Consider the following 288,358-nt stretch of genomic DNA (forward strand, 5'->3'; position numbering starts at 1 on the left):
TTAATTGTTGGTAAGGCGGGTACCAGGTTGAGATTCATTGGGAGAGTCCTTAGAAAATGTAGTCCATCAACACAGTAGATGGCTTACAAAACACTCGTTCGACCTATACTTGAATGTTGCTCATCAGTGTGGAATCCGTACCAGATCGGGTTGACGGAGGAGATAGAGAAGATCCAAAGAAGAGCGGCGCGTTTCGTCACAGGGTTATTTGGTAACCGTGATATCGTTACGGAGATATTTAGCAAACGTAAGTTGCAGACTCTGCAAGAGAGGCACTCTGCATCGCGGTGTAGCTTGCTCGCCAGGTTTCGAGAGGGTGCGTTTCTGGATGTGGTATCGAATATATTGCTTCCCCCTACTTATACCTCCCGAGGAGATCACAAATGTAAAATTAGAGAGATTCGAGCGCGCACGGAGGCTTTCAGACAGTGGTTCTTCCCGCGAACCATACGCGACTGGAACAGAAAAGGGAGGTAATGACAGTGGTACGTAAAGTGCCCTCCACCACACACAGTTGGGTGGCTTACGGGCTATAAATGTAGACGTAGGTGTAGAAGAATTTCTACATGCCAATGAAGCGAGTGACACCTTTCTTATTCTGGGGAACGGCAAAATCCTGTAAGGTCTTGGTTCTATCCTGGTCGATACTTACGCCTTTTGTAGATACCACATGATCTAAGAAAGGAATCTATTGTTTACAAACGGTGATCTTAGATGGTTTGATGATGAGGCCAGCCGAATGCAACATTAGGAAAACCTGGTCCAGGTGAACAGGGTGTTCCTCAAAGATGTGACTGTAGATAACTATGTCATCTAAATAGTTGAAGACACAGGTGAACTTCAAGTCCCCTAAGACCACATCCAACAAACGGGACAACACAGCTGCACCAGTGACCAACCCAAAAGGGAGCTGACTGAACTCAAATAAATTTCAGTCTGTACAAAACGCTGTCATAGGCTTGGATGACTGGGCAAGGGGGATCTGGTAATATGCCTGATTGAGATCTAAGATGGTAAACCGGTAAACCATGTAAAGCAATTGTGCAAATCGGGCAGGGGGACTGACTCCAACACCATTTTTTGTTAAACCTTCAGTAATCAACTACCATACGAAAATCGCTATCCTGCTCTTTTGGCACTAGAAATGCCGGCGAAGCATAGTGCGAAGTTGATGGTCTCATCACCACCACTTGTAGCATCCTTGTTGATTTTAGCTTTCAAAATCTTCATCTTCGGTGGAGACAGATTATAAGGGGCTTGACAGATGGGCACCCTATAACTTGATTGGATGTCATACTTAAGAATTTCTGTCTCCCTCAACTTATCCGATAAGACCTGAGGATAGCACTCCAAGACGTGGTTGAGAGCCTGCACTTGATGAGCCGTAAGACAACCTGTGTCAGCCTGCACGTTGCACACATAGCTCACATTCCCTGCACAAGACTGATGGCACAAACACAGAGAGAGGCGGTGGTGAGGCGCAAACTTAAAACAAAAGACACTCCTGGCATAATAAAATATCAAACTAGCATGCTGTATAAAATACACCCGAGCAACAAAGGGACTCTCAAATTCTTACCTATGAAAAATCTATGAGGTCATGAGAATTTATAGACGTACCACCACTCCCACACCTCCCCTACTAGAGGTAACTCTCAGCCATCGGCGACCCAACATCTCTGAACCAGAGACTGCAGAGACGAAAACCTGCACAAATGTCTATATTCTATGTACCAGTCAAAATCAACTAAGGATACAGCACTACCCGAATTCAACAAAGCACACACTGGTTCCTGTCCTACCCTAGCACAGAAAAAGGGAGCGCCAGAACATGCACCACCTGAATGGCTTTACAGTTCACTGGCCAGTTAGTAAACTCTCCCCCTTTCCCTATCCTCTGTCGTCGGCTATTTGAACAAGAGCTCCTACGTATAGGACAATCCTGTACTAAATGATCGACCGCATGGCAATGGTAGCAACGCCGAACTAATGGATTAGAACTGGTATTAATAGGGTTACTACACGTTGGTGCCTCAGATATTTCGTTCCCTTGTGCAGCACAATGGCGTTCATCCACCCAAGAAATAGCGTGAATAGAATCAACCAAATGTTGAAACTCTTCCATGGAGCAAGGTCGCTGTACAATGTTCAACCTGGCGCCATTCTGTACTGGCACGCCTTCCAACATATGTTCCATACAATAAAGATCAGACACATGGATATCCAACACCACTACAGCCATGCGAACCCTCTGAAAATACTGCGCCAAGGTTTCGTTTCACTCTTGGACCTTCCAATAACATTTCTGCTCTAATTCGACACGCATGCCCATCGAGAGCTTTCTCCTAATAATATGCTGATGGAGCTGAACTAAGGTACCCTGTTGTTCCAATTCCTCGGCTGTCATGCTACTAAGCACACCCTTAGCTATCGGATATAGTAAAGCTAATATGACAGATTGTGGAACATGCATCGCATCAGCGTGAATCTGGAGATGGACTAACAACCACAGGAAGGATTGAATCTGGCTCAAATTTTCGATATACAAGACAGATATATCTTTCAAGACATTCGTAATTGGATTAGGTAACTTGGAAAATAAACTCAAATATTCTTCGTTACACTTAACGTTTGTGATCTCACTCACATTTTCAGGTTCAGAATCAGTACCTAAACCTCCTCCACTCAAAGCAAGCGCCATGGCACATGACTGCAAACCTCCAGCAACACCAAGCAACTTATGACAGAGAGCTCCCATTTGCATAATTGGGATCGATTGAAGCGGTATCCAATAAAAAATTACAGTAATGGGCTAAATGGGCCGGCATGTGACAAATTTGTTTATGTGTCAGCTGAGTAGACGCCAGAAATTCAATTGTCCGACCTACATCACTTAAAACTGTTTCGATATTCGACAACAAGTCACCCACCTCGCTAACGATGTCTATCGGTAGGGCGACGGGAATGTCAGCCGCTGTACGAAGCCTGGCCACCAACTCAGACACACTTCCGACTACCGGCAGCCCGCACACACAGAGTTCATACATCAACTGCTCTTTCCGTAAATAAGTTACGCGGGGCAAGCTCGGAGACTCATGTTACGTAACTTCATGAAACAGGCAGACAAGTCTCATAACACAATAAAGACAATGTTACAACTTACCAAGCCACGACCACCAACCATAGGAGAGGATAGTAAAAGCAACACCCCCTCCCTTCTGTCTCTGCTACCAAGTGGTACGTAATTTCCCTTAAACGTACCTCTCTTACACACCATATCCTATATACCATAAAAGAGGAAGTCACAATTTACAATTAAGATATTTTATTGACATTACGCCTTTTCGGGACTTTGACAATTACAAATTGTGGCTGAGCCACTAGATAAAGCATTGCAAATACAGTTAGAAAGCCAAAGTACTCGGTACTCAAATAAACAGCCCCTTATTAAGCAAACAGAATTACTGACAAACTTCAGAAATTCAAACTCCCATATAGGATTTCGCTCAAAATATACATAATAAAAAGAATTACCAGTAAACGGTGACTTAATGACACTTGAACACTAGTGCCAAGCTAAGATCCAGTTACATAACATGATAGAACAACTTAAATTTAAAAAATTCAGCAGAAACACCTTTTAAAATAAATGTTCACATGCTCAGACGTCTTAATAAAAAAATTAGAAGTAAGAGCTGCACAAAGAACTCAGCGGACGCTATGCAGCTTTAGGTTTAGCCAGTTGCCAATCCATAATGTTTAAGGAAACAGGTTCATATACGAACAGGTTACATACAATATGTATTTATATATCTACCAGCTTAACCCACCTTGGCGGAAGGAAGATAAATACTAAACTTTGGAGGGCCATATGTGAACAACTCTCGATAGTGGCCAGGTTCTTACAGACTGCCAGGCCTAGACCTTGGACGACATTTCACTCCCCGCCAAGGCGCTGGCACAATCAAAAGTTTCTGCCCGAATCACAAAGACATTCAAATAACTCTGAAACATATAAACACTCGGCAGAACCTTTGACTCGATATATGGGTAAGAGTGTAAAGGAACACGTTACACTACTGACAAAATCGCAACTTTGACCTTTAAGTATTTTACACATGGACAGCTTTATTACTAGAGTGCAGGCTTTGAAAATGCCAACATAAAGCATTTGATTACAAGAGACACAAAGCGCCAATAAAATTACTGATAAAACTCTCAAATAATGGCCACCATTTAAATAGGCCAACAGAACTCTTCCACAACATCTTAGAGTTCGACTATGAAAGTCCCACCACAATAACAAAGTTTAAATGGCTCTGAGTGCGTCGGTCAACAAAACACAATTACAACCACTTACTCCATATCATGTACCAATACGAGGGAGTGGGTTCCACAGCTTCACAAATTCACTTCAAATTTTGTTCTCAGTGAAATCACAGAACTTGTACCTGCAAGCTGCCCATGTCACAAAAACGCCCAACCAATTTCACACCACAAGAAGCAAGGGTCATCACGCTCGTTTGGCAGCTGTTGTCACTCGTCTCCCAGTGAATGTCAAGAGATCTCAAGGGCTACCCGTCGAAGGCTAACAACCAACTCGCTTCGCCTGCCAACCCAGAAGAAGAGAAACGATACATGAACAAAACAACATTGGCGCCAGCTCGCCACAGGTCAGTTTCAGATAAAGGGAATTGTTGCGGTACCGAGTGGGACAGTCGCTGCGTGTAGCAGTAAAGAAGACATACATCCTTCGAACACCATTGCTTCAATTATAAGCGAGGGCCGCTTGTACATTTCGCCGTGCTGCTCCATCGGAACATGGATATCTGTTAAAGGGAGATAGTATCTGGAACTAACCAAAGTGAGGAGTTTGTTTTAACAGTTGCATATCAGAGTTGTCGTGGTCGACGGACGCCGACCTGTCTCAACCAGACTTGAACAACCATCCCCATCTAGCTGACACACACACACGCCACAAGTACACGGAGTGATACTACTTTTAAACGCATAGTTCCTGTAACAGTTTGAAATTTTTTGTTTAAAGTTCATAATTTTAAAAAATTATAGTACTGATTGAAAAACTTTTTTTTGTAATTTACATTGCAGTACTGGTTACAGTTATTGCAGAGGTATAGTTTCCATTTCACTAATAGTATTACTAGTGAAATTCCACCCAAGCTTTAATTTATATCTTGAACTGGATGGCTCTAAACATTTTCCACTTCAAGCAGCTGAAATAATTTAATAATACAGTTAAGCGAATGGCCCTAAAATGTTCACCCCAAACAGCTGCACTAAAAACTATTATGACTTGTATAGCTAGCGGTAGGTGAAACTTAAAAACAGGCAGCAGTGGCCGGCAGAGACATAAGCAGTAACAGGGAAGTAACCGATTTTGTGGCTTTTACGAGTTCCTAACCAGGAGCGAATTTTATAATATCATCTGCGTGCTTTAATAGTTTAGTTTCTTAAGTTTCTGCCTGTTAATTTATTAGGTAATAGCCACAGTTCTTTCGTTTTTGTTTGCGTCGGAAAGTAAACCGATTTTGTGACATATTGAAATTCCTAATCAGGGTCAAATTATTTAATTTCACCTGAGTGCTTCGGAGCTTAGGTCTCTGAATCTCTACATATTAATCTAATTTATTAGGCACAGTTCCTGAGTTTTCGTCAGGGTCTAGAGTAGAGTTGCGCAGCACGTGCCAGTAGTCCGTTTATCTGCATATTTCGTTTTCCACGGTCTTTAATGTGGACAGGAACAGCTTTTGTTGCGTGTGGATGCGAGCCGAGTTGGTGACACTACGCTCTCAGTTTCAGGCAGTGATGTCTCCAGTTACACAGCTTGAGGCTGCTATCGATGGGCATCACTGTTGTGGGACGGCCGAGGGGATCCAATAGACGTCCAACCCGTCAGAGTCCTTCGATCTGTCCTCACTGGTCGCCAGCCCAATTACTGTTCACACTGAGGTTGAGTGGGAGGTCTCTACGGGTAGTAGCAGGCGACGAAAGACTTCCCAGGCGGCCACACGCAAGACCTCCCGGGTTTGACTAAGAAACAGGTTCCAGGTGCTGTCCGTGGCTGACACTGTCGCTGAGCCAGATCCTGTTGCCTGTCCTGTTTCAGAGGAAACCTCTCAGCCTGAAAGATCCAGACAATCACGGTGGGATTACTGATAGTCGGGAGCTCCAGCGTTAGGCGCGTTATTGATTCCCCTAGGGACATAGCTGCTAAGAAGGGAAATAAACCCAACGTGCAATCCGTGTGCATACCTGGTGGAGTCATTCCAGATGCCATGAAGAGACAGGGTGCAGCCAACTGCAGGTGGTTGCTCACGTCTGTATCAAAGATGTGTGTCACTTTGGATCAGAAGAGATTCTCTGGTTTTGAGCAGCTAACAGAAGTGACAAATGGTGACAGTCTTGCTTGCAAGATGAAAGCAGAGCTGACCATTTGCAGCATAGTCGACAGGACCGGTTGCAGACCTCTGGCAGAGAACCGAGTGGAGGCTCTGAATCAGAGGCTCAGACGCTTCTGCGACCGTGTGGGCTGCAGATTCCTAGATTTGGGCCAAAGGGTGGTTGGGTTTCGGTTTCCGCTGAATAGGTCAGGTGTCCACTATATGCAGGAGGCGGCTACACAGGGGCTGTGTGGCGTGGACTGGGCAATTTTTTAGGTTAGAGGGTCTCGGGAAAACAGAAGAAGGGCTTCAGTCATAAAGGGTGCAGGCCGAACACAGGACACATAGATACAGGACCCATCGGTATAACAGTTGTAAATTGTCCTAGATGTGTTGGGAAATTACCACAGCTGCAAGCGCTAATAGCAAGCAGTGATGCTCAAATCGTTATAGGCACTGAAAGCTAGCTAAAGCGACAGATAAGCTCAGCCACAATTTTTGCGAAGACCCAAACAGGTTTCAGAAAGGAAATGCTAAACACGGTTGGTGCTGGCATGTTTGTTGCCATTAGAAATAGTTTATCTTGTCGTGAAATTGAAGTAAGGTACTTCCCGTGAGTTAGTATGGGCAGAGGTCATTGCTGGCAACCGGAATAAAATAATAATTGGATCCTTTTACCGACCTCCCAATTCAGATGATATAGTTGCTGCAAGGTTCAAAGAAAATACGATTATAGTTGGTGGTGACTTTAATTTACCCTCGAGATGTTGGCGAAAATACGTGTTTAATTCCAGATGTACGCATAAAACATCATCCGAAATTGTGCTGAATGCATTCTCTGAAAATTAATTTGAGCAGCTAGTCCATGAGCACACGCGAATAGTAAACAGTTGTGAAAATGCACTTGACCTCTTAGCAACAAATAATACTGAGTTAATAACTAGCATCAAAACGGATACTGGGATTAGTGAACACAGGTAGTCGTAGCGAGATTGAATAGTGTAACCCCCAAACCCTCCAAAAATAAACGAAAAATATACCTATTCAAAAAAGCAGATAAAAATTCACCTGACGCCTTGCTGAGAGACAATCTCTACTCCTCCAAATTAATAATATATGTGCAGACCAGATGTGGCTTGAATTCAGAGAAATAGTATTAGCAGCAATTGAGAGATTAATTTTCTCTGCCTCGTGATGACTGGGTGTTGTGTGCTGTCCTTAGGTTAGTTAGGTTTAAGTACTTCTAAGTTCTAGGGAACTGATGACTATAGATGTTAAGTCCCATAGTGCTCAGAGCCATTTGAACCATTTTTTTGAGAGATTAATACAAAATAAATTAACAAACGACGGAGCTGATCCTCTTTGGTACACAAAACTGGTCAGAACACTGTTGCAGAAACAACTAAACAAACAGCCAAATTCAAACAGACCTAAAATCCCCAAGATTGTCGATCTTTTACAGAAGCTCGAAATTTAGTGCAGACTTCAATGCGAGATGCTTGTAAGAGTTTCCACCAAGAAACTTTGACTCGAAACCTGGCAGAGATTCTTGTCGTATGTGAAGTATGTTAGCTGCAAGAAACAATCAATGCCTTCTCTGCGCAATAGTAATGGAGATACTATGGAAGACAGTGCTGCCAAAGCAGTTACTGAACACAGCTTTCCGAAATGCCTTCACAAAAGAAGACAAAGTAAATATTCCAGAATTCGAACCAAGGACAGCTGCCAACATGAGTGACGTAGAAGTAAATATCCTCAGAGTACTGAAGCAATTTAAATAATTTAATAAAAGCAGTCTTCTGGTCCAAACTTTCAGAGTATGCTGATGAGTTAGCTCCATACTTAACCATCATATGCAAAAGTTCGCTCGACGAAAGATCCGTAACCAAAGACTGGGAAGTTGCACAGGTCACACCAATATTCAAGAAAGGTAGTAGGAGTAATCCACTTAATTACAGCTCCATATCATTAACGTCGATATGCAGCAGGATTTTGAAACATATATTGTGTTCGAACATTATTAACCCTTTCATGGATAAAATTCATTTTTTACAGATTTTTAAAATATTAAGGTGATAACAGTATCTTTTCAGTCCCATTATTATATTTTCACCACCAAAATATTTTTTTAAGTTCTCCATTTAATCACAACAGGAAGTGGGACACACATGTCCCATGAACCAATGCAAGATACCTTTTCTGCTGACTGTCTGATTTTGTAATTTTATTTTTTTAGCCACAAACTGGATGTTGCAGAGAATAAAATAACTACAAATTATACATGCATGTAACCTTTTTATTTGTGTAGAGCCAGTGTAAAAAATATTCATTACATTTCAGTTTCCATTATACATGATCAATACTTACAAAACTTTACATGCCATGAAACTTGGAAAAACATGGTGTGGCAAAGAGTGGTACACCACAAGCAGTGCAAACAACATTTGTTCTCTTCTCCTTAGAGTTTGTGCAGCAGAATCTACATCGCTTCCTAGTGCCACTGTCTTTCGGTACATGATTGCCTACATTCACGGGCCGGACGTCATCTGGCACACTAGAGACTCCTCTCTTTGGTGGGAAGAAAGTGGGCATTGCTCCCTTCTTTTTGCTGGATGAATACCCATTAATCAGTTGTCTCGCTAATCTTTACAAATGTGTCCCACTAATTTTATTTCGATTATAAGATAGTACAGTCGCTGAGAAGTACATTCCACACTGTATTTGTACTAAAAAATGATTATAAGATGAATTACTTACTTCAGACATCGCTGGAAAGTGTGAAATGATGAAAACTGAAGAATGACACAAATAAGTGGTGTTGCAGCGGCCATATATACTCGCCAGTCAACAAAAGTAGTCACCGCTTCTCTATGGTCTTTGCAGTGCATCCCGATTTTTTTCTTAGGTTCAGTACAGTCGTCCCTAGATGGCAGCACCATGCAGAGCTGGGTAACATATGACCCGACACTCGAACTGGCGCTCAAAGTTAGTGGGACATATATGACCCATCAACCACGAAAGGGTTAAGTACCTCGAATAAAACTGTCTATTGACATGTTCTGCGGCATCATGGGATCACAAATTTAGCACTGGAGGGCAGCGTGGAGGGTAAAAATCGTAGAGGGAGACCAAGAGATGAATATACTAAGCAGATTCAGAAAGATATAGGTTGCAGTAAGTATTGGGAGATGAAGAAGCTTGCACAGGATAGAGCAGCGTGGAGAGCTGCATCAAACCAATCTCAGGACTGAAGACCACAGCAACAGCAACAACATTGACACACAGTCAACATGGGTTTAGAAAACATCGTTCTTGTGAAACACACCTAGTTCTTTATTCGCATGAGCTGTTGTATGGTAATGACAAGGGATTTCTGATCGATTCCGTATTTCTGGATTTCCGGAAGGATTTTGACACTGTACCACACAAGAGTCTTGCACTGAAATTGCGTGCTTAAGGAATATCGTCTCAGTTACGTGACTGGATTTGTGATTTCCTGTCAGAGAGGGCACAGTTCGTAGTAACTGGCGGAAAGTCATCGAGTGAAGCAGAAATGATTTCTGGCGTTCCCCAATATAGTGTTATAGGTCCTTTGTTATTCCTTATCTACATAAACGATTTGGGAGACAATCTGAGCAGTAGTCTTAGGTTGTTTGCAGATGACGCTGTCGTTTATCGACTAATAAAGTCATTAGAAGATCAAAACAAACTGCAAAACGATATAGAAAAAATATCTGAATGGTGCGAAAATTGACAGTTGACCCTAAGTAACGAAAAGTGTGAGGTCATCCACATGAGTGCTAAAAGGAATTCGTTAAGCATCAGCTAAATATCTAGGATTACAATTACGAACAACTTAAATTGGAAGGAACACATAAAAAAAGTTGTGGGGATGGCTAACCAAAGACTGCGTTTTATTGGCAGGACACGTGGAAAATGTAACAGATCTACTAAGGAGACTGCCTACACTACGCTTGTCCATCCTTTTTTAGAATACTGCTGCGCAGTGTGGGATTCTTAACAGATAGGACTGACGGACTACATCGAAAAAATTCAGAGAAGGGCAGCACGTTTTGCATTATCGCGAAACATGGGAGAGAGTGTCACTGAAATGATGCAGGGTTAGGGTTGGACATAGTTAAAAGAAAGGCGTTTTTCGTTGCGATGGAATCTTCTCACGAAATTCCAATCACTAACTTTCTCCTCCAAATGCGAAAATATTTTGACACCGACACACATAGGGAGAAACGATCACCACGATAAAATAAGGGAAATCAGAGCTCGTACAGAAAGATATAGGTTTCCATTCTTTCTGTACACTACACGAAATTGGAATAACAGAGAATTTGAAGGTGGCTTCATGAGGCACTTAAATGTGATTTGTAGAGTATCCATGTAGATGTAGATGTAGAACGTATTGACACATGCACTCATCCACTCACATATGCACATGAAGTTCAAAAGCAAGAAATACTATGGTAAACTATTTTTTTTCCTTCATTTACATTTTTTAACTTTTTTGCTGATTTTGGTTCAATTTCTTAAATCTTTTGTACACATTGCACATTTTTAATTTCTTTATAATTTTTTTCGCAGCACATACTGCTCATATAGTCCTGCCTAGATATTATGGTACTTATTTAGAATATATATATATATATATATATATATATATATATATATATATATATATATATATTCACACACAGGCATACATATTTACACAGACATCCATACTCATACGCACTCACAAGCATACAAACAGATGCACATAAGCACTCACACAGTCACACACCATACACTATTTAAACTATGATAAAAAACCATACTATTAGGTACAAGCTCCCACTCAACCAGTCATTCACTAACTCATTCACACACTCACTCAGTCTCTCCCATTCACACTGTTGGAGTCTTCCACCCCCTCTCACGCTTCAAGCAAATAGTGTGAGTATGGGAGGTATCGATCCCGCCATCACAAATGGCTCTTTTATCGTCATGAGGTGACAATCTGACTTTAGATTTCAGCACAGTGTACACCTTGTGACCTCAAAATCGAATATTAGTTTCCTGTACCAAATGCGGAGGTTGTGGCGGAGCACTGCAAACTCCACCGTACAGGCACTGCAAGTAGTCTTCGACCGTGAGGACACAAGAGGCTGCATGTCGCACACACACCCTTAGCCCACATGTGGGTTGTTCCATCTATTGTACGATATGAATACCCACAAACTCCACAATCGGCAATCCATCCACCACATCTTTCATTAAGCCAATAGCCTTCTTGTTTGAGGAACAATACTGTAAGGATTATCGACTGCGTATCCCGATGTGTCGAATTCATTACCATTACAACTAATTACTTCGTATGGATTGCACTTCTTCACCCAGTAAATGAAGCTATCTGTATCCATACAAAGTAACTTTGGTTCCACGAAATGAGTTTTGCAAACTCATACAGGAAGAGGTACATGTGGTGTTTGGAGATGTCCAGTGTACACATACCCAAATAGACTGGTTTTGTAAACTCTACTGAAACCTTCGACATCTCCACAGCAACAAAGTTCTCATTGAAAATAGTGACCCGCTTAAAATTTGGTCTAGCGATAAGGTTTCTTACGCCCCATTGCCAATCCCATTCGGTCCTAATCAAAATATCGAATTCATTTCTTACATTCTGCATGGTCTTACCAAAAATGGAATTATTCATTAATTTGTAAAAGTTTGTTAGAAATCACTAGTTGCGACCGCCCTCTTTTCAGTATTTAATTCAATGTACTCCTTCAACCAAGGGGACAGAAATAGCCCAGGTGATTCTACCTAGCTTCATTCCTGAGACACTGCTGGAGATTATGATAATGAATTACATACCTCTGCTTCTGTCCAACAGGGGTCATCAGTTGAGGGATAGTGCTTCCTTGTGGAACTTGTTGCTCTGGACATAACGGCAAGTCGGTTGTCACTTCATGCAAACTAATAGAGTACATGAGGTCTGCCTCCATCACAAACCATACACCAATATCAGCCGCCAGACCCAATATTTTTCCACCTAATCCCTCTAATTCGTTTTCAGGCACTCAATGAAACCCACCAGCCAGCAGTGGCTGCATTATGGCATGCATGTATTAGTTATTCATATCCAAATATAGAATATAACTTGAATCGAAAGACGCATTAAACCCCACACCCGTAAGTGGATTATTTTCCTTGGTGTGCCTGTGGACACACTGGCAAAGTCCTCCACGGATCCTGTGCTCAAAGAAAAGAATCATATTGGAATCAGTCCAAAGTTCCATGTTGCGCGTCCTTTTCTTGAGCATAGCATCCCAAGACGACCCCAGTGCCATGTAATAAGAGGCACGGACCAGAGAGTACATGGCGATATATACACTCCGGAACTTTAAAAAAAAAAAAAAAACGGCAAGCAAGCGCTCACGTTGGTGTGCATGTATAGTCTTGCGTATTCACCCAAATTTGGAAGGTTGAATTCCCGCCAGACATTCGCGGCATTCTCATAATCTGCACTAGTTATGGCATCGCCTGTGAGAGTATGGGTGAATGCAGAAATGTTGGGTAGCCTGGTTTTGTCGGGTTTCGCCTTGCTATCCAGATACTCATAAGGGAAAACTCCTTTCCTAGTCACAAGCTGGAACTTTTCCTCATCAGGGTAGGCAGATAGGGTGATATGCATATCCTCCCAAGGAGAGTTTCTATTAGTTTCCGGAATGGCGCTTGCATGTCAAGGAAGCGGAGCGTGCTTTTGGCGCCATTTGTTTGGAGAATGAAATATACTTCTCAACACTGTCAGGCAGGACACTGACCTGATTTTTCTCCCAACCGAAATTAACCAACTGCTCAACTAGAGAGTGAGCGTCACACCCACTTAAGTTATGGAAGAAAACGAGTATGTGTCGTGGTAACTGATACTTCAAATTGCATGTGTTGTGGGCTGCACTATGGAACTTCCCTCTAAGATGACAATGATCTCTACGTGGAGTTTTAGCTTTTCTGTCTAACATCATCCCACAAATATGACAGTTAACTACATCATTGTATAATTTTTTATCATCCTTCGATTCGGTCATGGGGATGTTGGTGCTGTAAAACCTATCAACATCCCATGAGAGTTTTTCAAGTTCAGTGAGCACCCAAACTGCAGGATTGTGCCTGACATAAGATTCATAGAAGTTAAGAATTGAATCATATGAATGTGCAAATTGATACTCGGCCACATATGGTATGTGTTTTTGCATGAAGGTGGTATGTGAGACTAAGGAGTTTCCTTCACAGCGGATAATAGGGGCAAGGAGACATTCGAAGTCTGCATATACACTCCTGGAAATGGAAAAAAGAACACATTGACACCGGTGTGTCAGACCCACCATACTTGCTCCGGACACTGCGAGAGGGCTGTACAAGCAATGATCACACGCACGGCTCAGCGGACACACCAGGAACCGCGGTGTTGGCCGTCGAATGGCGCTAGCTGCGCAGCATTTATGCACCGCCGCCGTCAGTGTCAGCCAGTTTTCCGTGGCATACGGAGCTCCATCGCAGTCTTTAACACTGGTAGCATGCCGCGACAGCGTGGACGTGAACCGTATGTGCAGTTGACGGACTTTGAGCGAGGGCGTATAGTGGGCATGCGGGAGGCCGGGTGGACGTACCGCCGAATTGCTCAACACGTGGGGCGTGAGGTCTCCACAGTACATCGATGTTGTCGACAGTGGTCGGCGGAAGGTGCACGTGCCCATCGACCTGGGACCAGACCGCAGCGACGCACGGATGCACGTCAAGACCGTAGGATCCTACGCAGTGCCGTAGGGGACCGCACTGCCACTTCCCAGCATATTAGGGACACCGTTGCTCCTGGGGTATCGGCGAGGACCATTCGCAACCGTCTCCATGAAGCTGGGCTACGGTCCCGCACACCGTTAGGCCGTCTTCCGCTCACGCCCCAACATCGTGCAGCCCGCCTCCAGTGGTGTCGCGACAGGCGTGAATGGAGGGACGAATGGAGACGTGTCGTCTTCAGCGCTGAGAGTCGCTTCTGCCTTGGTGCCAATGATGATCGTATGCGTGTTTGGCGCCGTGCAGGTGAGCGCCACAATCAGGACTGCATACGACCGAGACACACAGGGCCAACACCCGGCATCATGGTGTGGGGAGCGATCTCCTATACTGGCCGTACACCTCTGGCGATCGTCGAGGGGACACTGAATAGTGCACGGTACATCCAAACCGTCATCGAGCCCATCGTTCTACCATTCCTAGACCGGCAAGGGAACTTGCTGTTCCAACAGGACAATGCACGTCCGCATGTATCCCGTGCCACCCAACGTGCTCTAGAATGTGTAAGTCAACTACCCTGACCAGCAAGATCTCCGGATCTGTCCCCCATTGAGCATGTTTGGGACTGGATGAAGCGTCGTCTCACGCGGTCTGCACGTCCAGCACGAACGCTGGTCCAACTGAGGCGCCAGGTGGAAATGGCATGGCAAGCCGTACCACAGGACTACATCCAGCATCTCTACGATCGTCTCCATGGGAGAATAGCAGCCTGCATTGCTGCGAAAGGATGATATACACTGTACTAGTGCCGACATTGTGCATGCTCTGTTGCCTGTGTCTATGTGCCTGTGGTTCTGTCAGTGTGATCATGTGATGTATCTGACCCCAGGAATGTGTCAATAAAGTTTCCCCTTCCTGGGACAATGAATTTACGGTGTTCTTATTTCAATTTCCAGGAGTGTACAACAAACGGACATCGGGAGCATTTTTGAATTTGATATACTTGTTTTCTTCTGTAGGCATAGCAACACGTACCAGTTCCTCGGATTCATAGTCCTCCAGGCACCTTTTTAATTTCTTCTGAAAAGTTATTTAGACACCTAAAGCAAATGTGTTTATTATCTTTATGTTTCGACAGTTGGCTACAAATGCCGTGGGACGTGTCTTTGATCCGTACACTATGGTGATTATCACCTTCAGAGAAGAGCAGCATGTTTATAAGAAGATCACGCTCATCTGCATATTTCGAAAAATGGAGTGGTCCAACTATAGTATGCTTTTCCTGTTCATCTGGCTTGCTTTTCTGCTTCTTCTTCAGGCCATAAACGTGAACCGATATTTCTAGATTTTGTGCTTCAAATTTTGGTGTGTCCTGAATGTTTATGAGGAATTCAATACCTTCAATACCATCACAGTTATAACATCTACGAATGTTAAGACCAATTCCGTTTTCAGAGGTGCGCTGCAGATCTTTTGTGTAGTTTCTCTCACAAACTAGGATTGACCATGAAAAACAATCGTTATCTTTTTCATTTTGAATGTTAATGCATGCCCACTTCGTAATATCCTCAGAGAGTTTGACATAACTAGACCCTCCATTTAATGGATCATAGACTTGAATATGGATGTCGAAGTGTGGTATGTGGCTGAGTGCTTTAGCTGACCCTCTTACTTTCATCTTGGAAAACTGGCCCAGTATAGCACCCAAGGTATTCACGATACCATTCGGTGATTGATGTACTCCAAGATATAACGCCATTATCACCCCAGATGTGGTGTAAGGGTTTCTCCTCTTTAGCACGCTACTGTTTGGGCGGATGAGTCAACTCGCGCCGGCCGGAGTGGCCGTGCGGTTCTAGGCACTGCAGTCTGGAACCGAGCGACCGCTACAGTCGCAGGTTCGAATCCTGCCTCGGGCATGGATGTGTGTGATGTCCTTAGGTTAGTTAAGTTTAAGTAGTTCTAGGTTCTAGGGGACTGATGACCTCAGATGTTAAGTCCCTTAGTGCTCAGAGCCATTTGAACCATAACTATGAAAAAAAAACAAATAAATAAGTAAATAGTTCATACCAGATGGAAGTGATGACTCCAGGTCATCATTATGAACGCGTACCCCTCCAGGAATCTCGTTTTCCTATTGAGCAGTAGCAACACCTACAATAATGAATTTATATATACCTCACACAACTGTATACGATGAAAAAGGCTAATGGCAGTATATTACAACTGTACTTACTTCTTGCTGCATTTCAGACTCCAGCAACAGCTCAATGTTAGTCAGCTGTTGCTCCAATGCTGCAACACCGAGATCAAAAGTCTTATGAACAATTATTAGGTTCTGATACGTCAAGAGCAGTTTTCTCGACATGTAAACTACATAGCACAAGCTCTTCCACTTGATGGGGACTTTCAGTTTCCAGTTGCTGCTACTCTAATGCTAGAACAACAGTAGAATTGTTACATGTACTTGTTACGATTTGAACACTGCAAGAGATGGCTTCTGAACATATAACTATCACACACAGAATTTTGAGATGTACTTACAAACTCCTCCGCTTGCCGGAGACTTTCAGCCTCCTGCTGGCGTTCTAATTCCATCAACATTTCGGGAATGAATGCTGTGATAGTAAGAAAAAAGAACATTTATAATCGCTTGTTACGAAAATGTATTACAATCTCGAAAAATTTTGAATAGTTTGCTACAAAATTTCACAACTGTCTCAATCTGAGCTCATAATTTTTTTTATAAACACAAGTGTGGCAGTTGACCCAAGTTTGGCCATTTCCCACCACCACTGCCACTGGCATCACTGCTGGCTGAGCATTTCATGGTGTAGGAATCACACTATGCACCCTCAAAGACCGATGATGATTGTGGTGGGGGTTTATATAGCTTCAGACTACTCCCTCTATTTTGTAGAGGACCGGTAGGAGCTCAGAGTGCCATAGCAGTAAGTTACAACTTGGATTCTTTTTTTCTTCAAGCAAGCTTGGTGCTGCTGTTTGAAGAAAGTATCACATCTGTGGGGGAAGAAAAAAAGATATGAAACAAACATCCTGTGTTTGCCTGCAAGTGGACAGAATACTGGATGCAGCTGCTAGCTTTAGAAGAAACTCTTTGTTCATCCTGAGACAGATGGACAGTCTGACACACACCGATCCTGTGTTTTCCGGCAAGTGGAACGAAAATTTGATTCAGCTGTTTGCTTTAGAAAAACGTTCTTTGTTCAGTCTGGCACAGATGGAAAGTCTGACACACTCAGTGCCAGCTGCATCCCTCAAAAAAATATTCGCCTTAGGACAGAGCTGTGATGGAAGACGCTGACCTTCGACATTGGTAATGACCAAAAAAGGGCGCCTTGAGAGCAGATTCCAGCTGCTGTCTGCCACCCCCCTGACAGAGGCACACATGTGGTCACCAATAGACCGCCGGACGCATGGCCGATCGGCGCATGCGTCACAGATGCGTCGTTAGACCGCCTGACAACACGCGCGTTAGCTCGTGTGGTGCGGCGCTTTTCACGTCAAAAGACCTGCAGCGGGGCAGAGTGACGTCAGGTAGGTGTGTCGCGCGAGGCAGCCATCATGAATGCCGCAAGTTTGGCAAGCTGCTACCTGCTCGGTCGGGCGCTGGACAGCGAGTGGAAGCTACCATGGCGAGGTTCCTACACAAGGCGACGCTCCTATGCCTGCACAATAGTATGTATAGTCAACTAAACAATAGGAGATAAGAGGACGGCTACCTCAAGTGCAACTTGTTCGTCTAAAGTACAGGGTGGTCGGAAATTCCCGTTACAGGCTTCAAGGACTTGTAGAGGGGAGTGGGTACATCGTATTTTGAATACGAACCCATGTCCCAAAACCTCATCCAACGAGACTACAGAGTGTCAAAGTTATAGGTGCGGGCGTCTGTAAATGTACGTATACACGGGGTGATTCCATGATGATGTTACAGACTTTCTACGATGATGGAGAACGATAAATGTATTAATTTGAAGTGAGGATCCCTGCACTGGAAGCAAACGAGTCGAACGTTATAAACGAAAACCGTTCTGATACCTCTGACAGTTGAATACATGTACCGCTTCTTGTGTTGCAAAGAGTGTAGGGTTGGTAGCTATCATTGGTGGTTGTTGTTGTTGTTGTGGTCTTCAGTACTGAAACTGGTGTGATGCAGCTCTCCATGCTACTCTATCCTGTGCAAACTTCTTCATCTCCCAGTACCTACTGCAACCTACATCCTTCCGTAGAAATACTGGAACGAGTGAGGCAATACTGACCTTACGACTTATCTTTGAAGAAAGATTAAGGAAGGGTAAACCTACGTTTCTAGCATTTCTAGACTTAGAGAAAGCTTTTTACAATATTGACTGGAATACTCTCTTTCAAATTCTAAAGGTGGCAGGGGTAAAATACAGGGAGCGAAAGGCTACTTACAATTTGTACAGAAACCAGATGGCAGTTATAAGAGTCGAGGTACATGAAAGGGAAGCAGTGGTTGGGAAGGGACTAAGACAGGGTTGCAGCCTCTCCCCGATGTTATTCAATCTGTATATTGAGCAAGCAGTAAAGGAAACAAAAGAAAAATTCAGAGTAGGTATTAAATTCCAGGGAGAAGAAATAAAAACTTTGAGGTTCGCCGATGACATTGTAATTCTGTCAGAGACCGCAAAGGACTTGGAAGAGCAGTTGAATGGAATGGACAGTGTCTTGAAAGGAGGATATTCAACAAAAGGAAAACGAGGATAATGGAATGTAGTTAAATTAAGTCGGGTGATGCTGAGGGAATTAGATTAGGAAATGAGACACTTAAAGTAGTAAAGGAGTTTTGTTATTTGGGGAGCGAAATAACTGATGATGGTCGAAGTAGAGGGGATATAAAATGTAGACTGGCAATGGCAAGGAAAGCGTTTCTGAAGAAGAGAAATTTGTTAACATCGAGTATAGATTTAAGTGTCAGGAAGTCATTTCTGAAAGTCTTTGTATGGAGTGTAGCCATATATGGAAGTGAAACATGGCCAATAAATAGTTTGGACAAGAAGAGAATAGAAGCTTTCGAAATGTGGTGCTACAGAAGAATGCTGAAGATTAGATGGGTAGATCACATAACTAACGAGGAGGTATTGAATAGGATTGGGGAGAAGAGAAGTTTGTGGCACAACTTGACTAGAAGAAGGGATCAGTTGGTAGGACATGTTCTGAGGCATCAAGGGATCATCAATTTAGTACTGGAGGGCAGCGTGGAGGGTAAAAATCGTAGAGGGAGACCAAGAGATGTATACACTAAGCAGATTCAGAAGGATGTAGGTTGCAGTAGGTACTGGGAGATGAAGATGCTTGCACAGGATAGAGTGGCATGGAGAGCTGCATCAAACCAGTCTCAGGACTGAAGACCACAACAACAACAACAGGGATATATAGAGAACAGATTATTCTAAAAGGTATCTGCAGCACTCTAGGGTATTGGTACTGCAATTTCCAGTGAAATTCGTGGAGTCTAAAATGATGTTCTTCACTAAGTCATGAAGTAATTCAGTTGAGGACTCTACACATCTATTGTTACCGTAGGAAAGCACTTAAAAACCTTCTGTAATTCAGTTGAGGACTCTACACATCTATTGTTACCGTGGGAAAGCATTTAAAAACCTTCTGTATCAAATTTCAGGTTGCCCACTGTAGCACAAATGTGATGGCAAAAATCTGTCAACCCATATTACGTCGCAGTACACAAAAACTTTCTGTCACCTATTTTGCCCCACGCTGTGGTAATGGAAGGGGAAGGTCCCACAAACGTCCGTCATTTAGCACCACATGTAAGTAAATACCTAAGTCAGGTACGGTTCGGCGATCTTGTAGTCTGGAGTGTCCTAAAGTAAAATGAGCGAAATGACTACAAAAAATTAAGTGTGGGGAAAGCAAATTTCAGCCTGAGATTCATTGGAGTAATTAATTAATTAATTAATTAATCCATGAAAGAAGTGCCTTACAAAACTCTTGTAAGACCGACTCTTCACTTTTGCCCATCAATGAAGAAGTCTTTGAAATATACACTCCTGGAAATGGAAAAAAGAACACATTGACACCGGTGTGTCAGACCCACCATACTTGCTCCGGACACTGCGAGAGGGCTGTACAAGCAATGATCACACGCACGGCACAGCGGACACACCAGGAACCGCGGCATTTGTGCACCGCCGCCGTCAGTGTCAGCCAGTTTGCCGTGGCATACGGAGCTCCATCGCAGTCTTTAACACTGGTAGCATGCCGCGACAGCGTGGACGTGAACCGTATGTGCAGTTGACGGACTTTGAGCGAGGGCGTATAGTGGGCATGCGGGAGGCCGGGTGGACGTACCGCCGAATTGCTCAACACGTGGGGCGTGAGGTCTCCACAGTACATCGATGTTGTCGACAGTGGTCGGCGGAAGGTGCACGTGCCCGTCGACCTGGGACCGGACCGCAGCTACGCACGGATGCACGCCAAGACCGTAGGATCCTACGCAGTGCCGTAGGGGACCGCACCGCCACTTCCCAGCATATTAGGGACACTGCTGCTCCTGGGGTATCGGCGAGGACCATTCGCAACCGTCTCCATGAAGCTGGGCTACGGTCCCGCACACCGTTAGGCCGTCTTCCGCTCACGCCCCAGCATCGTGCAGCCCGCCTCCAGTGGTGTCGCGACAGGCGTGAATGGAGGGACGAATGGAGACGTGTCGTCTTCAGCGATGTGAGTCGCTTCTGCCTTGGTGCCAATGATGGTCGTATGCTTGTTTGGCGCCGTGCAGGTGAGCGCCACAATCAGGACTGCATACGACCGAGACACACAGGGCCAACATCCGGCATCATGGTGTGGGGAGCGATTTCCTACACTGGCCGTACACCTCTGGTGATCGTCTAGGGGACACTGAATAGTGCACGGTACATCCAAACCGTCATCGAACCCATCGTTCTACCATTCCTAGACCGGCAAGGGAACTTGCTGTTCCAACAGGACAGTGCACGTCCGCATGTATCCCGTGCCACCCAACGTGCTCTAGAAGATGTAAGTCAACTACCCTGGCCAGCAAGATCTCCGAATCTGTCCCCCATTGAGCATGTTTGGGACTGGATGAAGCGTCGTCTCACGCGGTCTGCACGTCCAGCACGAACGCTGGTCCAACTGAGGCGCCAGGTGGAAATGGCATGGCAAGCCGTTCCACAGGACTACATCCAGCATCTCTACGATCGTCTCCATGGGAGAATAGCAGCCTGCATTGCTGCGAAAGGTGGATATACACTGTACTAGTGCCGACATTGTGCATGCTCTGTTGCCTGTGTCTATGTGCCTGTGGTTCTGTCAGTGTGATCATGTGATGTATCTGACCCCAGGAGTGTGTCAATAAAGTTTCCCCTTCCTGGGACAATGAATTCACGGTGTTCTTATTTCAATTTCCAGGAGTGTATTTTCGATATCCTCTGCATGTGTTATATAGGTATTATTCTACAAATATTTAAATGATCATTAACGAAAAACTACGATGTGAGCTCTTGTACGCCGTAATATACACTAGCTGCATACCTCCCACATCTCTAAGTACTCAATTTAACTGTCTACCTCTTCACAGAGAGGAAGACGATGAACATTAGTTCAGCACCTACACAAGAATAACAAGAGCACGTGAAAGTTGTTTCTATTCATCATTACACAAAACTTGACTAAAAAGAGTTCCTATCTGTGATTAGAAAAAAATTAGATATTAAAATCCATTCTAATGAAACCGAAAATAAGTGTAAGAGGAGAATAATAGACTGCCTGATAAAAAAATTAAACACCCACAAATGGATAAGGAAACAAAATGAAACTTGACAGGTTGAGAGGATATATGAAATTATTTCATAGATTAGAAGCTTGAGTCAAATTTACAAAGAAGTAAACAGTAATTGACAAAGAACTCAGCAAGTATGACGTCACCCACTCTCTGGCCTGTAATCATGCACTGATTTGGTTGGAAAGACTTGTCATAAAACCGTTTTATTCTCACCTGGGGCGCAAACTGCCCCAAAAGTATTGTACTGATTATCATCCCCGGATCCACGACATTTCCGAAACGGGGCAGAAACTTGATATTGGCGGTTCCCCTTCCCTCTCCCCCCCCCCCCCCCCCCCTCTCCCTTCCCACTCGTACTTTTGAGACAAAATGTTTTCAATAATATGTCAATTTTGTAGCGCACTTCTTTCTGAAGAGTATGGTATGTAAAACACATATGCTAGAGGAAATGTAAGACATGTTATTTGGTCTTAAGTGTGCCAAAGTACGATGACATGCCTCTTCACGCAGCATTCTTCTGTCGTACGTCACTGTATTTCGCTGTGTGGAATTCAAACGTCATGGAAGTCACAAAACCTATATTCAGGACAGTGGAAATTAAAATATCATGTGGTGCCTCTCCTACTCCCAGTGATCCAGTTTGACATCGTAGACACATAAAAAAACTCACAGTTAACACTGGGTGGGATTACTTGTGAACGGGAGAATAAGAACTCTTCAGTAAATCTGAACTCTTTATTGCCTATTAGCTGATAACTTTCTCTTTTGTGTGACATAAAACTGAATATAGGAAACATAAAACCAGTAAAGACAAGAGACCAACGAGACAGTATATATTTCTTCAATCCTTAGGTCTCAGCATTTTTTTCTCTCTAAACTTGTTACAGCTGTATGTGGAGCGCTTTCCTTCCTGCAACAGAATCTATTATCTCATCAAAGTTCGTCAAACGTTTTGCTACATGAAAAACCAAAATTCCGTTGTGTATTACTGAAAAAGCTCTTAATACGAATAGTATCCAAGGTTGTGTGGTTTCTTGGTTTGATTACGTCTATTTTCTCACTGTCTGCTAGATAAAAAGAAATAGGCCTTTCTAATATTGCAGCAACTGTAACACACGCCAAATAAGCGAGTCTGTTTTGGCACAAATGGTCATTTTTATCTACGTCATTTACATAAATAACACGACAGAATATAATTAACAAAGTACCAACATCAAATGTCTTTCAAGCCTATTACAAGCGAAACGTTTCATGTAAGGAAATAGTTTCAAATTTCACTCATGTGCTCTAGTTTCTTATGCATGAGAACGAAAAGTAGTCGTAGCATGAAATTTTTATATAAATTTTGAATCGTCATATTATCTCAGATAATTTTTGTGACGTAACCGTTTCTTCTCCTTCCTCGTTCTGACAAAGAATCTTGTCATCACCAATTCTGTTACTATTCCCGCCATTGTCAAAACTTATTCTCCAGTTAACTTCACTAATCTTGCCAGAATCACCGATTCAGTTATCCCGCGTTTATTCTCTGTTTAGGTGTTATTACGTATTCATACAACGCGCTATTATAACAGAACTTAAGCGGATGCTGACCGAGGGCTGCGAAGCTGGCTTTTAGTAGTGTAGCTATCTGGCAAAACTTTTCTGTCAGAATTTTATTTTCTTTGATGCATAGAGTAGATAATGTGTAATCTTTCGTACCTATTATTCCTGTTAGTCGTGTATTTCCACTCTCATAGTCTGAATCAATGGGTTTCACGAATAATCATAACAACGCACACCCAATCAACCACACAAACTGCGATTTGTGTTCAGCCGTTCAGGTTTCTTCTGCTCAGTTCGTAGAGCTCCTTCCCCTTTTGTCTGAGGGAAAGTTTTTTTATTTGTTTTGTGGATGCGACGGGGATTCCCCTGGCAGATGCCTCAGTTTGCCCCCCACTCCCCCCCCCCCCCCCCCCCCCCCCCCGTCGCCCCTTCTATATCAGGGCCTGCCAATCCTTTACATCATGGCCCTGGGACGGAGTTGACGTCCGAGGTGGTCCCACACATGTTACATTGGGGACAGATCTATGCATTTTGCTGGCCACAGTAATAACTCAACATCACACAGACAGTTCATGGAGGCATGTGTCCAGTGTGGACGAGCATTATGCTGTTAAAAAATTGGGCAGGTGCGAGCAGGACTAGTATAAACTGAATGATGTATACAGACAGTTCATCCATCCCCGGATTTGAGAGTCTGGACGATTTTTGCCTGTTATCGACTTTGCTACTGGCAAGATATCTGTCCTGACAAACGCAACAGTTTCGAGGATGTTTTAATTTTAAGTTTCAACTCAAATAAAAAATGACAAAAAAAACTTTTTTCGTGTAATAAGAAAAATTTCCGAATTTTTCTTTGTTCGCTCTGTGAAAATTTGCTTCTGCCAAATTTCACTATTCTATGCCAGCATCAGGAACCTTATAGGTTTAAATGAGTAAGTTTGGCAGTATCAGAATATCTGACGTAAATGATCATGTCTTTGGATTGCACTGACTTATAAGCCTAACATTTTTGCATCGCCAAGGACTCATAGACGTTAGTATGTGGCACAAAGTTCAAATTGTTGCATCTATCTGTTCCGGAGCAAAAGGAGTTTTAACAGGAGCACAGACGGTCGGACGACAAATTACTTTTTTCCTGTGACATAATTACAAATTAACAGTTTCGGATATTTTCTTTAGCTGTGCTGTCAAATTTCACGATTTTAGGTCAACGGAAGGTACCCTGTAAGTTTTGATGAATGAGTTTGCGTGAATCAGAATTGACTGCATTGACTTAGTGTTTTACATTGACAAAGTCAAATGGAAACCCACAATGAGGACTCTTTCAAACCCTGTCAGGTGCCTCTAACATTGCCTTACACGAATATGCGGCATCTGCATGTTCTTCCTTCAACATCTGACGCTGTTGACACATTTCGTATTCCCTACCAGACCTGGTAACAACACTAAATATAGATAACACTAACTCACCATAATGGTCATTCTACCTGGCACAGAAAACTGTAACAACATTATGGTTTGAACGTGTACGAAGCTACATTGACGTTTGATCATGTCTTCTGGGTTCTTCGGTTTTGTTGTCTAGCTGTGTATTTCATTGGTGTGATGACACAAAAGAAAGAAATCAAGTTATTCAAATACTTTTCACTGTCTTGTGTAGTTTATTAATCATAATTTTGATATTTTTGGTTCCAGTCCTCTGCCTTGACCTATATATTCCGCTATTGAGTCCCCAAGCGATTTTCGCACAAATATCAACGATTTAATTTTTTTCAAAGGAAACGCATTAAACAGCCATGTTGGAGTAATAGGGTCGTTCGAGAAGATCCAACAAATTACGCCACATTCCGTGACTTTATCTTTTAATAAGCGTGACAGAGTAATGGAGATGATTTGCAAACTCCAGTGGCAGGTGTTACTAGAGAAGATGTAGTGTGTTATGGATATGGTTCAAGTGGCTCTGAGCACTATGTGACTTAACATCTGAGGTCATCAGTCCCCTAGAACTTAGAACTACTTAAACCTAACTAACCGAAGGACATCACACACATCCATGGCCGAGGCAGGATTCGAACCTGCGACCTTAGCGGTCACACGGTTCCAGACTGACGCGCCTAGAACCGCACGGCCATACAGGCCGGCTGTTACGGATAAGTTTACCGTTTTAAGTCCAAGAATGTACATTCCAAGGAGACTCAGCTAATATGTACTACGTCTCACATACGTCCCCGAAATCGACGCAACGAGGAAATATAAGAAATTAGAGCTGATGAGGAGGCTTATTTACTATTGATTTTGATGGAGGAACTCTGAAAATTTTCTAATGCACATTATAATTACAGGGTTGGACAAAAATATGGAAACGCATGCTTGAACATAAGTGCAGACCCTAGTTAAGCCTGAAGGTTGCGCTGTTGTATTTGACCGCAAACGGAACCTGTGCAATGTTCTCAATACGTCGGAAGCGTCAGTACTGGTCATAAATGTGTTCTATATACACATATCAAAAAAAGTTTCGAATCAACTCGGTTCCGAGAGTTCCGGAAACTGTAGAGAAAATTGGAATAGGGATCAACATAAACATAATTTCTGTCCTTTTTATTGCTCATGAAAAACACCCATCGCATGTTGTACCACCATACAGCGAGACCTTCAGAGGTGATGGTCCACATTGCTGTAAACACCGGTACCTCTAATACCCAGTAGGACGTCTTCTTGCATTGATGCTTGCCTGTATTCGTCGTGGCATAATATCCACAAGTTCATAAAGGCACTGTTGGTCGATTGTACCACTCCTTAACGGCGATTCGGCGTAGATCCCTCAGAGTCGGTGGTGGGTCACGTCGTCCGTAAACAGCCCTTTTCAATCTATCCCAGACACGTTCGATAGGTTTCATGTCTGGAGAACATGCTGGCCACTCTAGTCGAGCGATGTCGTTATCCTGAAGGAAGTCATTCACAAGATGTGCATGATGGGAGCGCGAACTGTCGTCCATGAAGACGAATGCCTCGCCAATATGCTGCCGATATTGTTGTACTATCGGTCGAAGGATGGCATTCACGCATCGTACAGCCGTTATGGAGCCTTCCATGACCACCAGCGGCGTACGTCGGCCCCACATAATGCAACCCATAAAAAGCAGGAAAACTCCTCCTTGCTGCACTCTCTGAACAGTGTGTCTAAGGCTTTCAGCCTGGCCGGGTTGCCTCCAAAACACGTCTCCGACGATTTTCTGGTTGAAGGCATATACGACACTCATCGGTGAAGAGGACGTGATATCAATCCTGAGCGATCCATTCGGCATGTTGTTGGGAGCAACTGTACTGCGCTGCATGGTGTCGTGGTTGCAAAGATGCACCTCGCCATGGACGTCGGGAGTGAAGTTGCTCCTCATGCAGTCTATTGCACATAGTTTGAGTAGAACACGAAATCCTGTGGCTGCACGAAAAGCATTATTCAACATGGTGTCGTTGCTGTCAGGGTTCCTCCGAGCCGTAATCCGTAGGTAGCCGTCATCCACTGCAGTCTTACTTCTTGGGCAGCCTGAGCGAGGCATGTCATCGACAGTTCGTGTCTCTCTGTATCTCCTCCATTTCCGAACAACATCGCTTTGGTTCACTCCAAGACGCCTGGACACTTCCCTTGTTGAGAGCCCTTCCCGGCTCAAAGTAACAATGCGGACGCGATCGAACCACGGTACTGACTGTCTAGGCATTGTTGAACCACAGACAACACGAACCGTGTACCTGCTTCAGGTGGAATGAGTGGAACTAATAGGCTGTCGGACCCCCTCCGCCTAATAGGTATGGTTGTTTACATCTTTGGGCGAGTTTAGTGACATCTCTGAACAGTCAAAGGAACTGTGTCTGTGCTACAAAATCTAAAGTCAACGTCTATCTTCATAAGTTCTGGGGACCGAGGTGATGCAAAACTTTTTTATGTGTGTAGTTGTGAGTGCATCATGTCAGAGCTAAGTGAATCCGAAAGTAAGGAAACTGTTGGTGCTCGTAGGATGGTTTCTTCAGTAACCAAGGGACCCGAAGTATTTGGTGTTTCAAGAGGCACCGTATCAACGATTTATACCGCACAGAGGAAAAGTGGAAAAACATCATCCGCTAAGTCACAGGCCGACGAAAGTGCCTGTTGATAGTGATATTCGATCAGTGAAGAGAAATGTGACGAAAAATAAGGGGATGATAGCTCCAAAAGACACCGCAGAACTGAATGTGGCACTTGTGAAGCCTGTCAGCACCAAAACAACAAGAAGGGACCTCCATAAGCAGGAAATTGCAAGTCGAGCTGGAATTCCAAAACCGCTCACCAGTGATGCAAAAGCTACTAGCATGAGAATGTGGTGCTGAAGCCATAAAACCTGACCTATGGAGCAATGGAAGAAAGTAATTTGAACGGATGAGTCTTGCTTCACACTATTTCCTACTTCTCGCCGAGTTTGCTGACAAAAGTGAAACATGGTGGTAGTCCTGTAATGATGTGGGATACCATATCGTGGCATTCTGTGGGCGCCATGGGTACACTGTAAGGTCGCATTACTGCCAAGGATTTTGTGACCACTTTGGCTGATCATGTCTACCCCATGGTGCAATGTTTGTTCCCCAATGGTGATGCTGTGTTCGAAGATGATGGGTTCCTGTTCACACAACTCACATCGTCCAGGACTGTTTTTGTGCCCACGAGTATGAGCTGTCACATCACCCCTGGCCACCATAGTCACCAGATCTTAGTATTGCTGAGACTTCGCGGTGTACTTTTGAGAGAAGCGTATGTGATTGATTTCCATCTCCATCAGCGTTGCCTGCGCCTGCCGCTCTTATGCAGGAATAATTGTATAAGATTCCCTTGAAAACTATACATGATCCATATTTATCCATTCCGAGCCGACTGGAAGCTGTTTTAAATGCCAACGGATTTGCTGCACCGTATTATGCTTGGTAACTTATCTATTTTTGTCCTCACTGTATTTTGACGTCGAAGCTATATCGCTTCTTGGAAGAGAAGTTTTTACGAGGAAATGAGATACTAAGTAATCAGCATGTCATTATCTGCAGTCATATGGTAAGGTCACGCGCTGCTCTGCAGTTACTCGTGAGTCAAGGGCAGCAGCAGTCCTCGTCCAGCGCGAGATACTTCGTAAGAGCTGCAGCGCAGTCGTATGCACGGTATGGAGCTGCTGTTGCAGATGATGGTGGTCGCGCTTACGCTGGCGGTGGTTTCGCAGCCAGTGCGCACGTTCCCTCAGGAACAAGAGGTCAGAAGCGAGGATCCGGTCACCTCCAACTCAGGTACAGAAGACGCCTCTCTACTCATCTACAACGGAATCTCTACTTCGCAATAAACCTCATAGTGTGTGGCAGAGGGTTTTTGGTGTACTATTCTCACTTCCCTGTTCCAACCGCGAATGGTGCACGGGAAGAACGATTGTTGGTTAGCCTCCTTGTGTATGATCTCTTGGTGAAATACGCGTAGGTTGGAGCAACATATTAGTAGACTCTTCTTGGAGTAAATGCTCTATAAATTTTGACAGTAAACCACCCTGTGACGTACAAAGTTTCTCTTCTGCACTTTGGAACTGAGCGAGCACTGCCGTTACTCTTTTGAGTTTCTGAAACGAACCTGTGACGAAACGCGTTGCTCTCGTTTGGATCTTATACATTCACAAACCGATCCTACCTTGTTAGAATTCCAGGTTTGCGAGCAATACTAAAGTGTCGGTCGAGCATGGGCTTTGTAAGCTACCTGCTTTGTGTGTGTGTATTACACCTGAAGGTGTTTCCAATGAATCTCAGCGTGGTATTTGCTTTTTCACCGTTAATTTTATTTGGTCGTTCTATTTTAAGTCACTCTGTACGCTTATATGCAGATATTTTATGAATGAATCTTTTTCCAGTGAGTTTTCGACGTTCTACATCTACATGTATACCCCGCAAACTACCTTACGGTGTATGGCGGAGGGTACTTTTCTACAACTATCTTCTTTTCTCCCTTTTCCAGTTCCAGTCGCCAATGGTGCACAGGGAGTACGATTACTGGTAAGGCTCCGAGGGGGTACGAATATCTCTAGTTTTACCTTCATGATACCTTTGCGGCATACACGTAGTAGGAAGCAATATGTTGGTTGAATTTCATTGAAATATACCCTCTCGGAGTTTCAACAGTAAACCACATCTTGATGCGGAACTCTTCTCATACAGCATCTGCCACTGGAGTTGGCTTAAGCTTCTCCTTGATGCTTTCACATTAACTAAATGAACCTATAACCAACTGCGCTGCTCTTCTTTGGATCTTCTCCATTTCCTCTATCCATCTGGTCTAGTGTGGATCCTAGACTGACGAACAACATTCAAATATTGGTCGAATGAGGATTTTATAAGCTACCTCCTTCGCGGATGGACTACATTTCTAAAAAAGCACTCCATCTTCTGGCCGCAAGTGGCCCATCGGGACCATCCGACCGCCGTGTCATCCCCAGTTGAGGATGCAGATAGGAGGAGCATGTGGTCAGCACACCGTTCTCCCGGTCGTTATGATGGCTTTCTGTGACCGGAGCCGCTACTGTTCGGTGGAGTAGCTCGTCAATTGGCATCACGAGGCTGAGTGCACCCCACGGCGCCTGGATGGTCACCCATCCGAGTGCCGGCTACTCCCAACAGCGCTTAACTTCGGTGATGTCACGGGAACCGGTGTATCCACTGCGGCAAGGCCGTTGCCACTACATTTCTAAGGATTCCTCTAATGAATCTGTCTGGCACCTGCCTTAGCTGCAACTGGTTTATGTGGTCGTTCCATTTCAAATCGCTCCGTACGCATACTCCTAGGTTTTTGTGGTTGCAGCTGCTTCGTGATTGTTCTGCAGTTGTGGATTCGTTCAATAATGAGCCTTTCTGCCTATTTCGCGCAATGCGTTACACATGCTTATGTTGAGAGTCAATTGTCAATACTCTACGTATTTCGCTATAATTTCCTAACGTTCCGATCTCTCTTTATACAACTGCATCATCCGCGAAAAAAGCCATTGAACTTCTGGTGTTATTTACTAGGTCATTTATATATACTGTGAGACGTAATGCTCTTATGAACACTCATTAGGCGTACGCCCGAAATTACTTTAACGTCTGCAGCTTTTTCTCTGTTGAGAATGAGACGCAGTGCTCTGTTTAGGACACTTTTCAATCCAATCATTCAGGTGGGCTGACATTGCGTACGCTCGAATTTTGTTCAGAAGTCAAGGAACACTGCACCACCGGTGCACCGGTGTTCTCATCTGGCAAGTAGCAGCAAACCCCTGCGACAAGCCGATTTGGATAATCTTCGACATGCTATTCTGGGACCACTCAAAAGTAACACGCCATCTTCAAGTCTCACCTGAGGATGGTCTAAGAAGCCGAAAGCCGGTTTGTGACAAGATACGTATAATTTTGCAGAACATCGGGAAATGTTTCCTAAGGAATATTATAATTATGTTCCACCAAGAACCTACATATCGAGCCAGTTTTCATTCTCTAGCTAACGAGTAAAGAATATTGCAGAAAGTGCGGTTAATGACTATGCCTTACGAAAGTGATTCTCATCCCACTGCAGGCCTTAGTTTTTGTTGCAGTTAATTTCTAATCCCCGCGCCAAGTGTCGGTCCTCTGCAGGTCTTCCTCTATTTCCCTACAATTTACACCCATTGCAACTTTCAATATACGTATCTCGCAGTTTCAATCTTACAGTCGACAACTTCATAATACTATTAAAGTGCGAAATTACTATTGTTTTAAAATTAGTTGTTTGTTTTATTCTTAAAACCACAGCCGCTCAGTAACTGTCCTGGTTGTGTGCTTACGACGAATATTTAATTTAACAATGTGAAAAAATTGAAATTTTCGTTGCAAATTTTTAACGATTATCATAAAGTACTAACTCAACAACAATCCCTCGAATCGAATCGTTCAACGGTTGCTAATCGATCATCTTCCCAAAAACTCTACAACTTTATTACAGAACTAAGTATTGGCCTTGCTACCTTCAGCTATCAGTTACAACAATGTCTATCAAAATAGTGAAATTTTAGAAAAAACGTCAATGCTGTGTGCAACATTGTTGACAAGATTCGGAATGTGGCTGTTTCCAGTAATTGTATGGAAGTCGAGAAATCTAAAGTAGTGGCTCTTTTTCCTTAATTATGCTAAATGCATAGGTATATGGAGACAGCAGTACATTCCATTTTGCATAAACAATTAGCTTCGGAAAAAATATGTTTCAAATGCATTCCACACAGTTTGGTCGAAACAAAAAAGAGCTTGTGTTAGATGGTGTAAGGGAATTCACAAAAAAAAAAAAGTTCACATGAGTAGGTGGCAAAGTGATTGAGACAATGGGTCACATATGGATAAGCATAGTTTCAAATCACTTCCAAATTTATTTTTTTCCTGTTTCCCTAAATCGATTAAGGATAATAGGTCTATTGAAAATGACACAGTGGATTTCCATCCATACGCTTCATCTCTCCGAGAGTGTTCTCTGTCTTTCGTGACCTAATATGTGTCGCTGGGTCACTATACGATCTTTCTTTCATTAAAAAATGAACTCCTCCAAGACCAATTTCTGTAAAATGCTGGAATTACACGTGGTGGAGCGATTTCGAAGCGGACCTCACGTTTATCCAGTTGGATCTCAACGAACATCAATGTGGTGCAAAGTCTTCTAACTATTTCATAATGTGGAAGAACGCAAAGTGGGTCATTACATTAAACGTAAATTCCAGAAATGTAGCTTCCAAATTAATTACTCACAGCTAGAGTAAGCCTTGTAATATAAGAGGCAGTCTAACGGAAATGAAACATATGAAGAAATGTAAGTAATCTCCACAGCTGGTAATACTTTCATCCCATTGTGAGATAGGACATTCAATGTCTTTGTGGAAAAATGTTTACAGTTATGTACAGAACTATGATTGTAGTAGTAGAGCAAAGTTCGTTTTGTCTCACTCTGCATTGTTGTCAGATTAATTCAAATTGGCAGATCCAAGATGGCGGCGATTGATATGGCAATGTTGCAATGATGTCTTGGTGGAACATTAAAATTTTGGCGGGAAAATAGGACAATTCGGCTACTTCCATTAACCTAGCCCCCTCCTCTCCCCTTTCCCCTCTCCTCCCCTCCCCTCCCCCAGAAAATGGCGGGAAAATTTTGACAGGAAAAAAAGATCAATTGGGTTACCTCCACTAATCTATGTCATTCAATCACCACCTCTTCCCTGGAACTGGTGGGAAAAGGACTCAGTCTGTGTCCAGCTGCCAGAGAGAGGAAGGAGTGTACTTTATTTATTTCCAGTGGGCAGCTGGGACAATTTATTTAGGAGTATGTTTCATGTAGTTTACTCGTAAATTACTGAAGTGATGCAGTAAACTGATGTAAGACACGCAAACAACTCGTGAATTGCTCTAAAAACACACTCATTAATTATAAACTGTCGGAGTAATGCATTGTACAACCTGCAGACATGTTGACAAAATAATGCAGTACACTGGTACACAGACAGGATTACTACTCATAAAATTGTCAAGACGCTCTGCAAACATGATCACAATGCTTAAGCAGCTGATAATAACACAGTGCACACTTATTGCACATAAAAAAACTTTCGAACTATCGTTAATAAATTCGACTGCAACGTATCAGCAAACTGTTCCCTGCTGGGGGCAACGGACACACACGCTAGTGTGATCTGCCCCGCAAAGTGCCGACGCAGGCATCAACTGCCAAGCCACGTGCAGGTGTCTGGTGAGGTCCCATAAGCATGAGGCACCAGCATATCTTTCATACTTGACATCTAAGAAAATATTGTCAAAACACATGTTTACTTAGCCACTATGGCTGACACATCACTGTGAAATGTTTGCCTAGCAACTTATCAATGCCAGTGTAACTGAAATGTTGTCAGTGTTATACTGACATCATATGTCTCTGTAAATACAGCCAAGTCCTCGCTCTGGATGTACTATTGAAATCTATTGCAAAGCTTTCAGAAACTATTTACAAAAATATCCCAGAATAACATAGGATGCATTCTGTCCATTACATATAAGTCCCTTACCAAAAATCGTTAAGTACCTCAGAAACAGTTAACAGTCACTTTTGTTGTAGAATTTAATTGTGGTAAGTTCCTACAGGACCAAACTGCTGAGGTCATCGGTTCCTAGGCTTACATACTATTTAATCTAATTTAAACTAACTTATACTAAGGACAACACACACACCCATGCCCAAGGGAGGACTTGAGCCTCTGATTGGGGCAGCCACTTGAACTGCGGCAAGGCGCCTCAGACTGCATGGCTACTCCATGCGACATTGTTGTAGGAGCTTTTATGATGTCTGAGCTTGTCTGCATAGAAATTCTTGTCCTAAAGGACCTGTTAACGAAAATGGCCCAGAATAACATCGATTTCATTCTTCCTGATGGTTATAACAAGGCATCACATGTTCTATTCCTGGAAATCATGACAGACTTTGTTCAACATGCGTCTCAAAATGGTAAACGTTCTCACTGCTAAAAGCCTTCATCATGTCTGTGCATGCTTGCAAAAACACCATTAATCATAAATGTATTATTGTTATTTGTAAAGAGATACAATGGTCACATCAAGCTCTTCCAGGAAATAGTGACATTCTATAAAGGATTCTCATTGGGTTTCGATTCAAATGAAGCTCTCTCATTGGTCGCCTTGGTCTATATAGAAACCCACATCCAACCTCCATTGTCTTCAGTCTACTGCTGTCCGCCTTGTTGTGCATACCTTCATCTCTGTGTGTGCATACGTTCTTTCTCCCCAAGACGATTAGAGGTGGCACCAGCAACGATTCAGAGTATAGCAGCAAGAGACATAGAGTTCTGGAGACAGGATTACCAAGTGAGTAAATAATTTGTATTTTGAGTGTAAATTTTTGTGTGCATGTTACATTTTCCTAACTAATTCTGTCTCCTTATTACAGTACAACTCCAGTATTTTATCTTGGTGCATCTCCTATGGTGGGTTCACAGCCAGGCTTCCCTTGTTAGTATAATTTTCATTGTAATTTGTTCTTGTGTAGTAGCAATTAATTTTTTTTCTTTCTTTCATTCTTGTTTTCTCGGTTTGTATAACTACTTTGTTATTGTTGTTGGAGGCGAGATAGACCAATTGCCAGATGTCGATTCTGATGGGGACAATGACATGCCTGAATGGGTCAGACAAAGGGCCACTGAAATAGAGGAAGAAAGGCACTGTGATCTGGCCACATTAGACGATGATGATTATGATGATGACTACTTTGACGATGTGATGGAGTTACCTAATGAAGTGTTAATGCCTTCCAGCCAGAGCGAGAAACGTGATTCCTCACCCTGCCTGTAGCCTTGTGATCGTCAGTATTCTTTCCTTCACTGCGCTAGTAGTGGTAAGCAATGTACTTAACGGTTATTTTTTATTTCTTCTTCTACAGTGGTCTCATCTCTGCAGGAGGGTGCCATGACCCTGTCGGTTTTTTAAGGGTGTGCATTCATGTCACTGAAATGGAGCTTCTCAAAATAGTCAATCATTTGTGGTATCCCACCATTAAATACAGTGTGGTGCTCAGCATTGAACTATCATATCCCTCCTCCCCCCCCCCCCCAAGTTGTTTCTGATATCATCTTTGGGGGAAAATGGTGTGATAACATGGAGATCGTCAATCGCCAAGTGGTTTTGTAAATTCACCTTGAGTGCTATACTGGCCCGGTCTTCTGAGATGGAAGTCGAAAGTTCAGCTAAAGCACTCAGCCAAATACTACACCTGGACATCCATGCACAGTAAATGGAGGGTCTAGCTATATCAAACTGCCTAAAGATATAGCTAATAAGCATGCATGCATTAAAGTCGAAAATAGGAACGACCAGGCTTGATCTGCTTGGTCAGATCCAGTTTCGAGAGAAATTCCGATCGTAGGGATCATCCTGAGTGTCCCAGTACATACCACTTAGGTGATAATATTCGTGGATGTTATAACTTTGATTGTATCGAGTTGCCCATCAAGGTCCAGGACATACCTAAATTTGGGGCGGAGAATACTGGAATATCGGTTCATGTTTATGGCCTGGAGAAGAAAAGCAAGTCAGATAAGCAAGACAAGCATATTGTTGTTGGCTCCAACCATTTCTCAAAATTTTCAGGTTAGTGTAAGTTGCATGTAAACATGCTGATCTTCTCTGAAGATGATAATTATCACAATGTTTCAATCAAAGACATGTCCTGACTCCTTTCCTCCCAACTATCAACTAAAAAACCTTGAGTGAGAGATCCGTTGGGGGACTTTGCCAATGTGTCCAGAGGCACACGAGGTTGATAACCCACAAATGTGTGACAGGTTCAACTTTGCTCTTGATTCTAGTTACATAATGTACCTGGAAGTTAATAACTTGTGTGGGTATGCCCATGCAGCATTCACTGCCGATTGGTGAGTTTCCGTGGGTGCCCAAAGACGAATGCAAGGGATTAGGTGGAAAAATCAGGGGGGTGGGGGGGATGGCAGCTGATTCTGATGTAAGGTATGTGGTGGAGGCAGAACTCACATACCCTATTAGTTTGCATGATGTGCACTCCGATTTGCCACTGTGTCCAGAGCAACTAGTTCTGCAAGGAGGCTCCATGCCAAAACTGATAACAATACTGGGGGATAAGTGGAGATACGTCATTCAGTGTCGTAATCTCCAGCAGTGTCTCAGCTTGGGTATGGAGCTGGTTAGAATCACCCGGGCTACCCCCTTCAAGCAGTCCCCCTGGTTAAAGGAGTATATTGATTTGAATACGAGACAGAGAGCTTCTGCGACATGTGACTTTGAGAAAGATTCTTACAAATTAATGAATAATTCAATTTTCGGTAAAACAATGGATAATTTGAGGGAACAGCATGAAATTTTGACTAGAACCGAATGGGATGGGCGTTATGGCGTAAGAAAATGCATTTCCAGACCAAATTTTAAGCTGGTCACCATATTCTATAAGAACTTTGTTGCTGTGGAGATGGCGAAGACTGCAGTAGAGTTTGCGAAACCTATTTTTGTAGGGATGTACGTACTAGACCTATCCAAATTCTACATGTACCGCTTTCATTATGAGTTTGCAAAAACTCGTTTTATAGATCCTAAATTACTTTATATGGATACAGATAGCTTCACCTACTGGGTATGAACTTCAATCTAAATGAAGTAATTAGGTACCATGGTAATGAATTCGATATGTCCTCATACATGGCCAATAATCCTTATGGTATATGGTTATTGGAAGGTGCCAGACAGAGGCGAGCCAAGGATCTGTATCATATGGCATCGAGAGCCCTCTCTACTGAAGACTGTTTGCGGTGCCTGCACAGTAGTGTCAATGATGCTGCACTGCAGTCGCCATATATGGTACAGGACACGAGGTGTTTACTGTGCTGCAGTCTAAAATCGGCCTGTCGCCTCATGACGATTAAAGGGTCATTCGCAATGACAGGATTGAAAATCTCTCTTACTCACACTAGTAATTTGTTGCGAGAGAAGTGATTGGGGACTCTGAGTGAGAGTGAGAGAGTTAGAGGGAAAGGGGGAGAGAGAGAGAGATAGATAGAGAGAGAGAGAGAGAGAGAGAGAGAGAGTCTGCAGAGTAGTAGTATGACCTTGTTTCACAATGTAAGTAGTGTTGCGTGTGTGTGAATGAGTGAGTGAGTGTGTGTGTGTTTGTGTGTGTGTGTGTGTGTGTGTGTGTGTGTGTGTGTGTGTGTGGTGTAAATATTTGTGTGTACTGTGTACACGTGTATATACATACATAAAGAGCATGTGTGGAAAAAGAGGATGAAGAAAAGAAAAAAAAACTTTTACATTGGCACACCATGTGTGAGTAAGAAAAAGCATATCAAAAAGGCATAACCAAAAAAATATTAAGCAGCATAAACAGAAAATTTTTTGTTTATTTATTTATTTGTTCATACGCAACATATGTGTAGCCTGTAAAAATATATATCTGCACACCATGTGCGTCTCATAAATAGAATAGTTTGACCTGCTGCTAGCCACCCAAGTCATATTATTTTTTAAGTGTATATATATCTATATAGCTGACAATCCATCAGAATTGTTATTGTAAAAAAACCTTTGCTATTGGGGCTGTTGAAATTAGTTTCTACGTGTGTACAGTCCATCAGAATTATTGTAAAAGCTATACTATTCTACTGGAACTATGGAACTTGGTTGAAGTAAAGAAAGTACCTCCATATTAGTTCTTAGTGTCGATCTACAAAAAAAATAAAAAAAAAAAAAAATTCTGGAGGGTGTTACTGTTGTAGCGATTAAGCTTAAAGTATTTCTGCATTGGAATAGCAGAGTCAAAATGTACCTCGAGAATACTATATTGTACCTCAAAAACTACATTGTACCTGAAAATTATATTATACCTCAAGAACTATATTGTATGCGTGTGAATTGTGTAAACGAAGAAAAATAATTTCGTCACCATACGTCTTTCTTGTTGTTATTTGCAAAAAAACCTATCTCCTATTGCATTATGTATGTGTATGTATGTAAAGGCTGTTCAGGTCACAAATGACATTAGTGTTCCTGAAGATGAATGCTATTAAGGAGGTGAAGTTTAAGATGGAAGATAATAAAATATATGGAATGGATGCATGGAATTACGCCTATAGTGCGGCATGAATTTGGTTATGGGAGCAGGAGACGTGTGACCGTGTCCGCTTCCAAAGATATATAGCTCACATATCTAAAATTGTATCTCGTGTGCTTAACGAGAGCTACAGCCATAGCATCTGGTTAAAACAAATCGCTGTCAAAGTGGGAACAGGGCTGAGAGAGGGGGAAAAAATGAACAGAGGGGTTGTGAGGTAAAAATTCATTTATTTCTCATCCACTTAAAAGTAATTTTAAATTTTCATAAGCAGACACAGCAACATTGTTTCCACACATCTTCTTCTTCTTCTTCTTGAGTCAACGGAGAGCAGGACAATCATAGAATTCTGGGTCTTGAAAAGCAGCAAACTTGTAGATTCGCCGCATCCATGAGATCTTCTCCTTCCCCTTCACGCAGATGGTAGTATCCATATGTTCGAATAGTTGAAGTGATGTCGTCATATCGTTATAAGGTATGCCAGGATCATCCCAGTGCACTCCATGGCAGCAATGTGTTAACCACTTTGCACTCTTGTGTGTCTTAGCACACTTCACATACTTGAAAGACCTCAGTGATGCAATGTTTGCTGAGAATGTCTCTATTATTCCTGCATCTTCTGTGTATGCTACGAATGCAACATCTTTAAATATGAACTGTCTGTACACGCCGTCTTAGAAACCCTGAGCGTCTCCAATGACGTTCACACCATCAGATGCCATTGTAAAATGTCTAGGTATGGCGCAGCATCTGTTCATTTGTACAGCCCGTTGCACAACACCGGTGAGCGCGCAGTAGTTGATCGCAGGGTCATGTAGAACTGGAACATACGCGGCAGGGTGTTCAGGGAAATTTGTCGAAGATTCGAATTCAATTCGCACAGCTATAGGACCAGTCATAATTATCTCGTTCTGTTTCGAACAGCCTATTGCGATTATCGGTGACTGCTCCTTGAACTTCTGTGAAGTGAGTAGACACCCTCCTTCTTCTTTAGCATTTTTGTAGTAAGAAGCACGAAATCTTGCGTATATGTCATATGCTAGACTGTATATATTTTCATCCCATTGCAGCTGCAAGTTTTCATATGGGTAGAATTCTGAATTCAGGTAGCCTCTGGCATTAGTTAACTTTCAGTTGTCGAATACAGTGGAATCATTTGCTATATTCCCTCTTCCATTAGTCTGAAAGGCAAGTATGTTGAATCTAGGTGTCTCTAGCTGCAGAGAGGTTTTATTAGCCCATGTTTGTCTGACTGCAATCAGTAGCACAGGGTTCTCGAAAGCCTCCCATGATCGAGATGTTAGTGATACAAGTCTTCCGAAATTCAGGACTTTTAAAAGCTTCAAGCGCTTCTCATCAGATACACTGAAGTGAGGCATTTTCCATATTATCTTGCTCATTGTGATCATATTCTTCTCTTGAGCTCCTTGAACGTGTGAGTTATTATCCGTCGCACTCCGTACCAGAACGAGTTCCTGTTTAGCATTCATAATAATCCGCCATACATCTTCAAAGTAGCATTTTTAAAGGTATGCAAGCAGTAAATCGCTTGTACTCTGCAACTGTCCTATCCTCCGGATCATCAATGAACCATCCTGCATTTTCTAAGCCCTTCAAATCCGTGGGTGGTGCAGAGATGTGTGTTCTAAGGGTTGATGTTATGCCGACACTGCGTTATGGTCGATCTCAGACCCATTGAGTTCATAGTGTATCTCTTGAAACAGGAATGCTAAAGCGTTACGTGTAAGCTTGGATCCCACTCTATTGCTGCCATCGGTTTATTTGAATGACCACTCCAATTATATGAAACTCTGGCATGAAAGCGTCAGCTTGTCTTGGTGCTGGATTAGAATCATAATTTCATCATTCTTGTTAAATGTGGTTATGCGAGAAGTATTTCTGACCTAAAATTAGCTCATCATACTCTACTGGACGTTACATTGAGTGAGGACGTCATTGCGGGGTTTCAAGACAGTTGATTTAAGAAACTCATAGTTCGCACGTGTTATCACTTTGCGGTCCAGCAGCGAAGTGACATACTGTGGATTGCGTATACTGGTTTTATACTGTACGCCCATCCTGCCTTGGATGTAATCGTACAATGATTTCCTCAGCACGAAAGTCAACAAGTTTATTATTCTGGTCCACAATACGCAACTCCAAATAGTCTAATGTCTGAACTGTCACTGGAAGATATTCTGGATTGGTAGGAGTCTCAACAAGTACGAAGCAGACTGTCGTTGTTCTGTTACACTCGACTCTGATTGTGCTGACAAGCAGTATGTCCACAGTCTGATCTGACTTGTAAAATTTACTAGAATCCTTCTTCAAAACGTGCCCAATTGTAGGAGCCCTATTGAACCTTTCTGGTTAAAGTCAATAATTGCATTTACAGTCCTTATTTCAGATTTACTTGTACGGATGTTTGCACGTATCTCAATACATTTTCCACGCTGTTTCAAGACTTCATTTAAATCGTCGATATCATATGCACCTGGTTATATAGCCACTATGTCTTTTTCACCATTAATATGCAGATGCAGTTAGTTGTTAGTCTCGGTGATATCTGGGATGCAGTTGTACGTCTCCAGTCCAATCAATGCAATAGTCCACTCACCAGTGCTCAAATCAATTGGTGGGAAGTAATATGCATGAAATACAGAAGATAGTTCTTTTAACGTCAAAGTGTCTTTCAACATTGTATCTGAACCTCAACTGATGAAAGGGCGTTTAAAGCTCCTCCTTATATCTTCTTCTTCTTCTTTTTTTGTAAACTTCAAGAGAAACATGATGCATATGTGTCCACATAGATGTATACTAAAGTCCTGAGAGCGCCGAAAATTGACTAACACACGTCTTCTGTGAGTGAAGTATCGTTGCAGGTCACCAAATGCGCCGAAATATTAGACGATATCCGCATTTTTCATAACATGTGACACCTAGTGGATGCCGGGACCTCCAGCAACATCCAAATTCGCAATACCACATTCACAGTTTTCCACATAGTCTTCGGTAATGAATTCCGCATAAACACACCACTGAATCGTAGAATGCTGACTTTTTTTAAAACAATCTTAAGAAGATCAGTATTTGTGAGTGGTCCATCTGGTAGGACCGCTAATGACCTTTATTTAAAAAAAAAAAATTATGAATACACCATGCCCCTTTCCTGTATAGTTTCAAGTATAGTCCTTTTCCGATGGCTGTGGCTTTCATCATGCAGTTATGTCTTGTTTCATCTTCTAACTGTGCTTCGCAGTTCTGCGCGTTCTTGACCGTTCGAGCAATAGCTGCAGCACCACCAGCGAGGGACCCTACCGTCGAGAGCGCGGAGAGGGCCGGGATGAGTAACGGAAGAAAACCACCAGGTGTCTTGGATATTGGTAGAACTCTAGGTGCTTTAACCGATCCTCTTCGTCTTCTCGCACCTTTCTGCTTCACGACGTTTTCAGCTGCATACATCGCTGACAGGATACAGTTCTTCAAACAGCTCTGCTTCCCACCCTTCTCCTTCTTCCTATTTAGTGTACAGCGTGCAGCATTCATAACTCGCTTGAAATTCATCATTCCTAAATCCAGCTGAATTTTTTCACGCATGGTTTTATCAACTGCTGCAATGTGTCGATCTGTACTAATATAAGTTCTTTTGCGTATCGTCTTAGCCTTATCAGCTAAAATTCTATCTCAAATTTGACGACTTGAGAGACCTTATTTGCAGCTTACGCAATATCGTGTTCCATACATACTTCGTCGACCAGATTAACCCCCTTATCACCTTTTCTCGAGAGATCCTGAAGCTTTGTTGCCGGTCCACATTAGTTATATGCCGAACATGTGTAATACCACTGGCAGTTTGTCTTAATACCCCCACCTCCTCTAATGCGTCTCCTAGCACACATGTTATGCTACTGCGGTGGTTGTGGACTGTGTGCCCCATTATATAGAAAATCATTAGCATCAATACAACTATTTTGTGCTGCAGGAAAACCAATCCATTTGACTAGTGCTCTATTTCCCAGACGTCTGAGCTTTTCTGCAACTCCTCGGTGTAGAAGCAACCTGCAATTTCTTTGGCTTTACTATCTTTCGAAGATATAAGTTATAGGATTCGTTCTTTGCGTCTTTGAAACTGTAAATATCTCTGTTGATCAGTTTGGTAGGTCAGATTTCTCAAATGCTGTGTTTTGTTTTGAGATACATACCAAATCACCTACATTAAATTTCTCTTTGCGTGGTTCCAGCATTTTAATGCGGTAGTAAACCGTATCCATGGGTCCATTATCACGAATATCGATTGGTCTCATTTTCATTGTGCTATGTTTGGTTCGAGTATACTGAGCAATTATTTCTGTGACGATATCTGTACATCTGTATGAGCCACGAAAGTTAAAACACATTCACATTCGAGCTGTTATTGGTGTATTCAGACGCTCCTCGATACTTGCCTTCAGGTGGGTGAATGCTGAGTAGTGATGTATTCCATACTGCTGCATCACGGTCTTGAAATACCTATTGAAAAACTCTCCACCGTGATCGGTTTGGAGGTTGTCTGGACATCGGTTCGTCCCTGTCTGTAGCAAATGCTCAAATACATCAGCGACATTTCTACCCATTTTCCTTTTAACGGGTAGTGCCCAGGCAAATTTGGAGAATGTATCAATAACCATTAATATATTTGTATCCATTATTCTCATGTGAATATTCCTTCATATCTACAAGATTAGCCTGCTGTAAGACATCCAACCCTTTAATCCTAACATGCCTATGAGGGTATGTTTTACATGCGGGTTTGTGCAGTTCTCGAACTACTGTCTCCAAACTTATTCGACGATACCTCTCTCTATAAGCTCAGTGATTATTGAAACAGCCTGATTCGAATGAACTGTATTACCTGCAGCAGCTGATGCCATGAGCAGCCGTAGTCGATCTTCAAAATGGCTCTGAGCACTGTGCGACTTAACTTCTGAGGTCATCATCGCCTAGAACTTAGAACTAATTAAACCTAACTAACCTAAGGACATCACACACTCCATGCCCGAGGCAGGATTCGAACCTGCGACCGTAGCGGCCGCTCGGCTCCATACTGTAGCGCCTAGAACCGCACGGCCACTCTGGCCGGCTCGTAGTCGATCTATTACCTCGTTAGTGTCGTCATAAAAAATATACTTCGGGATTTGATAGTTCACTGATTTAAGCTCAATGTCAATACCATCACCGCTGCTGTTGTTGTTGTTTTCGCCGTGAAGTATTGGTTTTATAATGGTTTTATATTTCATGTTGCTCAGGCTTTTTTAGATCTTGTGTATATATCAATCAACTGCAGTGTAGCACAGTACATTTCCCTATCATTAGCTGAATAGTTTATAAGTTTTTTGGTAGGTCTTAGGAAAATAAGATTCATTAACCCAGGCGTTCTCTCAAACCGCCTATCACCAACCTGTATCGTGCCACCAGTTACACTTATAGAATGCATGCCTAACATGTACGGTCTTCCGCTGCTAACGCCGAATGTTCTATCTCTCTGACCAGAGGCGTGACGGATAATGAATTCGTCAATGGCAGACGTGTGGTTTTCTTTTTGCTAAGAGCTTTCTGAGTGATTCACTAACCAGCTTGAAGGTCTCTCTTAGTGTTTGCTGTCCATCGATATGCCCTAACCTTAGCAATCGTAATTTCTCTCGAACTTCTTTCCGCACTTGAATGACTTTCTGCTTCGTTGACATCTCGGTGTATACTAATTAGACGTCAACGCAGCGTGTGGTTTTTTATATCCGCTCTTCTTTCTCTTATTATGTGCCTACTCACCCTTCTCAACAATAAGGGCCTCTACATCTATTTTCCCCTCAATAGCCTCGACCTTTTTAGTTTGCTTTCTTACCGATTTCATTAACTAACTCATTTACTGCATTGACCATTCTCAGAAGAGTCTGGTAATACGTCTCTAGTTCCGTGGGAATGCCTTCAACTTGATGCACGATAGCCTGAATTTTCGCATCCATGTACAAGCGAATATTTTGTCTGTGTACACCCATTCTCTCGGGTTGAGAGCTAGACATTCGCACGAATTTGTTGGTGGTGCAGTGTATACTGATTTACTCGCTTCTCTCACCAGGCTATATTCAGGGTGGTCCATTAATCGTGACCGGGCCAAATATAACACGAAATAAGCGTCAAACGAAAAAACTGCAAAGAACGGAACTTGTCTAGCTTGAAGGGGGAAACCAGATGACGCTATGGTTGGCCCGCTAGATGGTGCTGCAATAGGTCAAACGAATATCAACTGCGTTTTCTTTAATAGGAACCCCCATTTTTTATTACATATTCGTGCAGTACGTACAGAAATATGAATGTATAAGTTGGATCACTTTTTTCGCTTTGTAATAGATGGCCCTGTAAAAGTCATAAACATATGGCTCACAATTTTAGACCAACCGTTGGTAACAGGTAGGTTTTTTAAATTAAAATGCAGAACGTAGGTACGTTTCAACATTTTATTTCAGTTGTTCCAATGTGATACATGTACCTTTGTGAACTTCTCATTTCTGAGAATGCATGCTGTTACAGCGTGCTTACGTGTAAATACCACATTAATGCAATAAATACTCAAAATGATGTCCGTCAGCCTCAATGCATTTGGCAGTACGTGTAACGACATTCCTCTCAATAGCGAGTAGTTCGCCTTCCGTAATGTTCGCACATGCATTGACAATACGCTGACGCATGTTGTCAGGCGTTGTCGGTGGATCACGATGGCAAATATCCTTCAACTTTCCCCATAGAAAGAAATCCAGGGACGTCGGATCCGGTGAACGTGCGGGCCATGGTATGGTGCTTCGACGACCAATCCACCTGTCATGAAATATGCTGTTCAATACCGCTTCAACCGCACGCGAGCTATGTGCCGGACATCATGTTGGAAGTACATCGCCATTCTGTCGTGCAATGAAACACCTTGTAGTAACATCGGTAGAACATTACGTAGGAAATCAGCAAACATAGCACCATTCAGATTGCCATTGATAAAATGGGGGCCAATTATCCTAGAAATAAGGTACGGGTGCAATCGAGGTTGATGTAGCATTCTCAACACCGACATTTTCGAGATTCCCGATCCTCGCGCAATTTGTCAGCTACTGATATGCGCATTAGCCACGACAGCAGCTAAAACACCTACTTGGGCATCATCATTTGCTGCAGGTCGCGGTTGACGTTTCACATGTGGCTGAACACTTCCTGTTTCCTTAAATAACGAACTATCCGGCAAACGGTCCGGACACTTGGATGATGTCGTCCAGGATACCGAGCAGCATACACAGCACACGCGCGTTGGGCATTTTGATCACAATAGCCAAACAACAACACGACATCGACCTTTTCCGCAATTGGTAAACGGTCCATTCTAACACGGGTAACGTATCACGAAGCAAATACCGTCCGCAATGGCAGAATGTTACGTTATACCACGTACTTATACGTTTGTGACTATTACAGCGCCATCTATCACGAAGCGAAAAAGGTGGTCCAACTAAAACATTCATATTTCTTTACACATTACACGAATATGTAATAAAAAATTGGGGTGCCTATTTTTTTAAAAAAACGCAGTTGATATCCGTTTGACCTATGGCAGCGCCATCTAGCTGGCCAACCATAGCGCCATCTGGTTTCCCCTTTCAAGCTAGACGAGTTACGTTCTTTGTAGTTTTTTTGTTTCATGCTTATTTCGTGAGATATTCGGCCCGGTCACTATCAATGTGTACAGATCCTATTGAAAGTTTCCCCTGTACCCACCATCATTCTTTTTTCTTGTTTTATCACTAGCGAGTAACCTATACCGTGAATGTTTCCAGCAATCTTTAAAAAAATCATTGAACGACTAGTTAGTTCTTATATGTGCCTGGTAAATGTGTTTAAAATTCAGATTGTCTTGTTAAAATGCTATAATGAAGTTTACATTATCCTTACCAACTGTTTCGGAATTCTGGAATATGTTTGGCTTAGATAAAATACATCAGCATCCATATGACGACCGAAAGAGAAATATTTTCGAATTTGGTCTTGGTTTTCCACAGCAACACCGTAAAATATAAAGACAGTCTTTGGCTTTGCTTTTTCAGGTGGGTGGATATCACCGCTTTCACTCAACGTCGTGTATCTTAACACCGTTTACACTGCGCAATATCTCCTGTAATAGCTGATACTTGGGCTGAAACAGTGTTTTTGAGAATACATAAACATGTTCAAATCGGACTCCATCTACATGCGTTAGCAGCGTCATGAGCACAATCAGTCTTGCCACAGTTGGATGGACCACCAGTAATTGCTCATATACGCACATCAAAAAAAGTTTTGCATCACCTCGGTTCCGAGATTTCCGGAACCTGCACAGAAAATTCATTTCCGCCCTTTTTATCGCTCATAAAAACCACACATTGCACGTTGTACCACAGCGAGACATTCACAGGTGGTGACCCAGATTGCTGAGCACACCGGTACCTCCAATACCCAGTAGCGCGTCCTCTGGCACTGATACATGCCTGTATTCGTCGTAGTAGACTATCCACAAGTTCATCAAATCACTGTTGGTCCATATTGTCCTACTCCTCAACGACAATTTGACGTAGATACCTCAGAGTGGTTGGTAGGTCACGTCACCCATAAACAGCCCTTTTAATCTATCCCAGACATGTTCGATAGGGTTCATCTCTGGAGAACATGCTGGCCACTCATTCACAAGATGTGCACGATGGGGCGCGTATTGTCTTCCACGAAGAATTATGCCTCACCAATATGCTGCCGATATGGTTGCTTTATAGGTCGGAGGATGGCATTCACATTTCGTACAGCTGTTATGACACCTTCCATGACCACCAGCGGCGTACGTCGGCCCCACATAATGCAACCCCAAAATAGCAGGGAACCTCCACGTTGCTGCATTCGCTGGACAGTGTCGCTTTCAGCCTGACCGGGTAGCCTCCAAACACGTCTCCGACGATTGTCTGGATGAACACATTTGCGACACTCATCGATGAAGAGAACGTGATACTAATCCTGAGCGGTCCATTCAGCATGTTGCATCTGTACTGCGCTGCATGGTGTCGTGGTTGCAAAGTTGCACCTCGCCATGGACGTTGGGAGTGAAGATGCGCATCATGCAGTCTATTGCACACAGTTTGAGTCGTAACACGACGTCCTGTGGCTGCACGAAAACTTTATTCAACATGGTGGCTCTGCTGTCAGGGTTCATCCGAGCCATAATCCGTAGGTAGCGGTCACCCATTGCAGTAGTAGCCCTTGGGCGGCCTGAGCGAGGCATGTCATCGACAGTTCGTGTCTCTCTGTATCTCCTCCATCGCTATGGTTCACTCCAAGACGCCTGCACACCTCTCTTGTTGAGAGACCCTCCTGGCACAAAGTAACAATGCGGACACGATGGAACAGTGGTACTGACCGTCTAGGTATCGTTGAACTACAGACAAGATGAGCCGTGTACCTCCTTCCTGGTGGAATGAATGGAACTAATCGGCTGTCGGACCCCCTCCGTTTAACAGGCGCTGCTCCTGCATGGTTGTTTATATTTTTGGGTGGGTTTCGAATCAAATGGCTCTGAGCACTATGGGACTTAACATCTGAGGTCATCAGTCCCCTAGAACTTAGAACTACTTAAACCTAACTGACCTAAGGACAGCCGGCCGGGGCGGCCGACAGGTTCTAGGCACTTTAGTCCGGAACCGCGCGACTGCTACGGTCGCAGGTTCGAATCCTGCCTTGGGCATGGATGTGTGTGATGTCCTTATGTTAGTTAGGTTTAAGTAGATGACCTCAGATGTTAAGTCCCATAGTGTTCAGAGCCATTTGAACCATTTAACCTAAGGACATCACACATATCCATGCCCAAGGTAGGATTCGAACCTGCGACTGTAGTGGTCTCGCGGTTCCAGGCTGAAGTGCCTAGAACCGACGGCCACACTGGCCGGCTGGGTGGGTTTAGTGACATATCTGAACATTCAGAGGGACTGTGTCTGTGATACAATATCGACAGTCAACGACTGTCTTCAGGAGTTCTGGGAACAGGGGTGATGCAAAACTTTTTTTGATGTGTGTATTTTACCCATGAAGAGTAACTTCATCATTCATGACTGTTGAGGAGATGTTTGGGGCAACTGTTTGCTGCTGTTATATCATTATAGGTGTAGCACTGAAAAATAATGATATTAATAAGAATAATACTTGGACTATAATGAGAGAGGTATGAAATAAAACACAAACACAATTTGAGATTATATATTATACACAAATTATTTATTTCAGTATCATACATCGGATGCAGTACTTCAAAAAACTCATCAGGCTCTTTCTTTATCTTCTGTTTCGCACCTGTACAGTATTTCTCAAACAAAACTTTGTCATATGCAATAAATTCCGCGCCCATCTCCCTCAAGCCAACGGATGCCTCTCAGTACCGGGGTTTTTCACAAGCACATTTAATCTGTTTCTCCTTTGGTTAAGCGATCATGTGCAAACAAAGGTACTACTCCAGATCATCAACATGTACACTATGCACACGTAGGTAATTTTCAGCATCATTGTATGCGAAGTCTGTGCTCGGCAACCAATGATTCTCCAATGCAAGGCGTAGTGCAGTATCAAGATCTTATAAGTTCATAACGTAGGCGTGCCATAGATAAAAACACTTGTCACCCTATTTCACATCTAGTGCAGTCATCATACATTGTTGTAATAGATAGTGTGACACCGGTAAGGCGAATGTCTGGGGGGAGGGGAGGGGGATACGAGTTGGATAATACTCTGTAGTCATTTGCTGACTGATGTAGCACTCTGCATGACATATTTCGTCTCAGTCGAACTCAGAAATTAACACTTTAATACCCTTCAATGCACTTTCAATTTCTGTTCTCGCTTTCAAGCCCCAGCCCTGATAGGCTTCTGTACCCACATTTATATGATTCGGTCCACTGGGAGTTAAATTCTAGATAGAAGTGAAAAGCATGGGTACACTCGATGCCTTCCTGTCTACAGTATCTGCACTCTGTGCCACACTAGCACAGGGATGTTCTGCTGGGATGAGTTGTATGTTGGTGACCAGTACTGTCCTCCATCTTGCTGTTGTTTAGGACCACGAGCAGCATTTTATGTGTTGGGAGCAAACTGGTTGTCCTCATCACACAAATCGATGAGTGAGACAGACAGTAACAGCTCATTATCATGCTCCAGCAAGTGGGCTATGTGCACTACAGGATCCAACGTGGTCATTACAGGTTCAGATATGCTGACGGTTGTTGCTGCCACAGGTCCAGGGTTCAGTGCAGGTCTCAACAAGATGGCAGCTGAGGTTGCTGCAGGCTCAGAGGCGGCAGAGTTCAGCAGGTTGGCGCTCAACCCTGTAGGCTTGGACGTGTCGAGGGCTACTGCTGAACAAACAGGAGGACCAAGACACAAAAACAACCAATAATAATAATAATGCTAACCACAGACAAAGATTTGATATGGGATACTTACTTTCCACTTCTTCCTGTTATGCAGGGCTGTACTTGATTGTGACTGATGTAGACACTTCATGGTTCTTCTTCTTTTGCTGCTGCTGCTGGCTGACTGAGTGAGACTGAAGTCACAGAGCTGCTGAGCCTGCCCTGTACCCCGTCCAATGACATTACCAGGTACTGGCATCTGACTGGTTGAAGTCTAACATGCGACCGGATTCAGGTTTCCTGTTGGTTACCGCCCTTTTTTTCTCCAGACTGCCGTCTTGGATTACATCATGGGAGGGACGAAAGTGCCTTCTAGTGGCGGTACTGTGCACTAGGACAGTTGGACTCTGGACCTCATGATGAGCACAGTGGATGGAGCTACTGCCTATGACAACTCAAGTTGTTTAAAGAAACATTGCATGCAAAATAAAGACTTACATGCATTGTATCCAGCAGCCCAGCATGGACTGAGTCCTTTTCCCACCAATTCCAGGGAAGAGATGGTGGCTGGATAACTTAGGTTAGAGGAGATAGCCCAAGTGACATTTTGCTCGCCAAAATTTTCCCACCATTTTCTTAGGTTAGTGGAGGTAGCCAAAGTGACCTTTTTCCCATCAAAATTTGAACTTCCCACATTTTCTTGGAGAGGGGAGGGCAGGGGATGGGAAAGGGTTAGGTTTGTGGAGGTAGCCCAATCGTCCTATTTTCCTGCCAAAATTTAAACTTCCTGCCATGACATCATTGCGACGTTGCCACATCTATCGCCGCCATCTTGAATCCACCATCTTGAATAAAGTTGGCAACAATGCCCTAATACTGATAGTACCCAGGTGTTCATCTCTTTGTCAAAAGCAAATCGACAGCTACAAATGTCTTCTTTCAGAATTCAAAAAATCTGGAAATCTAATGGTGAGAGACCGGGACTGTGCGGATTATGTGTAAGAGCCTCCCAGTGTAGTCGAAACAGTCTTGGCAATATGTGGTTGGACATTATAGGTCAATGGGTCAGTTAAAAAAGATCAAAAAAGGTCGATTAGGGGGATAATCGTGTAGAAACAAATTTTTGCACAATTAACTTTTCGCTGTAAGTCATTGTTTTTGAGTTGATGGAGAAAAACTTAAAATAGTGACCTTTAAACCCTCCCCACCCCAATGCTCACACTCTACCGGTCAGGATTTTTAGTATGTTGTTCATGACATTCCGTCCTAGCACCCTACAAAAATTGGCTACCACATGATTTTTTCCCATAATTTTTCTTCATTGACTAAACTATTTGCCTGCATTACAATGATACGTCCGTTAAATTTCATAGGCGTTTGGACTTCATGGCGAGCTTCAGTTTTTGCAAGGTGTCCACGCACCGTTGTGCGTTTATTGTGGCGCCGTGTACCAGAAAGTCAGTGAGTCCTTGCAGTCAAAATGAAAGTTCGTCATCACTTCATCCGAGCTGGCGTTGGATTTTTTTCGGTGGGGTTGGATCCATGGGCTTCCATTGTTGGTTCTGACGCTTGCTCTCCAGTTCAAAATAGTGCCAACACGTTTCATTTCCCACGACAACACTGAACAGGAAGCAACATTAATCGTGCTACCTACCGTTCTAGGTGCTGCAGTGGTGTCGACATCAACATCTGTTCCTCTTTCAGGCTGTGGGGAACATGCTGCCCACAATTTTTTTGTAAATTAAGCTGCCCTCTCACGATGGCGTGAGCGGTACCGTGGCTGATGTCCGACATATCATGGTATAGTAGTTAAAACTGTCTGCAAGGAAAAAAAAAATAAAAACGAAACAGCACGTCTTCGCAGCTCACCGCCCCATTTTATTTCTCGCTGTCGGCTTAAACAGAAAACCTGTACATTGTTGTTTAAAAAAAATATAGCCTAGGTGCGCGTAATATATAGCCTAGGTGCACCTGATTGTTTATTAATTTATCGTCTAAAAATGTGTTAGTGTACCGTGTAAAAATTTCAAGAAAATCGATCAAGAACGTTTCCAGACTGTTCCTAACAACGTTTACCCTTTGTATATATATTTATATATAGCATGTATTAAAAATATGTAGCCTTTGTCTGTCCAAATGTTTATTGTAATACTGTGTAAAAACTTGAATAACTTCGTCAAGAACGTTTCTAGTTTTTTGCTCAAAACATTTCACCTTTACATGATATATACACTACTGGAAATTGAAATAAGAACACCGTTAATTCATTGTCCCAGGAAGGGGAAACTTTATTGACACATTCCTGGGGTCAGATACATCACATGATCACACTGATAGAACCACAGGCACATAGACACAGGCAACAGAGCATGCACAATGTCGTCACTAGTACAGTGTATATCCACCTTTCGCAGCAATGCAGGCTGCTATTCTCCCATGGAGACGATCGTAAGATGCTGAATGTAGTCCTGTGGAACGGCTTGCCATGCCATTTCCACCTGGCGCCTCAGTTGGACCAGCGTTCGTGCTGGACGTGCAGACCGCGTGAGACGACGCTTCATCCAGTCCCAAACATGCTCAATGGGGGACAGATCCGGAGATCTTGCTGGCCAGGGTAGTTGACTTACACCTTCTAGAGCACGTTGGGTGGCACGGGATACATGCGGACGTGCATTGTCCTGTTGGAACAGCAAGTTCCCTTGCCGGTCTAGGAATGGTAGAACGATGGGTTCTATGACGGTTTGGATGTACCGTGCACTATTCGTGTCCCCTCGACGATCACCAGAGGTGTATGGTGTGTCTGACACACCGGTGTCAATGTGTTCTTTTTTCCATTTCCAGGAGTGTATATGGCCCTCCCCCCATGAACTATGGACCTTACCATTGGTGGGGAGGCTTGCGTGCCTCAGCGATACAGATATCCATACCGTAGGTGCAACCACAACGGAGGGGTATCTGTTGAGAGGCCAGACAAACGTGTGGTTCCTGAAGAGGGGCAGCAGCCTTTTCAGTAGTTGCAGGGGCAACAGTCTGGATGATTGACTGATCTGGCCTTGTAACAATAACCAAAACGGCCTTGCTTTGCTGGTACTGCGAACGGCTGAAAGCAAGGGGAAACTACGGCCGTAATCTTTCCCGAGGGCATGCAGCTTTACTGTATTATTAAATGATGATGGCGTCCTCTTGGGTAAAATATTCCGGAGGTAAAATAGTCCCCAATTCGGATCTCCGGGCGGGGACTACACAAGAGGATGTCGTTATCAGGAGAAAGAAACTGGCGTTCTACGGGTCGGAGCGTGGAATGTCATATCCCTTAATCAGGCAGGTAGGTTAGAAAATTTAAAAAGGGAAATGGATAGGTTAAAGTTAGATATAGTGGGAATTAGTGAAGTTCGGTGGCAGGAGGAACAAGACTTTTGGTCAGGTGACTACAGGGTTATAAACACAAAATCAAATAGGGGTAATGCAGGAGTAGGTTTAATAATGAATAGGAAAATAGGAATGCGGGTAAGCTACTACAAACAGCATAGTGAACGCATTATTGTGGCCACGATAGATACGAAGCCCACACCTACTACAGTAGTACAAGTTTATATGCCAACTAGCTTTGCAGATGACGAAGAAATTGAAGAAATGTATGATCAAATAAAAGAAATTATTCAAATAGTGAAGGGTGACTGGAATTCGGTAGTAGGAAAAGGGAGAGAAGGAAACGTAGTAGGTGAATAGGGACTGGGGCAAAGAAATGAAAGAGGAAGCCGCCTGGTAGAATTTTGCACAGAGCACAACTTAATCATAGCTAACACTTGCTTCAAGAACCATAAAAGAAGGCTGTATACATGGAAGAAGCCTGGAGATACTGACAGGTTTCAGATAGATTATATAATGGTAAGACAGAGTTTTAGGAACCAGGTTTTAAATTGTAAGACATTTCCAGGGGCAGATGTCGACTCTGACCACAATCTATTGGTTATGACCTGTAGATTAAAACTAAAGAAACTGCAAAAAAGTGGGAATTTAAGTAGATGGGACCTGGATAAACTAAAAGAACCAGAGGTTGTACAGAGTTTCAGGGAGAGCATAAGGGAGCAGTTGACAGGAATGGGGGAAAGAAATATGGTAGAAGAAGAATGGGTAGCTTTGAGGGATGAAATAGTGAAGGCAGCAGAGGATCAAGTAGGTAAAAAGGCGAAGGCTAGTAGAAATCCTTGGGTAACCGAAGAAATATTGAATTTAATTGATGAAAGGAGAAAATATAAAAACGCACTAAATGAAGCAGGAAAAAAGGAATACAGGTCTCAAAAATGAGATCAACAGGAAGTGCAAAATGGCTAAGCGGGGATGGCTAGAGGACAAATGTAAGGATGTAGAGGCTTATCTCAGAGGGGTAAGATAGATACTGCCTACAGGAAAATTAAAGAGACCTTTGGAGATAAGAGAACCACTTGTATGAACATCAAGAGCTCAGATGGAAACCCAGTTGTAATCAAAGAAGGGAAAGAAGAAAGGTGGAAGGAGTATATAGAGGGTCTATACAAGGGCGATGTACTTGATGACAATATAATGGAAATGGAAGAGGATCTAGATGAAGATGAAATGGGAGATACGATACTGAGCACTGAAAGACCTGAGTCGAAACAAGGCCCCCGGAATAGACAACATTCCATTCGAACTACTGACGGCCTTGGGAGAGCCAGTCCTGACAAAACTCTACCATCTGGTGAGCAAGATGTATGAGACAGGCGAAATACCCTCAGACTTCAAAAATGATATAATAATTCCAATCCCAAAGAAAGCAGGTGTTGACAGATGTGAAAATTACCGAACTATCAGTTTAATAAGTCACAGCTGCAAAATACTAACACGAATTCTTTACAGACGAATGGAAAAACTGGTAGATGTGGACCTCGGGGAGATCAGTTTGGATTCCGTAGAAATGTTGGAGCACGTTAGGCAATACTGTCCCTACGACTTATCTTAGAAGCTAGATTAAGGAAGGGCAAACCTACGTTTCTAGCATTTGTAGACTTACAGAAAGCTTTTGACAATATTGATTGGAATACTCTCTTTCAAATTCTGAAGGTAGCAGGGGTAAAATACAGGGAGCGAAAGGCTATTTACAATTTGTACAGAAACCAGATGGCAGTCATAAGAGTCGAGGGGCATGAAAGGGAAGGAGTGGTTGGGAAGGGAGTGAGACAGGGTTGTAGCCTCTCCACGATGTTATTCAATCTGTATATTGAGCAAGCAGTGAAGGAAACCAAAGAAAAATTCATGGAGAAGAAATAAAAATGTTGAGGTTCACCGATGACATCGTAATTCTGTCAGAGACAGCAAAGGAGTTGGAAGAGCAATTGAACGGAATGGATAGTGTCTTGAAAGGAGGATATAAGATGAACATCAACAAAAGCAAAACGAGGATAATGGAATGTAGTCGAATAAAGTCGGGTGATGCTGAGGGCGTTAGATTAGGAAATGAGACACTTGAAGTAGTAAAGGAGTTTTGCTATTTGGGGAGCAAAATAACTGATGATGGTCGAAGTAGAGAGGATATAAAATGTAGACTGGCAATGGCAAGGAAAGCATTTCTGAAGAAGAGAAATTTGTTAACACCGGGTATAGATTTAAGTGTGAGGAAGTCGTTTCTGACAGTATTTGTATGGAGTGTAGCCATGTATGGAAGTGAAACATGGACGATAACTAGTTTGGACAAGAAGAGAATAGAAGCTTTCGAAATGTGGTGCTACAGAAGAATGCTGAATATTGGATGGGTAGATCACATAACTAATGAGGAAGTATTGAATAGGATTGGGGAGAAGAGAAGTTTGTGGCACAACTTGACCAGAAGAAGGGTTCGGTTGGTAGGACATGTTCTGAGGCATCAAGGGATCAGCAATTTAGTATTAGAGGGCAGCATGGAGGGTAGAAATCATAGAGGAAGACCAAGAGATGACTACACTAAGCAGATTCAGAAGGGTGTAGGTTGCAGTAGGTACTGGGAGATGAAGAAGCTTGCACAAGTTAGAGTAGCATGGAGAGCTGCATCAAAATATATATATACTAGGAGATCCTGTAAAAGTTTGAAGTAAATCGACCAAGAACTTTTCGAGATTATCATAAACTATGTTTCCCCTTTATGTCTCTTCGAATATTCATTAGAGCATTGTGTAAAAATCTGAATTAAATCGGCCAAGTACTTTTCAAGATGTTTGAAAACAACGTATAACAACGACTTCTCTTTATATAGTGGATCGGTCACGTAGACTTGGTTGTAGGTAAGGCAAATGGCACGCTACGATGCAGTGGTAAGATCATGGAAACTGCGGTTTGCCTGCGGAATGGGACAGCACTTGAAACACCGGTACGCACCATACTTGAATACTGCTACAATGTATTACATCAGATTGGACTAAAAGGCTCATCGACCTTATACTAAGAAACACGGTGGTAATGGGCACATGCTTGTTTTACTGGCAACTGTGCCATAGTGATAGTTTACATTTGCAGTCCGCATTGCAACCCGGTTTACCCTACTGATATGTTTCATGTAACCCGCTTTAAAAAACCAGGCGCGAGATTATCATATTCTCTCGCTCTTACACACAAACTATTAGTCCTAAAAAAAATAAAAAATGAAAAGGACATTTTCGTAGGAAATAAAGTGTAGTTGAATATTATACTGGGATATGTTTTTGTTGGTGGCCATCGTTTTCGAATCATTCAAGAAACACGCGTTCGGAGGTCACTTTTGTACTTTTTTTTAATTATTCGAGAATTACGACATCTAGCAAAAACGTATCCCAATACAAAATGTAACTACACTAAATGTCCTACAAAGAGGTGCCCTTCGTTTTTTTTTCCCCGTAGGACTAGTAATTAGCGCACAGTGAGCGAGAGAATACGAATCTCGTTCATGATATTTGAAGGCGTTGTGGGTAGTATTACGGAGATTAAAACTGTAAAGCTCTAATGTTCTGCAGTATTGACTTATTTCGTTAACTGGTTTTCGGCTTACGTGGACAACATCAGACTTTTCATTTATTGTTATGAACTTGTTCTACCAATATATTTCCGAAGAATCGTCTACACGTTACGGAAATAGTAGCTAACAAAAACTAGGCGATTTGCGAAAGTAGCACCCAAGCGGTTTTCAGTTATTTTCCAACCAGCTTTTTACCTAGCGGCAAGAAAGTAACTACAGGAATACACGAGGTGAAGGTCTTACAGCATTTTAATATACTGTAATATCCCACCATACACAGCAATGAATTTGTTCAGTTAATCTCGTGTGATTTACATATCCATCACTTCGCCCGTTATTCGCGGTATACCGTACTCTAAAAACAAAGCTGAACACCATTGGACTCGGATAAATCAATAAAGGAAATATAAAGTCATAAATAGGTTTTTTCTTTTACTAAATAGCAGTTTTCTGTGAGTTTTCCGTGAGAGAGTGAAACAACATGAAAAATCTAGAATTCTCGAATTGTGTCAAGATTAATTTCTTGTTCACTCATTATCGGGTCTGCCGTTCATGTATACTATTAGTGAGGATCTTCCCTATTGACCTAACACACCGTTTTCATATTCTGAGTGTTTCAAACAGACGACAGGGTGGATAAAAAACAGTACGTCGGTTATGCATATAAATAAGAAGAGTGTTATCCGAAATGACCCAAGTCTGTTGCTGTAACATTTGACCTAAGAGACAGAATTTTCTCTTAGATAACTCGTCATCTGTAAAAAGCCTGAGATTGCTATTCATACTGCGCGCTACGTCATTACTGTATAACATGAACAACAATAAACATCAGGAATTACTTCACTGCCTATTAATGACTGTTCGATGAGGACTGCGTTCTGTGTCTTGCTTGACATAAAATTTCCGATGCAAACTCAAAAACACGTTTGGATATCTTAGAGGAATGTTTCTACGTTCAGTTACCTCAGTACATGGCAAAGAGTATGTGGCATAAAGATGAAGGTCCATTGAGATTTGCATGGTCTGTGTTTTCCGAACCCATGTTGATCTAACGGGGAAAGTTATTTTGTTCCAGGTAGGTGATAATGACGGAACTCGGCATATGTTGCAGCCTAGTGGTAGAAAAAGATGTGGCTAATATACAAAGATAGTTCAGTGGATCAATTGTACTTCCTTTTGCAGACGAGTGTGATCTGTGCTCTTTTCTGATCACAAGCGACACATCTCTGCTCAAGGGATCTACGTTAATTTATGGTCAAGAGGACAGCTAATTCAATCACAAATTCTGTATAAAACTTGAAAGTGATGCCATCATGAATCTTCCCTTATTGAGCTCTAGGAATTTGAGCTTCTTTAAAGACTTCGGCCCTAGCAACAGACTGAGTTTTCTTTCTAAGCGGTTGATGTAGTAGAATTATGAGTTAGCATTTCATATCGTTAGTAACTGCAGTGATTTTATTTTCATAACCTTCTTCGAACATTGCTAACCCAATAGCTTTAAAATGTTAACATCTGCTGGATTGGGTTGACTAAATGAATTCTTGAGTTGTCTTTGAAAACAGAAAAAGCAATATGAATCTGGTTTCGAAATCTCTGTCTGACCATCATGAAGTCTATTTGGAACCTTCTGGTGTCCACCTGTATCTTTCACGTTGTAACCTTTTTTCGTAATTTTCAAACCAAGTGTTGGCAATGACGAAATTGTGGTCTGTGCAATATTCTACCAAGCAGTTTCTCCCTTCATTCCTCTCCCCCAGCCTATCTCCTCGTACCTTTTTTTTTCTTTTTTTTTTTTGGTCTTTCCATACTATGGAATTTCAGTCCTCTATCACAATTAAATTTTAGTCTCCCTTAACCATTTTGATCATTTCTTTAATTTCATGATACATTCTTTCAATTTATCCATCGTCTGTGGAGCACGTGGGTATATAAACTGGTAGCACTTTGGTGGGTGTTGTCTTCGTCTATCTTGGCTTCTAGCATGCGTTCACTAAGTCTTGAGTCTCTCAAGTGTCCACTTCTCAATGCATTCCTCATTCCTACTCAGCGAACAATAATGATTTCTGTGACATGTGTTATCTGTGTCGTGAACTCACTAAGTCTGAGTCTGTCAACTGCCAATGTTTCATGTATTGCTTTTCAGCAGACATTAATTTCCTAAACAAAAAAAAATCCTACAAAGAATTGCGTCTTGCATAGTAGGACTTTAATTTTTATCACACTTCACTGTGATTTTACGATTACGTGCTTAACTATTATTACAGCTTTGTGTCATCATTCGCTACTCAACTGATCGTGTAACTGAATTTGTTTACTAGTGTCATATTATTTTTTTATCATTTTACACAATTTTCATTTTTTACTCGCACTTTGTGTTTTTAATATCATTTTTTTTGCTTAATGTGTTTTTTCCCTATCTTCTATAACTGTGACATGTTTGCATCTCGAAAATATTTTCTGTCTTTTAGTGACATAGAGTTTTTAATTTTCACATCAAAATTCATTTAAATTTTGAAACCAATGTCACAGAAACTGATGACGAATTTGTAAAATGTTACTTTTAAGTGTGGTGGTGGTTGCCTGTTATCAAGCTTGTTTATATTTCATACTATTCCTGTTTCTCTTGTGCAACTGTTTACAATTCTCTGTCGGTGGCATGGATTAAAGCCTGCTTGTGTGTGTCCTTGCATGGCAAAACCACTCCCTACACAGTCTTTTCTCCAGGGTATGTGTGTGTGATGGAGGGTCTCTGCATGAGCCTCTTCGTTATTTTGCCATAACACACAGATTCCTTTCTTTGCCTCTGGCACCTCAGTTGTTGGTGCAAATAGTCTATTATCCTAGATTTAAAGAAGAAAAGGGAAAAGACTGAGCAGATGAGTGTGTTTGTGGTGGCCACAGTATATTATCCATATTTCGTTTTAACATTTCATTAAGTTATTGGTACATGTCAGAGCCCCACACGCATGTTTGATACTTTTAAGTGCCATATTTCAATGTATCTATTCTTTCTTCTTTTCCGATCAGATGAATATATGAATGAGAGTGTGCAAGTATTTGAGCGTGTAGGTCCTTGGGAGTATTGTAGTGTGCCACTGTGTCAGAACAGCCAACTGTAGAAAACACGAACCAGGAAGCAAAGAGGTTTCTGTTTACCTTGGACGAACCTTTTGTATAGGTTGGCATCACAGTAGGGGTTCCTCTGGCCACTTCTGTAGGTACGAGGATCGGTTTTCGTTAGAAAGCGAATGCTCATGGAGTGTTCCGTAGGACGTGAGACGGGTGAGACCTACTGGCGTTAAGTGTGCCTTTTCAATGAGACATTAATGTTGTGTTTTATGTAAGTTTTTCAAAGTTAGTGAAAGTAAATGATTCCTTTCATCGTTCATAGTTTATTATCGTGTGTGACAAATTTACTTGAAAATTCGCGGCTTAAAATCTAGGGACAGTGTAGGCTATCGTTCTGGTGAACTGTTAATCAAACACGTGGAGCCGTGATGAGTTACAGTGATTCAGTTCGTTATGTTTAGTATCCATTTCGCAAGAGCATGTATAATGGGTATGATTTCGTGATTTTATGAGAATTTTGTGCAATTCGTCTCACTTGATAACTTTCTTTGTGTATACTTTTGTTAATGAGGACCACGTGGTCGTGATCTTACGAGAATGTTTACAGTGCCAAGACCATAGTGATAGTGTGCTGTAGAATATCTGAATTAAATATGATGCTCCATTTTTATAGCAGTTCACTTCAAATAGAAATTTTATTCATTTATCCTGCATGTTAAAATCAAGGGAACAGCCCCTCTTGCTACCCATGTGTGTGCTGTGGTGAAGGTTTTTAGTTCTTTTCCTTTCTGCTGGTCTCTCAACTACGTGTGAATGTAAGTGTTCGTGATTAAACCATCCTTTGATCGTTCCTCCTCCATAGAAAATAGACCTTGCAGGGGACTCCGAAGTAAAGTACTAGGGCTAATTAATATGCGACTTAATAGATTGCAGGCGACAGCAACCATCATATTACTCACTATACAATTCATGTGTGTAATTAAATTTAGCCACCTAATAAATGTTCTTTTGCCAGAATTTTTGTGTATACTCTCACTGCTAAAATTCGACTCCATGCTTCATCCAGCTCTGATGTACGGCACATCCTACTGCATTCCATTTGCGCAACCGTTGTACTATATCCCATATTCAGATTAATTGTAAAGATACTCCTTAATTGTAAAGATACCTTTTGCTATGTTTAACTAAAACCTAGCCATTTCCCTTTTTAGACTCTTACCTTACCTATCCGATTAAGGGATCTGACATTTCACGCTTCAACATGAGCAACAGTTTTATTTTTGCTAATAACAAGATCGAACTGAGTAACGTTTGCTCCGAGATCATGATGGAAGACTATTGTTTCAGCAGAATATTGTATCCAGATTGACGTCATCACCATTAATCCATACAGTAGAGCTGCATGTCCTTTGGAAATATGATGGTTGCAGTTTCTCCTTGCTCCCACCTGTTCGCTGGACCAGTGTAGTAAGGGGATGTTGACTGGCATTGCAACACCAGATCACTGTCATCCAGACCAGCTAGAGCGGTAAGAGAGGAGATGAATTTGCTTGTGCAGCTGAAGACTAGCTGTGCAGCTGAAGGACTGGGACCACGTTGCGTCTGATATTAGCCAGCTAGGTGCAGAGAGGAGTAGCGTGGCCATATGTGGGTAAATCCCAAAGCTGGGAATTTGTATGAGAGTGACCCTGCCTAGCAGAATGACTAGCAACGGCGAACTTTGAGACAAACTGAGAAATGGCTTCCTACACATCTTCCAGAACCTATAACAATTTACAGTTAAGTATTGAAGCAAATCCGAAAATTTTTGCAACCTCAGGAAAATGAGACACAACGATAATTTCAATATCTTTAACTCTACAGAAGTTAATATTTCAGAGAGAATAAACATTTGAATAATGAACCTGTGGGGCGGAGGGTAACATTAGCGGTAGCGGTTCAACGTCTTTTTACCAGAGCCTGGCAACTATTTTGTGGTCAGGCAGAAAGCGATGGAGAACATACTGACCATAGTATCCGGTCCCACATTCTTGTCTAGCCCACTGAAAGAAATGTTTCTATTCTCTATTTGCTTAGCAAGATCAGGACTATGATTATAAATGAAGATTTAGAGTTCTAATTCATACACATATTTGGTAAAATTTCACATGCACAACATTGTGAAAGTCATTATGTTCATATTGACAGTAAATCTTTCTATCCTAAACAGCATTATTAGCAGTTCAGAGGCGACCTCTTTGGCAAGTTCCTACCAAATGTCTTTCGCCCTGACTACTGATACTCAAATTAAATTAAATGCGTGCCACAAAAGTGGAAAATAATTATCACCACTTGCCACGCGGATTTGTAAATCTAAAGGACTGCACACTAACAGTTACTTTAGAAAAAAACCTAAGGAATCCAGGGCACTGTACAGTCCTCCCAAGTTCTCTATCAATTACTACAGAAAATCAGCATTTTGTAGCAGCCCATCTCTGATGTCATCTGAGGCAGATTGCAATTCGGCGTTTGACAGACGTGGATCTTACAGTGGCTGGGTGAGAAGTGAAGCTTCGTCTTGCCTCTTGGGCTGTATTTATATGAGGGGCATTTGAAAAGTCCGTGGAAAGTCCGAGAGATGGTACCACCGGCGCATATTGAGGTCACGTTTAGTTAGTAACATCTTTGGAAAGAACACACACACTAAGTTTCAGCCATATTGGTCTATTTATTTGTGTTTGGCATTTGTATGGATCAAGGAATATTGTCAAAAAATGGACGAAAAAGAATTTCGTGTGGTGATTGAACATTACTTTATGAAAGTCAATCGGCCTCAGGAAACTGAAGAGAAGCTTGATAAACATTACGGTGACTCTGCACCTTCGATTAGAACGGTTTATAAGTGGTTTCAAAATTTCCGGAGTGTCCATATGGGCACAGCTGATGCTGAACATTCTGGACGCCCTGTGGAGGTTACGACTCCAGAAATCGTCGATAAAATCCATAATATGGTGATGGATGACAGAAGGGTAAGTCGCATGAGATTGCTAGTGCTGTGGGCATCTCATATGAATGGGTACATAATATTTTGCATAAACATTTGAACATGACAAAGCTACCCACAAGATGGGTTCCGCTATTGCTCACGCTTGACCAAAAACGGAATCGTGTTAAGTGTTTCAAGGATGGTTTGTAGCTGTACAGGAAGAATCCGCCGGACTTTCAACATCGTTTGGTCACTGTGGATGAAACATGGATGCATTACTATAATCCTGAGGCCAAACAGCATCCTAAACAATAGCTTACCAAGGGAGAATCTGCACCAAAAAAGGCGAAGACCATTCCTTCAGCCGGAAAGGTTATGGTGACTGTATTTTGGGATTCACAAGGGATAATCGTCATTGACTATCTGGAAAAGGGTAAAACTATTACAGGTGCACCTTATTCATCGTTATTGGACAGTTTGAAAACCGAGCTGCAAGAAAAACGCCAGCGATTGGACCTCAAAAAAGTCCTTTTCCATCACGACAATTCACCAGCACACACCGCAGCAGTTGCAGTCGCAAAATTAATGAAAATAGGATTCCACCTCGTTTCACATCCCCTCCCCCCCCCCCCTCTCTCTATTCGCCAACTTGGCTCTTTCAGACTACTGTTTGATCCCCAATTTGAAGAAATGGCTGGCAGGACAAAGATTTTATTCAAACGAGGAGGTGATTGCAGCAACTAATAGCTATTTTGCAGACTTGGACAATTCCTATTATTCAGAAGGGATAAACAAATTAGAACAGCGTTGCACGATGTGTGTAAGTCCAAAAGGAGACTATGTCGAAAAATAAAAAAGGTTTACCCAAAAACGTAAGTAGTTTTTATTTTTGCATGGACTTTTCAAACGCCCCTCGTATACATGGCGCAGCGGACGGCCAAGGGAGCACCTGCTATCCGCCTTATGGGTATGGCAGCAGTCTCCAAACGGCCGCTCTCTTGGACACATAATCTTTAAAAACTAAGTTCCGAATTAATTTAGAATCTTCTTGGTTTTTACTTGCATATAAGTAAGTTGGTTGAAATCACAGAAAAACTTTTAGCTTGCTTGCATAAAAACTTTGACTTCTACAATTTTTAGAGTGGAACTGATAGAAGATCGTTATCTCTGAACTATAACTTCAAGAGACCTTGTATTGTTTGTTATTAACAGTACTGTCCTAAAAACATGTTATAGCTCTATTATTTAATAGGTTTTATCATGTGCTGTAACCGAAATTTTCTAGCATTAAAATTACAGATACTTAATCTATTAAAATGGGAATGTAGTAGTTACAAATTTAGTTTTCATTAAATTATTCGAAAACTGTTAGAGGTAGCTTAATGCGGTTACTTAGTTATGATTTTTAGGCTGAACTGAATCATAATAAAAAAATTTACATTTCTATGTCGAATATTTAGCGTCTTCAATTTTTCTTAAAAATGTGGTTTCTGACCACAATTTTTATTCTATCATGTTGAGACTTGCACCAGTTAATTTTGACATACATTGGCACCTTATGACCAATTTATGGGTTTCTAGCCTAATTATTTAGTGGCACTTATTTTTTTCTTAAAACAATTCATTTATGAAAGCTATTGATCTAATCACTGTAAGACTTGTCATTTAAAACATTATGACATTAAGGTATATGTTTACAAAATTTGAAAAAGCAATTTTAACTTTTAATTTTGTTCTTAATTATGGTGCAATACTTGTGCGCTACGCACAGACATGTTATGGTGACGTGGCACTACTAGCAGTGAACTGGGGTAAGTCCCAGCACACTCGCTCTCCTTAGTATCTCACAAACGGTACAGCGCTTGTTTTGCTATATCACCCTCTATTTATTTTTGTGAAAAATTTATTTTTTAACAGAATTAATTATTAAAAACTAGGGATGTTATTCTAGCTGACTTCTTTTAAATGAAATTGACTTTTTCGAAAATTCCTTAATATTACACATACAAAATAATCATACTTTTATAAACAGAGAAAAACATGACATAATTGACTTTTACAAAATCATTTATATCAGTGACATAGAAGCATGAAATAAAATGTACAATAATTAGAAAATTATTATTTTCTTTCATAAATTTTTCGGTGTTTACCTGAAAAAGAAACACAAAATTTTTCACTTTACATTACTCACATTTTTCATCACACTCGTAGGCACTAATGTGAGCATTTGTATGACACTTTCACTAAATCTTTAGAAGTATAGGTAGGAATTTTTCTTCTATTTATTACGAAAAGGAAAGGGGAAAATTCCCTGAAGATCGTGTCGTTCTTGCTTCCTTTTCCTATTCAGCTTCTAGGATCCCTTTTGTGAAGCCCCCAAGCCCCTGAGAAACAGATAACATAGCCTCAGCTTCTGTTATCAACTTACCTCTAAGGCAGGAAAAAGCACATTTTATTTATAACCTGTTTTTGGCAATATTTCCAATAACTGAGAAGTTATCGGAAAGAAAATTAACAAGTTACATCCGAGAAAATCGAGACACTTCATAATTTAGCCCAAATCACGAACTTTGCATTTATGTTTTCCTTCTTTTCATAAATCATAGCTTTTATGTATTCAAGTTACCTTTATGTTCTTAAATAGTGACTTTTTAAGGCTAATTTGCGATTTATTTTATTACTTGAGGTGTTGCTTTAACTTAGAAGATTGAGTAACTTATGTAAGTTTTACCTCCATTGGGCTCAATTATCGTATGGATTAGCATACTAAAGAAGTCATTTGTTTAACAGCATTTACTTTGCTTTGTTGTACACATCACGAAAAGATGTTTTTATCATAATATATCCGTACTTTATGATCTGCAATTTTCAACATACTCGTAGGATTCTGTTGTCTATTTTTATCAAACCTTTTTATGAGATGTGAGGGAAATTACTCATCAGTTTTCCACATTTAACCGTACATGTCAGTCTCCTGTTTCTCCACTTTCATAATACATATATTTCTATGCTTCTTTCTCCCTTTTTCTCATTGTCAGCCTACTGACATTATTTATTTACACATTTGGTGTGATCCTCACACCTCTTCCACACATCTCCTTAAATTAATATTAAAACGCTTCAGCTTGCCTCTAGGGGCACTTCATTCTGACTCTTTTTCAAACTTTCTGACGAACTTACTCCCAATTGAAAGTTATTACTTTATGCACGTTCTAATGGATCCGATTTTAGGCATTTTCAGCTTCAATAACTTCTGTTAATGCAAAGTGTCTCTCTATTTTTATAGTTACTAACCATTTTTATAGATCTTATTTTTATTTTTTTATTTTAGCCATGCTTTTCCTCTTATTGGTGCACAAAATTTAGCCCTTGCTATTTTACCCTTTTCAATCTACTCCTGCAAACTACTTGCCACATTCTTTCGCGCGTTTTCATTTGGGTATAGTCATGTTTGAGAATCATTTTTACTCACTAGAAAGAGATTATAACTTAATAGAATATATATTCAACATGAAGACACATGCATTTCTTACTTACCATGATAGGACAGAAGAAGGGAATGAAACTTGGAAAGGAAATAAAGTTTCATCCAGTTGGGACTGCACGGTACGCCAAACCATGTATCCTCCAAAGAGTGTCAGACTCCCTACGGTAATTAGTATAGATAGAAAAGAAGAGGAGACTGAAACTTGAAAAGGAAATAAAGTTTCATCCAGCTAGGACTGTACTGTACGCCCAACTGTGTATCTTCAAAGAGTGGCAGACTCCCTACAGTAACTAGTTACTGTTATTTTTAAATCGCTTTGTTATCATCCTGAATGGTCCTTGATGCCCTTGCATAAACATCTTGTTTTTAGATCTTTCTTTAGTTTTGATTAACACTAGTTCACCAACCCAAAACTAGTGGGGGAAGCTTTTACATATGCATTCTTTTTCTGTACAAAGTCCTTTTCTTCGAAATTTGATTTGTTGGCTGTACCTTTGCACCTATTTCTTCAAGGATAGTGCTCTTCAGAATCAGCATCTTGCACATTATTACTGAATTCAGTATTTTCCTGTACATATCCTTTATTCTGTGTCAATCAATAGACAGTTCCCAGTTTTCATTATTGTCACCTATATGACTTCCTATAAAAGGCGCTCTTATTACCTGGAAGTCAGGTAGGGTTAAAACTAAGTTGTTCGGGTCAAAATCAATCGTCCCTGATACTTGGCTAAACAATCTGTACCTATCAGCATTTCAACAGTTAAACCTATCACTATTAAACAAGGATGATCTATTATCACTTCACCTATACCATTGGGTATACTGATCTAGAAACTTTTCCAGTAGCACCTATTATTTTCAGACTACTTACTTTCGTGATAGTTAATTCACTCTTATTGGAAATAGAATCAAATAATCCTTGGGATAAAGTACTTGCTTCACTTCAGCTATCAAGGGGACAACGCACTGTTTCTCCTGCGATGTTAGTTTTTATAACAGCGTGAGTTATTTTACTCTGAACAGGTTCCTCACAGACATCTTCTAAGAAATGGCCTTCAATCTGTTTCCAGCTAAAGTAGTTTTGTTCAGTTACAAGTACATTCACATTTAAATTTTGGGGTTCATCAATCTCTACATTTTTAGCTGACTTTTACAACCTGTCTACCAATTTTAAATCAAAGCACTTGACAACTCCCTTTACTTTCATTTGCTGCACATCAGCTAAACTATTCTCTTCCTCTGAGCAACTGCGTCCCTGCGCAACACTGCTACCTATAATATTGCCGTTATGTTTCGCAGTTCATGGCCTATCAATACAGCTGTCAGATTCCTTGACCTGATTATTATTACTACCTCGTTCAACCATCAATTCCTCCATTTTAAAACTTTGCAAAACTGATTGTACTTTCTCTACCGCAACTTTAGCCTTTAGATTCCCAACATTGTCGAAGATGTAAGCTTTTACCTCATCTCATCCATATCAGACTCAAACCCATTCATTACTTAGTCCCTATTAACTATAGCGTGTTCTTGTTCTTCTCTGACCCATTTTTCCAAAGTATCCAAAGTGCTGTCAACTATACTATGAGAGTGGTTTAACACATAATTGGTACTGTCTGTTCGTATTTCTTCATCCCTGTTTTCTGTTTGCGTATGTTGGCTGACTGTGATCTGTGTTGTTGTTACTGGCTGTGTTACTGTTACCGCTTTGAGAGCGCCAGTTAGACTTTCACATGCGTCTTGTTATGTCCATTTGATGCATCATTAGGTAGGGTAGCATTTTGCTCTCCGTCTTGTCTCAACGATACAGTATTTACATTTGTGTTTTCGTCATAATAACTGTTACGAAAGTGTGGTGACTGTGTACACCTTCTTCTTCTACCACGGCCTTGATTATTATAATTAGTTCTTGTATTCCAAAGCTCCACACTTCTAACATTAACGTTCCCACTTTGCATACAATTTTGAACATGGCCGATAATGCAGCAACCGTAGACGAAATTACTTGAAAATACAGCTCTTCGGTTGCGCAGGTAAAAAAATTTCCACTTTACCTAGGTTTCAACTGCTCGAAAGCAACCTTCATCAGAGGTAAAAAAATTCTACATTACCTATAACAGAGTTTTGGAATAATATAAAAATTATTAAATTAAACATATGTAATAAAATTACATCATAGCTAACTGCTACGGTACAGTAGACAAAGAAAGCATACTTACATAGAGCAAATAGTTATGAAATGGTTTAGAGCAACAGTGCTCACGTTAAAGATAAAAATATATCTGCACATTATAAAATTTTCCTAGATATGCAGAACTTGATCAAGACGCGCCGCTAAGGGTCGCGTGTGCGGCCGGCACTGTAAGCAGCATCAGACCGACAGGCGCGTGCGCCGTCGATGTTAGCAAGTCGGCACATTATCCCTAGATGCGAAAACGATTCTTTTCTGCCAGTATCAAGGCAGCTAATCTTCTAGACCCACAATAATCATTTCCGGTTTCATCTTTTCTGTCAGATGTGACACTCGTGAAACCCACTTCCTAGAGAACTCTTTAACTGACTCACTTCCTGGGGCAAACTTTTTGCCACTCAAAAACTCTCTTAAAACATCGTTTTGTTTGTTTTGTGACCAGTACTCGTTAAGATATGCAGATTTAAATTCAGAAAGAGTTTTGTATCTTATCATTACGTTAGCTGACCACCGAAACCGTCTCCTGACAAATGACTTCTTATGAAACAAATTTTCCCCTTCTCTGACCATACATTAGGCAAAACACCTTCAAAATCATTACAGAACTCTAATGGATGGATTTGTTTGTCTGGATCAAAACGTAAAAATTGACGACATCCCATGACAGCGGCGTCAACTGAATTCATATGCTGTACAGTGGTATTACAAGAACTACCAGAGCTTACTCTATTTTCTATGTTAGTAATGTTAGTATTCAGTTCTTCAGCTTTCAGTTGTTCTGCTGGTCCCACCGTGTCAGAACATCTTTTGTCTGCACTTACACAGTCCTCTTTTATTTCCTTAATATTTTTTTGACAAGCATTTACCTTCATACAGTAATACTTCGTTTACACGAATCCGAAGGGACCGAAAAATCAGGAGTATGTGTTAAAAAAATTCGTGTTAAGAGAAAAACACAGATTTTAAGAAGTATACATGTACAGCAGTACACTATTGCGTAATATACTACACTATCTGTCACGTTATTGTAGACTTATAACACTATAAAGTTATTTTAAATTCCAAGTACTCACAAATTATGTACGTTACTGTCTTGGAAAAAATTCGGTCATTGTTCGCTGACGTTCAGGGGAATAATAAATGTTGTGATTTCACGACCAATTGTAATGATAGCGTGCGTAAACCCAGCAGTGACGTCGGAAGTTGAAGCGAACCGTTCTAAACAGTCCAAGGCTGTAAACATCTCCTGACGGGTAGGTGGAATGGTATCTGTATTATCTTCCTCTTCACTTTCTTCTGACGGCCCTTCTTGCACTTCGTTCACACTTTTTGGCACATCCGATTCCACAGAAGCACCTACGGCAACATCGTCGTCTACGCTAATGAATTCTTCGAAACTAATCCCATGGTTCGCAACGTCCTGCAGAACTGTCCATTCATCAGGCAAAGTGGCATCTTCTAACTTGTGGACATCTTCAGTGTTGCTGTCTCCAAGCTCTGTTAAAGCATTTCCCTATATGAGTGGCGATACTGAGTTCCAGGCTGCTGCGATGGCTTTTATTGCGTCAATTTGCGGTTGCACTATTGTTTTCAGCACCACGAATTGCAGCTCCTACAAGTCGCTTACGATAAGATCTCTTTATGAGAGACATTATGCCTTGGTCCAAAGGTGGAAGGTGGCTTGTGGCGTTGGGTGGAACAAACTGAACCTTTATGTTGGATAGGTTCAGATCATAAACGTTATGGGCAGTACATCTGTCCAATGTAAAAAGAACATGTCTATTTTGAGCAACTATTCGACGAAGAAGCCACTTGCGAAATGATGTGTCATCGATCCAAGCTTTCTTGTGGTGAGAGTAGATGCAAGGTAAAGTGCCCATGTTTATGTTTTTAAAACAACGTGGTTTCACGGATTTACCGATAACCCAGGGACGAAACTTCTCACTGCCGCCAGCAATACAGCACAGTACAACAGTCACACGTTGTTTGCTTCGTGCTCCACCGTGACACTTATCATCTTTTATCACCAGGGTGTGATTTGGAAAAAGATTGTAGAAAAACCCAGTTTCATGCATGTTAAACATATCACACGAGGCATACTTTTCCCTCACTCGGTTGCATTCATGCAACCAGCCTTTCGCACTTTTTTTATCCAAATTATTTGCTTCACAACAAATTTGTACAGATGAAGCTGAATGTCTGTTTTGGAACCGATACAACCAACCACCAGAACAACGGAATTCTTCGATGCCCATATCTTTAGCAATATTATTTGCTTTTGACTGAATCACAGGGCCCGTTAAAGGTATGTTAGATGCACGCATGTGATTGAATCATTCTACCAGTAACGTCTCGATGTCTTCATACTTGGCGGTAGGAAGTCGTCAACATTTGTTTCCAGAACCTGATGCCGCAGCATTAATAATTTTTTTCTCGATTCTTAATAATCGTAGATAAAGTAGATTTAGGTATTCCAAACTGCTGTGCAATTGCTGTTTTCTTGGTACCACAGTCCACTTTATCTAGAATCCTAAGCTTTAACTGTACATTTAGAGCTGTCTGTTTCCTCTTTGCCATTTTTGCGTGCTACGGTACAGGTTGTAACTGTAGTTTTTATTCAGTATTCCAACTCGTTACGGTTACGACTAAGAGAACACCTGTCAAAACTGGCACTGAGTACATTTCTAAATGCTGCTGCACACATGATTGAATGTCTTACAATGTACTGCATACGCTGATTGTTGAGGTGATAATCGCGGCTACCGACCTACAATACAAAAACGAATCAACAATAAGTATAATTAGCTTTGTAGCTACATTTCCTACATTCATTTCGGGGAAAAAACTACGCTTTAGAATACTCTAAGGTTGGAAGTTTGTGTTACAGTGAAATTTAATTACACTAGAAACTGAAACAGAGTTTGTAATTCGCCTTAACCGAAATTCGTGTTAACCGATAAAACATACCATAAGAACTAATGTATTCCTGGCGGGACCATTAGTTTTTTCGCGTTAACCGCGAGTTCGTCTTATGCGAGTTCGCGCTAACGAGGTTATACTGTATTTACTTCCTCAAATTTATCAGAACAAAGGTTGGATTCATTGTCTATTCTTTCTTACAAAAGTTCATCTGCATCTTGGAAATCTTTGCGAACTTTGTCAATTTCGCATTTAAAAGTACTATGCATTTTATTTAACTGCTGTCCTACTTTGACTTGTACATCATGGTGAATAGCATCAATTTCGTGATTTTAAACTTCTCAGTTTTGAGGTCATTTCATCCTCTAATTCTTTATTACTAGATTCAATCTTACTTTCCAGTTCTTTGTTAATGTCCTCAGTTCTTTGTTACTATCCTTTAACTCTTTCAGATTCAATCTTACTGTTTAGTTCTTTACCACTGGGTACAATCTTACTGCTTAGTTCTTTACGATATGATTCGAGTTTGACAAACAATAACTGGATCCAATTTGAAGCCTTTACAGTGCCAGTTGGCATTTACACTGATTTTAACGGAGTTTCTTGCATTTCCTGACCTGAATGAATTTGAAACATATTAAGCTCAGTTTCATTGTCTGATAATCTTATTAATTCTATCTTCTTCTTTTGACTCCTATTACAATTACTTCGTCATCAGAAAATGGTTCTACATTTGTTGTAGCGTTGAAATTCAAATCAGATTCTACTTTTGACAAACCACACACCGATTTTCGATTTGTTAGTTCGACGGAACCATCCTCATTAAATTAAGTTTCTGATTCTGAGGACTCATAGTCAGAGACTGGTTCCTTTTTAACTTTCACATAGGTATTCATTTTTAGTAAACTGTTGGCAGCAACTATCAACTACTTTAAGTATTCTTGACTTAACTTAATTGCTTGAACTCAACGAATGGTGCCGGTGTGGTGTACCAGTAACTGTGATGCATTGTTTTACAGCCAACAACAGCAGCTATGACAGTGAGGATAACTGCCGGTATCGCCTACTGCAGTAGATCCAGAAAGGGGGGACTAGACACCGGTGAGCACTCGCAGCAACTTGCAGATGTCTCGGGGACCCATGCGGCTCTGTAATGATGCACTGTCTTCTTCTAACATTAGCGCCGGTGGCAGCTGCGACCCAGAGTCATCTTCTTCCCTCCTTCCATCACGATCCAGGCTACTGTGGCTGACATTCACAATTTATTCACCACACTCACGAGTAAATTTTAGAATTGTTTTCACACTGGATTCTGACTATTTCACTTCGACATCCTGTTAGTCCCTACCAAGTTCGTTGTTTTCCCTATCACTTTCAGATGAAGGGAGGAAAGTCACCAGGTCCGGATGAGCTAAGTGTAGAGATTGCGAGAGCAGTAGGAGAGGTGGGCTTATAATGGCTATATCGAGTAATGAAAATTGTGTGGAGACAGAAGATTATACCAGAAGACGGGAACAAGGGAATAATTTTTCCAATCTTTAAGGAGGGAAATATAAAAGATTGCAAGGACTATTGGATAACATTGATAAGTCACTGTGCAAAGATTTTTGAGAAAATTTTGGAAGCACGAGTTCAGGCAAACATTAGAAGGAAGAATGAAAGAAGAGCAACATGGTTTCAGAACAGGCAGGTCCAAGGTGGATCTAATTTTTCCTGTAAGACAACTGCAGGAACAGCACTATGAATATGGAATAGATCTACTAACGACCTTCCTGGATATTGAAAAAGCCTATGATAGTGTCCATAGAAGCAAAGTGTGGAAAGCCCTGTAGAACAGAGGAGTAGCAAAACAGGTTATTTGGAGGATAAGGGAAATGTACCATGGAAGTGTGAGCTGTGTGAAAGTGGGAGGAGGGAGATCAATTTGGATTGAACAGAAGAATGGCTTGAGGCAGCGAAGTGCACTTTCACCATTACTATTCATTGTAGTGATGTATGATATAATGAGTACTGTAGCACAAGTAATTGGTGAAAAGAAGATGACAGCTATGATGTTTGCAGATGACCTGATACTTTGGGGCAATAAGCCGGAGGAAGTACAAGAGCAGTTGGATGTGTGGGAAAAGAGTATCGGATAAAATTTAGTATAAGTAAGAGTGAGATGATTATCACAGCAAGGATGGAGGAGAGAGGAACAACAATTGGTGGTGAACGATTGAGGAGATTGGAGAGTTTCAAATACCTAGGAAGCCTGATACATGAAGATGGAAAAAACGACAGAGAAAGAAACGAGCAGAGGAGAAAAGCAGAAGCATTTCAGAGGAGTGTCAGAAGCCTGATATGGAGCAAGGATGTACCCCAAATCAGTAAAAACGTTATATACCAGTCATACTATGTCCCAGTCCTGACATATGCATCAGAAACCAGGGTTATGAAAGGAAGAGAGAAAAGGAAAGTACAAGCTAGTGATATGAAATTCTTGAGAAACTGTATTGGAGTGACAAATATCGACAGGTTAAGAAATGAGAGGATCAGAGAGTTAATGAAGGTGGAATCATTACAGGGGGAGATAGAGAAATCGAGGCTGAGATGGTATGGACATGTTAAGAGAATGGAGGAGAAGAGGACACCCAGGAGGATACATGAGGTGAAACTGGAAGGAAAGAGACCAAGAGGAAGACCGAGAGACAGATGGCTCAAAGGAGTAGAGGAATGCATCGAAAAGAAAGAAGAAGACTGGACCAAGGTGAAGACAGAGAGATGGTGGCAGTAGTAGGACAAAGTATGTGTCACCCCACTCTCCATTGTTGCCTGATGTTATCACGATGGCGGCGATGATGTCATCCAAGATTGTGGCCTGTAGACTTGGAAACAATGCATGACGTCATCCAAGATTGCGGCTGTGATGTTATCTGATGGCACAAGTACCGTACCCAAGATGGCGGCTTTTGGCGGGATGTTTGAATTTTGGTGGGAAGATAGGTCACTTGGGCTACCTCCACTAACCTAAATCATCTGACCGCCATCTCTTCCTAGGAACTGGCAGGAGGGATGGGGGAAAATGGCGGATCACACTGTTGCCAACAGCATGTGAAAGTGACATCTACAGTTAAAGTTCTTCAAGTGTCATACTGACGTCACACGTATGTCTAAATAAGTGCCAACACATCCTCTGGGCCATGCACGTAAATGTTTTCCATTGCTGATGTGATACCTGTGAATACTGACATCACAGATCACGGCAACGACGTCATCCAAGATTGTGGCCTGTAGACTGTACTGCCACTTTCTCTCCCTGTCATTCCTAATGGGACATATGAGAGGTGTATAGCCCGCAAGTGTGAAACGTTTGGATACTGACACCATAGTTCATGCTATAGAAATCTGTTCAGCTGATTTATATCCATCGCAATCCTAACAGGACCTAGCCCAAAATAACAACTATTGCATTCTTCCTGATGGTCCTAACGAGGCAACACATTACCCTTTCTGGGAATCATAATATCCACACTTGCAAAAGTACATTTAACCATAAAAGCATTCATTCTTGTTGCTCTGGCGGAGAGAGAGAGAGGCCGGCCAGTGTGGCCGTGCGGTTCTAGGCTCTTCAGGCTGGAACCGCGTGACCGCTACGGTCCCAGGTTCGAATGCTGCCTCGGGCATGGATGTGTGTGATGTCTTTAGGTTAGTTAGGTTTAAGTAGTTCTAAGTTCTAGGGGACTGATGACCATAGATGTTAAGTCCCGTAGTACTCTGAGCCATTTGAGAGAGAGAGAGAGAGAGAGAGAGAGAGAGAGAGAGAGAGACTATTGGCGCATCAAGCCCTTCCAGTAATAGTGACAGATTGCAGATTGTGAAGTTTATAGGTCTATGCTCAAAGACGTATGCATATCGCACATTGGGAGGTGCCACCCAGAGGCGGGCTAAGGGTGTGCGTCACATGGCATCGAGAGCCCTCTCTATCAAAGACTATTTGAGGTGCCTGTGCAGTGGTGTTCTCGGTGCTGCACTGCAGCCACCACATGGCAAACCAGTATTCTATCGAGAGGACATGAGGTGTAACTGTGCTGCAGTCTAAAATTGATCAAGGACAGTGGCAGCGGCAGTGGCAGTGGTGGCGGTGGCTGCTTCCTGTGCAGCGATTAGCGGCGCCCTTATAGGCGGGCTGTGGCTTACCGGGCGCCGCTTTGGTGAGGAAGACGGTTTAGCCGCCTACTGTATATGCACAACACCGTGTTGGGACGTGACCTTTGTAGAAGAAGAAGAGATAAAATAAATAATAGTTAAGTACATTGTTTACCACTGCTGGCACCATGAAAGAAAGAATTCTGATGATCACATGATTATAAGCACAGTGAGTAATTACCTTTTTCGCTCTGGCTTCAGGGCAGAATGAATTGATCAGGCGACTCCACTGCACCCTCAAAAAAGTCATCATCATTATCATGTAGTAGAGCGAGATCTAAGCGCCTTTGTCAGTCCTCGTCTGTCTTGCCTAGAACAACAACAGCAACAAACAAACAAACAATATATATAATCCGATTTGTTACAGAAAAAACTTCTTATACTACTACCACAATTACTAGACGCTTGTAATCTTTATTTTAAACTCACAAGTATGCTGCTTTGACATCTCATTATTTGCTGAAAGCAGTTCCTGCATCTGCTGATGAACAGCCTCCAACTGCCTGTACAGCATGACCAAGACCTCTAGAGCTGCTCCTTTAACAGCACGAGACATAATTTTATTTATTTTGAAGGTCGAGTTACACTGAAAGATCACACATGGATACTTCTTTCTATACTTACATTGGTGCTGTTCGAGTTACACTGAAAGATCACACATGGATACTTCTTTCTATACTTACATTGGTGCTGTTGTCGGTTGTCGACAGCCAGGGGCTGTTCCATGTAGCATTGCTGCTTCTGTAGTAGATAATCGTTTTCAGTGCCCAGCTCTGCCTCCACCTCAATTTGCATTTGCTTCAGGGGATCTAGAAAAAAAGTATGAAATAAGAAAATTTTGAATCGCTACTATACAAGAACAAATTACAATGAAAATTATATTCACAAAACAATTAACGCTGTGAACCCAACACAGAAGGCTGAACGTTCAGAATCTGTTGTGGTCCAGCGCCATCCTGTCTGTCTTCACACTCCAAGACAAAATCCTCGAGATGCACTATAACAAGGAGATGGAATTAATAAGGCGAATTTAACATACATACCAAAATTTGCACTCAAAATAAAAGTTATTTACTCACTTGGTAAACCTGTCTCCAGAACTCTAAGTCTCTTCCTGCTACAGTCTGAGGTGATGCTGCAGTTACCTCTCTTTATGTTGCAGTAAGAAAAGAACTAGTAGACACACACAGACGTGATGGAATGCACAACAATGTGGACAACAGTGGACTGAGGACGATGGAGGTTGGTTGCAGGTTTAAAGAAAAATGGTTCAAATGGCTCTGAGCACTATGGGACTTGATATCTGAGGTCATCAGTCCCCTGCAACTTAGAACTACTTAAACCTAACTAACCTAAGGACAGCACACACATCCATGCCTGAGGCAGGATTTGAACCTATGATCCGCAGCAGTCACGCTGTTCCAAACTGAAGGTTGCGGGTTTGTATATAGACTGAGGTGAACAATGAGAGAGCTTCATTTGAATGTGCATCCAGTGAGAAGTTTTATTGAATGTCACTATTTATGGAAGGCCTTGATGCGACTATTGCCTCTGTCTCTCCCTCCATCTCTCTCTCTCTCTCTCTCTCTCTCTCTCTCTCTCTCTCTCTCTCTCTAAGTAACAAGAATGCTTTTATGATTAACTGCACTTTTGCAAGTGTGGATATCTTGAATGTCCCGTTAGAACTGCGAAGGAGAGAAAGCAGTTGAACAGATTTCTATACTGCGAGCTGTGACATCAGTATCCACAGGTATCGCATCAGCAATGGTAAACATACGCATGCACTTCCCAGAGGGTGACTTGGTATACATTTAGTTAGATGTGTGATGTCAGTATAACACTTGAAGAACTTAAACTGTAGACGTGACTTTCACATAATATTGGCAGCAGTGTGAACCGCCATTTTCCCCCACCCCAGACCGCCATTTTGGATTACGTCATGGGAGGTACTGTGTACTAGGTCATTTGTACTCTGGACCTCATGGTGAACACACTTGATGGTGGTACTGCCTTTAATTGTTTAAATAAAGCCTGCATGCAAAATAAAGACTTATGCCCAGCACAGGCTGAGTCCATTTCCTGCCAATTCCTAGGAAGAGGTGGCAGTCAGATGACTTAGGTTAGTGGAGGTAGCCCAAGTGACCTATTTTCACGCCATTTTCTTACGTTATTGGAGGTAGCTATGGTGTGTTGCATTGTCCTGATGGAATTGCAGCTGCCTGCATTTTCTGGGGGAGGGTAGCCCAATCGACCTATCTTCCTGCCAAATTCAAACTTCCCAGCAAAATCCATCATTTTGGAAAACGGTACTTGCATCATCAGATAAGGTCATGGCTGCGACCTTGAATAATGACATGCGCTTTTGCCAAGTCTACAGGCAATCATCTTGGATGACATCATCGCCGCCATCTTGGGTACGTCTGACAAGAGTGGAGAGTGGAGTGACACATACTTTGTCCTACTACTGGTGGCAAGACAGGAGATGATGGAGAGGCCTATGTTCCATACAGACCTAGCCAGAGGCTGGAAACTGACCAAGGTGATGATGATGATTTTCACTGTTCAATTTTACAGACAATATGCACCATATGTGGGGTGGTGGGTTACATCAGTGGTGGTTCAACATTTTTTTTCACACGAGAGCCTGGCAACAATTTTTTTGATCAGCGAGAAAGATATGGAGAAATACTGACCATAGTTTCCAGTCTGCACATCAATATTCTTGTCCAGCCCACTGAAAGAAATGTTTTTATTCTCTATATGCTTAGTGGGATCAGGACTATGATTATAAATGCAGATTTCGATTTCTAATTCTTCCATATATTTGGTAAAGTTTCACATGCATAACATTGGAAAGTCATTATGTTCATGTTGACAGTAAATCTTGCTATCCTAAACAGCACTATTAACAGTTCAGAGGCGATCTCTTCGGTAAGTTCCTACCAAATGTCTTTGCTCTGACTAGAGGTCCTCAAATTAAATTAAATGCTCTCCACAAAAGTGGAAAATAATTATCACCACGTGCCATGTGGATTTGTAAATATCATGGACGACACACTATCGGTTACTTTTAGCGAAAATCTACGCGATCCAGGACAGTGTACAGTCCTCCCGAGTTCACTATCAATTATTACAGAAAATCAGCGTGTTACAACAGCCCATCTCTAATGTCATCCGATGCAGCGCACAATCCAGCGTTTGACAAAGGTGGATCTTACAGTGGCTGAGTGCAAAGTGAAGCTTCGTCTTGCATCTCAGGCAGCGGATGGCCAAAGAAACACCTGCTGTCATCCGCCTTACGCACACGGCAGCAGTCTAAACGGCCGCTTTCTTGTACACCTAATCTTTAATAACCAAGTTGTGAATTAATTTACAATCTTAATTTTTACTTGCATGTAGGTAAGTTGGTTGAAATCACAGAAAAAGTTTCAGCTTGCTTGCAAAAAAACTTTGACGCCTAGAATTTTTAGAGTGGAAGTGACAGTAGATCCTTACCTCTGAACTATAGCTTTAAGAGACCTTGTATAACTGGCGGAATTAAAGCTCTGAGGTAGGGGGGTGAGTCGTGGTTGGATAGCTCAGTTGGTAGAGCACTTGCCCGCGAAAGGCAAAGGTCCCGAGTTCGAGTCTCGGTCCGGCCCACAGTTTTAATCTGTCAGAAAGTTTCATATCAGAGCACACTCCGCTGTAAAGCGAAAATTTCATTCATGTTTGAGAACTGTTTACTGGACAAGTTCTGGAGTGAAGTGAAACAGACTTGCCTTCAGAATGAGATCCAGAACGGACAAAGTTTCAGACGCAGAAGTGGGCCATTTCAAACAAAGAAGTGGGTCGATGAAGGCTTTTTGTGTGAGTGAACTGGCTAAGTTGACCCATATAAATGGACCGCCAGGAGAGTTGACAGCGATTACAACGCTCAAGAGATGCTTACCAGAACGTTTACAGTGGGATCTTGTGCATAGTCCGATAGATTCCACTGACGAATTTTTTTTATTTCGCTGAGAAACCTGAATAGGCATTGAAATTCAAGCAACATAATGGGCACAATAGACATGGGAATGGATTCCAGAATGGCAACAATAGTACTATCTAATATAACTATAATGATCGTAACAGAAACAATTAACACCATAATAATAGCTTTCAAAGGGGAAATGTAAATGAGAATTCCAACAATGGAAATCAAAACCAGGAAGTAGCAAGAGCAAGAGCAGGAGCAAAAGCCTCACAAAATGCAACTCTAGAATATGAGGTCCATAAGTTAGAGATCTCCGCATCTCATTTCTGCAGGTGACGAAATAAACCGGAGTCGAAAAGACACTTTACTTTATTTTAAAAATTCCATGGGTGTCGAAAATTCGGCAAAGACGCAACAAATGTTGGAGATGACCGTTATAACGAGAAAGAATAAAATGGATAGTAATTTTAAGCAGCACAACCGTAAACAGGGCATAAGAAAGGTTGTAAAATGTGTAGAGAAATTTGGTAATCAGGATATGGGGCTGAAAATTTTATTTTGTGAGAGGAAAGTGAATGATGGAATGAATGTGTATTTGCTGAAAGATTCTGGGATCAGAAGTGGCAGTGAAGTGGATCTGAATTTGGTGGAGGTGCAATCTATGAATAATTTTAATAAGGCAAAGATCAGTAGCACAGTTGTAAAGTAGATGAGAGTAATGTAGATGATTTTGTATTGGTGGAAGTAAATGAAGCTATCTGTGAAAGTGGCAAAGCTGTAACCTTGGCAGCTGGAGATGAATTTTGAGGTATATCGAAGGAAGTTTGTGAAAGAATTTGTCAAGATGACTTAGCCATAGTCTTGTCAGTTGGTGATGAATCTGATTATGTATTAGGTTATGTGGGCGATTTATTGTGAAAAGGAGGTAATGGTGGAGTTATGAAGGTTGAAGCTACTGATCTAGATATCTTAGAGGAAGTGAATTGATGGTTCCTGATGAAAGCATGAATTATGAGTGGATGTGGAAGGATGAATGTGAAAGTAAAGTGTTAGGTTGTAGATTAGAATGCAAAATTCTAGAGAAATCTGAGAGTAGAAAAAATATAAAGGTGAAAGGGTGAGACCTGAGTTTTTCAGAAATCATGAATTGTGATGTGGAGTGAAAGGTTGTATGGTGATTGTGATTTCTGTAATATATTTACAGATGAAATGGATATTTTAAGTAACAAAGCTTATGAGTTATGGGTAGATATTAAGGGAATTAATTGTGATAAGGTTCACAGTGATTCGGCGGAAATCAGTGAGGTTTTGTGTAAAGGAGGCGAAGTTTTAAGTTGTGTGGTTAATTGTGAGAATATAGCAGCTACTGAGATTGGTACTTCAGAGGAAGGGATTAGCATACTTGCAGCTTATGAAGATGATGAAACAAAGCATTTTGATTTAAGCTTACACAGATGATGAAACAAACCATTTTCAGGGTGATTAATTAGAGGTACATGGAAGAATACAGAAATGGGTAATGAGAAAATATTTGTTTGGGAGATAATGTTAGTACAGAATGGTACAGTAAGGAAGAAAGTTGATATTCTATTAATGATTGGAAATGATATGGAAAAATATTGAAGTTATTACCATCACACTGGTGGGCATGGGAGAAATATAAAGCAGCAAGAGGTCTTTAAAGGAACAAAGATGAAACTGAGGTGAAGGCAGTGTTAAATCAATTGTTTGATGGTGATAATGGGATTGAGGGTTGGTCTGAAGTTTTAATATCTACCATACATATGGAGGGTAAAATAACTGATGTTGAAACTGATAATTCAGGACACAATGTTTAAGGAGAGGTGAAATGAAAGCTGTGTGGCCTGTAAGTGAAATGAGCAATGTTGATGACTAAAGAAAGTGTCATTTCTCGAAGCTAAAAATGGTGTTCCAACGGTTGTCACGAATTTTGCCTCTAAACATAAGAGTTCACTCAAGAGTGGGGAAAGAGACCTAGAGTTTCAGCAGTTCAAAAAATGCAAAAAGGTGAGATTTAAAAGGTACTCACAGTGACGAGAAAAATTCAGTAAGACACAACGATGTCAACGTTGAACCTTTTGAATGAAGAATGGGTGTGTATAAAAAGTACGTGTCTAAGTGTAGCTTCATGTGTAGTGTGTAAGAATTTTAGTGGGCTATATTACTTGTGTAAAGGGTAGATATGGTAAATCAAAGATATATGTAAAATGCATGGAGGTACAACTTAATGCAAGGAGTGATCTAATATTGGCCACATGATTATCCGTGAGTGGAGGTTGGCACAACATAATTAATTTTGTTAGTTGTGTAAGTGAAGAGTAAATTGTACTGTACATAAGATTTGAAGAGAAATTTCAAGGGGTGATTTAAATGTCTTACTTGTTGTACTTTGAATGGAATTCTCTTGTAGCATGTACTGTTTTTTTAGTTATTGTTTTCACAAAATTTGGTGTGTGGAGGTAATCAGAACTCATTAAAATTTTCATTGCTTCTGAGAGTAAAACATGTAGTTATGTGTGGAGTATGAACTAAGTTTTCAGGAGTATATTATGGGGGTTAATTTTTATAGTATGTTTAAGAGAAAATTCTAGGGATAAGTATTTTATTATGGAAATGAATTTAGAATGCAGTTATGTGCTTAGTTGAAAGGAGAGTTAAATGGGCAATTTATACACAAAGTAGCATTAATTTTAAAGTTTCCATTTACATGTGGTAAAATTGTAGAGAAATGATATAACGTTAGTTGATTTATGGTGTCAAGCAAATTTCATAGCATGAAAGGTTTATATGCTAGTGGGAACATGGACAGAGTACAGTATTCAAAATGTCAAGCTAAATCAATTTTTGCTTGATATCCTCTTTGTGGATGTATCGATTCCACAGGGAAGGGTATTCATTGTCTGCTCGATGGGGATTTGGGAAGCGATATTGGTAACCATGTCACACTCGTGTTTTGACAGCTATTGTACTTCAGCACTGATCAAAATGTCGAGCTAAATCAATTTTTGCTTGATATCATGTTCGTGAGTGTATTGATTCCACAGGGAAGGGTATTCGTTGTCTGCTCAATGGGGATTTGGCAAGCGATATTGGTAACCACATTACACTCGTATTTTGTCAGCTATCATACTTCAGCACTGATGGTGACTGCAGATTGACACATATTTGGCTCAATATGTTCCAAAAGTGGGTAATGGAGTTTTGCAGAGGTGGCTGGACTGTGAACAATCTAATCTTCAATGCCAGAACATTGATCATGTGCTATGTTGGTGATGGTAAACTGCTATGATGTGTTCAAAGTAAATGGATTTTATGAAGTGAGCTTAAAATTGCTAATTTTTTTTTTTGAAAAAGGATGGAGTTGACTCGAAAGCTACTTTAAATTTGTGTGTTTATATGGGCATATAATTAATGTGTCATAGTTTTTTATAAATTATGTAAATTAATGCTTAAAATTGATGTTATGACATGTCCTCAGAGGTAAATGACATTCATGCACCACCACAAATATACTTAAACTGTTGTTCTGAGATGCAAGTTGGGTATTCTGTTTGTTACATCATGTATGAGTATTTAAATGTTATGTTAGTGAGCTAATGAGGTGATATGTAATGTCACACATATGTAGGCAAACGATTTGGCTACCTTGAGTTGGTATGATGGGAAGTCTATTTGTTTGTGCTGCAGAGGACTAGCTGTGTGGCATCAGGGATGAGGATGCATCACGTTCAGTAGAGGCCAGCCATATAGCCAGATGTGGGTAAATCACAAAGGTGGGAATTTTCATGATAGTGACCTCACTTAGGAGAATGCAGAATGACCAGCAATGATGGATTTTGAGACAAACTGTGAGATGGCTTCTTACAGCTCATTCAGCATCTATAATTTACAGTCAATTATTAAAGCAAAATTGAAAACATTTGCAATCTCAGAAGAATGAGACACATCCATATTTCAATGTCTCTAAAACTACAGAAGTAAATATTTCACAGAGAATAAATCTTTTCACAATGAACCTCTGAACTGACAAATTTTAAACCTTGATGCGATTTCAACAAACTATACATTAGATGATAGTATTGCACAGTAGCTGTCATCCCAGGAATGCACCCACTTGTATCTATTTTATATATCCGCTTATGATGCCTTTTGTACCTTTTTTATAACACAAATGTTTGTCAGAACATTGCATTCTCCACAATTACAAAGCAAATGAATACAGCATGAATACCTGATGTTTAGTCATTGATTTGATTTGATTTTAACAGGGAAGCTAAAACAACTTAGGTGTAACCCACCACTGCCCACACTGAAACTGAGTTTATTGTGCAGTATCACACCCTGTATACCTAGTGAAACCAGCCAATGCCCTTGAATAATGCAAGGAGTCCCTTTACCAGTTTTTTGCTAGACACAGTTTCTTTAGGTGTAGTTATCCTGCAGATTCTGTATCTTATGCTCTCCATTGGCATGCATTCAAAAATTAGATGTGATGCAGTTTCTTCACCCTCATCATGGATCCTACATTTAGGGTCTTCTTCTGTTATACCCACTGTGTGTAGGTGTTTTTTGAAATTCACATGGCCTGTCGTAAGTCTGAACCTTTTCCTGATCAATCCCAGGATTACAGAGCTTCTTTTAAAACATGGCTTAGGCACCATTACCTTACCATGTTTTTTTATGCACCTTGGTCCAAAATTCTATGTGTTGTTTCCTAAACCAGTTGCACAGTTCTAGTTTGATCACAGCCTTGGTGATTGTCAGGACAGGTTGTGGTCCAATAAATGGAGTCATTGCCCCCATCCTGGCCAATCTTTCAGCTTGTTCATTGCCACAGATCCCTGAGTGGCCAGGGACCCACACTAAGTTTACCTTATTGCTTCCCCTTAGCTCCATCAGAGACCTGTGCTGTGGCATTCTGCAACAATCTTAGATCTTGTTGCAGGAGCTGCCAATGATATAAGGACTGCCTGGCTGCCTGAACAGATGTAGATGCTATGATCATTGTAGCCCTACTCATATTCTCCTCCACACATGCCCTGATTGCAATAATTTCAGCTTGGAACACAAAGGCCAGTTTTCCTAGAGAGATGATGCCCTCCAGTCTTGGTTGAACCCTGTACACCCCTGCCCCAATTCCTTGGTCTGATTTTGACCCATCAGTGTCCCCCGCACAGTGTCGAACTGTTTTCCCACTGCTCCCTGCTTCCAATTATTATATTGTAAGGCTTGTTGAAGTAGTTGGGAGTTATTATATAGTTGGTAGGCATTTCCCCATCCATTCCCATATTTACCTCACTCACTATGTTAGTGTGTGAGTCTGGATATCCAAATGAGACCCAGTTTTTGCCAGTTTTAAGTCTGTATGCCCCAGCTTCATCCTCCATCTTGACCCAAAAGTGTACTGGAGGCATGTCCAGCATGGCTTCCATTCCAGCAGTTGGTGTGCTGCTAATTACGCCTCTTATGGCTAAGAAGGCCAGTCTCTGCACTGTAGCAAGCTCCTTAGCTGCAACCTGCTGTTCTACCTTCTTCCACCACACTACAGCCCCGTAGTAAATCCTAAATAACCTGCATAGGACTCTTATGGGGTTTTCTCCTGCCTGGAAAAATTTCATCTGGGCCAGGTGACATGAACGGTTGGAATGTTCCCACAGCCCATTGGATTTTATTAAAGTCCACACAATCCTTAGTCGATTCCCAGTCCTCTCTTCGAGTGCCTCAGAACCATTGTCTCTCCAGGATCACCACTGTGGTGTATATCTAGTGCATACCCCTGGGGCTTAGGCCCCAGTTTTTGCCACAAGCCCTTCTGGCACTCACTAGAGTACTTTTTGCCGTGGGGCAGATGCTTCTAATGGAGAGGTCCACAATAGTTTCTCATCTAAGGTTACCCCTAGATATTTCACTATCCCCTTCACAGGCAGTGTTTCATTGAAGAGCTTTATATTCCAACTTGAGTGTTGGATATGCCTGTTCATAAACAGCACCATCACAGTCTTCTTAGTATTAACACTCAGATCCTGTTTGATGCACCAATTTTGCACAATGTTCAGTATCATATTTCTAACTGTGTCAGTAAATTTGCCAAGTATTACTATGACAAGGTCATTTGCATATCCTTGGCAGAAGCATTGACTGGAATTTAGTTCCTCAATGAGTTTTTTCACCACTAGATTCCACAATAAAGGGGACAGAACTCCTCCTTGTGGGCAGCTTCTAGTGGTGTTAATTATCATCTTTTCATTCATCATAGTAGCCTCTACCTTCCTGCTACTAAGCATGGCCCTGGTCCACCTAAATATAATGGTCCCTAGGACATGCACCTCTGCTGCACTTACTATGGAATCGAAGATCATGTTACTTAAGGCCCCCTCAGTATCCAGGAAGATGCATGTTGATTTTATTGTAGAGGGGCCCTAGTTAGCCTCCTCTCCCTAATGTATTCATTAACCAGTTTTTCCAATGTTTTGAGAATGAAGGAGGACAAACTGACTGGTCTCACATCCTTGCCCTTGGTATGATCAATTCTCCGTGGTTTTGGAATGGGGACAACCTTCACTGCCCTCCAAGCGTTGGGGAATGATTCCTTCTGCTAGGTTAATCCTAAATAACTTGCGTGAGACTCTTATGAGCTTCTCTCCTGCCTGTTGCAGGAGAGCTGGAAAAATTCCATCTGGGCCAGGTGATTTGAACAGTTAGAATGTTCCCAGAGCCCACTGGATTTTATTAAAGTCCACACAATCCTTGGCCAATTCCCAGTTTTCTCTTCGAGTGCCTCAGAACCATTGTCTCTCCAGGATCACATTCTAGTCTGTATTGTCTGGCAGAGCATATTGAAGAAAGTGAGTTTTGAGGAGCAGTTCCAGTGTCTAATGTGCTGTCTTCGTATATTCCCCATCCTCTTTCCTCAATGTACCTCCTGGATTGGTTGGTACTCTAGCGAGAATTCTGTGAAGTCTGGCTTGAGCAGCTGTGCTCTCCACTTCCTCACAGAATGCCTTCCAGGATGCCTTCTTTGCTTGTCTGATTGCAAGTTTGTAATTGACAAGGGCCCCACAATATTTAACCCATTGTCCTTTACGTCTCACAATGTTAAACAGCCTCTGTACCTGTTTTCTTTGCATTTCCAAGTTATTATTCCACAAATGCACACTCCTATTTGTGCACTTCTTGGTGACTGTGCAGTTGTCCTGATATGAGGTCACTACGGCAGAGGTAACAGTCTCTGGTACTTCCTCAAACTCTACTTGATTCCTTATTGAGGCTTTAATTTTTGATAAGCCTAAGTCAAGGTCCCCCCTATATGTCTCCCAGTCTCTTTTCCTGGGATTCCTATAGGTCATGTTCTGTCTGATTCCCATTTCAACCTTGAATTTAATGTACATGTGGCCCAGTGAGGATGGCTCTAACACCACATGCCATTGTTTGACATAGCTGCCCATCATCATGAATATGTCAATTACTTCTTCCCTTCTTTATTGCTGAACATAGGTTCATTGCCCTTCTTCACGACTTCCAAGTTGTTAGCTAAAAGAAATTCAAGAAGATACTCACCTCTACTGTTGGTTTCCTTGCTGCCCCACTCTAGGTTGTGGGCATTAGCATCGCATCCAACCAGCAGTTGCCCACCTTGCTGATGGCACGCCTCTTCCAGTCTTCTCACCCCCAAAGGAGGAGGAGAGCTGGATTCGTGAGGGAGGCATACTGATGCCAAAATAATTTTCCTCATGATACCTTCCTCACATTGCTGCATTTTAGTGGTTACTAAGTCCCTGGAGCAGAAGTCCATCATTGGCATGAAAGAAATTCCATTTCTTACATAGATGCATGTTCTAGGGTTTCTTAGATTTCTAGCATAAATAGATAGGGTTCTTGTATCAGGGCCACATCCACTTCCCGCCTCTCCAGGCTGCGGCTCAGGGCAGCAGAGGCCCCTTCACTGTGCTACAGATTAATCTGCGGCACCTCCAGTCTCTGTCTTGCTGCCATCTTTGAGGTCTTTGAGAACCATGACAGTGATATGGGAGAACCCCAAAAACAATTTCAGGTCCTGCTCCCGCATTACCTTCAGGGACTTCTCTCCAAACTCACCACCAGGGTTCATCCTCCCAGTACAATCTTTTGGTTGATCACTCTCCAGTCTTCTGTTGAGACTTTTGGGTTCTGGGCCCCTATTTTCTTGAACAGAGTCTTAGGAGAGACTTCCTTAAGGATCTTTGGTACCCATATTGACAACTTTGCATTCTTAAGAATCTCCGCTGCCATCTTGACCAGCAGCTTCCCATCTTCCCACAGTGATATCCTAGAAACCTTGTTCTTAAGCCATTCCACCATGTGCACCCCCTCACAGACAAAAATGTGGGCACCATAATCTAGATAGACCCCCCTGAAGTTGGGTCCTGGCCAGTTTGCCCCCCCCCCCCCTCCCCCCAATCTTTTCAGAGATGGCCATCTGTACCAATTCCTCCTGCTGTGAGGTGATGGCCACCAGTGGATAGCCTTCCTGGATAATTGCCATCCTAAAAACTGAGACTGCAGTACTATAGATCTGTTTACATACTCCTTGTCTCGATTTTTTCTGGACTCATCCAGGGAGAAGGGAGTCTTAGATTCCTCCCTTATTCTCTTGCTACCTGACTTCGATGTTGTAGGGTCTGCATATCCTCTTCAACTTGAGACAATTTTTTCCTGGGGGTTTTAGGTTCAAGTCCCTTTAATTACCTCCTTTTGTCTTAAGGAAGCCATTCTTTTCCTTCCTTTTTCCTTTGTTCCCTGAGTAGTTTCCTCTTCTGGGCCCCAGACAAGGCTTTGATCTTAATCTGGTCTAACTTCTCCGTTACAGTTCCCACTTCTGGCTCAGGTCTATATCCCGATTCAGTAGGGAGAATGCCTTCCATTGCCCCTGACCCCGATGTTTGGGTGTGTGAGGTCTCAATTTGCCCCTCAGCATGTTTTTCTTTATTTTCTTTAATATTGGTCCAGAGAGATTACAGGATATACATGGTCCACACCATGAATACCCCAGGTGGTGTAAGGCTGCTTACTCAGGGAGGTAGCCTGGTATTCCTGAGGCTCCATTTGTGACGCATCTTTCCATGTGCCATGCACCCCTCGGCATGGATCGCATCACATCTTGGGTTGTAAAAGGGAATTGGGTAGGACTATGAGTGGATAGGGAAGATAGGACGTTGTGGGACACTCTTAGTCTGATCCATCAGCTGAGGCCTTTCTGGCAGTAGGTCCTCTACCTTTGGCATAGCCCTCAGCTTCATATGGATACACAAGCCTCTCCACCCACATGGACAGTGCTTCGTCAAGGTGGTTTTTCCCAGAGAGGGTGTTTTGTCATACTTGTGTATTTATTTAATGAACAGTTTCGTATTTTGCTAGTAACTTCATTTAAAAGTTAATTAGCATTGATAACACAAAATCGTAGTAATTTAAGAAGCAGACAGTTGCATGTGGTACCTGACACCACTTTTGAAAAAGAATACCAAAAGACGCTTCTGACAAGCAGGCATAAATAATAATTTAAACAATATTTAACAACAATCTGCTGTCATTTATCATGAGCACACTTGCTTAAGAATACTGGCATGTTTATTTATCTACAAACCTTTATAATTATTGTGAAGGTTCTGAATGTGACCAAATGTTTATAACATGTCTTTATTAAATACTATTGTAATATATTAGTTTTTTATGGGAAGTGTCAAGTTGAGTCTAATGATATCATAGAACTTAATCATGATGTACTTTTGTTGGGGATGGTCTCCAACCAATGGAAAAGCAGACAGTAGCTGAACACTCTAGGTGTCAAGTGGAGAGGGACCTTTTTTTCGAGTGCTGGGCTCAAGGGAGTGATTCTTGTCATTTATAAAAGTTTTGGAAGGAGGTAGACCTGCCTGTGGTAATGAGTGGTGTTGATTGTACAGGTGTCTGATTCTGGGCAGTGAATAGCTGCTACCATACTTCGACTTCTGAAGTGACTATATATTTCAGGACATCTGAATATTCTCCAGAGTAGGACTCTGACTTTTTCCACTTGTATTACGGAACTGAGGATAGACACGTTGTGAGTTACTATTCTTTGTATTGCATGTGATAATTTGTAAAGCATCATACTGAACTCTGAACAGTTTTGAGCAGGCGAATATTTCATGTGTTCTGATTACGAAATGGACTTAGTTTTTGTATAATTTTGATTACAATTTAGTTATGGTATTTTGCTGCCATTCTTGTAATGCTCTCAATGTAACTTTACTGCCTTTGATAAGGCTATCTTCTGTCTGTATTTTAACTGAATATTGTAGGACAATGTCCAGTTGATCTGAGATGTCCTTTCTTGAATAAACATTATTCAACATAATTCCTGGTTGCCTAAATCAGTTACAGAAGTTAGGAGAGAAACTCTGTTATTCAATTATTCATTTAACTTTTATTTTGTATTTCTGTGTATTTTGTTAAATCGAAATTCTGGCCAATGCATAGAGTATTTGACACCTGGATCACAACTACAGGTTATGATTTGTAGGGAATTAGTTGTGGGGCATGAAAGCAGATGTGCATGGCTTGATCCTATGATTACATCAAGCTATTCTTTTAAACAGAGCCACGCTTAGCCAAAGTAAGTAAAGCTTAAGCTATTCTTTTAAACAGAGCCACGCTTAGCCAAAGTAAGTAAAGTACGAGTAACCACAAGTAAAGAAGCAACTCGTTTGCTCGTGCAGGATGTTGTTTGGAAGAGCAACTATACTAGCACTAACTATTAGGTACTGTTGCATGCAGATGGCTGAATACTCTCCTTTTTTCAACTCTTTACTCTCACCATTAGCAAATACTTTCCAAGATGCCTCTGGGTTTTACTAAAAGAAAAACATGTAATTAACACAAACTAATAGTTCACTTTGAATATGTGTATTCCCATACTTCTTCCTCACATCAGACCCAATGGAAGGTCAGGGGTTTCAGTTGAGCTGCTTTTAGCAAAATTACTTTCCAGTACATAAAGAAACCTTCACAGTATAACAACCACACAGTTTACAATATACTAGAAATCCTCATAATCCTTATAAGGAGTGAAAACGAACTTCTGTATAAGAGTACTAATTTGAGTAATTTACTAATATTTACATCCCATTGCTAACAAAAATGAAGAAAAATAAATATGAATAAAGTACAGCCATTGGCAAAAGCCTGAAGGTGACTAACCTTGGTGATTTCACCATTGCTCACTAACTTCTGTTAATGTCTTCACAGTCAAAGTGCTCCAATGAATAAGAAATTCCTAGTTGCATGCTACAACTCTGAACTGTACATTACACAGTTTTAACTTTATTTAAATAACAGTCCTGTTTGTGATACAGAAAACATTGCCATTTGTTGTTTAGCTTGGTGGAGGTGGTTAGTAACTATGCCATTATTAATTTTAATTCTTGAATGGAATCAAATAAAATCTGGCACATTACTGCAAGCCATTCTCAGCCCTCTCTATTATCAGCACAAAGGTTAGGAAAGAAACCAAACAAATAACTGTGTTGGTTCATGAAGCTGGCCTTTACTAACAATACGAAAAAATAAGGTGTCTGTTGCTTCTCCACACCAATCAACTAAAGAACACCAACATTGCTACAAAATTTATGTAGCCTAAATGTAATTCGGATTTGAGAAGATTTCCCAAATCTTGGCTCCACAGTAATGACTCTGCTGATAATTAAGCAGTTATAAACAACCATCAACTAGTAGGATAGATATGTCTGTTTCAGAGCAGTCTACATTGTTAAAAGCTTCCCCCTCCATATGACATCACTGATGATGTCATGCAATGTTGGTAGTTCCCCTTCCCCACCCCTCTGGTGTCATAGCCCAATTTCCCTATGTATAAAGTGGAGGGAAATTCATACAATCAAAGATGGACAGATGTTATATTTGGTGGAAAATTTTTAAAAAATCTGACATAGCGATCCTATAAAGTGGGCAGAATGCTGGAGTAGCCTGCATGATTTCCAGGTCACTTAAATCCAAGATAGCAATCCAAGATGACGAACTTGATGGTACTGGTGCTCCTGGCATGGGGATCAACCCTACACTAGACACATATCACATGGTTTGCAGGACATTTTAGATATGAAACTATTTAATTTGAAGGTCCTTTGTGCTTTACACCAAGTGTAGTCCAAAACATGAAACTATCAACTGCGTGATTGCCATGCTACATGTGTTTTGTAACTATTTAGACACTGAAAATGCATTGTAACAATTAATTTGAGAGTCCACAATCATATAATAGGAATCTATGTCAACAAATGTTTTGGATGTGAATGTAAAATTTATATAGAGATCGTGTTGTTGATGCATTTTTGCATACATTTCACACATTGCAGTAACATTGTGACACTTGACAAGAATCATGTGTTTGTAGGACAATTTAGATGAGGAAATATTTAATTTGTGGGTCCATATGTCTAACATTAAGTGTGGTTTGGAGATCTAATTATGGATATGCATTAAGATTGCCATTACTTATGGCAAGTATGTTTTATACATGTAGTCTTATTCCACTGTGATTGCTATATAGTTTTCAATGAAATTTACAGATGTCAGATGAAATTTATTGAATGTATGCAATACTATTTGATATAAACTTTTTTTAATGAATTATCAAATTTGTGTGTGTGTGTGTGTGTGTGTGTGTGTGTGTGTGTGTGTGTGTGTGTGTGTGTGTGTACTTACTTATTTTTTCATGAAAATATTGTAAATTACATCAGTATTGTCAAGATGAATCTTGATAAATAATGTAAATCTTTCACATACTTTTGAACATGACAAAAAACTCAGATTATTCAGATATTTTGGGAAGTAGCATCATAATGTCTGCTGGCACAAGTAAGCTAGTTCTGCCTTCTTGGATTCTTTGTATTTGTTTGAAATTTTTTTATTTTTTTATTTCCCTTTAGCACAGCTAGGTTACTTCCACCATTTTGCATTTTAAAATTTTCTGCTACTGCCATCTTTCATATCTAAACAAGTAAAACCTTTCATACATTTTTCAGTTACACATTAATTAAAGATTTTACACAGCATAAACATAAAAATTTCTGCTTGCTGAAAGGAATAATATGCTATGAATAATACTGTAGCCAAGCATTGCTAAAAGTGAAAACAGTTTGCAATTCTTATCTGCAAAGGATGTATTATTGAAGAAACATTTCGACAAAAAGTTGGGTAACACAAAAGCATTCATGTTACATGGTAAACTTCATAACTGGAGTAGTTGTTAGATGCGAATAAATCTCTTAGGCTGCTCTATAACTGTACATAATTAGTAGCCCATTATGATGGAGCAGAAGAACATCTCAATAGGTTCTTTGAATTATTTATTTGGGCAGTTAATTTAAGCTTAACATTAAATTGAAACTTCCTGGCAGATTAAAACTGTGTGCCCGACCGAGACTCGAACTCGGGACCTTTGCCTTTCGCGGGCAAGTGCTCTACCATCTGAGCTACCGAAGCACGACTCACGCCCGGTACTCACAGATTTACTTCTGCCAGTATCCGTCTCCTACCTTCATATCAGCGCACACTCCGCTGCAGAGTGAAAATCTCATTCTGGAAACATCCCCCAGGCTGTGGCTAAGCCATGTCTCCGCGATATCCTTTCTTTCAGGAGTGCTAGTTCTGCAAGTTTCGCAGGAGAGCTTCTGTAAAGTTTGGAAGGTAGGAGACGGATACTGGCAGAAGTAAATCTGTGAGTACCAGGCGTGAGTCGTGCTTCGGTAGCTCAGATGGTAGAGCACTTGCCCGCGAAAGGCAAAGGTCCCGAGTTCAAGTCTCGGTCGGGCACACAGTTTTAATCTGCCAGGAAGTTTCATATCAGCGCACACTCCGCTGCAGAGTGAAAATCTCATTCTGGTTAACATTAAATTGTTACAACAAATAGGACATCATTTACTAAAAATATTAATAAGTGATATGCACCAGAAATACAAAAATTTAAAGGCCTGTGTCTCAAATCCTACTCCATAGCAAATAACTACCCTTGTTTCCTTGCCCAAGCAAGGTATAAACAATTGAAACATAAATACAAAATGAGCATCAGAAAATCAAAATTATATTGTAAGTTCTAACTGGTCACTCAAGTTAATAAACCTAGACAAATATTGAAGATAATAATTAATGACAATTTAGTGACAGGTAGCAAAGATTCCACTACTATGTCCATGATCAGTGCATATACTTATAATAATTTTTTGTAAATAGTGTAGCCTATGTTGTAAATAATATACCCAACAGCAAATATGAACAAAATTATTATCTAGGTATGGCCTATAAAATGTTGCACAAAGTATGTTTCATTTTGAACGTGTTTCAGTAGAAGATGTACACTGAGCCATTCTTTCACATAGTAACAGTGATTCATTTGGTATTTATAATATTAATTCTGAAATAGTGAAGCTTAATTGCTGTAATGTAGCCAAGGCTATTTGTCACATCATTAATAAGTGCTTTGATGAAGTCCGTTTTCCAGAAAAACTGAAAGTAGTCAAAATAACTCCAGTCCGCAAAAAAAGGTGACAAAAATTTGGCTAGCAACTTCAGGCCAGTTTCACTTGTATCTATTTCTCTAAGATAACTGAAAAGTTAATGTGCACTCAAATAATAAATTATTTAGAAAAGCATTAACTAGTCCCCAGAAGCTAATTCAGGTTTTTTATGATTAGAAAGTTGAAAAAGACAGTAGATGAGAACACTCTGCTTTCTGTATACTATGCGTGCGTTAATTCCCCATCGAACCTATGGGACTATTTATTTATTTATTTGTCCATATAAATCTCTTTTTAAGTACTTATATTGTACACAGGATATTGAACTGAAAACCTTTTTAGCTATTGGATTTTCAAATGTCAAACATACATTTTATACAATTTTTATGACAAATTGGATCTATACAGTTAATAATTACAAATTTTGAAATACTGTATATTTATAACTTATTTCTACAATTAAATATACAAATTACATTTTTTCTTGCATAAGATACTGTGAGATTGAATAGTAGCACTTTTTCAGAAGGTAGGATGTCACAGACTTTTGTAAAGCTTTGTAGTTCAATAAGAGATTTTATATGTCTTGGTAATCTGTTGTAAAGTTTTGTTCCTGCATGATATACACTTTTTTGGCATAATGTGGTGTTACAATGATTAACATGTATGTCACTGTCTGACCATTCGAGCTTCCTCAGGAGCATAGAATGATCAATCACATCAAAAGCATGTGTTAGGTCCAAGAATAAACCTGAGATATTTCTGTGGTTGTCCACTGCATTTAAGACATGGTTTATCAGATTGAATGTGGCATTTTCAATTGATCTCTGTGGTCTGAAGCCATGTTGACATCCGGAAATAATATTATTCTTGTCGAAGAATGGAATTAGTTTTGAAAGGAACACTTTTTCAATAATTTTCGAGAACCCTGACAATAGAGACACAGGCCTATAGTTACCCATACATTGATGATCGCCTTTTTTATATAAGGGTATTACTTTTGATATTTTCAGTTGCTGAGGGAAGACACCATATGATATGGATGAATTGCATATGTCCAATAAAGGTGACAATTGTTACTCCAAATACCTCTTTATAGTGCAAAGGAAGCAGTCAGACTAGTCTGCAAAGTCTCACCTAAAAGGCATTGTAGAAATTTATTTATAAGACTTAGTTTTATAACATTTATTTATCAGTAACTTTTATGTGTCAAGAAGAAATTATCCAATTTTGCTGTAAATTCCAATGTACATAGCACTAACACAAGCAGATGTAATGATATAAACAAAGGAATACTGTTTTCATTCTTAAATTCAAAATTTAAGATCACATCAGTTAAGCTGTACATCAGTTGATGTAAGCTGTACATCAATCGATGTATTGACGCTGAAGAAATTTAATGACTCTGCCAAGAATTTGTTAATTCAAAATTGTTTTTACGCTCTGGGGAATTCTATGACCATAAATTCTAAATACGCCTATTTATAATTTCATCATAATTTAAATCACCTATTTTTGTATGTATTTATATCTATTATCATGAGAGATGTTACTGTAGAGCCAAGATTTGGAAAAGAAACCTGCTCCACATTTATTCGAATGCTAATTACATGTAGGCTACATAGGATTTTTTTAGCAGTGTTGGTGTTCTTTAGTTGGCTGGTGTGGAGAAGCAGCAGACACCTTATTTTCTTGTTTGTTGGGAGAGGTCAGCTTCAGTAACTAACCCATGTGCTGATAGTGGTGTGGGCTGAGAATGGCTTGCAGTAATGTGCTAGAATTTATTCACCTCCATTCAAGAATTAAAACTAATGATGAAAAAGCCACTAACCACTTCCACTAAATTAAACAACAAATAACAACGTTTTCTGAGTGGCTTGTGTGCCTCCATGATACAGATAGCCATTAGGTAAATACAACTATATTGGACAGGTATGTATGTTGGGGCCAGACAAACGTGTGGTTCCTGAAAAGGCCAAGCAGTCTTTTCAGTAGTTACAGGGGAACTGTGAAATGCACCAACGCTGGCCACATTGCAGTGTTTCACTAATCTCTGTAGTGTATTCATAGGAAAGAAACTAGTTTCAGTCAAAGCTTACTGGGAAGTAACATCAAAATGACATATACTTGTCCTACATGTTTGTAAACTGTTATCAGGTTTTGTGGTGGCATTGAGTTTTACGTAACTACGTGAAAGTGTTGGGGTGGGGGAGGGGGGGGGTTGCATTTGATTCAAAGCTTACACAATACTCAGTATGTTTGAGCTGTGGTCTCCTCTTTAATGATACAGCACCATGATTGTGATTGTGTTGATACAACGCAAGCACCTAGGGACTGTTTTATGATATCACTGTTATTAGTCTCACAGTATTGTGAAAGTAACATTGTATCTGGTATACTTGCTGCATTATGCCTTAATGGTATTAGTGTGATTGGCAACTGTTTTCAACAATACAGTAAAAAGTTACATGCTGCTTGTACGGTACATGATAACTTGACAATTTCACTGGTGCTGCCACAAACAGAGAAACTTGTCACAAGTTGAAAGTATTCATTTATCTGTGAGCACTGCCAACATTAGCCTGCCCTTAGATGTGAAGTATCCCTGTGCATATTGTTAAGGGTAATGGTGCCATGACTCCGGCAAACACCTGATGCTGCCTTCCTCTCACCAATTCTTTCCCAAAAAAGTCCCAATGTGGAGGAAAAACACGTCACCTGCTCTTCCTCACAGCCACCGCTCACTGACATCAACTTAATGTGGACAAACTGTAGTGGACACCACTTGCATCAGTATATCACTACAACTAACATTCCAGACTCTAATGAAGGAATGGAAACACATATATAGGTTATGTATCTGTGAATAAGTCATTTCTTCCATTTTTTCATCAGTCTCAAGTGACCTTCCTAATTGTCTAGTTTCTTTTTCTGCTGAAACAATTACAGGCGTTTGATTCTGATGTAAGTTTAGAAAGAAAATTGTGTATTACTCCGTAGCTTTCTTTTGTTGAATTTCAATTCATTATAATGTGTCTGTTGCTTTATTCATTATGCAATGTCCACTGTACGTATGTCATACAGTAATATTAACAGCATATTATATGCCCTCCATACCTGAGTAACTGAAATGCTGTATTAATTAGTTCATGTACTCCAGGAAAAGTACATGTAAAACCCAAAAAAGCATGTTATTCCTTTGGCAGAAATAGAAAAAAGTATTTTGCTACAAAATGTACATTTCAGCCTGGTTAAGAAACAAAAGTTGTCACCCAGCTATGGTACAAAACTTGGACAAAAATAAGGAAACACCAAATGTACATTACTAAGCCTAATACAGTCTGGGAAACCCATTCACATTCAAAACAGCTTCCAGACATCCTATAATAGTTAAATACATGTTGTGTATGGTTTTAAGGGAATCTTATACCATTCTTCCTGAAAATAGTAGCATCTTTAGGTTACAGTGATGGAGGTGGATATTGACCATGCATGCTTCTCTCCAAAGTAGACCACAAAGGCTACATAATATTGAGGTCTGGTGACCATGGTGGCTAGAGGAGATGTGACAATTCATTCTCAAGCTCACAGAACCAGTCCTAGACAATGTGAGTTGTGTGAACAGGGACCATGCCATATTGGAACACAGCATCACCATTGAGGAACAAACGTTGTATTGTGGGGCAGACCTTATTAGATAAAATGGTTACATAACCCTTGGCTTGTGACCTTGGAGAGTGACCATGGTGCCCATGGATATCCTAATAGAGTTACCTAAATCAGTACAGAAGCCCCCACAACATTACACTCTTGAGATATACTTTGTATTCTTGTGTATCTTTCATGTTAAGGAAAATCTAGATTCCTTCAGCAAGAGGTATGACTTAAATGACCACAATGCCTGCACAAAGAGAGCACAAATGCATTTAATCTCTTTTTTATACAAACTGTGTGTGAGTGAAAGTGTTTGTGGCCCTAAGAAGGCCCGACAGCAGGTATGACAAATACAAAACAGAAATAAGGGGAACAAATCCACATTGACAATGTTTCTCATGTCAGCAAATGTTCAGGGTGCTAATAATTTTGGTTTATGCACATCTGGGCCCACTGCCGAACAGACCTTTTAGTGGATCAAAGCAAACCTGGTTTTATCGATCTGCAGGTTTCTATGATGAGGTGCCAGAGACAGCTGGAATTTACTGGTGCTTGAGTTTAAGCTGAACATTTCAAGTCCCCCACAGAAGGAAGTCTAATGGTGTTAAATCTGGTGATGGTTGTGAGCCAAGCAAGATGTCCTCCTCTTCCTATCCATTTCCCTGGAAGTTCCTCAATCAGATGGTGACAAACGAGTAAAGTTAAACATGGCACAACTCCACCCTGTTAAAACCACATCTTTAAATGATCTTGGAACAGCACATCCTGACCCAAAAAGGGTATGTAGTAGGTGCCCGTCAAATAGCCTTCAAAGAAATATGGTTCAATGAGGTGATCAGTCAAGAGTCCACACCAAATGTTCATTCACCATCACATCTGATACGCTGCCTGTCACATCCTATGAGGATTGTCATTACTCCAATAGTGCTCATCCGAGAACAAGATTTCCTAATAACTGCTGACAGAAATTTATTTGAGCTTTGAAATACTGCCTGTGGAGCTCATGGTATAGCTGTAGATGGTATGAGCGATATTTATGTGAATGCAGTATTCAACATACAAACCACTGGCTGCTGTTCAACTGCTGAGCAGTTGCACTTGTACTCATGTTTGGATTAGTATGAGCCATATCCAGGATGGCTTCTTCATTTTCACCAGATGTTACAGTTCTCTATCAGACAAGTGGTACTTTTTGAACCATGTCTGCTGTCCTTACACTTCTTTCAACACTGCTGTCGGGTGTGGCCAGTCTGGATACTGTCCCTGATACACATGTAGTCCCTCAAACACATTTTTTCTTGCTTGTCCATAAACAATGAGCATGGAGCACGTGAACATATTCCTCTGTAGAAAACAGGATGAGTGACAGTAGAGACTACGTTCAGGTCATACACCAGCACAGCGTGCATGGGGTACAATTTAAATGACACCATCGTTTCCCTTTTTGAATGTGGCAAATGTTGGTCTGTGCTTGTATATTAACACTTCACACCAATCCAAAAATTTTCAAATGATGTAGGATTTGAATGGTTGATAATACTTTTTGTTGAGTGCTTGGCTAACACCTAACCACAAGTGCCACACGGCACTTCTGTGAACATATTTGTATTACAAATAGATTAGAGAACATACTCCACCAGTTCAGTGTTTAATACATTATTTACTCCACTGTTACCTTGTTTTAAGCATTAATTTTGCTCTTTGTTACATCCAGTCACTACCATAACATATTAATGTAGTTACACGGTAACGGGTGTAGATAAACGATTTAAAGGATTGACATTTTACAAATGGACTACATACCTGTCAGGTGTGTTCAGAATTGTTTGCAAGATGAGTTTACTGGACATTAGCACTCCGCAGTAACCCAGCAGTGACATTTTGATCTTATGATGACTTTGTGCATTTGTACATTTATTGTTTAGAGAGTGTTGTTTTATCAAACTGGGAAAAATAACTGAAGACACCTGAGTACAGAATATCAATAGCAGCAAAGCTTTTTATATTTGAAGTTATTTTACATAAATCACAGATATAATCATTGGAAACTGTAGCCCTCCTCAGTTCAATGATTTTACATTTAACATTAACAAAAATCAAGATCAACCCAAAACAAGCTTCCCAAAGCAATGACTGTAGAAGCTGGTAAGCCTTTTGTAGGGATTTCTGCATCCACTGAATGCACTTGCTGGGTGGTGGTTATTTTGAGGTGGTGAAGTAGATGCACAAACTTACATTTAACATTGGCATGCCTCACCCAATGATGTTCCTATTTCTTCAGTAACTGTACACAGGACTGATTATCGTTGATATATGGATTGGTGGCTGGAGTGGAATTTGAATGCTGTCCAGCAAGTATTTCAGCCAGAGTAATTCAGCAACAGCTGTTCCCAGAGCTACATATTCTGCCTGTGTAGAAGACAAAGTAACACCAGTCTGTCTCTTTGTTGCCCAAAAGACAGTATTTCCAAACAATTGTAATAGGTAACCAGAGGTAGATCTTGCATCTTCCTTTTGGTTCCAGTCACATCAACATAGGCCAGAAAAGCTTCTTGATTTCCTTTTTGATAATGTTGTTTCATATAGATGGTTCTTCAAAATTTTTTCAAGCATCCACAGAGTTCTTCTGACAGATTGTTTTGGTATGTGCTTAAGAAGTTGACCGCAGCCCACAAGTCAGGTATTTTTTTGTTACTGCATACATCAAACATCCAGTCAACTATCTGCAATACTTATCAATCCTTTTTCCTTCCTTGATTTCCAGTTTAACTTCCATAGATGTCTTGATTGGGTTACAGTCTTGCATGTTGAATCGTTGTAGCAAACTCTTCAAATATGATATTTGGCTCAGATAAATTTCTTCTTTGTTCCTTAAAATCTCAGTTCACAAGTGTTAAGGTGCTTTTCTAGTTCCTGTATTTTAAACTTCTTTCTTAACTAAAATTTCACTCTCTTCATTTACTTTCCATTATTTACAGCCATCAGAATGTCATCAATATAGAGCACAATGTAAATGGTAGCTTCCATTAAAATCATGGTATAGTAAAGACATTTATCTGCTTTGGGTTGAGTGAATCTTATAGAGGTAAGAGATATATGAATAAAATGATTCCATGCTAATGATGTTTGCTTTAAGTCATATAAAGACTTCTGTAACCAGCAAAACAAATCAGTTATGTCTTTCAGTTCTTCAGGAACAGCCACTTGTTCAGGAATAACCATCCATGTATTTTCCTCCTTGAGTAATCCACGCAGAAAAGCACTGGCAACAACCTCTTCATCTCAGAGTAGCATTTGCTGCCTACAGCCTCAATTATTTGCTGGATGTATTCCAATCTCTTCACTTTCACACAGGTTAGCAATGTCATCAGTGTACTGTATCACTGATATCCTTTCACCTTGAATTTTAATTACACTCCTGAACCATTCTTTTGTTTGCAACATTGCTTCTTTGATGTACAAATTGAATAGTAGTGGCAAAAGACTACATCCTTGTCTTACATGCTTTTTATATGAGCCCTTCATTCTTGGTCGTCCACTCTTATTGTTCCCTCATGGCTCTTGTACATATTGTATATGACCCATATCTCCCTATAGCTTACCGCTATTTTTTTTTCAGAATTTTGAACATCTTGCACCATTTTACATTGTCAGTCGCTTTTTCCAGGTCAATAAATCCTATGAATGTGTCTTGATGAGATTAGATTAGATCAATTCTTGTTCCATAGATCATGAATGCGACACTTCGTAACGATGTGGAATGTGTCAGGTTAATAAAAGATGTCTGTACAGGATATTACATTACACAAAATATAGCATGACACTAATGTTTAAGTTCTTTTCGTTTTTTTCCATTAATTTATATCTAAAAATTCAGCCAATGACTAAAAGGAGTTGTCATCTAGAAATTCTTTAATTTATTTTTAAATGTTAGTTGGCTATCTGTCAGGCTTTTGATGCTGTTTGGTAGGTGACCAAAGACTTTTGTGGCAGCATAATTTACCCCTTTCTGTGCCAAAGTTAGATTTAACCCTGCATAGTGAAGATCATCCTTTCTCCTGGTGTTATAGCTATGCACACTGCTATTACTTTTGAACTGGGTTGGATTATTAACAACAAATTTCATAAGTGAATATATATACTGTGAGGTTTCTGTGAGGATCCCTAGACCCTTAAATAGATGTCTGCAGGATAACTGTGGGTGGGCTCCAGCAATTATTCTGATTACATGTTTTTGAGCAATGAATACTTTTCTACTCAATGATGAATTACCACAGAATATGATATCATAGGAAAGCAGTGAATGAAAGTAGGCATAGTAAGCAAATTTATTGAGATTCTTATCACCAAAATTTGCAATAACCCTAACAGCATACGTAGCTGAACTCAAGACGTTTCAGCAGACCATCAATGTGTTGCTTCCAGTTTAACCTCTCATCAGTGGACACACCTAAAAATTTTGAAAATTCTACCTTAGCTACAGATTTCTGTTCAAAGTCTATATTTATTATTGGAGTTGTGCCATTTACTGTACGGAACTATATCTACTGTGTTTTATCAATATTTAAAGAGAGTCCATTTGCTGAGCACCACTTAATAATTTTGTGAAAAACATCATTTACAATTACATCACTTAGTTCTTGGTTTTTGGATGTTATTACTATACTTGTATCATCATCAAAAAGAACTAACTCTGCATCTTCATCAATGTGGAATGGTAAGTTATTTATGTATATCAAGAACAGTAAAGGACCTAAGACCGAACCCTGTGGGACCCCGTACTTGATAGCTCCCCAGTTTGAGGAATCAACTGTTGTTTTAACATTACATGAACCTCTCATTTCAACTTTCTGCATTCTTCCAGTTAAGTATGAATTAAACCATTTGTGCACTGCCCCCCTCAAACCATAATGATTTAGCTTTTCTAAAAGAATTCCACGATTTACACAATCAAAGGCCTTTGAGAGATCACAAAAAATACCAGTGGGTGATGTTCAGTTATTCAGAGCATTTAATATTTGATAATTAAAAGTGTATATAGCATTTTCTGTTGAAAAGCCTTTCTGAAAACCAAACTGACATTTTGTTAGTACTTTATTTTTACAAATATGGGAATCTACTCTTGAATACATTACTTTCTCAAAATTTTTTGATAGAGCTGTCAGAAGAGAGATTAGGAGGTAGTTGTTGACATCCGACGTAAGCCCCTTTTTATACAATGGTTTTACAATGGTATATTTCAGTCTATCGGGGAAAACACCCTGCTCCAAAGAGCTATTACATAAGTGGCTGAGAATCCTACTTGTCTGTGGGGAACAAGCTTTAAGTACCTTGCTGGAAATGCCATCAATTCTGTAAGAGCTTTTACTTTTCAGTGAGTTTATTATTTTACTGATTTCAGAGGGAGAGGTTGGTGGAATTACAGTTGTTTCAAACTGCACACGTATGGCTTCTTCTATTAGCAGCCTTGCCTCTTCTAATGAAGATCTAGATCCTATTTTCTCCACAAAAAAATGATTATTGAAAATATTTTCAATTTCTGATTGTTTGTTAGTACACTTTTCATTCAGTTTTATGGCACTAAAGTCTTCCTGTGCTCTTGGTTTCCCTGTTTCCCTTTCAATAATATTCCAAATTGCTTTAATTTTTTTATCAGAGTTACTGATCTCATACATGATACATGTGGTTCTGGACTTTTTAATAACTTTTCTTAGTACCGCACAATAGTTTTTATTCCTTTAGTTAGCCAAGGTTTTTTTATATGTTTCCTTGTAATTATGTTTAACTATTTTCTTGGGAAAACCAGTTTCAAATACCCTTAAAAATGTATCGTGAAATAAGTTATATTTCAAGTTTGCATCTGGTTCCTTATCACTTCATCCCAGTCTATCTGCTGTAGGCTTTCCCTAAAGTTTGCAATATTTATATTGTTAATTGAATGCACTGCTTTGAAAGTTTGATTTGATATACTGCATGGATCTATGTCATGTACTTTCTTTAGTCTTGTTTCCATTATTAATCACAATCTCAAATTGCCTGACTCACGCCTTTACTTTTCCTAAAGCCAAACTGACCATCATCTAGTGCATCCTAAGTTTTCTTTTCCATTCCTCTGTATATTATTCTTGTAAGCAACTTGGATGCATTAGCTGTTAAACTGATTGTGCGATAATTCTTGCACTTGTCAGCTCTTGCACTCTCAGGAGTGTTGTGATTGATGCTTCTCAGAAAGTCAGATGGTTTGTCACCAGACTCATACATTCTACACACCAACATGAATAGTCATTTTGTTGCCACTTTCCCTAATGATTTTAGGAATTCTGATGGAATGTTATCTATCCCTTCTGCCTTATTTGGCCTCAAGTCCTCAAAGCTCTATTAAATTCTGATTCTAATACTGGATCCTCTAGCTGTTCTAAATCTTCCCCCTCTTAGATGTTTTCAATGTATTCTTTCCACATATCTGCTCTCTCCTCTGCATTCAACAGTGGAATTTCCGTAGCACTCTTAATGTTACCACCCTTGCTTTTCATATCACTGAAGGCTCTTTTGAGTTTCCTGTATGCTGAGTCTGTCCTTCTGACAATCATTTCTTTTTTGCTGTCTTCACATTTTTCGTGCAGCCATTTGATATTAGCTTCCCTGCACTTTCTATTCATTTCGTTCCTCAGTGACTTGTATTTCTGTATTCCTGAGATTCCCAGAAAATTTTAGTACTTTCTTCTTTCATCAATCAACTGAAGTATTTCTTCTGCTGCCCATGGTTTCTTCACAGCTACCTTCTTTGTGCTTATGTTTTCCTTCCCAACTTCTGTGATGAGCCTTTTAGAGATGTCCATTCCTCTTCAGCTGTACTGCCTACTGAGCTATTCCTTATTGCTGTATGTATAGTCTTAGAGAACTTCAAACGTGTCTTGTCATTCCTTAGAACTTCCATATCCCACTTCTTTGCTTACTGATTCTTCCTGACTAATGTCTTAAACTTCAGCCTACTCATCATCACTACTGTATTGTGATCTGAGTCCATATCTGCTCCTGGGTATGCCTTACAATCCAGTATCTAATTTGGGTATCTCTGTCTGACCATGATGCAGTCTAAATGAAATCTTTCTGTATCAGCTGGCCTTATCCAAGTATACCTCCTCCTCTTGTGATACTTGAACAGGGTATTCACTGTTACTAGCTGAAACTTGTTACAGATCTAAATTAGGCTTTCTCCTCTTTTATTCCTTGTCCCAAACCCACATTCTCCTGAAACCTTTTCTTCTACTCCTTCCTCTACAACTGCATTCCAGTCCCCCATGACTATTAGATTTTATCCCCCTTAATATACTGTATGACTCTTCATATTCAGCTGGTATTGTGTAGGCATTGTTAAAAGGCATACAGCGTAGGTTTTCTGTCAGCAGCTCCAGTCAAACATAATTCTCAAATCAATTTATCAAATGTAAGAAAGTGATTAACTGTCACATCATTTGTTGCATTAAATTTCATAGTTAACAACTGTTTTCCCAACAGGAGTTAACCAGCAGTTCCTTATCTCTCAAACATATTGCACAGAGATGTCTATAAATCAAAAGAGGTTACCTTATCTTTCGCATATTTCAAGTGACTGTCAGCGATGCAAGATGAGACTCACATTTATGATCTTGTTTAACCCATTCAGCCAGTCATGTTACCTTTGCAACATGCTGTGTGTCTGCCTCTATGTCCGCAAATTCCACCTTTGTGAGATAATTCACTTGTACAAGTGGTGAAAGCTCCAGTCCCTGAAGAAGAGTTTCCATCCTGAATTTCCAATTGTTGAAATTTTTCCATCTGATAAAGGAATATGATATTTTTCTGCTCCAGTTGCTAGCTTGAAAAAACTTAATGTGAACATCGACTTGTGGCCAGGTAAATACTTTAGCATTTGGAGTATCGTAATCTACGACACTTCACTAAAAATGAGGTATACTGAGAAGTTGCATTTCAATGGACAGTGAAGATTTTTGCTGAGCTCTAACACATAATCAACTTTTCCATGTACTGAGGTCATGGAGTCATTGGCAGTACAGAGCTGTATCAACGGTTTGTCATTAAACTCTGTGAACATGTCCTTGGGTACCATATTAACATCAGAACCAATGTCTATGGGAAAACAAGCACATGAGTTGTGATCAAAGGCACACAGTCTGCTGTATAACTGATTGCCCATTGCTATATATGTGCATCTGACATGGTGCATGTGGAGGCCTGTTGTAGTATGTGTGCAGGGCGAACCACCTACGGCAGTCCACTCTTGACATTTGGGAACCTGTAGGGAGGCCGACAGTTGTGTGCAGTGTCACTGAACTGTGCATGATATGAGCATGGCTGTTTTGTAGTGGCAGCAGATTGAGCATCATAGCGTAGTGTGCTGCAAAAGTGTTCCTGTGCAGCCCACCAGACTGCACCCTGGGTCATGGCAGTAACATCACTGTTGATTCTCCTCAGCTTCCTTCAGGGCAACTTAGCATGTGCCATGGGTTTCATTGATTGATTGATTGATTTCTTCATTAATCCATGTAACAATTTACATTGTGTGGATTTCGTCAGCAAAATCATATACAATACATTATTGTCTGAGCATCACATTGTCACTGATATGCAAAAGGTTAGCATCAATGGGTACAAATTAGCTGCACATGTAAGTAGAGATAATATGATGAGAGGAGGAGTTGCCATATATGTCAAAAGCTTCCACAGCGCAAAACATTTAGAAACTAAAAAATTTTGTGTAGAGCAACATATGGAAGCATGTGCCACTGAACTAAAACTAAATGATGGCACTTTCATAATTGTAACAGTGTATAGGTCCCCCTCAGGGAATTTCCAGCTATTTCTAGAAAACTTGGATGCTTTGTTGTGCTATCTGTCAGACAGGGGGAAGCAAATTATCATTTGTGGGGATTTCAATGTTGATTCCCTGAAAGAGTGTGATAGGAAGAATGACCTTGTAGTATTACTCAGTTCTTTCAATTTGAGCTCCGTCATTGATTTTCCTACTCGGATTACAAAGAACAGCAGGACATTGATAGATAACTTTTTTATAGACCAAGATAAGTTTCAGGACATAAATGCGTATCATGTTGTGAATGGTCTTTCAGATCATGGTGCACAGCTAGTTACAGTACATGGCATAGCTCCATGCAGTATATCAAATCAGAATTTCAAAGCAGTGCGTTCAACTAACAATATAAATACTGCAAACTTTAGGGAAAGACTAAAGGAGCTAGACTGGGATGAAGTGTATATGGAACCCGATGCAAACTTGAAATATAACTTATTTCACGATACATTTTTAAGGGTATTTGAAAATTGTTTTCCCAAGAAAACAGTGAAACATAATTCCAAGAAAACATATAAAAAACCTTGGTTAACTAAAGGAATAAGAATATCTTGCAACCGTAAAAGAGAACTGTATCTAACAGCAAGAGGGAGTACTGACCCCGAAATTGTTCAATATTATAAAAACTATTGTGCGGTACTAAGAAAAGTTATTAAAAAGTCCAGAAGCATGTGTATCAGGTCTGAGATCAGTAACTCTGATAATAAAATTAAAGCAATTTGGAATATTATTGAAAGGGAAACAGGGAAACCAAGAGCACAGGAAGACTTTAGTGCCATAAAACTGAATGACAAGTGTACTAACAAACAATCTGAATTTGGAAATATTTTCAATAATCATTTTTTAAATGTTGTGGAGAAAGTAGGATCTAGATCTTCACTAGAAGAGGCAAGGCTTCTAATAGAAGAGGCCATACCTGTGCAGTTTGAAACAACTGTATTTCCACGAACCTCTCTCTCTGAAATCAGTAAAATAATAAACTCACTGAAAAGTGAAAGCTCTTACGGAATTGATGGCATTTCCAGCAAGATACTTAAAGCTTGTTCCCCACAGATAAGTAGGATTCTCAGCCACGTATGTAATACCTCTTTGGAGCAGGGTGTTTTCCCCGATAGACTGAAATATGCCATTGTAAAACCATTGCATAAAAAGGGGGATACGTTGGATATCAACAACTATCACCCAATCTCTCTTCTGACAGCTCTATCAAAAATTTTTGAGAAAGTAATGTATTCAAGAGTAGCCTCCCATATATGTAAAAATAAAGTACTAACAAAATGTCAGTTTGGTTTTCAGAAAGGCTTTTCAACAGAAAATGCTATATACGCTTTCACTGATCAAATATTAAATACTCTGAATAACTGGACATCACCCATTGGTATTTTTTGTGATCTCTCAAAGGCCTTTGACTGTGTAAATCATGGAATTCTTTTAGATAAGCTAAATCATTATGGTTTGAGGGGGGCAGTGCACAAATGGTTTAATTCATACTTAACTGGAAGAATGCAGAAAGTTGAAATGAGAGGTTCATGTAATGTTAAAACAACAGCTGATTCCTCAAACTGGCAGGCTATCAAGCACGGGGTCCCACAGGGTTCTGTCTTAGGTCCTTTACTGTTCTTGATATACATTAATGAATCACCATTCCATATTGATGAGGATGCAAAGTTAGTTCTTTTTGCTGATGATACAAGTATAGTAATAACATCCAAAAACCAAGAACTAAGTGATGTAATTGTAAATGAAGTTTTTCACAAAATTATTAAGTGGTTCTCAGCAAATGGACTCTCTTTAAATTTTGATTAAACACAGTATATACAGTTCCGTACAGTAAATGGCACAACTCCAGTAATAAATATAGACTTTGAACAGAAGTCTGTAGCTAAGGTAGAATTTTCAAAATTTTTAGGTGTGTCCATTGATGAGAGGTTAAACTGGAAGCAACACATTGATGGTCTGCTGAAACGTCTGAGTTCGGCTACGTATGCTATTAGGGTTATTGCAAATTTTGGTGATAAGAATCTCAGTAAATTAGCTTACTATGCCTACTTTCATTCACTGCTTTCCTATGGTATCATATTCTGGTGTAATTCATCGTTGAGTAGAAAAGTATTCATTGCTCAAAAACTTGTAATCAGAATAATTGCTGGAGCCCACCCACAGTCATCTTGCAGACATCTATTTAAGGATCTAGGGATCCTCACAGTAACCTCACAGTATATATATATATATATTCACTTATGAAATTTGTTGTTAGTAATCCAGCCCTGTTCAAAAGTAATAGCAGTGTGCATAGCTATAACACCAGGAGAAAGGATGATCTTCACTATGCAGGGTTAAATCTGACTTTGGCACAGAAGGGGGTAAATTATGCTGCCACAAATGTCTTTGGTCACCTACCAAACAGCATCAAAGGCCTGACAGATAGTCAACCAACATTTAAAAATAAATTAAAAGAATTTCTAGATGACAACTCCTTCTACTCATTGGCTGAATTTTTAGATATAAATTAAGGGAGGGAAAAAAACTAACTTAAGCATTAGTGTCATGCAATATTTTGTGTAATGTAATATCTTGTACAGACATCTTTCATTAACCTGACACATTCCACATCATTAAGAAGTGCCGTATTCATGATCTATGGAACAAGTATTAATCTAATCTAATACCTACAATTTATATGCATAAAATTAGTATTTACACACATTTTTGAGGTATCTTACATTAGTTTTATATTACTATGTAATTTGTAATTTTCTTATAGTACTGTACAGTTCTGCATTTCATATTATAATAGTTTCTTCATGTATTACAATGCAGGCTACTTTAATTACACTACATGTTTTAATTCAGATAGTCCGTTACTGCGTAGTAACTTTTATTTAGTAAAATTTTTTTAGTTTTTTTTGAACTGTCCAATTGTGTCAATATCTTTTATTTTTTGGGATAATTTATTATATAATTTAACGGCATTGTACAACAAGCTCTGCTGAGTTTTAACTTTATTTTTTCTCTCTAGATGCAGATTGCATTGGTTTCTAGTTTCATAGCTGTGTACTAAAGAATTTTTCATATAACAGTCAATATTTTTTTTACATGCATAATACTTTGAAAAATGTATTCACAGGGGACAGTTAGGATTTCCAGCTTTTGAAAATGTTCAAGTCAGTGAGCCTTACTGCCACTCTTGGTTATTATACGAATTGCTCTTTTCTGTAATTTGAAAACTATTTGAATATTTTTACTGTTGACTCCCCAAAATATTATCTCATAGGTAATAACAGAGTCGATATAAGAAAAATATACAGATCTGACAAATTTAGTATCACACACTGCAGTCAGAATTCTAAGAGCATAACATGCTGTAGCAATTCTGTTAGTAAGTATTTTAATATGTTCTTCCCACTTTAACTGACTGTCAACATGCATACCAAGAAATTTTGTGTAGTTCACGCATTCTATAGTTTCATCGTTTAACTTAAAGTTGTTATAGTGTGGTGTTTTGCAGACATAGAAGTTAACAGCATTTTTTTTATAATTTAGTGTTAATTTATTACTGGATGCCCACTCACGTACACTATTTAGTGTTTGTTCAGCTTTTTCTTTCAGTGCATCTGGTGATTTGTCACTGATTAAAACATTTGGGTCATCTGCAAACAATATTGTTTGTCCATGCTTGATGCTCTGTGGGAAGTCATTTATGTAAATTAGGAATGGTATTGGGCCAAGGACACTATCCTGTGGGACACCTATATTTACCTAATTTGGGTCTGAAGTATACTTCACAATATAGTTTGAGCAACTTGAAATATGTGACTTTTTTATAGTGATTCAGCTTTATGCACCATCATGGGTAGTTGCAGATGTGGAGGAAGCTTAATGATCCAGAGAGTACAGAGCATGTTGTCCAGCATGAGGTTTGCATCTAGTAAAGTTCACAATCATTGCTACAACCGTGATGGAATTTTGTCAAATAACTGTTAATTATATATTGCTTGTTGTGACTGTTGTTCTGGTTTATGGGCCAGGTTTTGCAGTAAGACAGATTTTGCTTTGTATATTTATTATATTTGCCATGCTGGTGGCATTTAAGGTTTGTTAAAAAGTCTTCAGAGGATAGATGTGGTCTCCATTTATGATTGTTCAGAAAACTCTTATAGTGGAATGACAGTGGAAGTGTCCTGCAACACCATGGCATGGATGCTAAACACACAATAGTATCTAGTAGATGAGAAGGCCAGTGTCTTACATTACCTGGAGCAGTGGTGCTTCTGGTTGACACAATTGGCCTGGAATTGGTCGGAATGTTTCAACATCGAGTGTCATGTCCTAGGAGCAACAGATGTTGTATCTTGTCCAAAGTCTAATAATAAGTCAGATGATGGTGACCATTGCTCTGGCATGGTGACTGCAATAGCTTAAGGCTGCATTGCTTGCACACACGAACATGGCTTCAATTTAATGACTGTTTGTTGGTTAAAGCACCAATACAAGTGAGAGTGCACATAATGAGGTAGAACACCTATGGCATCAGCACATGAAGCAGTTGATGTGTTCATTGTAGCAAAAGATGATTACATTGTTGGTGCATAGTCTAGAACAAGGCAAGCAAAGTTCTGTCCAACATGGTTGTCTTGTGAATTGTGGGTCACCGTTGCGGTAGATCTCTAATATATATACTGGAAAACACACTAATACCGTAGTTGACACAGATGTGGTTAATAAAACTTTATTCCGATTGAGGTCAGTATAGCATGGCTACAAAGCATAATGCTCTAAACCGAACTGTCCCATCTTAGTCCTGCAGATATCACACATTACAGTTGAGGCTCCTTGGTCAATGATATTGTTGGTGCTGGCATTCCCATACAACCATTTATCATAAGGTATGCCTGTTTCTGTATAGCAACTATTTTGTTATAAATTTTTAATATTTCTTATGTGTGGTATTTGGTACTTAGTAACCCATCTTCCAGTTAAACCCCTAGAAAAATATTGCAACACCCGCCACTGACTGCAACCATAAGTAATTTATGATGTTTTGTAGTGATAGAAACAGTGTTGTGTTAAATAATGTCCAATGTCTTACTGTAGATTATGTGTACCAACAAGACCTCATGGATAAATAAATGAAGCATTAAATGAAAATCACCTTTGTAAATGAGGACTAATGTTCTTTCCTTTACATTTTACAAATATGTATACACTATTGGTGAGCCTTTTTGTTTTATGACTGAAGGTGATTGTCCCTTTATATTTTGCAACTATACAAGTTGCATGGCTTCTATAGTGATAAACAAAATGAGTGAGTAGAGGATAATGAAACAAGCAAATAATCTTAATAAACAGAGATTCAGAAAGCAAAGGTTTCCTTGATATGTGTGTAAGCATGTTAGAGCAGAGTCACCAAGGATCCAAACTTCAGATGCAGATGAGAACCTCATACTGCAACAAGTGCACCATATGGCCATCATCTATGTGAATTCAGCTTATATCATCACTAATGATTATACATGTTAAAAAATCCCAGGCGTGTATTAACTGCCATGCACCATATAATTGATTCACCTCAATGAGTAATGAATCCAGCACCTTCAGTGCAGATGCACAATCACATTTCACCTCCTGAAGGAATCTCAAAGTAGCAAGCGTGAAGGAGAAGGACAGAGACTGCCTATAGGTGGCACTTGGTAGGAATGAGGATTTGGCAGGAGTTGTGCTGAGGTAGTCCATATAATTGTGATAAACACTGTGTCTGGATGGGACAGTGATTAACAAAACTGCTTAGAAAGTAGGAGATCCTGTGTTCGAATCCTAGTCTAGCACATATTTTTCATTCACTGCCACTGACTCCATGTAAAGTCCTGATGCAGCTGGCATCAATATTTCCTTCCATTTCCTTTCCTTTCTCTCCCCTCCCCCCTCAGTGTCTGTTCTTTTGGACATGTCCAAAAGAACATACACCACACACTGAACTGTAGAGAAATAGTCTGCAAGTGATTGGATGAACCCTCTGCCAAGCACTTGAGTGTGAATTGCAGTGCAGTCATGTAATGCATATTATTATTATTATCGTTATTATTCATCACACTTATCATGATATTTACATTTTTACCTGTTTCTAGCTTGTCGTTGCAATGGCCATAGTACTTGTGCAAATGGAACAAGTATTTGCAATCAACCCTGTGGAAATTTCACACGTGGTCCACACTGTGAACAATGTGTAAGTGGCTATTACGGGAACCCAGTTAATGGAGGAAAATGCATCCGTAAGTAGCAATATGTAGAATGATATACTATTTCATCACTATAATTTATGTGAAGAAAATTCCAGATACTCGAATTGCAGTTAAGTTATTCTCTATGTCCTGTTTTGTATACTTGGATGTAATAGAGTCTGGATTACCATACACATTACTATTTGGCCACAATAAGTTGAACCTCCATCTGACATCTGTTGGGAATGGTAGGAGGTGTGCCTTGGGCATGCATCAGGACTGCTGAGGGGAGAGGAGAAAAGGGGAAGCCAGTGCCAACTCCTTTCCACAACAGTGACCTGTGTTTTGTACTTGGACGAAAGTAGAGGTGACACATGCAAAAATGTTGCCAGCATTCAGAGACATGTTATATCTTCCAGTGCTAGTACTGATTGCCTTCAATACCAGCAGCGCCTGTACAAAGGGTCAACTTATCATGATCAAACAGTAAGTAGTGTGACATAGTTCCTGTCAAACAGTTGTTGTTGTTTGTAGAGGTCATCATTGATGCATTTGTGGTTTAGCACACAGAATGTATTCCAAAAATATCCTGTAATCGTTCAGTCAGATTCAAATAAAATTTCTCAGTATCATATAATTGCTAAATTTTAAATTTTGAAATTGCTTTACATACTGTGTATTGTTACTGTGTCTTCTTTTTTGTTGTTGCACACCCAGTGGCGAAACAGTTCTTTCAATAATAAACAACAAGGTGGTAATCAAAAAATATCATTTGTGACTGACTTGGAAGCAGCATAGCCACCTGGAGCAACAAGATATCACATTGTCTTCAAAGAAAACATTAATACACTACAGTATTCCACATTTGCATTACATGGGTTTATGGTTCAGTCATCTGGTGTATGTAAACTTGTAACATTTCATTCACACATACATGGTATATTCACATAGTTCTTGTGCAGTGACTGATGAAGACAGAGCTCTTGGGGATGATGCAGTTTTCATTGTGTATCGAATGGTTTTGGCACATAGTATTCAAGGTACAGGAAAAGAGGCTGGTGAGTAAAAACATTTGGATGACTTTTTTGAGTCAGCTATAGGCAGCCTGAGATTGTCCATGACTGAAATATTGCCTGTAGCATCATTTTAAAGCTTTGGAGGAGATTCCTGGTGGCTGGAAGCATTAGTTGGCACTAGAGACAAAATGAATTCTGTACACCAAGTGACCAAAAATATCCAAGAAGCAGAGCATCCATTCTGGGTAAAGAACTCACAGAAGCTTTTGATCCTCACATTCGCTATTAGATTGTGGGTTGTCTGTTACCAAAGGTTGCTCTGTACACTAGGTGATTTCCAGATGCATTTGTCTCTCACAGATGAGTCATGCTGACGATTGTATGTGATGCCTTTCCCATTATGACTGGGACTCATGCAGATGGATAGTTTCCTGCTGATAAATTAATCCCATACATTTGGGTAGCTTCCTGCTGACAAATTAATTGTGATTTATTCTTGAGACTAATTCATTTTTGCTATCTAATCATCTGGCACACACCATGGGACACATTTTAGTTCTGCCAGTCTTCTGGAAAAGGACTGACACAGTAATGTTAATAATGTCATCTGGGGATGCATCATTTTAGGAACACATCTACGACTGCAAGGGTTATCTCTGGGGCTGTAATGGCTCCACTGTAGGGATTACATCCCGCAACAGAACATGCAACTCCATATGGATCTAGTTTCATCTGTCCTATGATAATGGATAAACTCGGAAGGGTGGCCTATTGGATGAATGGTTGCAACATGAGCGATACAGTGGAATTTGATGTTCATATGCTGATCTTGATTGTGCTCTAAAGACTGCCTTCATGGATTCTTGCTGATCTCTAAACTGCTCTTGTCAATAAATGGTTGTTACCTCATGTAATGCTGGACTGCTTGTAATGAACATGAGGGATCATTACTGGAAATTCTTTAGTATCACACAAGTGCATTACACTATGTACTGAAGTTTTGTATGGTACCTTGGAAAGATGTCACACACTAAATGACACCTTTGATCCACATCAAGCTTTGGATCATTACTGGAAATTCTTTAGTATCACACAAGTGCATTACACTATGTACTGAAGTTTTGTATGGTACCTTGGAAAGATGTCACACACTAAATGACACCTTTGATCCACATCAAGCTTTCCAGTATACCTTGCAGTCGTGGTATTGCTGTATCCCATACCGCAGTATACATCAGGGCACCATGCAGTGCGTGTATAACCATTTATTACCACAGCTACATCATCCAGGAGTAATAACTGAACAGCCTGAATCAGTGTTATAAGGTTACGATTACACAAGCATTATAATACAATAACAAATGAGCATAAGAAGAGTTCAATAGTTAATAACATTGGGGGAATATTTCTCAAGTACATGTTGACTAAACAGTAATTAAATTCATAAAGTAATTCATTCTTTAGAATTAAGCAATCCAATTTCCTGTTTTACTGTCAAATAATTCATTCAAAGTGTATGGTGGTTTTTAGCATAAACTGTGTGGTATCTTTCCTCAAAATTTCGCAATTTCATGGACTGTGTTTCAGTATATAGATGCCTGAATATTTTAAAAGTCTCTGCTGGAAAATGATCCAGTGTCATGGACATTCAACAGCTAGCTATGTCTTGGTTATCCTTATGGTGTGTATTATAATTGTGGATATCACTCCTGATGCTTAGTGCTTCATGATTTTCCTTAATATACATGACGCACTTGAAGACATATTGACTGAAATTGTCATCACTTTTAGAGACTGTGGTTTAGTTTATTGCTTAATGTTACGATCCTTACTGCTTTTTTGGAGAGTAATAGCACTTTTTTGTACCCTGGGCAGTTATCCCACAGTAACAGGCCATAGGTGATATGGTGTGAAAAAGTTAATAGTATACCATTAGCTGATACTGATTAGTTATCAGATGTTTCAATTTTCTCAGGAGGTAAATAGCTTATGATAGTTTGTCAGAAACATGTGGATTGTGTTCTTGCCAAAGGAGATTGCTGTCCACCATGAAGACCAGATATTTCACAATCACTACACAGATTATGTATTCTTTGTCAATGAGGCTAGATGGTTTTTGTATTCTTTCTTCATTGATTTTCAATTTGTCTATCACAAACCTTTTATTTATTTTATTTTTTATTTTTTTATTGTATTTTTTTGCATCATGGAGACACCAACTGGTGTCTTTTGCAAACATCACTGCATAGCATTTTTTTTTACAAGTTTAGTACAGTCATTTATATATTACATCGTATATATATATATATATATATATATATATATATATATATATATATATATATATATATATATATATATATATATTTTCCAAGACTTACCAAGCGGGAAAGCGCTGGCAGACAGGCACATGAACAAAACACACAAACACACACACAGAATTACGAGCTTTCGCAACTGGCAGTTGCTTCGTCAGGAAAGAGGGAAGGAGAGGGAAAAATGAAAGGATGTGGGTTTTAAGGGAGAGGGTAAGGAGTCATTCCAATCCCGGGAGTGGAAAGACTTCCCTTAGGGGAAAAAAAGGACAGGTGTACACTCGCGCACACACACACACACATATCCATCCGCACATACACAGACACAAGCAGACATATTTCCCATGTTTTCCCATTTTTCCCATGTGGAAGTTTCTTTCTGTTTTATATATATATATATATATATATAAAAGATGATGTGACCCACCAAACAAAATACACTCCTGGAAATGGAAAAAAGAACACATTGACACCGGTGTGTCAGACCCACCATACTTGCTCCGGACACTGCGAGAGGGCTGTACAAGCAATGATCACATGCACGGCACAGCGGACACACCAAGAACCGCGGTGTTGGCCGTCGAATGGCGCTAGCTGCGCAGCATTTGTGCACCGCCGCCGTCAGTGTCAGCCAGTTTGCCGTGGCATACGGAGCTCCATCGCAGTCTTTAACACTGGTAGCATGCCGCGACAGCGTGGACGTGAACCGTATGTGCAGTTGACGGACTTTGAGCGAGGGCGTATAGTGGGCATGCAGGAGGCCGGGTGAACGTACCGCCGAATTGCTCAACTCATGGGGCGTGAGGTCTCCACAGTACATCGATGTTGTCGCCAGTGGTCGGCGGAAGGTGCACGTGCCCGTCGACCTGGGACCGGACCGCAGTGACGCACGGATGCACGCCAAGACCGTAGGATCCTACGCAGTGCCGCACTGCCACTTTCCAGCAAATTAGGGACACTGTTGTTCCTGTGGTATTGGGGAGTACCATTCGCAACCGTATCCATGAAGCTGGGCTACGGTCCCGCACACCGTTAGGCCGTCTTCCGCTCACGCCCCAACATCGTGCAGCCCGCCTCCAGTGGTGTCGCGACAGGCGTGTCGTCTTCAGCGATGAGAGTCGCTTCTGCCTTGGTGCCAATGATGGTTGTATTCGAGTTTGGCGCCGTGCAGGTGAGCACCACAATCAGGACTGCATACAACCGAGGCACACAGGGCCAACACCCGGCATCATGGTGTGGGGAGCGATCTCCTACACTGGCCGTACACCTCTGGTGATCGTCGAGGGGACACTGAATAGTGCACGGTACATCCAAACCGTCATCGAACCCATCGTTCTACCATTCCTAGACCGGCAAGGGAACTTGCTGTTCCAACAGGACAATGCACGTCCGCATGTATCCCATGCCACCCAACGTGCTCTAGAAGGTGTAAGTCAACTACCCTGGCCAGCAAGATCTCCGGATCTGTCCCCCATTGAGCATGTTTGGGACTGGATGAAGCGTCGTCTCACGCGGTCTGCACGTCCAGCACGAACGCTGGTCCAACTGAGGCGCCAGGTGGAAATGGCATGGCAAGCCGTTCCACAGGACTACATCCAGCATCTCTACGATCATCTCCATGGGAGAATAGCAGCCTGCATTGCTGCGAAAGGTGGATATACACTGTGCTAGTGCCGACATTGTGCATGCTCTGTTGCCTGTGTCTATGTGCCTGTGGTTCTGTCAGTGTGATCATGTGATGTATCTGACCCCAGGAATGTGTCAATAAAGTTTCCCCTTCCTGGGACAATGAATTCACAGTGTTCTTATTTCAATTTCCAGGAGTGTATATAGATATGTCTATCAACATATATATATATATATATATATATATATATATATATATATATATATATATATATATATACAAAGATGATTTAGCTTACCAAACGAAAGCATTGGCATGTTGATAGACACACAAACAAACACTAAAAAACACACAAAATTCAAGCTTTCGCAACCAATGGTTGCTTCGTCAGGAAAGAGGGAAGGAGAGGGAAAGACGAAAGGATGTGAGTTTTAAGGGAGAGAGTAAGGAGTCATTCCAATCCTGGGAGCAGAAAGACTTACCTTAGGTGGAAAAAAGGATAGGTATACACTCACGCACACACACATATCAATCCGCACATACACAGACACAAGCAGACATTTGTAAAGGCAAGGTGTTTGGGCAGAGATGTCAGTCGAGGCGGAAGTACAGAGGCAAAGATGTTGTGGAAAGACTGATATTTGTGTTTGTTTGTGTATCTATCAACCTGCCATCGCTTTCGTTTGGTAAGTCACATCATCTTTGTCTTTGGATATATTTTTCCCACGTGGAATGTTTCCCTCTATTATATTCATATCATTAATTTGAAACCCAACAACTACGTTTGTTATTGTCACTGTTGCATTTCGAAATCTTTTCTGTCATCTTATTTTCTCTTTCTGCATTTGCAAGTAGTTTCACTTTGTATTCACCTTCTCCTTTTTACCGTAATCTACCATACAATTTTATTCCGTCTATATATACTCAATAATACGTAACCCACTTCCAAACCATAACCCAAAAATTTTTTTTCCGCTTTCAACACTACCGCTGCTATAAAATCCTCCGTTTCTAGTTCACAAACAGTTCCTTTCACCTATTAAACAACCATTCCTGCTAGTTCTAATAACTTTCGCTTTATTTCCGTTTCCGTTTTTCCCACATCACTGAACATTTTTAGCCGCTTCCCACAAGTTTTAACGTCATTATTTCTTTGGCAGACAATTGTTAGCCTTATTTTCATAATCTGCCACCACAAAACCACTCCTTTTAATACATTTACACGCAGTTTTTTCCAAATTTTCCCGAATTTCTCCACCCTTTAACGTGTTTTGGTGGCAACACAACCACCTAACTTTTGTGTACATCGTTGTCTACCAACCCAAGTTCACCACAGAATCAATGTAGCCCAGCTTTAACCAACACTTTTTCGCCTTTTTTCACACCAGATCTCCAATTGCTTTCTAGTTCACCTTTATGTCTCCCCATATATTTTTATTTTCATTTTCATTTCAGCCTCATGTCACACTTTCCTCCTTCTAATACCATGTCACCCTCACAACACTCCCACAACGACCTCATTAAGTTTTATTGACATTCCCTGCGCAAACATGCCTTCACCCTAGCCAGATTACGATCCCATATTTTATTTTCTCAGGCTTGTCTGACATTTGGCATTACCCTCAAAGGCCTCACACTTAAAGTTCCCATCTCTGGCTGTAACCCTTCTTTCCATCAGTCCCTACACCAGTTCCAAACTGAACAATCCATTGCCCTCACCCGCCTAATCCTTCACCTACACACCAACTCAGCCAATGAGCACACCCGTCAACTCCTGTCCTTAATAAAAGTCCTCAATCTTTCCTCTCCCACATCCACACTGGCTGTTCATAGCATCCTCCTACAGGCCAACCGCAAATTAGAACAGCATGCCACCCTCCACCTCAAAAAACTATTCAATCTCTTGGTTTCCCACCTCCGGAAAGGCAACTCACTCACCCTTCACAACCTTTCCAGCAAACCTCAACCTTCTCTCATTGCACACAGACCAAGTCTCTCCCATCTACTCAATCTCCCACTTCCAGCTCCACTCCCCCCAAAGCCCCAAAATTCCAATGAAAACAATCTGGAACCACAACACCCTAATTCAGTAGTTAACCTTACCTCCAAACCTCTCTCCCAATCCGAAACCTCTGTCCTATCCAAAGGCCTCACCTTCAGTCCCACTCCCAAATTCAACCAAACAGCCCTTGTCAAAGATTTACTGCCCTATACTCGTACTCTCTGCTGGAAATATCAGTTTGCCCCGAAGAAAAATGATCCTAATCCTACTCCTAATGATCCAACTCCCCAAGACACTATCCAAAATGAACCCTGCCTGGAACAGTTCCATCCTCCGTCACAGTGGGACTCACCTCCTCTTCCTCAAAATCACCCTCTCCAAACCTTCCAGGAATTTCTGACTTCCAGCCTTGCCTCTCAATCCTTCTTAAAAAACCTTAATCCTACTCCCATCATCACCACTGCTGAAGCCCAGGCTACCCGTGATCTGAAGGCTGACCGATCCATCATCATTCTTCTGGCAGACAAGGGTTACACGATCGTGGTACTTGATCGTCGGGAGTATATGGCTGAGGGACTGCGTCAGCTTTCAGACAACACTACATACAAAGTTTGCCAAGGTAATCCCATTACTGATGTCCATGTGGAGCTTCAAGGAATCCTCAGAACCTTAGTCCCCCTACAAAACCTTTCACCTGACTCCATCAAACTCCCGACCCACCGACATCCCACACCCCTTCCTTCTACCTTCTTCCTAAAATTCACAAACCCAATCATCCCGGCCGTCCCATTGTAGCTGGTTACCAAGCCCCCACAGAACGTATCTCTGCCTATGTAGATCAACGCCTTCAACCCATTACATGCAGTCTCCCGCCCTTCATCAAAGACACCAACCACTTCTTGAAAACCTGGAATCCTTACCCAACCTGCTACCCCCAGAAACCATCCTTATAACCGTTGATGCCACTTCCTTATACACAAATATTCTGCACGTCCAGGGCCTTGCTGCAATGGAACACTTACTTTCACGCCGAACACCTACCACCCTACCTAAAACCTCATTCCTCATTACCTTAGCCAGCTTCATCCTGACCCACAACTTCTTCACTTTCGAAGGCCAGACATACTAACAATTAAAGGGAACAGCCATGGGTACCAGGATGGCCCCCTCGTATGCCAACCTATTCATGGGTCACTTAGAGGAAGCCTTATTGGTTACCCAGGCCTGCCAACCCAAAGTTTGGTACAGATTTATTGATGACATCTTCATGATCTGGACTCACAGGGAAGAAGAACTCCAGAATTTCCTCTCCAACCTCAACTCCTTTGGTTCCATCAGATTCACCTGGTCCTATTCCACATTCCATGCCACTTTCCTTGACGTTGACCTCCATCTGTCCAATGGCCAGCTTCACACGTCTGTCCACATCAAACCCACCAACAAGCAACAGTGCCTCCATTATGACAGCTGCCACCCATTCCACATCAAACGATCCCTTCCGTACAGACTCAGGTCTTCGTGGCAAACGAATCTGCTCCAGTCTTGAATCCCTGAACCATTACACCAACAACTTGAAAACAGCTTTTGCATCCCACAACTACCCTCCTGACCTGGTACAGAAGCAAATAACCAGAGCCACTTCCTCATCCCCTCAAACCCAGAACCTCCCACAGAAGAACCCCAAAAGTGCCCCACTTGTGACAGGATACTTTCCGGGACTGGATCAGACTCTGAATGTGGCTCTCCAGCAGGGATACGACTTCCTCAATTCCTCAAATCCTGCCCTGAAATATGATCCATCCTTCATGAAATCCTCCCCACTCCACCAAGAGTGTCTTTCCACTGTCCACCTAACCTTCATAACCTCTTAGTTCATCCCTATGAAATCCCCAAACACCTTCCCTACCCTCTGGCTCCTACCCTTGTAACCGCCCCTGGTGAGAAACCTGTCCCATGCACCCTCCCACCACCACCTACTCCAGTCCTGTAACCCGGAAGGTGTACACGATCAAAGGCAGAGCCACATGTGAAAGCACCCACGTGATTTACCAACTGACCTGCCTGCACTATGACGCTTTCTATGTGGGAATGACCAGCAACAAACTGTCCATCCACATGAATGGACACAGGCAGACAGTGTTTGTTGGTAATGAGGATCACCCTGTGGCTAAACATGCCTTGGTGCATGGCCAGCACATCTTGGCACAGTGTTTCACCGTCCGGGTTATCTGGATACTTCCCACTAACACCAACCTGTCAGAACTCCGGAGATATATATATATATATATATATATATATATATATATATATATATATATATATAGAAAGAAACTTCCACATGGGAAAAATATATTAAAAACAAAGATTCCAAGACTTACCAAGCGGGAAAGCGCCGGCAGACAGGCACATGAACAAAACACACAAACACACACACAGAATTACTAGCTTTCACAACCGATGGTTGCTTCTTCAGGAAGGAGAGGGAAAGACGAAAGGATGTGGGTTTTAAGGGAGAGGGTAAGGAGTCATTCCAATCCCGAGAGCGGAAAGACTTCCCTTAGGGGGAAAAAAGGACAGGTGTACTCTCGCGCACACACACACACACACATATCCATCCGCACATCCATGTCTGCTTGTGTCTGTGTATGTGCGGATGGATATGTGTGTGTGTGTGTGTGTGCGAGTGTACACCTGTCCTTTTTTTCCCCTAAGGGAAGTCTTTCCGCTCCCGGGATTGGAATGACTCCTTACCCTCTCCCTTAAAACCCACATCCTTTCATTTTTCCCTCTCCTTCCCTCTTTCCTGACGAAGCAACTGCCAGTTGTGAAAGCTCGTAATTCTGTGTGTGTGTGTTTGTGTGTTTTGTTCATGTGCCTGTCTGCCGGCGCTTTCCCACTTGGTAAGTCTTGGAATCTTTGTTTTTAATATATTTTTCCCATGTGGAAGTTTCTTTCTATTTTTTTTATATATTATTTTAGTTTAATATTAATATTCACTTAAAGAATATAAACACTTATCAATCAAGAAATATTTCAGTTTCACTTTGAATAAGTTCCCTTTGTGGCACCTTATAGAGTTCGGTAATCTGTTATACCGTATTTGACCACTAATACATGGACTATGGTCTGTTGTGTTTAATTTTTTTCTTTGTCTGTAGTAGCAGTCTTTATTTCTTGTATTATAGGCATGCATATCAGAGCACTTTGTTGCTTTGTTTTGATGTGTCACAAAAAATACAATTAATTTGTAAAGATACAGGGAGTAGACTGTGAGGTATTCATGATCAACAAAGATTTCCCTACATGAATCTCTATACCCTAATCCATGGATAATTCTGTTGCTCTTTTCTGTAGGGTTAATATTCTGTTCATATGTATGTCAGCAGCACAACCCCATATCTCTATCCCATAATTAATCTGCACAAAAATGGTTCCATAATAAATTGTTTTTAATGTCTTATGTGGGACTACTTTTGATAACTGGCTGATTAGATGTAATGAACTGCTGATTTTGTTGCATTAAAATTGATACGGTTTACCCATTTTAGATTTTCATCTAGGTGAATACCTAGAAAAATGCAGCCTTCTGTGTCCACTACTTCAATTCCACCTATGTTACCGATAGAGGTTTTGTGTGAGTTTGTAAGTTTAAATGACAATAACTGAGATTTACTGTTATTAACTTTCAAACCTTGATCTTGGAAATAAGTAGTTATTTGACGTAGTCCCTCAGTTGCTACCAATGATAACTCATCATTTTGTTTACCATAAATAACAATGAGGTATCGTCTGCATAGGTTACCAATTGGGAGTTGAAAGGTTGCTCTATATCATTTATGTACACTAGGAAAAGGAAAGGACACAAAATTGAGCCCTGGGGTACACCGTCTGTGACTGTCTCATATTTGGACTGGAAATGAATGATCTGATTATTGATTTTGTAAGTCAGCTTTGTACACTGCTTGCGCTTAAATAAATATGTAGCCAGCAATTGCAAGGATGCAGCATTTACATTGTATGACTCAAGTTTACTTAAAAGTAACTCATGGTTTACCGAGTCAAAGGCTTTAGTAAGGTCTAGAAATATGCCAGCTGTTTGCATTCCTTGATCAAGGGCACCATACGTTTTGTGAAGAAATTTCGTAATTGCTGTGATAGTACTATGATCTTTTCAGAATCCATGTTGTGTCTCTGGTAGGAACTTATTTTTCAAGAAATAGTCATTAAGTTGTGTCAACAGCACAGCTTCAAACACTTTGCTGAAGACAGGTATTAATGATATGGGCTTGAAATTTTAAACCTTTTCCTTGTATCCTTTTTATGCACTGCTTTAACTGTGCTCCATTTCAATACATTTGGAAATGTATGTTCTCTGATACTGCAGTTTACCAGGCAGGTGATTATTTTAACTAATTCCTTATTACATTTTTTAATCACGATACTGCTCAAACCATCCCATCCAGATGAGGACTTATTCTTTAGGTTATTTATTATCCTGCCTATTTTTTTTTTCACTTACTTGTTTGAATTCAAAAGGTGGCTCTTCAAAGGGGCAGAGATTTACCTCACTACTCACAGTTGTGTTATTAACTGGACTAACAGCTGCAGATATAAAGTATTTATTGAAAACATTGCAGACTTTATTAGGATCTTTAATTGTGTTTCCTTCATGTCTTATATTTACAATTTCAGTTTCTGGCTTTGGTGTGGCTTTGCGAAATTGATTTACAATTCTCCATGAGGTCTTGGCTATATTGTCTGATTGAGCTATTTCACTGCTGTATATCTGTTTTCTTAAATTTTAAAGCTCTTTCTTAAAGATTTTCTTGGCTTTGTTGTACTTGGCCTTAAAAACCTGCACATGTTACATGAAACAAAATATCTGTTTCTTCTGGAGCCTTGCTGGCATTGATGCCTTTAAAGTAGGAAGTTGTGTCACCTGCAAATTGCAAGAACTATCCATGAGCACTTAAGTCATTTACAAAAACTAGGGGTGTAAGGGACCCCATTACCAAATCCTGTGGCACACCATATACCAACTTCCATTCACATAATTGTGCTTCTTGGACTGAAACACTCTGTCTTAAATTTTCAAATAAGATTTGGGGGTTGCCAAAACAGTGTCTCCAGTGCCATGTTGAACTAGCTTGTTTAGAAGGAAATTAAGAGGAATGCAGACAAATACTTTACAAAGGTTACAAAGTGTGAACACTAAAGATTCTTTTTCTTCAAATTGTGCTTTATTCTAATAACCAGATCTAGTGCTGTTGTTTTTGTAGATTTGCCTTTCTGGAAACCATACTGTGCATCTGTAAGGAGCTCATCACTTTTGAAGTAATTTGAGATTTGACCTTTCACTACAGTCTTAATAACTTTAGTGAAGATTTGGCATTACTGAGATTGGTCTGAAGCTTTCTGCTATACCTGGCTGACCATTTTTATAAAATGGCTCTCTCTGTGTAAGTTTTAGAAAGCCCAGAAATAGACCAGGAGAGAAAAACTTATTAACTACCATAACTGAGGACCATTTTCATAAAACTCAACTACGGAATTTTCTAAAATGAGTTATATACGTATTCATGTACTCCTAAATGAGAATAATCCACTGCAGTACGAGGATTATGTCAAAATGTACTATTTGCCTGTTCAGTCTTTCACACAAAATAGCAAAATTTTTTAAAACTTGACACCTACAAAAAAACAAGTTCTGCTTGTGGTAGACAATTATAGCTAGTTTTCAACAAATTAGCTCACTACGTCCCAGTCAGGGTCACAGTTACATGTCCCCTGATAGGGTATTTGGTACCACTGAAAAGGAATTGAGAAACTTGAAATCAGAAGCTTACCATCACACTATCATGATGTTTTGAGCCAGTATGGTACCCGTATGATTATGGGCAAGTACTGGCATGTACACAATTTCAATACCAATTGCTAACACATTAATAAAAGGGAGCCACCATTCAAGATGTCTGAAGCCAGAGCTTTTATTTTTATATATTTAAAAAAGGAAAAAAGAAAAAGCAATGCCATTTGCATAGTGAAAACAACATACTTTTTGTCTTTTATCATTGTTGAAGTGAAGAAAACTAACATAGATATTTTTAGGGATATTGTTTGATCAGCTCTAATAAAACTTAGAAACCATGTGTGTCAAAAAACTGACAATGTAAAAGAACTAAAGAAATGTTTCGATACATCATCAGAAAAAGCCCAAGAGTTCTGTGGAGAGACCCTAGATTTCTGCAATGAGCATAACACTGAAAATACGTCTTCATCTACATCTACATCATATTCCGCAAGCCACATAATGGTGTGTGGTGGAGCGTACTTCCAGTACCTCTGTCTGATCCTTCCAACCCTGATTCACTCGCAAATAGCGCGTGGGAAGAATGATTGTTAATAAGCCTCTGTATTGGCTCCAATTTCTCAGATTTCCTCCTTGTGGTCAGTACACAAGATTTATGTGGGGGGAAGCAATATGTTGTCTCGAAATTTCAATAGTAAATCTCTCCATGATGCACAACATGTCCCTTGCAATGTCTGCCAGTGGAGTTTGTTTAGCATCTCAGTAACACTCTCTCGCCAGCTAAACCATCCCATGATGAAATGCACGACTCTTTGCTGGATCTTGTCTATCATTCCTACCTGATAGGGATCCCAGATAGATGAACAGTACTCAACAATTGGGTAAACAAATGCCTTATAAGCCACTTCTTTCATGGATGAGTAGCATTTCCTTAAGATTCTTCTGATGAATCTGAGTCTGGTGTCTGCTTTTCCCACTGTCTGTTTTATATGGTCATTCCACTTAAGGTCACTCTGGATAGTTATGCCTAGATATTTTGTGGCAGATGCTGCCTCCAACTGTTTGTCACCAATATTGTAGCTGTACAGTAGTAGATTTCTTTTCCTATGTATGTGCAATATGTTACATTTATTTACATTGAGGGTCAACTGCCAGAGTCTGCACCATTCATCAGTTTTTTGCAGGTCATTCTGCAAATTCTTACTATCTTCTGGCATTGCTACTTTGGTGTAGTCAACTGCATCATTTGCAAATAGCCTTAAAGAGCATCCAACACTCTCTACTAGATCATTTATTTATATTGTAAATAGCAACACTCCTATCATGCTTCCCTGTGGTACTCCAGATGTTACCTTCACATCTGGTGATTTAGTTCTGTTAAGAGCAAGATGTTGAGTTCTATCTGCAAGAAAGTCTTGAAGCAGGTCTGCTCCAATACTCTGTAAGCTCATATCTGTCTTACAATCTTTCTTAAAAATGTGAATGACTTGTGTTTTTCTCCAGTCATTAGGTACCTTTCATTGCTCAAGCAGTCTATCAAAAATTAGTGCTAGAGGGGGAGGAAGTTTGTTCACATAATCTTTATAGAATCTTACAGGTATCACACCTGGTGCTGAAGGCTTTTCACTATTAAACAATTGTAGCTGCTTTTCAATTCTGCGATCGGTTATCTGAATATCTGCTATTTTGATTGAAAGGAGGGACAGTGATATGATCTTCTGTGGTGAAACAACTTCGGAAGACCGAATTCAGTATTTTGGCCTTCTTTATGCTATCTTCTGTTTCGGTACCGGTGTGGTCACTGAGAGAATGAATAGACAGTGAGATATATTACCTCAAAGAACCAGTTTATTAAATTATTATTTGTTCAATAGGTTAAAATAAGTCAGGACGTTATGGTTATAAGATAGTTAATCTGTAGATTTCAGTGATGAAAAAAAAAAAAAAAAAATTGTGACTTTTACATATTGTTTTTATATGCACACAAAAGCTGAAAGAAATATTTTTCCACTATTGTATTATGCATTTAGAGTTTATCTGTCAAATATAAATTTGTAAGACATCAGCAATGTAAACTTTAAAAGTAATTGAATAAACTGTGTTTCCTGAAAATTTTGTTTTTTGTAATTGTTGACTTTTGTGGAAACAGCCATCAGTTAATGATTTAGCAGTTTCATAGATAATTTTCTTGAGGACATTAGTGGACATTTTATACACATCATGACCATCAAAAGGTTTATAAAATTTTACAGTCTTTATTATTTTGTTTTTTGAATCACATTCAGGTCTGGGGTTGCACTTATGATGTTTTCCACAGTGACAATAAAGATAATCATTTAAGTCAGCTGTACTACACAAGTTTAAGGGAGAGGTGGGATTCTCCCTGTGTTTATTTATCAAGTCCCAGGTTGCCTAATACAGGTGGTGAGCTTCTTCACTGAAACTATCATTGCTTTTCTGCTTGGCAGCTTCTTCTACAACGTTACTGTAAAGTGTTTTGCCTGTAAATATTTGATTTCAAACATTTTTATTACCTGACCCCATATTATGTATGTTGCGGAGGTCCTTTAAGTTACAGAGATGAATGTAGCATTGAAAAAACACTAATCAGTTTGTGCAGTATCTTGACAGTGACAGTATCCAGACCACAAATATTGATAAAGAACAACCCTCAGAATAACACCGAGAAGGTATTAAAATTAAATATATGAAAACAGTTGATTTTTCGCAGTGTATACCACCTCATAGCTGAAATTTTAACACTAAAAGAGAAATTAATGATTTGATATTCACAAAATATCCTTTCCACTATTTAGAGTACTGTGATATTTGTTCACTTTTATTCCAATGATTTCTCTCGTGCAATTAAGCTTGTAGGGTAAACATAAGTGAGAATGTTACAGACAGAATCAGGCAGTCACAAATAAAAATGATATACACTCCTGGAAATTGAAATAAGAACACCGTGAATTCATTGTCCCAGGAAGGGGAAACTTTATTGACACATTCCTGGGGTCAGATACATCACATGATCACACTGACAGAACCACAGGCACATAGACACAGGCAACAGAGCATGCACAATGTTGGCACTAGTACAGTGTATATCCACCTTTCGCAGCAATGCAGGCTGCCATTCTCCCATGGAGACGATCGTAGAGATGCTGGATGTAGTCCTGTGGAACGACTTGCCATGCCATTTCCACCTGGCGCCTCAGTTGGACCAGCGTTCGTGCTGGACGTGCAGACCGTGTGAGACGACGCTTCATCCAGTCCCAAACATGCTCAATGGGGGACAGATCCGGAGATCTTGCTGGCCAGGGTAGTTGACTTACACCTTCTAGAGCACGTTGAGTGGCACGGGATACATGCGGACGTGCATTGTCCTGTTGGAACAGCAAGTTCCCTTGCCAGTCTCGGAACGGTAGAACGATGGGTTCGATGATGGTGTGGATGTACCGTGCACTATTCAGTGTCCCCTCGACGATCACCAGAGGTGTACGGCCAGTGTAGGAGATCGCTCCCCACACCGTGATGCCGGGTGTTGGCCATGTGTGCCTCGGTCATATGCAGTCCTGATTGTGGCGCTCACCTGCACGGCACCAAACACGCATACGACCATCATTGACACCAAGGCAGAAGCGACTCTCATCACTGAAGATGACACGTCTCCATTCGTCCCTCCATTCACGCCTGTCACGACACCACTGGAGGCGGGCTGCACGATGTTGGGGTGTGAGCGGAAGATGGCCTAACGGTGTGCGGGACCGTAGCCCAGCTTCATGGAGATGGTTGCGAATGGTCCTCGCCGATACCCCAGGAACAACAGTGTCCCTAATTTGCTTGGAAGTGGTGGTGCGGTCCCCTATGGCACTGCGTAGGATCCTACGGTCTTGGCGTGCATCCGTGAGTCGCTGCGGTCCGGTCCCAGGTCCACGGGCAAGTGCACCTTTTGCCGACCACTGGTGACAACATCAATGTACTGTGGAGACCTCATGCCCCACGTGTTGAGCAATTCGGCGGTACGTCCACCCGGCCTCCCGCATGCCCACTATACGCCCTCGCTCAAAGTCCGTCAACTGCACATACGGTTCACGTCCATGCTGTCGCGGCATGCTACCAGTGTTAAAGACTGCGATGGAGCTCCGTATGCCACGGCAAACTGGCTGGCACTGACGGCGGCGGTGCACAAATGCTGCGCAGCTTGCGCCATTCGACGGCCAACGCCGCGGTTCCTGGTGTGTCCGCTGTGCCGTGCGTGTGATCATTGCTTGTACAGCCCTCTCGCAGTGTCCGGAGCAAGTATGGTGGGTCTGACACACCGGTGTCAATGTGTTCTTTTTTCCATTTCCAGGAGTGTAGATTTTCTTGCAAGGCAGAGACACATCCAAATACATGCATGCACAACAGGAGTCGGTCATGAATAGAGTCAAAGATGGTCACTGCAGTAGGGCTACAGTGCTAATCAAAGAGTTCCCTCATTGGATCTCATGATAACTGATAGGTTCCCCCCCCCCCTCCCCCTCCCAGCCCCTTGCCCCAGAGAGTGCAGAGGACAAGAGAGGGTTGAACAAAGCTGCTGCTGATCAACTTCACATAAGTGTGCACAGCCAGTCATGCCTTGGCTAGCTGTTTATTTAGAGGCACAGTTGGACAGTTCTCACTGCATAGGGCAGTTGGAGCTTGCATAACTGGTGGTAAAAACAAAAAGAGGCGCTGCAAGTGGTGAGTTGGAAGCCAATCAAATTAGCCAAAATGAGAGAGTGAAGCTTAGGGTTTGTAGGTGGTGGTGCTGAAGTACTATCTTTGTTTTGCACCAGTGATGGAAATTGGGGCTAAATGTGTATTTTAGCAGCTGTGACCATGAAAAATCGATTTGCCAAAAATGTGGAAGTGGTGGAATTTGGGTCAACATATGACAAATGTCTTTATTGCTGAGATAATTTTCTGGGGATGTACCATTATGGACATGTTGCTGATCTCCTCCCTCCGAGATGAGAAGGTCATTGAATAATTGGACTGCAACCTCCTGAAATTGGAACTGACTTAAACTGCATGCCTTGGCTCATCGTTGTTGTCGCATGGCAACCAGAATGGGAAATCCACAGGTTGAAAAATGCTTTTTTAGTGGTTTCGACAGTAATGTGTGTTACTCTGTTAGTTGCTGAAAGAATGTAATCACAACTATTTGAATCATAGATTGGCCTGATGAGGTCTAAATGGACTTATTGAAAATGACCATTGGGAATATAGTAGTGGCAAAGTTGTAGTTGTGCATGTCATTCTATTTTGAAATGCTGGCAGGCAGTGCAGGCTTGCATCCATGATTTGCAGTCATTCTTGACATTTGGCCAGATGAAGCATCTATGACAAACTTCACCGTTGGATGAATCCTGCAGTGTCTGTTGCCCGCATAGGTGAGTGTTCATCATAGACAAGGACAACTTCAGGAGTGGCCAAGGGGTGTGTGATAGTACCACTTTTATTCACTATATACATAAATGATCTGACAGAGGGTGAGCAGCAAGTATCATCACCCAGTGACTATAAGAGTACACAAGATGACTTACACAGAATTCCTAGTTTGTATGATGAATAGAAACTTCCTCAAAACATAGAAAAATGTAAGTTAATGCAGATGAGTAGAAAAAACAATCCTGTAATATTCAAAAACAGCTTTGTAAGGCATTGCTTGACACAATGACACTGATTAAGTATGTAGGTGTAATGTTGAAAAGTGATGTGAAAGGGAATGAGCACATCAGGCTGGTAGTAGAGAAGGCATATGCTAGACTTCATTTTATTGGCAAGACTTTGGGAAAGTCTAGCTCATTCATACAGGATATGGCACGTAGGTTGCTCATGTGACCAATTATTGAATACTGTTTGAGTATTTGGAATCTCCACCAGACCAGATTAGAAGAAGACATTGAAGCAATTCAGAAGTGTGCTGCTAGATGTGTTACTGATAGAGCTGATCAGCACACAAATGTTACGGAGATGCTTTGTGAAGTCATAAGGGGATCCCTGATGAAAGATGATGCTCTTTTTATGAGGCACTGTTGTGAAAATTTAGTAAACTGACATTTGAGGCTGACAGCAGACCTATTCTATTGCTGCCAGTGTGTTTTTCACATAATGACTATGAAGATAAGATAAGATGCAGGAAATGAAGGCTCATACAGAGGCTTTTAGACATTCATTTTTCCCTCACTCTGTTTGTGAGTGGAACGGGAAAGGAAACAACTGGTAGTTGTATGTGGTACCCTCTACCATGCACCACACATTGGCTGGTAGAATATGTATGTAGATGTAGGTGAGAAAGCCGACATAATTTATTGAAAATGGCTCATCTTATGATAGATGATGCCAGTTGATGAAGGAAATTTTGGGAGAAATTGCATGGAACTTGTTTTGAAGAGTCAGAGACATTTCAGTAATTAGTGTGTAATCACATTTAGTTGTCACACAGGAATTCATGTAGTTGCACATCCTCTAACTGCACTGTATCGAGTTTATCAAAATCAGTACCTATTGAGAGAGTACTTATCTGTGAATGAAAATCAGTCACTACATTGTCCATGCCATGTAGATGTTGTACGACTGTTGTAAATTGTGTGATGAAGTCCATATGGTGGCTGGAATGTGATCAACAATCTTTTCCAGAGATTCAAATAGACTGCACTAGGCGGCAATGATCCATGTAGACTGTCAAAGGTCTGCCCTCACTGTCATGTTTAAAGTACTGTATTCCTTCCTGCACTGCCAATAGTATCCGGTCATAGGCTAATTACTTATATTGTGAGTATGTGAACTTTTTGGAAAAGAAATGCAGTGATTGCTGGATGCTTGCTGTTGCTTGTTGGAGAACAGCACTGATTACAAAATTGCTTACATCTGTAGTAGTCATCAGTTGGGCAGTGGGTCATGGGTGAGCCACGGTTTGTAGCAGCTCTGTCTGCTTTATTTTATTCACTTGTTATCCTCAGTGTTGACATACTGGCTGAAAAATGGGTTGTGAAAGTACAACACAGACTACTTTAAATGATGTAGCCGACAAAGGCACAGTTGCATTTCACTATCTTTTACTTTCACCTACCTTACTGATCCCCCAATAATATACATTTATATGGCCAATGCACTATTGTTAACTTTCGATACACCTCATTAATAGTGTGCAGGTTAACCTCCACATACTGCTACAATAGTTTACTATTGAACATCTGCGGGCAGTAAAAACATAACCACATAATTCACAGCTCTTTTGGAATAATCAGGTAAGTATGGAACAGACACTGTCATTGGTTTAACACATGGCCTATTGGTGTAACACTTATTTCACTGTTAAGTTAATACATTGTTGTCATTTGAACCAACACAGGTTCCTCATCTGAAACTTGGCCATCGACTGACTGTCTCATTGCCAAAAATCGGGCCCTTATATACCATCACAATCATAGGTACTAAAACTACACATTGTTTGAATTTAAATTTACAGAAATTACAATTAAAACTTAACTCTTTAAATTAACGGAATATATAAAAAAACTGGTTCTTTTTAACAGTTTCATCAACTACAAGAGTTAAGCCAAATTATTTGTTTAAATGATGAAAGTAACAGACATTGTTATGCAAACAATACTTTTGACAAAACTGTTACGGTAATTACCAGGGGATTAAGGGCCGGCTTTTCTAACATGTTTTCAAAGAGGGCCAAATAGATACTTTAAAGCATTTTGTCTTCCAAATGTTTACCATTATTACAGAATTTATATTTGTTTATTTGTCAACATTAGAATTTACATTAAAAAAAAGAAGAGACAATTACATACATAAAACTAAGCACAAAATTAGTTCTTGTGTTATATTCTTTGAAACTGGAGGCCAATCTTCCTCTTTTATGAAAACGCTGTGTATATTCATGTACGTTAATGGAAATTAGTTAAAAGTGAAAAAACGAATTTAGGGAATCAGATGGCAAAACAAGAGGGGAAGCAAAATTATCCCAGCATGCTTCATCACAGGTTGTAGCATGAGAGTGGCAGTATTTAATTTTTTCAAATGCTTGTTGCATCTGTGGGGTCCAGTGAACAGTCAGTGTATTTTGCTGCTAATGTGTCTGTAAGAGGTGCCTGGATGGTGGCTGCACTAAGTAAACATCTATGATAAAATTTTATTACACCAAAAAATCAGTGTAAGTCATAGAAGGTTAGTGGCTGTGGCAAGTGACAAACATGTTTGGCATGTTGAGATACATGCTATATTCATCAAGTGAAACCAAATGACTGAGGAAGGTAACTTGAGACTGTCTCAGCTGACACTTGACACTGTTGATTTCTACACCAGGTTTGAGATGTTTGCCATGATGTCTACACCTACTTTGAAATGCTCGCCATGTTACTTTTTGGAAGTCGAGGAAACTAAAATGTCATCCAAGTAAAGGTAGAAGATGGGAATTTGAAAAGTACAGCATCTCTGAATCTTTGCTACATCTGTGCTGCATTTTTAAGTCCATACGAGACATAAAGAAATTCATACAGTCCAAAAGTAGTGGTGACAGCACTCTTTGGAATTTCCTCTGGGTTCATAGGAATGTGATAATATGCTTTCTTACAATCCAATGCACTGAACACTGTGGTGCCTGCCAAGTAATGTTCAAACTCCTGCATATTTGGGACAAGAAAGCTGTCCAGTAACATGCGCGAATTAAAATGCCTGATAATTGCCGCATAGACTGTAGGTGCCTTCCTTCTATGGCATGAGCCAAATGGGTGGGGTCCAAGGACTATTGCACTGTCTAACAATCCTAGCCTGTAATAACTCCTCTTAAACTAGCTTAGTCACCAGTAGTTTGCTTGAAACTAGCCTATTTGCTTTGTGTTTGACTGATGGACGCTGCACGGTATTCATCTTATGAACTGTACCATTGCTGATAGTGCACTCATCTGAACTGCACAGATGGGTAAGGGGAGGCAGGGAAAACCCACATATGAGATGTATGGGCACCAGAAGCAAAATGCACTCGACTAACCCGTACAGGTGTTGATGAAGCTGCTGAGGTTGCACCAGTGGTGCATGAGTGTCTACTGCTATCTGTCTCATGTCTGTTGACTCATTCAATATGGCAAAAAATGGAATGATAAGGCTTCTCCCCCGTAAGTCGTTCCAAGATTATATGCACAGCAGCTAGCTCATTTACTGATGTGCAAATTTTGTCACATATAGTGTGGAGATCTTTGTGTAGACAAAGCTTTTCTTCTGTAAGTCAAAGTATTGCTGAGTACTTAATTGTAATTACAGGGCTGATAACAATAATTCATGTAGTATTTGTTGATACTGTCTGTATGTGTTAATGGAATTGACAGTTTGAGAGCTGAGGCTCACTATTGTTGACTGCAAAACTGATGGTGGAGTGCTGATAATTCCAGTCACAGAAAGTCTGATGCTGTGGAGTACAAGAATCCCATGAGCAAAATTGGAATGACAGATGAAAATGTCATAGAAAGTTAGTTTCTAATACTGATTTATTCACAGAAAAGTCCAAGGTTTGAGGTGTGGCTCTGTACAGTGAAATATGTGAATTGTTTGCTGCTTGGAGTTGAAATAAAGCTAAAATTTATTCTGGCAGTGGTGGATCACATGGAATGACACTCATCTCTGCCCCATGTCAACCAGAAAATATTGACTACAAGTGCAGTCCAGGAGTTAGAGTCTGCTGCATGAAGGCAGCGTGGAATGAGAATGGCTCACATGTTGAAGCAGTAGGTAACTTGAAATGGTACAATGCTCTGTGGATTGATCTTCCTGTTTAGGTAGTCTCAGGGTGCCATGAAATCTGAGCATTGTCACCAAAATGTGCATGAAAGAAATCAGTGCATGGTCATGTCTTTTTGTCAGCATGTGGAGTGTTGTTGCTGGCTGGCAGCCTGTCTGTCTGTCTTGGCTGGCTGATGATTGTTGCCCAAATGGATGGGAGTGACATCATCCTTAGCGATGTCCACATGTGCTTGGTATCGCTTGGCTGCCTGATACCATGTGCCATAGTCTATACTCTGGCTTGGGCGTGGCTGATAATTGTTGTCAGTGGAATTAATCCATTGTCATTGTTGTAATACTATAATAAAAATGTCTGCTAAAATTATTATTCTTCCCAGTGGTTTATGCTCATGCAATATCATTGTTGATTCTAACTGAAGAGAGAACGTTACAGTACACAGTCTCCACAAAGTGTGATCTGGCATGAGTGCCACATTAATTAATTGTGAGAGGAGTCTCCATAGCTGGCAAGACATTTTTATTCCTACATATTCATCATACATAAATAACTTGACATAGTTACTGTCCCAGCATTTGGGTAAGATACTGAACGACTGCAATCTTTGCCGTATTGTACAAACATCAAAAAAAAGTTTTGCATCAGCCCAGTTCCCAGAACTCCTGAAGATAGATGTTGACTGTGGATACTGTATCACAGACACAGTCCCTTTGATTGTTCAGAGATGTCACTAAACCCACCCAAAGATTTAAACAATCATGCATGAGCAGATCCTATTAGACAGAGGGGGTCCAGCAGCCGATCAGTTCCAGTTATTCCACCAGGAAGGAGGTACACGGCTTGTGTTGTCTGTAGTTCAACCAAGCCCAGATGGTCAATACTGCAGCTCAATTGCAACTGCCTTGTTACTTTGTGCCAGGAAGGGCTCTCAACAAGGGCAGTGTGCAGGCGTCTTGGAGTGAACCAAAGCAATGTTGTTCAGACATGGAGGAGATACATAGAGACAGGAACTGTTTATGACATGCCTCACTCAGGCCACCCAAGGGCTACTACTGCAGTGGATGGCTCCTACCTATAGATTATGGCTCAGAGGAACCCTGACAGCAATGCCATCATGTTGAATAATGCTTTTTGTGCAGCTACAGAACGTCGTGTTATGAGTCAAACTGTGCATAATAGGCTGCATGATGCACAGCTTCACTCCTGATGTCCATGACAAGGTCCATCTTTGCAACCATGGCACCATGCAGTGCAGTACAGATGGGCCTGACAACATGCTGAATGAACTGCTCAGGATTGGCATTAAGTTCTCTTCACAGATGAGTGTCACATATCTCTTCAACCAGACAATCGTCAGAGACGTGTTTGGAGGCAATCCGGTCAGGCTGAACTCCTTAGACACACTGTTCAGTGAGTGCAGCAAGATAGAGGTTCCTTGCCTTCTTGGGGTGGCATTATGTGGGGCTGACATACATCGCTGGTGGTCATGGAAGGCACTGTAATGACTGCATGATACGTGAATGCCAGCCTCCAACCAATAGTGCAACCATATTGGCAAGGCATTCTTCTTCATGGATGACAATTCATACCGCCATCATGCACATCTTGTGAATGAGTTCTTTCAGGAAAATGACATCACTCGACCAGAGTGGCCAGCATGTTCTCCAGACATGAACCCTATCGAACATGTCTGGGATAGAGTGAAAAGGGCTGTTTATGAACGATGTGACCCACCAACCACTCTGAGGGATCTACGCCAAATAACTGTTGAGGAATTAAGACACGCAGGGCTGATGTGAAAATTGTGAGGTCGATGTAACACTGCATTTGGTTGAAGATTGGTGATGGATGATTTCTTATGTGAAGGCTGTGGATTGGAAGTAAAACCTGGTTTGGGGCCTGTGCGAGGCCAAATAAGTTGGGCTGCGCATTGTGATGGATGTGTGTGCAGCAACACCATATGCAACATGGGAGCTGCAACATGATCAGAAAACATGAGTGGCTGTCTGTACACAGAGGTTTATTGAGATGCGTCTTATCTGACAATAGAAGAGTGGCATTCATAATTAAAGTCACTCAGAAGGCTGGTAACTGGTAAACACCATTCATGTGCATCGAGGCCATTGTTGATACCACTGATGCTTGTAACAATACAGGTATCATTATGATAAAAAAAAACAGTAAACTTTCAGGGAGGAATGTAACAATATAATGAAAAGGAAAGTTGTTACTCACCATATAGTGGAGGTGCTGAGTTGCAGATAGGTACAATAAAAAGATTGTCACAAATAAGCTTTCGGCCACCGAGGACTTTGTCAAAAATAGATGCGCGTGCGTGTGTACACACACACACACACACACACACACACACACACACACAAATGCATCTCACACACATGACTGCAATCTTTGGCAGCTGAAGCCACACTGCCAGAGACTGCAGACATGTGTGTGTGTTTGTATGTGTGTGGTCTATTTTTGACATAGGCATTGTTGGCTGAAAGCTAATTTGTGGCAGTCTTTGTGTTGTGCCTATCTGTGACTCAGCATCTCCTCTGTATGGTGAGTAGCAACTTTCCTCTTCATAATACAGTAAACTTCCAACCATTTATAATTTTTCCATAATAACCTCCATGGTAACAGTTTTAAATATTTAAGCACTTTTCTACTCTCATGAGTAATGAGGCATGGCATAAAACATGTCTAACTATATGAATATGCCATCTAGTGGGTGTAAGATAACCAATGTTGTGAAGTGACAGAAACATAAGAAGTCACTGTAACATGCTGCCACTTCATGGCTGAAGTTGCAATTAATAGTGCTGTAGACATTCATACACCAAATTTGTGAAATATGCAAATGTATATATGTTTTATTTGTTCTGTCCAGAAGATATGTTGTTAAGAATATTGTAAAGTTATGTATTTCTCACTGTCAGGAGACATGGCTTTAGTATTAAGGAATATTCTGCAAGGAAATATCTGCAGGTATATTGGTGCAGCTATATTTGGCCTTTTTCAGTAACCCTAGTTTCTGAACAGTAAGGTATGAAGGAGATCCTAGTTCAGACCTGGTGATATGAAGAAGTAATATAAGTGTTGCATTAACCAAGTTCATTATCAATGAGAGCCTCAGAAGACAACAGCAGAATGCTACATTTCTACATGAATAGTTACTAAACAAACACACATTATTATCTAAGAAAAGAAGTGGGCTGTGGAAAACTTCAGGATACATGATACAGACTATTACCACAAAGGGGGAAGCAGTATCATGCAAAACCACAAAAGTGTAAGCTGTGATGTGCAGTTTACTGTGGAATTTTTGACTGAGGCTTGGACATAGCTCACCACACAAGTGGAAGACTTAAGTTTTCTTTTTTGTAATTGTGACTTCATACAGGGAGGCTGTACTTGAGTTGTGAAAGCTATGCTCTATTCTTATTTTCAAGTTATTGTACATAATAATTATTTGACTTAATCTGAAAGCAAATGTTAGAAGTAAAGGCTGGTAGAAATCTGAATATAAATATTTGCCAGTTACTTAAATGAAGTTAATGTGTAAATTATGAACTAGCTAAATCCTCTTGTAAGTGCTTTGTGGTGCTGATGCTGAACATAAGAAGATTGCACTGCAAGATAATGTGAAATTTTTATTGTTCTTGATAAAATCACTGTGGTGTTTGTAAATTAGGAAAATTCTCAATGAGCACACATGTGATGAAACAATAATCTACTTTTTCAAAACTAGGCTCAAGGATAAGTGTAATTTCTTGTCAGAGGTTGAGAAGTGATCTAAATAATTTCAACTTTGGTATGAAACAAATGTTCATAACTACATACTTATAAAATCTGCCACCACAGTAAGCTAAGCATCTTTTATGCTTTGCAGGATAGGTAATATAATATTTCTATAAGGTGTCTTACATTCAAAATAATTATTTGTGTGTGTGTGTGTGTGTGTGTGTGTGTGTGTGTGTGTGTGTGTGTGTGTGTGTGTTTGTAGATATTCTCTTTTGGAATTATTGCACATAGTGTTCACATTAGTTAACCATTTCTTGTTGCTGCTACCTCAAAGACATTTCTTGTAAGGATTTATCATGTGGCATTGTGCAATCACTGTGTAATGTAGAGAGTGATCAGTAGTTTTACTACTGAGCTGCTACTGCACATGATCATGTCCTGTTTTTTTCAAGTCCTAGTGCCAAACACAGTCATTAGAGCTTTTAATATTCCCAGTTAGGATATAACTTAAACAAGCTCAGACATTGCACACTGCACAAAAAACTGTCACCTTCAAATTTAATTGAAAGCCAGACTTGTTGCTGTTGGTGTGGATCATTGAACTCAATGCTTGTAAGTCACTGTGAGCAAGATAGATTGAAGAACATGAAATAGTCTGCAGCTGATATTATCATTTGATGCCCGACAGCACTTAACTTCAGTGATCTAATGAAAGCTGATGTGACCACTGCGGCAAGGTTGTTCCTATGATACAGAATAGCTAGGCATTATTTACCCTCAGGAAGTGAAATTCTTAGTAATGATGGTAGACTTGTATAAAAATACTAGAAGCTGCCCTAACTTTCAGAACAGTTAGTTTCTTTCTCAGGGATGAAAGATGGATAGGCTGAAGGAAATTAGAAAGGGAGGGTAAGTCACTTATACCACAATGTGAGAACATGAGTCACAGATAGGCACAACAAAAAGACTGTTAGAAAGTGAGTCTTCAGCCAACAAGTTCTTCATGAAAAACAGACGACACACACACACACACACACAAAAACATGCACACACACATGCACCCCCCCCCCCCCACACACACACACTACTCACACACACATGAGCACACAGAGTTGTGTATTTGACAGATAATTCATTGTGGAACTAACAAACTCTTTCCTTGTGAAACACTGAAGCCCACTCTGTTTTTCTTCAGTAACACTGCTCCAAGACTGAATTTTGCACCACTGTCATACTTTTCTGCCATACAATATGACTTCATTTTTTCCATTTTTACTGCACAGATCTGTTAAATTGTGGCATTCATTTCCAAATGTCTACTATAGTGTTTCCTAGAAACATTTTTAGTGACTACCTTCATTGGTGCTTGGTGATCTGTTTATTACACATTGTATATGGCAGACTGAATGTGCATAATTATTATACATGATTGCCAACATAAATTGTAAATAACATTGTAGGTACTTGCAAACAATAGAAAATGCAGGGTGTAATAATAACAATATTATGATTAGGGTAGATTGCTACTCACCATATACTGGAGATGATGAGTTGCAGACAGGCACAAGAAACAGACTGTGAAACAAGTAAGCTTTTGGCCAAACAGATCTTCATCAGAATTAGCCCCCCCCCCCCCCCCCACACACACACAAATGCAACTTATGCACCACCACAGTCTCTGGCATGTGATGGGAAAAGCAATTTGGGTGGTGGAGGTAAGGCGGACGCAGGGAGGGGAAGGGGACAGATGGCAGGTTAGTGATGGGAAACAGTAAAGTGCTGTGGGTGGAGACAGGGATGAGGTGGAGAGAAGGTAGGGGAATTAGGTGTAATCAAGAGGTTAGACAAAGGTCAAGAGGGAGGGGGCAGATAGGAAGTAAAAAGGCTGTAGGTGCATCAGTGGAATACCAGGCTGTGTAGTGCTGGAGTGGGAACAGGGAAGGGGTTAGATGAGAGTAAGACAATGACTAACCAAGGTTGAGGCCAGGAGGGTTACAGCAATGTAGAATCTATTGCAGGCAGTGTTCCCAGCTGTGCAGTTCAGGAAAGCTGGTGTTGATAAGAAGAATCCTTATGGCACAGTCTGTGGAGCAGTCCCTGAAATGAGAACGTTGTGTTGAACAGTGTGCTGAGAAACTGGGTGGTCCAGCTGTTAATTGGCCACAGTTTTTCAGTGGCCATTCATGTTGATAGGCAGCTTATTGGTTGTCATGCTCACACAGAATACAGCACAGTGGTTGCAGCTTGGCTTGTACGTCGCATGGCTGATTTCACAGGTAGCCCTGCCTCTGATGGTATAGATGATGCTTGTGACTGGACTGGAGTAGGTGGTGGCAGGAGAACATATTTGTATCTATTACAGTGGTATGAGCCATTAGGCAAGGGGTTGAGGGCACAGGTTGTGTAGGGATGGACTAGGGTATTGTGTAGTTTTGGTAGGTGGCGGAATCCATGTTTGAGGTGTGGGAAGGATAATAGGTAGGACATTCCTCATTTCAGGGCACAGTGAGCGGATGCCAAAACCCTGGCAGAGAATGTGATTCAGTTGCTCCAGTCCTGGATGGTACTGAGTCATGAGGGCAATGCCTCACTGTGGCTAGACAGTGGGACTCTGGGAGGTGGTGGGTGGCTGGAGAGATAAGGCACAGGAGATCTGTTTTTGTGCAAGGTTGGGAGGATAATTAAAGTCTGTGAAGGCTTCAGTGTTATCCTTCATATATTTCAAGAAGGACTGCTGATCACTACAGATGCAATGGCCATGTGTAGCTAAGCTGCATGGAAGGGACATCTTGGTATGGAATGGATGGCAGCTGATGAAGTGGAGGCATTGCTGATGGTTTTTAGGTTTGACACAGATGGAGGTACTAATGTAGCCATCTTTAAGGTGGAAGTCAACAATGTTGGCTACCTCTTGTCGTGCAATGAAATGAGGAATGTCCTAACCGCTATTGTTCCCATCCTTCTCCCTTGCCTCATATCCCTGTAATAGACCTAAATGCAAGATCTGCCCCGCACATGCTCCCATCACCAGCTACTACAGGCTGGTCACAAGTGTTACCTATCCCATCAGAGACAGGGTTACCCGTGGAATGTGTCACGTGATCTACAAGTCAAGCTGCAACCACTGTGTTGTATTCTTTGTGGACATGACAACCAATAAGCTGTCTCTCCGCATGAACAGCCGCTGACAGACTGTGGCCAAGAAACAGTTGGATCAGCCAGGTGCTGAGCAGACTGGCCAACATGAAGTTCTTCATTTTAATGACCGCTTTACAGCCTGTGCCATTGGCATCCTTCCTATCAACACCAGCTTTTCTAAACTGCACAGGTGGGAACACTCCCTGCAGTACTTGCTAAGTTCCCTTAACCCTCCTGGCCTCAACCTTCATTAGTCATTGTCTTATACTCTCCCATCCCCTTCTCTCTTCTTACTCTGGCAGTACACAGCCCTTTATTCTGCCAATGCACCCACAGTCTTTATACTTCTTTTCTGTCCCCTCCCTCCTGACCTCTGTCTAACCTCCTGATCACATTGAATTCCCCTACCCTCTGCCCATCCCATCCCTGTTTGTTTCCACACTTTACTGCCTCGAACCCCTACTCTGCTATCCCTCCCCCTCCCTACCCCAGCCGCTTCCTTATCGCACCACTCAGACTGCTTCTGCCATAAAGTGCTGCTGCTTGCAGTCTGATCTTGGCAGCCAGAGACTATGGTCATTGAATGTGAGTTGCATTTGTGTGTGTGTGTGTGTGTGTGTGTGTGTATGTGTGTGTGTGTGTGTGTGTGGAGAAAATATGTGAAGATATGTACCCTTTCATTAAATGTATCCCAGAATGTATTGACTGTTGAGAATCATTGTGTCCAAGAGATCGAGAGATTTGTGTTGGTGGTGCACTATTGAAGACCATATTGTGGAATATTATTTGTGGAGCTGGATGCCATTATTTCCTTTGTCTTTCTTCCTTATTCCTGAGAAAACAAGATATTTTTTAAAATTTGTGTAAGAATTGTGTCTTCTTTTGCAGCATGTGAATGTAATGATCAGGCTGCTGAATGTCATCCAGACACAGGAAAGTGCTTTTGCACAACAAAAGGCATTGTTGGTGACCACTGTGAGCGCTGTGACCCTTATAACCATTACTTTGGAGATCCCACAAATAAAGGCTCCTGTTTCTGTAAGTAGTCAAATTTCCACTAGAGTATTCTTTTTAATATGATTTGATGTTAGACGTTTCATTACAGCATTTTTTTGAAGGAGAGAGTGCCATTTTTTAAAGGCAGTGGTAGAATACGTAACAAACATTATAAACATAGCTTCTTCTCCTGTATAATGTGTTTTTAATAAAAGGTTTACAGTTCCTAAATTCCAAAGATGTCTGTACTGGAGTGAATCCCAATAAACAATGTTTACTGAAGTAGAAAGGGCAACTAAAACTAGCAGAAAGATTTATGTGCTCAGTAAAATAGACAAAGAAGCAGCAGTGACATATCCCATTGAGGAACTTGATACTTTTAGCTCAGGACAGGAGCACATAGAGAAGCTACAACTCAAGTTTAAAAGAAAAGTTGAGCATGCACTGGGTAGTTGTGTGCCCAATAGAACAGTTCATGATGGTGGTGACCCTTCATGGTACAGAGTCACAATAAAGAAACTTCTAAAGAAGCAGGGACTACTGCATAATAGACATAAAATAAAGCACAGTGCTATAAATAGTGATATGGTAGATGAAATTCATTTAGCTGTCAAGAGAGTGAGGCATTATGCCTTTAATGGCTACTATATATGCATACTCTCAAAAGATTTTTCACAGTATCCAAAAAATTTTGGTCATATGTAGATGCTGTTAGTGGAAATGGTTATTGTCTACATCTACATATCTACATCTACATTCTACATCTACATTTATACTCTGCAAGCCACCCAATGGTGTGTGGCAGAGGGCACTTTACGTGCCACTGTTATTATCTCCCTTTCCTGTTCCAGTCGCGTATGGTTCGGGGGAAAACGACTGTCTGAAAGCCTCTGTGCACACTCTAATCTCTCTTACTTCACATTCGTGATCTCCTCAGGAGGTATAAGTAGGGGGAAGCAATATATTCGATACCTCATCGAGAAACGCACCCTCTCGAAACCTGGCGAGCAAGCTACACCGCGATGCAGAGCGCCTCTCTTGCAGAGTCTGCCACTTGAGTTTGTTAAACATCTCCGTAACGCTATCACGGTTACCAAATAACCCTATGATGAAATGCGCCGCTCTTCTTTGGATCTTCTCTATCTCCTTCGTCAACCCTACCTGGTATGGATCCCACACTGATGAGCAATACTCAAGTATAGGTCGAACGAGTGTTTTGTAAGCCACCTCCTTTGTTGATGGGCTACATTTTCTAAGGACTCTCCCAATGAATCTCAACCTGGTACCCGCCTTACCAACAATTAATTTTATATCATCATTCCACTTCAAATCGTTCCGCACACATCCTCCCAGATATTTTACAGAAGTAACTGCTACCAGTGTTTGTTCCGCTATCATATAATCATACAATAAATCTATAATGAAATAGCATCTGAAAAAATCTGCATAAATATTCAGTCAGATATTCATAAGATTTCAAAAGTTGGTAATTTGCTTTAAACATACAGTATTCTAAAATTGTGCATTTCACAAAATGAAAATAATTTCATATCCTATGACTATAATAACAATGTGTTACAATTGGGATTGGTCAATTCATGCAAATACCTGGGTGTAATAATTAATAGTGATATGGAATGCAATTATCACATAGGTTCAGTTGTGAGTAAAACAGCTGGCAGACAATGGCTCATTGGTAATTACTAGGGGAAAACAATCAATCTACAGATGAGACTACATGCAAAACACTCATGTTACTCATCAGAGAATATTGTTCAAGTATGCGGGACCCATATCATACACTCCTGGAAATTGAAATAAGAACACCGTGAATTCATTGTCCCAGGAAGGGGAAACTTTATTGACACATTCCTGGGGTCAGATACATCAAATGATTACACTGACAGAACCACAGGCACATAGACACAGGCAACAGAGCATGCACAATGTCGGCACTAGTACAGTGTATATCCACCTTTCGCAGCAATGCACGCTGCTATTCTCCCATGGAGACGATCGTAGAGATGCTGGATGTAGTCCTGTGGAACGGCTTACCATGCCATTTCCACCTGGCACCTCAGTTCGACCAGCGTTCGTGCTGGACGTGCAGACCGCGTGAGACTACGCTTCATCCAGTCCCAAACATGCTCAATGGGGGACAGATCCGGAAATCTTGCTGGGCAGGGTAGCTGACTTACACCTTCTAGAGCACGTTGGGTGGCATGGGATACATGCGGATGTCCATTGTCCTGTTGGAACAGCAAGTTTCCTTGCCGGTCTAGGAATGGTAGAAGGATGGGTTTGATGACGGTTTGGATGTACCGTGCACTATTCAGTGTCCCCTCGACGATCACCAGAGGTGTACGGCCAGTGTAGGAGATCGCTCCCCACACCATGATGCCGGGTGTTGGCCCTGTGTGCCTCAGTTGTATGCAGTCCTGATTGTGGCGCTCACCTGCACGGCGCCAAACACGCATACGACCATCATTGGCACCAAAGCAGAAGCAACTCTCATCGCTGAAGACGACACGTCTCCATTCGTCCCTCCATTCATGCCTGTCGCGACACCACTGGAGGCGGGCTGCACGATGTTGGGGCGTGAGCGGAAGACGGCCTAACGGTGTGCGGGACCGTAGCCCAGCTTCATGGAGACGGTTGTGAATGGTCCTCGCCGATACCCCAGGAGCAACAGTGTCCCTAATTTGCTGGGAAGTGGCGGTGTGGTCCCCTACGGCACTGCGTAGGATCCTACGGTCTTGGCGTGCATCCGTGCATCGCTGCGGTCCGGTCCCAGGTCGACGGGCAAGTGCACCTTTCGCTGACCACTGGCGACAACATCGATGTACTGTGGAGACCTCACGCCCCACGTGTTGAGCAATTCGGCGGTATGTCCACCCGGCCTCCCGCATGCCCACTATACGCCCTCGCTCAAAGTCCGTCAACTGCACGTACGGTTCACGTCCACGCTGTCGCGGCATGCTACCAGTGTTAAAGACTGCGATGGAGCTCCGTATGCCACGGCAAACTGGCTGACACTGACGGCAGCGGTGCACAAATGCTGCGCAGCTAGCGCCATTCGACGTCCAACACCGCGGTTCCTGGTGTGTCCGCTGTGCCGTGCGTGTGATCATTGCTTGTACAGCCCTCTCGCAGTGTCCGGAGCAAGTATGGTGGTTCTTTTTTCCATTTCCAGGAGTGTATATTGCTAACAGGGGATATTGGTGAATACAGTTTATGGCAGCACGCATGGTCACAGGTTTGTTTAACTCATGGGAGAGTGCCATGAAGAAGCTGAAAGAACTGAATTGACAGTTGCTTGAAGATAGATACAAACTATCCCATGAAAACTGACTTAAGTTTTTAGAACCAACTTTTTATTGAATCTAGCAATGGATTACAACTCCCCACATACTGCTCCCATCAGGATCATGATGACAAGACTTTGTGATGATGAGACTGGGCTAATTACAGTATGCACTGAGCCCTTTTAGCACTCATTCTTCCTGTATGCCACAAATGAATGGATTGGTACCATTGGAAGTACCCTCTGCCGTACATTTGACAGTGGTCATATAGTATGGATGTAGGTGTAGAAATGACAGCTGGAAGATGAATATCGTTTCTTCCATGACTTGACTTCTGCAAATGTTGATAAGAAGCCTTTACCTTAACCCTTGACAGTAAATACATTGCCATCACTGTTTATACATAAATTTACACATTGTCCATGGAGCACAATGATGTGGTGCTATACTTTTGTTAAAACAACAGTTGAGATTGCAATAACATTTGTTTATTTAAACAAATGTTTATTATAAATAAATGTTATTGCTATCTCAACTGTTGTTTTAACCAAATCACTGTTTTTGATTCAAATGTATGTAAATATTCTAGATCAAATTTTATTTATGGGAAAATTTCTTCTAAATTGAAATTTTTTGCTTTTGCAGATGAGCTCACAATAGACTATCAATTCATGTTCAATATATCAGGCAAGAACAACCACCATTATACACAGATTAATTTTAGAAATAGTCCATCAAACCCTGCTGTTGACGCTGAATTTCGTATTGCTTGTTCAGTTCCATCAAAGCTGAACATCACCGTGAAGACTGGTAAGGCATATCACACGAGCACATTTTAACATTTTTGTGAAAACAGTAAATATTATTTTTGCAATTGCAGTCTCACCATGACAAGAAGACTCTTCACACTGGCACTACAGGCAGCAGCAAAAATAGTGAAAAGTGTTCTCCCATCACGTAGAAACATTTGCCAACATAATCTAGAAAGCACAACTCCAGTAGCCTTTGTGTGAGTCCTATGTGCTATATTGTGTCATGTCTTCTTTTTTTCTACTTTTATTTGTTTTACAAACAGGATTTCCTCCTCGTATAAGCATGACACTAGTAGTGTTGACACCACTTTCACAGGAAGTTTGTGCTACTTCCCTCTGCTCTGCTCTGCTCCTCTCTCTCTCTTTCTCTCTCTCTCTCTCTCTCTCTCTCTCTCTCTCTTTCTCTCTCTCTCTTGCAGTGTTCTGTGTGCAGGATGAGTCATCCTTACTTCCATTCTTGACAACCCTTTTCTCAAAGAGTCTTCTTAGCATGGGCTCACTGTGTAAATGCTACAGATTTTCTGAGGAGCATTTCATTGACGAATTGTTTGATTTGTATTTATTTACGGAAAGCAAACTGCAATTATAAATAACAGTTGAAGTACTGATTTTAATACAGATATTGTTAGTGATCCATCATCATCATATTGTCAAAAGGGTTGCTACAGAAACCTGTTTACTGTATGTATTTTTTCTCCTTTATAATAAGTGATAAATGATATAATGGTTTAGAGATCAGATTTTTGCCCTCAATGTTTTATTTAGTTTGACTACAGCAGGGCTGGTTAAAGATTTTTAAAATAGCAGTGTATGGTCAGAAGATATTCCAGTAAACCATACTACAATTAAAGATGCCATCAGTCATGCCATAACAATACCATGGTTGCTAACAGCTGCTTCAATGTACAAATCAGCTTCCATAAAACAAATGTCAGTGGGAATAAAAAGAAGCATTAATTTCTTTCTTAAAGTAGTGTGTCACATAATCCATACCATGCTATATATGACTTATTTATTTAGTGTATGGCTGATGTAGACATATCATAAAACTAAATTACATACACATATGTACATATTTACACACAAGAAAATTAAGTTTGGCTTTACAACTGAATATCTAGTCCTTCAGTCCAGTGCACTGCATCTGCAGTTGCTAGCAGGAAGTCCTCTTCAGCACCGTGATAGACTCGAATCTTGCATTCACTGACACTGTGGTATGGAGCCCCACAGTCACAGGCCGGATTAGGCAGCTTCTTCCACTTACAGAGATCATCCCTGCATTGGCCATGGCCGGTACAGATTCTGTTAAGTGTAGTCCAGGTCTTGAAAGGTAGGTTGAACCCAGTTGAAAGTTTAGCACCTGAGAAGATGTTATGCAGGCACACATCTGTCACTGCTTCCCACTGACCTTTCCATTCTTCAAGGTGTTTGAAATCCTTAGTAACCATGTCAGCAGCATTGCACAGAGGTGATGAGGTGATTTCAGTCTCTTAGGATTTAAAAGTGACATGTCACTATGCATGGGTAGATTAGAATTTCTGGAAATCTTGTGGAATTCCCTCATAAGGGCAGTACATCTGCATAGATCAGAAGGCATTATACCAGTTAACAGTGGAAGTCAATAAACTGGAGTAGATCTGATGGTGCCAGATATTATGTGCTATGTTGTATTCAGCCAGAAGTCAACAAGCCTTGTATGATGACTGCTCATCCAAACAAGTACACAGTACTCAGCACTTGAGTATATCAAACCCAGAGCTGAAGATGGTGGTTGCTGAAGATCCCCGTGTAGTTCTGCATCGCTTATGGAGGATCTTGTTTTGAGTCCTCAACTTTTGAGCTAAGTTAAGAAGGTGTTGTTTGAAGCATAGGTTGACACCAAGATATTTTGGGTTCCAATATGATGGAGAATATTGCCTCTGAAACTTAATTCCACTTTTATGCCTGCCAACTTATTATTCAAATGGAAGCAACACACTTCTCTTTCACTCACACTGGGTTGCAGCCTCCAGATTTTGAAGTCATTGTCTAATACAGACAGGTCATTGGTTAGAATCTCTTCTGTTGTCTACATTTCATGGTGTTGTACAGCTAGAGCCAGGTCATTGACATAGCAGATGACTGATCCGATCCTTTAAAATTTTAAAAACTTGTAAAAACTTAATGAGTTCTGTGAAAAGGAAAAAAAACCTCAGTTAAGGAAGTTCCACTTTGTCTTTGAAAAAGGAACAAAAAGTACATAGAGAACATCAGTTCTAAAATAAACAGAAATTTGTGACCAACATTATATACATTGTTGGTGCTTGTAAGCAAACTGAGTGCTTCACTAAAAACTCCCATTCATAAAGGTCATTGTATTTATTTATTTATTTTGTGTTCCATAGATCCATATGGGAACATATCCCTGGATATAGAATGAGTCAAGGTTTTTACAGATTACTGTTTTGTGCACAGATACATTGAGCTTATCATTAGATTAAAGAAACTGTGAAGTTTAGCATATACCCTTACATATTAGTTAAGATACATTAATCAGTTGTAGAGGTCACACAGTAAGATTTAAGCACAAACAAGAGATTCTATGCATTTCTGCTAAGAAATTCATCAATACTGTAAAAAGATTCATCTAGAAGGAACTGCTTCAGATTTTCTTTAAACTTTGGCATGTTTCCAACCAGTTCTTTAATGTGCGGTGGGAGGGCATTAAAAATCTTGGTGCAACTGTATAAAACCCCCTTCTGGACCATGCTTTTCGTTTTTAGCTCATATGGATATCCAGTTTCCTTCAGGTGTTGCAACTGTGGTATGAGCTATTGATTTTGAATAAGTTGCTATTTTTTTGAAACAAAGCACATCAGGGAAAAAATATATTGGGCAGGCGTTGTAAGGATTTGTAGAGCTCTAAACAGGTCCCTGCATGAGTGCCTAGGATGTACTCCACACATAATTCTTATTGCTCGCTTCTGTGCATGGAACACTTTTTTTGCTATTGGTTGATTTCCCCAAAATATTATACCATAGGCCATAAGTTGGTGAAAATAGTCAAAATATGCAGCTTTTATCATTTCTCTAGTGTCTGAAATTATTCTTAAGGTAAACGTTGCCGAGCTTAGCCTTTTGCACAGATCTTGAAGATGGTGGTGCCACCTCATTTTGCTATCTATATGCAGACCCAAGAATTTGGTGGACTCAACCTTCAAAACCTTGTGCTCACCCATTTTCAGGTTAGTTTCATTAGTAACATTTGTGTTAGAAGAGAAATGAATGTAATCTGTCTTTTTTAGGTTGACTGTAAGGCCATTGGTTTCAAACCAGTTTGTCAGATCTGCAAAAGCTTTATTTTCAGCCTAATCTGACACATTCCCTGAGAGATTATTAACTGATACAGTGGTGTCACCAGCAAACATTAGTATTTTCCCATATTCTGTACATAGTGCTAAGTCATTTATAAATATTAGAAAGAGCAGGGGGCTTAATACTGAGCCTTGAGGTACTCCTGCAGTAATGGAGCCCCATTCTGAAGATACCTGGCCACCATGCAATCCTTCCATGATTACTTTCTGCTTTCTACCAGACAGATAGGATTCAAGCCACGTACCTACGGTTCCACCCATTCCTAGGGTCTTGGCTTTACTCAAGAGAATATGGTGACTTACAGTGTCAAAAGCTTTTGACAGGTCACAAAATATTCCAACCGTCATCATATTATTATTTATGGCTTCCATAACATTGTCAACAAAGGCATGTATTGCATCCATGGTTGATACCCCTTTCCGAAAGCCAAACTAGCTACTGCTGAGGATGTTATATTTACTAAGATGCTCAACCATTTTACTATGCATCAGTTTCTCTAGTACCTTGGAGAAAACTGAGAGTAATGAAATTGATTGATAGTTTGTAGCCTCAGCCTTTTCTCCCTTTTTATAAATTGGTCGTATAAGCCCATATTTTAGCCTGGCAAAAGAAACACCTTCTTCCAATGACGTATTACTAATATGGCAGAGGACTGTACTTATTTCATTACAACAGTATTTCAGTAACTTGCTGGAAATGTTGTCAACTTCAGCAGAATTTTTACATTTTAATGACATAATTATTTTTTCTAATTTTTTCTAATGAGATGCATCTCATGTATTTTGTTAGCTAAGATGTTACGCAAGTATTCTGTAGCTTTCTTTACAGAACCCTGGCATCTCATTTGGTTGGTGACTGTTAGGGAATGATTGTTAAAGTTATTAGCCACTATTTCGGGAGCATCCACCGAAAGGCTCCCCGTTCTTAAGCTAATCACTTCTTTGGTAGATAGGCTTTTCCCCGTCTCACTTTTAATGTATTTCCATATGGTTTTCATTTTGTTATTTGATTTGTCAGTTTCCTTTTTTAGATATATACTTTTAGATTTTTGGATCAACTTCCTTAATATCTTAGAGTACACTTTATATTGCCCCATCACTGCAGTATTGTTAGACTGTCTGGCTGAGGCATACAATTCTCTTTTTGTTTTACATGAAATTTTGATGTCCTGGGTAATCCATGGCTTAAATCAAGGATTACATTGATTTTCTCTGACTCTTTTATTTGGAAACAACTCCTCAAAAAGATTTGATGTTAAATTAATAAATCCATTAAATTTTGTGTTGACATTGTCACGAACCCGCTCTACTGTTCAGGAAAAGTTATCTCCATAAGGACACCGTTATGGTGTGGCCAATGGCAGTATAGTACTTTAGTAGAGCTGGCCATGATGCCTCCTTTGCTGATGCTGCTGAGTCTGCGTTGTCCATGTGGCTTCTCATTGTCTAGGCGATGATTCCTTTGCTGCTCTGGGTCCAAGAAAAGGTGCGGATTTTTTAATTATTACTGGACTATCGAAAAATGACGCAGTATTCCACGGTTTCTTTGTATCAAAAACACATTTATTGCCAAAACTATATACACAATTCCACTCAACTGCGGCCAACACTCAAGTGGCCGAAAACCCGTTGTAGACCAAAGATCACAGTCATAAGCTACAAAGAACATACAATTCTAATATCGATTATTGATCGTAACACCTAACTTACTATTATCTTAAGCAAAAGCTTTTTTAACACATTTTTAGTGTATAATAAAATAAAATGATGTCTATTTGTCAGTTCCATTACAATATCTGCTGAGTTGAATACTTCAAACCAGTCAACTAACTGTAGCTTCTGCCTGTATGTCTCCATTGTTTCTTTATTTATTGGTCTCACATTTTTCCAGATAGGTTTGGTTTTCTGTTAAGATTTAAATGGGGGATTGTCAGAAGTATAGCATCATGGTCTGACAGCCCATTTAGGACTTGACTGACTGTCAAGCTACTGTGCCTAGACTTATCAATAAACACATTATCAATTAGAGTACTGGAGTGATCAGTTACCCTAATGGGAAATTCAACTATTTGCATTAGATTGTAAAAGCTCATTAGTTGCTCCAGCTCCATTCTGTCATAACATTCATTCAGGAAATTTACGTTAAAGTCGCCTAATATTATGACTGAAATGTTTTTTTCTGTACAATTTTCATAACATTGCTTCAGTCTGTTTGAGAAAGATTCCAAGATTCCCTACAGGTGCTCTATATATTAATAATATGACTACTGATTGGCTACACTATTTGTTGCCAGTTCTATACCACACACTTCAAAGTGCTGCTCAATACAAAATTTGCTTACATCAAGAGTTCTAAATACTACATTATTTCTAACATAAATCACTGTTCTGCCTCTCTCCATGTTGGATCTGCAATATTGAGATGCTAAACTGAATCTGCCTAAGCACAACATCTGACTACCACAAGTGACATGATGTTCAGTGAAGCATAGTATATCTGGTTGCTTTTATCTTTCAGTATCATTTATGTTTATTAGTAGCTGGTCTAGTAAATTTTTGAGTCCTCTTAGGCCAATGTTCTGATAGAAAATTGTGAGTGGTTTAGTCTTTCTTAAATCTGCACCATTTTTACGATTAGGCTTACTTGGTATCAGGGTACTTTCACGGTGGACGTGTAGGCCTACTGTTGGTTTGAGCTTCGGAACTTCTGCTATATCCTGTTCCTCTGCCTTGAAGGATACCAAAAATCCTCCTGGAGCCTGGAAGTTATCTTTCTTCTTGACTGCTTCACCACTTTTATGGTCACTGCTGGAGATTCCAATGGTTCTGTCAGGCTGGTGTGTTGAACACTCTGTATGTTGCTGGCACAGGATACAGCATTTAAGTGAGTTGGCAAATCAGTTGAGAACGAACTGTTTTCATAAATTAGGGTGCTTAGTTCGATCTTTTCTGTAATCAATTCGTGTAATCTTTCACACAAAAATCACTTCCCCTCATAGTTCAAATGTAATCCAAGTACAGAAGCATGCATTTATCTAATGGCCCTATATCCAAAATCGAACATTTTTCATATCTTGAACAAAGCAGTTTAATCCTTGCATTTGTTTTTCTGATCTCTTTGTTAACACACGAATGGTATATTAAATCATGCCGATGTGGAATGGTAGCAACAACAGTATTTTTAGACTTGTTTTGTTCTAGAAACAAGGACAAGCCTTTGACACAGGTCTCAGCTTCATTAAATGCCACATCATTTGCGCCTGCTAAAATAAAAGCATTGTCTAGCAACATTTTGCGTTCTAAGTCTACATTTGCTACAATGTTTTTGGTTCTTGCTCCTGGCTTCACCACGCTGCTTACTTGGATTTTATTGTTTACACTTTGCAGGGTTTCTGATAACTTTCTTCTGTGGCTATCAGCAAGCAAGATAATATTGCACTTCGATTTGGATTTTGGAGTGAATTTACAGTTGTCATTGCGCAGTCTATTGGGCTTGTTTATCTTGTTAACTGTCTTGTTCCCACTTGTCTGGACCGTTTCACTACCTTAAGTTACAGGGCTTCGATTTATGTAGCAATTTTCTTTTGTGACATGATTTATTTTGGTACTCACTCACTATTTATGGAGTTCATTCTCCTTAGTGTCACTATTTGTCGACAGTACTGTGAGTCTGTTTTTTTCGGTGAGCACAATATCATTTACAAAGTTTGATACATATTTTGCACATATTTTACGCTTCTCGAGATTCTCTACAGCTCCAGTTTGCAATTTACTTACAGTTTTATCATTAGGAACACAACACACCTTCTGTAGCTCGGTATTTTCATTTCTTAGTTGCGAAATTTCACGTCTTAGGACTTCCACAATTTTTTGTATACTTGAAATGCGTTCATTTACTTTCGCTATTTCACTGTCACACTTCCCACAGTTTCCTTTTTTATGGAAAAACTGTAATTTTTTTTTCACTTGATCACTATGAACAACCACACTAGACACCATCTTATAACTGGTCAAACACACACACACACACACACACACACACACACACACCACACATACACAAACATATACACAAAGCACATGCACTCATAGACATTTTGATTACATCAATCTTAAGAGTAGAAATTTGCTTGTTTGTTGAAGCTCCTATAGGTGAGTTCACAGGGTCAGAGTGACTGTCACAAAGAACAAACAGGTGGGGTAACTGGAATGTGCCAACTATTTTTTATAGTTAGAATGAAGACATTTTATGAGTGTATCTGCAGCTTTGTGCATTTGCACCAAGATGTACATTTAAAATAATTCCATTTTCTGTCCAGATGTAAAGCAAGGAGCATGGTGGTGATGGTGGTGGCAGCAGTGATGTTGGTGGTAGTAGTAGTAGTAGTAGCAGTAGCAGCAGTAGGTATTCTATTTATCAGCTGATCACTTTTAAATAGGTACTGGGAATGTCATGGTACTGCAGTTCAGCTCTGGAGCAGGTGTGCCTGTGTATAAAGTGCACCAACCACAAATAATGTAGTCTTGCACACTTCCATTCTTATTTTACAATTGAGAACCCATATGTAGTCCTTCATTATTACTTCATCTAACATAGTGACATGTTGTGTTGTCATAAGTCCAGGTGAGCAACAGTAATATAAAATAAACAGTAAGCTAGGAGAGAAAACATTTACAATCGATGCAAAAAACTGACCCAGATTCTGAGCTAGCAGCATAAACCCCACAATGAGGCAGTTAGTAATCAAATACTCATTTGGCTGGGATCTGATGCAACTGCTCTGAGTGGGTCATTACTGTGGGGTAACACTCATAAGCAGTAACAGAGTGGTTCAATGAAAGTTTATTTTGTTATTGTTTAATTAAACAGCAATTTAGCTCATAAATTATAAATTTATTTTATTGTAACTAAATGAAAATAAGATTGCACTGTGATTTTGTCCATACATGTTTGCCTTGGTAACATAAGGACAGAAATCCTTTACATATGTATGAAGTACGCCACACACTTTCTCTGTTATTAAAATTAGCATGTATGCTGAAGGGTTAAGAAAAAGGAAGTTAATTTATAAACAATCATATATGGGCCTAGTGTGTCAAGAATGGGATAAGTAGTTAGCTGTGGCCTTATAGCAGGAAATACCCAGGCTTTTGTCTGAAGTAATTTAAGAAAACTACAGAAAACCTAAATCAGGGTGCCTGGGTAGGGGTTGGAGGCTACATACTCATAAATGCAAGGTCAGTTTGTTTAAAACAGCAAAACCTCATTCAGTTTATTGCTAGTGAAAAATAGGTTTTGTTTATGCATTTACACAAAGATGTTATTTCAAAAGCTAGTGCTACACTCTTGATTCATTTCCCATAACCAATAACTGTACATACCAACACATGACATAAGGACCATGATAATAATTTTTGTCATCCATTTGTCAACCACAATTTACCATTTGCTTGTCTGAAAAACTAAATCAGCATTCCCTGTAATGAATGAGGTGTTGAGCTCAGAATGAGAACAAGGTGCTAATACATCCATTGGTGAAAAGTTTTCTAGTGAGAAAGCTAAAACATTCTAATGTGAAAGTGTATTGTGAAATGATAGAGGTGTTTTATTGTTATTTACTTGATACATTTTTACTGCACATCTACTCTCTGTTGTATACATAATCCAAAACTGCACAGAACGAGTTGCTAAACAGGTACTTTTTAAGTGCCTTTTGACGTTTGTTTTCATAACCACCTGTGGCACAATTTTACTACTTAGTAGAAAATGCTGTTTTGAGTTTTATGTTTAATATATTTTGGTAAACGCAAGTTCAGCCTAGATATTTTTCTATGGTCATGGACAGGGTGTTTAAGCTGCAATTATCAAGCCATTACCAGATAGTGTGAAAAGTGATCTGTTATTATTAGTTCATAATAATTCCATGTACAAAAGAACATAAGATGTCCAAACCAATTATTTCACATGGTCCACTGGCCTTTTTATCAGAACACACTGATGACGCAGTTCAATTTGTGATATGCGTGGCACACTGTTCTTTACATACTGCTTCACAGCCTGCTTATGCACTCACTACCAATATTGTTTGGCCACATGCTGTTCCATGGTTCTTCGACACGATGGCCTGCTGATACATGATTGTGCACCTATCTCAATATTTCCTCTCACAGTGCTGTTGGAAATGCAACGAAAGGTCCAAGATTTGGTTGCATACATAGCCCTCCATCATGCACAATGAATTGTGGTTGGATTGCAAATAGCTAACAGCCTCCATCAGCATCTTACGCTTCCTGTCACTCTGCAGTGGTAGAATATACCTGTTGTAATGCATTCATCTTCCTACTTTGGCCTTCCATATTCCTGTGTGTTTTGCCTCGTCAATGGATTATCTCAAAATTGAACTCACTGACTTCCTGTGACCAACACATTAACCTGCTCAATGGATCTTTCAAATGTCATAGCCATTTGCATACTGCATGATCAGTTATCACTTTGAATTTCCTACCATAGAAATAACATCAAGAGAATATTACATATGAGGATCATCATTTCCTTCTCTGTTGTAGAGTAATTTCCTTCTGTTTTATTCATCTGACATGAGTCAGCATGACAGCAAAGTGTATAATTGCACACATTACATGTCAAGACGAATTCTTTCTCATAATTTGGAAAAACTAACAATGGTCCAACTGTCAACAACTCTTCAAATTTATTGAAAGCACTCCAATGACCAATGATACTTTACTTTTTTTTAAAGGTTGTATACCTCAATCAGAAAAATCCAAACTCTTATAGGATCACTTCGTTGTCTATCTGTGTGTCTGTCTGATTGTGAAAAATCTTTTATCTCGGGAACAGATAGATGTATGAAGTTGCAATTGATATCAGATGTAAAGGTCTACAGTCTCTTGGTGATGCAAAAACTGAAGCATCTACATCAATGCAATCAAAAGAGACATCCAGTAACATATTTTGATATTTGCAAACTCACTCACTGAATTCTGTAGGGTTCTTCTTTACAGGCCTAGAATCATAAAATTTGGTGAGAAGCAAGGTTTTACAGCACAGTGAAAGAAAAACCCTGAAAATTGTAAATTTATAATTATATCATGCTTCTTGTTTTAAATTTGTTATTAGACTGTCAGTCTCCATCAGCCTGTTAAGGCCTATTTTTCTCAGAATCAGAAAGATATATAAAGTTGAAATTTATATCACATACAAGAACTTTGATGGTGTAACAAATGTAGCCCACTATGTCAATGCATCCACCAGATATGGTCATTTATGTTACATGCTTTGATAGTCGCAAGCTCACTTACCTATAGTGTACTTCCTGTTGACCTAGAATCATGGCAAGAAGCAAGACTTCCCAGTGAGACAAAAGAAAAAAAAAAAAAAAAAAAAAAAAAAAAAAAAACAACTAAAATCTGTTAATCTGTATTTATATCATGTGAAAAAGAAGTTTTTGGAATTTGTTATCAGACTGTCTGTCTGTATGTCTCTATTAAGACCCATTTTTCTCAGGAATGATAGACGTATCAATTTTTAGTTTATGTCACATGCTAAGCTCTATGTCATTTTGCTGATGTAAAACAGTTAAACTTCTAAGTCTATGGGATAAAAGATATGGCTATTTATGTCACATATTTTGATACTCGCCATCTCACTCATCAAAATGTATAGGGTACTTCTCCATTAAGCTAGAATCATGAAATTTAGCAGATAGCTTCTAAGTCATTACAATCAAAAGATCAAGCCATTCGTATAAAATATTTTAAAAGTCATAAACCCACTCACTGGAACCTACAGGGTCCATACATCCTTTTCAGGTAGAATAACATAATTTGGCAAGTAGCAAGGTCTTACAGCACAAGTAAAGAAAAAATATCTGGAGATGGTTAATTTTTAATTATGTAGGAAAAGAAAGATTGCTACTTACTATGAAGATAACACATTAAGTTGCAGGCAGCCACAATCAAAAGACACTTACACATAAGCTTTCAGCCAAGCCCATTGTCAGAAAAAGAAAGAGAGACACACAACATAAGCAAGCACACCTCAAGCACACAATACCAACAACTTCAGCAGCTCAGACCAGAATTCTGATCCAGACTGCCAGAGGTGGCAGTCATGTGCATGAGGTGCACTTTCTTATGTGGATGGATGGTCTGTGTTTCTCTTTCTTTTTCTGATGAAAGCTGTGGCTGAAAGTTTATGTGTAAGTGTCTTTTAATTGCACCTGTCTGCTACTTAACATGTCATCTTTATGGTTAGTATTAGCAATCTATCTTTTCCTATATTGATGATATACACTTGTAAAAGAATTTCCTTAAAAAAGATATGAGCTTTGTTTAAGCTCAAAAGACCAGTATTTGATATGTAAATGTAAAAGGAATTGTTGTTAGGTCAATGCATACAAATACAGGTTTGTGTGTTTGCTTATTGTTAGTTCTCATCATAGCTCTGACGATTTTTTCCTTTAGCTTGAATACTCTAAGGAGGTTTATGTTTTCAACACCCAAAAAAATTATATCTTATAACTAATATAAAACATGCATGGTAACACCATTTTCTTAACAGCTGGGTCAGCTATTTTATTTAGAACCCTCCAAAACAAAAGTGTTTAATCACTTCAGTAAGCAATCCACATGACCAGTCCATGACATGTTTCTGTTTATAGTAACTTCAAGAAATTTGACAGAGTCCACAGTGATGAGTTTTTTGCCATCATAATTTCACTGTGAGATATATTCATAAGTTTGTTTGGTTCATAAAGGTACAGTTTCTGCTTTTGTAAGATTCAGTTCTGTAGAATTATTATTTATCCTGTTTTCTAATTGTTGAAGTGTTTATTTGCATCCTGTGCCAATTCTTCGTTGTTTTTACAGCAGACTTCTGCTGTTGAGTCTTCTGTGTACAGAATTGTTACTGATGATATCTTATGTGACCTGGTGTTTATATAGTATAAGAACAGTTATGTGCCTAGTATTGAGCCCTCGGGAACACTTGCTTGTATTTTCTTCCTGCTAGAACAGGCTTCCTGTAAATTCTGTTGTATAACTTCCCTCTGTTTTATATTTTTGCAATATAATGATAACCAACTTAAAGAGCTGCTAAATTGTAACATGAAACTGAATTTGTTAGTAAGTAGTCAGAGTCTTTCACAGTGGTAAGCTTCAGTAATATCTTCTTGGTTTACAAGCCACTTCACTTTCAATAAAATACTCATGCTTCTGACAACTGTCTCCAGCATAGTCATCAGGAGTTAAAACCACTGACTGCCACAGTTGGGTTGCTGTTCATCTTATATAGATGCAATGGCTGTATCTGGGACCTTCGAGAGAGGGCTGGAGTGGCACATGCATGGAATGCAAGTTGGGCAGTTTCCAGTGGCTCCATCCCACTGTGGGACCAAGTGGCATCAGACGGCATGAGGAACTGTCACCGTGTTTAAAACTGCTGCTTTGCATCCCTACAAGTTCCAAAACTCCATCTTCGCTTTCGTTCAACATCCAAAGCCCACACCGATGCCCCCTGGTCTCTGCTAAAATGGTTGCTGTTTATTCTAATTTTGACCACTTGCTTTATAACAGTATCTCAATATGACGATATCTGAGCCAAAATTCCCATGTTTTCAAATAGTATCTTATGCTGATATTCTAGGTTATGTTCATCCACTGCTGAATTCTCAATTTCCCTTTGTTTAATGTGACATGAATGATCTGCTTAATGCTCAGCAACAGTGCAAGTACTCCGATCTATGTAAATGCTGCAACCTTCACAGGAGACAACATACGTGGCACAGACTCAAATACCTACATTGTTTTTTATGCGGTGTAACATATCTCTTACTTGTAGGCAGGCCAGAACATCTGTAAGCATATATAAGTAGAGCACTGTGCCAGCCCTGGCAGCTAGTGATTTCAACTCCTGATGATGATGATGATGGAGACAGCTATCAAAATCTCAAATATTTTATTTGAAGTGAGAGCTTGGAAACTGAGAAGATTTTATTGAAGCATACCACCAGAAATGATTCCAAAGACATATAACAGTCATCTATGGTAAGCACATAATGCAGAGTGTGCAACTGCTACAGAAACTGTGGAAGAAGAAATCACTTCTGCTAAGTTGTTTATAATTTTTATGAAACTGCCCGGACAAGGACGTAATTCGTCACTTGCTATAGGTAAGTACCACATTTGAATTGATGGAGTGGACAGAAGCTTGAAGAAGGCTCACCACACCATACCATAGTGAGACAGAGAATGCATCAGGCAGGCTTTGAGCTTGATGTTAATACCAGAAACCTACTTGATTATCATTTACTTCAGGCAACTTGCTTTAAATGTTTAGAAATGTAAAATTTTACACTTCATAAAATGAAAAAACATAGTATCCTATGACTATAATATGAATGAGTCATTGGGGGATCGACCAACTCATGCATATGAAGTGAAATGATCACATAGGTTCACTTGTGGGTAAAGCAGGTGGTAAACTGCAGTTTAGTGGTAGTATACTGGGGAAATAATCAATCTACAAATGAGATTGCTTACAAAGCACTCATGTGGCTGGTTCTAGAATATTGATGAAGTGTGTGGGACCTGTACCATATAGGAGTGGCAAGGGATACCGAGTGTATACAGAGAAGGACAGCACGAATTTTATTTAATGCATGGATGAGTGTCACAGAGATACTGAAGGAACTGAACTGGAAGAATCTTGAAGACAGATGTAAACTATCCTGACAAAGTCTATTAATAAAGTTTCAAGAACTGACATTAAATGATTACTCTAGGAATATACTACAATCCCCTATGTATCACTCATTTACAGATCATGAGGATAAGATTAGAATAATTATTGCACATACAGAGGCATTAAAACAATCATTTTTCTCACACTCCCTACATGTATAGAGCAGGAAAAAACCCTAATAACTGGTACAATGAGACTTATCCTCTGCTATGAACCTCACAGTGCCTTACAGAATGTAGATGTAGATGAACCAGAAAACTACCAGGAGTTTTGCAAAGACAAACACAGCATAGTTGATACATCAGTTAATAGAATCAAAAGAACTCAACACCAAATGAGGGCCCAATATTCCTGTAAGCTGACACTTTCACTTACATTGTAGAAACATCTTTTTTTTTAATAAAATAGAGTAGAGTAGAATCTTTATTGTCACACGACATGTTATATACAGGGTGTTACAAAAAGGTATGGCCAAACTTTCAGGAAACATTCCTCACACACAAAGAAAGAAAATATGTTATGTGGACATGTGTCCGGAAACGCTTACTTTCCATGTTAGACCTCATTTTATTACTTCTCTTCAAATCACATTAATCATGGAATGGAAACACTCAGCAACAGAATGTACCAGCATGACGTCAAACACTTTGTTACAGGAAATGTTCAAAATGTCCTCCGCTAGCGAGGATACATGCATCCACCCTCCGTCGCATGGAATCCCTGATGCGCTGATGCAGCCCTGGAGAATGGTGTATTGTATCACAGCCGTCCACAATACGAGCACAAAGAGTCTCCTGGGGTTGCGTAGACAAGAGCTTTCAAATGCCCCCATAAATGAAAGTCAAGAGGGTTGTCAGGAGAACGTGGAGGCCATGGAATTGGTCTACCAATTAATCGGTCATCGAATCTGTTGTTGAGAAACGTTGTTGTACAGCATCAACTTCTCTGATGCTGTTATTAGGGTTATCGTCAACTGCACGAAGAATTGCCTCGTCCATTCCAGGTGTCCTCATCGTTCTAGGTCTTCCTTACTCGCAAGTCATAGGCTGAAATGTTCCGTGCTCCCTAAGACGCCGATCAATTGCTTCGAACGTCTTCCTGTCGGGACACCTTCGTTCTGGATATCTGTCTCGATACAAAAGTACCGCGCCACGGCTATTGCCCCGTGCTAATCCATACATCAGATGGGCATTTGCCAACTCCGCATTTGTAAACATTGCACTGACTGCAAAACCACGTTCGTAATGAACACTAACCTGTTGATGCTAGTACTGATGTGCTTGATGCTAGTACTGTAGAGCAATGAGTCGCATGTCAACACAAGCGCCGAAGTCAACATCACCTTCCTTCAATTGGGCCAACTGGCGGTGAACCGAGGAAGTACAGTACATACTGACGAAAGTAAAATGTGGTCTAACATGGAAATTAAGCAATTTTATGCCTGCATAAAAAACTAAAAACTCCTCCCACACAGGCCAAACGCCCACTGATACCAACAGGCTGCAGTGTCATCCTCAGCCCACAGGCATCACTGGATGCAGATATAGAGGGGCATGTGGTCAGCACACTGCTCTCCTGGCCGTATGCCAGTTTCTGAGACCGGAGCCACTACTTCTCAATAAAGTAGCTCCTCAGTTTGCCTCACAAGGGCTGAGTGCACCCCACTTGCCAACAGTGCTCGGCAGACTGGATGGTCATCCATCCAGGTGCTAGCCCAGCCCAACTTAACTTCGGTGATCTGACGGGAACAGGTGTTACCTCTGCGGCAAGGCCATTGGCTATGTCTGCAGAGGCATTCATAATAAAAGATACATTGAAAGAAAGCTTATGCATTGAACCACAAGTGAAGTATAACATAAAAAGATAAATAAATGCTGCATTTCTTCCTGTTTCTTAAAATTTTTCGCAATGGTTTAAATTTTTTTATTTTTAAGTATTTGTCATATTTGTTTTCATGATTTATTAATATGGACATACATAAAAAGAACACATACCTCCATAAAAATGCAACATGTCAATACACATAGATGCTTAGATACATAATTTACATATATACACATTTCACCGTACAGACACATAAAAAAGAAAATATACCTTCATTAAAAGAGAACATACACACACACATGGAATACAGTGTAGAACAACTGAATAACAAACAAAGTTTAATATCCACTACTTATCTTCCTTTTTAATAAAATCATCCACAATGTAGTAATATTTGCTTTTTAAAAACTTTTCGGTGTTTGCTCCTGTGAGTTCTAGCTTGCAGTCCTTGAACTTTGACTATATTTTATTGTCAAGCTTCAAAGCCATGTATTATGGAGTATTTTCAAATGTCATTCTGTGGCAAAGTAATGTGTAATCTTGTTTATGCCTTGTTTCATGAGCATGCAAAAACAAATTTTCTTCAGTTTGTTTCAGTCATAGCTCTGATAATTTTTTGCTGTAGTTTCAACACTCTGAGGGGTTTCCTTTCCAATACCTCAAACAATTATGCCATATCTTACAACTGATATACTACATATCTTACAACTAATATACCACATGCATGATACACAATTTTCTTAACAGCTAGGTCAGTTACTTTGTTTGGAACCCTGTTTGTGAAAAAAAACCTATATAACCAGCTGATAAGCAACCCATGTGTCTGGCCATGACAAGTTTTTGTTTAGAGTCACTGCAAGAAATTTAACATTCTGCCTTCATAACTTAACTGTGTTCTATCATCCAAGAGTTTGTTTGGTTCTGAAGTGATTTTGTTTTGATTAGTTTCATATTATTATAATTTTTCTAATTTATGTTTCTTGAAGAGTTTGTTACGTTTTCAGTGCTAGTTCTTTGCGCTGTTACAGCAAACTACTGTTGTCGAGTCATCTGCATGTAGAGCTGTATCTGAAGTTAGCCAACCTGGCATGTCATTTATATAATACAGAAACAGTAACAGGCCTAGTACGGACCCCTGCTTGTATTTCCTTCCAACTAGAGCAGGATTTGTCTTCCTTATGTTGTATAACTATAGTCTGTTTTCTGTCCCTGAGATAAGATGGGAACCAACTTAAAAATTTTTCATGGAAGCCATAAGAAGCAAGTCTGAGAAGCAGCTGCTTGTGGTTTACCATATCAAATGCTTTATTGAGGTCACAGGAGGTACTAGATATGCACTCCTTGTTATCAAGTCATTTTCTTTTTCTAATGATTACTTCATTAACAGTGTGCACAGTCCTTTGTCCATTTCTAAAGCCTCATTGACTCTTAAGAATAATGTTAAGTTTGTTGCTATATTTTTCTAATTGGTCATTCGCTCAAATATTTTAGAAAAAATTGGAAATATTGATACTGGCCTAAAGTTTCCTCTTGCCTTGCCTTCTTGTAGACAGGTCAAACTTGTGCATGTTTCAGCCTGTCTGGACAGCAGCCCTCATCAAACAATTGGTTTATCATGTGACAGAGTTGGGGTGCAATATTATCACATCCTGTTTTTATTATTTTTCTCAGAATTTCATCCCAGCACACAGATGTTAAGATTTTTGGGGATTTTATAATTTTAGCCACTCCATAACAGGATACATGAATAAATTTGCCTTCTTCTTGATCTGTGTCAGATTATGTTGGGATTTACGTGTGGGGGAGGGAGGTCATCAATTTTCTTTTGAAGTTATATAACAATCCTACTTGTTGAATTCTTCACATATATGTCTTGAGTTTGTAATCATTTCCCCATAAATTTCTAATTTACGATTAAAACTTTGTTTCTTTCAGCAAAAATTTCAGTCTTGACAATCATCCTACAGCTTTTGCTTTATTTGTGACACTTGATATGTATTTATTATTTGCCATTTATTTTGCATGTTTAACTATCTGACAAATATTCTTTACTATCAACACACATTTGTGAAATTACATTTTCCTCAATGGAATACATTAAATCTGCTGAGCCTAATGCAGTAACCAAAGAGTTGTTGGAGGGTCAGCTTTGTTTTGCTACAATGCATACTGAAATTGATACTGCACAACTTGTCAAGATCAAGTTCCACATCTACATGGATACTCTGCAAAATCATATCTAAGTACCTGGCATAGGACTCATCAAACCACCTTCACAATAGTTGTCTATTATTCCAATCTTGTACAACCCGCAGAAAATGAACACCTATATTTTTCTGTGGGAGCTCTAATTTCCTTTATTTTATTATGATGATCGTTGCTCCCTATGTGTGTCAGCGCGAGCTAAATATTTCGCATTCGGAGGAGAAAGTTGGTGACTGACATTTTGTGAGAGGATTCTGCAGCAAGGAGAAACACCTTTGTTTTAATGATGTCCAACCCAAATCCTGCATCATTGCAGTGACAATCTCTGCCCTATTTCACGATAATACAAAACATGCTGTCCTTGTTTGAACTTTATCTATGTATCCCGTTAATCCTATCTGGTAAAGATCCCAAACCGCTCAGCAGTATTCTAAAATAGGACGGTCAAGTGTAGTGTAGAGAGCCTCTTTAGCAGCTCTGTTACATTTTCTAAGTGTCCTGCCAATGAAACGCAGTCTTTGATTAGCCTTCCCGACAACATTTTCTGTATGCTGTAATTCGTAGGTATTTAGATGAATTTACTGTTTGCCTGATTTATTATGTGAGCAAAGTTTAACGGATTCCTTTTAGCACTCACGTGGAGGACCTCACACTTTTCGTTATTTAGTGTCAATTGCCAATTTTTGCACCATACAAATATCTCTTCGAAATCGTTTTGCAATTTGTTTTGATCTTCTGATGACTTTACGAGTCGATAAATAACAGCATCATTTGCAAACAACCTAAGACGGCTACTCATAATTGTCTCCTAAATCGTTTAAATAGATAAGGAATAGTAAAGGGCCTATAACACTACCTTGGGGAACGCCAGAAATCACTTCTGTTTTACCCGATGACTTTTCGTCAGTTACTACGAACTATGACCTCTCTGACAGGAAATCATGAATCCTCTCATATTGAGACGATATTCCATAAGTACGCAGTTTCACTACAAGCCGCTTGTGTGATTCAGTATCAAAAGCCTTCTGGAAAGCTAGAAATACGGAATCATTTTGAAATCCCTTATCACTAGCATTCAACACTTGGCGTGAGTGAAGAGCTAGTTGTGTTTCACAAGAACGATGTTTTATAAATCCGTGTTGGTTTTATGTCAGTAAACCGTTTTCTTCGAAGTGATTCATGATGTTCCAACACAATATATGTTCCAAGATCCTGCTGCATATCGACGTTAATGATACGGGCCTGTAATTTAGTGGATTTCTTGAATATCGGTGTGACCTGTGCAACTTTCCAGTCTTTGGGTACAGAACTTAAGTCGAGCGAACGTATATGATTTAATCATCATACTCTGAAAGGAACCTAACTGGTATACGCTCTGGATCGGAAGGCTTGCTTTTGTTAAGTGATTTAAGTTGCTTCACTAAGCCGAGGATATCTATGGTTCAAATGGCTCTGAGCACCATGGGACTTAACTTCTGAGGTCATCTGTCACCTAGAACTTAGAACTACTTAAACCTAACTAACCTAAGGAGATCACGTACATCCATGCCCGAGGCAGGATTCGAACATTTTCTGCCAGGTTTCGAGACAAAGTTTTGTTGTGGAAAATATTATAAGCATCTCGCATTGAAGTCAGCACTAAATTTCGAGCTTGTGTAAAAGGTGGCCAATCTTGGAGATTTTGTGTCCGTTTAAGTTTGGCATGTTTTTTTCGATGTTGCAGCAACTGTGTTCTGACCCATTTTGTGTACCAAGAAGGATCAGCTCCGTCTTTGTTTATTTATTTGGTGTTAATCCACCAATTGCTGATGATATACCTAAATACTTAAATTTCTCGTTAATGTAAGTAATGAATTTGAGACAAGCAACCAAATAAAACCAAAGTTTGACGTCTACGTTTATGGGCCAGGTAGGTCTTACAATCCACATTGGCTGACAGTTGTTCCTGCAATGGACCGGTGTGGCTGTAGCGGGGCCGTGATGGCATGTGTCGGGTTGTAGGAGGAAGCACTCACAGGAGGGAAATGTTTCGCGAGTCACGCTTTGCCACGTCTGACGTGTGTACTACTTGTCCATTATTACTTGAGACGCATAGTTATCTAATTATTGCCATAGTAAGCAGAACGTAGCCATTTCTAATTCAAACATTATGTTTGAACGCTTGCTGATTGGTTTTTTGGGGGAGGAGACCAGACAGTGATGTCGTTGGTCTCGTAGGATTAGGAAAGGACGGGGAAGGAAGTCGACCGTACCCTTTCAAAGGAGCCATCCCGGCATTTGCCTGGAACGATTTAGGGAAATCACAGGAAAACCTAAATCAGGATGGTCGGATGCGGGATTGAACTGCCTTCCGCCCGACTGCGAGTCCAGTGTGTTAACCACTGTGCCACCTCGGTCGGTAGAACGCTTGTGTATGCTGTGTTCACTGAACGATGAAGAGCTAACTGAACTAGGGAGGACCAGTGCAGACTAAGACTTATTTACCCATGAAGTATACTATGTTGAAATAAGAACATACTTACCATTGGTAAAATAAAATGATCTATAATGATTATCTATGACTGCAAATATTTATATAATTCTAGAGGACCTGGTAGGCAGATGTTGTCCAGCCATAGACCTCACTTGTAAAAACGTATGTCTTGAACTAAAATATTTTATTCATTGTAATTGAAATACCTCGATACATTAATGTAATTAGATGAAGAACAACTAAATTAAGAAAAGTGGATCTCTTAAATCTAAATAATGAATGTTATTTAGCCATGAAATGTCATCATAGTAAAGATAAATGTTGAAATGAATTTATCTTAATGTAAATGTGTGAACAATATTTTTGGTTATTCCTTCTCCTAGTGTGTACATGTGCAGGTCTGCCGACCCATGAAAATGCAGCATAAAGTTTCCCATGCAAGAAACATAGATTTTGCAGATTCAGTCCACATGTAGCCAATTTTTGGCATTGTTTCTCAGTTATCGTTATTGCAAAAGCCAAACGAATAGGAAATTGTTAAGTGCTTGAACTGATTCGGTGTATATGAAAGTATCACTGGAATGCGTGATAGCAGTATATTTTCTCCCTTGAATTTTCGATTCAGTGTTGTCGCTTCTACGAGTTTTTTCACAATTGGTTTGATTACCAATCGTGTGCCATTGCAGAGTTTGGGAGTATTTAAATTGCGAAGCAAAATGATTGGTGAACCAATTTTCAAGTGCAGATTATGTTGTGGTAGTTCAGGCATATCGAGTGAATTTAAGATTTCTATGGGGTAACTGACAACTTCGTTTACACGAGACACACAGTATCAAAAATGGTTCAAATGGCTCTGAGCACTATGGGACTTAACTTCTAAGGTCATCAGTCCCCTAGAACTTAGAACTACTTAAACCTAACTAACCTAAGGACATCACATACATCCATGCCCGAGGCAGGATTCGAACCTGCGACCGTAGCGGCCGCGCGGTTCCAGACTGTAGCGCCTAGAACCGCTCGGCCACTCTGGCCGGCCACACAGTATCGCCTGATCTTAATGTCATTAGTTCACTAGTAATATTAGTTGTATCTGGAAACTGATCTGATCAACATCGACATATTTAGTTGCCAAAACCGCTCGTCCACTGAGCCAGGCTCCAGCTCTCAGCTGATATACTATTGCAGTGCGGCAAATTAATTGTTCATCTATTGATGTGTTTTTGTTGTAGTACATTTATTAAATTTCGTGTATTTTTTGATTTGTTTCAGAGATTACATTTCTAAGTGTAAATCTATTCGGTCTGGTCTGCAGTAGCTCATTAACGTATCAGCGTCCGTTGGTGGCACATCAGGAGGGAAGCAAGTCGCGTAGTGAGAATTCTGACTGCTTTTACGGTTTACTTATGCAGTTAGTCTTGCTAGAACGACTAGGATGCGTGCATGCTGTGTGCGGAGGCAGGAGCAGCTGGCCGCAGTTCGCGAACAGCTGAATGCGCCTTTGACTACGGTCAGACAACTTCCGGCTGCTGCGTCGGAGTGCAGCGGTGGCGGAGAACGTGGCGCGTCGCATGAGGCACCTCAGGTGCCGGCTGTCTTGCCCACGGGCTCTGCTTCCGAGGCAGCTCCTTGTGCACCCGATACCGTGGATACCAGTCTCGCCATAACAGTTCGCGACTGGAACGTTCAGTTTAGTTCGCGGTTCCGCCGCGAACTAGGTCGCTCTTTTAGTTCGTTAGCTCCCATCTCGATCTCCAGAAAGACAGTTCGCTCGCTTTGCTACCGCTACTGGACACGCTCTTTTATTCGTTGTGTTTGTATTTTAAATAATGGCCAGTGTTGCCATTGCCTGTATTATTACAGTTTTATGAAGAGTAATTAGACTTCGAAAGGGCAAATAAACCAGTTATTTACACAAATGGGTAAAATGGGATAGTCAACTACTTTACATACAGTGCACTAACTACTTTACTTTACATACAGTGCACTCGTAGTATTTTAATTTTAAAATATATTTGTTTATTTATTTATTAGTCCATTGTAGAAATATTACTTACAGAACATGCTAAATGCGTTTTTTTGTGAATAAAAATACACTTTCATAAATAATCGACTTTTTTAAAATTTTGGAAATAACCAACAAAAAATATTTCTGCTTTAAGTACAGGTTAAGTACTATATGGCACAAACAATAATACCTTTATCATTAACAGAAGAAACACTAACACTTATAATTAGTTACCAAACAATAGACATAGAAAAAATAACTATGACCCCTGAGAGTGAGATCGTATTTTAAAGGATACTTTTTGCTCTTTGCATTATCATTCTTTAAATAATGTCTTCTAATTTTCAAGTGAAATATTACAAAAATTTACATATTATTATGTAAAAACATTAATTTGGAAACTTTGTTCGTTGAAAACAGTGTTCTTCCTTCATTAAGTATTTGTCTCGTCGCCGAAAACACGTGTTCGCAGCGCTACTATGCAAAATCTCTTTAACACATGTGCATATACATGAGGATATAACTGACGACGCTCGTGTCACCACTCAAACGGATCTTTTTTTCGATCGAAATACTCTTCATTGAGGTATTTATCGAGTTCGCGAATACCAGCAGCATGTTGGCTATCTGGTCTAGTGATTTTTCTTATTTCTTGGCCATACTCGTCCCATATAGAGTCTTTTTTATTTTCATTGCTGCTGGTTCTAGAACAAGACGCCGAAGGGTCGCTAGCAGTAGGATCAGCCACTAAAATATCTCGATTCTCCCTCTGAAGTGACTGCACTCTGCCAACTGTTTTGAGATGTTGTATTGCAACATCACAAGCTTTTCTATTTCTAAATACTCTCTGTCTAAATCGTGGGTCCAGAATAGTTATTCTCTAAATCTTTTAACCGGTCTTCCATCCCTTTCTTAATCACTGATTGCACAGCGACTATTTTTTTTATTGTTACAAGCATGCTTCTGCAGAAAACTGTTGAGCAGGTTACAAAACACAATAACTTTTGACAAAGTCACATTTCTTTCGGCTCTTATTTCTACCGTAAGTTCATAGAATGGACTAAGTAAGGGCAAAACTCATATTATTTGCCAGTCACTTTCTTTTATTGTTAGGTCTGAGCGCAGAAGTGCTAACGTAGCAATCACTGCATCCTTTACCTTCATTATTCGCTGAAGCATGTCAAAAGTAGAATTCCAGTGGGTCTGGGCGTCCTGTTTGAGCTACGATTGAAAAGCTCGACATTATTTTTGACTTGTGCCAAAACGTCAGATATTTATTTAGTAGCTTCTTGTACAACAACATTTAGAGAGTGAGCGAAACATGAGACTGATCGCCACACACCAAGTCTGACAGCAGGTAAGATATTTGCAGTATTATCGCTAACAATAGTAGCAACTTTGGGGGAAATATGCCAATCTGTCATAGCGTCTTTCATGAAATTGCACAAGTTTTGGCTGGTATGCAGCTCTTTATAATTAATACTACCAAGTAATGCCGACTGAAGCTACAATGGCTATATAGCCTTCATTATTCCTCGATGTCCAACCATCAGTACTGAGAGATAACGCAGATACAGCTTGCACCTTCCTTTGTACTTCATCCATTATGTCATTGTGAACCCTTGTTATTAAATTTTCAGATAACGTTTTTCTTGATGGAAGTTTGTAATTTGGGCAATGAGAAACTAGTTCTATCAGTTTTCGAAAATCTTTTCTTCCACAATTCGTGATGCCCTTTAGCTACCATCTTGACAACTTGTCTGTCTATTTCTTCAACCTTTCGGACTGGCGGTGGTCTTCGAATATATTGGTTCATTGATTGCTGGGAGGCTGATATCGAAATAACATTCTGCAATAAGGATCTAGTTTGATTTCCTTGCAGTGAATTTAATCTAGACATTATCGGCGGTTGTCTTTCCACCGTTATTGGGATTAAAGCGTGTTTTGTTTTCATATGCAGGGTTAAATTTCCGTTTGAGCCTCCTCCAGTACTTATTAATGTTGAACAGTGGTTAGATTTTGCTTTTCTGTTATCTGTGTCTTCAGTGAAATGTGTACACAAGGAACTATCTTTCCTTTTTGATGACATCGTAATAAACAGCCTAAAACAAAACATAGTGACCCTATAATCAGCCGATACGCATTACCGTACTCCTCATCATCGCATTGTAGAAGTCCATTGTTATGTGATGATAGTCATTTTACATTACACATTTTAGGTGCTGCACTTACCTAACGCTGTGTACGATTTTACTTCTTGATACTACGGTTATATATCAGACACTGCAGTGCAGAATACCGTAAAACAGAAAATTCGCGGCACTGAACTATGTAACTGCAGCTGGCAGACGCTCAGCACGATATGACGCTCATTGACTGCTGGCGGTATTGTCCGTCGGTCTTCGGAAAAGAGCGAACGAACTAAGTAGCGAGGTTATCCGTGAACTAGTTCGCGTAGTTGGACTGTGGGAGTGTTCTCCCGAACTAGTTCGCTCGCGAACTACACAAGGCTAGTGGATACGTCATCACAGCAGGCTGAATGGCGGGTTGTAACGCATTTTTCGTCGCTCGCGGTGGAGCGCTAACGTGGAAACTGGCCGCCTGTCGTCGCCCATTCATCCTGTGTGTGGATAGGTGGCGCTCCTTCAGCAGGGTCCGAGCAGGCACGCGGGTTTGATAGTTATTGGAAGCTGCCCCTTACGCAGGTTGCGTTCAGCGCTGGAAAGAAAGCCGATGTGAATTCGGTGTGTCTACCAGGGGGGCCTCATCCGAGATATAGAAGCAGCCTTGATTGCGGCTATCGAGCGTGCAGGGTGCAGTCGTCTGCAAGATGTGGCTCATGTCGGTATCTTCAGTTCGTTCAGCTGGCTCGCGGAGGTGGTGAAAAGCAGGGTCAAACAGAGCTCGCAATTTTCAGCATTGTTCCCACAGTCGATTGGGGTCCTTTGGTTTGGAGCCAAGTGGAGGGTCAACAACCAAAGGTTTCGTCGACTCTGTGATGATCTTGGCTGCACATTTCTAGACCTGCGTTATCGTGTGGGGATTTGTAGAACTCCCCCCTGATGGAGCAAGAGTGCACTACCAAAAGGAAGCGGCTACTTGGATAGCAGAGTATTTGTGGAGTGCACGTGAGGGTGTTTTCGGCTAGGAAGTTGTCTGAGGTGCTGTGATGAACACTCGCCAGTTGATATGCAGCAAGGGAAGTCAAACAGCGTTCGGAATAAAGACACTTCGACTGTCATAATTTTATCAGTAAACTGTCGAAGTGTTCACAATAGAGCTCCCGAATTTACTACCCTCGAGGAAAGTTCTCGCGCTCAAATTACTCTTGAGATCGAGAACTGGCTGAAGCCCGAAGTGGATAGCTCCGAAATATTTAGTGAGTCGTTTAGAGACCGCAGAAGGGGGAATGTTCATTGCAGTTGACAAAAACATTATCTCTAGTGAGGTAGTGCCACCCGGTTCTGTTGTGACAGTTTCAGAGCCATTCCAACATAGTCTAGGGTCAATAGCGCGTAAATACCCAGGTCATGCAATACTAGTTGGAGGCGGCTTTAACCTACAAGTATAGTCTGGGATGTCCGTAGACTTATTGCGGGGGGGGGGGGGGGGGTTACAGACAGACAGTTATGCGAACTACTTTTGAATGCGTTTTCTGAGAACAGCCTTGAGCAGCTAGCTCAGCAGTCCACACCAACGGAAATAGCTTAGATCTTTTAGCTACAAATACGCCACACCTAATCGACAATGTCAGTGTAGAAACGGGGATTAGCGATCATGATGTCACTGTAGCAATTATGATTACGAAAGTTAATAAATCAGTCAAGAAGACTCGAAGAGTGTTTCTTCTAGATAGAGCAGATAATCAGTTATTAGTATCTCGCTTAGCGAACTGGCATTTAGTTCCAGTAAGATGAATGTAAAGAAACTGTGGACATAGTTTAAGCAGATCGTAAATCTTGGTCTGGAGAGCTACACTATGTGATCAAAAGTATCCGGGCACTCCCAAAACATACTTTTTCCATATTACGTGCACTGTGCTGCCAGTTACTGACAGGTCATTAGACATCGTGAGAGAGGAGAATGGGGGGCTCCGCCGAACTCACGGACTTCGAACGTGGTCAGGTGATTGCGTGTCACTCGTGTCATACGTCTGTACGCGACACTTACACGCTCCTAAACATCCCTAGGTCCACTGTTTCCGATGTGATAGTGAAGTGGAAACGTGAAGGGATACTTGCAGCGCAAAAGCGTACAGGCCGACCTCGTCTGTTGACTGACAGAGGCCGCCGACAGTTGAAGAGGGCCGTAATGTGTAATAGGCAGACAGCTATCCAGACCATCACACAGGAATTCCAAACTGCATCAGGATCCACTGCAAGTACTATGACAATTAGGGGGGGGGGGGAGTTTAGAAAACTTGGATTTTATGGTCGAGCAGCAGCTCATAAGCCACACATCACGCCGGCAAATGCCAAACGACACTTCGTTTGGAGTAAGGAGCGTAAACAGTGGACCATTGAACAGTAAAAAACGTGGTGTGGAGTGACGAATTACGGTACACAATGTGGCGATCCGATAGCAGGGTGTGGGTATGGCGAATGCCCGGTGAATGTCATCTGCCAGTGTGTGTAGTGCCGACAGTAAAATTGGGAGGCGGTGGTGTTATGGCGCGGTAGTGTTTTTCATGGAGGGGGCTTCACCTCTTGTTGTATTGTGTGGCACTATTACAGTAGAGGTTGATGTTTTGAGCACCTTGTTGCTTCCCAGTGTTGAAGAGCAATTCGGGGACGGCGATTGCATCTTTAAACAAGATCGAGCACCTGTTCATAATTCACGGCCTGGGGCGGAGTGGTTACGACAATAACATTCCTGTAAAGGACTGGCCTGCACAGAGTCCTGACCTGAATCCTATAAAACAGCTTTGGGATGTTTTGGAACTCCGACTTCGTGCCAGACCTCACGACCAACATCGATACCTCTCCTCAGTGCAGCACTCCGTGAGGAATGGGCTGCCTTTGCCCAAGAAACCTTCCATCACACGATTGAACGTATGCCTGTGAGAGTGGAAGCTGTCATCAAGGCTAAGGGTGGGCAAGCACAATATTGAATTTAGCATTACCGATGGAGGGCGCCACGAACTTGCAGTAGTTTTCAGCCAGGTGTCCGGATAGTTTTGATCACATAGTGTATGTACCTAGTAAGTGGATAAAATATGGAAAAGACACAATATAGTTTAATAACGAAATTCGGAGGATTCTGAGGAAGCAGAGGCTATTGCACTCTAGGTTCGAAAGGGAACGCACAGATGATGACAAGCGAAGTAAGTCAGTAGAGATTCGGGCGTATGTGGAAAGATCTATGCGCAACGCTTACGACAACTACCACCGTCACACCTTGGCAAAAGATCTGGCAAAGAACTCGAGGAAATTCTGGTTTCATGCAGCCAAAGTTTTAAATTTCAAGTTCAAGAAATCGTTCACACAGTAGAATCGTACAAACAGACCGTCATTTCATCATCGGACAGTCTCCCATATGGACGACATAGTAATAAGCACACCTAGCGTAGAGAAACAACTGAAAGATTTGAAAGTAAATAAATCACCAGGTCCAGATGGAACCCTTGTTCCATTTTACAAAGAATATTCTACAGCAATGGCCCCTTACCTAGCTTGAATTTGTCGTGAATCTCACGTCCAGCACAAAGTCCCAAGCAATTGGAAAAAGGCACAGGTGACTCCAGTATATAAAAAAGGTAAAAGAAAGGGTCATCAAAACTACAGACCAATATCTGTAACTTCTGTCTGTTGCAGAATCCTTGAACATATTCTCAGTTCGAATATAATAACTTTTTTTGAGAGTGAGAATCTTGTGTCCACGAATCAGCGTGGTTTTAGAAAGCATCGCTCGTGCGAATCTCAGCTTGCACTTTTCTCACATGATATAGTGCGAACCATGCATGAAGGGCAACTGGAAGATCCCATATTTCTAGGTTTCTCGAAGGCATTTGACACGATGCTCCATTGCAGGCTGTTAACGAAGGTACGAGCATATGGAATAAGTTTGCGGATATTTGAGTGGCTTGAAGATTTCTTAAATAATAGAAGCCAGCATGTTGTCCTTGATGGCGAGTGTTCATCAGAGGCCGGCCGCTGGTGGCCGAGCGGTACTGGCGCTGCTGTCTGGAACCGCGCGACCGCTACGGTCGCAGGTTCGAATCCTGCCTCGGGCATGGATGTGTGTGTTGTCCTTAGGTTAGTGAGGTTTAAGTAGTTCTAAGTTCTAGGGGACTTATGACCTCAGCAGTTGAGTCCCATAGTGCTCAGAGCCATTTGAACCATTTTTGTTCATCAGAGGCAAGGGTATTGTCAGGAGTGTCCCAGAGAAGAGTGATAGGACCGCTGTTGTTCTCTATATGCATACATGATTTGGCGGACAGGGTGGGCAGTAATCTGCGGTTGTTTGCTGATGATGCCGTGGTCTGTGGTAAGCTGTCGAAGTTGTGTATCTGTAGGAAGATACACAATGACTTCGACAAAATTTCAAGTTGGTGTGATGAATGGCAGCTAGCCCTAAATGTGGAAAAATGTAAGTTTATGCGGACGAGTAGGAAGAACAAACGTGTGATGTTCGGATACAGTATCACTAGTGTCCTGCTTGACACAGTCAAGTCGTTTAAATATCTGGGCGTAACGTTGGAAAGCGATATGAGGTGGAACTGTGAGAGCTGTGGTAGGATAGGCGAATGGTTGACTTCGGTTTATTGGCAGACTTTTAGGAAAGAAGTTCACCTGTAAAGAAGACTGCATATAGGACGTTGGTGCGACCTATTCTTGAGTACTGCTCGAGTGTTTGGGATCTGTACCAGGACGGATTGAAGGAAGAAATTGAAGCAATTCAGTGGCGCGTTGATAGATTTGTTACCGGTAGGTTCGAACAACACATTAGTGTTACGGAGATGCTTCTGGAACTCAAATGAGAATCCCGGGAGGGGGAGGGGGATGAGGCGACGTTATTTTCGAGAAACTCTTTTGAAAAAATTTAGAGAAGCTGACTGCCGATCGATTCTACTGCCACCAAAGTACATAAAGGATATATATAAAGTCCAGGAACATTTTGAATTATTGATTGCACAAGAACTCAACATTGTACAGATGTCATACATATTGAATTTTGAAGATAAACTCTGAAAGTTTTTTTTTTACAAACATTCGATACGCGAACCTAGAGTGACCCTGCAGGCGTCAATACGGCAACCGAATTCTTGCCATACCCGTCCCAGCATGGCATCGTTGACTGTGACAATTGCTTCCCATGTTCTCTCCCGGAGCTCTGCTACCTCACGTGGTAGACGCAGAACATACACCAGAACTTTAATGTTTCCCCACAGAAAAAAGTTACACGGAGTGAGATCTGGCGATCGGATTGGCAATTTCACGAAACAGCTGTCCTCTCCTGCAGCATGGCCATAGTTCCGATTAGCGCCGACTATCGGCAAATTACCAAACTACGTAGTGGCGGAACATGGGGAAAAAAAAAACTTTCAAGGTTTCTCTTCAAAATCACATATGTATGATATCTGTTCAGTGCTTGGTTCTTGTGCGATAAATAATTGAAAGTGTTCCCGGACTTGATGTATACCCTGTACATTGCGCGTAAGGACCACGAACATACGATACAAGATATTAGGGCTCATACGGAGGCATATAGATAGTCCTTTTTCTCTTGCTCTATTTGCGAATGGAACAGGAAACAGTCACGCACCGAGCTGTGGCTTGTAGGTGTAAGTGCAGATGCGTGGTTGATGTACATCGATTGATTAAATTAGGAAATACACTCTCCTTTAACTCATTTTCAGATGTCACGGTCTTGCAGAAACTGTCTGGCTCATCTTCGTGCAAATGAATTTTACCGTCACCATATCCAGCCGTTATTTGGAGAATGTGTTTGCTGATGCACTGTTTTATAATTGCACACGCACATTTATCGTCAGCCGGAGTGTCTGAACATTTGGCCACAAAGTGGTTAATTTCATACATGCTTTAATCGCATCTGCGTACGCAGAACGTGGAATGAATGGAAGGTAAAATGAAATGAAATGTCGTGTGGCTAGGGCCTCCCGTCGGGTAGGCCCGTCTCCTGCTGCCAGTCGTTTTAGGTGGCGCCACTCCGGCAACTTGCTGAAAATTTCCGCATAACAACAATAGGGCCCTACAGAAAGTCTGGTACTGCCATTCAGATCTTGCAATAGAATGTTCATGAGCGACTGCGTGTTCATCACAGATAATAATTTGGCATTTGTTGAGTAAATTAGCCATACCGGATCGATTTTTGGTGTTGTACACCGCATTTTAATTATTATGAGTGTTCGATGGCAGCTAGAGCACTGAATGTGATGTTGTTTCGCCGTCCAATAATGTAGCATCAATGCCTGACGGTTCAATGGCTGATACGATTTTATTTTGCGATCGTTTTCTTGCAAGTATGAGCGAAATGGGGAATGTTTTGCTGGTGCCACCTGGCGCGTCCAAATATACACTACTGGCCATTAAAATTGCTACACCACGAAGATGACGTGGTACAGACGCGAAATTTAACCGACAGGAAGAAGATGCTGTGATATGCAAATGATTAGCTTTTCAGAGCATTCACACAAGGTTGGCGCCGGTGGCGACACCTACAACGTGCTGATATGAGGATAGTTGCCAACAGATTTCTCATGCACAAACAGCAGTTGAGCGGCGATGCCTGGTGAAACGTTGTTGTGATGCCTCGTGTAAGCAGGAGAAATGCATACCATCACGTTTTCGACTTTGATAAAGGTCGTATTGTAGCCTATCGCGATTGCGGTTTATCGTTTAACGTTGCTGGTCGCATTGGTCGAGATCCAATGACTGTTAGCAGAGTATGGAATCGGTGGGTTCATTTGGGTAATACGAAACGCCGTGCTGGATTCCAACGGCCTCGTAACACTAGCAGTCAAGATGACAGGCATCTTTATCACGTGGCTGTAACGAATCGTGCAGCCACGTCTCGATCCCTGAGTCAACAGATGGGGACGTTTGCAAGACAACAATCATCTGCACGAACCATCATGATAGTCGTATCCGTGTTTCGCGACGTCGCGGTGAACACACATTGGAAGCGTGTATTCATCATCACCATACTGGCGTATCACCTGGAGTGATGGTATGGGGTGTCATTGGTTACACGCCTCGTGTTCGCATTGACGGAACTTTGAACAGTAGGTGTTACATTTCGGGTGTGTTACTACCTGTGGCTCTACCCTTCATTCGATCCCTGCGAAACCCTACATTTCAGTAGCATAATGCAGGACCGCCTGTTGCAGGTCCTGTACGGACCTTTCTGGATACAGAAAATGTTCGACTGCTGCCCTGGGCAGCACATTCTCCAGATATCTCACCAACTGAGTCTGGTCAATGGTGGCCGAACAACTGGCTCGTCACAATACTCCAGTCACTACTCTTGATGAACTGTGGTATCGTGTTGAAGCTGTATGGGCAGCTGTACCTGTTTACGCCATCCAAGCCCTGTTTGACTCAATGCCCAGGCGTATCAAGGCCGTTATTACGGCTAGAGGTGGTTGTTCTGGGTACTGATTTCTCAGTATCTATGCACCCAAGTTGCGTGAAAATGTAATCACATGTCAGTTACAGTATAATTTATTTGTCCAATGAATACCCGTTTATTATCTGCATTTCTTTTTGGTGGTTGAGGGTCTTCAGTCGTCAACGTAATTCAATCATAAATGGCAGTTTGCTCGTCAGTGAGCAATTGCTCATTAATTGCAAAAACTGTAGCCAAATGGACCATATCGAACTATTGTTCTTTCTGTATATCAATAAAATTTGATGCCGGGTGTTTAGGCAATGGCATACGAAAATTGATCATTGGCGTATTTGAAATTAAAATGCGAAGATCCCCGATCAAAATCGTGTCTCATTGTATATTTCCGATGAGTCCTACTTCCGTGAAGTACGTCGTTTTGAAGACAGAGTGAGCAGGGCCTTCCGCCATTTTAAGTAGCTCCAAACATTAGCAGACTACTGTTTAGGATTGTTTCTTGTTCATTATTTCTATTGTGTGCGGGCAACGACTGTTTTAAATACTAAAAGTTATAGTGCTTGCCTTAATAACATAGTGCTAGGAATGCAATTTCGAAACTTTTTCTCTCCTTGAATGCGCATTTGCTCTAGTAATACGACACAATTTGCCTCATTAACGTAGCTTGTTTTTTTGCTCGTATATTTCGGATAACCAGAAACAGAAGATCAAATGGTTCTAATGGCTCTGAGCACTTTGGGACTTAACATCTGAGGTCATGAGTCCCCTAGAAATTAGAACTACTTAAAACTAACTAACCTAAGGACATCACACACATCCATGCCCGAGGCAGGATTCGAACCTGCGACCGTAGCGGTCGCGCGGTTCCTGGCTGTAGCGCCGGCAGAAACAGAAGAAAGTGATGTGAAAAGCATGCCTTTGTAGTCCTTTTAATTCCACTTTTGCTGTACTTGTATCGATAGCAAATGAAACTAAACCAATGCTTATTTGCATACTGGTCTCGGTACCGCTTCACGTTCTTAACATTTTCAGCTTTCGACTTGTATTCATTTTAAATGTTCACTTTTGCAAAAAAAACTTAGCTACGTGTTCTTTTTCCTAGCCCCTGAACGTGTGTAGTGAGGAAAGAAGAAAGCATACTATTTATCTTGTGCACGTCAACAAAGCGAATGATTATTGAAATGTCAGAGAAACAGAACTGCACAGAGTTATACCTCCATGTACAGTAGAGTTCTTATCTTGTTAGATTGTCATTGCATTATTCTTACTGTAGTCTACCCATCTCACTTTGAAATATTACCTATGTTGCGTCATTCCAGTGTGTGGCCAATAATGGCAGTTTACAGGGTAAAAAGAAACGATATAATTTTTAAAAATCTTTCAGCAAAATGGAATGCTATAAACGTAATTAAGGGAATAGTCTCAAACGCTTAAGACCCCTTAACATGGATATTTTGCTTTAACATATATGTGAGAAACTTTTTAGTAATGATAGCCTAACCTTTGTTAGATGTAGGACTACCTTTCCAACAGTAGCCTATTTGCTTCTTTTCTCGCCAGTAACTCTGTAACATTTTCGGGAATAACCATACTTAGCATAATTGGAATGTATTTCTACTTTAATCATCTGCTTCAAATTACTTCCGAATTTCATTTTGAGGTTTTCAAAGTATATAAATATATACTAAGCTTTGTGATACACCAATACTTAGTTGCTTAGTTTCATTTTCCATATGTCATTTTCATGATAAATACGAATGATGTGGAACGAGTCATATACTGACATAAATATTTTTTTGTAAATATGCCCCCATGCTGAACATTTATTAGTTTTTTCGCTTTTTAATTAGACGTCACACACATTACAGCAATAGATAATCTTCTGCTGAATGGGAGTTATCAAAGAGAAACGTTTTCAATTTCATTTCATATTTTACTTTGCTGTGTATCATTCGTTTTATATCAATTGGTAAGTGATCAAAACTTTTGATTGCAGCGTTGTGAACCCCCGTGTGTGCTACAGACAACCTTAATATGACGTGATGAACGTCATTTTTTTCTTCTGGTATTGTTATTATGTACATCATTGTTCCTGCTGAAATGCAGTGGATTATTTACGACAAACTTCATGAGGGTAAAACTATACTATGAAACGGATAGATTGGTACTCACAATGCCGGGCACAAGGTTGGCCTGACGGAGTGTTCACATAAATTTTCAGGCAAAGCCTTCTTCAAAAAGGAAGCGCGGCACACATATAAAACTCACTCAAACATGACTTCTGTCTCCGTCTGTTCTAACGAGAATCTTTTTTTTTAAGAGGGAGAAATGTAAACAAGGAATAATAAGTATCGGCGAATTTAGGGCTCCAGATGCTGCCCCGACAATCAGCGCTGTTACGTAGCCCTGTGTTGTGCGGAGAAAGTTGATAGTGTATGGCTTCTCGCGTCCGTCGTAATTTAATTTATTATTTACTACAGAAATTGACTTGTAATCGTGATTTTTGCCGACTTACGTGGTGGGCCTTAATCAGAATGATATTTCATTCAATTTTAAATTACAATTAAATGCTTTTGTGTAGTTGTCTATGTTTTAACAATATTAATCTTCAGTGGAAATTATTTGTTACGTTAATGACGCAAGACTCACTGCATCTTAAAACATGAGCATATACGTCGAACAATAGAATGAACTTTTCATATTAATTTCCTCGGCTAGTCAGTTCACTTTAAAGCAAAATATCTTTAGTCATTAATTACGCGTGAGAGTATTTTTTCTTACCTCCGTTAACCATTGCATTGTACTCGGAGTCCTGGCTCTGTCTCATGGCTGTTGTACTGAAAGTAAGAATCTTAAAGCTACGTGTTTTCTTCAGCGTCGGACTGCTGTCGAACGAGTTTTTCGCTTCCGTTAAATTTTATACGTTAATATCGCCACGTAATGGCGTCGGCCGCTGCGATTCTTGCACTGTAAATTACTCCAGTGCAGGTTAATTCAAGGAAGGTGGACATGAAATCGGGATCACCTCTTGCAAATTGAAAGTGAACAATAATATTAAATCAATATATTATAAGCTTAATTAGTACAAATATGCAATATGCACTCGCAAGATGTCCGGCTACACGCAACCAAGACAAGAGAAGAAGTGAAGACGACTAAAATATTAACAAAAGAGCGCATCTTGTCGTCTCTTTTAGATCATTTTGTTATATTTCTTTGCCCTCGAAACTTACACAAAAAAATTATTATAATATGGATGCATAAGAAAAATGTATGTTCTCCTGAGCGGCTAGTGTCCACTTATTATTCAATTATTAAATGTCTCTTCTTTATAAATACTATATTAAGTATTTTCTTAGTATTTCACTGAGGAAGGTAAAGGCTCGATTGACGGAGCGTTTGTGACTTGGAAGGCAATGAAAAATTCAGGAAAGAAGAGAAAGAACAGACACAGTAAAATAAGGCAAATCTAAAGTTAAACGATATAAATAAAACATTTACAGTAAAAGTAAACAGTGCAATGATAATTCATGTACCCAAAAGAAAATACTGCTTGGATTACTTATGAATGAAATGCGATTCCTTTAAACTTCATATTTCGATCGGATCGGTTAGTACACCCATAGTCAACACAAGCTGTCATTTTTGATGACACAACCATGACTCCACAGAATCAAAGCACCCAACACGGTTGACACTGGGCACGTCAGAGTGACGTCACAGGGAAGTATCAAAGTGGTGAACTATGGAGGTATGAACGCGGTGAACCTAATGTTTCGGACTAGTTAAGATGGCGGACATCGGCTTCAAGTTTGTGACGTAATGACATCTCCCTTTCTTTTTTACCTCCATAACTAGAAACATGAGGGTAAAAAAAAAAAAGAAGGGAGCTGTCATTACATCACAAACTTGAATCATGGTGATACTTCCCTGTGATGTCACACTGACATGCCCATGCCCGGTTTCGACCGTTTGGGGTATCTAATGACTTTTGCAGTCATATCCAAAATTGCATCTGATGCTTTGATTGTGTGGAAATGTAGCTGTTTCTTCAAATATGCCAATTTGTGTGAGTAGTAGGACAAGGGGGGTGCCACCCCACATTCCATTGTTGCCAGATGTATCCAAGATGGCGACGATGACGTCATCCAAGATGGCGGCGTGTAGAAGTGGAAGCAGCATATGACGTCATCCAAGATGGCAAATTTTGGCGGGAAGTTTGAATTTGGGTGGCAAGATAGGTCAATTGGGCTACTTCCACTAACCTAACCCTCCTGAAAAATTGGCATCAAATTCAAATTCCAGCAGGATAATGCATCACACCACGAAAATAGTGGGAAAAATAGACCAATTGGGCTAGATCCACTAACCTAACCCCCCACCCCCTAGAAAATGGTGGCAAGTTCAAACTCCAACAGGATAATGCAGCACACCGCTCTTATCTCTACTAAGCAAAGAAAATCGCAGGAAAATAACTCACTTGACCTGCCTCCACTAACCTACGTCACCCGACCGCCACCTCTTCTGAAGAACTGGCACCAACTTTTAATTTTTGTGGTAAACGAAATTCAATTCCCATATGTCTACTAAGCTAACAAAATGGTGCGAAAGAGAAGACACTTTACTAATCTCAGTCACCAGACTGTCACCACCTAAGGACTCCTGGGAAAAGGAGTTTATTTAAACAATTCCATACATGTGTGTTCATCACAAGGTCAGGACTCCAACTGATTTAGTACACATTGCCACCACCAGAGGGTGCTCTCATCTGTGACATAATGCAAGATGGCTACACCCAGTGTATTCACCACAAGGTTTGCACTCCAAATGACTTAGTAAATATCGTCACCACCAGAGAGCGCCACTGTGACACCATCCAAGATGGCGACCATAACATCAATCAAGATGGCTGCCCACCAGTGTATCCACCATGTGGTGTAAGATTCTACACTTGGCTTACCTCCACTAGAAAGTTGCACCAAATTGAAATTCCTACACATAATGTCTCGAAAACTATACTTCTAGTTATTATTATTATTATTATTATTTATTCAAGATGTCCGATTTTGGAGGGAAGAAAGCCATTTGTGTTACATCCATAACAAAAATCTGTCACAAGTTCAAATTCCAACACCATAATCGATCACACGTACGAAATAGTCCACATCCTATGAGCTTTGACTGTCACTTATCTTTTTTCACTGCTAACCTATGAAAATCATCTCAAATAATAAACTGCACTTGTACTAATGTTATTCACATCCTGTGATTTTGCAGGGAAAAAGCACTGAAGTGTTTATTTCAAGCAATACCGTCATCACTTGTTCTCCAACAGACTCAGTTCATACCTTTGAGATAACACCAGCGTCCACGAGGTCTAGGCCCCAACTGAATTAGTTCAAATCGTCGCCGCCACTGGCACTGCGAGCGGGTGGGTGCATCAACCCATTTCACAACCATCGACAGCAGTCCACGCACTCCAGCAGCCACTCGGACAGCACAGGTCCAGTGGCGTAAACATGTTTTGCTCATTCAAACCTGCAAATTCTGACGTCGCAATGGTAGGTTGTTCGTTCACCACGTGTATTCGTCCCTGCCATACGTTTATCGCCAAAATTTTTCGCCCAAGAGTGGAATATTCCCCAACGTCACACATTGGTCGCTCCGTTGGTCCAGCACGTGATGGACAAAGAACGCCCTGCCACACTTATGGCGCCAAAATTGTTTTCCTGGACAGATTCGAGCCTGCTGATGCTGACGTTACACAACGGTTGATCAGTTGGCGATCCACCACGTGCCTTTGTGGGACCAAGAATGCACTACCACACTTTTTGCACCAAAGTTGTTTGCTTGAGACTGGAAACTTCCATGACCTCACAACAACACGTGTGTACGCCACAAGGCCCCTCGCTAAGTTAATTGATAACACAACTCTCATTATTGAATCCACATGACCCCACCACCTAATCCAAAATTGTCCCTAAAAACACACACCGGTATATGTAGGCCATACCTCCCCAATTTAATCTAACACGAAGTTCTCAATTTAAAACCCTATTTACAAAAAAAGGCCTCATTCAATATAGCACCCTCCTACCTGCAAGTGAATCTAACGTGTAGTTCACGACTCAAATTCCTATCTACAGAAAATAAGAACTCACCCAAATTCTATATTGTTGAAAAATACTTACCCTTCTCTTTATTCATACAAATTTCTCTCTTTACCAAGAAAAATTTCCTTCAGCCCTTACAAACGCATTCTTAATACCACCAACCTCCAATTAAACCTATATATCATACTTCTAATAATAAATCATTCATCTTAACAAAATACCTCCTAATATATGCACACAAACATTATCATCTCGAATCCTGAATTCACTATCATCCAGTCTCTATTCTAAATAATATCAATTATCATGTGATACTACATCATCACACTTATATAAGGAGTCAGCCCCTGGTCATTTTTCTCACTCATCCGTTGTCCACAGCATCGTTCATTTGTTGTTGCTTTTTCGTTGTTCTCTGCAAAGATGAAGAGAGTTAACACCAGTGGTAGTAGCAGCAGGCCCCCAACACCCAAGAGGCGTAGAGACCAGGATATACCATTAACCAGTAAGTAAATAATTTCTGTTTTTCATTACCCATTTTCCTGTATATCTTATATATTCAGCTTATTAATTATATATACCTCATTGTTATAGTGGACCTCGCAGACTTGATCCTAGATTGTGAGGAGCAGACTGGGGTCCAACAGGCTCTTGTGCTCGAGACACAGCCAGAATTGCCTTGTGAGTATAATTTTAATATGTAATCCGTTCCTCATTTATATTAACCATTTAACAATTTGTTTTCTTGTTCTGTATCTCTTATTATTTTCTTCTTTGTTTCTAGATCACTTAAGGCAATTCCAGCTCGAGTTGGAAGCAGAGCGGGGGGCTACCATATGTAGTTCCCTTCATAATTGGATTCAGCCTCCAGCTCCATATGGCCCAGAACACCGCCACTCACGTGAGTATACCGAAAAAACATCATCTTTCACTCTAGCTAACCTTTCAAAATAACTAAAATTACGGTATCTTTCATTCTGTTACAGGAAACGCTGTTGAGGACCTCATGGCTGTTGATAGACAGATCGAGACCATTCAACAGCAGATACATCACCAGCCTACTTGTTAGATTTAACAAATTACATACTTCTAATAATATTAATACACTTATCTCTTTTTCTCTAACAATTCCATTTATAAGTATCCTGTTTGTTCTAGGTGATTATAAGCACTTATTGGACGATACATTGGACGATTTTTTGAGGGTGCCATAGACTGCCTGGATGAATTGTTCATGGCATGGTGTCAGAGACAAAAATGTGATTATTCACTCTCCTTATAAACATGTCTGTGACAGTTAGAATTCACTGGGGTAGACAGTGTACTTATTCACTTAATCTCTACAGCATGCTGTAGCACGCATGCCCATGGCAGCAGCTAAACCGTCTGGTCAACAGCACCCACAGATACATGCCTCCCCAGTGAAGATGCAGCTGGTCACCACGCGGGGAGCTGCCGCTGCCAAGGTCACACAGCCTGGCTGTTTGCATTCAGGCTTTCGGTGACTGCCACGTGCGCCAGCCGTCGAGTGGGAAGCTGGCACCAACGCCTCCGCCAAGGTCACTGAGCCAGGCCGCAGATGCTCGCACTGGGGCACGCCTGCTGGTCCCTCACAGCAGCCACCGTGTGCGTCATCTCAACCGTGCGACGTACAGCATGTACCAACTAGTTACACTGGCTCTAATTATAGCAGTAGTATTAATGATAATCCTGTGGCTAGTGGCAGTTCTCTTGCACGTCCTTTTAGTCAAGTGCATCATGTTGGTGACACCATACCGCAGTGCAGTACCCCCCCCCCCCCCCCCCAAAGTCTGGTGAGGGAGAGACTAGTACCATTATCTTTGGGGAGATAATGATGTGATAACGCGGAGCACATCAATCGCCAAGTGGTTTTGTAAATCTACCTTGAGTGTTATATTGGGTTGGTTTTCCGAGATGGAAGTCAACAGCTCGGCGAAAGCACTCAGCAGAATTCTACACCTGGACATCCATATAGTGTATATATCTACAATATGGTAAATGGAGGGTCTAGCTATATCAAGCTCCCTAAAGATATAGCTAATAAGCAGGCATGCATTAATGTCGAAAATAGAAAAGATCAGGCTTGTTTTGCATGGTAAATCCTGGCTTGCAAAAGAAAGTGTAACTACAGAGCTCATCCTGAGCGTCCCAGTACACACAGTATAGGTGATAATATTCAATCCTGTTATAACTTTGATGGTATAGAGTTTACCGTTAAGATCCAGGACGTACCTAATTTTGAGGTGCAGAATACCCATATATCAGTTCATGTTTATGGCGTGGAGAAGAAGAAAAGCAAGTCAGATGAGCAAGACAAGCATACAGTAGGTGGCCTCCTCCATTTCTCAAAATTTGGTGGTGAGCGTGAGCTGCATGTAAACATGCTGCTCTTCTCTGAAGGTGATAATTATCATTATGTTTGGATCACAGACATGTCCCGACTCCTTATCCCCAGTTAAGTGACAAACGTTGTAAAAAGCATATGTGTTTAAGGGGCCTCAGTTATTTCTCCTCTGAAGAAGTATTAGCTACGCATCCAGTAGACTGTACCTCCAAGGATGCGGTATATGTTATCATGCCCACCGAGGAAAACAAATTCATAAAGTTTAAAAATGCTCCGTTTGTAGTGTATGCCGACTTTGAGTGCCTCCTCGCTCCTGTGACCCACTGCGAAGGCAACCTTACAATCTCACACACCACCTTTACAGAGAAACACCAACCATATGCAGCAGCGTACCAAATTGTATCGTCATCTGACTCCAACCTTAACCAATACAAATCTTACGTCGGGGATAATCCTGTGGTTTGGTTGCTCTCTGAGCTTGAAAAATTTTCACGGGAGGTTGATCAGCTTTACAGCGGCAACGTCCCCATGACCAAATTGAAGGAGAATGAAGATTTGTATAAGAATGCCACTGATTGTCATATTTGTGGGCTGCCTTTAGACAGAAAAGTGGAAACACCTCATAGGGACCCCTGTCATCTTACGGGGAAATTACGTGGCGCAGCTCACAATGCATGCAATTTGAAGTACCAGTTAACTTAGACACATATCCGTTTTCGTCCGCAATTTAAGTGGGTTGGCGCTCACTTTCTACTTGAGCACTTGGCTGATTTCGTTTGGGAGAGAAAACAGGTCGGTGTTCTACCTGGAGCATCTAGAAGTATATTTCATTCTCCTAACGAATGACACCAAGAATTACGCTCCACTTCCTTGATACGCTACGTTCTATGCAGGCACCACTACAGAAACTTGAGACTCTACCTCTGGGGGTATGTATATCATTTGAGCTGCATTTCGGATGAGGAAAAGTTTCAACTTGCGACTAGGAAGAGGGGTTTTCCCATTTGAGTATGTGGATAGTATGGCCAAACTCAACGAAACCAAGTTACTTTACATAACTGCATTCTCCATCAACCTCACAGGCGAGGCCATAACGAATGCAGAGTATGAGTATGCCGTGAATGTCTGGAGGGAATTCAATATTTCTAATTTAGGAAAGTATGCACGGCTTTACATGGATACAGACGTGCGCTTGCTTGCAGACGTTTTCAAGTTCTGGAGTCTATGTATGACCACATATTCTCTGGACCCAGCCTTTTATTACATGGGATCTGGGTTGTCTTGGGACGCAATGTTCAAGAAAAGGAAATGCAGGGTCGAATTACTGACTGATTTGGACATGCTTCATTTCATTGAGAGATGGATCTGTTGGGGACTTTGCCAATGTGTCCATAGGCATGCAAAAGCATATAACCCATAGATGGGTGACAGGTTCAACCCATCCCTTGATTCAAGTTATATAATGTACCTCGACGTGAATAACTTATATGAGCACGCCAAGGGGTAATCACTGCCGATTTCCGAGTTTCGATGGCTGTCTGAAGATGAATGCAAGGGATTAGGTGGAAAAATCATGGGGGGTATGTATGATACGCATACCGATTTGCCGATGTGTCAACAGCAACTAGTGCCATGAGGAGGTTCCACACTGAAACAGATGACAATGCTGGGGGATAAGACGAGGTATCTAATTCACTATCTTAACCTCCAGCAGTGCCTCAGTTTGGGGATGAGGCTGGTTAAAATCACCTGGGCCATCTCCTTCAAGCAGTCCCCCTGGTTGAAGGAGTATATTGATTTGAATACGAAACAGAGAGCTTCCGCGACGTGTGACTTTGAGAAAGATTTTTATAAATTAATGAATAATTCAATTATAGGTATAGCTATGGAGAATTTGAGGGACGACGTGAAATTTTTATTAGAACCGAATGGGATGGGCGTTATGGTTTAAGAAAATGCATTGCCAGACCAAATTTTAAGCGTATCATCATATTCAATAAGAACTTTGTTGCTGTGGAGATGGCGAAGACTGCATTAGAGTTTACTAAAACTATCTATGTGGGGATGTGCATACTAGATCTGTCCAAACTCCACATGTACTGCTTTCATTATGAGTTGGAGAAAAGTCATTTTGCAGATCCTAAATTACTTCATATGGATACAGATAGCTTCATCTATTGGGTGAAGAACTGCGCTCCATATGAGGTAATTAGGTACCATGGTAATGAATTCGACACGTCTTCTTATGAGGCTGATAATCTTTATGGAAGTGTTCAGCAGAACAAGAAAGTTACCAGTCTCATGAAGGACGAGTTGAATGGATTGCCGACTGTGGAGTTTGTAGGTCTTCGGTGAAAAATTTATGCATATCGCACATTGGAAGGTGCAACCGTGAGGCAGGCTAAGTGTGTGCGTCGCATGGCATCTATCTATCGAAGACTATTTGCAATGCCTACGTGGAGGTGTTCACAGTGCTGCATTGCAGCCACTGCATATGGCATGGCAAACCAGTATTCGACCAATAGGGCACGAGGTGTATACTGTGCTACAGTTTAAAATCGGTCCGTCGCCTCTTGATGATAAAAGGGTCATTTGTGATGATGGGATTGAAACTCATCCGTACTCACACTTCTCACTTGTAGCGAGAGAAGTGGTGGGGGACTCTGATTGAGAGAGAGAGAGAGAGAGAGAGAGAGAGAGAGAGAGAGAGAGGAGGGAGGGAGAGAGAGAGGGAGAGAGAGAGAGAGAGAGAGACAGAGAGAGCGTCTGCAGAGTAGTAGTATGACCCTTTTATCATAAAGTAAATATTGGATGAGACTGTTTTGCACTGTGTATCAGTTTGCGTGATTCCGTGTATGCCTGAGTGTACGAATGTGCGTGAGCCTGTGTCAAGTGTGTGTGTGTGTTTAAATATATATTAAGTATTCTCTGAAAGAAAATTAAAAAAATTAAAAAGAATTCAAATAAATTATTTAAAAAAGTATATATATATATATATATATATATATATATATATATATATATATATATGTATGTATATATATATATATGTATATATTGCCGAATATTACTATTTACGTATATGAGCAAAAACATAAATTTGAGCAGTTCACTTGTACCTTTTATAATAAAGAAGAAAAAATTAAAATTTTCGCAGTCCATATCTGCTTTGATCTGAGTTCTTGTTACAGAGATTAGATTTTAGTTTGTAAGTTTCACTTGCCACTAGGCGTCAAGTCAGAAGTAGTTTTAAGTATGTGAATTCCACCAATTATATATATATATATATATATATATATATATATATATATATATATATATATATACTTGATCATTGTAACGGAAATAATGCTTATAACAAGTTACTTGAGGGAAATATGTTTATGCCCACATGCTTGTTGTAGTAGAAAACATGTTTAGACCCACTTACTTGAATGAAATATATTTTCAATTGCTTGTCATAGTACAAAATGCTTTAGAGCCACCCACTTCAAACAAATACATTCGCCTTTAGTTAAAAGTGCTTCCGGTGGAACTTCATTAGCGATAGTATTTACGTTGTAAGATGGTGTAATTAGGTTGTAGTACCCCTGCATTAGCTGTAAAATATATATATGTAAAAAAAACTGAATCAGTTTACTGTAAAGTTATATTTCGCAAAGACTGTTAAGAAAACTGAATCATTTTACTGTAAAGTTATATTTCGCAAAAACTGTTAAAAAATTCCCAATTCTTTAATAAATTCACTTTTTTTACTGTAAAAATATTTGATTTTGATATTATTATTTCACCCTCAATGATGATCAATCTTTTTTATTAAAAAATTCATATGATAAATGTACATTTTGTATACAAAACGTGGATACAGCCACATTGCACTGCAGAGAGAGGATTTACTGCTTTAAAGACACAAATGAATTGCCGGCTGCAGTGGTCTCGCGGTTTTAGGCGCGCAGTCAGGAACCGTGCGACTGCTGTGGTCGCAGGTTCGAATCCTTTCTCGGGCATGGATGTGTGTGATGTCCTTAGGTTAGTTAGGTTTAAGTAGTTCTAAGTTCTAGGGGACTGATGACCTAAGCCGTTGAGTCCTGTAGTGCTCAGAGCCATTTGAACCATTTTTGAACACAAATGAATTCTGAATGACATGTGCTGGACTTAGTCCACCAGTCACAAACACGCAACATGCCTCAGCACTTTCTTTCAGCCCCTGACGCCGGCACCCATGCGGCCGGCATCTGACGCATCGCCACACAGGTGAGGTGAAAGCTGGTCTATTATTGACTCAGGTAACGTTACTCAGCGCATCAAGGCTGTGGTATGCGCCTCAGAAGTTCATTGGAATTCGCTTTATATACAATATCCGAACAAGAAACTTACATTCTACAGACGTTGGGTGTCATAGAAAGAAAGAAAAAGAACAAATTTTATAAATCATTATTTATTTGTAACCCAAGTTAAGAGTAATTTTACATTCTCGTATGCAGATACAAAAGCACTTTTTTCGTAAACGTTCTTGAGTCGATGGATAGATGGACATCCACACAATTCCAGGTCTTGAACAGAAGCAAATTTAAATATTCGACGCAGCCAGGTAATCTTTGCATCACCTTTAAGGTAGATGATTGTCTCCCTGTAATGAAATACTTGGATCACTCGCGCCAAATCTTTATGAGATGCCAGGGTCATCCCAGTGAATTCCATGATAAAATTGTGTTAGCCACATTGCACTTCTACATGTTTTAATGCACTTCACTTCCTTGAATGGTGTCGGCGAGGCAACTCTTGATGCAAATGTTCCTATTATTCCATCACTTTTTGTGAATGCTATTAATGCATAGTCTTTAATTATGAATTGCATCCTTTCGTCATAGTAAAATCCTTGTACGTCAACTTCGATCCCCACACCTTGGAGTAACATCGTGATGTGCCTTAGAGCTAGCAGAGCACGCATTAATTTATACAACTCGTTGCACTACACCAGTGAGCGGGCAGTAGTTAACAACAAGATCATGCAGAACTAGAGCATACGCTGCAGTGTGATCTGGGAAGTTCGTTGAAGATTCAAATTCAATCTGTACATCTACAGGCCTAGTTTTAATTATTTCATTCTGTTTTGAACAGTCAATCACGGTTATTGGTGCTAGCTTCTTGAAACTCTGTGGACTCAATAGGAATGCTTCATTTTCAACACCTCCATAAGAAGATGCTCGGAATCTCACATATATGTCAAATGCAAGACTGTATACATTTCTGTCCCACTGTAGATGTAGATTCTCGTATGGGTAGTATTCGGAATTCAGGTAGACTCTGGCATTAGTTAACTTGCAGCGGTCAAATTCAGTTGAGTCCTTTGATACAGTCCTTTGAGTTTGAAATGCGATTATGATGAATCGAGGTGCTTCCAATTGCACTGATGTTTCAATAGCCCAACTATTTGTGGATGCTGTAGGTAGTACTGGGTATTCAAAAAGCTCCCATTATCGGAAGGTTTGTGGTAGATAGGTGCCGGCATTCAGAACTTTTAAGAGCTTCAGGCGTTCCTCGTCAGCAACAGTGATGTGAGGCATTTTGCATACTATACTATTAGTCTTTATTGGAACACTCTCTACAGCTGTTTGAATGAATGAATTCGCTTCACTTGCACTCTGCACCAAAATAAGTTCCTGTTTAGCGTTCATAATAATTCGCTGCATGTCTTCAAAATAACCCACGAGCATTTTTAGTGGCACGCACGCGCTATATAGGCTGTATCCCCCCCTCACCATCCGGCGCATCTATGAACCATCCCGCATTTTCCAAGCTGTTTGAATCAGAGGCTGAGGCTGAAATGTATGTCTTAAGTATTGACGTTATGCCGACATTATGTGAGCGATCTATTTCAATACCGTTAAGTTCGTAACGTATCTCTTGAAACAGGAATGCTAGAGCATTTCGCGTGAGCTTCGATAGCGTTACCACAGTGCTGTCAGCTTTCTTAAATTTACAGTCCAGATACAGGAAGCTCTTGCAGGGCAATTTTACAGCGTCCTGATGCTGGATAACAATCCTAATTTCATCATTTTTGTTAAATGTGCTTGAAGTGTAGGTTTTGTGTGGGTGGTATTCATGACGTATAATTCGATCATCATACCCTACTGACTGAGTAACGTTGAGCGGCGTCATTTTGCGGTTTGAAACCTGCTGAAATAAGGAATTCGTAATCAAGGCCTGTTATCACCTTGCACTTCTGCGATACACTGATGGATTGTGAGCTCGATGTGCTACCTTTATACCTTAGTCCCATCTCGCCTTAGATGCAAGCGTACAATGATCTCTTCTCCTCGAAAGTTAACAAGCTGATTATTCTGGTCAACGATACGCAGTTCTAGGTAATCCAATGGCTGAACTGTGACCGGGAGATATATAGCGTTTGTAGGGGCTTGAACTGTTTTATACCCAGTACCGACTGTAGGGAAGAATCTGTATATTGAGTGAATCAACTTATGGTTGAGGTATGAGTTTGTTACAATATTGCACTCAACGTGGATTGTGCTTACTGGTAGTATTTCTACAGCTTGATCCGATGCTATAAATTTACTCGCGTCCTTCGCCAAAACACAATTCGTTGCACAACTTAGCAGTGGACCTTTTCTAAAGTCGATCGTAGCACTCTCAGCCCGTATTTCAGATTTAAGGGTACTGATGTTCGCTCGTAGTTCAGTACCTTTTCCTGACTGCTTGAAGACTTCGTTTAAATCATCAGTATCGTAGGCACCAGGTTGAATTTGTAGAATCTCCTTAAGACTGTCAATTTCAAGGTGAAGTTTATTGTTGTTCTTTGTGATATTTGGAATGCTGTTATACGTCTCTAGACCAATTAGCGCAATACTCGATGTGTGCAGCTAAACGTGTGTTGAATGGTGGGAGCAAGAAGATCAAGGCATTATAAAACTGTTTTACGTCGAAGGGCTTGTTCTGCAGGATGTATTACATATTAATGTATTACATATTAATTTGTGAAACTGTTGAATCTCCTAGATGCACTGAGTTTTATTTCAGTTGAATGGGATATTATTGGACCTCACACTTATGCAAACCATTTCTCCAGGCTAGTGCCCTCCCCTGTTGACATGTTTACAGACATGTTTCTTACAGGCTTTTTCTGTAAAAGGCTTTTAACTGTAAACATTACTTTAAGGAAATTTTTCACATTTGATATACTAATGACCACCACAAACCTTTATTTTTTAACTTCTTCATTCAAATCGTGGAGCAGTCCCACTTCACACTATTCTAATATTGTATCGTTTCTTCAATTACCAGCATGTGTGCAGAAAAGGCTGCTTTCTTGTACCTGGGCATTGCTGATAGCATGTTGGTATTTCTGTGAACATGCTTTGTGTGTTGGATATTGTCTGAATATTAAGTACAAATGTGGTGTATTTGAATACTGTTTTCAATGCTCACAAAAATTCTTTATTGCAGCTGATGATGTAGAGAGACCAATACTGACCAATCATAACTGTACATTCAATCAACACAGCTACTGGTTCAGCAAGGCTGAATATAAATTTGGCGCTTTGGGTAATGTTACACTGACAACTTTCTATGTCTATGTGTATGATTTTCGCACACCATTGTGGATTAAGAGTTCCTTCTCACAACCTAAATGGTGGAAATTGCTGTAGTTCTTTATCACATTTTCAGTGTAAGCTGTTAGTTTTTTATTTTATATCTGAAATTTTTTAATGTTAAATGTGACATGTTACTTAAATGATGAACTTATAAAATAAATATAAAGAAAAATTTATGTTCTCGCATACACGGTATATAGATTTCCTTATTTTTGAGTTTGATGTTAATTTTTTCAGCTGCCCTGTGGAGCATCAAAATTTATATTCGTTCATATATTGTCATATTGTTTTTCTAAATAAGAATGAAATCTTGTAAAAAGAATAGAATGTTTATTTGCATGATGTTTGGACTTCATGTATTTGAATTGTATGTTATTCTGTAGAAATTAATTGGCTCTTATTTCGCTATGAGTTTTGATTGAGCCATGTATTTTATGTGCATGTTGTTCTTTGTCATCATTTAATATTTCTCAGTTTCCTTCATATGAAAATTCAGCTACTGGACTGATATAATATATTATTGTTTTGTTCCTTCTGTTATTATTATTTTACTCAGATTGAATTTATTCTTTCTAATAGCCAATTTATGGTCATGTCAATACGAATTTGTATATAAATGTAAACTGAAAACATTCTTGGGCTACCTGCCATGGCGAGTAAGTTAAGCAGGCTTGCAGTTAACATGAAAGTGCATTTGAGTATTTTTGCTTGCCTGTATGATGTGCTTTCAGAGTTAAGAAATGCATGCTTTTAACACTTCAAATTAGTGATGTACAACAGTCTGAAGTAAGAAATACACGGTAACATAACTACAGTGTCAGCAATGGGTTTCATTACTTTAGAATTGGGTGTCCTGTATGAACTTGCAGTGTTTCTGACATTAATGTAACCGCCTGCAGTTACTTTTTGTATCCATACCTTTCCATCATCATCTTTCTTGTAAGATTATGCGACATACTTGATAGACTCATTTGGTTACTGTACTTCCCAGGAGAGACAAATGTCATGGTTTCAGTCATGTTACAACACGCATTTTAAAGATAACAGTATTTTTTACATGTTTATAATAATTCCTAATTCACTTCCCTTGCAGCCTTTGAAGCATTGTGGCTTTGTTGTTAAAGTACTATTCCGAACTTTTTACGTATTATCTGGTACTATACTTGGAGCTAAAGATACCTCAAACTGTGCAAAATTTTAGAAACATATTAACTTTTGCTTGTCTCTGGTTTATGAGGTGTATTCAAAAAGTATCGAGCCTTCTTCTTTCGATATAAAACAGTAAAATCAGGACCGTTTCCCCGTTGGAGATGTGGGGGTCATTCATGTGCAGTTGCGAATTTTTTTCTCACCAGTAGAAAGCATCTGCTGCTGTCTCTCAGTCTAAGAGTGAGGATGTGTAGTGAACACTTGCCACACTCCAGGACATTGTAAAATGCTGGAACAAACAGAGCAGCGATATTGTAGCAAAATTTGACAACATATTGGCAATATCCAAGTGGCAATCATTCTCAACATTCAGCAGGCTTTTAGGGACGATGTGAGTAACTCATGGGTGAATGAACGGTACAACCATTTGAAAGACGTTTGCATATCAGTGGCCGGCAAACTGCATTCAGGCACACACTCACCAAGCACAAACAACAAGTGCGGCCTTTGCTCATGAAAGAGGAGCTGTATCACAGTAATAAATACAGCTAAGTACCAGATGAGTACTTTCAATTTTGACAGATGATTTGTGCAGGAGGAAAGCATAGTCAAAATTTATACTGAAACTGCTGTCAATTGAGCAAAAGCAATACTTTAAGGAAATGGGAGACACTGTACAATATAAATCCCACCTTACTGAACACTGCGATTACAGGAAATGAGACATGGGCTTATGGGTAGGACCGAGAGTCCGAGATGCAGTCATCACAGTGAAAACATCGGACATCAGTACAAAAAATACAACAGATCTGCCGCAACATCAAGGTCATACGCTCAGTTTTCTTCAACTCTTATTGGGTTATATACTCATCAAAAGACCTAACCATCACAATGCAATACTAGTACAAGATCTTTCATTACCTTCATGATACTGTGGACCACAAATGACGCTCTGTGAACTGCAAAAACTTGGTAAGTCTGTCATCATAGCGCACCCTCTCATTCAGTGCATCTGATTCTTCGCTTACCAGACATAATATTCCTTTGGTTGATCAGGCTCCCTATTTCCCCTGACAGGGCTTCGTATGACTTTTGGCCATTTCCCAAGCTGAAAATGCCCTTGAAAGGAACATGATTTGAGCTGAGAGGAGACAGACTGTGATGACCCAGCTGATTGCCATTCCAAAAGATAAATTCTATAATTTTTTCGAACATGACGGCAGAGCAGGGAGAAGTATTTGTCTTAGCAGGTAGACTACTTTGAAGGGGTTTAGGGTTCTGTACCTCAAAATCTACAAATAAATCTTCTTGAACACACCTTATATTCTGAACAGCCACATTGCCCATATCTTGAAGAAATTCTCAACATTTATTACAAGGTAACATTCCCAAGTGTCAATAAGTGGTCTTGTGTTTAGAGGAGGCAAAATAGGGCAATATGTATTTCTTTTTTTGTGCCCAGTTTCACTTTTAAGGGCTAAACACAGCCCAAAACGTAATTCGGTATTTAGGCTTAGAACAAATATCTTCAAACATGATGATACACAAAAAGTTTTTCATATAAAAGTTGGCATGTAATTAACCCTCTTGATAACTTCATAAAAAACTTTTGTAAAGATTTGAATTTTTGTAGAATACTGCACCACCATCAATTAATTTTGAAAAATGATAACTTTTGTTACAATGTCAATTAAAGAAGGTTTCAGGCTACAAACATCCCTATGTAATAAAGCCAGTCTCTAAATTACAATCTTTGGAAAATAAGCTATACACAAGTATTTTCAACATACCTATTAAAATGCCCAAATTTTTATTAGAATTCAAAATATTTCTTTTAGTTACATTTCATTTATTTTTGAAATTATTGTTTCGTATTTCACATTGAAGTTTCTTTTTGTTTTTAGTTTAGTGTTTAAATACGTGAATTTGGTCAATTGAAAATAATAAGTAACTTGTTATTATGTCAGAAAAATTACAATAATGATAATCCAAATACAACGTTTTTTTACAGCATGCATATAAAATGGCCGAAATTTCCTCATTTATATACATGAAAAAGACAATATGAAACATAATTTAGCAGGATTTCAAATTGTCATGGGTGATCCTCTAAATATGCTGAGTTTATTAATTTTACATGCATGGTGCTAGAAAACGATATGTTTTAATCACTTCCGTGCATATTATTACTGTAATTATTTTATACCACAATAATAAGTTGCTTATTATTTTTAATTAACTAAATACACATATGTAAACAGTAAACTACAAAGTAAAAGGAAACATCAATGTAAAATGTTAAATCTCAATTTAGAAAATTAAACAAATATAATTAAAGTAAATAATTAGAACTGTAATGAATATTTAGATATTTTTATGGAATACGTTGAAAACACTCCAACAGCACATTGTGTATAGCTTATTTTCCAAAAATTATATTTCAGAAAACAGTTTTGTTACATAGTGATGGCTGTGACGTGAAAGCTTCTTTAATTTATGTTGTAACAAAAGTTTTCAGTTTTCATAATTAATTAATGGTGATGTGGTATTCTGCAAAACTTCAAATCCTTGCAGAAGTTAATTATATAGTCAACTTCTATATGATAAACATTTTTATATATCACCATTTCGAAGACATACCCTCTAAATCTGGAATGCCTGAAAAGTGAAACAGTGGACAAACAAAAAAATACATACTACACTGTTTTGCCTCCTCTACATACCCTCCAGGTTTCATGAAGATTGTTTATTGTGACTAGGGAGTATTCCCTTGTTAATTTTGCATAAAATTAAAGGAAAGTACACAATACTAAACCTACATTATACTACAGCACAGCACAGTATAACAGTCTATAACCTGAACTCATAAACAGGTCTCACTGACCGCATTTGTTCTCACTAGATGAATAACATATTCAGTAATTTAAATGTCTTGTTAGCTTGTGATTCAGAAGTGGACAATTAATATTTTCGTTTGGCAGACATGCTGTTATTGACTGTGCTGTCAATTTACACCACAAGACTTGGAACAAAGCTTCAGTCTGGTCATTCTCTCTCAATCTCTCTCTTAGTTTCCATTCTCCACAAGGAGGATCATTTTTAATGTAATCCTTGGCTTGTGATTAATAGCAATAATTATGACCAGACATGCAATGAAGAGGACCTTGAAGGAGTAGAGTTTTACAAATAGGTGAAAAATTGCAACATGTCAAGCAATGAAGAGGTAACAGATTCATGTGAAGAACTAAGAATCAAATAATTATTAGGAGGACCAAGTAAGCAGAATGTTGATGGTATGTTAACTGTTGAAGGTTTAAAATTAACTACTGCTGCAGATAATGTTGAAAGACTAATATGTGTGGATACTGTTGTCAAATGTGACACTAGGGAAGATCAAAGTTGCAGTAACTCAGATATACATGATGAACAGGAGAAATATTTGATTTGTATAAAGGAAGAATCATTGGCAGCAGTTGTGGATATTATTAACAGTAAAAGTATTGTAGAAATTTCCCTGAAGGTGTAATTAATATCCATGATAGTATAGCAGTAAATTTTGTAAATTAATTACTTGTGAAAAAACGTTTGTAGATAATACATAGAAATGCCAATGCAAACAAGACACTGAAAATGGTTTATGTTAAGGAATGGGAAACAATGAAATATTTCTTTATAATCTATGGGTAACTAATGGTGCTATCAGTAATGATGAAAATTGCAGAAAAATGATTATAAATATGTGGAAAACTTAATACCAAGACCAGTGGAGTAGGAATATGTATGAAATTGCTGAATGACTGCAATGTAAGTATTGTAGTGTTGAGCAGTGTCAAACATGATATCATATGGATGGATAAAATTATTGAGGAAGGTAATGATAAGGAAGATGATGATTATTTTAGTCTAATGAAAGTGTATGGTGAAAGTGATAATGACAACAAGAGGTATAACAGTAAATTTGAAGACCTAAGTTTTAAGGAAAGAGAGGATGATTTATCACATGACAATGATAATTCTGAATGAAGTTTGTAGTCCATTCATTAAAGTATAAACAGGTTCTTAGGACAGTAGATTCCTTATAGACAACGGTAACAAGATGTCAGATGTGTAAGGACCATTATGTGAAAAACTGTGCCATGAGATGGATTATATTGAGACATCCATGGTTATTATAAAAACCAGAGGTACAACAGGATGGTACAGCAAGGTTGTAAAAAAGCAGACTTCATAAAATTTCGTTATTGCACCAGTAATCTTTGCATATGGATGTCTAGCAACAGCTGAATTTTGTGGAGATTTTATATTAGGAATGTATTGGATACAAAAACGTTTTGCAGTGACATAACATGGGGCATATGTTTGTAACTACTAACGTTATTAAAAGAGCTGTAATTTGTAGTGAAAACAATAATAATAACCATAAATATTCAAAGGAGGGAGAGAAATACCAGGATTACATACAAATCACTCTGAATTTAGGAAACTCACAGACACAAAGATTTAGAAAATATGGGAACTTACAGATAAGAAAAATGATGTTTTCAGTACTATCCCAGGTGGAACTAAAGGATATTACTGTACATTACAATTAAACCTATATCAACTGTTTTTCATAAAACAGTATAGGATACTTACAGTAAATCTAGCTGCTGCTCAGAAAGTCTAACAAAAAATCGAAACATCTGGAATTATTGACAGAAGTGTCAGTCCAAATAAGTTCTCACTTACTGTTGTGTGAAGGAAACATAGAGGAATGGGATTAGTTTTGGATTCCAGCTATTTAAATAATTTTTCTAATAAAAAAGATTAGTCTTAAAAATGGAAAATATTATATAAATTTAAAAAAAATCAGAATATGTCAAGTTTAGATTTAACATCAGGTTTCCAGCAATTTCCACATGAACCAAAGTCCAGGAAATAACCTGCTTCTCTCTATAGTGAACAATGTTAGCAATATTATGCTCTGCCATTTGGTTCAAACTCATATGTGGCAGAATTCATTAGAGCATTAGATCATGTACTTGGACAGGAACTTATATATAAATCAACAGTCTGTGTAGATGACTTTTGGTTACTGGTTGGAAAGAACGAACTGAACTTTTGAAACTGGTGTATGAATAACTTAGACAAAGTGGAAGACAGTGAAATTGGATGAAATGTGAATTAAAATTTTTAGGACATGTAATTACTAAGAAGGAAACTCTTGCTGACTTAGAAAAAATAAAAACTATTACAGTTTTTCTAGCTCCTAGAAATACAAAAAGTAAAGTCTTTGAATGGGTAATGCGGTTTTTACAAGGAATTTGTAAAGCGAGAGAGTTCAAATGTTCTCTGCCCAGTAATCATTTGAAAAAGAATGCTATTTGTCCTTGGAGTAAGGAGTGTCAAGAAGCATCTGAGAAAATTAAGAGAGTTAAATAATCAGAATTTATTACTCATACAGGATTTCACTTCACTGGTTTGTTTACTCAGTGACTGTAGCAATTTTGGCTTTGGTTCACAATTGCTTCAGGAGAAAGAACCATAAGTACGATGCCTACAAAACATAAGAATCTTATACAGTTACTGAAAAAGAATTGTTGGCAATACACTGGGAATTCACTAAATTTAGAACTTATAGACACTTGGTAATACCATATTCACATCATAAGGCAGTAAGCTATCTACAAGCGTGCAGACTTTACCATAATAGAGTAACTAGATGGATGATGTTCTTACACCAATTTGACTATGAAATGAAGTACATAAAAGGATCTGAAGGGCGCTGTTGCAGATGATTTATGAAGGCTGCAAAAATTAAAATGATGTATGCGAATGATATACATAATGAAAATTTCATGAGCAATATGTGCAAAAAAATTAGGAGAAGTGAGAATCATAATTAAATTTGGTAAGTAGCTCAAAGTTGTTAGGTAAAAAGAATTACAAAAAATGGGTACATACTACAAGATACAGTGATGAGCCAAAACATTATGAGCACCTGCTTAATAGCTTGTTTGTCCATCTTCTGAACGAAATACATCACTGATTCTGCATGTCAGGGATCTAACAGTAAGTGGCATTAGATGTCTATGCACATGTTACATAATTCACATAAATAACAGGCCCTGATCTGCTTACATGGTGATGACGCTGGGTAGGAAACTAGATGGGTTCCATATGATTTACATCGGGCAAATTTGGTCGCCGAGACATCACAGTTAGTGCACTATAACACTCCTAAAACCACTGTAGCCCCGTTCTCGCTACGAGATACAGAGAAATCTACTGCTGAAAGATGACATCACATCTTGGGAAAGACATCAAGCATTCAGTTATGCAAGTGGTTCGCAACTGTCAGTGTGTTTTCCATTACTACCACAGGCCCCATGCAATCACAGCATAATGTCTGCTCTAGCATAATACTACTCAGACCAGTCTGTGTGCAAGGAGTGCTGCGCGTTTCGGGCTGCTATTCACCTCAATGATGGAGTTTGTCGAGATGACCATCAATCTAGTGTAGCAAAAATGTAATTCACCCAAAGAGCCAAAACGTTTCCACTGATCAACCGTCGAATCCCGATGGTCCCATGCCCACTGCAATTGTAACTGACGATGTCGTTGGTTCAACATGTGAACATGTAGAGGTGGTCTCCAGTGGAGCCCCATGTTCAACAATGGGTGAATAGTGTGTTCCAAAACACGTGCATGTGCACCAGCAATATGCTCTTTCAGCAAAGGTGTCACTGGTCACCACCTATCCTACTTTATGGAGCAGACAAGCTTCAGAACACAATGTTCTGTGAAGAGTGGTAATGGTAGTTTCATTGTCCTACATCTTTCCGCAGATGCTCATGACAGTAGCAAATGAACATTCGACCAGCTTCGCCATTTTCAAGGTACTTGTTCATAGGCTCTGTGTCATAATAATCTGCCCTTAGTCAAAGTCACTTATCTCAATTGATTTCCCTACTTTCAGCCCACTTATACGGCAGGGTGATTCCCCATTCTTTTCTGCTCCACTTACATACTTTTGTTGCCCGCAATGCCACCAGATGGCATCCAGCGACGCAGTAGGCAGTGATCATAATGTTCAGATTATCAGTGTATAGAAGGAGATGCTTTTTAGGACAACAGCTGCAAATCAGGAAAACTGGAAATTAAGTTCACAAGAGGAAGGTGCAGAAAGATTGATTAAATATGGAAATGAAAGTTATGATTATTGTGGTATGCAGAAGTATATGAGGAAGATACAAGAAAACATCTATTTTTACACCCTGCCTAAAAAGATTGAGAAATAATTGTTAACATGTGATATGAGTCAACAAGTTACAATAGACAGCAGAACATGCCAAGGAGTAATGCAAATCATTATTTCTGACGGACCATTGGATACAATTGCCATTGATTTCTAAGGACCGTAAACAAAACTTAAAGGAGAATAGCGCTACACTGTAACTATGCTAAAAGCATTAAGTAAATTTATTATATTGTATCTAGTCAGAAAAGTTACATGCAAGAATCAAAATCACAAAAACTCAAAAAGACTGTTTTAAGCCTGTTTGCAAACCAGAAGTTATCAAACAACAGGTTACAGTTTCTTTTTAAGAATTGGAAACCCTTTGTAGAAATGGGATGAATCAAACATACTTTAATTTCTGTACATCACCAATCATCAAAGTTACCCATCTGCCAAGCCATTATTGCACGACTTCTGGGGTATGCAGAGGCGAGCGTGTCTCAGCTCAAATCCACCTCGTGGACTAATGATGAGGGCCCACCAATCTGCATGTGGTTAGTAGGGAGCTTCCCCCATTCAACTTGGTAAGTACTGGACTGGTATCCTGCCTCAGATACATGCTTACACAGCATTTAGAAAACGTTTTCACACTTGAACACAGATTTTCTTTAGCTGCAGACACATGGGGTACACTGATAATACCATCCTAGGGGACGTGGTGGCATCAGGGAGGGCATCAATCCACCAACTACCACTACCTCTAACATGTTATATCACTACACAGGTTGTTACAAAAAGGTACGGCCAAACTTTCAGGAAACATTCCTCACACACAAATAAAGAATAGATGTTATGTTAACATGTGTCCGGAAACACTTAATTTCCATGTTAGAGCTCATTTTAGTTTCGTCAGTATGTACTGTACTTCCTCGATTCACCGCCAGTTGCCCCAATTGAAGGAAGGTAATGTTGACTACGGTGCCTGTGTTGACATGCGACTCATTGCTGTACAGTACTAGCATCAAGCACATCAGTACGTAGCATCAACAGATTAGTGTTCATCACGAACGTGGTTTTGCAGTCAGTGCAGTGTGTATAAACGCGGAGTTGGCAGATGCCCATTTGACGTATGGATTATCACTGGGCAATAGCCGTGGCGCGGTAGGTTTGTATCGAGACATATTTCCAGAACGAAGGTGTCCCGACAGGAAGACGTTCGAAGCAATTGATCAGCGTCTTAGGGAGCACGGAACATTCCAGCCTATGACTCGCGACTGGGGAAGACCTAGAACTACGAGGACACCTGCAATGGACGGGCAATTCTTCGTGCAGTTGACGATAACCATAATGTTAGCGTCAGGGAAGTTGCTGCTGTACAAGGTAACTTCTGCAAATGATTCATCCAACAATGTGTCAATCCTCATTTCAGTGCAAATGTTCTTTTTACAGATGAGGCTTCATTCCAACATGATCAAATTGTAAATTTTCACAATCAGCATGTGTGGGCTGACGAGAATCCACACGCAATTGTGCAATCATGTCATCAACAAAGATTTTCTGTGAACGTTTGGGCAGGCATTGTTGGTGATGTCTTGATTGGGCCCCATGTTCTTCCACCTACGCTCAATGGAGAACGTTATCATGATTTCATACGGGATACTCTACCTGTGCTGCTAGAACATGTGCCTTTACAAGTACGACACAACATGTGGTTCATGCACGATGGAGCTCATGCACATTTCAGTCAAAGTGTTCGTACGCTTCTCAACAACAGATTCGGTGACCGATGGATTGGTAAGGCGGACCAATTCCATGGCCTCCACGCTCTCCTGACATCAACCCTCTTGACTTTCTTTTATGGGGGCATTTGAAAGCTCTTGTCTACGCAACACCGGTACCAAATGTAGAGACTCCTTGTGCTCGTATTGTGGACGGCTGTGATACAATACGCCATTCTCCATGGCTGCATCAGCGCATTATGGATTCCATGTGACGGTGGGTGGATGCATGTACCCTCGCTAACAGAGGACATTTTGAACATTTCCTGTAACAAAGTGTTTGAAGTCACGCTGGTACGTTCTGTTGCTGTGTGTTTCCATTCCATGATTAATGTGATTTGAAGAGAAGTAATAAAATGAGGTCTAACATGGAAAGTAAGCTTTTCTCCATGGCTGCATCAGCGCATTATGGATTCCATGCGACGGAGGGTGGATGCATGTACCCTCGCTAACGGAGGACATTTTGAACATTTCCTGTAACAAAGTGTTTGAAGTCACGCTGGTACGTTCTGTTGCTGTGTATTTCCATTCCATGATTAATGTGATTTGATGAGAAGTAATAAAATGAGGTCTAACATGGAAAGTAAGCTTTTCCGGACACATGTCCACATAACATATTTTCTTTCTTTGTGTGTGAGGAATTTTTCCTGAAAGTTTGGCCGTACCTTTTTGTGAAACCCTGTATAGCAATAAAGACTCCATCAAAGAATGAGAAAAAAGCAAAAGAAGAAAAAGAAGACCCATCATAAAATACAGCAGGAAGGTATGTGAATGAAATTAGTCTTTTGTGTCACACTTATTGTAGTCATAAACGTCCTGCACTATGAGTACATGAATGATTTTGAAGTTATTATGAATAGTCTATAGCACAGTTCTATACGACTTTTAAATTTTGGAATTACACTCCCTGACAGAATGTGCAGCACCTTCAAGGACAAGGTATTTTTATTGACAAGTGTGGTAACAGGTAGTTCATCATCTTACAAGCAAATGATAACAAATTCAGATGAAATGAAACACACATGGCGCAGTAAGGAGTAACCAGTGGCATTAATACACAATGTACCATTCTCTGGTGGCAATGCAAGCAGGTATTTTCATATTCAAACGATCATAAAACTGCTGAATGGAATCCTGTGATAGATTATCCAAAGCATCTTGTGTCTTTTGTTGTAAGTCGAAAATGGTTGCTGTAGGCACTGAAGTACGAATACGTTCCCACTTCATCACGTCACATACATTTTCAATTGGCAAGAGTGATAATGTTGACGCTGTAGTTGGTATATATCAAGAAGAGCACGATGCGTCACTGCACTGACGTGTAGACATGCGCTGTCCTGCTGAAAAAGCTCGTAAACTTCCTTTTGAAGAAATAGCATTAGTTCAGTGATAACAGCCTGTGCAATGTAGGGGGCAGTGGTCACTTTACCCTGCAGCAGTGGTGTGAGATATTGTTGCAGGTTTACACAACTCCCAATAATTTTAGATGTAATATGTACATTTTCTTATTTTCTTTTCGTTTAGGAAGCCTCATGTGTATCACAAAATATGGTACAATCAGGTGGTTTTGGTTCTTCCGAAGGTTGGACCCAAAAAAGATCCAGGACTCGAAGCAAACTCAGGAGGTCTGCACTTCTATGGCAACGCCCTGGCAGAGAGCGTGGGTCATTCTACTTCGAGCAGGGATGAGTCGAAACCTGCCCATGGCCCCGGGTGACATGCTCGTCAGTGACGTTACAGGATGTTGCACAAGCGACAATATTACCGATAGTGATAGCTCAACAGCAATCATAACAATTTTGCTTCATTCACTAATTTTTATTGAGAGCAGAAATTTGTAGGAAATGTTTCCTCAATAGCATAAATGCATTTTATATTTTTGTCAATTCTAAATACAACTTAGACTTAATGTTAAGGGTTGTGACATTTGGGTAATTACTGTAACTAGAAAATTGCAATTGTTGGTGTTAATGCAGCGTAATGTTTATATTTATCAAGTGTACGAATGTTATTTCTAAGAACCTTACATGTAAATGTTGCGGTGTTCTAAGGGGACTGAGTGTTTTGATTCTTGACACCGCAGTTTTCTGTGTTGCTGTATCTGACGCGTTTCGGACAGTGATAAGTAGCTCGTCACATTGTTGTAGGTTGTGGAATGCGAGTGAAATGAGTAATGTAAGTAATTACAGACTTTTCCATATTTTTGATGTTGATAAAGTTGCTATGGAGAGACCAAGACGACCGGTACCAATTTTAATTACTGTGCAGAATATTCTTACTGGGATTCGACAATTCAAGATTGCATATACAATAGTTATTTTGCGAATACTGATTGATTACGTGGCTTTAAAATTAAAAACGCGTTATTCTAGTACCCATGCCTGTTGTTTGGTGGGGAACCCCTGCGGAGTGTGACTAGGAAGCTACATAAAAGGCATGTGTTAAACATTTTAATACATTGTATTTGTTACTGTGATTTCTTCGAATTAGCCGTAAGGAGTCACCATGAACTGAATGTCATCAGACACTGGTGTTTTCGTAGGACTTATTAATTTTAGTACTGAACTGGATGCACCACTGAAAGATCATCTGGATAATGCAACTGTTTTCAAAGGAGTATCAAACGCAGTTCAAAATAAACCTTTGCAACACTAAAATATAATCTGGATAACCCAACTGTTTTCAAACGGAAATCCGAAACAATTCTAAAAGAACTTTTACAAATAATGTTGGAGATATGGTAAGAAGAAGCTTCAAAGCATATAAACGAATCAGAATTTTTAGCTGGTACAGCAGATGAAACTAGTGATATCTGGAGTGTTACACATGCCTGTTGTATACCATTGCACGTTAAGAGGTAAAAAAAATTGATAGGTTCTAGAGCTTCCTTTCTCCTCCAAACATGAAGGGCAGACCTTAGCTGAGAGTTTTCTAGAAGAATTAGATAAGCAAAAAGTAACTGAGACTCCCCAAAAATTAATTGTACAGACCTATGATGGAACATCCATTATGGATGGTTCCCCTGCTGTGGTAAAGCTATTGTGAAAAAATTCTATCTTAACACAGAATATGCACATTGCTCCCCCATCAAGTTAATATTATAATGAGCAGGGTGGAATCAGTCAAAAGAAACGTGAAAGTATTTTTTTCGAGTTTGCAGGGACTATGTGCATTCTTCTCAGACAGCCATCAGCAGACCGTGATCCTTGATGAGGTGGGGAGAAAGCGTTTTCCTTGATCTCTACCTACTAGGAACTTTCAATCTCGATCGGCAAAACGGTTCATGATTACAGGTCAGACATCACTGAGTGTATGAATCACATATTAGAAGGTGGCTTTATAACTACTGAAGATACAATTTGCCAGGATCTTGGTCACAAAAACGTTCTTTCCAGTTTCAGCCTTAATTATTGATTGGAATACTTCGGTAAAGTTATGCCATTTGTTGTAGTTATCTTTGGCCAGCAACAGCATGGAGACACTAATAAGTACTCTGCCCATAAGGCGATTTGAGCATTTCAAATAAATATAATCAAGGTTCGAGAAGAAGTTGATATTATCAGTGGTAATGAATCTACTGATTGCTCAATGAGGAAAAGGTAGCTGGAAAGACAAAGTGTAGAATAAACAAAGGAGTTTTGTGATGTGATAACTTATGAGGCTAAATATCGTTTTAGTTTCTCATGTCACCTTGTAGTTTCATCATTGTCTCTTCCAGAAGAGTTCCCCTTCTACTGTTCTAAGTTTCCCACAGATATCTTAAAGGAAGTGTGTTCAGTGCCTAGGTTTTTGGGTAAGCTGAAACTACATCATGAACAATCTTCTATCTGTGCAGCATGAGAATTTAGATCATAGTCTGATGCTGCTGATCTAACGGATTTTATAATAACCAACAACCTAGAGAAGACGCTCACCGAGTGATCTACACTATTGACGCCAATTATCACCATTCCCATGTCGCCACATAAAGCAGAAAGGTGCTTTTCAACTTTGAAAAGAATAAAATCCTTCTTATGCCACTCCATGAGCCAGGAAAGATTATCAGCCTTGGCGATGCTTTCCATTGAAAGGGATCTCATCATGTAAATCGCAGACTTCAATCAGCAGGTGACTGACAAGTTTACATCAACAAAAAACAGGGGGGCAAATTTTCAGTACTAATGTGATAAGAATAAGTGTATGTATAACGTATGACTTGTCTCTTATTTCCAGTATTTAAATGAAGAGTGTATTTCAGATCTACTAGGAATGTAGTTCAAAAAATATTTATAATATTCTGGACAGTCGATGAATAGAAGAATGCTCATTGCCACAGATTTTTTATGTCATAGATATATCTCTAACTTTTCGTGTGATCGTAAATTAGATTTAAAAAACTGAGTTTTGTGACCTTCATACACCGTGAATTCTAAAGTGTTCGTATCACAACAAATGTCGGGAAGCCTTTTCTCCCATATAAGCGTCTCATATAAGAATGCAACATTGAAATTTTGGTGCAACTCCAAACTGGACGCCACTGCCATGCAGAAACATCAGACATGAGTGTGAGTTTTAACTGATGGCCCCATACTATGAAGCCTAAGTTGGGACCTGTGCTGCATGGGCGAATGCACTCTGTAGTGGACAGCTCACATGCCCACACTATACATGTACACGTCCATCACTCACACACAGAGAGAAGCTACTCTCATCACTGAAGACAGTAGGATGCCTTTCCAATCCACAGTCAGCTATCTTACAAGACCAGAGTAGCCATGCTTGGCGGTGTCGTAGCGTTAGCAGTAGCCTGGTCAGAGGCACATGTGATCTTAATCCTGCTGCAAGGACACAGCTCAAAGTGGTCCCAGATGAAACAGCAGGTGTAACACACTCCCAGACTTCGTCCTTAGATGATGTTTGGTCGGCCACCACTCCACAGTCAACGCATGGGTCCTGAAGTGCGTCTGTACTATATGGATATCGAGAATTTGGTCCGCAAGTATGGGAATATTTCACAGACCGTGCTGAACACAGCGACACATCAATACGTGGCGCTCATCATGTGCAGCAGTCTGTCGAAACATCTATCCATCTTCCTGCAGACCCACAATGCGACTCCATTAAAATCGATGAAGCTATTTAAGTGCATACTCATCAGCGGGACGTGGTTGTGCTGTAGTATGAACATTCCAAACACGATTCACCTCTGAACTTAGCACTCTTACAGCCTGCAGAGTCAAAACAGAGGATGCATCGACAGGCCTCCTGAGTCCAATCTGACTGTCGATGAAAATGAAAAATGAATCACCAACACTACAAGTCCTCAGTATCAGGGCTGTACTGATGTGGTCCTGCGTCCTTGGCAGAACTGTGAAGGTTGCCCCCACCCCCTCCTCCAGAAAAAAAACAATTTTTCTTCAATTACTTATGCATTCTTTAAGAAAATTATGTAACTTGTATGGCAGGTTTAATAAAAAGAAACGTTGTTGAAAAATATTACTCACATGAGTTATCCAGGTGAAACAATAGAGTAGGTGCAACCACAGTGAGAGAGTATCTCTGAAGAGGCAAGGTTCCTGAAGAGGGCAGCAGTTTTTTAAGTAATTGCAGGGACAACTGTCTGCTTTATTGACTGATCTTGTCTTATAACTTTAGGTAATATGGCTTGCTGTGCTGGTACTGTGAACACATGAAAGAAAGGGGAAACAACGCCATTACTTTTTTCTCCTGAGAGTACTTTGCTCTACTGTGTGCTTAAACCACGAAGGCATCCCCTCCAGAATATGGAGGTGAAATAATCCCCCATTCGGATTTCTGGATGGGGCTACAGAGAAGGATGTCGTCACCAGGAAAAACAAAACTGTGGCATTCTATGAATTGGAGAATGGAATGATAGATCTCTTAGACTGGTAGGTAAGTTAGAGACTTTAAAAATAGAAATGGTTGGTTGAAGAAGTTATAGTGGGAATTAGCGGAGTGCAGTATGAGGAAGAATATTTCTTTTGGCTTGGTCGGTGCAAAATTATCAACAAAAAATTAGGTAGGGATAATGTAGGAGTAAGCCTAATAATGAATAAGAAAATTGGGATGCAGATGAGCTACAGTGAACAGCACAATGAATTCTTTACCGTACGCAAGATAGACACAAAGCCAAAGACACTACAGTAGTACAAGCTTACATGTCTATTAGTTTTTCAGACGTTGAAGAGATTGTATGATGAGATAAAGGATTTTATCCTGATAGTTAAAGAAGATGAAAATTTAGTTGTGATGGGTACTCTGTATAAGGATCAGGAAGAGATGGAAAAGTTGTAGGAGAACGTGGACTGGAGGAAAAGAATGAAAGGAGAAGCATCGTAGTAAAATTTGGAAGTGTATATAATCATACCAAAAAGCGATGGTATTCAGACTGTATATCGAGCAAACCATGAAGTAAATCAAAGAGAAAGAGAATTAAAGTTTAGAAAAGAACATTAGGACTTTGCTTTTTGTTGATGACACTGAAATTCTGCCAGATGGATAGCTTAAAGTTAGATATAGTGGGAATTAGTGAAGTTCGGTGGCAGGAGGAACAAGACTTCTGGTCAGGTGACTACAGGGTTATAAACACAAAATCAAATAGGGGTAATGCAGGAGTAGGTTTAATAATGAATAGGAAAATAGGAATGCGGGTAAGCTACTACAAACAGCATAGTGAACGCATTATTGTGGCCAAGATAGATACGAAGCCCACACCTACTACAGTAGTACAAGTTTATATGCCAACTAGCTCTGCAGATGACGAAGAAATTGAAGAAATGTACGATGAAATAAAAGAAATTATTCAGATAGTGAAGGGAGACGAAAATTTAATAGTAATGGGTGACTGGAATTCGAGTGTAGGAAAAGGGAGAGAAGGAAACATAGTAGGTGAATATGGATTGGGGCTAAGAAATGAAAGAGGAAGCCGCCTGGTAGAATTTTACGCAGAGCACTACTTAATCATAGCTAACACTTGGTTTAAGAATCATGAAAGAAGGTTGTATACATGGAAGAACCCTGGAGATACTAAAAGGTATCAGATAGATTATATAATGGTAAGACAGAGATTTAGGAACCAGGTTTTAAGTTGTAAGACATTTCCAGGGGCAGATGTGGACTCTGACCACAATCTATTGGTTATGACCTGTAGATTAAAACTGAAGAAACTGCAAAAATGTGGGAAATTAAGGAGATGGGACCAGGATAAACTGAAAGAACCAGAGGATGTACAGAGTTTCAGGGAGAGCATAAGGGAACAATTGACAGGAATAGGGGAAAGAAATACAGTATAAGAAGAATGGGTAGCTCGGAGGGATGAAGTAGTGAAGGCAGCAGAGGATAAAGTAGGTAAAAAGACGAGGGCTGCTAGAAATCCTTGGGTAACAGAAGAAATATTGAATTTAATTGATGAAAGGAGAAAATATAAAAATGCAGTAAATGAAGCAGGCAAAAAGGAATACAAACGTCTCAAAAATGAGATCGACAGGAAGTGCAAAATGGCTAAGCAGGGATGGCTAGAGGACAAATGTAAGGATGTAGAAGCTTATCTCAATAGGGGTAAGATAGATACTGCCTACAGGAAAATTAAAGAGACCTTTGGAGAGAAGAGAACCACGTGTATGAATATCAAGAGTTCAGATGGCCACCCAGTTCTAAGCAAAGAAGTGAAGGCAGAAAGGTGGAAGGAGTATATAGAAGGTTTATACAAGGGCTATGTACTTGAGGACAATATTATGGAAATGGAAGAGGAAGTAGATGAAGACGAAATGGGAGATACGATACTGCGTGAAGAGTTTGACAGAGCACTGAAAGACCTGAGTCGAAACAAGGCCCCCGGAGTAGACAACATTCCATTAGAACTACTGACGGCCTTGGGAGAGCCAGTCCTGACAAAACTGTACCATCTGGTGAGCAAGATGTATGAGACAGGCGAAATACCCCCAGACTTCAAGAAGAATATAATAATTCCAATCCGAAAGAAAGCAGGTGCTCACAGATGTGAAAATTACCGAACTATCAGTTTAATAAGTCACAGCTGCAAAATACTAACGCGAATTCTTTACAGACGAATGGAAAAACTGGTAGATGCGGAGCTCGGGGAGGATCAGTTTGGATTCTGTAGAAATGTTGGAACACGTGAGGCAATTCTGACCTTACGACTTATCTTAGAAGAAAGATTAAGAAAAGGCAAACCTACGTTTCTAGCATTTGTAGACTCAGAGAAAGCTTTTGACAATGTTGACTGGAATACTCTTTTTCAAATTCTAAAGGTGGCAGGGGTAAAATACAGGGAGCGAAAGGCTATTTATAATTTGTACAGAAACCAGATGGCGGTCATAAGAGTTGAGGGGCATGAAAGGGAAGCAGTGGTTGGGAAAGGAGTGAGACAGGGTTTTAGCCTGTCCCCGATGTTATTCAATGTGTATATTGAGCAAGCAGTGAAGGAAACAAAAGAAAAAATTGGAGTAGGTATTAGAATTCATGGAGAAGAAGTAAAAACTTTGAGGTTCGCCGATGACATTGTAATTCTGTCAGAGACAGCAAAGGACTTGGAAGAGCAGTTGAACGGAATAGACAGTGTCTTGAGAGGAGGATATAAGATGAACATCAACAAAAGCAAAACGAGGATAATGGAATGTAGTCGAATTAAGTCGGATGATGCTGAGGGAATTAGATTAGGAAATGAGACACTTAAAGTAGTAAAGGAGTTTTGCTATTTGGGGAGCAAAATAACTGATGATGATCGAAGTAGAGAGGATATAAGATGTAGACTGGTAATGGCAAGGAAAGCGTTTCTGAAGAAGAGAAATTTGTTAACATCGAGTATAGATTTAAGTGTCAGGAAGTCGTTTCTGAAAGTATTTGTATGGAGTGTAGCCATGTATTGAAGTGAAACATGGACGATAAATAGTTTGGACAAGAAGATAATACAAGCTTTCGAAATGTGGTGCTACAGAAGAATGCTGAAGATTAGATGGGTAGATCACATAAACTAATGAGGAGGTATTGAATAGAACTGAGGTGAAGAGAATTTTGTGGCACAACTTGACAAAAAGAACGGACTGGTTGGTAGGACATGTTCTGAGGCATCAAGGCATCACAAACTTTAGCATTGGAGGGCAGCGTGGAGGGTAAAAATCGTAGAGTGAGACCAAGAGATGAATACATTAAGCAGCTTCAGAAGGATGTAGGTTGCAGTAGGTACTGGGAGATGAAGAAGCTTGCACAGGATAGAGTAGCATGCAGAGCTGAATCAAACCAGTCTCAGGACTGAAGTCAACAACAACAACAACAACAACATGTCTGAGGACTTTGAAGAGTAGTTGTATAGATTGTACAGACTGGTTAGTGTTTCGAAAAGAGATTATGAAATGAACATCAATAAAAGTAAAATAGTAGTAAAGGTGACGAGAAATGGTGCCTTTATTGTATCCAATATACAGGTATGTGCCACACTATTGTATGTGACGCATACCTGTTTATTGGTTGTCAGTGTCACAGAACAGCTGTGCTATAGGGACCAGAAATGAAAGTCTCGAACTTATTTAGCCGTTTCAGAGATGCTCTCACTTTCACTAATGACACATCTGGACTCTGGACTATAGACTGGATATACTTTGCTGACAAGGACTTGTATTTCATAGCATTCTGATGTCTTTTGACATATAAGTAAGTTTTTGTACTTGAAATGGCCTAAGCGCGAAACCTGGATTGTATAAAAATAAAAACAAAAATTATTGCAGTCAAATAGCGGGAGCATCATTGAAAAAATTTACCATGACTGTGGTTCCCGCCTAAATAAAAATTATAATTACAGATTGGGTCGTGTGATTGTTCCCTGTGCAAGATAATTCGGGAATTTACACAATGACTTGTATTTTCCTTTTCAGCTACTCTTATGGAATATAATTACGTCATTTCGGCATTTATTGGTAGTGCCTCATCGCTATTGCAGCTGTAATCACATTTTTTCCGTGTATTATGACACCGATATCTTCGTCTCTGCAATCCAGCACTGTTATTCTGTCATACTGCAATGTTGAGGCGACATACCTCATAATATAGAGCCATTTTGTTAATGCTTTGCTTATTGAAGGTCCAAGCATTAGCAATGTGTTTGAGGGCTTGGCATTAACCGTATGTTTCAGCTGGGGCAGTGTTACAGGTTGGTAATATCATCTCTAATATCATTTCCTATTGTGATGCCACTAAAGTTTTAGAACACGACGACTTCCACACCTATACATACATATCTATACGTTATAGAGAACAGCTTCATTTTAATGTGTGTTCTGGCATTGGTTTAGCATTTTATAGCAATGGAGGTTGGTCATAAAATGTCATGCGCCAGGCATATTACGATGGCTCTCTGTTTCTGCAAGGTGTACAAAATCGAATTTTCACAGCGGCTTTGTTTATATGACAATAAACATGTATCTTAATGAGATCAATAGACAATTTAGATGCGGTAACATTTAATTTGTGCTCACAAAGTGTGAGACTTCTCCCAATATATGATAAGTAGTTTATTCAGAGTTTGCAGTATTGTTTAGGAATGTACTTGATGACTTGTGTATTTGTTTTCAACTACCCTGTTATGTCACTTCTACAATTATTGACAATCCGCCTCCGCTGCTGTAATCATATTATTTCGTCTCTGTTTTCCGTGTATTACGAAGTTGGTAGCTTCGTCTCTACAAACCGACACTGCCATGCTGCCATGCTGCCACACTGAAATGTTGAGCTATGGTACATTATAAAATCTGAAACCATTTTCTTTGAACTTTGCTTATTGGAAGTCCGAACACCAACTATGTGGTTGGGCACTTGATATTAAGCGTGTATTTCGGCTGTAGCAGCGTCAAGGTTTAACAGAATCTTTGACGTCGTTTCCAGTTGTCACCAAGTCTTAGAACATATCTACATAATTGTACATTACACAGAATAATACAGAAATAACATCACTTTAATTCATGTTGCCTGAGATTTCGACTCTGACTATGTATTTGGAAATGTTACATCTTTCACTGTTACTGTCAGTGGTGGTCTTTCTCGTTTGTTTATACGCAGGATGTTACAAAAAGGTACGGCCAAACTTTCAGGAAACATTCCTCACACACAAATAAAGAAAAGATGTTATGTGGATATGTGTCCGGCAACGCTTAATTTCCATGTTAGATCTCATTTTAGTTTCGTCAGTATGTACTGCACTTCCTCGATTCACCGCCAGTTGTCCCAATTGAAGGAAGGTAATGTTGACTTCGGTGCTTGTGTTGACATGCGACTCATTGCTGTACAGTACTAGCATCAAGCACATCAGTACGTAGCATCAACAGATTAGTGTTCATCACGAACGTGGTTTTGCAGTCAGTGCAATGTGTACAAATGCGGAGTTGGCAGATGCCCACTTGACGTATGGATTATCACTGGGCAATAGCCGTGGCGCGGTAGGCTTATATCGAGACATATTTCCAGAACGAAGGTGTCCCGACAGGAAGACGTTCGAAGCAATTGATCGGCGTCTTAGGGAGCACGGAAAATTCCAGCCTATGACTCGCGACTGGGGAAGACTTAGAACGACGAGGACACCTGCAATGGACGAGGCAATTCTTCGTGCAGTTGACGATAACCCTAATGTCAGCGTCTGAGAAGTTGCTACTGTATAAGGTAACGTTGACCACGTCACTGTATGGAGAGCGCTACAGGAGAACCAGTTTTTTCCGTACTATGTACGGCGTGTGCAGGCACTATCAGCAGCTGATTGGCCTCCACGGGTACACTTCTGCGAATGGTTCATCGAACAATGTGTCAGTCCTCATTTCAGTGCAAATGTTCTCTTTACGGATGAGGCTTCATTCCAACGTGATCAAATTGTAAATTTTCACAATCAACATGTCTGGGCTGACGAAAATCCACACGCAATTGTGCAATCATGTCATCAACACAGGTTTTCTGTGAACGTTTGGGCAGGCATTGTTGGTGATGTCCTGATTGGGCCCCATGTTCTTCCACCTACGCTCATTGGAGCACGTTATCATGATTTCATACTGGATACTCTACCTGTGCTGCTAGAACATGTGCCTTTACAAGTACGACACAACATGTGGTTCATGCACGATGGAGCTCATGCACATTTCAGTCGAAGTGTTCGTACTATTCTCAACAACAGATTCGGTGACCGATGGATTGGTAGAGGCGGACCAATTCCATGGCCTCCACACTCTCCTGACCTCAACCCTCTTGACTTTCTTTTATGGGGGCATTTGAAAGCTCTTGTCTACGCAACACCGGTACCAAATGTAGAGACTCTTCGTGCTCGTATTGCGGACGGCTGTGATACAAGACGCCATTCTCCAGGGCTGCATCAGCGCATCAGGGATTCCATGCGACGGAGCGTGGATGCATGTATCCTCGCTAACGGAGGACATTTTGAACATTTCCTGTAACAAAGTGTATGAAGTCCCGGTGGTACGTTATGTTGCTGTGTGTTTCCATTCCATGATTAATGTGATTTGAAGAGAAGTAATAAAATGAGGTCTAACATGGAAAGTTAGCGTTTCCGAACACATGTCCACATAACATATTATCTTTTTTTCTGTGTGATGAATGTTCCCTGAAAGTTTGGCCGTACCTTTTTGTAACACCCGGTGTAGACCAGTTTAAGTAATATTTTTTAATAAAGTACCATATTCCTTCCTTCTGTAATATGATAATTGTGTTGTGCGTGTGTTTGGACAGTTATTTATAGTTCCCCAAAATAATGCTGCTTCGATTGCGTACAAACGTTATCGATGCAACGTTAATTTTACGCCTTGAGAAGCATTTTAGAATACTGTGACTACTTAGTTGAATAAAATAATATGGGAAATACACCTGCAAAGGTTTTAGAGAGCCTCGCCACCATAGCACTGATCGCAAAGTTCTGTCATTCTACTTAGCCTCCTGTAGCTTTGTGCCATTTATAATAATAGTAGTTATTTTCAATCAGCGCTGTGGTTAATATTTTTTCTATTGATTAAACTGAAGCATTGTCTTTCTCTCTCCTAAGATAGTGTTTCAGATCAAATTAAATGTGGAAACATTGTTTTGTGACTCATATCAAGATTATGCATAATTACTTACATTTAGTTTGTCTATTTACTTGTTTGCCAGTTTTATGGCATTATATTATTGTACCAACATCTTCAAATGTCAGCTGCTATTGGTGTGGGGGTGCATTAGAATCTTTAGCACTAATGTGGCGAATATGTGTCTATATCCAAATTAACTTACATTTCATTTTAAAATGTATATGTATTTTTCGCAATATTGTAACGTCACGTTACTTGATTTGAATCTCACAGCGTTTTTTAAAGTTTTAACCTCAACCAGGTTGAGGTATAAATAATAATTTGCATATTTCATATTTGAACCAGTTGTAACACTTTTGTACTATTATTGCGATATGTTTCCTACAGTAGATGCATAAAAATTCACATTAACAACTACAAGATATTAGCAATAAATGTGGTCACTGAGGATAACCGTATCTCCGTTATGGGTAGTTGGTCGTTCAACTTTTGTGTAACTTTCTTTTAATTTTCGTGGTATCTCTTGAAATAGTGCTGCTCGCTCCTAGGCACAAAGGTTGTTTGCAGTCTGAACACATTTGCATGGTTTGGACAGGGTTTTTCTTGAACTGAAAACTGCACATATCTCATATGGTTAGTGAATGGGCTGATGTTCACTGCTTTCGTGGCAAATACTTTCATATACCTATGGCTTGTGTTCCTTAATCTGATATGATTAATTATTTTTGTATACAGAGGGTGAATCATCAGCTACCGGAACTATTTTGGAGCCAATAAATGTCTGTATACTTCCCGAGGAAAGTCTTCATTGGAAACTGCTCCATTTCAGTCTTCTTGTGCATAATGGATGCATTAGTTACACAGTGGTCTGCAAAGTGAAAGAACACTCTCACCCATCCTTTCTTGCTTTTTCTGTCTGTAGCATAGCATGACTTCAGTCGATCAAATTTATCCACATATTTCACACTGGAATTGTAACCTTTCAACACAAGAGGGCAAGTGACGTTAGTTATTGTTCCACCTTTGATTGTGCAAGTTACTGTGGACACATCTGATGGTGCATGACATGTAGAAATAAAGTTGACCACCGTGTTGTCCTTCCAACTATAGATAACTACTGCATCACTGCTTATTCTGTAATCAAATTCGCGTTTCTCAAGTTCCCTTTCCTTCTTGAGTTTTGACATGTTTTTCCTTCTGGGAATTATTGTTTCACACGTATACAGACCGTTTGACTTTAGGTTCTTGTACACATTATACAATGTAAAACAATGTTCCATAAAAATAATATGATTTTTTCGATGAAGGTCACTGGTTATATTTAGAACGATTTTCGATCCTAACTGGAGACTGTCAAGCTTTTCCTGTATAACGATCGATCTGCAACCTGTATGACGTTTCATCACATAACCCATGCTTTGTACCTCTCTTTTAGGTTGTCTGTCATGAACTGTTTGAGAGATGGCCTGCATTTGAATTTAACCATTGCTTTATCAATAGCGAGATTCTGATGTGGCATATAGTAGTCTTGGAATTTCCTGTTAAAATAATCTAGCAACGGACATAGTTTGTATAGTCTGTCACAATTCTAACTGTTTTTGTCAGAGTCACAGAATTATCATTGAGGTATAAGTTACTCAGTAATGAAGTAAAACTTTTTCCTAGCAATAACTTCGATATATAACTTTCAACAACGTCTGTATCAGTGCTCCAGTAATCTCTGTAGCTAGTTTTTTTCAGCGATTCCCAAGTAACGATTTCTTCCAATGAAAGTTTTTATTTCATGTTCGATGGTGGGGACGAAAGATTTGCCTCACTGTGTTGCATACAAATTGATTTGAAAAACTATGTGGTTTATTAGTGTTTCATCAAAAAACTCGCAAAATAAGCCAACTGGCTTTAGGTTTAGTCTGTTACTTATTTCTGCAACCACACCACCTTGTCCAGTAAATTTTTGACACTGGGTCAGCACTTGTTTCTTGGCTCCCGTTTATCGTGACTGTTGATGGAACAGTGAGTGGGACAGCATTGTTTTCACTTGTGTCATCACTTTCACTGTTATTCTCAGAATCACTGCGGCTCAGCACATGACTGTAAACAAGACTAGAGCTTGCACAATCTATAGTGAATGTTGCTCACTGTCATCACCCTCATCACTGCCAACACTGTTGTCTCTAGAAGAAATGTCATCAAACGATATTTGGTAACATTCTTCCTCTATTATTATTTTCTAGGCGAGATATACAGGATGAGAGAAAATATACTGGATGGGAAGAAGACCAGTGGTTAGTGCCACTAAACTGAGTGGGTAGCCACAGTGACTGCCAGCCTTTCAAAGCATCTGCGTAAGAAGCAGTTTAAAATGATGCCCATGCTTCGAAGAATTAAACGAATTTCTGGAAGTCAGTAATGCAAACGCAGTTGCAGAGTGAAAGCACAAGGCATGCGGGAGGGTGGACACTTGGGGTGCAGGGGGTGCAAGAGGTGTTTCATGCAAGTTGCTGCAGTGCAGGGAATAGGGGATGGTTGAACTCATGTCAGTGAAATATGAGATGCACACAAGACGCAGTCAAGTTTCACTTCCAGAATGCAGAGTGGGGTGGTGCTTGGGGCAGGGAGTGCTTCACGCAAAATTTGAAGAAGTGAAGGGCACTCTCCTCCCCTCACCTCATTGAGCTCGGCGTGTGGGAGGATGTCATGATTCCTGTAATGGCCTTGATGAGAAGAAGGTGCTGATGTTGCTGACAGTGAAATGTAATACATGAAATTGTCTCAGCTGTAATGACTCCACACATAAGAAAACACAGACGCTGATGTCAGCAATTTTCTGCCCAGGACCAGTCCTGCTCTGCTTATAAGGGGGAGTAGCAGAAGGACAGAGAGAGGGGTAGAAGGAGACGGATGTAGAGCATGGTGGAGGGGCTGTAGAGAGAGGAGGAAGGAGAGGGATTGGAATAAACAGATACACTGCAAATGGCTGGTACTAAGCCAGTAATACTGTATTAAGTATTAGATGCATCTAACACATAATTTCTCTAATTTTCTGTTAAAAAATCAAACACAAAGGAGGGGGGGGGGCTCTGGTCTACAGTCATAGGCTACTACGTTTCAGCACTTTGTGAAGTGTACCATTTTACATATCTGAACATTTAAACAACAGGAATACATATTTTCCTGGGGAACACTGGAAGTTATTTCTTTGGTTATCGGTGGCTTCTATTACAATAAAAGAAGCCGCGTTCTCTCTGAAAAGGAACTGTAGTACAAGGATGAGGACACAGGGTGCAGAATATTATGAACTGAAGACTAAGCATTAACGTTCTAACTGATAACAGATTTTCCATTTATGACGAAACATCCGGTGGTGATGTCTCTAGTAAAATATCAAACTTCAATGCCGGTAATGAATGCAATTTAATGGGACCAAGTACTGCAGCACGGGGACATTTAATTTCAACCCAGATGTCTTCAGTAGCCAAATCTTCCGTCACTGTAGGAGTAATTTATGACTCACAGTGGGATTTAAACCCTGCTATTTATTTTTAAAGTGTCCTGTTTATTTATTTACATTTTGCCACTTTCCTCGCTATTGTCCAGGTGAAGTGTGAAAAATTCGGAATATGCCAGCCAGGCTTCCCTGCGGGATGTTGGACGGGCGACGCTGCACTAGCAGTGAATATTCATGGTGGCCATTAGGCTGACATCAGGCGGCAGGTGCCGCGCTGTCACACTCACAAGCGAGCGCTACCTGTCTGATTTGCACCAACCTCCGTTACCGGCGATACCTGACACACAATGGCGGCCGTGCCTCTCGCGTCCGTAGGAAGCTCCTCTGTGGATAAATGTTATCGGGCAAAGTTAATGACAGTGTGAAAATGATGCCATAACCAAATATCAAGTGTGTCTAAAAGCTTATTAAGGGTTTTTGGTCATCACCCATTCAGCCACTCTCAGAATGGATTAAAGAAGATAAAATTCGTTGCGAAGATTGCTGATAATAATCTTTATTCTCGATATCAGGTTTCGCTAATGACGTTACCATCTCCATGTCTTGACAGAGAGGTTATTGCAAATTTCTCACAACAGCAGTAAGAGTAGTCATTCTCACGAGTTGATAGATATTTAACAGACTAGAAAACTGACGCATCGGAGTGTCAAAATTAAAACAACTATATACACAGTGAAACAGGTCTAGTGGCAGTTTATTATTTGCAATTCTGGAGTTTGTGCAGGCTTTGGATGTCTCAAATCCTAAATTTTGAGTTGATTATAATTCGTGTGAAGCCTTTGGTCAGAGCAGCTATTTTGCTGGAAGATGTGTTTATTTTTTATTTATTTTTTAATCATCGCTGCTTGGCAGCGAGGAGTGCGGGAGTTCTATCGTTAGCATGGTAGTGAGACAGACGCCGAGCAGAGGACTCTTGGCAATGTAGACGTAAAATTCAAGTTCATATATGTTTCAGTAAAATGGTTTGTGTTTGAATATTGTGAAATAGAAGAGGAGTATTTGCTGAGTGATTTAGAATCAACAGATTATGAAGAGGAATGAACGTAATATTTTTTATTTAGGGGCACTGCAGTCGCGTGTAGTTAGGATTCATTGTTAAACTAGACATTCAATTATTTAATTTTCAGTGTAAGGCATTTTTCATGTTTATTTATGATTTGTCAAACTTTTGTGAGAGTAAGAGTTTGACATCGATGTTGCCCTTTGTCAATGCAAATGAATGTTGTAACATGAGTTGCATACTGGTAATAATAATATATCAGATAGTTTAAAAACAGTTTGTTAAGGAAATATTTCACCTAAGAGCATCGTCCACATTTTCGGCCCATGTCATTTTTATTTAAAGGAGTGTCTCACTCAGTGATTTGTATAAAATAGTTTACTTGTTGTCTGGAGCATTGCACTAAGCTCTCAACTACTGTACCTAGAAATTTGCAGCTGGCGCACAGAGAGCGGCATGTACTGCACTTTCTAGCAATTAAATTATAAGGTAGAACTTCTCACTTCAGGATCAGTTGCTACGAAAGTTATCAACGTACAGGGACTATTTCATCGACAGCATTATTAGGCGGATCATTAATACACAAAGACCACTTTGTTTAATTAAGGAGATATATAGTAAAGTTCACGATTTAAACATTTTGCACATTTTTTAGAAAGACTATAAAACAGGTCCAAATTCAGGTTGTTTTGTCTCAGGCAGATATATTTGGTTTCTCTGACAGTTGGAAATGCGCAAAGTCACCCTAAACTAAAAATTGAAAAGTTACAATCAACCAAGCAAACCAGTACGAAATCTCAAGTCCAATGAAAAGAATTATATTAAACGAAACTATCAGCAGCCATTCATCACAGACCTCTATCTTACACCACAGATGTGTGTGGCGAATAACGGGGTATCCAACTGTTTCAATTCTGTTACGTACCTGCCAATTCATGAGAATGAGTACTCTTACTGCTACTTTAAGAAATATTCAGTAATCTGCCTGTAGAGATCTGAACATTGATTACTGAAACCGATTATCGAGAATAAATGTTATTATTAATCATCCTGGCACAGAAGTTTATCTTCTCTAATCTATTATCACAGATCTCCCCATGTGGCTCAAAATGAGTAAACTAAAAAAAAAAAGGTCTCAGAATGATGTCTGCTCAAATGTTTGAGCGGAGCGAAAACAAGACTCCTTCGAAATCCTACAATGAAATTTTGTCCGAAGTTAGAAAACCAAACTAAGATTCGGAAATGAACAAATGGGGCTATCATATGGACCATCGTGAGCTCTAGTTTTATAAGAAAAGGTTTAATTGCTTGAGAGTAATAAGCACAGTTGTTGTAATCAATGTTGAGGGAAAATTTGTGTCTGAATTTAATCAAGTGAGGTGTTAGATATGGATGTATGTGGTATGAAATAGACCATCGGAGGTATAATTTTGCGAAAAAAGGTTTAATTGCTTAAGGTAATCAAAATGGCTCTGAGCACTATGGGACTCAACTGCTGTGGTCATCAGTCCCCTAGAACTTAGAACTACTTAAACCTAACTAACCTAAGGACATTACACACATCCATGCCCGAGGCAGGATTCGAACCTGCGACCGTAGCAGTCGCACGGTTCCGGACTGCGTGCCTAGAACCGCGAGACCACCGCGGCCGGCTAAGGTAACCAGATTAATTAAAAATCGTAATTAGTGATCTGAGGAAATACTGAAATATTTCACAAACTCATGCTGCTAATGTCAAAAATACATAATCACAACATAAACTGAATCTTCTCTGCCTCATGTTGATGTATAGTCTCTTAACAATAATAGAATATCGATCAAATATTTCGATAAATTATATTTCACGTTTTATGAACAAAACATGAAGATAAAGAAAATTTTTGGAACAAAAATGGTCAAGTGTTGTGTGAATTTATTTTTCTAAAAGTTGGAAATAAAATAGAGTAACTTTTGACACAGTTTTGAATCATCCTCGAAATCGTGTATAGCAACTGAGGTGCCGATTCAGAATTAAAGGCTCAATGTTTAACTCATTATTTCAAAGAGTACTCGAGGATATTTGTCTGGTGGAGATTTCGCTCATTGGTCTCCTTATGTCACTAACGTATGAGCAGCTCAGCTGCTGTGTGTGATTTCGAGCATCATTCAAAAACGTGATAAATGTTTTATTTACTTTGTCTCTTACTTTTTAAAAAAATAATTTTACACAGCATTTGACCATATTTTAAGAAACCCTTTATTTAATATTTAAATGTGTAACAGCCTGAACTGTCAAAAAAAGAACGCTTTTCCGCCATTCATCTAACTTGGAATTAAGCATACGATCCGAGGAATCTAAAGTACATTCATTCATATAAAATAAAATAAATCATACCTATTAATATATCACAATGAAAAAAATTCAGAAAATGAAAAAAGCGCCTTTCCTGTACACTGTACTCTGCTACAAAATCAGATGGGATTTTATACATTCATGTGTCCTTTGTCGCCGAAAAAGGAGTCTGAATGTTCCTTGGTAATGAATTGTCAAAGAGCAGCAGATGAACAGTTAGTTTCGTAGTTTCTTGAAATCTCCTGTCACAGTCGGCTTACTGCAACATGAAGTTGTGATCATGTTGAGGCAGTAGATATGTTTTCCGAATCTCCCGTGTTCGAATCGAAGTTGTGCCGATGGCATTAGAAAGAGTCTGCCGTATCTGCAGTTTTGGTGCTAAGAACGTGACGGAAGATAGGCACCACTGCAGCATAGTGTCTCCCTTTAATTCTAGTTCTTATGGTAAGTAGGAATCTTCTTTCACATGAACCAGTGTACATAGATTTCTTGGACAGGGTGTCTACTTCCTCATTTCAGTTTATTCCGTTGTATGCCTTTACCAGAAACAAAGCAGTAGTCTTATTTAGGCGGGAAAGCTCCTAAACTGCTTCTGTAACGTGATGTACTAGAGAAGCTTTGCTGTTGTAAACCTTGCAGCATTTTAGCAGCATCAGTGCTGAGTGTGAATCTTATAAAGTAAAGATTATTTTCTCCTGAACTTCTTTTGCGTATTTAATTCTCTCTAAAATTGGTATAGGTTCTGTAGAGAGTGTGGGCACTACTTCAGGGAGCTTGCATTTACCCTCTCAGTTAATTTTGCCATCTAAGATTGTACTTCCTGCTACGTTTTCTTGTTTAATCCCAACTGCGTATATCTTTCTTTAGGATGGTTATACTGCTAACTGTGAGTAAACACTTTCAAGTTGATTGTCTGTCAGTTGAATGGAAGGTGCATTTCAATATTCAGCTTCGCTACGATGTCAGCATCCGGGGAAGTGGAGACGTATTCACGCAAAGGCGAAGCATCGAAATAAAAATCTGCTAAGGAAGCAATGAGACAAACAGACATGATACTTTGAATTCAAAGACAAGAATTATACTGCACTCACCTCGATACACGATGATCCCTTGATCATTACAAACGGAGGGAGATGGTTTCTTAGCTGAATGTGTGATCACCATGGTCGGCAACGCATGCTCTGCAACGTGTTCCCATGCTAGCCACGTGATTGGTACGTTCTACTGGTAGCGCGTTTCATTCCTCCACCAGCGTGTCCCACAAGTGCTCAGTTGGATTTAAGTCAGGGCAACAGACAGGCCAGTCCATTCGCCGAAAATCCTCTCGTTCCTAAAGGCCCACCACCTGCGAAATTCGATGCGATCGCCGATTGTGATGCATAAAGGCGAAATCAGGGCTGAATGCGCCCATGAAAAGCCGCACATGGGGATGGAGTAAAATCTCACGATCATTTTGACCGGTGATTGCTCCGTGTTCAAAGACTTACGTCCATGCAGTATTACGTCTATCCCTACCATAACACCTGGACCGACAAAACGATCACGTTCGACAATGTTTCTGGATGCATTACGTGCTGAAGCTTATGGACCCTCGATGGCGTGGTTATCAGCGGCATTACGTGTAACTATCTCTCGTCATCTGACGGTACGTCCAGAAGTACGATATTGCGCTCCTTCTTGTGTGTCGTTTCAGAGCTGCATTCGGTTCAAATATGGTTAAAATAGCTCGAAGCACTATGGGATTTAACATCTGAGGTCATCAGTCCTCTAGAACTTAGAACTACTTAAACCTAACTAACCTAAGGACATCACACACATCCATGCACAAGGCAGGATTCGAACCTGTGACCGTAGCAGCTGCTCGGTTCCAAACTGAAGCGCCTAGAACCGCTAGGCCACAACGGCCAGCTTGCATTCGGGCCATACTTCATTTTTATGGATGACAACACTCGACCCCATCGAACAGCTTAGGTGTGGCAGCTCTTAGAACTAGAGGATATTCGGTGAATGAACTGGCATACATCTTCCCCCGACTTAAGTCCCATCGATCACGTATGAGATGCGTTGGGAAGATGTGTTGCAGCACGCCCACCTACACCAACGACCCTCTAGCAGTTGTCAACAGCACTGGAGGGGGAATGGAACGCCCTGCCACAAGAAGTCCTTACCAACGTTGTGGCCAGGATGAGGCACGTTCCAGAGCGCACACTGTGGTCCATGATGATCCCACACATCCTATGAAGAGCCACGTTACACCTTTTGGAATGTCCAGGGAACCATCGTGAATCGCGGTACCTGCAGTGTAATTGTTGTCTTCAAAAGAAAGTGGCATTTCTGCTCCTCTCACTGTGTGTTTATTTCAGATACCTTCTGTGCTATACTGTAGCAGTTCTTGCTACGTATGATCCAAGTTTCATAGAGCCATATTACATGGCAGTGGTACATCATTCGTCGTTACGTTTTGCACACTAGTGCTTAAGGCACGGTGGCGACAGGCCACCGTCTCGCCGGTGTAGAATTCCGGCACATGCTGGCGGATATTTCTCCTTCTTTCACGATGTACAACCCGACCTTCTCAAAAACAATAAGCTTTCAAATGAGATCTCTGATTGAGAAATCCGTTGTCTAACCTCTCTGCATCTACAAAATGTAGATGGCATTACTTCTATCTACGCAGCACAATTTCACTGAAATAGTAATCATTTGTATACCCAGACATGTATAACACGTCATACAAATTCTTTGTTGCACGACTCCTTCAGACTTTCCCAGCTTTAATGACCGGTAGTGTAACTTAGTTCTCAAGAAAGAGAATAACAAAGGCGCTAATAACTACCGTGGCAGTCCTGTCGCCAACTTTGACTTGAAATATCTTAATTTTGTTCGTAGGAAATCCCGTTCCATTCGTGGCCACAGTTCGCTGTAGAACCGATGTTTCAGACATGATTTCTATTGGTACTTGGTAGTTAGATTTACTTTGTTCCTTCAGACAACTAACTACAACTTTTCTCAGTAGCTAAACGAGTAGTTCTAATCGTGTGACTCACCTGTAGATCTTTGATGAGTGAGGGTCCTCAGTAAGCTCCTTTGCCTCTGCGCTTTAGACATGGCTGCTAACTTATTTTATATTTGAGCAGATGATGGCTACCGATCTGTTAGGCCTTTGCCAGTCACGCCACCTTTATCTTTAGTAAATCTCATTCTCCTCCAATCCCAAAGGGCTTGATCCAATGTGTGTGTACTTCATTGGGTGGAGACAACTAGTAAACTAAGGACACAAGGAACCAATTTTCGCCCTTAATTTATCTGATATTGACCTGCTAATAATGTTTCCATGGACACTGGAATCTTAACCGCCTCCACGTTAAGCGTTTGCGCACTGGATATCTTTTACTCTTAATAATAGTACACAGGCGATTTTCAATAATCTAGACAGGTATTCTCTCAGAAACAGGGAATGCCTGCTGAACAGCTAATCAGATTATATGTTTACAGCTCTTGTTGCTGTTGTATAACGCACATGTCAAAAATGTTCTTTTGTAAAAGAATTTTAGAATAATTCTTGGTTTGACAACATCTGATAATTGTAGCCTTTGAGTCGATAATCTTATCGTCAGGCTTGTTCATTTCGCATTACTACAGACCTAGCAAGCAAATCAAGGAAAATCTCTCTGCCTCTCACATTCTTCATGTTTTCAGATGGCAGGTGTCCTCTGGTACAAACTTACTTTATTTTTCCTTTCCCCAGCTGTCAATTTTTCGGCCCAGTACTGGAGTAAGTCAAAAGCTTCAGGCTTGTTTAAGCAGAGGTAATCTAGGAAGCAACAGGCAGGACAGTTTCGGCATGCTAGAAGATGTTCCATGTTTTGTACCTCTCCATAGTCGCACTTACTGTAATCAGGTTCTATTAGGCCCCATTTTATCAGATTGATTTTTAAAGGGACTACAGGAGTTCTGATACTTTTTAGCATTTTCCATGACTTTTAGATTAACTCAACACAACTTGGTGGATGTTCTGAAACAGAGTAATCGACAGGTGGCTCATCCAGGATGCAACTGAAGAACCTATATCTTGTTTTTAGTATTTTTAGTCCATAAAGACTACCATATCGTGGATGAAGCCCATGAAATATTTTTTGAACTTTTCGTTGTGTTCATGAGGTACCCTAAGAGACATGGAACTGCTGAAACCTGAAGCTTGGTAGGGATTTTGCAGTGGAGTGGACTTCAAGCATCCTGTGACTAGCCTACAGGTTTCATGAAGCCTTATGTCGATCCTCTTTGCATGTGGTGATCTAGACCAGGCAGGGCACGCATACTCAGCTGCTGAAAAGCAAAGTGTTAAAGCAGTGGCTCTAAGCACAGTAGACCTGGCACCCCACTTATTGACAACTTTCTAAGGATATTGTTCCTTGTAGCTATCTTATTTCGGGTTTTCCGCAGTGGTCTTTGTGTATGAGGGACCCCTGAAGCGTCACTCCCATTTAAAGCGCAGCTTTTTTTTTTTTTTTTTTTTTTTTTTTTGCAAGGCGTGTATACAGCTGGAAGGCTTTCCTCTTGGTGGTACTTGGTTTGGGGGAGCTGGAATCTTAATATGTTGACATAATTTCTGGAGTGTTCTCCAAATTTTCGTCTGCTTCCTCAAAAGTTCTTCCTTGTGTTGTGATACCCAAATCGTTGGCTTAGAGATAATGTCTCATATCTTTGGGTACTGGCTGATCTTTCTTATATATATTGAACAGAGTGAGAATTAGAACACTACTGAAGCAAGGCCGTTTTTGTGCACCACCCAGCGACTCTTTTTCCCTTATAGAGTGACGTAGAATTGTTGGTTCTTCAGCAAGAATTTTGTAATTTGTACTGGTTCATAGTCCCTAGTAATATATATTTCGAGTAATAGTTTTCGGTGGTTTACTGTATCGTAAGCGACACTTAGATCAACGAGAGCCAAGTACATTATTAATTTATTTTCATGTCCCTCCTCAGTATGCTCTATGAGTGTCAAGATCTGGCTGGCACAAGATTTATCTGGCCTGAAGCCAGCTTACTGCAGAATTAACCTTGAACCAATGACGTTGATTCGATTAAGGATCAGCCTTTCATACAGTCTGAAGAGATGGCACAAAAGAGATATAGGCCGATCGTTGCTTAGTGAGTCAGGATCTTTTCCTGGTTTTATCATTGCTATTACCTTCGATTTCCTCCATAGTTTAGGGATTTTAAAGGTTTCTCGGCAGTTGTTGAATGGGTTTAACAGCCAATTTTTGTCATTCGGTCCGAAATGTCGTACCTATTCCACACACATATATCATCAACACAGGTCGCCGTCCCATTTTTCAAAGAGTTTATGTCGTCATTGAGTTCTCTCAGTATGAAAGGAGAGGAGAAGTCGCGGATTTCTTGGTGGATACCACGCTGTAACTTGATTTTCTCAAATTTTTTGTTGGACTTGCCATTCAGCAATAGTTGCTGCGCAGTTTGATTAGGAGTTACTCTAGCCGTTTCTTTGCTTTCTTTTGTGTCCCCATTGAACTTTCTGATCAGATTCCATACCATTTTGCTGCTATGTGCCATGTCCATTTTCTACGAGGATTCGACCCATTTCTTTTGTCCTGTTTCACTTAATTCTGTCATACCAGTTGTCTCGTCACCAAAATGTTATTTAGAGTACAGTTCTTCATATTTCGTCAAGAGATGTTTGGTTCATCAGAGAGTCTTGGTATGAAGTTTGTCTGCTGCCTCTTGGAATTTGCTTTTTCGATACTTTACGGAGAATTTCTGCAATAAGTGTGTAGACTGCTATAGACAAATTGCGTGTTTAGTTTATTGCCAGTAAGACATCGTTGACGTTGTATCAGATGATGATGTCATTGTGTCCGTTATCTCCACAACTGAGACTGTGAAGTTAAAGAGAAGAGAATAACAAGAAAGGAAATAAAATGAACATTGGACATCTCTGTTGGCATTGAGTTCTATCTCGAATCGGACAAGGACGAGAAAAGAAATAGGCTTTTCGATGGACAAATCCTGGCATTTATTTCGAGTGACTGAAAGAAGCCATCGAAAGCCTAGGGCTGGATGGACAGAGATTCAAGTTCTTCATCTATATCTACATAGTTACTCCGCAAGCCACCGTACGGGAGTGGTTCCGTGCACTACTACTTGCCATTTCCTTTCCAATTCCAATCGCAGTGAGGGTAAGGGAGAAACGACTACCCACATGCCACCGTACGGGTCATAATTCCTAGTATCGTATCTTCGTGGTCTTTATGCGCAGTGTAAGTTGGCGGGAGTAGAATCGTCTGACAGGCAGCTTTAAATGCCGGTTCTCTAAATTTTCTCAGTAGTGTTTGTCGAAAAGATCGTCGTCTTCTTCCCAGACTGAGTTTCCGAAGCTTTCCGTAACACTTCCGTGTTGTTCTGACCTACTGGTATCAAGTCTAGCATCCTGACTCTGAGTAACTTCTTCCTTCAGTCATAGCTGGTGCGGATCCCAAACACTGAAGCAGAATAAGTTGCATCAGCATCTTATATGCGCTCTTCTTTACAGGTGAACCAATATTTCATAAAATTCTCCCAATAAACCGAAGAAGACCATTCGCCTTCCCTACCACAATCCTCACATGCTCGTTCCATTTCATATCGTTTTACAGTGCTACTCCCAGATATTTAAACGACTTGACTGTGTCAACCAGGACATTACTAATGCTGTAGCCGAACATTATGATTTTGTTCTTCTTACTTATATACAGTACATTACACTAAGGTAGCTGCCATTCATCATACCAACTAGAAATTATGTCTAAGTCGTAATGTATCTTCCTACAGTCACTCAACTTCGATAACTTCCAGTACGCCACAGCATCATCAGCAAAGAACCGCAGATTGTAGTCCACTCTGTCACCCAAATTAGAAAACAACAGCAATCCCGTCACACTATGCTGAGACATTCCTGACGATACGCTCGTTTCTGATGAACACTCGTCATCGAGGACAACATACGGGGTTCTTTTACGTAAGAAGTCTTCGAGTCACTCTCAGATCTGTGAACTTGTTCCATATGCTCATACCCTCGTTAACAATCTGAAACTGGGCACCGTGTTAAATGCTTCCCGAAAATCGAGAAATAAAATTCCTGCTTCACTGTCTTTAACGGTTTTCAGAAGTCACGAGAAATAAGAAATCTGTTTGTGTCCGTTTATCCATTGTTCGCAGTATATCAAGTGAGAAAAGGCTAAGCTCAGTTTCGCATCAGCGATGCTCTCTAAAACCATGCTGATTCGTGGACATAACCTCCTCAGTCTCAAAAAAGTTTATTATATTAGAACGGAGAATACGTTCAATGATCCTGCAGAAAACCGAATTTAGGGGTATTGGTCTGTAGTTTTGCGGATCCGTTCTTGCACCCTTCTCATATACTAGGGTCACCTATACTTTTTCCAGTCGCTCGGGTTTTTGTGCTGAGCGAGAGATTCAAAAGAAATGCAGGTTAAGTAAGGGGCCGACTCTGTAGAGTACCCTTTGTAATATCGAACTGAGATTCCATCCGGACCTGGTGATTTATTTGCTTTCAAATCTTTCAGTTGTTTCTCTCTGAAAGAAATGACAGTATGTTTGTACGTACAATTCTCCTGTGTGAATGATTTCTACAACGTCAAATTTAAAACTTCGTCATGCGTTTTTCTATCTTCAACTACTACACCACACTGGTCAACAAAGGACTGAATAGAAGCCTTAGACCCTCTTAGTGATTTTATATAAGACCAGAATTTCCTTGGGTTCTTTGCCAGATCTTTTGCTAAGGTGTGAAGATAGTAGCTTTTATATGCGTCGCGCTTACATCTTTTCACAGACGCCCGAATCTCTACTAATCTACTTCGCTTGCCGCCATTTGCGCGTTTCCTTTTGAAACGAGAGTGTAACAGCCTCTGCTTTCCAGGCATCCACCGAATTTCGTTATTAAATCATGGTGGGTCTTTTCCATCTTTCATCCTCTCACTAGGCACATAACCTCCTGACCACGATTTACAATCTGCTTAAACTTTGCCCATAATTCCTCTACATCCATCTAACTGGAACCAAGTGATGTCAAGTCACTAAGTGAGATGCTAACAATTGCTTATCTGCTCTATCTAGCAGAAATACTGTCCTAGACTTCTTGACTGATTTATCAATTTTTGTAATTATAATTGCTATAATGACGTCACGATCACTAATCCCTGATTCTCTACTGACATATTCGACCAAGCGAGGTGTCGCAGTGATTAGCACACTGGACTCGCATTCGGGAGGACAACGGTTCAAACACGCGTCCGACCATCCAGGTTTATGTTTTCCATGATTTACCTAAATCACTTCAGGCAAATACCGGGATGGTTCCTTTCAAATGGCACGGTCGGTATCCTTCGCCATCCTTCCATAATCCGAGCTTGTGCTCAGTCTCTGGTGACCTCGCTGTCGAAGGTACGTTAAACACTGAGCTCCTCCTCCCTCCTGACGTTTTCAATAAGGTCCGGCCTATTTGAAGCTAAGAGGTCTAAGACATTGCTACTGTATGTGGGTTGCCGAGCTAGCTGCTCAAGATAGTTTTCAGAATTTGCATGACCTTTTATTTGTACGTTCCGCAATGAATCCATAGACATCTCAGTCTATACTCAGTAGGTTAGAGTCACCTGCAGCCAGTATTGCATGATCGGGCTATTTACGCGCTATTGACCGTAGACTTTCTTTGAGTTACTGTAGAACTGTCACTGCGCAATAGGGTGGCCGCTAAAAACATCCAACAATTAACTTTGTTTCACCTTCACCTGTTATGCGCGACCAGATAACTTGTCACAGTCAAATTCGATCTCAATAGAGACAATATTTTTGTCACCTGCAGTAAACGCTCCCCCTTCTATGGCTTCTATCTATGTTTCCAATATACGTTCCACGATTCGCTAAATATCTCAGAGATTTCCACTTTGGGTTTCAGCCAACCATCGGTTCCGAGAATAATTTGCGCTCGAGATCTTTCCTGGAGGGCAGTTAATTCGGGAACTTTATTACGAATACTTCGACAGTTTACTGATAAAGTTATGATAGTCGAAATGTCTTTATTCTGAACGTCGTTTGACTTCCCTTGCTACATGTAGACTTCGGAGTGTTCATCAGAATACTTCAAACTACCGTCTAGCCTAGAAAACCCCTCATGTGTACTCCACAAGTACTCTGCTACCCGAATAGCTGCTTCCTTTATGTGGTGCACCCCTGGTCTACCAAGAGGAGTTCTGTTGCACTTTCGCTGAATGAAAGTTTCCGTCCTGGCTAATTGGCAACGGGAACCATTGGCGTCTTCCTGGCAAAAGGCTGCCTCCTTTACTGAGTGTCAACTTCTGAATCAGCTCCTCAGCCTGATTATCGAACATTGCCACATGTCTTCTGCTGCCAGTCTGATTGCACTACTCTTGTCGTTCCATTTCTCTTTTGATTCTTATTCCACAGAGTCGTTCTACTGCATTTTTCGTTGCTGCAATACTTGCGTTTTAACTTAGAAGTCGTTAACCATTTTGCGTTTCTTTGTCTCTTACTTTATTCCGTCTCTCATGCGGGCTTAATCAATGACCTGTTTACATAAAGCATGGTCTGTTTCATCTTTTTCCTGTAGAGTCTGTTGTCATACAAGCCACTCTCGATCTAGAGACTTCTTACCTTCGTAGTCCAGGCATCAATATTGTGTTAAGTGGCCGATTATCAGTCTGTTTTACAGGTGGATCTGACGAATAGACCGTCGAAAACAGCTGAAATGTGTTGAGATCTCCAATTGAAGTCATACGACAGACAAAAGTTATCTGCATGATGTAGAGCGAGATTCAGCTCGGACATAGGGTGGCATTCTGTGTTGTTCAGCGATAAGTCGCGATTATCCTTGTGGCGGTGAGACGATGCCAACGTGTCCGTAGGCAACATGGTGCAATGTCACACGAAGGAGCGATTTGCGATTCCAGTACCTTTCTGTCTCCTGAGCCATGGTGTGGGGAGTTGTTGGGTATGGCAGCTGGAATGATTTGGTAATTATTGGAGACTGAATGCTCGCCATTGAGTAGCAAGTCTTGTAAACACTGTTGTCACTCCCTTCTTGACCAGGGTACCAAATGGCATACCTCAACCCACATAATGTGAAACGTCCCCTTAGAAAAATTATACATGACTGTGCTTAAACTGACACACAATAGTTTTTAGCGCAACGCAATCTGACTTCCAAAAATCCCTACGAAAGAATGGCCCTGACTAACATTAACCTATACCTTTCACAAATCACTTACCTCACAAAAATCTTCGTTATTCAAGCTACTGCAATACAACGAGCGCCACTACTGCCAGCTAAATAAAAGATTCAAACTACTGAAGGCAGTAACTACTGATAGGCATAGTTAGCAAATAAAAGATTTTAATACAGAACAAACAATGTATTTACCTTAATAGTCATAATATATATATCAGTTCGTGACACCAATTCTTACAAATTTCAAAACTCCGCCATCTCTCTCCCCACGTCCACCACCGCTGGTGGCTCACCTCCAACTGCCCAACGCTACGCGCTGTTAGCATCCAGCTGCCGCTGCCCAACACTACAATGGCGAGTGTTACAAAAATGCCAACCAGCCACCGACTGCACACAGCACAGCCAGTGATTTTCATACAGAGCGCTACGTGGCGGTGGCGTTACCAATAAAAAAAACTTAAACAGCCTACTTACATAGATTATGAAAAAAATTTTCAAATCTGTATTGGCCACTGCCCAAAACAATTTGTAAATTTTTTTGTGGGGAGCACGGGGGCTATGTAAGTAGGCTGTTTAAGTCAGATTGCGTTGCGCTAAAAACTATTGTGTGTCAATTTAAGCACAGTCATGTATAATTTTTCTAAGGGGACGTTTCAAATGCAAGACCCAACACTATTGATCACACGACAAACGCCTTGAGGATTGTACAGATCCTTGAGTGGTCAGCTGAGTTCCCTGAATTGCCATCCTAGAATACAATGGGAAGACGTTTATATTCATACCTGCCTCGAGCCTGCAATCTTCATGAAATGACACAGCACATGTATAATGTATCAGGCATGGCAAAAATTTCCTGAAGTTGAGATTTGGAAGCCGTTTGCTTCATGCCACAATGGATATACGCGTTGTGTCGTGTCCTGGCGTTCTAAATCTGTGTAGTCAATATGTAACATGGCTCAAAGACCTGATCCGCAATGATGTCATTGCACCTAGGATCACAAAACGTCTTAACCAGTGTGACACCTTTACCAGTCGCTTACATCACGTTTACTCCATTTCATAATATTACAAAAAATATCAATCAAACGAGACTGACTCTATTTACTGTACCGAACATAAATAAAAATATGAATACAAACTTGGCTTTACGAATTGTTCGTGTTTCCTCGAATGCGTAAAGGAAAGTGAAGCCTTTAATAGGATGCTCATACCACAAATTAATACCCGTGTTTATTATGTAAAATGCACTGAACTGTTGGGTGGCATGGGATACATGCGGACGTGCATTGTCCTGTTGCAACAGCAAGTTCCCTTGCCGGTCTAGGAATGGTAGAACGATGGGTTCGATGACGGTTTGGATGTACCGTGCACTATTCAGTGTCCCCTCGACGATCACCAGAGGTGTACGGCCAGTGTAGGAGATCGCTCCCCACACCATGATGCCGGGTGTTGGCCCTGTGTGCCTCGGTCGTATGCAGTCCTGATTGTGGCGCTCACCTGCATGGCACCAAACACGCATACGACCATCATTTTCACCAAGGCAGAAGCGACTCTTACCAATGAAGACGACACGTCTCCATTCGTCCTTCCATTTACGCCTGTCGCAACACCACTGGAGGCGGGCTGCACGATGTTGGGGCGTGAGCGGAAGACGGCCTAACGGTGTGCGGGACCGTAGCCCAGCTTCATGGAGACGGTTGCGAATGCTCCTCGCCGATACCCCAGGAGCAACAGTGTCCCTAATTTGCTGGGAAGTGGCGGTGCGGTCCCCTACGGCACTGCGTAGGATCCTACGGTCTTGGCGTGCATCCGTGCGTCGCTGCGGTCCGGTCCCAGGTCGACGGGCACGTGCACCTTCCGCCGACCACTGGCGACAACATCGATGTACTGTGGAGACCTCACGCCCCACGTGTTGAGCAATTCGGCGGTAAGTCCACCCGGCCTCCCGCATGCCCACTATACGCCCTCGCTCAAAGTCCGTCAACTGCACATACGGTTCACGTCCACGCTGTCGCTACCAGTGTTAAAGACTGCAATGGAGCTCCGTATGCCACGGCAAACTAGCTGACACTGACGGCGGCGGTGCACAAATGCTGCGCAGCTAGCGCCATTCGACGGCCAACACCGCGGTTCCTGGTGTGTCCGCTGTGCCTTGCGTGTGATCATTGCTTGTACAGCCCTCTAGAAGGTGTAAGTCAACTACCCTGGCCAGCAAGATCTCCGGATCTGTCCGCCATTGAGCATGTTTGGGACTGGATGAAGCGTCGTCTCACGCGGTCTGCACGTCCAGCACGAACGCTGGTCCAACTGAGGCGCCAGGTGGAAATGGCATGGCAAGCCGTTCCACAGGACTACATCCAGCATCTCAACGATCGTCTCCATGGGAGAATAGCAGCCTGCATTGCTGCGAAAGGTGGATATACACTGTACTAGTGCCGACATTGTGCATACTCTGTTGCCTGTGTCTATATGCCTGTGGTTCTGTCAGTGTGATCATGTGATGTATCTGACCCCAGGAATGTGTTTCCCCTGGGATAATGAATTCACGGTGTTCTTATTTCAATTTCCAGGAGTGTATATTGTGGAAGCAATGATCCCATAACACTCCCCTGTGGTACGCCAGAGGTTACTTTAAAATCTGTAGACGTCTCTCCATTGAGAACAACATGCTGTGTTCTGTTCGCTAAAGAGTCTTCAATCCAGCCACACAGCTGGTCTGATATTCCGTAGGCTCTTACTTTGTTTATCAGGCGACAGTGCGGAACTGTATCGAACACCTTCCTGAAGTCAAGAAAAATGACATCTACCTGGGAGCCTGTATTTAATATTTTCTGGATCTCATGAACAAATAAAGCGAGTTGGGTCTCACACGATCGCTGTTTCCGGAATACATGTTGATTCCTACAGAGTAGATTCTGGGTTTCCAGAAATGACATGGTACGCGAGCAAAAAACATGTTCTAAAATTCTACAACAGATCGATGACAGCGATATAGGCCTATAGTTTTGCGCATCTGCTCGATGACCCTTCTTGAAAACTGGAACTACCTGTGCTCTTTTCCAATCATGTGGAACTTTCCGCTCCTCTAGAGACTTGCGGTACACGGCTGTTAGAAGGGGGGCAAATTCTTTCGCGTACTCTGTGTAGAATCGAATTGGTATCCCGTCAGGCCCAGTGGACTTGCCTCTGTTGAGTGATTTAATTTGTTTTCTATTCCTTGGACACTTATTTCGATGTCAGCCATTTTTTCGTTCCTGCCGTGACTTGGAGAAGGAACTGCAGTGCGGTCTTCCTCTGTAAAACATCTTTGGAAGGTGTTTAGTATTTCAGCTTTACGCGTGTCATCCTCTGTTTCAATGCCATTATCATACCGGAGTGTCTGGATATGCTGTTTCGATCCACTTACTGATTTAACGTAAGACCAGAACTTCCTAGGATTTTTTGTCAAGTGGGTGCATAGAATTTTACTTTCGAATTCACTGAACGCTTCACGCATAGCCCTCCTTACGCTAACTTTGACATCGTTAAGCTTCTGTTTGTCTGAGAGGTTTTGGCTACGTTTAAACTCGCAGTGAAGCTCTCTTTACTTTCGCAGTAGTTTCCTAACTTTGTTGTTGAACCACGGTGGGTTTTTCCCGTCCCTCATAGTTTTACTCGGCACATACCTGTCAAATACGCATTTTACGATTTCCTTGAACTTTTTCCATAAACACTCAACATTGTCAGTGCCGGAACAGAAATTTTCGTTTTGATCTGTTAGGTAGTCTGAAATCTGCTTTCAAGGTACCATACTTCCTTAACTTCGTCTACCTCGGAATCCCCAACATTGATGTTAAGTTTCCCACTGTCATCATTTCTGCTACATCTCGTTAGTTTTGTCTTCTTCCGATTTAGTCTCAATCCATATTCTGTACTCATTGGACTGTTCTTTGCATCGAGCAGATCCTGGAATACTTCCTCGCATCCATTGAGGATAGGAATGCCATTAAGGAATCTTGTCACTTATAGCCTTTTATCCTGAATTATGATGCCACTCTTTAATCTTTCTATTAAATCCGTCATTGCTTGTTCGATGTGCAGATTGACTACCAGAGGCGACAGATTGCATCCCTGCCTTATACCCTTTTTAATACGAACGCTTCGTTCTGTGCGTTCCAATGTTATTGTTTTTGTGTATTGTATATTACCCGTCTTTCCCTACAGCTTACTCCTATTTTTCTCAGAATTTGGAATATTTTGCATCACGCAACATGAGACTGCCTCTCTGTTGCTCTTATCTTTCCTAAAGCCAAACTGGTCCACATCTAACTGATCCTCAATTTTCTTTTCCATTCTTCTGTGTATTATTCTAGTCAGCAGCTTGGATGCATGACCAATTAAGCTGATTGTGCCTCAAAATTTGTACTTATCTACCCTTGCTATCTTTGGAATTGTATGGAGCACGTTTATATAAAAGTTTGATGATACGCCACCAGTCTCATACATTCTACAAACCAATGAATAGTCGATTTTAGAAATTCAGATAGAATGTTATCTATGAATTTTGCTTATTTGAACTCAGGCCTTCCAGCAACCCTTAAATTCTGGCTCTAATGCTGGATCGCCTGTGTTGTCCCCTTCGACTCTTATTTCTTCTTCTGGCGTGGGATCAGACAAGTGCTCCCTCCAAAGAGGCCTTCAGTGTACCCTTTGCACCTACCTGCTGTCTTCGCTGCATTTAACAGTGGAATTCCCATTGCACTCTTAATGTTACCATCCCTGCTTTCAATTTCAGTGAAGGCTGTTTTCACTTTCCTGTATGCCGAATCAGTCTTCTCGACGAACATTTCTTTTGCAATTTCTTCACGTCTTTCCTGCAGCACTTCGCTTTGGCTTCGCTGAATTTGCTATTTATCTCATTCCCAAGGGATTTATATTGCTGTAGTCCTATTCTTCCCTGAACATTTCTGTATTTCCTTCGTTATTCTATCAATTGAAATGTTTCATCCCCCTACCACCCTAAAACACAACAACAACAACAACGACAACACGAACGTCGCTTCCTGTTGCGTTCGCTGAGACCATGGCAGGCGTATAAGGGGGCCCAATTTAATCCCAGGTAAATATCCGCCTTACGAGAATACGTCCGTAAACTACTTGAATGAATCCAGAATGAGATCTTCACTCTGCAGCGGAGTGTGCGCTGATATGAAACTTCCTGGCAGATTAAAACTGTGTGCCCGACCGAGACTCGAACTCGGGACCTTTGCCTTTCGCGGGCAAGTGCTCTACCGAGAAGCAGAAGAGCTTCTGTAAAGTTTGGAAGGTAGGAGACGGATACTGGCAGAAATAAAGCTGTGAGTACCGGGCCTGAGTCGTGCTTCGGTAGCTCAGTTGGTGGAGCACTTGCCCGCGAAAGGCAAAGGTCCCGAGTTCGAGTCTCGGTCGGGCACACAGTTTTAATCTGCCAGGAAGTTTCATACTTGAATGAAGTCCTCTGAGGAAGGAGAATGCCTCGCCTCGCTTCAACGTACTGATATTCCCATAGAACCTCTCATCGTCTAGCACACCTTTCTTTATATGGAACTGAGAAGCGAAACATCAATTTCCATAGATTTGCCTTCAAAAATGCTTGCTTAATAGAATTTTTCCATAAAAATTTTCACCCCCTACTTCAACCACATAGGAACGAATAAAAAAGACGAGTGAAAATTTAGCTTTAAAAATGCTTTTATATTAAATACTTCAAAAATATTTCATCCCCTATTTCACCACTTAGAGAGTGAATTTCCAAAACCACTGAAACGCACACTTTTTTCATTTGTAACCGAGAAGTGGAATGTCAGTTTTCATAATGTACGTTTAAAAATACTTCACTAGTTTTTAATAATGATTTACTCAAAAATAGTGCACCCACTATTCCACCCCCCATAGGGTTTAAGTGTTCAAAAATGCACAAACACGTTTTTATTTATTTCCGACCAAGAAAGTAAATACCAATTTCGTAGTTATAGCTTCAAAACTGCCTTAATAGTGACATTTTTCAAAAAACCTTTCATCCCTTACTTCTCTCTCCTAGAGGTGAAATTTTGAAAAATCCCTTCTTAAATGACGCCTACAGTATAAGATCAAGACCCTCTCCATATTTCAAGTTTCTGTCCTTAGTGGTTTGGGCTGGGCGGTGATGAGTCAGTCAGACACTGCCTTTTGTGTATAAGAGAGAGTAAGCAGCGGATTTCGCAATCAGGTATTGCATTTGAATGTTGGTCGACTGTTGGGAGACAAAGAAACACCTACAAGCTCGTGTCGAAACCGGAAGTGGCAGAATCACGGCCTGTTGAGATTCTGGTTTCCGTTTCGCGATCTTGGTGCTTCCGTTGATCATTATAAAACTACTGTCAAACAGACATGGAGCATTTGAGCGGCACTACACAACTAGCGTCCCAAAAGACAGATATATTTTTCACTTGACATTACCAGATTTTACTGCTAAGTGACATGCCTTCGATCAGGAAAGAGGCCAGTCTGCTATGAGACACGCATCCACACAGATAGTGCGATGGCATCTGGGGCACCACGGTGGACACTGTTGTGGCTTTCCTTGACGCGGCAGCTCGGAGAGGCACACTGACGTGGCGAAGGTCATGGCATACCTCCTAATATAGTGGCGGATCTCCTGTCAGGCGCAGTGAAGCAGATCGACGTGGCATGGACTCAAGTCGTTGGATGTCCTTTTCAGAAATATTGGGTGACGATGTATCTACAGCCGTCCATAATTGCGAAAGTGTTGCCGGGCCGGATTTTGTGCACTAACTGGCCCCTCGATTATGTCCCATAAACGTTTGATGGGATTCAGGACGGTCATCTGGGTAGCCAAATCATTCGCTCAAATTGTCCAGAATATTTTTCAAATCAGTTTCCAACAACTGTCGCCCGTTGACATGGCTCACTGTCGCCGATTAAAATTCCATCGTCGTTTGGGAACATGAAGTCCATGAATGGCCGAAAATGGTCTCCGAGTAGCCGAACATAACTGTTCCCACACAATGATCGGTTTAGTTGGACCAGAGGACGCAGTTAATTGCACGTAAATACAGCCCACACCATTATGGAGCCAACACCAGCTTGCACCTTGTTGATAACTAGGGTCCATGAGCATAGACCGTTGGTTCTCCGCCATACTTGAGCCCTACCATCAGGTCTTACCAACTAAACTCTGGACTCTTCTGGCCAGGCTAAGGTTTTCCAGACCTCTAGGGTCCAACCGATATGGCCAAGAGTCCAGGAGAGACGCTGCAGGCGATAACGTGCTCTTAGAAAAGGCACTCACGTCGGTCGTCTGATGCCATTGTCCATTAACGCCAAAGTCCGCCACACCTTCCTAACGGATACGTTCGGCGTATTTCCCACACTGATTTATGCGGTTATTTAACGCAATGTTACTTGTCTGTTAGCAGTGACAACTCTACGCAAACGCTGCTGCTCTCAGACGTTAAGTGACGGCCGCCAGCCACTGGGTTGTCCATGGTGAGAGGTAATGCCTGAAAAGTGGTATTCTCGACACGGTCTTGATACTGTGGATCTCAGAGTGTTGAAGTCCCTAACGGTTTCCGAAATGGAATCTCCCATGCTTCCAGAAGCGGCAGCTCTGTGGACCAAACTTCCAAGCCTCTGACCACAAGAACTTAATCATGTACGCTTCCTAACGTGCTGTATGCACACATTAAGTAAAATTTAGGTGTTGCCTATCCTTCCTCGCACTGAAATTCTAATAGTCAGCAGTGTTCCAGAATACATAAAAGAGAGCCAAAGGCACCTGACCTTTCCACATCAAGAGGACAGTGTTATTATCTGCACTTGCAGTATTTTAATTCAAATAACAGTACCACATTGGTGTGAAATACTACTATATGCAAAAGATTAACATACATCTCGTAACTGAGCCACAAATTTTAAAATTTTTTAATTTAACGATTATTTAGATTCCCGCTACTGGGGCAGGGGCAGTTGCCACTATTCACCCATTTGATTATGTAACAATTCCAGAGTAATAGAGAGTAATACAATTCTAGAGTAATACATAATTTTTTTGCAGTTTTGTCGAATAAAGAAATGTTTGGATACCGTGGCTGTTATATGAAACAGTTGTTAATGGTGTACAGAAACCAGCCACAAATTAGTTTTAGGTTACTTTATTTAAAAAGCACCGTTATCGGTTTCGAATTTTTCACAGTTCATCATCAGACCGTTTTTCACGCTTTCTTAAAAACAAGTTATACACTGGTTTCCTGTGAGCTGCCCTACGACAAACAGTAATTCACAGTTAGGAACGTGTAGCCAAACGGCTGTGCTACAGATTTGTGTTAGAATGCAATTTACGTGAAACGTCCATCTGGTGCATTTAGTTTTGCATTTTTCTTGCAATGAAAAACTTTATCAAGGATGCTTGTATTTACATAATCACATGAGGTGGTTTGCATTGTAAAACACTTTCGTTTTGTCACAAAAATATCCACATGTCTTGATTTACAAGATCCGAAAACAAATGCGGAGTTTACAAAGCACACAAGTGTCGAAGATCCTGCAATGCAATGATAACATGACATGGCATTATTCTTGTCAGCAACTTGAATGCCATGAGCTATTAGGGTGATTGTGCGATGATTCTAGCACGTGTCGGCCCTTGAAACCTTCAGTATTGTGTGGATGACGTTTTTCCAAAAGTCAGATGGTATATAGCTAGACTCATAGATTCTACACATGAACTCGAATAGTCGTTTTGTTGCCACTTCCTCCAATGATATCAGATATTCCGATGGAATGTTCTGTATCCCTTCTGCCTTATTTGATCTTAGATATTTCAAAGCTCTTTTAAATTATGATTCTAGTACTGGATTCCCTATCTCTTCTACATCAACTCCTATCACGTCATCGACAAGTCTTCCCCTCCTAAAGTCATTCAATGTACTCTTTCCACTATCTGCACTCTCCTCTGCATTTAAGAGTGAAATTCCCATTGCACTCTTAATGTTACCACCCTCGTTTTAAATTTCACCGAAGATTGTTCTGACTTTTATATATGCTGTACCAGTTCCCGAGTTTCCCTGAATATTTTTGTACTTCCTTCTTTCGTCGATCAGCTCAATTATTTCTTCTGTTATCCATCGATTCTTTGTAGTTACCTTGTTTGTACCTACGTTTTTCTTTCCAACGTCTGTGAGTGCTCTTTTTAGAGATGTCCATTCCTCATCAACTGATGTGTCTACTGAGCTATTCCTTATCGCAGTATCTACAGCCTCAGAGAACCTCAAGAGTATCTCTTCATTCCTTTGTAACTTATATATCCCACTTCTTTGCTCATCGATTTTTCCTCAATACTCTTTTTAATTTCAGCCTGCTCTTTATCTCTAGTAAATCGTGATATGAGTGTATATCTGCTCCTGGGTATGCCTTAAAATCCAGTATTTGATTTCAAAATCTCTGCTTGATCATTGTGAGGGGTCCACATGTGCGTGGAGCCCGATTTTGTAATATACTCAATGAAAAATGACATCAAATGGTTATCACTTGTAGAAGAGACTGTATCTTTGACATCACTAAACAAAATATGTTGCGTGAGTAGCAGAATCGATTGTTAAGTTGGAGCGTGCAAAGCGTAGAAGCAGTTGCCGATGTGTTCTGTTAAAGGTAGGATGTAAGACTTCAAGCTAGTGGCTAGCTGTCAGAATTTAACTGTTGGTCTGCGGTTGCAGCATAATACAGTTTTGTTAGGTAATGAAATTTTGCATATTTAGTTTTAAGTATGCAACAACGCAGTGTGGATTTTGCTGTATCTATCAGTACCGTCCCTTGAATGTAGAAACCAAGAACCTTCCATCAGATTTAATGTATAGGTTCATTTGGTATGCCCGATTTGTAATATTTTGTGTGGTTTGTAATCCTGATACAGAAAAGTTAAATTTTGGAATCTATTTTGTCGAACAATGTCAGACCTTTTGTCAAGTAACAATCCAAGTATTATTAACTACGTCAGTAAGTGAGAATTGTAGAACAGTTGAGAAGTTCATTGATTTTGAAGTTAATATAAAATGTTTCATTTTAGATTTTGTGAAGGAGAAACTTTATTTTGAATACATTTTTCGAACTGAAGAATTCTACCTTAGCATATCCTGTTATCAGCACCTCATCCTCCACAATATCGTGCGTCATTCTTTGAATGAAGCTGTTTTACAGTAGCAAAGATTGAATGTTTGGTATGCCTGCTGTGGAGAGAACAGAGTACCAAGAATACATCTGTTGTGACTCAAGAGCTAAGGAAAATGTATTTCATTGTTTATTTGTATAGGGAATTTTATCAGTTTATTACACAGGGCCATAGAACTCAGTGCTCATGAGAGTATTGGGACAAGGGCGTTCCTATTCCAAGATGGCGCCGATGACGTCATCCAAGGAAGCGGTTGTGACGTCATTCAAGATGGCGGATTTTGGCGGGAAGCTTGAATTTTAGCGAGAAAGTGCCACGCCCCCCACACCCTCCCCCAGAAAAATGGCGCGACGTTCAAATTCCAATATGATAATGCACCAGACCTCTATTATCTCTAGTAAGCAAGGAAAATTGTGGGAAGATATCTCACTTGGGCTACCTTCACTAACCTAAGTCACCCGACAGCCACTTCCTCCTAGAAACTGGCGCCAAGTTTGAATTCCAACAGGACAATGCACCACACCCCCGTTATCTCTACTAAGGTAACTAAATCACTGGAAGATAGCTCACTTGGCCTACCTCTACTAACCTAAGTCATCCGGCCGCCACTTCCTCCTATGAACTGGCGCCAAGTTTGAATTTTTGCAGCAAACAAAGGTCACTTGGGATTTCGTTACCAGCCTGAGAAAATTGCCAGAAGATAGGTCACTTGTACTAACCTAAGTCATCCGGCTGCCACCTTCTCCTATGAACTGGTGCCAAGTTTGAATTCCAACAGGATAATGCATCACACAATTGTTATCAATATTAAGCAAAGAAAATCGTGGGAAAATAGCTCACTTGGCCTACCTCCACTAACCTAAGTCACCGGACCACCACCTCTTCCTATGAACTGGAACCAAGTTTTAATTTTGGCGGTAAACAAAGTTCAGTTCCCATATATCTACTAAGCTAGGAAAGTCGTGCGAAAGAAAATACACTTGTATTAACCTCAGTTGCCAGACCGCCACCTCCTCCTAAGGATTCGTGGGAAAAGGACTTGGACATAAGTCTTCATTTAAACAATTCCATGCAGGTGTATTCACCACAAAGCAGGAGTCCAGCTGACTTAGTACACATTGCCACCACCAGAGGGCATCTCATCTGTGACGTAATCCAAGATGGTGACACCCAGCGTATTCACCAAGAGCTCCAGACTCCGACTGACTTAGTACAGATCACCACCGCCAAAGGGCGATACCGTGACGATTAGGTTATTCAACATAGTTGCAACCAGTGTATTCGCCATGTGCCCTAGGACACACAGCCACTGTATGTTACCATTACGTAGTCCAAGATCGTCTACTTTCTCTCCCGTGCTTTTATAACGACATACACATTGAGTCTGCGGCCCGCGAGCGCACGACTGCTGATGTCACAGCCTCAAGCCCGTGCCTTCATACTCACGCTGGAGATAGTCTTCTGTAAATATGCTAACGAATTTAACTGAATACATGTGGCACCAACATCACGCATCTAAAGTATGAATTACCTAAGTACTTAATTCCATTCCAATTTTAATCATATTCAAAATGTGAATGTACGATTTCAGTATTCAATGATCAAATGAGAAGTTCCACATTTTCCCAACTATGAGTACAGTGTTCATTCATGACCTAGCACCCCGCACCCCTAGAATGCTGCACTCCTATTGGCCACTGCATTAGTCATGTGATTCGACTTCATAGAACCTAGGACTTGGAATCAATTTTCGCGAATGCCGTACAACCCTGGACTTGGAATGAAATAGTTAAAGTCTCCACCACGATTCTCAACCGACCTTCACATCCCCCTACCAGCCCACGTTGCTAATATGCACTAATGTGTACTAACGTGCATAGTGCATGACGTAATCCAAGATGGTGGGGTGAAATGGTGCAAAAACCACTCTCTCTGTTATGGACGTAAGTTTTTATTTTGCAATCAATGTCTCCACCATGAGATCTAGACTCTAAGTGACCTAGCACACGTTACTGCCACTGAGAGGGTACTGTCATGCCTCCTCTGACCTAATCCCAGATGGTGGTCTGTAGGAGAAAAATGGCGCGAAAATGATGCAGACTCCACTGGGCTGCTGGGGAGTGTAAGGTAGGAGTGCACTCTATTTAGTTTGGAAAGTTTATTTAAGGATGGAATATATTTATCACACTGACGCAAAACACTCGCCATGTTATGCTTGGGATCACTATACACAGTCTGCAGACACACAAACAAACACAAACAAATCCTAATTTACGCAAATAATTTAAGTACAGACATTCACACTCCTTCTAAATAATTCAGTACAGTTATGTCACAGTGGGATACTGACAGGTTTCAGATAGATTGTATAATGGTAAGACAAAGATTTAGGAACCAGGTTTTAAATTGTAAGACATTTCCAGGGGCAGATGTGGGAATTTAAGGAGATGGAACCTGGATAAACTAAAAGAAAAAGAGGTTGTACAGAGTTTCAGGGAGAGCATAAGGGAGCAATTGACAGGAATGGGGGAAAGAAATACGGTAGACGAAGAATGGGTAGCTTTGAGGGATGAAGTAGTGAAGGCAGCAGAGGATCAAGTAAGCAAAAAGATGAAGGCTAGTAGAAATCCTTGGGTAACAGAAGAAATATTGAATTTAATTGATGAAAGGAGAAAATATAAAAATGCAGTAAATGAAGCAGGCAAAGAGGAATACAGACGTCTCAAAAATGAGATCGACAGGAAGTGCAACATGGCTTAGCAGGGATGGCTAGAGGACAAATGTAAGGATATAGAGGCTTATCTCATTAGGGGTAAGATAGATACTGCCTACAGGAAAATTGAAGAGGCCTTTGGAGATAAGAGAACCACTTGTATGAACATCAAGAGCTCAGATGGAAACCCAGTTCTAAGCAAAGAAGGGAAACCAGAAAGGTGGAAGGAGTATATAGAGGGTCTATACAAGGGCGATGTACTTGAGGACAATATAATGGAAATAGAAGAGGATGTAGATGAAGATGAAATGGGAGATACGATACTGCGTGAAGAGTTTGACAGAGCACTGAAAGACCTGGGTCGAAACAAGGCCCCCGGAGTAGACAACATTCCATTGGAACTACTGACGGCCTTCGGAGAGCCTGTCCTGACAAAACTCTACCGTCTGGTGAGCAAGATGTATGAGACAGGCGAACTACTCTCAGACTTCCAGAAGAATATAATAATTCCAATCCCAAAGAAAGCAGGTGTTGACACATGTGAAAATTACCGAACTATCAGTTTATAAAGTCATAGATGCAAAATACTAACGCGAATTCTTTACAGACGAATGGAAAAACTAGTAGAAGCCGACCTCGGGAAAGATAAGTTTGGATTCCGTAGAAATGTTGGAACACGTGAGGCAATACTGTCCCTACGACTTATCTTAGAAGCTAGATTAAGGAAGGGCAAACCTACGTTTCTAGCATTTGTAGACTTAGAGAAAGCTTTTGACAATGTTGCTTGGAATACTCTCTTTCAAATTCTGAAGGTAGCAGGGGTAAAATACAGGGAGCGAAAGGCTATTTACAATTTGTACAGAAACCAGATGGCAGTTATAAGAGTCGAGGGACATGAAAAGGTAGCAGTGGTTGGGAAGGGAGTGAGACAGGGTTGTAGTCTCTCCCCGATGTTATTCAATCTGTATATTGAGCAAGCAGTGAAGGAAACAAAAGAAAAATTCGGAGTAGGTATTAAAATCCATGGAGAAGAAATAAAAAGGTTGAGGTTCGCCGATGACATCGTAATTCTGTCAGAGACAGCAAAGGACTTGGAAGAGCAGTTGAACGGAATGGATAGTGTCTTGAAATGAGGATGTAAGATGAACATCAACAAAAGCAGAACGAGGATAATGGAATGTAGTCGAATAAAGTCGGGTGATACTGAGGGAATTAGATTAGGAAATGAGACACTTAAAGTAGTAAAGGAGTTTTGCTATTTGGGAAGCAAAATAACTGATGATGATCGAAGTAGAGAGGATATAAAATGTAGACTGGCAATGGCTTGGAAAGCGTTTCTGAAGAAGAGAAATTTGTTAACATCTAGTATAGATTAAGTGTCAGGAAGTCATTTCTGAAAGTATTTGTATGGAGTGTAGCCATGTATGGAAGTGAAACATGGACGATAACTAGTTTGGACAAGAAGAGAATAGAAGCTTTCGAAATGTGCTACAGAAGAATGCTGAAGATTAGATGGGTAGATCACATAACTAATGAGAAAGTATTGAATAGGATTGGGAAGAAGAGAAGTTTGTTGTGACACAAATTGACCAGAAGAAGGGATTGGGCAGCGTGGAGGGTAAAAATCGTAGAGGGAGACCAAGAGATGAATACACTAAGCAGATTCAGAAGGATGTAGGTTGCAGTAGGTTCTGGAAGATGATGAAGCTTGCACAGGATAGAGTAGCATTGAGAGCTGCATCAAACCAGTCTCAGGACTGAAGACCGCAACAACAACATGTCTAGACACGTTCAGTAGTCGTAAACTATCCAAATCACGCACAGCACAGCCTGCAGGCCTGCTCGCAAAATAATGCAATCAACGTACGCAGACACCACCCCCTGTCCACTAGAGGGTATAGGACGCTACCGACAGACCCGCCAAGTGACGCGAGTGTCAGCCGTCACACTACACACAGGTGCCCTCAGGCATGAGGCGCCCACAACCTTTTCGTAATTGACATCTGAAAAATTCCTCTCTGAATACGTAATCACCGAGGCGCCGTTGATGATGCGATCGGACGGGAGCAAAGACGTAATTGCAGAGCGCAGATGCGCCAAGCCGGCCAGCACGAGCTTACAGTCGACGCAGCCGATGCAGGTGATATTTGGGTCTATACAGTTTCTGTTATACAATCGTCACAGAAATCCAAGGCACAGCCCCCATACACGAGACACCTCTGGACAGCACACGTCTTTACCGTGGATGGCAGAATAGCACAGATTGATTCCATCTAACGGAACATATGAGCCGCGTTCAACCATGTGTACCCACCCCAGCGTGGCTCTCGCCTCACCGCAAAACGTCTGCATAGCCACTCTGAAACGTTCCCAATCTTATTCTTATGTCACATAGATTTGTAAAAAAATAAGAGTCAAGTCGACCTCTTGTAAGTTGTATAGTGTCACAGAAATAGGTAACCCTCACTTTCTTGTTGCCTCAGCTTGTATGCACGGAAATTCTTACCCTAACAGAACCTGTTTACGAAAATAACATCGAATGCCCTCTCCCCAGCGATCCTAAAGTTTTACCCTTTCTGCTCTCAACATACTATAATGTTCTCACAGTTATGTAGAGGCTCCTATATCCCAGCACAAACGATGGAACATTATGATTGGCTCTTGTAGAGTTTACCCAACGAATTACTGATGCCGCCGGTATCGAAGCACTATCTACCTATTCTTTCTAGACATTTCAGAAGTAAGATTACTTTGCACAGATTGCTAAACTGGATTGATAGTTTACCCCACAAAGTTGTCTACAGATCATAAAATACCTGCTAGACTCACAAGAATATTGGAAGCCAGGAAGATATTTACCACTGTAACTACAATTAAATGTTACAATTGCTGCTACAGTCTAACACCGATCAATGTACAGTTAATGTCTCCTCTTGACGACATTGCTTCAGTATCTATAGCGTATATGATTTCCCACGTGAAAAATGTCTCTCATCCCCTCAAGGTTATCGATGTGCTGAATCTATATGTCCCTCACGATAGGACACACAGTCATCCCCACCAGCCATGACATAACATAAACCATACTAACTTTACAATACAATATATGCACATTTTACAGAAACAGTGCAGTTATCTTTTGTATCTGTACAACACTCAAAAAATTGTCGTATGCCTTCACTCACACAGGCTATGTGTCACAATGCTCCCCAGTTCTAGGAAAGCACAGTCCACCTTTTCTTTCTTTCTACAGACGTGACATTCAGCCGCAATAAACTATTTTACGCTATTCGCCATATTACACCGACAAACTAAACCTCACTAAGTGCCATACATATCGAAAAATACATAAAAAGACCTTCACATTTACACTGTCCTCCCACTCATGCCAAGAGCTTGAATATTACTCCATGAAACTGATCTCCATCTCAGAAATATATCAATGCGTACCGTGTCGATGTATTAAACAAACAATTCCTATCCTATGCCATACAAAATCACCCCTTTTACATCAGAAAGCCCTCACTCAATCAAAGTCACTCTCAGTACTGATGCGAAAAGACACACTCGTTTCCCCTCAGTACAAACGCGCTACTGTTTCTGGTCCAGACCTGCCTGCTTGCTTGCTTTTCTACACCCATGTCCAGACTCTGGGATTACAAAAAAATGGTTCAAATGGCTATGAGCACTATGGGACTTAACTTCTGAGGTCATCAGTCCCCTAGAACTTAGAACTACTTAAACCTAACTAACCTAAGGACATCACACACATCCATGCCCGAGGCAGGATTCGAACCTGCGACCGTAGCAGTCGTGCGGTTCCGGACTGAGCGCCTGAACCGCTAGACCACCGGGACCGGCTCTGGGATTACAAGAACACACCTATTTTCGCCATAATGTTATATGATTTTCGCGGTACTTCTCGATGCCAAGCGCACAGCAGTAGCCCCACGATCGCTCATGCAACATAATTCCGAAGATATAGACTGGAAATTATTTCTCTACAAAAACCAAATTTTAGCTAGGTCGAGTGTGCTCTAGACCACTGAATAACTAGAAACAAACAGATGAAAAGTGATATTTCCACCCGCGAATACCGATCTCGCTGATGTAACAGATTCCAAATCATCCCTATAATTTACAAGCCAACTAAGGTCTTTCCAATGTCTAGAAAACAGGCAAATGTGTCTTCCACATGCCAGCTGCACACACCACAATCGATCATCTCTCAACTAAATAAAGGCCTGAAAGGTGCAGAAGCAGTCAACCGAACAATTTACATGGGAGGGAATAACAGTCCAGCGCAAACGCACCTCCATACACAATCTTCTCAAATCTCCACTCGATCACGAAAGCTGCCCATCTTACGATCACGGTCTCAACTGAACGTCATTCGACAATGTGCGAAGTATCGGAAATACACCATGCTGTCGGCAGTGGCTCTGGAAATATAAATATCACTACCTTTCTTATTACTCAACATACTCTTCCCTTTGATATCACAGTACTCCAAGGCAAATCCATAACCTCCTTACGACTGGACACAGTCATTTCCTTCACACAAACATATACTTTATAAACCTGATGCTAAAATGCGGACCTATCATGCATCCCCTATTACTAACTGTGTCTTAGAAAGAGAGACGTAATCGGCAAAATGTTAGGAAAAAAAACCCTCAATCGCAACAACTACTGCATGTTACTGTCAGAAGCGATCTGATTCTGCTAGTGCACGAAAGTATCCATGTTAATAGCTATAAACCCTTTAGGAATCGAGGTGTGACATTGTGACATTACCTCTGAACGAGGCGATCGTAGGAATGTGTATTATCAGCCCACGATGCAACCTAGTGATAAAATTACCGCATTTGAAAGACAGTCGACTAAGGAACGTGGTTATGTAAGCGGTATTTGCGACTCCCTCACACAGACCAAGCTGCATAATTCTACAGCATTTGTACTCCATTCTGTCTTGGGACCGTGTCAGAGGTTCAGCGATATATCCACTGATTTATAGCCGATGACTGATTGAGAAGGAACACAAACAGTAGTAGTAGTAGATGATGTGCTGATTGAGATCGTAAGAAAATGTACACTTGCTTCCCTGATCTCTAGAGTCACGCTATCCGCTAGAAATGATTACCGCCATACACAGGCGCACTCTCGGGAAAAATCGCCCGCATTCTGAAGAAACACCGAGTCGGAACTGTGTTTTGTCCTCCGAATAAAACTCGTGCACTAGTGGGGAGCGCCAAAGATGACCTCGGTTTGAGGAAGGCCGGCGTGTACCAGATTCCGTGTCAATATGGCAAGTCGTATATTGGTCAGACGATGCGTACCGTCGAGGATCGATGCCGTGAACACCAGAGGCACACTCGACTGATGTATCCGAGCAAGTCGGCGGTCGCTGAACATTGTTTATCGGAAAATCGCGCTATGGAGTATGACCGTACGAGGATTCTGGTACAGACGTCGAGATACTGGGACAGCGTTGTTAGAGAGGCCATCGAAATTCGCACCAATGACGACCTCATAAACCGTGACTGTGGCTATAATCTTAGCAAGGCTTGGGAACCAGCGATTGGGTTAATAAAGAGTAAATCGAGTAAACGCATAGTTGTGACGACCACGGCGGACAGAGCCATCACACCGACGTCATCTCAGACGCCGTCGCAATCTGTTCCACCGCGCGAAGGTGGCGCGGGGCGCGGACGGCGGAGGGAGTGCCCCTCGACCGAACCCAGTTCCCCCTGAGCAGCCATAGCGTACGGATCTCCGTGCCGGCACGTTCACAGGAGCTCAGTCCGTCAGTTCACCTGATGATGGCGACATGTATGATCGCCGAAATATTGTGCCCGTTGGACACTATAGACCGGCAGTACACCCGTGGATATTTTGATTATCAAATACGCCGGGAGAAACTCAAGAATCACTACATACAAGTACTACAGATCCGCACCCATTCCATTCAGTCAGCCAAACATGCTATCATCGTTATTCTCTACCCCTCAACTGAGAAAAATTACGAAATATAAAAGGTCACCCCATATAGAAGTCGACTAGGCACTGATGCTGGCGCAATGACGCACAGCTGCACTGTGGTCCAGCACTGAGAGAGAGATTCCACGATACTCCCCAGATTAGGGCAGCATGCAGCCATCCAAGCATTCCTAGCGATATACACACTCCCTCTGCGACTTTACACCCCAAACTGCTGCTGCTACTGCCTCCTGTGTCTTACGGCGGAAACCATAAGACGTCACACATCTGCTGATTTTAAATAAAAGACAGTTACAACATAAGCAAACTGGAAGACTTTTACGATGTTGGCGTAGGTCTCCAAACTACAGTCTGAAGGTGATTCACAAGCTCTGTATTTAGACTGGTCTCTCACACAGACGGAATAGCTGACGACTATGTGTCCCCTTTCGACTGATTCCTCATATTGCACGCATGTACACAATCACTGTTTCGCTGCTATCAACCCCTGGAAGTTGCTGTACATCCAGGAAAACTGACGACTATGTGTCCCCTTTCGACTGATTCCTCATATTGCACGCATGTACACAATCACTGTTTCGCTGCTATCAACCCCTGGAAGTTGCTGTACATCCAGGAAAACTTTTTCCCCAACTCAAACAAGCCATATCAGCCAATCATTATGTGCTAGCCAATGCAGGGATGGGTTGGAAAAGATAGCATCCATGTACTCTAATAATAAACATCACATTTGATATCGCAAAGAATTTTACACTAAGTTCAACAGTGGCCAATCATGTGACAACATGTTTCCCCAATTTCAGTATCATAGCTAAACAATGCCCTTTCCACTTTGCGAGTATCATTGCGAACATGGATCGATGACTGTGCAGTACGTCCATTCAGTCTTAATTGGTTCAAATGGCTATGAGCACTATGGGACTTAACTTCTGAGGTCATCAGTCCCCAAGAACTTAGAACTACTTAAACCTAACTAACCTAAGGACATCACACACATCCCTGCACGAGGCAGGATTCGAACCTGCGACCGTAGCGGTCGCGCGGTTCCAGACTGTAGCACCTAAAACCGCTCGGCTACCCCGGCCGGCCAGTCTTAATTCTCAAACACATAAATCATCAAAGTATACCAGACAGCGCTCCACATATTTCTATCACCTCGAGCATAGTGTTTACAGTCATCACACTGTCACTGACCCACCAGCCCTGCAGCACAGTTAGCGAATTAATCTAAAACCGACCAGAAGAAGACCGCTACATTCCACATCTCGTGAATGGATTGAGCTTTCCGAGTCCTAAACCGTCCAAGTGCACGAGATTTCTCGAGATGCGACCATGTCGAGGAGCTTAGCACTCCTTAACGATGTACAGTAACAGATTTCAAAGTGCTGTCATGTAATAGCAGACAGTTAAGAAGAACAAGAAACTATTGACTTTTATACGCGATGGAGCCCCAGACGGAGTTCGACGCATTTTTACATAAATCTACTAAGCAATCAACTCTAAAGTATTGTTCTAGAGTCTAGGATCAGCACCTGGTAGGTATTTGTAAGAACGATCTGCACTTAAAACGGGCCTATAATGTTATATTGCATGCATTTCCGACCTATCAGACATATGGAATTGTAGCGTTGATAATACTCCAATGTGAGAAATATATTCCAAGCGCATGACATACATCACTCTTCCATATTTCCATACGATAAACTATCTTATCGAACTGTAAAACAAAAAACAAACTACTTCCGTAAAACACTTGTTCTGCGTGATATGAGCACAATATAGTTTCCCTGATACATATAGTGTCCACTGTTCACATTTTATTACCGTACAGAAATTATACGATGCCTGCATGAGGCCTATATAAAATGATCCTTAGTAGCGGGGTATACATGCTACAAGGAAACAGATAAATGCATAGCAGCAGCGTCCGACATGTGAAAACTACAAGTCATTCCGTCACTAACTATGTAAACCGCACATGTGTCGGACAGTTGTGTACACGGGGATAGCAGCGCCTCACAAGCTCTTATTACTAACTTAGTTATGATGCTGAAGTCTCAATTTTACAGCCAGGATGTGACAGGGAGAATCGCATAAATCAAAGTTATTTTAGACGAGTGTGGTAAGTTTAATCTCACATGAGATGCAAGTCCTCTGATAACCGACAAGTTTACCGTTAACGATCGCAAGTAGACAGTGCTTTAAACCACATACAGAACATGTGACTGTATACGAGTAAAATGCAGGCTATGTCATGCGACTGATGCATCCGGACAGAACACTGGAAAAAAATTGACCTGCAGTAACTTCTCCTTTTCTAGAATGAATCAGTCGACTATTAAATCGCACTTCTTTGCAGCTCTATCTCAATCGATCACCCCGTCCACTCTCTGTTTTCCTTTAACACAGATGCAAGTAAGTTTAGACGTGAATCGTTCTCTGTCCCCCTGAAAAGCATCAAATACAGTAGTCAACTTGCGTGTATCACTGGTACCTCAATAGACATACAGTATGATACTACCTCGACGGAAAAAAGTTGACTACCTCCCTTATTCCATTCGTTTCAATGTCGATGTTTTCCTGCATTTGTCCTGTTGCAGCATTCTTGCTCCCATGTAGAAATTTTTTGGCCCGAACCCAGAAGATACCCAAGTACTTAGCCAATTTCACAGCATTTCGGTGCATATTCTGTCAATTTATACCTTTTCAGTCGTCAGTTTTCTCAATTATATCGATTTTAAGTCAGATGTATCCATGCGACCACGACATAATATATCGTTCTGTGTTCTAAAATTGCCTGTAAATGTAGTACAGCCACCAACACCTAGCCCAAATGCACTGATTGGGAGGCGTAATGTAGCACTGTACTCGAATGTACGTGGCGTGGAATTTTCCCACCAAAATTCAAACTTCCCCCCAAAATCCGCCATCTTGAATGACGACACAGATGCCAACATGGATGATTTCATCGCCGCCATCTTGGATAACGTTTCTCTGGAATGGGAATGTCCTTGTCCCAATACTCATGAGACTGAGTAAATTTCCCGGGGATTGATTACATTATATGCTTTACATACTAGTTATCCATGTTAAGCTGTTTAATCTTTCTTTGGATTACAGTAAAACTGATTCATCTCACCATTTTCTCAACAGGACATTGACTTTGGATAACACAAAGTTATTCTTAAGGAACATCACACAATGATGTAGTTTAAGTGGAAACTTTCCTTTTCTCCCAGCCTTTTTCAAGTGAAACTCCTTCTCTTGTGATCCCTGAAGAGAGTATTCGCAATTACTAGCTGAAATTTATTGTAGAACTCAATTAGTCATTCTCCTATCTCATTCAGACTACGAAGCCCATATTCTCCCTTAACCCTTCGTTCTACTCCTTCTCCCACTGACCGAGAGAGGTGGCACAGTGGCTAGCACACTGGAATTACTTTCGGGAGGACGATGGTTCAAACCCGCATCCAGCCATCCTGATTTAGGTTTTCTGTGATTTCCCTAAATAGTGTAAAGCAAATGCTGGGTTGGTTCCTTTGAAAGGGCATGGCCGATTTCCTTCCCCATCCTTCCCAAATCCGATGGGATCGATGACCTGACTGTTTGATCCCCAACTCCCAACGAACCAACGAGCCATCTCCAAAAACCGCATTCCAGTCCCCTTGAATATTAGGTTTTGAACTCCCTTTTGCGTACTGAATTACCCGTTTAGTATTCTCATATACTACTCCTATCTCTTCATCTTCAGCTTGCGACTTAGGAATATGTACCTGAATTATTGTTGTCAGCGTTGGTTTGCTGTCGATTCTGATGAGAACAGCCCTGATACTGAGTTGTTCATAATAACTCACTCTCTGCCCTACCTTCCTACTGATAACGAATCTTACTCCCATTGTGCCATTTTTGCTGTTGTTGATATTACCCTATATTCATCTGACCAAAAATCCTCGCCTTCTTTCCATTCACTTCAATGACCCCTCCTCTCCCCTCCCTTTCTTTGTCTTGACTGAGTCGTAGCATTTCCCTTTTCAGATTTTCTAGCTTGCCCACCATGTTCAAACTTCTGACCTTCCACGGCAGGGAATGGAGAACTTTATCCTTTTGTTGGTTACTTAATGTTTTCCTGATGGTCACCTCCCTGTTGACAGTCCCCTCCTGAAGATCCCGATGGGGGACTAGCCCGAAGTCTTTTGCCAATGGACATACCATCATGATTACAGGCCATATGTCCTGTGGATACACATTGTGTGCCTTTGATGCAGTGTTTCCCATTGCTTTCTGCTTCCTCATGCCATTGATCGTTGCTGATCTTTCACCTTTAGAGGCAGTTTCCCACTGCAAGGGCCAGTGAATGGCCCAAACCACTGTCCACTCCTCCGCCCTCTTTGACAAGACCAATGGCGGTAGTGAAAGAATAGCGGTTAGTTTTATCTGTGTTCAAAGGAAGATGGTGCTCAGTTAATTGACTGCAGTAAAAGCGTTTGGTGGCTGAGGGACGAGGAGAGCGTTTTTTCTGTGGAACCTGGGTAAAAATTGCCCAGTCTCTCAGTCTAGTTGTGCAGACGCAATGGATGGCTACAGTTGGTCGTCGGTCGCGCCAGCTAGACTTACTAGCGCCGAGGAGTCGCTGGAGCTATGGGCAGAGCACTGATGACCGCCAATAAAGCAGAGGACGGGCCCTTGTTAGGTAGGAAGCCGGTGAGCTGGCTGTAAGTTTCTGCGAATTTCCATGGGGCAGGTCAGTGGCGCACAGGCGTCCAAAACATATTTGTGAAGGCACGAGGCTTTTAATGGGTTTATGGCCATTCTTTGAAAAGTTCGAAATGTACACAAAAGGGGAGACATCAATCTTTTTATGGATGGTTGTGGTTCCATCCAGGTCATGCTATTAGCAAAAGAGATGGCGTAAACACGTGAGAAAGGGGGTGCAAAGCTGAATCTGTTTGCCTTTTCTCCCAATTAATTTTTAAAGTCGCTGATTGGTGAATCTGTGTATGCAGAGCAAGGGGCGGTCTCCCAGCTTCGAGTGCTGTACTCCAGCTCATGATTGGCTTGGACTGTAGTCTAAGATGTAAATGTGGTAGGCTACCGAGCTGGCGAGAGAAACAGAAGAGGAGACTCATGTGCTGGTGCTTCGCTAGTACAGAACTGCAGGTCTTTACCCAAACGGTGAGACTTGTTTCCTTTGATAGTGTGCCACTTAGAGCCTGTGTCAGTCACTATCTGAACCATCAGAGGTACTGCTTCTTGCATCACACACACAACGAGTGATGTGTGGGTGTACTTATTTGTTTTGAGTTGGCCATCTAAACATTTGACATATTATGTCATGCATAGTAGGGTCACGGAGCCAAATTGGTTTGTCAGACCAGCAGCTGGGTCCACCTGCACACTGGAATCCACTGGGCTTTCAGAGGCTCATAGGGAATGCTGCCCTGACCAGCAGAAGGGTAAAGTATTCGTTGCTATGGCGTAGGGCTCCTATATATGCTTCTGAGCACCCTGTTTTTTGGAACCGTAATTTTCTCTATGGAACAGCTGAGTATAGATGCTTGATAGTAGCGCACTTTTTGGACCAAACCATGGATTCACATGTATGAAGTCAGGTAAAGCGATTAGTTCTGGTTAGTGTCGTTTGTTGATCCACAGCTGGTCACTTTCTCACCAAAGACTCCATATTATTGAACGCGTTTGTCAAATAAAAAAAATGTTTGCGTGACGTTTCCTTAGCCATCTTTTGTTATGTGATGTGAAACATGAATAAATCAATTGTTATTTCGACCAAAACTCCTCCCAGTGTTGTGAATAACATTATATTTGCCATTTTATTAAAGTCTTAATTGCAATTGAAAGATGGAAGCTTGCAAGCTGCACCATGTAGATAGCACTCACAAAACGTTCCAGCCAGAAAACAACAGCTCATTCATAGATTGATCGTATGTGAAGCCTGTGACAAATCCAACGCTGCTCGTTAGTCCAAAGTTGAGTAAGACAACAGAACTCCCCCACGCCCCTCCCCCGTCCCTCCCCACACAGACATACACTTAGAAAAATAAATGACAGAAAGAAGTTGAGTTACCCAAGGGTAGGTGAAAACAGCTGAAAGAAACACCACTCTTCCCTTTACACGATAACAGAATGATGGCATGCAGACCTACGCCACAATCTTAGTACTAAATGAAACAGTGACAATGAGGAGTGCACTTGTTGGTTATATACTGCATAAGTTAGAAAGACGCTAATGATGTTGCAGAATCTTGTTGCTATCACAGTTGTTAAATCAAGTACATCGAAAAAGTACTTCTCAAATTTTTGTGTGTTGAAGTTTTTCAAATGACATATTTCTCAAATACAGTTTCTTTGAAGTTATGTTGAAGCGATGCACAAAGAACTGATCTACAAATATTGTTATTGGTGCATAATAAAATTGTATTATTGTTATTATTAAAATCTAAGGCATTTGTAGCTTTAAATGCGAACATTTTTAGGTTAGGCTTTACCGTGACTGTTACTGACATTAAATGAAACAACATGTTCACTGTTACCAGTCACCGTTTAATTTATTTCCACGGCGCGTTTAGAAGATTTAAACCTCCATCATCGGATGGATTTACATAAGTAAGTATTACATTTGTGTGTGTGATGTGTTACGATTTTTGGAGGAACTTGTGACACTGCCTAGTGAAGAAACAAGACACTATTTCAGAATATGGTTTAAGATTACTTTTGACAAAAAATTAAACTGATATTTAATGGTAAACATTAAATAAGTAAGCTACAGTACCTTCAGTGGTCACAGGTTCCTTTTGCTGTTGTAACACATCACATGTATACTGCCACATTTGCAAACAAATATCAGCTGGGTGTAAGGATCGTATAGCAGAAGAGAAGACATAATCGCAAAGTACAAAGAGTATACATCATAAAACATTATTACAGAATAATTGCTTTAAGCATTAGGCGGTGTTTGTTTTGATGTGTCAAATGTATGTATGTGTACTTCAGGTGGTATATAAATCCAATTCTGACAAGTTAAAACCGCTAAAAATTCATACTCGTTTATACAATCAGGTGAAATGTTAAAATGGCTTAAACTTCATACTTGTTGATAACAATTAGGTGAAATGTTACAGGCTTAAATTACAATGATAGTATTGGCTACAACAGTAAAGTCATACATACATTACACTCTTTGATTGGGATTAATAAACAGATGTGAAGTGAGGGGCTGGAGGCAGAGGGAGAGGTAGAGGGAGAGAATAAGTGTGTGTGTGTGTGTGTGTGTGTGTGTGTGTGTGTGCGGAGGGGAGACAGAGAGAGAAAGAGAGAGAGAGAGAGAGAGAGAGAGACAGAGAGGAAAGAGTGATTATGAGAGCAAACATTTACATGGCAAGGAGTCTTAAGATTGCATGTTGCATATATTAACTGCCTAAAGGTTGGGGTAATACATCGGTTAATGCTATAAAATATGCAGATAGATATACACTTGTGCCAGTAGTTGACGTACATACAGTTTTAAGCTGACAAGGGGTACAAGCTGCTGGTGTGATGAATTATCTGTGAATGAGGTCAATCTCTTGTACTCTTGGTAGCTGCCAATATTTATGGTAAATATTAGGTGTGTGTGTGTGTGTGTGTGTGTGAGAGAGAGAGAGAGAGAGAGAGAGAGAGAGAGAGAGAGAGAGAGAGAGAGTGCATTTTTAAGAGTGTAAGCAGTTGCTGAAAACGGAGATGATACTATTGTAAATATTGTCATTTTTGTCATTTAAGATGGATTCTGGTTGTTTCATTTGATGTTTGTATATTTGGAGTGTTTCAAGGATGTCTATTTTTCTGTCTTTTTGTTGGATGTGTAGGACGCTAATACTTGTGTTGTTAACATGGTGTTTTGTTTCATGCAGGTGGGTAGCTATTACTGATGTGTGATATTTTTTGTTTTTTAGTGCTGCCATGTGTTCCTTGAACCTAATGTCAAATGATCTGCCTGTCTGGCCTATGTAGAAGCAGTCACAGTCCAAACATGCAATTTTGTACACACCTGTGTTATGAAATAGGTTTTGTGTGCCGATGTTGTGGGGTAACTTGTTGTCTGTTGTAAAGGATATGCTTATGCCTTTCCGTTTGAAGACATTGGCAATCTGGTATGAAATGTTACCCAGAAAGGGGATTGTATGGAAGATGTTATTTTCTTTTTGTTTTTTTGTGTTGTGATTCCTTTGCCATTATCGAGTGTTTTAGGGTGTCTACTATGGAGCTGTTATAACCATTTTCAATAGCTGTTTGTTTTATTATTTCAATTTCTTGATCGCATTTATCTTCTGAGAGTGGTAGTTAGATAGCTCTATTAATCATGTACCGGAATGCTGCCATTTTGTGTGCTGCGGGGTGGCAAGAGGAGTTGTGGATTGTGGTATGTGTTGTGGTAGGCTTCCGATAAATTTCAAACTGATGTCTGTTGTTCTTTATTCTAATGGTAAGGTCTAAGAAATTTATACTGTCATCTTTTTGGTGTTCAACTGTGAATTTTATGTTTTCATGGGAGTTGTTGAAGAACTGATTCAACTCAGTGATGTCATCTTTAGTGCCTTTGATTAAAATGATGGTATCATCTACATATCTGTAGTAGTAGATGATATTTTTGAGGAGGTGGTGATTGGAATTCAGGATTTTGTCTTCTAGGTTACTTATAAAGATTTCTGCTAGCAATCCGGAAACACTTGAGCCCATTGCCAGACCATCTGTTTGTTTGTAGATTTTATTGTTAAATTTAAAATAGTTGTGTGAAAGTGTGATTTCAAGCAGGTCCATTAGTTCATTAATGTGAGTTGAAGGGATTTTTTTGTGTTTATGTAGGTTGGCATTAATTATCTGTAGTGTGGGATCTATTGGCACAGAGGAATATAGGTTTTGTATGTCAAATGAGGGAAATGTGGCTCCATCAGGTACTTGTATGTTTTTGACATATTGTGTAAATTCTGTTGTGTTTTTAAGTGTTCTCTCATTATTGAATGTGTATTTTTGTTTGAGAATTCTGAAGAGTATTTTATTGAGCTTGAATGTTGGGCTGTTCCTACAGTTCACTATGGGTCTGATGGGGGTCCCGTTTTTGTGGATCTTTGGTTGTGATCTAGGGCAAGGTGCTTGTGGGCTCATTGTTACAATGTTTCTTGCTTCTTGGATGGTGAGTAGAAAGTTAATGTTGTTTGAAATGTGTTTAATCTCCTTTTGTATTCTGGCTGTTGGCTCTTTATGTATTTCAGTTATGCTGCTGGTTTGGAAGAAGTTTTTTCTATATATGTTGTTCTGTCCATTACAACAGCTGTGTTGCCCTTGTCAGCTTTTACAATTATTGCATTATTCACGTTTAATTTAGTCTTAATGGTACGTGTAAGGGCTTCTTCTCTTTTCTTGTATGCTGGGAATGGTTTTGCAATTTCCTTTTCAATGATTTCGTTAATTTTGTGGCAGCCTGATATTCTGTCAGTTTGCTTCTTAAAGCATTTGTAGCTTATTAAAACTGAGGGTGACAGTAAGTTATACAGCGTGATTCAGCTAAGCTGTTGGCCTCAGACATTTCCTGAACCATTTAAGATGGGAAAGTTAGATTCCGTGCAACATTTCTGAGCACACAAGTTACAGCCAGGCGCAGGCCTGTTGACAGTAAATTATGCTGACCAGTAGTTGGGAAGTAGAATGGAAGCCACAGGGCAATTGAACCACTGAAAAGAGTAAACGCAGTGGTTTGCATGGTGCAGGTTACAGGCAGAAGGAGCCCACTGGCGCAACCTAGATGTTATGAATATGTGACTCAGAGTGGCGCATTAGCAAAACGGAGGTGCACAGCAGCGTATAAATAGGTGCGGGTTTCTAATGAGATTTATTCAAGTGCGGCAACTCTCTTGGATAGCGGGGCGTGTCACACCACCAGCTACATGCAACAGCAGATGGGGTTCCAGCAGTCCAGTCCGCAGCGGGTCGCTGGTTCGACTCTCTGAGGCCAAGTCAGGGTCCGTAGCCAGCCACAGAGCGGTGGGATACTCGTTGGCTCGCTATCATGGGCAGTTGTCTTGTCTCGCAACGAACTCATGACGTATTCTGGGACGAGGGTCGCAGATTCAGACTCCGGATGACGGGTTCTTGCGGTCGCCGCGATCTCAGCTATGCCAGCGAAGAAGGACGCAGTGGGCCGCTCGGCGGCTCCCAGCAGAGTGGCGTTGAGTCAACGAGGGAGAAACCTGCTGAGTTGGCTGCCGGCGCAGCCCTGACAATGTATCCCTACAAGGCTGGCACGCAGCAGTGCGTTGCACTGGGTTGCTGGGGTGGTGGTCTCAGCATTGTGGGACCCTGTGATGTGGACTGAGGTGAATGGGGCACTGTAGTGGAAACAAATATATCATTTGGAAATTCGGACGAGTCTTAATATTGTGCCTTCTACCTCTTCCTGCTACATTGGTCATGCTGATACATTCGGTGGCAGAAGCCACCACTGCGCTTTCCATACCTACATTACTTACAGAGATATAGGTAACAACTTTGCTTCTCAATGTAAAACTACAGTAATTTCCGTTGCTAGTATCATCGTAAAAACCAGACAAATCCAGTGCTGTGTCACTCGTCAAAATCTGGTTACTAGTTTCTGAATGATTACAGCATTTAGACTTATCTATTTTGCAAGACTTTTAGAAACCAGAACTGTTGGTCATTTACATGCATTGAAATAAATCAACTGTGAAATTTGCAAAGATTTGCTTAAGCAGAATTCGAACTCAGATGCTCCGCTTTTGTAGAACATTTGGCTTCGCCCTCTGGTTGCCTTAACATTCGGTCCTGGAAACTTGAAAAAAATTATAATTTTAAAATTTTTGCAAAATTAACCTTTCTTATTACAGCAAACAACGAATACAACAAGACCTTTTCTACTAGTACACAACTGCCAAATGTACACATTCAGTAGTTTTGAGGAGGTCGTTTCATTTAGAACATAATTTTAATATTTGTCGTAAAATTGGTTAAAAGTAAAAAATCAGTTGTTTAGGAAAGTGATTTCTCATTGTAACACGCAGTTTTTAATCATACATCAATTCTTGTGATACATTTGAAAGCAAGGTCGCATTGTTCTAGATGCAGTGCCACAACTCGAAACTTCAATGAACTCCTAATTCCTAAAACAAATTATAGTCCTAAGTAGCAAGCAAAAATGCGCCTAAAATTTAACAAATTTTGCATTAAAACTGCATATTGCCTCAATGGTTTGAATTCGAAACCATTCATAAAAGCAGTAGTTATTGTTGTTGTGGTCCTCAGTCCAGAGACTGGTTTGATGCATCTCTCCATGCTACTCTATCCTGTGCAAGCTTCTTCATCTCCGAATCACTACTACAACCCACGTCTTTCTGAAACTGCATAGCGTATTCATATCTTGGTCTCCCTCTACGATTTTTACCCTCCTGTACTAAACTGGTGATCCCTTAATGCCTCAGAAAGTGTCCTTCTTCTAGTCAAGCTGTGCCCCAATTATATTTAGTAACTTCTCATTAGTTATGTGATCTACCCATCTAATCTTCTGCATTTTCTGTAGCACCACATTTCATAAGCTTCTTTTCTTTTGTTGTCTAAACTGTTTATTGTCCATGTTTCACTTCCATACGTGGCTACACTCCATACAAATACTTTCAGAAAAAACTTCCTGCATTTAAATCTGTACTCGATGTTAGCAAATTTCTCTTCTTCAGAAACGCTTTTCTTGCCATAGACAGTCTTCATTTCATATCCTCTCTTCTTCGACCATCATCAGTTATTTTACCTCCCAGGTAGCAAAACTCACCTACTACCCGTCTCCTTTCCTAATCTAATACCCTCAGCATCATCTGATTTCGTTCGACTACGTTCCACCATCCTCGTTATGCTTTTTTAATGTTCATTTCATATTCTCCTTTCAAGACACTGACAATCCGTTCAGCTGCTCTTCCAGGTCGTTTCATGCCTCTGACACAATTACAATGTCGTCGGCAAACTTCAAAGGTTTTTTTTCTTCTCCATGGATTTTAATTCATTCTCCAAAATTTTCTTTCGTTTCCTTTACTGCTTGCTCAATATACAGATTGAATGACATCGCGTGTAAGCTACAACCTTGTCTCACTCCCTTGTCAATCATTGCTTTCCTTTAATGCCCTCGACTCTTATGATTGCCATCTGTTTTCTGCACAAATTGTAAATAGTCTTTCGCTCCCTGTATTTTACCCCTTATATCTTTATAATTTGAAAGAGAGTATTCCAGTTAACATTGTCGAAAGCTTTCTCTAAGTCTATGAGTGATAGACACGTAGGTCTACCTTTCCTTAACCTATCTTCTAAGGTAAGTCATAGGATCACTGTTATCTCACGTGTTCCAACATTTCTAAGTAATCAAAACTGATCTTCCCTAGGTCGGCTTCTACAAGGTTTTCCATTAGTTTGTAAAGAATTCGTGTTAGTATTTTGCAGCCGTGACTTATTAAACTGGAGGTTCGGTAATTTTCACACATGTCAACATCTTCTTTCTTTGGGATTGGAATTATTATATTCTTCTTGAGGTATGAGGGTATTTCACCTGTCTCATATATCTTGCTCACCAGATGCAAGACTATTGTCATGGCTGGCTGTCCCAAGGCTATCAGTAGTTTTAATGGAATGTTGTCTACTACCAGGCCTTGTTTCGACTTAGGTATTTCAGTGCTCTGTCAAATTCTTCGCAGATTATCTCATATCCCATTTCATCTTCATCTACGTCCTCTTCCATTTCCATTTCCATTCTTACTGGCCTCAAGTACATCGCCCTTGTATATAACCATCTATATACTCCTTCCACCTTTCTGCTTTTCCTTGTCTGCTTAGATGGGTTTCCTGTATGAGCTCTTGATATTCATACAGGTGGTTCTATTTTCTCCAAAAGTCATTTTAGTTTTCCTGTAGGCGGTATCTATCTTACCACTAGTGATGTAAGCTTCTACATAATTAAATTTCTGGTCTAGGCATCCCTGCTTAGCCATTTTGCACTTTTTGTCGATGTAGTTTTGAGACGTTTGTATTCCTTTTCGCCTGCTTCATTTACTGCATTTTTATATTGTCTCCTTTCATCAATTAAATTCAATATCTCTTCTCTTAGCGAATGATTTCTACTAGTCCTCTCAAAGCTACCCATTTTCTTCTACTGTATTTCTTTCCCCTGATCTTACCAATCGTTCACTAATATTCTCTCTGAAACTCTCTACAACCTCTCGTTCTTTCAGTTTATCTAGGTCTCATCTCCTTAAATTCTTACCTTTTTGAAATTTATTCAGTTTTAATCTAAAGTTCATAACCAATAAATTTTGGTCAGAGTCCACATCTTCCCATGGAAATGACTTACAGTTTAAAACCTGGTTCCTAAATCTCTATCTTACCGTTATATAATCTATCTGCAACCTTTCCGGTGTCTCCAGGCCTCTTCCATGTATACAACCTTCTTTCATGATTCTTACACCACCATGTTAGGTATGATTAAGTTATGCTCTGTGCAAAATTCTACTAGGCGGTTTCCCCTTTCATTGCTTACCCCCAGTCCATATTCACCCGCTACTTTTTCCTCTCTTCCCTTTTCTACAAACGCATTCCAGTCCCCCATAACTTCTACATTTTCGTCTTCTATCTGAATAATTGCTTTTATCGCATCATACATTTCTTCATTATCTTCATCATCTGCGGAGGTAGCTGGCATATAAACTTGTAGTACTGTGCTAGGTGTGGGCTTCGTGTCTATCTTGGCTACAATAATGCGTTCACTATGTTGGTCGTAGTAGCTTATCCGCGCTCCAGTTTTTATTCATTATTAAACCTATTCCTGCATTACCCCTATTTGATTTACTCGCTTTCCTAGTTTTTATTCATTATTAAACTTATTCCTGCATTACCCATATTTGATTTTGTATTTATAACCCTGTATTCACCTGACCAAAAGTCTTGTTCCTCCTGCCACCGAACTTCATTAATTCCCACTATATCTAACTTTAACCTATCCATTTCCCTTTTTAAATTTTCTAACCTACCTGCCTGATTAAGGGATCTGACATTCCACGCTCCGATCAGTAGAACGCCAGTTTTCTTTGTCCTGATAACGACATCCTCTTGAGTAGTCCCCGCCCGGAGATCCGAATGAGGGGCTATTTTACCTCCGGAATATTTTACCCAAGAGGAAGCCATCATCGTTTACACATACAGTAAAGCTGCATGCCCTCGGGAAAAATTACGGCTGTAGTTTCCCCTTGCTTTCAGCCGTTCGCAGTACCAGCCAGCAGGTCCGTTTTGGTTAGTGTTACAAGGCCAGAACAGTCAATCATCCAGACTGTTGCCCCTGCAACTACTGAAAAGGCTGCTGCCCCTCTGCAGGAACCACACGTTTGTCTGGCCTCTCAACAGATACCCCTCCGATTGTGGGTGCACTTTCCGTATCACTGAGGCACGCAAGCCTTCCCACCAACGGCAAGGTCCATGGTTCATGGAGGGAGGAAAAACACAGTAGTACAAACTCAAATTTACTTTATAATAACGCTAGTTGTACTTACTTTCACTGTCAATGATCTCCTAATATGGCCACTATAAAAATACGTGTATGTCAAATCTCCAACACTCACGTAGCACGCCCTCCACGCCAACTGTTGCTTTGAGTGCTTAAGTGACTGCTTCAATGCACTACATTAGTAGAGGTATCTCAGTGTACCACTAGATGTATCTGTCTTGCAACAGCATCGCTGACACCATGATAAAGGCAGCGCCAATTAAAAAGAAGTTGAATTCTCATTGCTCTTAGCGTTGAGCTGAATCTCGCGGATGTTCGGAAATTAAGGTGCATTCGCACAGAAAGTACCAAGAACCGTCTCCGTTCTTAGATATAGAATTGTGGTGTCTGTTCTGTCGGACACAAGAACTGAGACTACCGTTTCCAAAGCCTACATAACAAAAGTTTTCAAAAAAAATGTCTCTCAGTTGTTATTTGATTTTTATTGTTAATCTTTATTTATTACAATTTTCTTTTGTATTCTGGGTTTATATTTATACTTCCCATAAATAACACAACAATATTTTTATTTAAAATAACTATTTTACTTTGAACATAACGACTTTTGGAACTGTAATCTGGACATAACGATCTCTGGAAAGGTTTTGGTTTTAAAATGATGGATACAAATGAAAAATAACAGACATTTCATAGTATTTATTCCTGTTCCAAACTCATTAGTGGCCACTAGAAAGAACAACGTAGAACGTCTCTACTAATTGATGCTTTTGAACAACTGCTGACAACGTTATATTAAAATAGTACATCATTATGAGATCACCGCTTTTTACTCCGAATGCTGACCTGCTCTCCCCGAGCGGTTCTAGGCGCTTCAGTCTGGTACCGCGCGACCACTACGGTCGCAGGTTCGAATCCTGCCTCGGGCATGGATGTGTGTGACGTCCTTAGGTTAGTTAGGTTTAAGTAGTTCTATGTTCTAGGGGACTTATAACCTAAGATGTTGAGTCCCATAGTGCTCAGAGCCATTTGAACCATTTTTATCTGCTCTTCAGCGTCATCAGGTAGCTCTCCGACATTAGATTCTTCATCCTGTTTAGCTCCAGACTACTGATTGAAGATATTCTTGTAGAATAAAGGTTCATTAATATGCATCCAGCCTGGTCCATAGTGGTTCTGTAAAGGGACTGTTACATCTTTGATTTTTTCTGGTTTTACCATACCTCCTTTACGTATCTCTGCTGGTTTTACTCCCAACCCTTCTTTTACCACATCGTACATCAATGTTATAACTTTGTTCCCCTTGAATAGTAGTAGTGCTCTGACCTTCCAGTTTAATTAATTATGTTTTTGAAGGCTTCAGTTGAAAGTGCCGTGAGAGAGCACCTTAAGAGATGTATTCCAGTCAGCAACATGTACTCTTGATCGAAGTTTATGGATAGCCCCAAAATTTCCGATAATGTCATCATAATCACTGGGGTTCAAAATAGTGCTTTTTGAACGTAAGACTTTATGAAACTCGTCAAGCATCTGATACTCATTGATACGTATCTGCACCAAAATCCAACTTGACAGCTATACCAACATGAAAAACATAAAAACAGAAAGCTAAACAAAATGAAGTCGCTTCCATCTCACAACAGAAATTAATATAATGTTAAGATCTATTCTAGATTCGACTTGACTGGTGTACTGAAAAAAGGGTTTTGGAAATGTTGAAAGGTCTCTGTTGGATTCGTTTCATGTTAATTTCTTGAATCTGTTGTCATTTACGGCATAAATTCCTCTTCTAAATTTACTGTGGCGTTTCTGACTATCTGCGAGGAGACTGAGCAGTGGAACGTGTTACTTTTACACATAAACAAGAACGATCTGTCACACTACTACACTTTAAAGCACAGTTTATATCTAATTCATATGTGTAATTCATGTCACACAGTCTCATACGGAACCTACATCCGCTTTCTTTTATATACTGTACATGATAAGATACTGTCATCCCCCTTCCCTTCTGTGTGAAGGAATGAATGAGCAAATGTATTTCTAGTTGCATGGTTGATGGTAGCAGACAAGCCTGTCTGCTAGAGAGCAGTAGGACCAACGTCGGAACAGGTAGCTACGCTTTCTAGAAGCAAAGAGGTTTCTATCCTTAGTACTGTCCTGTCTGTCCCTTGTCATGTTGGTATAGGAAGCTGCCCCTCTGGTCACTTCCGTTTTGTATACGGAAGCACTCTTGGTAGGAGCGCAGGTCAGTCTGTCCGTGGCGAGCGTCTGAAGTGGTAAGATCTCCGGCTAAGCGCGTGTGTGCTAAGTCCGTAGGACAATGGATTTCTTAAGATCAGCCTAACTGAAAATTTAATCACCTTTATTTCAGGTTTAGCTCTAATATATCTAATGTTATCTTAAATTGCAACGCAGTGTATTTCGAGTGTCAACTTCAGAATATCTTCCAGTAGTTGCTTTGTCACTACTTTGTGAGTAAAGTGGAACCACGTGTTGATCAGAAACTCTAACTACGATCATCAATCTTAAATGCAAATGTGCGTGAGATTATAACGTCTCGTCTTGACAATATTTTTCAATATAGCAACTTTTCTTTATGTTCAACCCTTGTGGGGTGTACTTTGTGAGACCAGTACCACGTGCTTATACAGTAGTTTGACTCATCAGGTTAATAGTAAGACGATAGTAACCAGTTCAAGATTTTTTCTTTTGTAAATTGCTTTTCGATCTAATTTATTTTAATTATCAGAATGATTGTGGAGTTACTCTCCTTGTGTAAGCCAATTTGACCACCTGAAGCATGTGGTGTAATCATCAAAGTAGCCTTCAGCTATTCTTTTTGGGAAGATTTCACAGAGAGTTAGTATGAATTTAGTATACCAGTGTGTAGTAATTACATGACGGACAGGATTGTGCTACGAACGTAGTTTCTTTGAGTGAAAATTGAATCGTTTGGTTGTGGTTAATTTCCTCTTGCATATGTTTCAACGTTCTTCGTGTGTTATTTTATGAATGCAGTGTTGTATGCAGTCTCCCAATCTTGGCTCCATATTTGATGTGTTCCGTAAGATCACAAACTCGCATTTTCACAATCCTAAACAAGGCACCAGCTTAGTTTAATATGCTGAAATTTCAATGATCAATGTTAAAATAAATTTCCAAATATAAACTGATTTATTTCTTTTTATTTAAATTCTCTTTTATATATATATATATATATATATATATATATATATATATATATCACCGGTTTTCGTATGACTATTAAAAGATTATAATTAATGTTAGTCTGGTTGGGAATTTGGTAAGCTAGACTGGATACCTGGTGAAACAGTTCCGCAGTAACGCAAGGTTAACTTTCCCAGACAGCTCACAGCTTTTAACCCGCTTTTATTGTCTATCAGCACCGCTTTCATAACAAATTAACGCAACAATATTTCACATGGCGACCCTGTTCTGTGATTCACCTAGACTCTGGAATCTCTGAAACGTTAGATTGCGAGTGTGGTATAATCTTAATTTTTTTTCCTGCAGCGCTTAAAGAACTTTTGCGTTGTTTTTGAGCATACTTTCAATAGATTCTCGGCGTTGTGTTGTTTGTCTTGTTTCGTTTTCTATATTTGTGTGTTTTATATGTGTGTGTGTGTTTGTTTTTCTGTCTTGTAAATTGCTCTGTTTCGATAAAAGATATAAATTTGTTTTGCGTGTGAAAAAGTGCGTACTAGGTTGGGTACATTTCGTGTGGCTGTCGTGATTTTTGGGGGATACATTTATTCTGATTAGTGTGTTGCGTACCGGGTATAATAAATTGAACTAATGCTGACACGTAACCAAGCTAAAAGTAGGCACTCCAACAACTTAAGCATCATGGACCAAGGGGATAATCTGATTTCGAATATTAACGCGTCGGACGGTTCCGAAAATGCAATGGGGAATACTTCAGAGGAAATGCAAAACAGGACGAACGGGCTCACATCAGAACCAGAAATTAATTTGCCTCCAACTAACCAAATTGACTTGGCAGAACTCATGAAAGCCTTATTGCAACAAAATAAAGAAAACGCAGAGAAATCTGAAAAATCGATCCGAGAGCTAGGCGAACAAATGACAGAGAAATCTGAAAAATCGATCCGCGAGCTAGGCGAACAAATAGACGAAAAACTAATCCAGCACACAAATAAAGTCGACAAGTCGATGCAGACAGTGTCCGATGATATCTCTCAAAGAATAAACAATCTGGGAAGTGAAATAAAAAGTGATACTATGAAAGAATTAGGTCGTACATTTGAACAAATCGATGACCGTCTGCAAGCCTTAGAACAGGGCAAGCGGAGTAGCGATGCGGAATCGAAAGAGAGCGAAGAACAGCTACATAGGAATTTCCAAGCGCTGAGAGAACAATGCCAAAGAGAACACCAGTAGGTACTTTCCAGGGTCCAGGAGGCAGAAACGCATTGTCCCGCGTCGATTAGCAACACAGTAGCGGAAAACAGTCAAGCGATTCACGCACTGAAACAGCAAGTAGTAAAATTGAAGCAGACTGAGGCGGAGGACAACAGACAAATACATGATAAGACTGAGGCATTAGCGGACATCGTAGGCACGATGAAGGTGACGGAGAGCGATAACAGTACTACACCGGTAGCGGTCGTAGAGACCGAATAAGTGCGTTCGCTTCTTAGAATTCAGAAGGGACAGTTCGAAGTGAACAGGCGGCACAAAGCTGTAACAGGCGAATTACAATAACGCGTGGCGCATCTGGAAAGCCGCATGGGGTGTGATTCCGAACTCTCCAATAGCACAAAAAATAGCTACACGAACAGTGCAGAGAGGGACACCGGCCACGAGGGAGATTTTGACGACAGGGAAGAATGTATTTTGAGGGGCAGACATGAGAAAAATAGAAACATTCAAGGGCCTCGCCGGGAGGAAATGCGGGGATTTGATTTCGAACACTTCCTTACGGTGAGAAAGTTTGAGATATTTCGAAATTCGCTAAAAGGAATACATCCACGAGCATGGCTCGAGCAATTTGAGTTCTGTCTTCCCCAGGACTGGGCAAGTTCACATAAGATAGATTTTTTTTTTGTTGTTGTCATCAGTCTACTGACTGGTTTGATGCGGCCCGTCACGAATTCCTTTCCTGTGCTAACCTCTTCATCTCAGAGTAGCACTTGCAACCTACGTCCTCAATTATTTGCTTGACGTATTCCAATCTCTGTCTTCCTCTACAGTTTTTGCCCTCTACAGCTCCCTCTAGTACCATGGAAGTCATTCCCTCATGTCTTAGCAGATGTCCTATCATCCTGTCCCTTCTCCTTATCAGTGTTTTCCACATATTCCTTTCCTCTCCGATAGAATATATGTGTGGCTATTTGGAAGGCGAACAGGCGATTCGCATGAGGTCGGCAGCGCGTCACTGCAGCTCCACTCGGGAGTTTCGACAAGCCTTTCTGTCCGCCTATTGGTCGGAAGCGGCACAAGATAGGGGCAAGCATGGCATAATTATGCTGCCAAATTTGAACCAGTCTGGTTTCGGAAGCCCAGCACGCCTATTCGACCACATGCTGCAGGCAAATCAATTTCTATACGGGCCTGCGGAACTAATTAGGATATGCATCACCAAATTGCCGATGCACTTGCGTGTTATTCTTGCGGGGCGATGCAAAGAGGACGTGGAAACGTTTAAGACACTTCTCCAAGAGTTGGAATATAATACAGCAGAATGCCCGCCTAATCAGGCACAAAGTTATTACGGGGCACAGCAGCGTGATCGCAGTCGCGGCCGTAGTACTAATCAACGGCGTGACTGGTCGTGGCGTCGCGAACGGAACAATAATCGGGACCGGCCGTATAGAAACTGGGGTAACAGTCGCGAACACAGGTGGAACAACGGAAATGATCGAGGGCGTGGACAGGATCGTGAACGCAACAGTTACGGCAACCAGAGTAGATACTACGGTGAACACGGTGGGAATAGGACTGTAGGCGGAGCACCTCGTGCTGTTGAAATTCGGCCGGCTAACCTTAGGCATAATCCAGCAAATGGAAATGAACAAAACCGGCAATGACAAATGATAGGCGAAGAAGGCGCCCAATCGAACAAATGAGCGGCAATGCAAATGAGAACATAGGATATATGGAGACGGAAGATATTAGAGAGGACGGTGAAGAGAAACAATTGAATAGTTTACATTTACGATAAATGCATTTTTAATAATATGTTGGTAAAAATAATGCTGAAGATGTTTCTATGTGATTGATTGAAGTGATGTTTTTAGTTTTTTATTCTTGTGCAATTAAGGTTTAGGTTGGTCCAAACGTGAATATAAAAGGTTTCTTTGTGAACGAGTGAAATGCTGTTTATGGTTTTTTTGGTGTAAATTGAAAAGAGTCGCTCCTGAGAGACGCAAGATCTGTGTTGAATTAATGCAAAACTCAGGGGAATATCCGATCTGTGGATATTATGGGTCTGGCAAACCCAGGTCCCCAGCTGTTAGTAGCCTTGTTTCCGATTTTCTGCTTTCAGTGCTACTATCTATCTATTACTATTCTATATCTGTCAGTATAAATGAGGATCTCTTACTGTAGTACGCGTGCTGTATGAATATTTTAAGATAGGAGAACTCTGAGAAATGAATGAGTAAGTTTGGAATCTTGAAAACAGGATGCGATAATACGATTGTTTAACCATTGGCTTCCCAATAAGCGATGATATGTTAATATTGATGATATATGTCTTTCTTTTTTTGTTCTTTATAGCTGAGTATGTAAAGTGCTGTCTGCGGATTTCGTCAGTATATTGATTTCCTTCAAGGTGAAAGAAGAATTGTGGTTTGTGTAATTTATGAAGCCCTGAAATAGTATCATGGCAGTCAAATAACGAGCAGTTTTCCAGCAAATGGAGAATGGAACGGAAATATGGATCCTTTTTGTAGTCTTGACTGATGTTGAGCCAGAGCCTGAAAAAATATTCTGCTTTAATACTTGTCCTAGAAAAGCGACGTTTATGTGTTTTGCTGATGCTGTTAGCATTACAGCTTACTGTTTTCGCAGGTGCGGGATGCACTGCAGCGTATATGATTAGTACTGAGGAAATTTCCGTCTTGAAGGTAGAGGAAGATTAAATAATTTTGATTATGGGACCGAAGGAAAGCTTGGTTTAAGGTAACAAGGATGAAGCAAAACATTTGTCATTTAAACTACAGGAGGATTCGGATCTTTTGTGTCTGTTGTAAGTTCAATATGTTAAGATGAAACTGTTTTACAGAATAGAGGTGACCACAATTTTGCCATTCATGTGAAATGAATCCAGAATAACCACCACAGGCGAAATAACTGATTTGGAAGCTATAGGTAACTTAAAGAATGAACGAAATGGGAGCAATATGGGTAAGAAAATGTAATATAACCTGTATAATTAAAATATCTTTACCCTTTTCAGAGTCATATGTGTGATTAATTCTTGTGATAACGTAATCTTAGATGAAATTGTCTTACTGTTTTATGTATGAACAAATGAGTATGATAAATGTATAATTGCGAGTCTCTTATCAGGTGTGTCAACTGGTATAAATGTTTTGGAGTGTAAATAACCATTGTTCTTTTTACTGTGTATGTTTAAGGAAAGTTTCTCCATATTTATCATGTGACAAGACATATGCTGCGAGCGTCAGGAAGAGGACGAATTAGAACAGTGTTGTAGTGGTATAAACACTGTGTTGAAGTAGCATTGAAGTAGCTTGTTGGATTAACTAGTAGTGGATTGAAGTAAAATTTTGAGTAATTCATGTTTATGGGTAGTTAGCTTGTAGAATAGACAACAGGTGTGCATGTGTGTTTGCAAATAACATGTGAACCCTATGCTGTCCTGACCTATACTTGCACAAGGCATAATCCTATTCATTTTAGTGAATTAATAAGTAGCATTTGATTTATTAAAACGCAAGTGAACAACATTAGTGATGTGGATTAAGATATTATATTGTCAGTTCATTTAATTTTTATTTTTATACTGTCAAGTCATTCACTTTTATTTTTTATATTGTCAAGTCATTTAACTTTTATTTTTATATTGTCGATTCATCTAACTTTTTTATTAAAAAAATTAAGTCTCACTTTTGTTCTTAAGAATTGTGAAAGACAATACTAAGTGGTATTATGTATGACATTTTGTAATCACATAACTATGATGAACAATTTCTGTGAATGCAGTTGAGAACGTGAAAGCGAACCGGCTAAACTCTTACGAGACATCGGGAGCAGCGAGGGGGAGGACTAGTTGTAAACCGGTGGGTTTCCCAGCAGGACACTCTGTCAGCCGGGCCACTTCGCGAGCGCGGTCGACAACAAAAGAAAGGCGCGGCAAACACTTTCCCTTGCACCTGGAGCTAATGGGCTGCTGCACCAGTGCGACCCTTCGTGGAGGCGATGACCTGAGATGGGCGAGCGGTCCACCGCGAGGAAATCCATCTGCTGGCAACGCACCACACGCACGCCACCGTGGCGAGACTGGCGCGGTGAAACGACAGAAGACGGGATAAAGGTGCGTGGAGCCTTTTGATAGGTAGTGTCCAGAGAAAATGGCAGACTTCAACGACGCCTATCAACATTTCCTGACGGATGCCCACTGTCAATCGACAGTTAATCATGGTTCGATGTTCTCTGGTCACTAAGGATGGCACAAAGAAGAGCCATTAAGTGCCATCCTTGCTCAGGAATATCAACCTGGCGTGTCAAACGAGGATACCGCACGAATTTGACAACACAAACATGGAACCAAATCGAGATGTAGGTGAAACGAACCACCAAGAGAAACTTCATGAGAGGGCAGAGAAGGCGGGATTGCACGCAACAGATGGACAAAAAACCCTACTGACAGCTGCGGCGACGAACCTCCCTCCCCCTCTCCCCTTATTTTGTGCCTCGGAACAGTGGAACTACTGAGTGTGCCAGTGAAAGTGATTATACGGTTCTTAGTCCAATGCATATACGTTTGTTCTATCAGAGGAACTTTGACTCGTGTGCTTTGCAGGGGTTCGATTTATTGGTGTTTACTAGACTGACTCTTGTATTTTGCAGGTGTTCTATTTATTGTTTTTTTTAGACTTTGAATCTTGTAATTTGCAGGTGTTTTATTTATTGTTTTTTTTCAGACTTTGACTACTGTACTTTCAGAGCTGTTTTATTTCTCAATGTTTGTTTTTGTGTGTTGTATTAGATTTGTGATATTTTTTTTCGTAAATTCATTTCTGTGGCATTGGTTCGTTTATCAGTCAGATAGCTAGCTATTCATGCTCATTGGACAGTGATCGATTAGCCTTTGCATGGGGCATATTTATAGTGAGGAACCCCTTAAGGGTACCAATCACATAATTAATTGTAGTTTCAGTATAATAACATAGTGATCACTGTTTGATAACTAACTGAAATATAGTAGAGTGATTAAATTAGTGCCACAAAGTTATTTTAATTCTACAAATTATTAGTTTTATAAGATATAGACTTTTTATGCGATAACCACTTTGTAAAACATGTTTTTTCTCTTATCTTTTTTATGCTTTTGCGGATTGTGCATTGTAATGCTCTGCTTTATAATATTGTTGTTATTTTCATGTTTTTTTTAAATTGCTGTGGCACCTTTGCTATTTTCATAAATTTTACTTGTTAATAAACAGCCATAAATTTTCCTGTGATCAGTTGGCTCTTGCAATGAGCAAATACTGGTGAACTCCATAAGGGTAACAACCAGAAATTGTTTTCATATGAATGATACAGGAACCATTGTTTTTACTTGCTGGCCGAATTACACTATCTTTTAAATAGGTGTCACAGATTGTTTTATTCTCTTTGAAATTGGTAGATTCTAAAGATATGTTGAAATTGTTGTGTTTTAGCAAGTAGCTGGTGACCTTTTGCTTTTTCTTTACATTTTTGGTTTAAGTTGGGTGTGAGGAGCCTGCTTGGGAATGTCCTAGCATGGCCAGAAAATTTCCTGCACAGTCTTTTCCCAGAGCGTTGGGGTTATGAAAGGTCTCTGTTGGATTCATTTCATGTTAATTTCTTGAATCTGTTGTCATTTACGGCATAAATTCCTCTTCTAAATTTACTGTGGCGTTTCTGACTATCTGCGAGGAGACTGAGCAGTGGATCGTGTTACTTTTACACATAAACAAGAACGATCTGTCACACTACTACACTTTAAAACACAGTTTATATTTAATTCATATGTGTAATTCATGTCACACAGTCTATATACTGTATATGATAAGATACTGTCATCCCCCTTCCCTTCTGTGTGAAGGAATGAATGAGCAAATGTATTTCTAGTTGCATGGTTGATGGTAGCAGACAAGCCTGTCTGCTATAGAGCAGTAGGACCAACGTCGGAACAGGTAGCTACGCTTTCTAGAAGCAAAGAGGTTTCTATCCTTAGTACTGTCCTGTCCGTCCCTTGTCATGTTGGTATAGGAAGCTGCCCCTCTGGTCACTTCCGTTTTGTATACGGAAGCACGCTTGGTAGGAGCGCAGGTCAGTCTGTCCGTTGCGAGCGTCTGAAGTGGTAAGATCTCCGGCTAAGCGCGTGTGTGCTAAGTCCGTAGGACAATGGATTTCTTAAGATCAGCCTAACTGAAAATTTAATCACCTTTATTTCAGGTTTAGCTCTAATATATCTAATGTTATCTTAAATTGCAACGCAGTGTATTTCGAGTGTCAACTTCAGAATATCTTCCAGTAGTTGCTTTGTCACTACATTGTGAGTAAAGTGGAACCACGTGTTGATCAGAAAATCTAACTAAGATCATCAATCTTAAATGCTAATGTGCGTGAGATTATAACGTCTCGTCTTAACAATATTTTTCGATATAGCAACTTTTCTTTATGTTCAACCCTTGTGGGGTGTACTTTGTGAGACCAGTACCTCGTGATTATACAGTTGTTTGACCCATCAGGTTAATAGTAAGACGATAGTAACCAGTTAAAGGTTTTTCTTTTGTAAATTGCTTTTCGATCTAATTTATTTTAATTATCAGAATGATTGTGGAGTTACACTCCTTGTGTAAGCCAATTTGACCACCTGAAGCATGTGGTGTAATCATCAAAGTAGCCCTCAGCTATTCTTTTTGGGAAGATTTCACAGAGAGTTAGTATGAATTTAGTATACCAGTGTGTAGTAATTACATGACGGACAGGATTGTGCTACGAACGTAGTTTCTTTGAGTGAAAATTGAATCGTTTGGTTGTAGTTAATTTCCTCTTGCATATGTTTCAACGTTCTTTGTGTGTTATTTTATGAATGCAGTGTTGTATGCAGTCTCCCAATCTTGGCTCCAAATTTGATGTGTTGCGTAAGATTACAAACTCACATTTTCACAATCCTAAATAAGGCACCAGCTTAGTTTAATATGCTGAAATTTCAATGATCAATGTTAAAATAAATTTCCAAATATAAACTGATTTATTTCTTTTTATTTAAATTCTCTTTTATATATATATATATATATATATATATATATATATATATATATATATATATCACCGGTTTTCGTATGACTATTAAAAGATTATAATTAATGTTAGTCTGGTTGGGAATTTGGTAAGCTAGACTGGATACCTGGTGAAACAGTTTCGCAGTAATGCAAGGTTAACTTTCCCAGACAGCTCACAGCTTTTTAACCAGCTTTTATTGTCTATCAGCACCGCTTTCATAATAAATTAACGCAACAATATTTCAATGTATATTTTTCAGACCATTAAATATGCACTGCATATTACGGTTTTAGGTTCTATATTGCTGTCGAACTTTAATGTCTGCTGAAACTACGGCCATCATGGATATAACGGAATCTAGAACTTCAGACAAACTTTGGAGTTATAACAGAAATAACAGCTACTGGAACTTTTATTTTGTTCTAAACTATGCAACTTGAAGCGCGCTCTTTCGACATATAAAAAAGTTAATAAGGCAAAAAATGTATTTAAGGTTTTTTTGGAAATGGGCGACTCAGTTCTCTATTTTAATCTGTTTTGAAGGTGAAACTGGTTGCTGTCTTATGTGGAAGTTCCAGTAGTTATATGACTCATGGGGTGATCCCTTCTTCTAGTCACGTTGTGCCATAGATTTATCTTCTGCCCAATTCTGTTCAATACTTCCCCATTAGGTATGTGATCTACCCATCTAATCTTCAGCATTCTTCTGTAGCACCACATTGCGAAAGCTTCTATTCTCGTCATGTCTAAACTATTTATCGTCCACGTTTCACTTCCATACATGGCTACACTCCATAAAAATACTTTCAGAAACGACTTCCTGACACTTAAATCTATACTCGACGTTAACAAATTTTTCTTCTTCAGAAACGCTTTCCTTGCCATTGCCAGTCTACATTTTATATCCTCTCTACTTCGACCATCATCAGTTACATAGAAAATCTGAAAAGGGAAATGCCAAGGCTCAATCTAGATGTAGTGGGGGTCAGTGAAGCGAAGTGGAAAGAAGCTGAGGATTTATGGTAAGGAGCAGAGGGTAATATTAACAGCAGCAGAAAATGGTATAAGGGAGTAGGATTCATTGTGAATAGGAAGATGCGGCTGAGAGTGTGTTACTGTGAACAGCTTCGTAACACTGTTGTCCTCATCTGAATCGACAGCAAACCAACACCGACAACAACAGTTCAGGTGTACATGCCGGTGCCATAAGTAGAAGATAAAGAGACAGAGAAAATATATGAATATATTGAACGGGTAGTTATGTGCGTAAAGGGAGATGAAAATCTGATGGTCTTGGGGGACTGGAATGTGGTTATTGGCAAAGGAGTAAAAGAAAGGGTTATGGGGGAATATGGGATACGTAGTCGGAATGGAAGATGAGAGAGACCAATAAAGTTGTGCAGAAAATTTCAGCTAGTAATAGCAAATACCCTGTTCAAGAATCGCAAGAAAAGAAGGTGCACTTCGCAAAGACCAGGAAATGAAGGAAGATTTCAGTTAAATTACGTCATTGCAGATACAGAGTTCCGAATGAGACACTTTAGTGTAAGACGTACTCAGGAGCAGATATAGACTCAGATCACAATTTACTAACGATGAAAGGCAGTCTGAAGTTTAAGAGACTGGTCCGGAAGAATCAATGTGAAAAGAAGTGAGATCCAGAAATGCAAAGCACTGAAGAGATAGGTTTGACGTTCTCTGAAGCTATAGATACTGCAATAATGAATATCTCGGTAGGTAGCTCAGTTGAAGACGATTGGACATCTCTAAAAAGGGCCTTATCAGATGTTGGAAAGAAAAAAATAGGTACAAAGAAGGGAACATAGAAGAAACCAAGGGTAAGAAAAGAAATAATTGAGCTGATTGACGGAGGAAGGTAGTACAAAAATGATCCGAGAAAATCAGGAATACAGAAATACAAGTCACTTAGGAAGGAAATAAACAGGAAGTGTAGGGAAGCTAAGGCGAAAAGGCCGAAGGAAAAATGAAAATAAATCAAAGAGAAATGATTGTCGGAAGGACTAACTCAGAAAAGTCGAAACAACCTTAGGTGAAATTAAAAGCAAGGACGGCAACATTAAGAGTGCAGTGGGAATTCCACTGTTAAATGCAGATGAGAGAGCGGATGGATGGAAGGAGTACGTTGAAGGCCTGTATGAAAGGGAGAACTTGTCCGATGACGTGATGGAGGAAGGAACAGAAGTCTACTGGGAAGATATATGGGATCCAGTACTGGAACAGAATTTAAAAGAGCTTTGAACGACATAAGTTCAGATAAGGCAGAAAGGACAGATATCTTTCCACCGGAATTTCTTAAATCATAGGAATATGTAGCTACAAAACGGCTATTCATGTTGGTGTGTAAGATGAATGAGTCCGGCGATATACCATCTGACTTCCGGAAAAACATCATCCACACAATTCCGGAGGCAGCTAGAGCCTACAAATGCGAGAACTATCGATCAGCCAGCTTAACAGCTCCTGCGTCCAAGTTGCTGACAACAATAATATACAGAAGAATGGAAAAGAAAAAAAAATGTCTCTGAGCACTGTGGGTCTTAACAGCTGAGGTCACCAGTCCCGTATGCCAGGCGGAGTGGCTGAGCGGTTCTAGACGCTATAGTCTGGAGCCGTGCGACCGCTACGGTCGCAGGTTCGAATCCTGCCTCGGGCATGGATGTGTATGATCTCCTTAGGTTAGTTAGGTTTAAGTAGTTCTAAGTTCTATGGGACTGATGACCTCAGCAGTTAAGTCCCATAGTGCTCCGAGCCAATTGGCCATTTTTCATCAGTCCCCTATAACTTAGAACTACTTAAACCTAACTAACCTAAGGACATCACACACATACATTCCCGAGGCAGGATTCGAACCTGCTACCGTAGCAGTCGCACGGTTCCAGACTGAAGGGCCTAGATCCGCTCGGCCACTCCGGTCGGCTGGAAAAGAAAACCAAAGGTCTGTTAGATGATGAGCACTTTGACTTTAGGAAAGGAAAAGGCACCAGAGAGGCAGTTCTGCTAATGCGGTTGATGATGAAAGCAAGACTGAAGAAAAATCAAGACACGTTCACAGGATTTGTGGACCTGAAATAAGCATTCAGTAATTTAAAATGGTGCAAAATGTTCGAATTTCTGAGAAAAATAGGGGTAAAATATAGGTAAAGAAAAGTAATATGCAATATGTTGAAGAGCAAAGAGGGAATAATAACATTTAAAGCCGAACAACCAAGTGCTCCGATTAAAAATGGTTTGTCACAGGGATGTAGACTTTCCCCTTACTGTTAAATCTATTTATCGAAAAAGTAGCGGGTGAAACGAAAGAAAGGTTGAAGAATGGGATTAAAATTCAAGGTGAAAGGATATGATTTCAGTGATAAGATTCGCAGATGATGAGGGTTCTATCCTCAGTGGTAGAGAAGAATTGCGTGATCTGTTGAATGGCATGAACAGTCTAATGAGTTGAGATTATGGTTTGAGAGTAAATCGAAGCACGACGAAAGTAATGAGGAGTAGAAATAATAAAAGCGAGAAACTTAATATCAGAATTTGGGATCACGAAGTAGACGAAGTTAAGGTATGCTGAAACCTAGGCAGCAAAATAACCAATAATGGACGGTGTAAGAAGGACATAAATAGCAGACTAGCATGGGCAAAACTGGCGTTCCTGGCCAAGAGAAGTCTATTACTGTTATACATAGGTCTTAATTTGAGGAAGAAGTTACCGACAATGAACGTCTGGAACACACCATTGTTTGTAAGTGAAACATGGCCTGTGGGAAACCGGAACAGAAGAAACAAGAAGAGCTTGAGGTGTACTGCAACAGAAAAATGTTGAAAATTGGGTAAGGAATAAGGAGGTTCCCCGCGGAATTGGCGAAGAAAGGAAGATACGGAAAGCACTGACAAGGAGAAGGGACAGAATGATAGGACATGTGTTAAGATATCAGGGAATAACTTCCGTGGTACTAGAAGGAGTTTTAGAGAGTCGACACTGTAGAACAACAGATATTGGGATACATTCAGCGAATATTGAGAATGTAGGTTGAAAGTGCTACTATGAGAAGGAAAGGTTAATGAAATACATGAATCTTGGAAGAAAGGTGCACTTCAAGAATTGAATGGATTTGTTAAACAGGGATCTGAGATAAAAGATTGTCACTAATTACTTCACATTATGAGTTAAGTGTCAAAATCCACACTTGCATTGAAAAATTACATCGGCATCAGTAACAAAACAGAAATCACAAAGGCATGCGGCTATAAACATTCTTAACAATCTGTTTATATCGTTTAGTGTTCGGCATGCTCCCTGTCTATTGGAATACGTGTTTGCAGTCTCTGGTGCAAGGACTTTAGGATAGACAGATGTCTTTCCATGTAATTGCACATGTTGCTACACTGTGATGTTTTAAGGCTCCTTGTGTCATAGGAACTTATGCATAGACTTCATGTTTGAGTTTACTCCCTTAGAAAAAAGTGCCGTGGAATCAAGTGAATGTGCAGGCCAGATGTTAACGCATTCATGTCCTACCCAATCACAAGAAACAAGCTCGGTGAAAGCTTTCCTAGGCAGAAACGAGTAGTGATCCGAGCACACACCGGGCTGACACGAAATACATCCACTTATTTCAAGTGGTACATCTGGAGTATCCGGGTAGTAAGGGACGGGCTACTAAATATGAGCCCACGTATCCAGAATAATAGAAGTTTAAAGAGCCAGTTAACAAGTAGAACGATAGTCCCTTGGCGCTTGACTGGTACAGGGTTAGTGTCCGTCGCTGTACATCTACATCTGCATCTACATACATGCTCTGTAAGTCACGTCCGCGGCTCGTGGTCGCGTGGTAGCGTTCTCGCTTCCCGCGCCCGCGTTCCCGGGTTCGATTCCCGGCGGGGTCACGGATTTTCTCTGAATCGTGATGACTGGGTGTTGTGTGATGTCCTTAGGTTAATTAGGTTTAAGTAGTTCGAAGTTCTAGGGGATTGATGACCACAGATGTTAAGTCCCATAGTACTCAGAGCCATTTGAACCTATCTGTAAGTCACCGTGCGGTGCGTGACGGAGGGTACCTTGTACCACTACTGGTCGTTTCCTTTCCTGCTGCACTTGCAGACAGAACGAGGGAAAAATGGCCTTCTATATGTCTCCATGTGCCCTATTTCTCGTATCTTATCTTTGTGGTTCTTACGCGAAATATATGCTGGCGGCAGTGGCATCGTTCAGCATTCAGCTCCAAATACGGGTTCCCTAAATTTTCTCAGTAGTGTTCCTCGAAGAGAACGTCTCCTCCACTCCAGAGATTCTCATCTGAGTTGCCGAAGCATCTCTGTAACACTTCCGTGTTGTTCGAAACCACCAATAACAAATCTAGCAGGCCAACTCTGAATAGCTTTGATGTCTTCCTTTAAGTCGACCTGCTGCGGATCCCAGACACTCGTGCACTACTCAAGTATAGGTCGCACTGGAGTCCTATATGCGGTCTCCAGTACAGATGAATTATACCTTTCTAAAATTCTGCCAGCGAACCGAAGTCGACCATTCGCCTTCCCTACTACGGTCTCCACATGCTCGTTCCGTTCCATATCACTCTGCAACGTTACGCCCAGATATTGAGGCGACATCATTGTGTCAAGCAGGACACTACCAACGCTGTATCCGACCAATGAGGATTTGTTTTTCCTACTCATCGCAGTAGCTTACATTTTCCATTCATCACTCCAAATAGAATTTTTTTCAAAGCCGTCTTATATTGTCGTAGCGCCATTCATCTTCGACACCTTCCCGTACACAGCAACATCATCAGTAAACAGTCGCAGATTGCTGTTTTCCCTATCCGCCAGACCATTTAGGTTTATAAAAAATAATAACAGTCCTACGAAACTAAACTGGAACACTGCTGACGATGCTCTTGTCTCTGACGAACACTCGTCGAGAGTCGAGGACAACATACTGGCTTCTATTACTTCGAGGCACTCACATATCTGGGAAACATTCCGTATGCTCGTGCCTTCGTTAACGCTCTGCAGTGGGGTACCGTGTTTTCCAATGCTTTTCGGAAATCTAGTAATATGGAATCTGCCTGTTACTTTTCATCTATAGTTGGCAGTATACCATGTGAGAAAAGGGCAAGCTGAGTTTTACATGAGCGATGATTTCTACAACCGTGGTGATTCGTGGACATAAGCTTTTCGAACTCTAGAAAATTTATTATGTTGTAAATCAGAATATATTATAGAGTTCTGTATAAAACCGATGTTAGGGATATTGGCCTGTAATTCTGCTGGTTCGCACATTCGAATGTCCTTGGAATGATTGCAGGCGGTGTCCCGCAAGGCGAAGAACTTGGAGACGATGTCGAAATATAGTCCATTGTGACATGTGTCGTGGTGGTAGCTACAATGGCCTCACCCAAGCCTCAGATCGATATCAAATGATGTATGTTGATAGAGTATCAACCAAAACTTGGATTAAGTTCGTACTCTGTGTAGTTGTCCGGCAGAACGGGCGTAAACGTTAATTAAAAGTAACACCAGAACTACGGAGCACATCAGAAGCATAACTTTGAGTAACTAACACATGTTGCTTCCGTGGGGATGTTGGCAGAGCGTTAGATTCCCGCGCCCTTGGTCTCAGGCTCAAACCTCAATGGCACAAATTGTTTTACTGTATTATGCGTGAAAGTATTATACGGGACAACATGTTTCATCATCATCATCATCATCATCATCATCATCATTTAAGACTGATTATGCCTTTCAGCGTTCATCTGGAGCATAGCCCCCTTTATAAAATTCCTCCATGATTCCTATTCAGTGCTAACATTGGTGCCTTTTCTGATGTTGAACCTATTACTTCAAAATCATTCTTAACCGAATCCAGGTACCTTCTCCTTGGTCTGCCCCGACTCCTCCTACCCTCTACTGCTGAACCCATGAGTCTCTTGGGTAACCTTGCTTCTCTTATGCGTGTAACATGACCCCACCATCTAAGCCTGTGCCACCTGACTGCTACATCTATAGAGTTCATTCCCAGTTTTTCTTTGATTTCCTCGTTGTGGACACCCTCCTGCCATTGTTCCCATCTACTAGTACCTGCAATCATCCTAGCTACTTTCATATCCGTAACCTCAACCTTGTTGATAAGGTAACCTGAATCCACCCAGCTTTCGCTCCCATACAACAAAGTTGGTCGAAAGATTGAACGGTGCACAGATAACTTAGTCTTGGCACTGACTTCCTTCTTGCAGAAGGGAGCAGATCGTAGCTAAGCGCCCACTGCATTAGCTTTGCTACATCTCGCTTCCAGTTCTTTCACAATGTTGCCATCCTGTGAGAATATGCATCCTAAGTACTTGCAACCGTCCACCTGTTCTGACTTTGTTCCTCCTATTTGGCACTCAATCCGTTTATATCTCTTTCCCACTGGCATTACTTTCGTTTTGGAGATGCTAATCTTCATACCATTGTCCTTACATTTCTGATCTAGCTCTGAAATATTACTTTGCAAACTTTCAATCTAATCTGCCAGAACAACTACATCATCCGCAAATGCAAGACTGCTTATT

General features: G+C 40.6%; 2 protein-coding genes and 1 non-coding gene across 4 annotated transcripts; all 3 read left to right on the top strand.

Annotated features, from left to right (window-relative positions):
- The first annotated feature begins 28,609 nt into the window (after positions 1-28,609).
- On the top strand, positions 28,610-196,371 carry LOC126355902 (attractin-like). The gene is made up of 5 exons (XM_050006413.1): positions 28,610-28,845; positions 112,622-112,765; positions 143,029-143,178; positions 147,087-147,251; positions 195,403-196,371. Exons 1-5 carry the CDS (start codon positions 28,716-28,718, stop codon positions 195,603-195,605), a joined length of 792 nt encoding a protein of 263 aa, XP_049862370.1. The 5' UTR covers positions 28,610-28,715; the 3' UTR covers positions 195,606-196,371.
- On the top strand, positions 79,016-79,089 carry Trnas-cga (transfer RNA serine (anticodon CGA)). The gene has a single exon. It is a non-coding gene; the product is annotated as a tRNA-Ser (tRNA).
- Positions 183,352-190,931, top strand: LOC126355903 (uncharacterized). Of its 2 annotated transcripts, XM_050006415.1 has the most exons (6): positions 183,352-186,078; positions 186,168-186,254; positions 186,358-186,474; positions 186,560-186,637; positions 186,732-186,832; positions 186,920-190,931. In XM_050006415.1, exons 1-5 carry the CDS (start codon positions 185,997-185,999, stop codon positions 186,785-186,787), a joined length of 420 nt encoding a protein of 139 aa, XP_049862372.1. In that variant the 5' UTR covers positions 183,352-185,996; the 3' UTR covers positions 186,788-186,832; positions 186,920-190,931. The 2 variants fall into 2 exon arrangements, with proteins under 2 accessions (XP_049862372.1, XP_049862371.1); XM_050006414.1 differs by having other exon boundaries at positions 186,732-190,931.
- Positions 196,372-288,358: the final 91,987 nt, after the last annotated feature.

Source organism: Schistocerca gregaria, chromosome 3 (genome assembly GCF_023897955.1).
Source record: "Schistocerca gregaria isolate iqSchGreg1 chromosome 3, iqSchGreg1.2, whole genome shotgun sequence".
NCBI classification, from domain to species: domain Eukaryota; kingdom Metazoa; phylum Arthropoda; class Insecta; order Orthoptera; family Acrididae; genus Schistocerca; species Schistocerca gregaria.

Excerpts from the sequence above, each read along its gene's own strand:
- LOC126355903 (XM_050006414.1), top strand. The coding sequence starts at position 185,997 with ATGAAGAGAGTTAACACCAGTGGTAGTAGCAGCAGGCCCCCAACACCC. Across the intron at positions 186,079-186,167 it reads CCAGGATATACCATTAACCA|TGGACCTCGCAGACTTGATC; the intron begins GTAAGTAAATAA and ends TCATTGTTATAG. Across the intron at positions 186,255-186,357 it reads GACACAGCCAGAATTGCCTT|ATCACTTAAGGCAATTCCAG; the intron begins GTGAGTATAATT and ends CTTTGTTTCTAG.
- LOC126355902 (XM_050006413.1), top strand. The coding sequence starts at position 28,716 with ATGCACGGTATGGAGCTGCTGTTGCAGATGATGGTGGTCGCGCTTACG. Across the intron at positions 28,846-112,621 it reads TCCGGTCACCTCCAACTCAG|CTTGTCGTTGCAATGGCCAT; the intron begins GTACAGAAGACG and ends ACCTGTTTCTAG. Across the intron at positions 112,766-143,028 it reads TAATGGAGGAAAATGCATCC|CATGTGAATGTAATGATCAG; the intron begins GTAAGTAGCAAT and ends CTTCTTTTGCAG.